General features: G+C 47.9%; 2 protein-coding genes, 2 long non-coding RNA genes and 2 other non-coding genes across 20 annotated transcripts; 2 read left to right on the forward strand and 4 right to left on the reverse strand.

Moving 5' to 3' along the window:
* Window positions 1-5,967: 5,967 nt before the first annotated feature.
* Window positions 5,968-163,670, forward strand: TMCC1 (transmembrane and coiled-coil domain family 1). Of its 14 annotated transcripts, XM_060402945.1 has the most exons (9): window positions 5,968-6,130; window positions 11,438-11,558; window positions 16,716-16,960; window positions 22,955-23,223; window positions 48,654-48,709; window positions 52,584-53,283; window positions 138,917-139,851; window positions 156,723-156,858; window positions 159,548-163,670. In XM_060402945.1, the coding sequence occupies exons 6-9, from the start codon at window positions 52,711-52,713 to the stop codon at window positions 159,860-159,862; spliced, it is 1,959 nt and encodes a 652-aa protein (XP_060258928.1). In that variant the 5' UTR covers window positions 5,968-6,130; window positions 11,438-11,558; window positions 16,716-16,960; window positions 22,955-23,223; window positions 48,654-48,709; window positions 52,584-52,710; the 3' UTR covers window positions 159,863-163,670. The 14 variants fall into 14 exon arrangements, with proteins under 14 accessions (XP_060258928.1, XP_060258932.1, XP_027813578.1 ...); XM_060402949.1 differs by lacking the exon at window positions 22,955-23,223 and having other exon boundaries at window positions 16,713-16,960; window positions 53,012-53,283; XM_027957777.2 differs by lacking the exon at window positions 22,955-23,223.
* Window positions 60,989-61,092, reverse strand: LOC114109480 (U6 spliceosomal RNA). Its single transcript, XR_003586163.1, has one exon. It is a non-coding gene; the product is annotated as a U6 spliceosomal RNA (small nuclear RNA).
* A 10,213-nt stretch (window positions 163,671-173,883) lies between the features above and the next one.
* TRNAG-CCC (transfer RNA glycine (anticodon CCC)) lies at window positions 173,884-173,956 on the reverse strand. Its single transcript has one exon. It is a non-coding gene; the product is annotated as a tRNA-Gly (tRNA).
* A 5,739-nt stretch (window positions 173,957-179,695) lies between these two features.
* LOC121817270 (uncharacterized) lies at window positions 179,696-194,154 on the reverse strand. Of its 2 annotated transcripts, XR_006057108.2 has the most exons (5): window positions 191,786-194,154; window positions 186,138-191,553; window positions 183,772-183,892; window positions 183,283-183,423; window positions 179,696-180,736 (listed from the first exon to the last, which is right to left on the reverse strand). It is a non-coding gene; the product is annotated as an uncharacterized LOC121817270 (long non-coding RNA). The 2 variants fall into 2 exon arrangements; XR_006057107.2 differs by lacking the exons at window positions 186,138-191,553; window positions 191,786-194,154 and adding an exon at window positions 184,542-184,642.
* A 134-nt stretch (window positions 194,155-194,288) lies between these two features.
* On the forward strand, window positions 194,289-243,287 carry PLXND1 (plexin D1). The gene is made up of 36 exons (XM_027957787.2): window positions 194,289-195,762; window positions 211,472-211,648; window positions 214,376-214,507; window positions 214,767-214,867; window positions 214,952-215,081; window positions 216,293-216,470; window positions 216,629-216,737; window positions 217,158-217,260; window positions 221,853-221,957; window positions 224,591-224,680; window positions 224,894-224,987; window positions 225,928-226,082; window positions 226,840-226,991; window positions 228,068-228,167; window positions 228,251-228,390; window positions 229,100-229,267; window positions 229,356-229,446; window positions 229,607-229,870; window positions 230,594-230,743; window positions 231,606-231,720; window positions 233,865-233,972; window positions 234,088-234,200; window positions 234,890-234,994; window positions 235,490-235,620; window positions 235,980-236,178; window positions 236,749-236,895; window positions 237,013-237,169; window positions 237,493-237,596; window positions 237,676-237,739; window positions 238,413-238,447; window positions 238,667-238,771; window positions 239,247-239,410; window positions 240,414-240,561; window positions 241,487-241,627; window positions 241,806-241,880; window positions 242,163-243,287. Exons 1-36 carry the CDS (start codon window positions 194,434-194,436, stop codon window positions 242,277-242,279), a joined length of 5,796 nt encoding a protein of 1,931 aa, XP_027813588.1. The 5' UTR covers window positions 194,289-194,433; the 3' UTR covers window positions 242,280-243,287.
* On the reverse strand, window positions 232,785-238,395 carry LOC132658220 (uncharacterized). The gene is made up of 2 exons (XR_009597525.1): window positions 238,014-238,395; window positions 232,785-235,640 (listed from the first exon to the last, which is right to left on the reverse strand). It is a non-coding gene; the product is annotated as an uncharacterized LOC132658220 (long non-coding RNA).
* Window positions 243,288-244,606: the final 1,319 nt, after the last annotated feature.

Below are 244,606 nucleotides of genomic sequence, written 5' to 3' on the forward strand. Positions count from 1 at the left end.
TCCCTGGAGAAACCCATCGACAGAGGAGCCTGGCAGGCTTCAGTACATGGGGTCCAGAAAGAGTCGGACACAACCGACCAACAAAACAGCAGCAACAACGAATAGAGAGGATGCCTAGTCTTTAATACCGGTCCCAGTGCTCTTGATCTTCATGCTTGCTGTTGTTCAGTCGCTAAGTGGTGTCTGACTCTTTGTGATCCCATGGACTGAAGCACAGCAGGCTTCCTTGTCCCTGATCTCCCAGAGCTTGCTTGAACTCATATCCATTGAGTTGCTCGTGACATCTAACCATCTCATCCTCTGTTGCCCTCTTCTCCTCCTGCCTTCAAACTTTCCCAGCATCCAGGGTCTTTTCCAAAGAATCAACAACTGGCATCAGGTGGCCAAAGTTCTGGAGCTTTAATACCTAACATTTGCCAGGTGCCAGACACTGTTCCAACTGCTTTACGTGTAAATATTCTCTTACTCCTCGGACTGTATCTATGAGGTAAATAAAAATAAGGGGACTGGTGTACAGAGAGGTGAGGTAACTTGCCCAAGGCACAGAGTTAGGACTGGAAGGCAGGCAACCAATCCCTAGTCATGCTTATGTCTGAGAGGTCAGATGTCTCATACATTTTTTTTTTTTTAAGATTTTTATGTGGATCTTTACTGAATTTCTTACAGTGCTGCTTCTGTTTAATGTTTTGGTTTTTTTGGGGGGGCGGCCAGGAGACATGTAGGATCTTAGCTTCTCGGCCAGGGTTTGAACCTACAGCCCGTGCATTGGAAGGCAAAGTCTTGACCACCAGACTGCCAGGGAAGTCTCCCTCATACATGTTTTAAGGGCTGAGAGAGGCTCAGAGCTGGATCTGGGTCTTTGGAGGCCCAAATGGAATAACAGAAGTAAAAATGTGCTAAAAAGAATAAAACTTTGTACAAGTAGAAGGCAGAATCATGCCTCATTTAATATGAATAGGGTCACCATTATTCATTTAATAATCCAATATGCATTAAAATTTTTAATGACTTTAGCATATGTTTTGTTTATTTTAATTTTGGCCACACAGTGCTGCATGGGGAATCTTAGTGCTTAGTTGCTTTAGTTGTGTCCAAATCTGTGACCTCAAAGGCTGCAGCATATCAGGCTCCTCTGCCCATGGGATTTTTGGATTTTCCCGGCAAGAATACTGGAGTGGTTGCTGTGCCCTCCTCCAAGGGATCTTCCTGACCCAGGGAATAAATCTGCATCTCCTGCATTGCAGGTGGATTCTTTATGGCTGAGCCAGCAGGAAAGCCCCCTTGGTACCCCAGTTCAGTTCAGTCGGTCGGTCTTTGTGACCCCATGGACTGCAGCACGCCAGGCCTCCCTGTCCATCACCAACTCCTGGAGTTTACGCAAATTCATGTCCATTGAGTTGGTGGTGCCATCCAACCATCTCATCCTCTGTCGTCCCCTTCTCCTCCTGCCCTCAATCTTTCCCAGCATCAGGATCTTTTCAAATGAGTCAGCTCTTCCCATCAGGTGGCCAAAGTATTGGAGTTTCAGCTTCAACATCAGTCCTTCCAATGAACACCCAGGACTGATCTCCTTTAGGATGGACTGGTTGGATCTCCTTGCAATCCAAGGGACTCTCAAGAGTCTTCCCTAACACCACAGTTCAAAAGCATCAATTCTTCAGCACTCAACTTTCTCTATAGTCCAACATCTATACATGACCACTGGAAAACCATAGCCTTGACTAGATGGACTTTTGTTGGCAAAGTAATGTCTCTGCTTTTTAATATGCTCTCTAGATTGGTCATACCTTTCCTTCCAAGGAGCAAGAGTCTTTTAATTTCATGGCTGCAGTCACCAGCTGCAGTGATTTTGGGGCCCCCAAAAGTAAAGTCAGCCACTGCTTCCACTGTTTCCCCATCTATTCACCATGAAGTGATGGGACCAGGTGCCATGATCTTAGTACCCCAACCAGGAAGCACCCCATCTAGGGAGCAAAAACATGCCCCCTGCAGTGGAAGTGCAGAGTCTTAACCACTAGACCGCTGGGGAAGTCCCTAAGCCAATAAGCATTTAATGAGTACCTAAAGATACTGTCAGTGGTTTCAGAACGACAAAGTTCTTGCACCTTGGAGCTCACAGTCTAGCGAGGAAAGAAGATGCTTAAGGGGGAAGTTACCCATGTGCTGGGCTGAGAAAGGGGAAGTTCAGGATGACCTCAGTGTGTGTTGGGAGGGACTGACCTTGTCTGTGGGGTTAGGGAAGGGGTCTCCGAGGAAATGACATTTCAGCTGAGACCTGAAAGGACAGCAGAGTTGGAGAGGAAGGTGTATCCTGGACAGGCAACAGCAGAAGCAAATGCCCTGAGGTGAGAGAGAAACTAGCACCATAAGTAGAAACTTAAAGTCACTAGCATGCGATAATTTTCCGTATGACAGTTACTTGTCTTGCTTTCACAGAAACGAAATTCCTTATGGCAGTTTCAGATGTACAAGCCAGTATCAGGCTGTATATTGTCACCCTGCTTCCTTAACTTATATGCAGAGAACGTCATGCAAAATGCTGGACTGGATGAATCAAGATTGCAGGGAGAAACATTAACAACCTCAGATACGCAGAATGATACCACTCTAACGGCACAAAGTGAAGAGGAACTAAAGAGCCTCTTGATGAGGGTGAAGGAAGAGAGTGAAAAAAACCGGCTTAAAATTCAGTATTAAAAAAACTATGATCGTGGTATCCAGTCCCATCATTTCATAGCAAATAGAAGGGGAAAAAGTGGAAGCAGTGACAGATTTCCTGTTCTTGGCCTCTAAAATCACTGGGGATGGTGAATGCAGCCATGAAATTAGAAGACGACTGCATCTTGGAAGGAAAGCTATGACAAACCTAGACAGCGTATTAAAAAGCAAAGATATCACTTTGCCAACAAAGGTCCATATGGTCAAAGCTATGGTCTTTCCAGTGGTCACGTACGGATGTGAGAGCTGGACCGTAAATAAGGCAGAGCGCTGAAGACCTGACACTTTTGAACTGTGGTGTTGGAGAAGACTCTTGAGAGTCCCTTGGACGGCAAGATCAAACCAGTCAATCCTAAAGGAAATCAACCCTGAATATTCATTGGAAGGACTGATGCTGAAGCTGAAGCTCCAATACTTGGATTCCCTGATGTGAAGAGCTGACTCATTGGAAAAGTCCCCAAGGCTGGGAAAGATTGAGGGCAGGAGGAGAAGGGGACGACAGAGGAAGAGATGGTTGGATGGCATCACCAATGCAATGGATATGAACTTGGGCAATCTCTGGGAGACAGTGAGGGACAAGGAAGCCTGGCGTGCTGCAGTCCATGGGGACACAAAGAGTCAGACACGACTGGGCGGCTGAACAACATGACAGTTTGGATCCTTACATGCTCTAATACATTGTGGTCGCCGAATGTGACAGTCTTTTTTGATCACTTTTGACCTTGAATAGTTTTTAATAAATTTTAATTTTGTGAAGCTATGTTCCTTACTGGTTACCCATACTTAGCGAAGTTAAATACATACTGACACAAGGCTACTTGGAAATATGATAAAGTATTGCTGCAAAGATATCACAATACTTCAATGGAAGTTATGCTAGATTTTGTTGAACAACTTGAGGTGTTTTTTTTTTTTTTCTCAACTTGAGGTTTTTAGTTCTGCATTCATTTCCCATTGATATTACTGCTAATATTCATTAGTCAACTTCAATTGTGAATTTTTAATAGTTGTTACAATTCATGTTTATTGTAATTCTCCAAATTACATATGTTTTCTAGCCTGATGCCTTTCAAACTATGATATGCATACAAATTGCTTGGAGGTTATGTTAAAATGAAGACTTAGACTAAGGTGATCTGGAGTAGAGCTGAGATCCTACGTTTTTAACAAGCTCCTATGTGATCCTGATGTTGCTGGTCCAAGGGACACATTTTGAATAGTAATGATCTGGTGGCTTAGTGGCAAAGAATCCACTTGCCAGTGCAGGAGCGCAGGTTCTATCCTTGGGTAGGGAAGATCCCCTGGAGAAGGACATGGCAACCCACTTCAGTATTCCTGACTGGGAAATCCCATGGACAGAGGAGCCTGGCGGGCTGCAGTCCATGGGGTTGCTTAAGAGTCAGACACGACTTATCGACTGACCAGCAACAACAGCCAATGGAGATGCAGTAATAATGTACTCAAGTTTATATCACAGCATTAAGTTACAGGATGTCAAAAGCAGAAAGGGAGCATCACTCAGAAAGTCTGTATCCTCTTTCGCGGGAAGTGTTGTGGTGTTTTGGTTGTACGCAGGTGAGTCGTATCATGTTAGGTGGAAGTATGACTTTGTTATTATCTTTATTTGGAGCTTAAGTATAGTTAAGGAGATGTGTGGGAATGTGGTCGCTGGGTCATCAGTTTTTATAATTTCAGCTACTGTAATGAGAATGCAAGAGGCATCTTATTGTGGTTTTAGTTTGCAGATCCCTGGATGACTAAAGATACTGAGCACTGCTTTGTTGCTTATTGGCCATTTTTATATCTTCTTTGGTGAAATGTTTAGTAAAACCTCTTGCCCGTTGTTTTTTCAGGTTGTTCATCTTATTCATTTATAAGAGTTCTTTATATATTCTGGATTCAAGTCTTTTGTCAAATATATCGTATTTCAAATACCTCCTTCCCGTCTATGGCTTGCCTTTTCATTTTCTTCATTGTGTCTTTCAAAGAACAAAAGTTAAAACTTTGGTTAAGTCCAACCTATGAATAATTTCTCTTATGGTTCATGCTTTTTGTGCTCTATGAAATTTTTGCCTATCTCAAAATCATGAAGATTTTTCTCAACGTTTTCTTCTAAAAATTTACTTAAGAGTTACAGCTTTCACGTTTATCATCCATTTTGAGTTACCTTTTTAAAGGGCCTACTTCAGAGCTCCTGAGATCTACAAATGCATTTCCTGAGAAATACAAATGTATTAATTAAATCTAAGAGTCAACCTTGTCAGCTCCTTGGCCTCAATCTTCATCCAATCAAGTCCTGTCCATTTTACTCTCTAAAAAAGGGCTCCTCTCTTCCACCAGTCTACCTTGCTCCAACTGTAAAGTTCCCCTGCTCCAGCTCACACTCTTACTTCCCATTCAGTGCCCCGTTCGCCACACCAAGCTCTGGTCCCTTGGAGATAAAGTTAAGTCTTTCCAAGTCAGCCTTCAGATTCCAGCCTGGAAATCATTGGCTGAATCCATCTCCGTCCTTCCTTCCCCTAACACAGGCTCTTTTAACACCATGCACCTCTCAGAAGACATTTTTACTATGAACAGATTTAAATTTTGTGTGAGTCTCCCTTTAACGTTTGCCTTCTCCACCAGTTCTAACGTCAAGACTGTTCCCACGTAGGGCTTCCAGTAACTCATATGAGGCCCAGCACCCATACGGAGCCTCAATGTGTACGTGATGAAGGAATAAATGAGTTAGGAACATGGAATAACAAAGGGACAGGTTGATGGCTGCGAAATACTAACATGCCCTTTTGCCAGCAGCGGCCGAAACCCTGCCGGAACCGGGGAGAGAAGGCCTTCGACTGAAGGTAGGCACTAACAGGTGAGGGACCCGGAGCGACTGCCCAAAATTCGCTCAAACCTTGGCTCTCATAAAGCCGGGCCAGGTCGGAGGAAGTCGGTTCCCGGAGCCGTGGCGGTGAAGAGCGCACCTGGATCAGCCCGCGGGCCACCTGTCGCCGAGGAGCCCGCTGCCCAGCGACCGCGTGGGTGGGCGGGGCCACGCCTTCCGGAGGCCGTCCCCGCCTCCTCCTGAGGCGTGCGCGCGCCCGCCGCCACCCCGCGCGTGCGCCGCCGGCCGGGGGCGGAGGTTGTGGGTGGCGGCGGCCGGCGGGGCGCGCGCGCGCGCTCTGGCCTCCTAGCGCCGGTTCGCGCTCCCGCGCTGGGACTCTGGCGGCGGTAGCGGCGGCTGAGGCGGCCGCTGAGGCGGCGGTGGCTGAGGCGGCGGCGGCTGAGGCGGCGCGGGGGGAGGGCCGGGAGGGGGGTGGTCGGGGTGGGGGGGATGGATCGGGCGCGGCGGCCGCAGCGGCAGGAGCCGGCGCTTGAGCGCGAGCGACGGCGCTGGAGGAGACGCCGGCTGCTCCTCCCCTCCCCACCGGTAAGAGAGTGCTCCCGCCCCGGACGCTGGAGGCGGCCAGGGCCCCCTCTCGCCGGCCCTCCGCCCCGGGGCGGGGAGAATGGTGAGGTGGTGACCGTGGCCAGGCGGCGCCGCCGACGCCGCCCGGGGCCTCCGGCTCGCGGCCTGGCGCGGCTCGGACCCTCGGTCGCCCCCGAGCGGGGCCGGAAGCCCCGGGGCCTAGGGCTCGACCCCCAGCATCCTGCCGGGCCTCTCTCCTCTCCCGGCGCGTTCCGCTGTCATTTTGACCCTGGAGGTTTCTTCTTCCCCAACCTCCTTGTTTCGCCCCCTTCTCCTCACCCCCTCCGGGGCCGCGGGGACAGAGGGGAGCGTGAGGATGTGGGCCCAGGGCCGAGGGACTGTTGGTCAGGGGGTCCTACGAACCGTCGTCGGTCGCCCTGGCGTCCCCAGAAGTTGGCCACTAGGACTCAGCCATTGACACCTGAAACCAGTTTTTAGCACCTTTTGTTTTGATTTTCGAACTTGTCGTTTGGAGGGAGGAGGGAGCCGGCAGTTCTGGGAACGTGGAGAATAATAGGTGGTGCTCGGTAGGATGGCAGTCTGGGTTGGCTGGGCCCTAAGGTGTCTTTTATTAACCCTTGTGGGAAAGGGAAAGGGGCTCAGTGAATTGTCCCTTCCGTGAAGGGCCAGAGATCCGTTTGTAAGTTGCAGACTCCACAGCTTTTTCAGTTTAAGCAAAGGTGCGTGTAGTGCTTGTCCAGGGGTTCTTGTGGATCATCCCTAACATTGATCGTGAACATCCCCCCAGGTGAATCTGCAGCAGCTTCTTGAAGCACTCCACTTGAGCTACTGGTTAATTTCCTCCCTCTTCTTTGGCGACAGCTTACACATAAGTCTTGGAAGATTTTAGCCAATGCTTTTGCAGGCTGCCTTTTCATCCTCACTTGTCATAGAGGAAGGGAAGATGAACACACACATGTCCTAATCCAAAATGGTTGCTATAAGTCTGACATACTTATCGGAGGTACCTGTACCACAAGCATCTTTGTGAAACGTCTGAATTCCTAAGTCATTAAAAAGCAGGTAGCTGCTTTAAAACAAAGCAAAACTGATTTAAGCCTTCTGATCAAATGTATCTAACATTTGGGAGTTATTGACTTAAACCAGATCCTTGTCTTTGAAGTACATGTGTATAGAAATTGTTGCAAACCCTGGAAGGAGAGAACCTTATGGAAATGTTAAGGACAGGGTTCCTCCAGGAGGTAGATAGCATTTTCCCCCCAACTGTAGATTAGAGGAGTGCGGCTCCGATAATGAGTAGGTGGTAGTTTTACTAGTGTCATGTAACAAATGATGCTTATAGGTGGGATTTTAATGCGACAATTCCTTGTCCTCTACCGACAGAGTTGGCTTGTATTTTTTTTGAAATCTCACACCCACTCTCTGGCTAGTATAGAAAGATTAAAAAGCTGCTTCTGGTCTGTGGGCGGTAACCTTTTCATTTCTGAGGAGTTTTCAGCTGCTTGCAGAATAGATTGCTGATCAGCAGAATAGGGAGGAATCAGATATTAAAAATTCATTAGCACATGATCTAGATCTATTAAAATTATGAGCACTTATTAAGATTTAGCATGGTGTGGGTGCTGTGTACTGTGTATAGGAAATGAGATTTCTCAGCATTATTTGCATCTTAAGGTAAACAGAAGTACAATCAGCTGACAGTGTTCTGACACCTTACAGTAGATGAGAAAATCTTGTATGAGCACAGAAAACCCTGTACAATTTGGTGAAGAAACCCAGTGACCTGCAGTAATTGATGACTACCATTACTTTAAACTCTTTGCTTGTCTCTGCTAGAATATTTCCCCTTTTCTGATGCTTGTTATGTATGTTGCTGTTTCAGTTGCTCAGTCATGTCCAACTCTTTGTGACCCCGTGGACTGCAGCACACCAGGCTTCCCTGTCCATCACCAATTCCCGGAGCTTGTTCAGACTCGTGTCCATTAAGTCAGTGATGCCACCCAACCATCTCACCCTCTGTCATCCCCTTCTCCTCCTGCCTTCAATCTTTCCCAGCATCAGGGTCTTTTCTAATGAGTCGGCTCTTCGCATCAAGTGGCCAGAGTATTGGAGCTTCAGCTTCAGCATCAGTTCTTACAATGAATATTCAGGGTTAATTTCCTTTAGGATTGACTGGTTTGATCTCCTTGTTGTTCAAAGGACTCTCAAGAATCTTATCCAAGACCACAGTTTGAAAGTGTCAATTCTTTGGTGCTCAGCCTTCTTTATGGTCCAGCCCTCACATCCATACATGACTATAATGGCTGAAGGCTTAAGTTTGAACTCTTCAGAGTGTCATTTATGGATCACTTATTAATTTATTGGGAAGCCGCCCTGGCTCAGCGGTAAAGAATCCATCTGCAGTGCTGGAGACACGGGAGACAGTTTGATCCCTGGGTCGAGGACATCCCCTGGAGGAGGAAATGACAACTCACTCTAGTATTCTTGCCAGGAGAATCCCATAGACAGAAGAGCCTGTTGAGCTACAGTCCAAGGGGTCAGGAAGGGTTGGTTACGACTGAGTGACTGAACACACACGCACTTGTTAATTTATTATTCAAGTATTTATTGAGCACTTAATTTGTTCCAGGATTGTTTCTAGGTGGGTACTGGGCTACAGTGTGGGGGAAGGTCTGCCTGCATTGAAACTGATTTTGTGTATGTGAGAATGAGGTTAGCAAATAAGCAAATAGAGGTAATGCTACAAATCAGTGATTAGCAAACTTTCTGAAAGGACCAGAAACGAAATATTTTAGGCTTTACGCGCCATGCAGTCTCTGTTGCAGCTACTCAGCTCTCTTGTTTAAGTACAAAAGCATCCACAGACAGTACAGTACAGAAACAAGTGTGTCCATCTTCTAATTAAACTTAGGATGCGGAAATTTTAATTTCATTCAGTTTTCCCGTATCGCAAAATAATTGAATTCTACTTTTTGATTTTTTTTTTCCCTTCACCTTTTGAAAATCTAAAAACCATTCTCAGTTCATAGGCCATAGAAAAACATGGGACAGACTGGATTTGGTCTGTGGCCTGGCATTTTATAGAAAAAGTTTACTGACTCCTAAATAGTGTGAACCATGAAGAAAATAAAACAAGTCGATCTGATAAGTCAGTGCCTGGCAGTGTTGATGGGGGAGGCATCATTGAGAAGATATTTGAGCTGTGGCCTGTCATTGAGATGGAAGAGCTTCCTGGGCAGATGAAATAGCAAGGACAAACACTTGCAGGTAGAAGCGAGCTTCTGGCTTTTTGGCTCAGTGGTAAAGAATCCACCTGCTAATGCAGGAGACTCAAGAGATACAGGTTTGATCCCTGGGTCTTGAATATCCCCTGGAGCAGGGAATGGCAACCCACTCCAGTATTCTTGCCTGGAAAAATCCCATGGACAGGGGAGCCTGGCAGGCTGCAATCCACGGGGTCAGAAAAGAATTGGACACGACTGAACATGCATGCAGGGCTGTGGTCCCCAGCGTTGACGTCACATACTGTGTCATTCTTGCCTTGATGTCTTCTTTTCATTTTGTCCTTCTCAACTACTTGGCGCTCCTGACAGGTTTTTACAGTCTACATGTTATAGAATCGAAGACCTGGAAGAGATCTTAGCTTCTTACCCAATTGCTCTCTTCTCAGATGTTCTCAGTGATTTTTCAGCCTCTATTTGAACTCCTCTGATGACTGAAAATTCATTCCTGTGAGGTAGCCCAGACCGTTTTTCAATTGCTCTGATTGTTGTCAGAATACCCTTCACGTTGTGGTGGGACTCGGCCTCTCCGCCTCCTTTCCCTGAGGCTGCCTTCCTGTGCCCACGGAGGAAGCCTGCAATGGGGGCTGCACCTCGTCTCCAGGATTCGGTTCTGATGTCAGTGCTTGAGACAAACATTACATAAGATGAAAACTATGCTTGAAAATCCCTTAAATTATTTTAAAAGCATAGTGTGCATGTTTGTGCATATATAATCGTGTTTAATTCTTAAGACTTTTTCAGACCGGGAGCCACTAAGCTTGATTGAAGGAAGGAACAAGAGGAAAAAAAATTTTATTACATTGATATGTAGGCCTTCAGAAAATTTTTTGCCTTTTAAGAACTATCACAGCCTTATCAGACAGTGAATTTTACTGTGTTCCTGCTTTGTTGCAGGGTTAATTTTATTGTATTTATGCATTATGCCTTTTAATGTATAAATTTAAGCCTCTTAAATGGATAAATGCAAAACATTAATAAATGTTTACAGATATGTTGTGCATATTAAATAATATGTAAGTGGTCAGTAAATGTTTGCAGGATTTGAATCTGAATTTTGGCTTCATTGGGCTCACATGCACACTATCCTTTGGAAAGTTGTAGAGAAGAACTTGGCCACCTGCTTCCTGTCTTTCCAAACTGGCATTTCCTGTTGTGGCTCTGCAGAGCAGCTGTCACTCCCTGTGTCCTTGAGTGTTGGTCACATTTTCCCAGAGGTCAGCTTTTAAGTTAAATGGGCATATGACGTAACCCTGTTAGTTCTGCCCCGTGACCTTAGGGCTGAATCCTCTCATTTCTTTTTCTTGTTGTTTAGTCGCTAGGTCATGTCTGACTCTGCGACCCCATGGACTGTAGCCTGCCAGGTTCCTCTGTCCATGGGATTTTCCAGGCAAGAGTACTTGGGTGGGTTGCCATTTCTTCTCCAGGGAATCGAATCTATGTCTCCTGCATTGGCAGGTAAATTCTTTACCACTGAGCCACTTGGCAAGCCCTTCATTTCTTTTCGTTTTTCCTTATTCACCCTTCTGGTTCTTATAAGTGTCCTGGTCATTGTTCATTTTTTTGCTTTGGGACCTTGAAGTCTGTTTTAAGGTGTAAACTCAGGTTTTACCTCCTTGACAAAGTCTTCCCGTATAATTCTAGAGCTACATTCCTTAACATTGATACTTTTATCTGTATTTCTCAATATTATTTTTGTATTTTATACTTCTTTCATGAGCATATATCTTACCTCACAATGAGACAGCAAGCTTCTTGAGAGCCAAGACCATATACAATGTTTACAACTTTCTAAAAATAAAAACTTTAAAAGACAACATTTTATTTAGAACAGTGTTAGATTTAGTGAATTATTGGGAAGATAGTAGAGTTGCTGTCCCATACCCAGTATCCCCTATTATTAACATCTTGGATTAGTGTGTTACGCTTGCACAATTAATGAATTGGTATTAGTACATCATTACTAAGTCTATACTTTATTCGGAGGTCCACAGCGTTTTCCTTCATGTCCTTTTTTGTTTTCCAGGATCCCATTCAGGATGGCACATTACGTTCAATAATGGCCCCTTGGCCCCTCTTGATCGAGGCAATATGTCAGACTTCCCTTGTTTTTAATGGCCTTGGCAATTTTGAAGATAACTGATCAGGTATTTTCATAGAATATCCTTCAACCAGACGTTTGTCTGATGTTTTTCTAATAGTAGATTAATGTAATACGACTTTGGAAGGAAGACCACAGAGGTAAAGCACCCTTCTCATCGCGTATCAAGAGTACATACTGCTGACGTGACTCTGTCAGTGATGTTGTTAACCTCGGTCACTTAACTGGTGCTAGTGTCTGTTTTCTCCACTGTAAAGCTACCCTTTTGTTCCTCTCTTTCTGTACTGTGCTCTGGAAGAGAGTCACTAGGCGTAGCCCACACTTAATGAGTGATGAGTTACGCTTTACCTCCTTTGAAGTGGAGTACCTACATAAATTTCATTGCTCAAATTGTTCAGCTCTGGCCATTTGTAGCTCTTTCAGTTGGCTTTCTGTATCCCTTTCCTTTGACATACTCCCTTGGCTATGCGTGTGTGTGAATACTTTCTTTCTGGCAACATAAAATGCTTCAGGTTCATCTTTTATGTAATGCCTCAGTTGTATGGTCATTCTTCTAAGGCACTGTAGTTCCTTTTATGGGGAAATGGTATTAGAAACCGAGATCTGAGTGCCGGGTTGGCTGGTTGCTGTCAGAGTGTTGTTGCTTCTCCGCACTCTTGAGTGAGAGAGCAAGGAGATGAGTGTATATATAAAGTTGTGTATATACACATATCTTTAAATATTTCTGTATGTAACTATTCTTAACCTCAACATGAATTTACGCTACCTTAAAGTTCTGGGGGTTTAAGGGGAGGGAGGAGGAGGGGGGTTCAGGATGGGGGACACATGTTCACCATGGCTGATTCATGTCAATGTATGGCAAAAACCGCTACAATATTGTAAAGTAATTAGCCTCCAATGAAAATGAATTGATTAATTTAAAAAAAAGGCCATGGCAAACCAGGAGGAGAGAGATACACAGAAAGGGTTGATCATGCTCCATTGGACATGGAAAAATATTTGAATTTCACTATAAAAAGAATGGAAAGCCATTAAATGTTTTTTAAATTTAAAAAAAAGTTTTATGGGTTTTGACAAATGCTTGCTATCTTTTATTCACCATTACACTGTCATATAGAGTAGTTTCACTGCTCTGAAACACGCGAGCCTCACCTATTTGACTTCCCGCCTCACCAGACCCTGACAATCACTGATCTAGTCACTGTCTCTGTTCTTTTCTAGAATGTTGGTATATTGAATTTTTAAAAAGCAGTTTTGAAAGATTTTTATGAACACAGCATTTTGTTAAGTAGTGGGAGCTCAGTTCAGTTTCAGTTCAGTTCAGTTCAGTCACTCAGTCGTGTCTGACTCTTTGCGACCCCATGAATCGCAGCACGCCAGGCCTCCCTGTCCATCACCAACTCCCGGAGTTCACTCAGACTCACGTCCATTGAGTCAGTGATGCCATCCAGCCATCTCATCCTGTGTTGTCCCCTTCTCCTCCTGCCCCCAATCCCTCCCAGCATCAGAGTCTTTTCCAATGAGCCAACTCTTTGAATGAGGTGGCCAAAGTATTGGAGTTTCAGCTTCAGCATCATTCCCTCCAAAGAAATCCCAGGGCCAATCTCTTTCAGAATGGACTGGTTGGATCTCCTTGCAGTCCAAGGGACTCTCAAGAGTCTTCTCCAACACCACAGTTCAAAAGCATCAATTCTTCGTCGCTCAGCTTTCTTCACAGTCCAAATCTCACATCCATACATGACCACTGGAAAAACCATAGCCTTGACTAGACAGACCTTAGTTGGCAAAGTAACGTCTCTGCTTTTGAATATGCTATCTAGGTTGGTCATAACTTTCCTTCCAAGGAGTAAGCGTCTTTTAATTTCATGGCTGCAGTCACCATCTGCAGGGATTTTGGAGCAGTTCAGTTTAGTCACTCAGTTGTGTCCGACTCTTTGTAACCCCATGGACTGCAGCCTGCCAGGCCTCCCTGTCCATCAGCAACTCCTGGAGCTTGCTCAAATGCTCGTCCCGAGTTGGTGATGCCTCCCAACCATCTCATCCTCTGTCACCCCTTTCTCCTCCCACCTTCAATCTTTCCCAGCAACAGGGTCTTTTCCAATGAGTCAGTTCTTTGCATCAGGTTGCCAAAGTATTGGAATTTCAGCTTCAGCATCAGTCCTTCAATGAATATTCAGGACTTATCTCCTTTAGGATTGACTGGTTGGATCTCCTTGCAGTCCAAGGGACTCTTAAGAGTCTTCTCCAGCACCACAGTTCAAAAGCATCAGTTCTTCGGTGCTCAGCATGCTTTAAAGTCCAACTCTCACATCCGTACATGACTTCTGGAAAAACCATAGCTTTGACTAGACAGACCTTTGTTGGCAAAGTAATACCTCTGCTTTTTAATATGCTGTCTAGGTTGATCATAGCTTTTCTTCCAAGGAACAAGCATCTTTTAATTTCATGGCTGCAGTCACCATCTGCAGTGATTTTGGAACCCAAGAAAATAAAGTCTGTCACTGTTTCCACAGTTTTCCCATCTATTTGCCATGAAGTGATGGGACCACTTGTTTTCTGAATGTTCAGTTTTAAGCCAACTTTTTCACTCTTGTTTTTCACTTTCATCAAGAGACTCTTTAGTTCTTCTTCACTTTCTGCCATAAGGGTGCTGTCATCTGTGTATCTGAGGTTATTGATATTTCTCCTGGCAATCTTGATTCCACCTTGTGCTTCATCCAGCCTGGCATTTCACATGATGTACTCTGCATATAAGTTAAATAATCAGAGTGACAATATACAGCTTTGATATACTCGTTTCCCAGTTTGGAACCAGTCTATTGTTCCATGTCCAGTTCTAACTGTTGCTTCTTGACCTGCATACAGATTTCTCAAGAGGCAGGTAAGGTGGTATAGGTACTAAATAACAATTAGAAACACTTCTTTTTTTTTTCTATTAAGTAAAATTCATATAACATAAAATCCATCATTTTCACCACTTAAAATGTGTGGTTCAGAGACTTTTAGCATGTTCACAAATTTGTGCACCCACTGGCACCACTACTGTCCAGTTCCAGAACATGTTCATCACTGCAAGATGAAACCTCGTATCCATTGAGCAGTTCCTTTCCTCATGCTTTGGCAACCACTGGTCTGATTTATGTCCCTGTGGATTTGCCTATTCTGTACGTTTCATTTAAATGAAGTCAGATAATATATGGCCTTTTGTTTCTGGCTTCTTTTACTTGATGTTTTTAAGGTTGATCCACGTTGTAGCATGCTTCAGTATTTATGTCTTTCTTGTAGCTGAGTCATGATCATTGTATGAATATACCACATCTTGTTGAATCATTCGTCAGTGATGGACATTGGTGGTGTTTTCACTGTTTGACTGTTATGAATCATGCTGCAGTGAACATTCATGTATAAGTGGTTTGTTTGAACATATGTTTTAAAATCTCTTAGGCTTATAACCAATATATTTCTTTTGATAAACTTTACTTTTATAATAAGAGGCAAAGGTGCTTGATGGCTTACTTGTGGTAAAGTGCTGAAAGAATGATACTTTTCTCTTGGCATGATATTCATCATTGAATACTGAAATCACTTAATTTTTCTGCTGTCTTCGCACAGTAAAGAAAGTTGGTCCTGATAGTGTGACATTAGTAGCTTTCCCTTTGAATTCTGTTAAGAGGAATTTCCTGAATTATGTTGTATACCATTTAGTCTTTCAGAGAGTGAGATTCACTCACTGTGAAGTTTTATTATAAGATCTGCCTGTAGTCTTGAGGAATCTCTGAATGTATGAATTGTGTTTAACATTTTGTATTTAGAGGGATAATAGGCAGGATTCCCATTCTGTAATCTGTTTGGCATCAATGATTTTATAGAGGTTTTATTCTTACTAACCACATTCCCTCTGAGGTTTGGACTATGATAGAGTGGCATTAAATATTAGTGTTTTCTTTTTCCTATTCCAGCCTTGAAGCTTTGTTTTGCTCTTACTGCTTTGACAAATTAATTTTCCTCAAGAAGACCTGGCAAATGTTTTCTTCTTCTAGAAAGTTTAGAGTAACCTGACCAATTTATTTAAAAGCTAATGTTGTTTTTCAGACTTATTGAAAGCGAGAAACATTCTTTGCTATCTTTGTAGTGTCTTAAGTGACTTTGGGATTCCCTGGAGATGATGGGAAATAGATAAATTATGTATTAACTGCCATCATAATTTAGTCCAAGAAATTCTTTTCAGGCAGGCACTTTAAAAGAGTTTGTGTGTAGAACACTGGACTAGAACCAAGAATATTTTAATTTCACATCCTTAAAAGACTCAGTACTACTGGACAAATAGCTTGTACCTTGAGACTTCTTTTTGTAAAAATGATAATATTGACTCTCTAGTTTACAGGAATGTGTGATGGGAAATGAGTTCTGTTAATCAAGGTTCTTTATTTTGGAAGATATGTGTGTTATATGTATCTTTTTAGTATTTTTTCTTTATTTTAATAAGTGGGTGAATCGGCTATCTCATTTCCAGTGGTCTTTTTTCTGTGTAGTTCTAGACTTCTACCTGGTATGTTTTCCTTCTGAAAGAAGGACTTCTTTTAATATTTCTTGTAGTTCAGATTTGCTGGTGATGGATCCTTTCATGGATTTTTGTCTGTTTGAAGAAGTCTTTAACGTGCCTTGATTTATCAAGGCTGTTTTCTCTGGGCATAGAATTCCAGGTTGACAGTCTGTTTTTGTGTTTTTTTTTAACACTTTAGAAATATTTCTTCACTTCCACATCAGCTTTGCTTTCCTTCCAGACCTAAATATGTATTGTTTGCAAGATTATTCTGTATTATCTGCTGACACAGACATCTGCGTTGGTAGTTCTACAGTATTTATAAAGTTAGCAGAGTGCTTTGGTGTCTTTGGCAGATGAATATTATTTGCCTGTGTTTAGTTGTATGATATGACCATCATCTTGAGATAGAAAATGTGAAATAGATTTTTATATTTTCTTTACTGCTTATTTATTATTGACCAGAGAGCTGAATTGCTGCTGTTATTGATAACCCCAGCCTGGATGGGCTAGGTCACTTGTATTTATCTCCATGTGATCTTCTGATACACATTTTATCACCTTGAAAAATCTTGCAGACTAACAACTGCTAATTGTTTGCTAGCCAGACACTTGCATTCAGTAGTAATTTTTTTTCTTCTTGCTTCTCTGTCCCAGCAGGTATTACTCTCTTGAGAAGACACACCGACAGCACTTTCTTCAGATTCTGACAGTTGGTGAACAGCTGCTCTTGATCATAAGACTTAGAAGACAGTCTCCATCTTCCCAGATTGGATGTCTTTTCACATGGATTTTCTATTTCTCTATCTTTTAAAAAAATAAATATTTGGGAACATTCTGGATTATAACTGTTCATCCTCATCTATGCAAAGGAAGGAAAGCTGTTGTGCTTGGATTTTGAGGAGGTATGTCTTTTTTTCTTCTATTGCAAAATTACATCACTTAGAGCAGTATGACATCATAACACTGCCTCTTTCCTCAGTGGAACTCAGTTCTCGTTCATTCATTTACTCCATCTTCCTTACTCCTGTTCTTCCTTTATTTGTAGCAGTCATCATAGCTCAGTAAGTTTCTCTCCTTTATGTTTTTTGGGCCACAGCACACTGTATGTGGAATCTTAGCTCCCCAATCAGGGATCAGGTCCATGCCCCCAGCATTGGAAGGGCAGAGTCTTAATCACTGGACCACCAGGGAAGTCCTAGTAATAACTTTCCTGATGTATAATATAACAAGCTCATTTCTTACATCTTGGTGAATGTCACTGGGCTCTGGGTTAGTCTAATAAGTAACAGGAAGAAGCAGTTTGAATTTTTATACTTCAAGTTGAGATCATGACTTTGATGAATTGAATATTTTATTTGCCCCCATTTTGCAGAGGCACTGGGTAGTTTGGGAAAGCTTATTGTCTCCAGCATAATGTATGGCTGTGTGATTTTATAGTCTGGTTCAGTATCATTTGCAAGAAGAGATGTGATATTATACAGTTTTGAACTAAAAATTGAGACACTTCAGTCCTAGTTTTGACATTATTATGGCCATACTTTGAGAGTTAAAGCATGTTCATTTTCTTATCTTTAAAATGTGTTATTATTTGTTTTACACAAAACTTATGAGATTGTTAAGGATCAAGTGAAACAATTTGTGTGGAAGACTGTTTTTATCAATATAAAGGCTTGTTACTGCATTGTGGAAAGCTGTAGGCATCTCTTTTATTTTCACTCAGAGACTCAGTTTTTATTTCTACAAAGTTTTGATGGTACAGCCTAGTCATGAATCAGCTTTTAAATCCCCATGCTTAGTTATAGTTGAATATTAGTGTTTATAGTGCCTAATTACATAGTAGGTTCTCATTATATTTTAAAAAGCAGATTTGTGTAATGTAATGCTGAGAAAACTTCAATTTGTGTGATAAGGAAGCATTTTACAAGATCTTTTGGTAGTTTTGAAGAGAGACTTTATTTGTTTATTTAATGTATTTAAAATATTTATTGAATTCTTACTATATTCTAGGCACTGGGGAAGAAAACTGACAAAAATCTCTGCTTTTATAGAGCTTATGTTGTATAATAAATATATAGGGAGACAGAATAAACAAAATAAGTAAAAATGCAGTTTTTAACCTATGGTGACCAGTTCTGATGAGAAAAGTAAAAGTGGGAAAGGGGAATAGGGCTCACTGAGGGGAGGAATATATTTAGTGATCACAGACAACCTTACAGAGAGGGTGACATTTTAGTAAAGTCTTGAAAGAGATGACGGAGAAATGCAGAAATATGAGAAGAGCATGCCAGGCATAGCAAATGGCAAGTGCAAAGGTCCTGAGACACAAACGTGTATGAGGAATGGCAAGGGTTGGGAAGGGTGGGTTCTTATGGTGCCTTATGTAAGTAGTTAGCAGCTGAACAACAAATGGAAGTACTTTCCAAGCTTTGATGTGCACATGAATTACTTAGGGTGTTCCTGTTAAATGATCTGGTCCCAAATAGTTTGTTTTTCATTTGGCAGCCACCATAATCTGAAGTAGTGTGAAGTGGCTGTGAAAAGCAGCTGACATTGATGAACGTTTATAGATGTGCAATGTTAGATTAAAAGGAGCACCAGTCCCTTTGTTCTTGTACTGTCAGATTGTGTCTTGGGTATTGTGTCCCCTTAGGGACTTGTACTTTGGTGGGACAATGTTAATCTAAATCTTCCAGATAATGAGAGCTCTAGCCATCTTTATCTAGTGAAGAAGAGTAGCAGAATCAGGTGCTATTTTGCTATGGAAGCTAATACTTGAAAACTCAACTATCTAGATACATTTTGAAGAGCTTTAAGCAACAGGAGCAGGCTTCTCATCTGTATTACAGCAGAGGGCGATAGCAGGGGGAAACTACATCAGTGGAGGTGAATTTCATCCCACCCTGGGGAAGACCTTTCACACATAGGATCTGTCCAACAGTGGAGCAGGTGAATTGTGAGGTCTCTGTCATTAGAGATACTCAGATACAGGCTGGATGCTCGTCTTCTGGAGATAGTGAGAGGAACCCCTGCTAGAGTCTGGACTGCGTGAGTTTTCTCATCCCTCACAGCTCTTACGGTTTTCTAACTTCAGATGTTCTCTCTCCTTAGTGCTAATGTTGGCAATGATGAGAAAGTAATGAAAATCTTGTTGACCTAGTTCCTTAATAACTGGGGAAGAAATAAAATGAAATGTCTGCCAACCAGCCTGAGAGTACAGATTAAAAAGGCAGTTTCCTTAAGTGTGGAAAGCACAGAAGTAGAATACTAGATCTGTACATGAAATTTCATTTTTACTTTATAATTATTTTTTCCACAGAGCATCTCTTATGTACGACTAGCCTTTCATGGGAATAATTTAAGATGTGTTATCCTCAAGGATTGTTAGAATTTATGATGTTACACTCCATGTAAAACGTAAAGGCTGCTATAGTGTAGAAGGAGGCAGGGATTTGTCTGTTAAGACTAGATTTCACCCCCATCTCTGCTACTTGCTATGTACAGTGGGAAGTTTAATGATGAGACTTAATTTTCTCATCTGCTGTTGGCAGTGTTTACCTTTCAGAATTGTATATATACTGGAAATAATTTATTCTAAGTTTAAAGCCTGGTGCAAAGCACATAGATGGCATAAAAGTAATGCTAATTATTATTAGTAGCAACTATTCTAACAACATTGCTTAAATTGGAGGGTTTATTATTTGTATGTATGCAGCAAGGTAAGCTGGGAGTTTATATCAACAAACCCATTTGTATCTTCAAGCTTTACAAATGCAGACCAGGAATTAACTACTTTTGTGTGGGTTTTTCCACACCACAGTTGTTTATTTCCATACCAACTGGGTGTCCAACAATTCAGTTCACTTCTTACACTATCTCCCTGGAGTTAGTGTCAGATCTATAAGTTAAGTTCGGTTTCATAAGACCCCCAAGGTAGACACCAGTTGTAAGTCTTGGGTCACCTGTTATCCTCTCTGACTTTGCTACAAATTCTGTGGTTCCCATGACCCCCTTCTCAGGTTCAGTAATTCACTGGGTTGACTCACAAAACTCAGAAAAAAACACATTGCTTACATTTACAGATTTGTCAAGAAGGATACAGCTCAGAAACAGTTAACTGTAAGAGATGCATGGGCGGGTGTGGGGCACCTCCCTGCCCCTTGCAGGTGCACCACCCTCTGGTTCCTTGTGCTCATCCATCCGGAAGCTCCTGGAACCCCTTTGTTTAGGGAGTTTGTTGAGTTTCCGTCACCTGGGAATGATTGGTTGAATCACTGGCATGGGTGGCTAACTCTGTCCAGCCTGTCTCCCTTCCCCAGATTAGGGGCAGAACCTGAAAGCTGCAAACCTCTAATCACAGGGATAGTTCCTCTTGCAGCCACCTCCCATCCGGATGCTATCTTGGGGTGCCCGCCAAGAGTCATCTTGTGAGCATAAACTCAGGTCTGGTTGAAAGGGGCTTGTTTTGAATAACAAAAGACACTGCTCTAACTCAGGAAATTTAAAGGGTTTTAGGAGCTGTGTGTCAGGAACTGGAGGTAAAGACCAGATATATATTTCTTACGATATCATATTGTTGTTGTTCATTCGCTAAGTCATGTCCAACTCTTTGCAACCCCATGGACTGTAGCACACCAGGCTTCCTGTCCTTCACTATCTCCTTGAGTTTGCTCAAACTCATGTCCATTGAGTCAGTGATGCCATCCAACCATCTCATCCATAGTACGATTACATAAAACAAGATTTTGCTTTTAGAGTAGAGGGCTGAGTTTCAGAACATCAGTAGTGAGTTCCCTCGAGGTCACTGATTTGTTTCTTTATTGGGCTGTGATGCCACCATTTTGATTCTTGGTAATGTAAATAGCATTTGTTTTGAGATTCTTAGATGAGAGGTACCATTGAAAACAGCTAGATGTCATTTTCCTCAGGGATCATTATCATATTCCAGTATCAGTTCTTTTTCTGCCTAGACTTTTGTCCTCAGATGACTGTACTCTAATCCCATGACAGAGCTCATTCTTAGTGTAATGTGACAAAAAGATCATTTTTCCAACAGGAATAAGGCTTGTTTTTCTTAGACCTGTTGGGTCATGAAATTTGGATAGAGATGTCTTTTGGTAGTTTTAATCTTTTTAATGGTAAACCACATGTGAATTTTCATAGGAAGGAAGGGTAAATTGTTTGGAATTCCAAATTCATTCCTACTTAAAATTTTTTTTCCACACCTCTATCTGCTTATTTTAGTATGCTTGTTAGAGATGTGGTCACTGCCTTGTCCTAATACAAAAATTTCTTTACAGAGAATGTAAGCTTTAAGTAGGGCTTTGATGCAGAGATGGTAAAGAATCCTCATGCAATGAAGGAGACCCAGGTTCAATCCCTGGTTCAGGAAGATCCCCTAGAGACAAGAATGGCTACCCACTCCAGTGTTCTTGGCTAAGGAATTCCACGGACAGAGAAGCCCGACTGCCTACAATCCATGGTTGCAAAGACTCGGAATCGACTGAGCCACTAAGCACACGAGCCTTACGTGTTTGGACCTCTACAGGAAGTGTCTTGGTATACAGTAGTGAGCACTGGTCTAAGAGCGCCTAGCTGAGCTCTCAGCACACGTTCAGTTCAGTTCAGTCACTCAGCCGTGTCCGGCTCTGCGGCCCGATGAATCTCAGCACGCCAGGCCTCCCCGTCCATCACCAACTCCCGGAGTTCACTCAAACTCATGTCCATTGAGTCAGTGATGCCATCCAGCCATCTCATCCTCTGTCATCCCTTTCTCCTCCTGCCCCCCAATCCCTCCCAACATCAGGTCTTTTCCAATGAGTCAACTCTTGAATGAAGTGGCCAAAGTATTGGAGTTTCAGCTTTAGCATCAGTCCTTCCAATGAACACCCAGGACTGATCTCCTTTAGGATGGACTGGTTGGACCTCCTTGCAGTCCAAGGGACTCTCAAGAGTCTTCTCCAACACCACAGTTCAAAAGCAGCAATTCTTTGTCGCTCAGCTTTCTTCACAGTCCAACTCTCATATCCATACATGACCACTGGAAAAACCATAGCCTTGACTAGATTGACCTTTGTTGGCAAAGTAATATCTCTTTTGAATATGCTATCTAGGTTGGTCATAACTTTCCTTCCAAGGAGTAAGCTTTCTTTTAATTTCATGGCTGCAGTCACCATCTGCAGTGATTTTGGAGCCCCCCAAAATAAAGTCTGACACTGTTTCCACTGTTTCACCTCTATTTCCCATGAAGTAATGGGACCAGATGCCATGATCTTAGTTTTTGAATGTTGAGCTTTAAGCCAACTTTTTCACTCTGCTCTTTCACTTTCATCAAGAGGCTTTTTAGTTCTTCTTCACTTTCTGCCGTAAGGGTGGTGTCGTCTGTATATCTGAGGTTATTGATATTTCTCCCAGCAATCTTGATTCCAGCTTGTGCTTCTTCCAGCCCAGTGTTTCTCATGATGTACTCTGCATAGACGTTAAATAAGCAGGGTGACAATATACAGCCTTGACGCCCTCCTTTTCCTATTTGGAACCAGTCTGTTGTTCCATGCGGCACATGTTAGGCACTCAGTAAACATCTGTTCTCTTCTAGGAGTTAGAAAGTCAGTTCTAGCCTTTGCTGCCAGCTACCTATGTAAACTAATTAGAATCTCTATGTGTGCTAAGTCTCTCAGTCATGTTTGACTCTCTGCGACCCCGTGGACTGTAGTCCACCGGGCTCTTCTGTCCTGTGGGCTAATAAAGGTTTACTAATAAAAACCATGCAGCCATGAAATTTTTAAAAGACGCTTGCTCCTTAGAATAAAAGTTATGACCAACCTAGATAGCATATTAAAAAGCAGAGATGTTACTTTGCCAACAAAGGTCCGTCTAGTCAAAGCTATGATTTTTTCCAGAAGTCATTGTATGTGAGAGTTGGACCATAAAGAAAGCTGAGTGCCAAAGAATTGATGCTTTTGAACTGTGGTGTTGGAGAAGACTTTTGAGAGTCCCTTGGACAGCTAGGAGTTCCAACCAGTCCATCCTAAAGGAAATCAGTCCTGAATATTCATTGGAAAGACTGATGCTGAAGCTGAAACTCCAATACTTTGGCCACCTGATGGGAAGAACTGACTCACTGGAAAAGACCCTGATGCTGGGAAAGAACTGAAGGTGGGAGGAGAAGGTAAGGACAGATGATAAGATGGTTGAATGGCATCGCTGACACGATGGACATGAGTTTGAGTAAGCTCTGGGAGTTGGTGATGGACAGGGAAGCATGATGTGCTACAGTCCATGAGGTCGCAAAGAGTTGGACACGACTAAGCGACTGAACTGAACTGAATCAGATGCACTTTCTTAAGATCAGAGGATTTCCCAACTACTCACCCAAATGTTGAAAATGTTAGTCGCTCAGTAGTGTCCAAGTCTCTGCAACCCCAGGGACTGTAGCCTGCCAGGCTCTTCTGTCCATGGGATTTCCCAGGTGAGAATACTGGAATGGGTAACCTTTCCCTCCTCCAGGGGATCTTCCCAACCCAGGGAGCAAACCCAGGTCTTCCATATTACAGGCAGATTCTTTACCGTCTAAGCCACCAGGGAAGCCCAATCTCATGTCTTATCTTTTAAAATCACTAGAATCCTGGCCCTGAATCTGTGACTCAGTTTATTCTTAGCCTTATTTTTAAAAATTTAGTTTCAGTTGGCCTTCAAGTCAGTTTCTTGAAAGCAAGCAAACACAGAGTCACCAGATAGACTGAATTGGAAAGTGCCAAGAAATAACCGATTCTCTGTGGCTTTGGTTATTTCCTTGGCCATATGTTCTTCCTTCAGTTGAGTTACCTTAGATTTTCTCCTCATTTTTAGTTGGGACTGGCTGTTTATTAACAAGATTTCTTAGCACCAGTCCAAACAGGATAGAATGGGAGCCTCATAAAATGACGATCATTTTCCTAGTCATGTAGATCCCTAAATGGTGCCATGTGCAGTATAGTTTGGGTTCTTGGGAATACTATTTAAGCTTTTTTTTTTTTCCATTGTTCTCTTAAGATAGGTTTAGAGAAATTTGGCCAGTTGACCGAACTTTTTTAAAAATATCATATATTTTTCCTGTGTTTACATGTGTCATATTTCAGACAATGTAAATGCATTATGATTTTCAATTTCAATCTGATTTTATTTAGAGTTTGCTTAATTTCTTTTAGTACCTAGAGAATTTACATTACTCTTTCAAGTATTCTGAAATAAGAATTGCCCTTTTCTCTTCTAGTTTGCAGAAATAACTTTCTTTTACTGTGTTTTAGTAATTAAACTTTTCTTTTTTGTGGTTCTAAAATGAGATGACAGACTTGGCCACTTAAAAAGTAAACTAGAGAGGAGAGGGAAAAAAGGAATAGGTGAGGGAGATTGATTAAGTACAAACTTCCAGCTGCAAAACAAAATGTGTCATGGGTGTGAAATGTAAAATTGGGGGAGTATAGTTAATAACTTTGTAACATCATTTATGGTGATGTAGTGAAACTAGATTCATTATGGTGATCAGTTTAAAATGTACGATAGAAATACTGAATCACTGTTGTATAACAGGAAATAACATAGTATCGTTGGTTATACTTCAAAAACACAAACTCATAGCAAAGATTAGGTTTGTTACTGGAGGTGAGGGGGATGGGTGGAGGCGAGGGGGCCGTTGAATAAAGGCGGTCAAAAGGTACTAGCTTCCAGTTATAGATAAGTACTAGAAATGGCAACCCATTCCAGTGTTCTTGCCTGGAGAATCCCAGGGATGGGGGAGCCTGGTGGTCTGCCGTCTATGGGGTTGCACAGAGTCAAACACGACTGAAGTGACTTAGCAGCAGCAGCAGTAGGGATGTAATGTACATGATAACTATAATTAACACTGCTTTATGTTACATATGAAAGTTGTTGAGATGGAAAATCCTAAGAGTTTTCATCCCCAGAAAAAAATATTTTTCTCCTAGTGTGTTAATTTTGTTACCTATATGAGATGATGGCTTTTTATTAAACTTACTATGATAATCATTTCATGATATATATAAATCAAATTATGATGTATGTTACGCATTCTTCAAATCCATGAACATGGCGTATCTTCCTATCTGCTTGTGTTGTCTTCAGCTTCTTGTCAGTGCCTTCCTGTTTTCTGAGAGTTTTAGGCCTTCCTACGTGTAGTATCGTGTTGTCTGCAAACAGTGGCAGTCTTTCCTCTTCCTTTTCAGTTCAGATTGATCTGAAGTTCCACCCCACGTGGATGATCGCCATTATAGTTTTGTGAACATTTTTCTATACATCTCTTTTTACAAGTATATACACATATAGATGTGTATATATGAAGTAATTTTACATAAATAGGATAATATTATAATGCTGTTTTTCTTTTGCCTCAGGCATAGGTTTTGGAGATTTTTGTGTCAGTAAGAGAGCAGTGTTAAAGATGGTATATTTCTTTTTGGACTGTGTTGCATGGCTTCTCTTATCTCTGAGTGTTCACTTACCAAGTGATATTTTGATATTTATTCAGTTTACCAAGGAGACTTTTCCTGCTGAGAAAAGAAGGTACTGACTGCCTGATAGTTATAATTCTGATTATAAATTAAAATATTAGTGCTGTGGGACAGATAAGTGTGAGGCTTTGCATAATATGAACAACTTTTTTCCAGAGTATAATTATTACTTTAGATAAGGTGGTATCCAGCTTTTGTGTGGACAGAGATAATAGGTGTGGTGTGATGAATAGAAGGCTGGATTCAACTTTGACTGTTCTACCTGTTTAGCTCTGAGATATTAGGCAAGTCTCTTAACCCTCTTTGAACTTTGGTGACGCAGATGGTAAAGAATCTGCCAGAAATACAGGAGACCTGGGTTTGATCCCTGGTCGGGACGATCCCCTGGGGAAGGGAATGGCTACCCACTCCAGTATGCTTGCCTGGAGAATTCCGTGGGTCACAAAGAGTCAGGCAAGACTTAGCGACTGACACTTAACCATTTTAGGATTTAGTTTCTTTGTTCTTTAACTGAATAATTGACTTCTCAGATCTAGTCCAACTTTAAAGCTTTATGACCATAAAATAAGAGCCAGGTTTTACCTTGGTTCATTGAGGTGTAACCTTTATGCTTCTACCTGTCTTACTCAAGACGTGTAAATGGCCCAAAATGAAGGCCAGGGAGTATAGTCCTGAGACTCTTACAAAAACCACAGAATGAGGCAAGAGGTAGCACTGTGTTAGTTTTTAGAGGAAGTGTGAACCTGTGAACTTCTTTTGCATGCTTTGCAATTATTTCACAACCAGTTCTAGACAGAAATATTTTTCTTATTTGTGAATAAGAATATGGCCTTGAGGATGGAGAGGCTGTTGATTTGGTCGCTCAGTTTTCTAGCCTTATTCCGGGTGACTTGCTGAACTAGGATTGGTTATGTCTCCTGTGTTTTCCGACTCTTTTTTTATTCTCAGTAGAAAGATCTTGAGATTCAAACTCAGTTGCCTTTGGCACACATTGGTTAGATCAGTGATAGCAGAGAGTTGGAAGACCTGCTTTTCTTCTTCATTTTGACAGAAGAAAATAAAGTGAATTACTTTACTTCTCCACGCTTGATTGTTTTTACTAAAAGAAAACAAAATCTGACTCTTCTTACCTCCCATATCTTGGAATAATGAGGTCATTCTTTGGAATCTTTTAAAAAATGTGATGTAAAAAATTTGAGGTATAATTTCTAGTAAATGCACAAATCTAAGATGTGTGTATAGCTTACTGAATTTTTACAGGTGTATGCTGCTGTATACGTAATCACCAGTCAGTTCAGTTAGTTCAGTCACTCAAGCATGTCTGACTCTTTGCAACCCCATGGACTGCAGCACTCCAGGCTTCTCTGTCCATCACCAGTCGGATCAAGACTTAGAACATTTTCCTCTCCGTAGGATTCCTTCATGCCCCTTTCCAGTCGCTCTGTGCCCTGCTTAGAGCACGCTTTGTGTAGAGCACACTTTGAGTGCTCTATTACTCATCTTAGAAGCGATTGAAAACAAATCTTGACATCTTTTATGTTTCATCAGTAATCTGAATCTTGAGCCCTGTAATAAAGTGTGATCTGTAGACAGTAAGGTCTTGAGCCTTTTAGATGAGGCAGAATTGTGTTAAAACGCTTTCCTATGTGTGTGTGTGCTTAGTTGCTCAGTGGTGTCCAACTTTGCACCCCACGGACTGTAGCCCACCAGGCTTCTCTGTCCATGGATTCTCTAGGCAAGAATACTGGAGTGGGTTGCCATGCCCTTCTCCAGGGGATCTTCCCAACTCAGGGATCAAACCCGGGTCTCCCGCGTTGCAGGCAAATTCTTTACCACCCAAACCACCAGGGAAGCCCACAGAGAGAGTAATTTTACATTGATAAAGAGGCAATGTTGTGCATTTTCTTCTCTGTAGACTTCTTCCTGAAAATTTTTGGGTTGTCTGAAAGTAAATTTATTTGGAACGTTGTAGGTAAGTGGGAAAAGGAAAGTTGGGTCTGGCTAAGTGAACGATGAAGTTGTTCCAGTTCTGTGAGTTCTGTTCTTCCTTCTAGCTGTTTCGTTTTGTAACCCTGTGGACAAGGCCTAACCTCATTTTTTTACATCTAATATTTATTCAGTGTGGTTTTGTCTGAGGCACTGTGTGTGTGTCTTTCTAAACTGCTGTGCTGCAGCTTTAGCTTACCTCACAGTTCCACTATGTATATTACATGATTTTGTCTACTAATTTGCATATTTGTATCTTTCATTTTAGAGGTTGTAGATTTATGGAAAAGTTAAGCAAAGATAATATATAAAGTCTATCATGCACCTATTTTCCCTGTTGGTAACATCCTGTTAGCTTCATGGAGATAAATTTGATGTATTTTAAAATTTGCCCATTTGAAGTGCACATTTCTGTTTTTAGTATATTCACAGAGGTGTACAACCATCACCACAATCTAATTCCAGAATATTTGCATCATCCCCCAAAGAAACTCTGTACCCCATTATCAGTCCCATTTCTGCCCTCCCCCTAGCCCTTGTCCTAGGTAACCACTCATCTATCTTTTATCTCTGTGGGTTGTCTCTTCTGGACATCGTATCATATGAATGGACTTTTATAATGTGTGGCCTTCTGTGGCTGGTTTCTCTCATGTAGCATGTTTTCAGAGTCTATTCATTCTATAGCATGTATCCATTCTTTTTCCTGTTGCCAGATAACATTCTGTTGGATGGCTGTGCCACATTTTGTTTTCATTTTGTAGTTGATGGACATTAATTGATTCTACTTTTTGGCTATTGTGAACAGTGCTGGTGTGAAATCTGCATACAAGGTTTTGTGTTGACCACATACACCTGCCTAGAGATGGAATTATCAAGTCCTGTGGTAGCTCTGTGTTAAGGATTTTTGAGGCATTGCCTGCCTGGGCCCTTTTCCATTCCCGCCAGCAGGGCAGGACTGCTCCAGTCCCTCTATATTCTCTTCAGCACTTGTTACATTGTCTTCCTCTGATTTTAACCATCCTAGTGAGTGTGAAGTTGTATCTTACTGTGGTTTTGACTTGCATTTCCCTAATGATTAGTGAAAGTCACTCAGTCGTGTGTCCGAGTATTTGCGACCCCATGGACTATTCAGCCTGTGGAATTCTCCAGGCCAGAACACTGGAGTGGGTAGCTGTTCCCTTCTTAAGGGCATCTTCCCAACCCAGGGATCGAAACCAGATCTCCCACATTGCAGGCAGATACTGTACCAGCTGAGCTACCAGGGAAGCTCAAGAATACTGGAGTGGGTAACCTCTCCCTTCTCCAGGGAAACTTCTTAACCCACGAATTGAACCAGGGTCTCCTGCACTGCAGGCGGATTCTTTACCAGATGAGCTACCAGGAAAACCCAATGATGAGCATCTTTTCATGTGTTTATCAGCCAGTACTGTATCTTTGAAGAAATGTTTTGCAAATTCTTTGCCTGTTTTTTTAATTGGATTGTCTTAATCATATATGAAGTTTTATTTTACCAAAGAGATTGTAAATCAGTTGAAAGATTATAAATCACTTGAAAAGTTCCAGCCTTAAACAGTAATTTTTGTTGTGTTGAAACAGTAATTTTTAAAATAATAATTATTTAGTGTTTTTGCTTGCTTTTATTCTGTCCCCCACTTTTCTGAAAGCACTCAGAGAATATCATGCAAGTCAAAATCCCATGCTGCTGCTGCTGCCAAGTCATTTCAGTCGTGTCCGACTCTGTGCGGCCCCATAGACGGCAGCCCACCAGGCTCCCCCGTCCCTGGGATTCTCCAGGCAAGAATGCTGGAGTGGGTTGCCATTTCCTTCTCCAATGCATGAAAGTGAAAAGTGAAAGTGAAATCGCTCAGTCGTGTCCGACCCTCAGAGACCCCATGGACTGCAGCCCGCCAGGCTCCTCCATCGATGGGATTTTCCAGGCAAGAGTACTGGAGTGGGGTGCCACATTGCCTTCTCCACAAAGTCCCATAATAAGTGCATTTGGTTTATTTTCTCCCTGATTTGACTACACAGAAAATCAGAGATGGTTGGGAAAGCATGTTTCTTCAAATCTTAGACAGTCTACATTCCTTGGTTAGTGGAGTAAAGATTTTTTTTTTGGAGTAAAGTTTTTTAAAAATGTTTTTATTGCTGGCTTTTGTGAGAACAGTTTAGATTTGTACAGAAAATATAAAAATGACCCAGAGAAATATAAATTAGAAAGTTATAATTTCTGTAATTTATAGTGATAACCAGTGTTATAATTTTAATATTTGCATGATAGACTGATGCAAACATACCTGTAAATACATATGTATATCTGGATAACAGGGTACATACTGTTTTGTTACAAGTATTTTCCCCCACTGCGCTTAGCAGTATATTATGAACAGATTTCTAATCATACAATATTTTGTGGAGTTAAATTTTGACATCAAGTTATGAAACATCTATTTAAATGGTTGTTTCTTAATGATGACCAGTTGATTTACGAAGATAGGAGGGTAGGGAAATATTTAAATGTTAAACCTGTGTATTTTTCAAATCATTGGATTCTTTTGTAGATTAAATTAGCTAATGGTAATTATTTTCTACTTTATGTCAAGAAATATCTGCTTTGGCATCCAAAATTGTTTTTCTAGTTATCATTGGTGATGGATTGATTGAAAATTGTACAGTTGCCCTGATGTATGCAGATAAACTGCTGGGTACTAGAGTTTGGATTATGGTCTTGATGGTTATTAATGGAAAGTTTGAAGTCTCTTGGAAAGTTTAGCATGTATTTATTGGGCACCAACTGTGTCAGGCAGTGTAAAGGGGGCAAAAATTAAATGATCAAAGTCCTAGAGATGTTTGTTTTTCCAGCAGGGATGGGGTGGGTGGTAGTGCCAGACTGCATTAGAGCAAAGTCAGAAGGTAAATTTCCCTAAGAGCTGATTTATTTTTGTAGTTTATTTTATATTCAGATTATTTGCATTTCCATGTTTATTTCATAATGACTGTTTTTGCAGTACATTTAAAAGATAAAATGATAAAAATGTATCTACTTATTTTAAAAAGTAGTTAGGAAAAAGGAAATGTGACTTTGAAACATCATTTTTTTTCTTGAATATTTAAGACACTAATATTGTTAAAATAATATTGTCCCTGAAAATTTTGCAGTTTTTATGGTAAAGTGAATGAAATACTATGAGCAAACCAAAATCTCAGACAAAATTTGAAATAGGGATTATAGGATTATTTTTGTTCTTTTAAATCACTGCTATCAGATTATTTTTCTATCCCCACTTTGTCTTGTACTATATTTATATTACTGCTTTGACAGTATGAGAAGAAATAATGAAATATATTTTGCATATATATATGTATATATATAGATTTAAATCAGGTACCAGGTTCTTTATAGTTACTTAAATTAAAAAATCATTAAAGCGATCAGAAAAAATCCTAAATTGGACCTCTACCTATGATTAAGAAAGTCTGTGTGTTCCAACAGATATGTTGGAAACCAAAAGGCAGTCAGGCAAAACAAGATAATTAGGGGTTTGCATGTTTTAACCCTTTCATTCTTTTTCTCAGCCACTTAATCTCCATACATGTTTGCAGGTGTTTATATGTGAGAACATGAAAAAAAAAATTTGTTTTGATTCTGACTACTGCAAATAGTAGGCTTCCCTTGTAGCTCAGTTGGTAAAGAATCTATCTGCAATGCAGGGGACCCGGCTTCGATCCCTGGGTTGGGAAGATCCCCTGGAGAAGGAAATGACAACCTACTCCAGTATCCTTGCCTGGAAAATCTCATGGACAGAGGAAACTGGTGGGCTGCAGTCCATGGGGTCACAAAGTGTCGGGGACGACTGAGCGACTGACACTTACTTTACTTACTTAACTATTGCAAATAGTAGTCCTTATGAGGCCGTTTCTCCTTATAAGGGCATTATGTAAAATGAGAGATGATACTGCAGAATGATTGTTGTTATTTAGTCGCTCAGTCGTGTCTAACTCTTTGTGACCCCACTGACTGTAGCCCAGCAGGCTACCTGTCATTGGAATTTTCCAGGCCAGAATACTGGACCAGATTGCCATTTCCTCCTCCAGGGGATCTTCCTGACTCAGGGACTGAACCCATGTTTCTTACGTCTCTTGCCTTGGTAGACGGATTCTTCACCACTAGCACCACCTTGGAAGCTACTATAAAATACTGGCTGTTATTCCCTTTGCTGTACAATATAATCCTTATAGTTTTTTTTAGCCTAATAGTTATGTTGTACTTATTGCATACTAGGCTGCCCTCTAAGTGTTGTGCATGTAATCTTCACAATTCTGGGAGAGTAGATACTGTTGTAACCCATGAGGAAATGGACGGTTGACAAATAAGTTGTGCTTGGTGCTGCAGTACTCTGAAACCTTTTCTTTACAGTCTGGATATGTTTGCCCTTCACACATTTGCAGACTTACCACATCTTTGCAAAAGATTTCTTCTGTCAGTTTCTTCTGTCAGCAATAGGTTATTGGTAATTTTATCTGATTACCTCTAGAGGGCTCGATAGATTTTGGGATAAGTAAAAGTCAAGGAGCAGTGCTTCAGTCTAACTCTGTTTGAAAAATTTGGAACATATGATAGGTGTTGGTTAGGTAAGCTGGTGGTATTCTATAAATCCTCTATTTTGTCAATTTTGAGAGGAATGCCATTTTTTTTTTTTTTGGCATCATAATGTGTCGATATTGTGTGCATTTAATATGATAGCATTTCTCTTCAGAAAGCTGTTATTTAGGTATAGCTGTCCCCCACCCCCTTCAGGTGTGCCTGTTAATCAGTTGCTGAGATCTAGTATCAAGGCAGTACAGTCGTGTTTTGACCATTTGACTGTATTTTCTACCTGACAAGCGCTATCAGCCTGTCCTTGGCCCTGTGCATAGTCTTTGCCTGTTCAGTGCTGAGAGCTAGATTTCCTTTTAGCCAGCTAAGGTTAAAGTTGCTGTGGGTTCCGAGGCTTGATTTTGTATCCTCACTCTTTTCTTTAGACTTCCTGTAAGGATATCTTGATGACTCAGAGACAGATGTAGCTATGTGTTTTGCCTTACTGTGTTAGTCACTTAGTCGTGCCCAACTCTTTGCAACCCCACGGACTGCAGCTCACCAGGCTCCTCGGTCCATGAGATTTTCCAGGCAAGGATACTGGAGTGTGTTGCCATTTCCTTCTCCAGGAGATCTCCCCAACCCAGGGATCGAACCCAGGTCTCCTGCACTGCATGCAGATTCTTTACCGAGTGAGCTGCAAGGGAAGCCTCACTGCCAACTGAAGTGAATCAGCTAGTTGAGGGGACAAGTTAGCAAATACTTTCACTGGAAACAGGACCTGAATTAAAACTGGAAAGTCCAAGGGCAGTTAATGTTTATTGGATACATCCAAAACCTTGTTTTATTATGGGAACACACTTCTACCTGTGTCCTTGTCCTTGTTCCCTGGTAGCCATGCATGAACTGTCCATCCCTGTAGTATGGTCATGTTGAGGATGCTATATACATGGAGTCATTTGAGATCTGCCTTTTTTTTTTTCCATTCACTAAGCAGAATGCCTTTAAGATCTTTTCAGGTCTTCATGTGTGTCAGTGTGAGCAGTTCTTTCTGTTTTATTGCTGAGTGGTATTCCATTGTATGGATGTGCCAGAGTTCAGCATTTGTCTGTTGAGGTATGTGTGCCTTGCTTCCAGTTCGGGTACTGTCAGTAATGCTGCTATGAACGTTCATGTACAAGTTTTTAAATGAACATAGATCTTTTTTTAGGTAAATGCCAAAGAATATGATTGGTGGGGTGTATGATAACTAAATGTTTAATTTTATAAAAAACTACCAAAGTTTTCCGTAACAGCTGTGCCATTTTTATACTGCTACCAGCAGTGTAATGAGTCTACTCATATCTTCTTATTGCTTGTTCATTCTTTGTCACATAAGTGGTGCTGAAAATTTTATGTGAGGAAAATCATAAAAAATAAGGTGTATGCATTGATGTAGTTGTTTCATCAGTATATACCGTTGCTCTCAGGAGATTAAAATTAGTAGTTCTAGATTGTTTGCTTGGGCAGTCTTTTGTTGATCTCATTGAAGTGGTGAATAACTGAAGAATGAGGTAGGTTTTTTAACTGAACTTTCATGCTATATCATTTGACCATTTTGGAATCTAAAGAACTTTTGCTTCTTTCTCTTTAACTCTCTTAATGTCTCTAGCAATGTGTATCTTTCTCTAAATTGTTAATAATTTCTGATACTACAACTCCTGTTTATTGTAGAATACCTTATATTTTTTCATTCATTTGCCTTTTTATTTTGTCATGAATTATTTTATCTACTCTTTTAATGACTTGATATGGTATTGAAACACCAGTTAGAACTGTGCTCACTATCAAAACAGGCAAACAGGTTGCCTAAGCAACCATATCTACACAGGCCTTACTCAGTCACTGAAATAGCATGGATTTTTTTAGGCCAAGGGAACTATCCAAGAATTTTGTGAATACACACACACACACGTATTAATTTTTTTTCTTTTTCAGATTCTTTTCCCATACAGGTTTTTATAGAGTATTGAGTAGAGTCTCTGGGCTATACAGTAGGTCCTTGTTGATTATTTTATGTGTAGTAGTGTGTATATATATATTAATCCCAAACTCCTCATTTATCCTCTCCCTGCTTTCCCCTTTGGTAACCAGAGTTGGTGTTTTAAATCTGTGACTTACTTAAACAAGAGTGGTGTTAGTAGAGAGGATAGAAAGGAAATAATTCAAGAATATTTGAGAAGCAAGGTGATCATTTTGTAATGTATAGAAACATCAAATCGCTAGGTTGAACTCCAGGAATATACACAGTATTGTAGGCCAACTATGCTTCAACAAACAGATTTATAGAAAAAAGATCAGATTTGTGATCACCAGAGTTGGGGAGGGGGGTGGAGGATTGGATGAAAGTGGTCAGAAGGGTCAAACTTCTAGTTATAAGGGCTTACCTGATAGCTCAGTTGGTCAAGAATCCGCCTATAATGCAGGAGACCCTAGTTTGATTCCTGGGTTGGCAGGATCTGCTGGAGAAGGGATAAGCTACCCACTCCAGTATTCTTGGGCTTCCCTGGTGGCTCAGCTAGTAAGGAACCCGCCTGCAATACAGGAGACTTGGGTTGGATCCCTGGGTTGGGAAGATCCGCTGGAGACGGGAAAGGCTACCCACTCCAGTATTCTGGCCTAGGGAATCCCATGGACTGTATAGGGTCACAAAGACTCGGATATGACTGAGTGACTTTCACTGTCTAGTGATAAGATAAATGAGTACTCAGGATGTAATGAGAAGCATGATTAATTACTACTGCAGAACGGTAGGTATATGAACATTGTTAGAAGAGTAAATCCCATGAGTTCTTAGCACAGGAAGAGCTTTTCTCTCTTTCTCTTATTTTTTAATCTAGATGAGATGATGAATATCCACGAAATGTATTGTGGTGAAACTAAATGTATTGTGGTGATCATTACATGATGTATGTGAGTCATATTACGCCGCACACCTTAAACTTACACCATGAAAGTGAAAGTCGCTCAGTCGTATCTGACTCTTTGTGACCCCATGAGCTACACAGTCCCATGAAATTCTCCAGGCCAGAATACTGGAGTGGGTGGCCGTTCCCTTCTCCAGGGCGTCTCCCCAAACCAGCATCTTCCCAAGTCGAGCCCAGGTCTCTCGCATTGCAGGCGGATCCTTTACCCGCCGAGCCACCAGGGAACCCCTAAAGCTTAAGCTGTATGTCAGACAGCTCAGTAAAACGGGAAGGAAAAGAGTGGCGTTTAGGTGGCATTTGGTGAGGGGCAGAGAATGTAAAGGGCGGAGGGAGAGGACTCAGGCTTCTCTGTCTCAGGCGACTTAGTGCCCCTCACAGGAAAAAGGAATGCTGAAAGAACACAGGTGACCATTTTATTTTGTTTTCCAAGAAGATCACAAATTAGATGTAGAACTTGAGGTACTCTCTGGTGATACCTGGAAGGAGATGTCTTAATGAGGTGAGAACTCACTGGTTAGATTTAGATACACCCTCTTATGTGTTTCAGTCAGTTCAGTCGCTTAGTTGTGTCTGACTCCTTGCGACCCCATGGACTGCAGCACGCCAGGCCTCCCTGTCTGTCATCAACTCCCGGAACTTGCTCAAACTCATATCCATTGAGTCGGTGATGCCATCCAACCATCGCATCCTCTGTCATCCCCTTCTCTTCTGGCCTTAAATCTTTCCCAGCATCAGGGTCTTTTCCAGTGAGTCAGTTCTTTGCATCAGGTGGCCAAAGTATTGAAGTTTCAGTTTCAGCATCAGTCCTTCAAATCAATATTCAGGACTGATTTCCTTTAGGATTGACTAGTTGGATCTCGTTGCAGTCCAAGGGACTTTCAAGTCTTCTCCAACACCACAGTTCAAAAGCATCAATTCTGTGGTGCTCAGCTTTCTTTATAGTCCAACTCTCATATCCATACATACTGGGAAAACCATAGGTTTGACTAGATGGACCTTTGTTGGCCAAGTAATGTCTCTACTTTTTACTGGGCTGTCTAGGTTGGTCATAGCTTTTCTTCCAAGGAGCAAGCGTCTTAATTTCATGGCTGCAGTCCCACCTGCAGTGATTTTGGAGCCCTAAAAAGTAAAGTCTGTCACTGTTTCCATTGTTTCTCCATCTATTTGCCGTGGAGTGATGGGACTGAATGCCATGATCTTAGTTTTTTGAATGTTGAGTTTTAGTTTGGTTTGATAGTATTTTGTTCTTAAGATACAAATAAACAACATATGTGGGAATTACTTTTCCATAATGGTATGCCTATCAGTACTTTCCCCATTGTGTTGATGTGTACTACAGTTTTAATGAAAGAGGAAGCATTGGATAGTGCTTCCTGAATGAATGATTAGATCTGTAATTTTAATGCTTTCCAGAAATACTGTCCTCTTGCTCATGTTTCTCATGTTGGCAAATAATTAAGGATGCATTATTAGTTGATATTTGCCATTAATAATAATACACTCTCCCTACCTAACAACCCCTCCCTCTTCCATAAACCATCTATTTTATTCTAGAATTTTGTAAAATGTTAAGATGAAAAAGGCCTTATTTTTCAGGAGCATGTTACCTAATGGAATCAAAATAGAAAAATAAAAAATAGCTCTCTGCCTGGTATTATTTGGCTTTGAGTTGTATTGTTCTCTACTTATACTGGCTGGTTTATAATTTGATGAAAGTGGCATATTTGAGTATTATTCTTTTAATCATTAAAAAAAGTTAAAATATATTAAATTTTCATTGTATTGTCTTTTATAACTTTAAGCTGCCTTCATTTCTATGGAGTAGATGCTCATTTGAAGGAATTTGTATGACAGTCTTTTTGTGTTTATCCTGCTGGAAGTTTGATCCGCTCGGTTGACAGCTTTATTTTTCTTTGCTCAAAAGCCAGCGCTAGGCCCGCAGGAAGGAAAGGAGCCTAAGCTGGAGCCAGAGGCTGGGGTTGCATAGGCCTGAGGGGTGGTGCAGTCAGAAGCCTTGCAATTGCTTGCCCTGGATCTGTCAAAATGGGTTTGGTGGGCTCTGGCTGTGCCATGGTTTATTTATATGCCTTTAGAGTAGTGATCCTGAGAATGAATGCATTGTGAGTGCAGTTTGGAAAATTGTTGTATAGATTGCTCCAGGAGGGGGAAAAAGCCCACCTGAGAAACCCTACTGTTGAACAGATCTTGGGTTCACCGGTTTAGTTTCCTGTGAGTGTGGCCCAGTGATTAAACTTCTGCCTCATCTCAGGAGCCACTGTCAGGTTTTTGGAGGCAGGTTAGTTCATGGAAGGGAGTTTGTGTGATAGGAAGACAGAATGTGAGATTACATATATCTTAGCTCTGGCCTGAGTAGGTACTGTTAAAACATGAGTGAGATGGATATAAAATAAGCTTTTTCTTCTGGTTTCAGGAAAGCATAGTGGGGAAAAGAAAAGTAGGATTCTTTTCTAATTTCTGTGGATCCAGCTAGGATATTACATCTTACATTTTTAAGGCATTTAAAAGTACAGACAAAAAAGGACAGGACAGGCTATATTTGAACAGTGTTAAGTACAAAAACATGAATTGATAAGGTAGTAGTATCGTTCCATACTAGTTTCTGTCAGGACTTAGCCTTTGTTACACATTATGCATTTATCTTTCTCTACAGAAGAAATGCGGACTTTTCAGGAAAGTACTAACCGTTTTCAAGTAACACCTAATCTGAGTGTTAATTAGAAAATAATTTAAATTGTAACCTTTCTTACATCTTAGGCTTCCCTGCTGGCTCAGCTGGTGAAGAGCCTGCCTGCAGTGCAGGAGACCTGGCTTCGATCCCTGGGTTGGGAAGATCCCCTGGAGAAGGGAAAGGCTTCCCACTCCAGTATCCCAGCCTGGAGAATCCCATGGACGTTGCAAAGAGTCGGACACGACTAAGGGACTTTCACTTTTCTTTCTTACATCTTACTGTTGTCAAGAGATTTTTGATGAGTGATTCAGTCTCCTTACTCTTTGTAGGTCTGTTCAAAGTCTTGAGCTAGTCTTGGTAGATTTTGTTTCTAGAAATCTGTCCATTTCATCTTGGTTGTACAATTTGTTGGACACCATTGTTCATAGTATACTCTGGTGATCCTTTTTATTCCCGTAGAATTGATAGTTATGTCCTCACTTTCATTTCTGATTTTGAGTCTGTCCTCTTTTCTTTAGTAGTCATTCTAGCTCAGAGTTTGTCAGTTTTGTTGATCTTTTCAAGGAATCGGCTTTTAGCTTCGTTGATTTTCTCTGTTGTTTTTCTCTTCTCTGTTTCATTGATTTCTGCTCTCATCTTCTTTATTTCCTCCCTTCTCTACTTTTGGGTTTAATTCCTCTTTTTCTAGTTCTGTAAGTTATAAGATTATGTTTCTGATTTATGACCTTTCTTGTTTGTTAGTGTGGGGATTTATAGTCTGTAAATTTCCACCTCTGTGCGTCTTTCTAAGTGTCCCATAGGTTTTAGAATGTCATGTTTTCATTTTCATTTGTCTCTAAGTTTTTGCTAATTTCCCTTGTGATTTCTTTGATTTATTTGTTAATATAATAGTGTGTTGTTTAATTTTCACACATTTGTGAATTTCCAGTTATCTTTCTGTTGTTGTTTTCTAACTTCATCCCATTCTAATTGAAGATAGTTTGTATGTCTTTTAAAATATATTGAGACTTAATTTGTGAGCTACTATGTGGTCTGTCCTTAAATGTGTCCCACATACATTTCAGAAGAATGTGTATGCAGTTGCTTTTGAATGTCTTAGTCTTCAGTGTCTGGCTGCCAGTAGTGGGGGTAAGAGGTAGGAAGATGGATTGGGGAAAAAAGGGTCAGTTCAGTTCAGTCGCTCAGTCATGTCCGACTCTTTGTGACCCCGTGGACTACAGCATGCCAGGCCTCCCTGTCCATCACCAACTCCCAGAGCTTGCTCAAACTCATGTCCATCGAGTTGATGATGCCATCCAACCGTCTCATCCTCTGTCATCCCCTTCTCCTCCCGCCTTCAATCTTTCCCAGCATCAGGGTCTTTTCCAGTGAGTCAGTTCTTCACATCAGGTGGCCAGAGTATTAGAAAGGATACCAGTCCTTTAAATAAATCCCTTGGAAGTCACTTAGCTGGAGAGAGAGGGCCTTGCAACTACCGGGGATCAGAGGGATGGGGAGGAAAGGTGCAACAAAAATGAGCACCTGTCTCTGCATCTTTGTGATCAGAAGCAGCAGTCGGTGGTCAGAGCACAGGTCACATAGATCTGTGGTATTTGGAGGACAGTATTTTTTGCCCCCCCTAGCTCCCATAAGCTTTGTCCAGGCTGCTCTGGAACCTTGCCCAGCTGACCTCTGTGTTGCTAGAGGAAGCTGGGTAGCTGCTACAGTGCTACGAGTTGAAATTGAGATTAAATGTAACTTACTGTCCAAGCTTTCGCCTGGAAGTTGCAAGCCTTAAATAGGTTCCCTAGTTCCAAAGCACAGCAGACAGATTCTGCCAGTGCATTTGTTGTCTTGTAGTTATCAACTACTCACTGGACAGTCTCACTTTGACCGTATTTCTTGCTTTTAGTGGAACACTGTATCTTAGTGTCTTGTATTCTCATGTTTGCATGTTCGTTCATTCACCGAACAGTTTAAGCCAAGGCACTACTGCTGCCGCTGCTGCTGCTGCTGCTGCGTCGCCTCAGTCATGTCCGACTCTGTGCGACCCCATAGACGGCAGCCCACCAGGCTCCCCCGTCCCTGGGATTCTCCAGGCAAGAACACTGGAGTGGGTTGCCATTTCCTTCTCCAGTGCATGAAAGTGAAAAAGTGAAAGTGAAGTCGCTCAGTCGTGTCCGACTCTTAGCGACCCCGTGGACTGCAGCCCACCAGGCTCCTCCGTCCATGGGATTTTCCAGGCAAGAGTACTGGAGTGGGGTGCCAGTGCCTTCTCCGAAGCCAAGGCACTAGAGCTACCCATTCTTTGTAGTCACTGTGCTTTTAGTAAGGGCCTCTTGCTTCTGCCATATTTACTGAGTAAACTCAAGTGAAGTGAAGTGAAGTGAAAGTTGCTCAGTTGTGTCCGATTCTTTGTGACCCCATGGACTATACAGTCCATGGAATTCTCCAGGCCAGAATACTGGAGTGGGGAGCCTCTCACTTCTCCAGGGGATCTTCCCAACACAGGGACTTAACCCAGGTCTCCTGCATTGTAGGCGGATTCTTTACCATCTGAGCCACAAGGGAAGCCCAACTCAAGGAAATGTGATAAAGCTATATTTGTGACTGAGGAGATTTCATTTTTCAAAGTAGTAAATATCTGTTGAACTTTGATTATGTCTTTCTCATTTCTGGCTCAACTCTTGGGTTTCTTGTCTATGCATTTATAAACCAAAGAGGTCAAGAGAAAGGTTTGTTTTGAGTGTGAATGACCGGGCTGGGAAAAGATGTTGCTAAATCACAAACACCCTTAGGAGAGAGCCAGAAAAATGTTGTCCTTTATAAAACAGAGGCATGAGAAGAAATAATGACTTCAAGAATAGCACTGTTGAATAAATTTGCAGTGTAGCAAAGCATAAAGGATGTGTTACCACTGAAACCATTTCAAATGACCTACAGTGAAGGAGAAAGAGCAGAAGTTGAAGACGTTTTTAAAATCCAAAAACACATGGCTAAGTTTTATTTCTAAACTTGGTGTTCATCCAGTTACCCTGGAGAGATTTAAGATTGGCTCTGGGTCAGCTGAGCAGAGTCTGACACTCTGAAGGCATACTGAAATGCAACATTTATGTTATGTGTGCATGCATGCTCAGTCGCTTCAGTCGTGTCTGACTCTTACTGACCCCATGAACTGTGGCCTCTAGACTCCTCTGTTGTGGAATTCTCTAGGCAAGAATACTGGAGTGTGTTGCCATGCCCTCCATCAAGGGATCTTCCTGACGCAGGGACTGAACCTGCGTCTCCTGCGTTGCAGGTGGAGTCTTTACCCACTGAGCCTCCTGGGAAGCCTGCTATTTGTATGTAACACTAATTAATAATAAATACTAGTGTATGTTTGTTTTGAGTATTCTTTCCTGTTTTGAATTACATATCGTGAATACTTGATGTAAGAAATTTGAAATTAAGATTTTTTTAATTGAAGTATAGTTGGAAAATTCAGCAGCGGCCACAGGACTGGAAAAGATCAGATTTCATTCCAATCCCAAAGAAAGGCAATGGCAAAGAATGTTCATACTACCTCACAATTAACACTCATTTCACACACCAGCATATTAAAAGCAGAGATATTACTTTACCAACAGAGTTCCATATAGGCAAAATTATGGTTTTTCCAGTAGTCATGTATGGATGTGAGAGTTGGACCATAAAGAGAGCTGAGTGCCGAAAAATTTATGCTTTTGAACTGTGGTGCTGGAGAACACTCTGGAGAATCCCTTGGACTGCAAGGAGATCAAACCAGTCAACCCTAAAGGAAATCAGTCATGAATATTCATTGGAAGGACTGATGCTGGAGCTGAAGCTCTAATACTTTGGCCACCTGATGCGATGAATGGACTCATTTGAAAAGACTGATGCTGGGAAAGATTGAAGGCAGGAGGGGAAGGGGATGACAATGGATGAGATGGTTGGATGGCATCAGAAACTTGCTGGACATGAGTTTGAGCAAGTTTCGGGAGTTGGTGCTGGACAGGGAAGTCTGGTGTGCTGCAGTCCATGGGGTCACAAGGAGTCAGACATGACCGAGCGACTGAACTGAACTGATTTACAGTGTTGTTAGTTTCTCGTGTACAGCAAACGGATTCAGTTATACATATATGTCTATATGTATTCCTTTTCAGATTCTTTTCCTTTTTAGGTTGTTACAAGATACTGAACATAGTTACCTGTGCTGTTCAGTAGGCCTTGTTTATCTGTTTTAGTAGTGTATATCCTTTAAGCCCTAATTTCCCAGTTTATCCTCACCCGCTTTCACCTTTGAGAACTGTAAGTTCGTTTTCTCTGTGAGTCTGTTTCTGTTTTGTAAATAAGTTCATTTGTGTCATTTCTTTTGGATTCCACATATAAGTGGTACTCTGTGCATTTTGTCTTCTCTGACTTACTTCACTTAGTATGATACTCTCTAGGTCCGTCCTTGTTGCTGCAAATGGCATTACTTCATTCTTTTTATGACTGAGTAGTTTACCATTGTGTACGTACGCTACATTTTATTTATCCATTCCTCTACTGATGGACTTTTAGGTTGCTTCCATGTGTTAGTTATTATTCATAGTGCTGCTATGACTATTGGGGTGCATGTATCTTTTCAAATTAGAGTTTTCTCCAGATATATGTCCAAGAGTGGTATTGCTTGGTCATACGGCAGCTCTGTTTTTTCTTGATAGCTTTTTAGGGAAAACTCCATACTGTTTTCCATGGAGAAGGCGATGGCACCCCACTCCAGTACTCTTGCCTGGAAAATCCCATGGACGGAGGAGCCTGGTAGGCTGCAGTCCACGGGGTCGCAAAGAGTCGGACACGACTGAGTGACTTCACTTTCACTTTTCACTTTCATGCACTGGAGAAGGAAATGGCAACCCACTCCAGTGTTCTTGCCTAGAGAATCCCAGGGACGGGGGAGCCTGGTGGGCTGCCGTCTGAGGGGTCACACAGAGTCGGACACGACTGAAGCGACTCAGCAGGAGCAGCAGCAGCAGCAGGAGCAGCAGCCATACTGTTTTCCATAGTGGCTGCACCAAAAAGTGCACTTTCACATTGGAAAAGTCTTTATTTCCTCTTCACTCATGAAGGATGTTTCACTAGATACAGAATACTGGTTGAACAATCTTTTTCTTTCAACATTTTTTTAAACTTGCTAAACCCCTATTACCTTGCTTGCAAAGCTTCTGACAGCAGGGTTATTATAATCCTTATCCTTGTTCCTCTGCATATACTATGTTTGCCCCTCTCTGGTTGCCTCCATGATTTCCCTTTTTCTTTTCAGCTATTTGAATATGATATGCCTAGTTTGGGTTTTTTTTTAAAGTCTTGTTTGACACTTTTGGACCTTCTTAAATCTGTAGTTTGGTGTCTTGTCACTTAACCATTCACATATTTCTCCTGCTCTGTTCTTTCTTCACCAGGCATTCTGAGTATATTACACTATTTGATATTTTCCCACAGTTCTTGGATGTTTTCTCTTGTTTTATTTTCCTACTTCTTTTCTTCTTTACATTTCAATTTGAGTAATTTCTGTGAGCCTGTCGTCAAGTTCACTGATTCTTTTTTTAGCTGTTTCAAATCTGCTAAAAGAATTTGTTGTTTATTATCATGTTTCTCTTTCTAGGATTTCCACTATATTCTTTACGATTTGCACGTCTCTGTCAAACTACCTGTGTGATCTTGCATGTTGTCTACCTTTTCCATTATTCTCTACCATATTAATCATGTTTTAAACTCTCTGATAATTCTCATACCATGGCATTTCTGAGTCTAGTTCTGATGATTGCTTTGTTTCTGCAAACTGTGTTTTTATTACCGCCTTTGGCATGCTTCATAAGCTCTTGTTGAAAGGTGTCCATTTTGTGTAGAACAGGAAATACTGAGGTGAATATCTGATATGCTTGGAGAAGACTGCAAGCTTCCTTCTGCTGAGCCTTTAAGGTAGAATTTAAATTAATCTGTTAGGGGTTGGGCTATGTTTAAAGAGTATTATTGCTATGGTTACCAGCATTGATACATGTTGTTGCCATGGAAACCAAAGACTTCAAATTTCCCTAGTGTCCATTATATCCCGGCTTAGCTTTGGGTTTTCTCTTTGTGCTGTTTCACACAGTGAGTTTGTTTCTTGCAGCTATATTCCATTATTTTTACTCAAAGCTTGTTAGCAGAGACATTACTTTGCCGACAAAGGTCCGTCTAGTCAAAGCTATGGTTTTTCCAGCGGTCATGTATGGATGTGAGAGTTGGACTATAAAGGAAGCTGAGTGCCAAAGAATTGATGCTTTTGAACTGTGTTGGAGAAGACTCTTGAGAGTCCCTTGGATTGCAAGGAGATGAAACCAGTCAATCCTAAAGGAAATCAGTCCTGAATATTCGTTGGAAGGACTGATGCTGAAACTCTAATACTTTGGCCACCTGATGCAAAGAACTGACTCCTTGGAAAAGATCCTCATGCTAGAAAAGATTGAAGGCAGGAGGAGAAGGAGATGACAGAGGATAAGATGGTTGGATGGCATCAGCGACTCGATGAACCTGAGTTTGAGCAAGCTCCAGGAGTTGGTGATGGACAGGGAAGCCTGGCATGCTGCAGTCCATGGGGTCGCAAAGAGGCAGACATACGACTGAGCTACTGAGCATCTGAACTGAACTGAACTGTTAGCATGATAGTGGAGGGTGGGAGGAGTTCTGTGATGATCTGGTAGGCCTCAGATTTAGGCAGGCACTAGAACCTGGGTTTCAGAGGTGTGGCCCTTATAAAACTTTCTGTTTCTAGAAGTGGAGTTGTTCCCCTTCTTTTCTCTTCCTCAACTGCTCTATCTTAGGTTTTATATTCCCTCCCCTTTTTTAAGCTTAAGTTGTTTTTTTTAAAATAGATTTTAACCAATAATAGTTTTTGTTTGAATTTCCTATTAAAAGCAGCCTTCCCTGCCCCTGTAGTTTATTTTTTTGGCCTCATCATGTAGCATGCAGAATCTTCGTTCCCTGCAGTGGAAGCACATGGAGGCTTAACCAAACTGGACCACCAGGGGAGTCCCTAAGCTTAATAGGGGATAGATTTGGGCTGATTGGCTGCCAAGCTCCACCTCCACCCCCCCACCCCCACCCCCCACATACAGCCTTTGAGGTTCCTGGCAGAAAAGCTTGTTATAGGGTAGAGACTCTCCCCCAATTGAAGTCCCTCGATTGCAGTCCCTCGAGACTGCACTCTCATACTATCCCACAGTCAGTCTCCAGCAGTTGGTCAAAATTTGACGTAATCGTCCTGACTGCAGTGGAATTCCTTCATGCTCTTGGGGCTGTGTTTCCTTTGGTCAGAAAGAAAGCTTTACCTCTAGGATTACAGGTGCTTGTTCGGCCTCTTGTGTTGCTCCATCCCTGTTGCATTGCCTCCAGGTTGGGTCAGGTGACGTTGTGGGTGGTGGGGAGAGAGTGGTTTTGTCCACTGTTTGTGAACCTTAGGAGTCCACGTTGTGGTCAGAGAATAACTTGTGAGACTTGATTTAGTGCTCAGCATATGGGTTACTTTTTGTAAGTGATCTCTTTGAACTTGATAGAGTATTCTGCAGTTATTGGATACTGTCTTATACAAATGTCTGTTTAAGTCCCCAGTTTGTTAACCATGCTCTTCAAGTCTATATCTCTATTTTTCCTCTGATTTAGGTCATTTATTCTATCCATTATGAGAGATGTTAAAAATTTCTCTATTATGATTATATATATATTTCACTTCTTGTAGTTCTGCTAAGTTGTGCTTTATGCGTTTGGAGGCTATGTTATTACTTGCATATAAATTTTATTTTATTTTATTTATTTATTTTTTTTAAATTTTAAAATCTTTAATTCTTACATGCATTCCCAAACATGAACCCCCCTCCCACCTCCCTCCCCATAACAACTTTCTGGGTCATCCCCATGCACCAGCCCCAAGCATGCTGCATCCTGCGTCAGACATAGACTGGCGATTCAATTCACATGATAGTATACATGTTAGAATGTCATTCTCCCAAATCATCCCACCCTCTCCCTCTCCCTCTGAGTCCAAAAGTCCGTTATACACATCTGTGTCTCTTTCCCTGTCTTGCATACAGGGTCGTCATTGCCATCTTCCTAAATTCCATATATATGTGTTAGTATACTGTATTGGTGTTTTTCTTTCTGGCTGACTTCACTCTGTATAATCGGCTCCAGTTTCATCCATCTCATCAGAACTGATTCAAATGAATTCTTTTTAACGGCTGAGTAATACTCCATTATGTATATGTACCACAGCTTTCTTATCCATTCATCTGCTGATGGACATCTAGGTTGTTTCCATGTCCTGGCTATTATAAACAGTGCTGCGATGAACATTGGGGTACATGTGTCTCTTTCAATTCTGGTTTCCTCGGTGTGTATGCCCAGAAGTGGGATTGCTGGGTCATAAGGTAGTTCTATTTGCAATTTTTTAAGGAATCTCCACACCATTCTCCATAGTGGCTGTACTAGTTTGCATTCCCACCAACAGTGTAGGAGGGTTCCCTTTTCTCCACACCCTCTCCAGCATTTATTGCTTGCAGATTTTTGGATCGCAGCCATTCTGACTGGTGTGAAGTGGTACCTCATTGTGGTTTTGATTTGCATTTCTCTAATAATGAGTGATGTTGAGCATCTTTTCATGTGTTTGTTAGCCATCCGTATGTCTTCTTTGGAGAAATGTCTATTTAGTTCTTTGGCCCATTTTTTGATTGGGTCGTTTATTTTTCTGGAATTGAGCTGCATAATTTGCTTGTATATTTTTGAGATTAGTTGTTTGTCAGTTGCTTCATTTGCTATTATTTTCTCCCATTCAGAAGGCTGTCTTTTCACCTTGCTTATAGTTTCCTTTGTTGTGCAGAAGCTTTTAATTTTAATTAGATCCCATTTGTTTATTTTTGCTTTTATTTCCAGAATTCTGGGAGGTGGATCATAGAGGATCCTGCTGTGATTTATGTCTGAGAGTGTTTTGCCTATGTTCTCCTCTAGGAGTTTTATAGTTTCTGATCTTACATTTAGATCTTTAATCCATTTTGAGTTTTAAATTATGTCTTTCTAATGAGTTCTGCATTTAATCCTATGAATTATACTACCTCCATTAATGCTTTTTGAATTATAGTCTACTTTGAGTATTACTAATAAAGCTTGAGCAGCTTTTGTTTAGATTATGTTTGTTAACCCTTTCTATACTTGTAATTTTAATTGTTCTGTATATTTGGCATGATTCTTTCACACATCATAATAGAGGAATTTTTTTTTTTTTTGGTCACGTCACAGGGCTTGTGGGATCATAGTTCTCCAACCAGGGAATGAACTGGGCCACTGCTGTGAAAGTGCCGGATCCTAACCACTGGACCACCAGGGATTGATTTCCGTTTTTAATTTAGTATGATAGTCTTTTTCTTTTGGTCCACTTATATTTAATATAATTATTGGAATATTTGGGTTTGCATTTGATATCTTATATTTTCCTTTTTATGTGTCTTATCTGCAATCTTGCTTTCCCTCCCTTTTGTATTTATTTGCATATTTTAATTCTGTTTTTCCTTTCCGTTAGCGCAACAGTTATATCCTTTTCTACCATTTTAAAATGTTTCCTCTGGAGATTAAAACATGTATTTACTTTCTTTTTTTAATCAAATACGTAAGTTTATTTTTTCCCAACATAAGAATAGTCATAATGTATACACTTCGAAAGGTAGAAAAATTTAAAGATGGAAAGTCCCCCCTCACATCTGCCCACCAGCCACTCAGTTCTCCAAATGACCCAGAATGAGTACCCCCGTACAGTCGTCTGGCCTCTTCACTGGCCCCCAGCGTGTAGCGTGTGTACTGCTCTGTAGCTGGGAAGCTCGGCCTGTATCTTCCTGCTGATTCATCCATCTTCTCATCTTTCAAGGTGTAGTGAAAGCTTCTTTCTTCTTGAAACTTTTCGAGGCAAATGTCATCTGATTTCTTCCACTTCTGATAGTAATCATAGTTGTCCTTACACATTCTGGCACTTAATTATGTTGTTCTGTGCTGTTTCTCTTAAGCTTCAAGTATGTAAACTCACTTTCCATCCTAGATTAGTTCCTCGACGGTTAGGTAGGATGCTTTGTTTGCGTAATTTGGAGCACAAAGCAGATGCCCCCCAAACACAGGCCTGAGTAAATTGCCTCTGGTAATGGCTGTTTTCCAGGGAATTTTCCATTTTGGTGCATCTTGAGCCTCAATTATTCATGGTAGACATACTTTTTAAGAATTGCTTTTGAGCACAAAATTGTGGATGGAGAATTGGAAACTGCTTGAAAGATACTTTCTTATAAAATTATACTTCTTTTCATGTTGGTAAGGAATCTGCCCGCAACGCGGGAGGCCCAGATTCAATCCCTGGGTCGGGAAGATCCCCTGGAGTAGGAATGGCAACCCACTCCAGTATTCTGGCCTGGCGAATTCTGTGGACAGAGGAGCCTGGCAGGCTACAGTCCACTGGGTCTCAAAGAATCAAGACATGACTAAGCGACTAACACACTTATTTTGCATTTCATTTTACTTTAAGATTAGAATTAATGGACTATCCATTCCTAATTCAGTATCATAGTGTAAAAATATTTATGAAATATGCTACTTTCTTATTTTAAATGTTGACAAGTTACTTTTTCCCCGAAGTGTTTTTTCTTGATTATAGTTTTTTTTTTCATTATTTCTTTGCAAATGAGAAAATACTGAAAAACACTAGAAAAAATTGCCCTGTACTACCACTGAGAGCTAAATGTTACCATTTTGTTATGCGTATACTCAGTTTTTTCCTATGTTTATATAAATAAGTTCCCCTCTTCTAAGTTTCCTACTTTGTAATTCTTAATGTTTGCTTTTCAGTTTTCCCTAAAAGGATTCCAGAACACCTTAGAAGTACTTGAGGAAGAGTGATAAAGGCAAGTATCCAACTCGTTGGCGTCAGTGAGATAATTTGGTTCATAGCCAAACCAAAAAGCTTTGGTCACTGTGTCTTATCAAGAAAACTAAAAAGTTGGGAGTAACAACTTAAAGGAAAAAAAAAAAAGAGGTAGTTCACATAATTTGAATTTTTTTTTTTTTTCAAAACTGTTGTAGAAAATTGTTAAAATTCTGAGAATTTAACAGAGTTTTCTGAAATACCTGGTTTGTTGGTGGCTACCATTTCCTCCTCTTTTTTCCCTACTTTTCACCCCTTCCACCTGCCCCCTTTCTCCCATATCCTTTTGTTCCCTTTTCTCTTTACTGGTTTCCTCAGGCTTACTTGGAAGGACTTTACTTTTCAGAGAAGCCCTGTGAATAAAAGAGAAGCCGGTATTTCCTTCTTATGAAAGAACACTTAGCTTTACAGTTGAACTTGCTTGTGTTAAACCAGAGATAGCAATTCGGTTGTTTGGAAAGTTTTAGAAGCTGAACAACAGTTACTATTCATTTGAATTTTACTACTGTCTTACAGAAGAAAATAGGGGAGTCTTAAAAAACATTCACATTATTGAATTATTTTAGTGCTCGCTTCCTTCCCGTCACAAGTTTTATATAATGATTATAGCATTACGTTTTACAGTCAGTGAACAGGTTGTTTTTCAGAATTCTTATCTAACAATTTGATGCTTAAAGCTCAGTTTAGGTTTCTTTGGTGTTCTGTGTTAGGTAAGCTTCTGTTAGTATCATGAAGATATGTTTTGCCTTTACAAATCGCAGAGTTTACTGCTCCTGTACTAGGTTATCTGTGCTGCCATGTAGATAGCCTGTGCAAGCTTTGGCTTGGAAATCAACACCCTGTTTCTAGGTTTTCCTCCAAATGCTGGCATATCCTTATAATTAATCATTCTTTTGAATTATATGAGAATAAATGATATAGACATGCTAATGAAATCTCAAATGAAGATACAGACATTTAAAAATGTACCATATTCTCCATTTTTTAAAACCAAGAAGCAGGTTTATGTGAAGTGATGTGAAGTGAAGTCGCTCAGTCGTGTCCGACTCTTTGCGACCCCATGTACTGTAGCCTACTGGGCTTCTCTGTCCATGGGATTTTCCAGGCAAGAGTACTGGAGTGGGTTGCCATTTCCTTCTCCAGAGGATCTTCCCCACCCAGGGATTGAACCCGGGTCTTCTGCATTGTAGTCAGATACTTTACCGTCTGAGCCACAAGGGAAGCCCCTTGATTAGTTTATGACACTGCCCAATGAAGCTGATCTGCTGAGTAATAAATGCCTTGCATGTTTATATATGAGACAAGTAGATCGTTTGGTTTTCTAACGGACCTTGACACCATTCCTCTCTTTATGGTGTCTTTTATTATCATGGGAGAAACTTATTTTATATATTTTACTTTCAAAAATAGCAGCAAAAAAAAAAAAATAGCAGCAACAAAAAAATCTGTTGTATTATTTAGCTAATGCAATATAAATAAGGAAAAAAGTAGATTACTTCCTCATTATCAGCCTGCTGCTTTCACATCCTTCTGTCTTCTCAGGGTCTAAATATCCCAGTACAAGAAGAGATTAATTGATATACAGTTACTGGATTATCTTGGTTACATAGCCCTTTTTGTCTGAGAGGCTCAGTGTTTTGCAGAGTGAAAATAATTCAATAACTGTTAGTCTGTGCTAGAAACTCATAAGGGAAGGTCAGGATAATTAAATGCATATACTGTTGACAACATTTTTGCCCACAAGGAGCCCCAGAAAACTCCATATAGCCCGAAACAGTTGTTTATGTCGGTAGGATTAAGGGCTCTCTCTTGGCTTTCCCAAAGGAAAAAGGAAAAATAAAAGCAACACAGAGTCAGGAAAAGGGTGAGAGGCCCCAGCGGTGTGGCAGGCTTTTGGTGTGGCCACAGAGAATTTGAGTGAAAGCAGTGAAATTTCCCATCCTCGTGACTGCTCCTCATTTACCTAGTTTGGGAGCAAAAAATTTTGTGGTATTTAGTTAGTATGAAGGTACTGGTTAAAGGTCTTTAACCCTGTCAGCATGGTTTATGCTCCTGAGTCATGAAGAGGTTAGGAGATGGGAAGATAGGCATGTAAGAGTGTGGTCCGTGAAGCCACAGTGACGGTGTCCATCCACGTTCATGGTGAGCAGGTTGTCTGAGAGAAGTTACCAGGAAGAAAGGTCTGATGGGTTTGCATTCCTATCCCTTTGGACTCTAGGAGCCTGGAGCTCAAGTGAACTCTTAAATCCAACTGATTTACGCCTTTCAGATTGCTGTTTGATGGCCAGAGGTACGTTTGCTTATGCCCAGACCATGACCACCCTAAGTGCTTCAGACTTGGTAGTGACTTAGCAGTGACTTCAAACTGTTCAAAGTCCTTGGTGTAACGCAGGGAGTTTTAAAGCCTTTGAAGGAAAGGTTGAGGTAAAATATAGAAATAAAGAACTTCACACACCACATTTTGTCCTCCGTAGCAGGTTCTGTATATTAATGCAGTTTTGTTTTACATATTTGCAGAAACTCAATTTTTTAAAAAGTTTTCTGTTATGAGAAATCTCATCCCTACCACACCCTCCCTTTCTTTGGCATGTGACTTCCGTAACGATGGCAGTTGTGCTGACCTTACATCTCTTAGTTTCAACTTCCTTTTAATTTCCTGCACTTTAATGTTGGTGTGTGGTTGCTATTTGACCTTTCTTTTTCTCTCTTTTTTAGTCATACCCAGTTACTGTGTCACTTCTTCGCTTTTGAGTTTGTGTGAATACAGCTGTCCCCTGGTACCCATGAGGACTGGTTCCAGGACTCCTGCAGATAATGAAATCCTCAGATGCTCATGTCTCTTATATGAAATGGCATAGTATTTGCATAGAGCCATGTGCATCCTCCCATATACCTTAAATCATCTCTAGAGCATTTATAATACCTAATACAATGTAAATAAATGCTATGAAAACAATTGCTGGGAGCATGGCAAATTCAGGTTTTGCTCTTTGGAATGTCCTAGAACTCCTTCACCCCACATGTCTTCCATCTGAGGTTGGTTGAGTCTGCAGATGTGGAACCCACGCGTATGGAGGGTGGACTGTACATGGGCAGCCTCTGTCAGGGTCGACCCTCTTCAAAGAAAGGGATTCCTTTGAGTCTCTCTCTTTGTTCGCTGGTTCTGAGCCAAGCTCTAGTTTCTAAAGACAGATTCTTTCTGGATCATGTACTCATTGTACCAAAAGGTCATTTGTGCTCCAGCAGAGAATCCAACCTATAAGATTTCAGTTTCCATTTTCTTCTCAAAAGAGAAGTGTCTAGTTGCCAGTGACCTTGATGAATGTAAATGATAACTGGAAATTCCTCTTTTCCATTAAAATCCACAATGCAGTTAGATTGGGATATCTACTTTCACAGTTATTCTTTGAATTTACTGTATGGAGCTTCAGCATGCAGATAATTAGCTATGGTTGTGATTGAGAGGAATCATTTCAGGTGCCTCAGCTAGACTGTATTGAGTGCTCTGTGCTCGGTTGTCTCCCGATTCCCCAAGTAATGGCTGTTCTCTCAAATATTATTATGGTTTCCATTCCACGATGACTCTTCTAGTACGTAGTTCCTCTTCACATTGCAGCTTGTAGGGATTTTTTTTAACAGCTCTGTTTTCATTTCCTTTGTACTTGTTTTGGAGCTTTTTCTCCTATTCTAGAAAATAATCATTACCCACTATCTAGAAAACTATCTTTTAATCTTCTGATTAAAGATTGCTTAATGATAGTGTATTTCTTTGGCTAGTGGCATGTTTTTCTTTGTTTTAACACTGGAGTTTCTGCATGGATTTATAATACGCGCTTTTTTTTTTTTAACATTAGATAGGCATGAAGCCTTCGTCTCACAGCTGCATGTGTAGTTACTGTCGAAGCAATGCCTACCTAATTTGACAGTCGTGGTGTGTTAAAAAAAATTTTGAGTTTGCAAATAAGCGTATTAAGTCTACTGATGGAGCCTTCGGGCAGTGAACAGTTATTTGAGGACCCTGATCCTGGAGGCAAATCCCAAGATGCAGAGGCCAGAAAGCAAACAGAATCAGAACAAAAGTTGTCTAAAATGACCCACAATGCTTTGGAGAACATTAACGTGATTGGCCAAGGCTTGAAGCATCTCTTCCAGCACCAGCGCAGGAGGTCGTCCGTGTCCCCCCACGATGTGCAGCAGATTCAGGCAGACACAGAGCCTGAAGTGGATCTGGAAAGCCAGAACGCGTGTGCTGAGACTGATGGTGTCCCCACCCACCCCACAGCTCTGAATCGTGTCCTGCAGCAGATCCGCGTGCCGCCCAAGATGAAGCGAGGGACGAGCCTGCACAGCAGGCGGGGCAAGCCAGAGGCCCCAAAGGGAAGTCCCCAGATCAACAGGAAATCTGGCCAGGAGATGGCAACCGTCATGCAGTCCGGCCGACCCAGGTCTTCGTCCACTACCGACGCTCCTTCCAGCTCCGTGGTGATGGAAATAGCTTGTGCCGCTGCCGCCGCTGCTGCGTGTCTGCCGGGGGATGAGGTGTCTGTAGAGCGGGTAAGTTTCTGTTAGATTACCTGTTAACTTCTTGTGCTTTATATCTAGTACTCTGCACACTTTGCCTGGGTGACTGAAAAGAAATAGCAAGTACCCGAGGCTGTGGCCAAAGATAGTTTCCCGTTTCATTAAATAAGTGGGATGAAGAGTGATCGTCATAGCTAATAATGAATGCTTCTAATTATATTTCTGTTTGCTTCCTAACATATTGCCTCCGATGATTCCAGTGCAGTCAGCCCACGAGTTTTAAGAATTACTGAATCCGAATTTCTGGAGCCCCCATTCAGCCCGGTCGGCAAGCTTAGAGCTATCTGGACTGCTCCTGCTCTTTAATGACATGACCCCCAAGGTTGCCTCCATTCTCCATTCCGAATCAGTGCCCTAGTTTAGGCCTTCATCTGTCTCACTGCCCTTTCAACTTCTTTTTTTCCCCATGCTGGACACAGCTTGTGAGAGCTATCTGAAATACTAAAACAAGTCATTGTCATTTCCACTGCTTAAAAAGCAGTCACTGGCTCCATCATTTCCTGAGGGGCAAAGAAAGTTCCTTAAAATGATACGCAAGACCTCCCATGATTTAGCCCATGTGGACTTCTTTACCTCCTACAACTTAACAGCTATTACTCTTTCTCACGCTTTTTATTTTTCCTCTAAAGTTTTTCCTTTTGTCCATATCTTGACTTACTCTTTCATTCAGTCATTCGTTCAGCAAACATATAATGAGGTGTTCCAGTCACTGTGGATACTGTGATGTACAGAAAAAGATGTGATCCTTACTCTCATGGAGTTCATCATTAGATGGGGATACATATTAAATAATCACTTGAGCAAATCTAAAGTTTCAATTGTGGCACATGCTACTAGAGCCGATTATAGGAACTTATGACCTAGTTAAGGATGTCACTTCTGTGAGGAAATGACAAAGATCTGGAGGGTAAGCTGAGGTAATTAGGTGATGGAGAGAGAACTCCAGGTGCAAAGGTGCTAAGATGGAAGGACGCTTACTGAGTATGAGGGACGGGATGGCAGGTGTGTGTGCGTGTTCATGCAAGCACACGGTGGGTAAGGCTGGAGAGAGGGGAAGGAGCTCAGACAGAGGTTTCAGATGGTGTTCAGGAGTTTTTCTCCATTTAAGAGGAATGAGGAGTATCAAAGCATTTTAAGCAAAGGGGAGAGTTTCACGTTTGTGATTAGAAAATATCACTGTGTTTATGGTGTGAAGAGTGGGTTGCACTGCATTCAGGTGGGATGCAGATAGATGAGCTGGAAGGCGGTTGTGGTAGTTTGGGTCTAAAATGAGATGGTGGGAGCGGAAAGAAGAGTTGCCTCAGGGCAGGGGTGTGTCTTACTCCGCATGCCAGTACTTCCGGCTTCCTGCATGGCTCAGTGGTAAAGAATCTGCCTGCCATTGCAGGAGGTGCCGGATCGATCCCTGAGTCAGGAAGATCCCCTGGAGGAGGAAATGGCAACCAACTCCAGTATTCTTGCCTGGAGAATCCCACGGACAGAGGAATCTCAAGGGCTAACAGTCCATGGGGTCGCAGAGTCAGATACGACAGAGCGACTGAGCACGCATCCAGTACTTTGGCCCTTGAATTATTGGTTTGATGAATTAGTAGTAAATAGACAGGGAGCAAGAAACGATATCTAGTTAGGGAGTTTGAGAATGTATGTGGAGAAGTTTTTGAAATGGAGTAATCTTTCATTTAATTATTCATCAGTACTTATTAAATACCAGCTATGTACTGGGCAGTTTTCTAGGTAGTTAGAATACACCAGAAAATGAAACAGGCAAAAATTTGTGCCGTTATGGAGGCTTACTCGGTATTGAAGGAGATAACATACAGTAGATATAAAAATGAATAATATGTTACGATGAAGTGTGATGAGTATTATGGGAAGAAAAGAGCAGAATTAGAGAAAGAAAGAGATTAGGGCTGTGTACAGAGGGGAGGGGAGTTGCCGTATAAGGTAAGGTAAGCCTCGCTGAGAAAGTAACGTTTGAGTGAAGACTTGAGATGAAGAAATGAGTCATGAGGCTGGCTCTCTACTCAGATGGATGAAGTAACTCCAGGGTAGGAGCTCACGTTCCCCGCCTGATTGTCCAGGGAATAGCAAGACCATTGTGGAAAGCTGAGTGACGGGGGACAGTAGTACAGGATGGCCTCAGAGAGGCCGCAAGGGGCCAGCCTGGGGAGGGCTTCATAGTGATATCTCAGTGTAGACACTCTTCCGTTTTATCTGTATAAAATACCGTGGGATGGGAGACATTTCCCCTCTGTGTGTGTTTGCTCGGTAATTGTTCAGTAATTGTTCCACTGAGTGTTAGACCTACCATTGTTTTAGGTTAGGCATCTGCACACTTTTTCTGTAAGTAGTCATTGTAAGTATTTTCCGCCATCTGGTCTGTCTTGCAACTACTCAGTTGTGTCGGAGCATGAAATCAGTCACCCATAATATGTAAATGAACGGGCATGCCGGGGTTTGACTGGTGAACAGCGTCTGGGCCTCGGCCCATACTTTGCCCACCACAGTCTTAGGCGCTGAGAATACATGAGTGAATCAAACAAACGAAAATACTCGCACTGGAGAAGTTTAGGAGGAGGTAAGCAAAACATGTAAGTAAAGTGCACAATGTGACCGTTGAGTAAGAAGATAAAGATTCCCAGGGAGGGAAGTTTTAAGCAGAGTGGTCGGGGAAGACCTCACTAATACACAAGCAAAGACCTGGAGGATGCGAGGAAGCAGACCAAACCTCTGCAGGGAGACCTGGGGGAACAGCAAAGGGTAAGGTCCCAAAGGCCTGTACTGTGAGGAAATGTTACGGAAGTTGGATTTTTTTTGGCATTGTGAAAGGGGAGAACATGATAATGCACGTCAAGGCCGTTAGCTGTAGCCACCCGTCTGCCGTGCCTGATGGGTGAGGAGCAATACTTGAAACGTTTTTTACTAATGAGAGTTTAATCTGTATGTCTTATTTAAACTTAGGTTGCATGGTCTAAGTGTTCAGTTCAGTTCAGTCGCTCAGTCGTGTCCAGCCCTTTGTGACCCCATGAGTTGCAGCACACCAGGCCTCCCTGTCCATCACCATCTCCCGGGGTTCATTCAGACTCACGTCCATTGAGTCAGTGATGCCATCCAGCCATCTCACCCTCTGTCGTCCCCTTTTCCTCCTGCCCCCAATTCCTCCCAGCATCAGAGTCTTCTCCAATGAATCAACTCTTCGCATGAGGTGGCCAAAGTACTGGAGTTTCAGCTTTAGCATTATTCCTTCCAAAGAAATCCCAGGACTAATCTCCTTTAGAATGGACTGGTTGGATCTCCTTGCAGTCTCAAGAGTCTTCTCCAACACCACAGCTTAAAAGCATCAATTCTTCGGCACTCAGCTTTCTTTACAGTCCAACTCTCGCATCCATACATGACCACTGGAAAAACCATAGCCTTAACTAAACGGACCTTTGTTGGCAAAGTAATGTCTCTGCTTTTCGATATGCTATCTAGGTTGGCCATAACTTTTCTTCCAAGGAGTAAGTGTCTTTTAATTTCATGGCTGCAGTCACCATCTGCAGTGATTTTGGAGCCCAAAAAGATGAAGTCTGACACTGTTTCCACTGTTTCCCATCTATTTGCCATGAAGTGATGGGATCAGATGCCCTGATCTTCGTTTTCTGAATGTTGAGCTTTAAGCCAACTTTTTCACTCTCCTCTTTCACTTTCATCAAGAGGCTTTTTAGTTCCTCTTCACTTTCTGCCATAAGGGTGGTGTTAGTAGTTTTCAAAAAAACAAAATTGAACCAAGTCAAGAGCTTACTGACTTTATTTGACAATTCATGAATTGGGCAGCATTCAGTCTGAGCAAATAGAAACGAACTCTGAAGAGCTGTACAGAATAAAAGACTTCTAGGCAGAAGGGAGCAGGAACAGGAAGTTACAAAAAGTGTGTTGGTTATTGCTAGGTTACTCTCCTTACAGAGGATGGCAAGGGTTACGTGCTGCTGCTGCTGCTGCTGCTGCTAAGTCGCTTCAGTCGTGTCCGACTCTGTGTGACCCCATAGACGGCAGCCCAGAGGCTCCCCCGTCCCTGGGATTCTCCAGGCAAGAACACTGGAGTGGGTTGCCATTTCCTTCTCCAGTGCATGAAAGTGAAAAGTGAAAGTGAAGTCGCTCAGTCATGTCAGACTCTTAGCGACCCCATGGACTGCAGCCTACCAGGCTCCTCTGTCCATGGGATTTTTCCAGGCAAGAGTACTGGAGTGGGGTGCCATTGCCTTCTCTGGCAAGGGTTACCTAACTAGTGCTAATCGGCAGTTCCTGGTTGGCTGGTTTGAGTCCATTTCTGGGAGAGGCAAAAAACTGTAATTTAGTTCTCAGTTTGATGATATGAGAATTAGCATAAGAGACTCCATTTGGGGCCTACTGTGTTTTGTTTTGTTTTTAAATAAACTTACTGTGTTTATATGTAGCTTTTAAAATAGTCATGTCCAGTGGCCTTGTCAAAGGTGTAGACTAAAACCCATTCTTTCTCATTCAGTAACAAATAGCTTGTAGACTTAGAGTATGTGGATTTCCCAGGGTTTATAAATAAGGAACACTACCCTCCACAGTAAATTACTGCAGGATGGTATTCCACTCTGTTCAAATGAAAGGGAGATTTATAAGATTGAGTTAATTGAGCCGTGTGCAAAACCAGAAAGCCTAGGTATAATGTTCTTCCAAAGGGGAAAGAAACGAGGTGATGGGAAGGATAATTCCTGTTGCTGACCACAAGGTGGTACCCCTAGACCAGGAGAAGTAGGCGGAAGTGAGGAGATGACTCCTACTGTGACAGGCCATTAACAATGAAGGAATTATACCTTGAGAAGTCACTAGCTCAGGGAATTGTTAGGATATGGGCTGGATTGAGTAGTGACTATCATACGTAGTAGTAGGCGCTCTTTTAAAGTACTGAACTGAGCTGGTAACTGTGGAAATGGAATTGACGATAGAAGAGTGGGTAGAATTTACTGACAATGTTAGAATTAAAAATAGAGATACTGTTGTATGGCCGAAACCAGCACAAATTATAAAGCAATTATCCTCCAATTAAATAAATAAATAAAGTGAATTCCCTGGTGGTCCAGTGGCTGGAACTCCAGGCTTCCAATGCAGTGGGTCTGGGTTCAATCCCGGGTTGGGGAACTGGATCCCATACGCTGTAGCCAAAGATCCCATATGCCACAGCTGAGACCCAGTGCAGCCAAATAAGTGAGTAAATAAATACTTTTAAAAATAATTAAAGATAAAATTGAAAGTCCTAAAGTCTGCTTGGGAGAACTAGTAAAATAATGTCTGTTTTCCTAAAAACAAAAACATTGAAAATTGTATTTTTAAAATGAAAACCAATAGAGATCTTTCTCGTTTGTGTATTTAGTGTCAGTTTGGTAGCTAATACTATCAAGGAAATGATATCATCAAAGAAATGATACGGGATGGAAAAGTAGGGATAAATCAGAGATGAAGTTGTGTTTTCAGTTGTTCTGTAGTAAAGGTACTTTATAGAACAAAACTCGTATGCCAAAGGAAGTAACTTTTAGGCTTATTGACCCTAACTCAGAGGTCTAGAATGTGTGGAATGAAATGTGTGAAATGAAACTTCCCAACCCAGGGATCGAACCCAGGTCTCCCTCTTTGCAGGTGGATTCTTTACCAGCTGAGCCACAAGGAGGTCCAGAATGTGTATGTTTGTTTTAATGCAGTATGTTTCTGTGGTGACCCACAAGATACCTTTATTATCCTTAATGATCTTACGCTGATTTTTAATGTGATTTTCCTAAGAGTGGATTTGAAGGTGTAGCTAGGATGTTCTTGACCTTGGTAGACTTACCGTGCACAGTTATCATCATAAGGATGCCACTCCAAGTTCTGTTTGGTTTTGTTTTTAACATCTGAGTTGTATTCCTTCTGTGATGAAGGCTCAACATAATGCAAAGGCAAGTTTACTCTTCAAGTTAAATTTAATCTCCTTTTCCTTTATATTAAAAAATATATAGAGACTTTAGAGTAATTAGACCTCTAAAGGAACATAGTATGTACCTATACCTTCTGCTTTCCCCTTTTATTCACAGAGGATTTGAGTACTTTATCAGTAGCCTTCAATCTTAAGAGGGAGGGAGAATTTTGGCCCCCAAAGTCCACTACTATTTTTTATTTTTTTAAAATCCAGAACCTTGTTACAAGAGTTTGTCTTGTGACTGTTAGCTTCCCAAAGACTCATAGGTAGATAAATAGAAGGCCAGACCAGGATCATGTATGATAGAAGATAATTACTAGAACAGATTGTGATCATAATGCCGCATTATATGTAAAGAAAGGTAGGCAGCTTTGGCAGTTAGCACAGTATTGGGCTTTAGTAAGTATTTGTTAATATTTGACTTGTTTTGATGTTACATCATCGTGACCTGTGATTTCGTCAGTCAATGGGAGCTGACCAGATTTCATACTTCAGGATCAGCATATATTTATTAGGCATTAGTGTCTCATTTTATGTATGGTTTGACTTTGAAAGCATCTTGTTTCCTAAATAGAATCCTTTAAAATATGTAAAAAATGTTTGATTTAAAAAATCAGTCTTGGAGAAATCTCTTTGTAAAAAGAATTAGCAAGGATTTATTGGTTTATATATTACAAAAATGTATCTTTAGCCAAAGATCAAGTAAAATTTTTGTTGGTGGTAGTTTAGTCGCAAACTTGTGTCCGATTCTCGTGACCCCGTGGCCTGTAGCTCACCAGACTCCTCTGTCCATGGGGTTTCCCCGGCAAGAATACTGGAGTAGGTTGCCATTTCCTCCTCCAGGAGATCTTCCCAACCCAGGTCTCCTGCATTGCAGGTGGATTCTTTACTGACTGAGCTATAGAACTGGCAATTACATTTTATTTTATCACAGTAACATTTTACTGGGGTAAAGAGCCCTGACACAGATTTCGATATCATTGTAATGAAGAAGCTAAGAATTTAGAAACCTTGGTTGCAAAATGAGCCCCTTGCAACACAAATGACTTTCAGCCAAAAGATCGCTGGGTATTGCCAGGTGATTAGCAAGAACTCGAAGACTATTAAGACTATGGCCTAAGCCTAAGCAAGCGCCTCATTTTACAGACCCAAAAATGTTGGGAAAACAGCCTGAGGTAATGCAGCTAAATGTGATACTAGGGAGAGATCCCTGGGTTCCTTCTGATTTCATGTTCAGCTTTCTTGTCTTTTTATCCTGTTTGTATGTCAGAGAATTGAAGAACATGATTGCTATGATCAAGTAGGGGACAAGAAAGGGAGACAAAGTTTTTCCTTTTTCAAAATAAGTAAGCTTTTTGAATGTGAGCAGTGACAAAGGCTGATTTCCCCACTACCCTTGTTTGTCTTCTGTTACTACTTTGAAACAACTCTGGTCATCTTTTACAGATGAGTAACAAAAGTCATCCTTCTGACTACTACCCTTTGCTGTTGTGGGTCTTGCCAAAACTAATCTTGTAGCCATCAGCAATGCCTGGAGGTAGCTCAAAGAGAAAACTGACCTAAAGAATGGCCTTCTAGCAGTGAGATTCTGGGATGCTAGATGAATTTGGAGTCTCCCTGGGGTCCATCAGGAAACTGCAAATCAGGAAGATCCTTGAGAGTTTCAGATGTAAATCTGTGTTTTAAACAATTCACTAAGGACGCTAGAGGCCCATGAAAAATACGGAGTGCTTCAGGAATTTGAGTGTCATCCCTCTGCAGGGCCCACGTTACTATACTCTGTGTTCCTATTTTAGTATATGTGCTGCTGGAGTAAGCGCTGGGGTATTCTCACGTCGTCATTTTGAATACTTAGTCATACCGGTCCATCAGCTCTTGGTTGTTCTAGTTCTTTGGTATTCTTCCTAAATTATGGTCTCCAAAACAGAATACGGTGTCCACAGGTGACAAGAGCTTAGCTATCGCTTTTCTTGTTTGTTTATTTCATTGCTCCAGGTCTTAGTTGCAGCATGTGGGATCTAGTTCCCTTACCAGGACTCAAAACCCAGGCCTGCTGTATTGGAAGCCCAGAGTCTTAGCCACTGGATTTGCCAGGGAAGTCCCTATCACTTTTCTGATTCTAAGATCCGATATGCTTCTTTTAATATATTTAACTCTAGTTTGAAGTTGCTTTTCCTTTTTGCAATCTTTTTCATATCTCTGATTTTCATCTGGTGAAAGTCATAAAATTTAATTCAGAACAGTTGAAATTTTTGTCGATAGTGCTTTAAAAATACAGATGTCCAATAATTTTAAGAATGTTATAAGACTTTGCTAGTGAACTTTGTTTTATCTTTAAAAAAAAACTACTTCCCAACTCCAAATAATGTAATTTTCAGCCTACTGGGATAAAGGAAGCCTCTGAAGTTATAGGAGTTTCTCAGGAAACCAGAAGTGATGTGGATCTGCCTGGTTCAGTAGGGCCCTCGTTTACTTACAGTAAGGTAGCACATGTTGCTTTTCTGTCGTATTTGTGATTTTATGATCTTAGATGTCTTGAGGGCCGGAGGAGAAGGGGACAACAGAGGATGAGATGTTTGCATGGCATCACCAGCTTAATGGATATGAGTCTGAGCAAGCTCTGGGAGATGGTGAAGGACAGGGAAGCCTGGCACGCTGCAAACAGTCGGGCGTGACTTGGTGACTGAACGACAATAAATATCAGATGGTTTTTTAAAACAATATTCTGAAGAGCTGGCACTTTTGTTTAAACTGTTAGAAAAGTTTGGTCCTACAGGGCAGAGTGGTAACCTGAAAAGCAATATTTGACATTTGAATATTGCTTTCTTCGTTTGGGGGTGAATTTTTTTAGTTTAAGAGAAATTCCCAGATTTCATTTCTGAGCTAGAGTCTTAATCAGATGTTGACAAATTAATTTGAACTCATACTTTCTTTTTGGCAAATATCAGTACCAGGGAAGTAATTCATTTCCTGGTTTACTTGGGAAAGATGTTTTTAGAAAGCTTGTGTACCACTGTTTCTAGAGGCCCTCTGCTGATACCTTCTGGTACTGCTGAGAGTATTTAATGAAATGGCTAATTTTTCTGCATTAGGTTTGTGATTCTTACTGGCTGTAGTGTATTTTAAACAAAGTTTCTTGGTTAACCATCATAATAATCCCAAAGTCTTATTTTTAATTACCAACTTGGTCTTGGAACTAACTTTTAACAAATGTTGGCACAAATTCTGAACTTTTGCATAATCTCTTGTGGTTAGTAAATAGCTTCAGGATTTTTACTTTGGTCAATAAGGTGGTTTTGGTTTTAAATAACCAGAAGATAGACAGTGTGCTTTGAAAACCTGTGTGTGTTAGTCGCTCAGTCGTGTCCAGCTCTTTGCGGCCCCATGGACTGTAGCCTGCCAGGCTTCTCTGTCTGTGAAATTCTCCAGGCAAGAATACTGGAGTGGGTTGCCATTTCCTTCTTTAGGGGATGTTCCCAACCCAGGGATAGAACCAGGGGGCTCCTGTATTGCAGGCAGATGCTTTACCATCTAAGCTACTAGGGGAGCCCTTGAAAACTTGATTTAATTTAAATTGCTTGCCTTTTTTAAAGGTCCTGGATAGAGCAGTTTCTCAAAGACTCATTCTTCATTTCCTTGCCTTGTTTTTAGGGTACTCCCTGTGGCAACATGAACATTTTATTTAAAAACGTAGAGTATTTTCTACTTTTGTATAATAAGGATTTTGATAGTGTTTTCTAAACAGTACTATACTTGAAAAGTAATTTCAAGGATAACTATATTTTTAATGTTAATTGAAATGGGCTTGATATATTCTGGGGGTCACTTTGAATATTAAGATTCTGGAGAATCCAGCTTAGGCCTTTAAAGGTAGATAATGCTCATGGTCAGGCACGCAGTCATGTCTGACTCTCTGTGACTCCAAGGACTATGGCCTGCCAGGCTCCTCTGTAGGATTTTTCAGGCAAGAATACTGGAGTGGGTTGCCATTTCCTCCTCCAGTTAAAGGTAGATAAATTCAGTCAAATTAGATTCAGTTTTTAGATTTAGGTTGGAAGGATAGTGAAAAATAGGCTCTCAGGTCTCTATCCCCCTTCTGGGTGTCGGAGGGTGTGTGTGTGTGTGTGTCTGTGTGTGTGTCTGTGTCTGTGTACATGGTTGCCACACGCATGGAGTAAGCTTGATGGAGAGCTGGATAGTCCCATTTCTTTGCTGCCACTTCTGGACTCCTTTGCCTTTCACTCTATTATTTGGGTGCCCTTGGAGTCTGATGCTGAACATGTTATTTATACGTGGTTGATGCTACACTGTTTATGAGTATTTAATATCTGTTGAAGATTCATAATCATATAGGTAGGCCTCCTATGACCTAATTTTAAAAAAAAAAGGGAAGGTTATTAACTATGCTGCTAAGTTGCTTCAGTTGTGTCCGACTGTGTGCGACACCAGAGACGACAGCCCACCAGGCTCCCCCGTCCCTGGGATCCTCCAGGCAAGAACACTGGAGTGGGTTGCCATTTCCTTCTCCAAGGCATGAAAGTGAAAAGTGAAAGTGAAGTCGCTCAGTCGTGTCTGACTCCTAGCGCCCCCATAGACTGCAGCCCACCAGGCTCCTCTGTCCATGGGATTCACCAGGCAAGAGTACTGGAGTGGGGTGCCATTGCCTTCTCTGAACTGTGGAGACTAGTAGCCTCCAAATTATTTTGCTCACCCACACGTTTTACTGTGTCTCTTATATTTTCATATTTTATATAATTGTTCCTGTATATTATGTTGGGCCTCCCTTGTGGCTCAGTTGGTAAAGAATCTGCCTGCAATGGGGGAGACCTGGGGTCAATCCCTGGGTTGGGAAGATCTCCTGGAGAAGGGAAAAGCTACCCACTCCAGTGTTCTGGCCTAGAGAATTCCATGGGGTTGCAAAGAGTCGGACACAAGTGAGTGACTTTCACATATTATCTATCTCGTAACACAAAAACAGATGTGAAAAGGATGAATAAAAAATATAAGTGAAGTTATGTTTTCTTCCCATGATTCGTTGATTGTTTTGTATACAAACCAGGCTGCATGTATCCTGTATTTACAGCAAGAATAAAAGTCAGAAAAGTGGCCTCTACAGAATTTTGGGGGTAATATGAAAATCATTTATACTTGCCTTAGGAATGTGACAGGTGGCTCAGATGGTAAAGCGTCTGCCTGCAATGCAGGAGACCTGGGTTCAATCCCTGGGTTGGGAAGGTCCCCTGGAGAAGGAAATGGCATCCCACTCCAGTACTCTTGCCTGGAAAATTCCACGGATGGAGGAGCCTGGTGGGCTCCAGTCCATGGGGTCGCAAAGCGTCGGACACGACTGACTTCACGTTCCCCTTCACTTTCAGGAATATGGCACTAGCACCGTGTAAGAACAGGCTCCGCGATGGAACTGTCCCGTTCTGAGGCGGGCCGCCTTGGGTGACCCAGCCCAGGCCGGAGAACCACACATTATGCCTCTTGTAGGAAAAAAAACTCCTCGATTCCAGTTGGGAATTGGACTAAGCTTCTGATATTTCTTCTAAGATTCTGTGGCTATCGATAGGAATTCCTGAGTCGAGCTCTTAAATGTAAAACACTGTAGGAGAGTTAGACTGAGTGAAGGTCTGACTCAGAAGTGTGCTGGGAAGTTGTTGAACTCCTTCATGCAAACCTCTGCTGTCTTTGGAAATGTGAAGGGTTTTGGTTCTCAAGCCATCTCCACATAGGGAAAACTATTAACCTCTTTTTCAAGCCTATTGCCTTTCTGACTAAAAGTGCTAGTCACTCAGTTGTGTCCGACCCCTTGTGACCCCATGGACTGCAGTCCACCAGGCTCCTCTGTCCGTGGGATTCTCCAGGCAAGAAATACTGGAGTGGGTTGCCATTCCCTTCTCCATCCTGACTAAATGGAAGACTAAATATATAAACAACAAGGGATTCAAAAAATGGACGTTATTGCTTACTCTGTTTCATTATATCAAACAGAGAAAGAAATGAAAACAAGTTTAAAATAAATGAACAGATATTTTGAAGTATATAGTATCACTAATGACTTAGGAAATATGTTTTCAGTTTTTTCAGTTCTAACATACATAAGTAGTGTTTCACTAAAATTCGTCTGTTCTGTGGTAGAAATTGAACAGCTTCATCTTTGAACCTTCAAAGTTGTATCACCTTAAAAAGGAAAACCTTAGTTTCCTCCTAAACTCCGTTTATTTCTTTTCAGTGAGAGAGTGGTGGTTTTGTGAGATCAGCAAACAAAGATAAGTTGGCAATAAACGTAGAGCTTCTTCACGACGCAGATCTTGGTTTGAGTGTTGTGAATGTGGCTGCAGTGCTCGAGAGCAAGCGCTGCTGAAGGCTTTCTGTGTGGGTTTCTTCTCTCCTGGTTCATGGAATACCCTGTTCTCTCTCATTGTTAACGCAGAGGCAAAAGCCATTCCGCACCAGTGACTCTAGAAGTGATACTGAATTCCCTAGAACTTGAGTCTTTCTCTGTGTGTGTGTAATGACTGACCCTGCATTTATTGAGATGGTTTCCATCTCAGCAGCACTCTTCTTTTAAAAATGAAAAAGTCACGAAATGAATGCATGGCCATAAGAGTGAAACAGAGCCCTAATTCTCATCTCTATTTCTAAGCATTTCTTCGTAGGAAGTTTAATCGTGGACTAGTGCTTCAGAGGAACTGAAGACTGATATAACCTTCCATATGAAGATGCTCTGTGGAAAATGATTTCTGGGACTTGATTGAAACAGAGGCTCATGAGAACATACACAGTCTTAGGGAGCATACTCCTGGTCTATTAATAAAAGTCTCCTGTTGAGGAGCAGTGCAGATGCACGTATAAAGAACCACTTTAGCGTCGCACGGAATGTCTTCAGCCCTGCTTACTGGCTGAAGCTCACCACAGCCTTTCCAACAACAGTAGATTGTTTCCAGTCACTGTAGATGGCTCAGGTGGCAACTGTGCATTCTTCTAGGCGAAAGAACAGGCTCTAAGTTTTCTGCTCTGTGGCACTGTTGTCTGCTACAAGAATACAAAGCAGCTGAAGAAAATAATCTACCCCATTTTGTTACTGCGAGTGTGATTGTTAGGACTTGAAATAGTTCTTTGTTAAGCTTTCTTCCGTTTTCCATATTCTTTGGTTATCATACATTGTCTTTACGTGATTTGTGATGAGTTGCACTGAACATAGAATCAAATTAAGTTTAAGCAGATAACTATGTGTGAGATAAATGTATTCTTCCTAAGAATGTTTGCCCAGAGGGCCATAGGTGTAAGGTGACCTTGCTTAAGTTTCTTTGCATAAAGATAGAATTCAGTCTGTCTTCTAGTTGTCAGCAGTTCAGCTTCTTGAGAATGGGAATGAAGGTTTCTGATCCGATTAGAGCTCAGGAGAATTTAGGCCGCAGTGTAAATTACCTGCCCTGGGTTACCTACTAGGATGTGATATGTATTCCTTGTTTTCTGCTCATGGTTCTGTGTCCTTCTGTTGCATTAGGGTACAGATTGGTTTGTAGATTGGTACAGAAATCAAGACAAGCTTGACTTTTACATCCTGCTTTCATCATTATGAAGATTTGTAGTTTTACTGAATAAAATCAATTGAATAAATCAGTTTCCTCATTTAGATGAGTCACACATTGTCACATCTAGAGTATCTTTAATGGGCAATTATTTTTTTACTCTTTTAGTGGGATTCACCTAAAAATGAGATTAAAACAAATTAACTGCCATCAAAACTGGCAGAAAAATCTTTGCAAAAGACATCAGTGTTGTATAAAGGAAAAAATATTCTTGTATCTCTCCTTTATTACTCACACAAAACACTTCATTTTTGGTCACCAAAGGGCTGGGGTGTTTTTTCCTTCCACACAGTCCTCTGCAACACTAGCTGGGTGTCTTCCAGTTTAAAGCAGTTCTGACGCTATGTGAGGATAACATCAGATCCCACAGGCTGAGGGCTCAGTCCCGTGAGACTGCCTCCCGTCCCCCTTTCCTGCCAGTCCCAAGTCCAGTTGTCCCCTGTGCTGCTGACCAGCTGGCTAGAGCACTTTCCATAAGCTGCTCCTCGGGAATGATTAATTTACTATTAAGCAGAACGACCCAGAGAACTTGGGAAAATATTTTACTTATGACACTACAGCTTTTTTGCTAAAAGATATAACTCAGAAACAGGTGGATGGAAGAGGTGCGAAGGGAAAGGTATGAGGGAAGAGATTAGAGCTTCCCTGCTTTCTCCCAGCACCTCCATGTGTTCACCAACCTGGAAACTCTCCAGACCCAGTCCTCAGGGATTTTTATGGAAGTTTCATTACCCAGGCAACTGGATTATTTACTTGGCCTCTGGTGACTGAGTGTAATCTCTAGTCCCTCTTTCTTTCCTGGGATGGGAGTTGGGTTGGGTGGGATGGGTTGGACTGAAAGTTCCAACCCTCTTATCACATGGCTTGGTTCGGGTTACCTAGGACCTTTATATAAAGTTACCTCGTTAGCAGAAATTCAGATGTAGTTGCAAGGGGTTATCAATAATAAGACACCCATTTCACCTTTATACTCTGAAGTTATTTCAGGAACTGAGGACAAAACACCAAATACGATAACAAGGTTCTCCCCATCCTCTACCCTTGAGGAATTCCAAGAGTCTCGGGAGCCATGATCTAGGAACCATGGACACAAGACCGACGTAGACGTGTGTACTGATAATCACAGAATCATATGTTCAGTATGAAAAATAACAGAGACCATTCTTTTTGTGTAATTTGAACGTTTTAGATATATATTTTTCTATAGATACTGTCTTTTCTCTCTCTCCTTTTTGTACTCTTGTGATTTTTTTTCTTCCTGTTACTTTGCATCTCTTATCATTCACTGTCTGTGGCTTCACAATACAGCATTGTCCTAGTACCATTTTTGAAATCACAGCTGGAAGCATTGAAAAGCCTTCTGACAAAGGAAGACTGAATTGTGACTTAAGGCCAACAATAAGCTATAGGAACAAATGATATTTAAAAAATTAATATTATTTCAGTGTGTGTTAATGTCTTTAGTCTTTCAGAGAATTGTTGAAACCAAGAATTTAAAAGTCACAGACTTCTGCTTTGCAACACAGAAGTATAAAACATTCTACTTGCTTCCGAATCTGTGATTTGACCTTTTTTTTTTTTTTATTGGCCACTCTGTGTGGCTTGTGAGATTTCAGTTCCCCAACCAGGGATCGAACCTGGGCTCTTGGTAGTGACAGCGTGGAGTCCTTACCACTGAATCCTTAACCGAGGAATTCTTGTACATTTTTTGGAAAGGAGTTTTCATAGACTCATGTGCTGCCATCTTTCAGGTTCTCAGTCTGAAATGATGTATGTGACATTGTTTAGTTGTATTTGTTTTGGGGCTTTATAAAATGGTATAGTATAGCTTATATAAAATTAGAAAACATTTGCTCCTTGGAAGGAAAGCTATGACAAACCTAGTCAGTGTATTAAAAAGCAGAGACATCACTTTGCTGGCAAAGGTCTGTCTAGTCAAGGCTATGGTTTTTCCAGTGGTCATGTGTGGATGTGAGAAGTGGACCATAAAGAAAGCTGAGCGCCGAAGAATTGATGCTTTGAACTGTAGTGTTGGAGAAGACTCTTGAGAGTCCCTTGGACTGCAAGGAGATCCAAGCAGTCCATCCTAAAGGAGATCAGTCCTGGGTGTTCATTGGAAGGAATGATGCTAAAGCTGAAACTCCAATACTTTGGGGACCTGATGCGAAGAGCTGACTCACTGGAAAAGACGCTGATGGTGGGAAAGATTGAGGGCGGGAGGAGACGGGGACAACAGAGGACGAGATGGTTGGATGGCATCACCGACTCAATGGACATGAATTTGAGTAAACTCAGGGAGGTAGTGAAGGACAGGGAAGCCTGGCGTGCTGCAGTCCACGGGATCGCAGAGAGTCAGACATGACTGAGCGACTGAATAGCCACAGTGAGTCTTCTGTGAATTGCTTTTTCTGCAGGTGTGTTTCCCTGGGGTTGCTCCACGTTTCTGCATGCACTCGTGGCACATCTGGACTGTGCATCTTATCCCCCTACACTTTGTAGTCACAGGTCAGGGCTTCTGTTTTGTTTCCTGCCTCTGTCTTTTATCCGAACTCCTGGGAAGTTTCCTTAAACTTACTTTCCAGTACTTCCCTTAAAATATTTTATTTCTTTCATGGTTTACAGTTTCTAAGGCCCTTTTTTCTTCTATGAATACTTTTGTATAATATGCTTTCCTATAGTAAAGGTTTTGTTTTCTTCTGTTTCTCAGGATTCTTTTTCTCCCTATATTGTCTCTTCTCTTCAGAGCCCTTCCGTTTTCCGTTTTCCTGGGTGTTGTAGTCTTTGGTTTTTTGGTTACAGCGTTTTCGCAAGTGTCTGGTCATCCTTGGCTCTTTCTTCATATTTGAGGGAGGTGTTAAAATGCTGTGGGAAGCTCTCCTTTGTGAAAGCTTTAGGTGATAGTTTTTACTATAGAGTGATTAGGCAGAGACTCATTTTATTGAAGACCCCTTTTTTCAGCTCTGCAGTCAGCTTTTCCAGACGAATTGTTCAGACTTTTGCCTTAGCTGGTGGATGGGTGGTGGTGGTGGTCATCAGCCTGGCAGCCTGTTTTGCTGGAACACTAGGAGGTAGAGGACTGAAATTCTCATTTATCAGTGTAATCCTTCTGTCCTTAGAGTGGTTCCTCGTTCTATCCCTCAGAGTTTAGAGTCTCTCAGTCAACAATCCTTCTCATCCCTTGTTTGAGTGTTCCCCAGAAAATAAACCCCTGGACTGATCACCTTCTTGTGCCTTACGAGAATGAGCTGCTGAGCTAAGTGCTCACTATAAATACTCATATTCAGTCCTTATGTTTTCAGACTCGACCCAGTGCCCTTGTCTTTAGAGTAACCCCTGATACTTCTAAATCCTGACCTTTCTATACTTTTGGCATAAATAGGCTTGCTTCTTGTTGATTGCTTCACACCACCCACTCCCCTGCCAAGTACTTATGCGACTGAAGGAAACCCCAAAGCTGTCCTTTATTACTGGACCATCGTTCTTTACCTCCCAGAGAGTTTCATTGACATCCTTATCTGCTGCTCTCTCCTCTCAAGTTTGCTGTGCCTTTCTGGTTGTATGCCTTTTATTACTTCAGTTTTAATAGAAAGCCAAGATAAATATGTTTAGTTCATTGATTCCTCTCTAAGGAAGCTTTTATTACAATAGAAATGTGAGGGACTTTGATACAGACTTGCCTTCTAAAGTCCTCTTTGCCCTCAAAGTAGAAATCACCAAAAATTTCATTTCTACTGGTTGTAATCCAGGTTAGCCTGTGTTTCAGCACATACAGAGCCTTTTGAAACCTAGGGGGCCACTCATGTACAGTAGGAAAGACTAGGATCCATTTGTTTCTTCCTGTAGCCACTAAAAATAGCATTCCTGTAGCAATTTTGCAGTTATCTTCTGTCTCGGATTCTTCTCACTAAACAGCTAAACATGAGCTTCGTTCTCCTTTCATTGGTCTAGAGTGTCATAGACAGAATAATCTTTTTAACGTTTGAATTCAGATATTAAAGCTTAGTTTTCCAAATCCTGATTTGGGTGAAGGAAATCTAGGTTAAGTGTAACCTAGATTACACTTAATGTAATGTAAGTTTGATTTCCTTAATCTAGATATCTTAATTATACTGAAGTATTACTTTAAGCCATATGTAATTGCCAGTAGGTAAGCAAAATCACTGCAGATGGTGACTGCAGCCATGAAATTAAAAGACGCTTACTCCTTGGAAGAAAAGTTATGACCAACCTAGGTAGCATATTCAAAAGCAGAGACATTACTTTGTCAACAAAGGTCCGTCTCGTCAAGGCTTTGGTTTTTCCAGTGGTCATGTATGGATGCGAGAGTTGGACTGTAAAGAAAGCTGAGTGCCAAAGAATTGATGCTTTTGAACTGTGATGTTGGAGAAGACTCTTGAGAGTCCCTTGGACTGCAAGGAGATCCAAGCAGTCCATTCTAAAGGAGATCGGTCCTGGGTGTTCTTTGGAAGGAATGATGCTAAAGTTGAAACTCCAGTACTTTGGGGACCTGATGTGAAGAGCTGACTCATTGGAAAAGACTGTGATGCTGGGAGGGATTGGGCGCAGGAGGAGAAGGGGACGACAGAGGATGAGATGGCTGGATAGCATCACCGACTCGATGGATGTGAGTTTGAGTGAACTCCAGGAGTTGGTGATGGACAGGGAGGCCTGGCGTGCTGCAGTCCATGGGGTTGCAAAGAGTCGGACACGACTGAGCAACTGAACTGAACTGAAGCAATTTTAGCCTATCAAAATGGTAATTTTGTGTGATTGCAACGCAGCAAAGTTAAAAGATCTTAATAGTTTAGTTAACAGACCTTTTTGTCCAATGTAGGAATTTGTTCTATAGTGTTTTTGGAAACATTCCAGTAGGAGGAAAGGATGAGATAAAATGATAGTGTCAGGCTAAGTAAGAGAAAAAGTTGAGGTCCCTAGTCAGTATACCTGTGTGTCTTAGAACTACATCAGGGTTCCTCCAGTGTTCTAAAAGCTCCACACTACTGAGGCTGGAGCCTGTAAATTCCATGGAGTGCCAGTTAGATACACAGTGCCTGTGAATTTGCACACTAACAGCATACTCCCTGAGTCCCCGGCTGCCAGGCTACACGAATCTGTAGGGGATTTCAGCAAATATCAGTTTAGCTGGAATAGTATTACTTAATTTTGTTCATTCTGTGTACAGCCTTCATGTATATTTCCTTAGGTTGGTTAAAGATTGAACTTTAAAATGATAATATGGCTGCCAGTGTGGCTTAAAACATAGTAGAAATAAAATATACAACAGTAGCAAGAAGGACTTCGGAGGATTGTTTGGAAGATGCTTAAGGTAGCCTGGTAACCCTGTAATTCACATGGTACCACTAAAAGAATAACACAAAAATGCATTAAAAACTAATAGACAAGATTAGATGAAATATGAAAAATGCTTGATTCATAGAAAAGAAGAATAAAAGAATAAAGAACACATGGGACAAATTTAAAACAAACAGTAAAATGGAAGTAGAAAGACAGAAAAAAATGTGAGCACTAACCAAAAGAAAGCTGTTAAAACTGTGCTAATATCAGGTAGGTTATAATATAATATATATAATAATATCAGACATTAAGGCACTTGGTATTGCTGAAGATAAAGAATGACACTTCATAACGCCAGGACGGGCCTCTCAGCAGGAAGACATAAGAATCCCCAGCAACCTTCTCTTGTTGTTTGGTTTGTTGACCGTACATATGTGGTCTTTGGGTCTTTTCTTTTCACGAGTGTTGTCATTTTTCACTGCTAGAGATGTTTCTGTGGCCTGTGGGGTAGGAATTGCTCCTTTGTCTCTCTGACTTGTGATAATGTTCACGTTCAGCATGCTCTGGGCAATGTAAACAATTGCATGGGGGCCCCACTTGAGAGAACAAAACCTCAGGATATAATTATTTCATTTAGAGTTGTAGTTATTTTTAATGTAATTATTGTCCTTTACAAAAGGCCACCTGTGAGAAATAGAATTTAGATGAAGACTAAGAAGTTACATTTTAAAGAATTCTTTTTTAACATTGTGTGAATATGAGTAATAAGATATTATAAGAACAAATCAGAAAGGAGTAGCTGCTTGTCCATTTATAAGGATTCTTGGCAGTAAGCCTTTTTTTTTTTTTTTTTTTTGTACTAGGTCTGTAACACCTTGCAGTGATATGTCACTGTCAAAACTCTTCATTTCTGTCTGGAGAGAATGTCCTTTTATTTAGAGGATATTCCATTTTTTCTGGGGGGGAAAAAAAAGAGACATCTGTTGGTTGATATTCATGCCTAAATGCAAGAAAAGGAGAAAGGCTTAAGGAAACAAAAGTGCTGAATCAAGGAGCGTATTTGGAAATAGACAGAAATACAGCTCATGTCACTTTTTAAAAATTGTGGGGAAAAGCACGTAACAAAATATACTATTTTAAGAGACTTCCTTGGCAGCAAGTGGTTGAGACTCTGCATTCCCACTGCAGGAGGCATGGGTTCAGTCTCTGGCTGGGCACTGAGATCCTGCCACTCAATGTGGCCCACATTTTCAAAAATTTACTGTTTAAATGTGCAAGTTAGTAGTGGTAATTATATTCACTTTGTTGTGAAATAGAGCTCCAAACCATTTCATCTAGCAAATCAGAAACTCTATACCCATTTTAGAAACTCTTCCTGTCTTCCCTCCCCTCTGCCACTGGTGACCACCGTTCTGCCTTCTGTGGACTCTGGCTACTCTAGATACCTCACGTGAGGGGAATCATACAGTGTTTGTCTTTTTCTCACTGGCTTATTTCACGAAGCATAATGTCCTCAGGGTTCATCCATCTCGCAGCATGTGACAGGATTTCCTTCCTTTTTAAGACTGAATAATATTCCCTGTGTGTATAGACCACATTTTGTTGATTCATTTATCTGCTAGATCTTTGGTTTGCTTTTACCTCTTAGCTGTTGTGAATTGAACACTTGTTTTCTGGGTTTGGTTTTGTTTTGATAGTAGTCATCCTTTCAGGTATGAGGCACTATCTCATTATGGTTTTGATTGCATTTCCCTGATGACTAGTAATGTTGAGCATCTTCTCATAAGCTTGTCAGCTGTCTTTTGTCATCTTTGGAGAAATGTCAGTTCACATCCGGAGAAGGCAGTGGCAACCCACTCCAGTACTCTTGCCTGGAGAATCCCAGGGATGGCGGAGCCTGGTGGGCTGCCGTCTGTGGGGTTGCACAGAGTCAGACACGACCGAAGCGACTTAGCGGCAGCAGTTCACATCCTCTGCGCATTTTTTCATCAGCTTGACTTTTTGTTGTTAAGGTGCATGCATTCTTTACGTATCTTGGGTATTACCCCCTTTTCCGGTGTATGACTTGCAGATATTTTTCCCATTCGCTAGGCTGCCTTTTCATTTTGTTGATGGGTTCCTTTGCTTATTAGTTTGATGTATTCTCATTTGTTTATTTTTACTTCTGGTGCCTTTGCTCTTGGCGTCAAATCCAAGAAATCATTGCCAAGACTGATGTCAAGGAGCTTACTACTTAGGTTTTCTTCTAGGTGTTTTATGGTTTCAGGCCTTATGCTCAAGTCGTTAATCCATTTTGGCTTAGTGGTCTTATTTTATTCTTTTGCATGTGACTGTCCAGTTTTTCCAATACCACGTATTGAAATGACTGTTACAACAGTTATTTGAAATTCTTTGTCAGTCACCTCATAGATCTGTTTCTTTAGAGTCTGTTTCTGGAGTTTAATTTTGTTCCTTTAATTGGGCCCTGCCTCTTTGTTTCTTTATAGGCTTTGTCGGGTTTTGCTGAGGCACTTGAAAAAATTTGGAAAAAATCACCTATCCCAGCCTCTCAAGCCTTTGTTTAATCTCAACTCCCCTTGGGCTTTGCCTGCAGAAGTACAGCTCCAAGCTGCCTCTTGCACCTTGCTTACAGTGTCTTGCAACTCTGGTTCCTAGTTCTCTTAGTGCTCAGAGTTATCCAGGACAGAACCAGTCCCTTAGAAGGTTTCCAGACAGGCCAGAGTTGGACATGAGGTCTGTTTTGCTTGTGTTTCCCAGGGAAGAGTCCAGGCATGACAGTTTTCTTCCTGGTTGCTCCACATCGTGCTCTGCAGGGAAAGTGGCATGAGTACAGAATGCCAAACACCGCCATTTTCCTACCCCTTTCATTGAAATCTTGTGTTGGGTTTACAGTGGCCCAGGTGCTGTAACTTCTTGTCTGTCTATTGTTGTTAACTCAGTGGCTCTGTGAGGGAAGGAGGGCCAGTATTTCCTAGTCTGCCATTTTGCTGACATCACTGTCCCTGGTATCACTTTTTGAAGTATGAATACTGCCAGATAATGATTCTCTTTATAAGACAGGTGGGAAAAAGGGAATCAGAGATGGAATATTTTGGACTTGAGTAAGGTGGTTGTCCTTTGTGAGGTTCATATATGCAAATTGAGAAGATGAAGTCTAAAGCAGTATTAGCCTGTCTAATGTTTTATTTTGGAATAAAGAAATAAAGTAAGCCTATCAGATAAGACCATGTATTGTTTTAAAGTTTTCAGGGCATTTGAGAAATATTTATTGATTGCCTACTGTGTTCAGTTCAGTTCAGTCGCTCAGTCATGTCTGACTCTCTGTGATCCCGTGGATTGCAGCACACCAGGCTTCCCTGTCCTTCACTACCTCCCTGAGTTTACTCAAATTCATGTCCATTGAGTCGGTGATGCCATCTAACCATCTCATCCTCTGTCCTTCCCTTCTCCTCCCGCCTTCAATCTTTCCCAGCATCAGGGTCTTTTCAAATGAGTTAGATCTTCCCATTAGGTGGCCAAAGTATTGGAGTTTCAGCTTCAGCATCAGTCCTTCTAATGAATATTCAGGACTGATTTCCTTTAAGATGGAGTCGTTGGATCTCCTTGCAATCCAAGAGACTCTCAAGAGTCTTCTCCAACACCACAGTTTAAAAGCATCAATTCTTTGGCCCTCAGCTTTCTTTATAGTCCAACTCTCACATCCATACATGATTACTGAAAAACCATAGCTTGGACTAGATGGACCTTTGTTGACAAAGTAACGTCTAGGTTGGTCATAGCTTTTCTTGCAAGGAGCAAGCATCTTTCAGTTTCATGGCTGCAGTCACCATCTGCAACGATTTTGGATTCCCCCAAAACAAACTCTGCCGCTGTTTCCCCATCTATTTCCCATGAAGAGATGGGACCACATGCCATGATCTTCATTTTCTGAATGTTGAGTTTTAAGCCAACCTTTTCACTTTCCTCTTTCACTTTCTCAAGAGGCTCTTTAGTTCTTCGCTTTCTGCCATGAGGGTGGTGTCATCTCCATATCTGAGGTTATTGATATTTCTCCTGGCAGTCTTGATTCCAGCTTGTGCTTCCTCTAACCCAGAGTTTCTCATGATGTACTCTGCATAGAAGTTAAATAAGCAGGGTGACAATATACAGCCTTGATGTACTCCTTTTCTGATTTGGAACCAGTCTGTTGTTCCATGTCCAGTTCTAACTGTTGCTTCTTGACCTGCATACAGATTTCTCAAGAGGCAGGTCAGGTGGTCTGGTATTCCCATCTCTTTCAGAATTTTCCACGGTTTGTTGTGATCCACACAGTCAAAGGCTACCATGCATAATACAGTCCACTATGTATAAGGTACTATGCAGTTGGGATACAGAAAAGATGAGGTGTAATCCTCCAAGGTCCTTATTTTTAATTTGATGAAAGGCAACCTTAATGCATAAAAAACTGTATAATAAGACAACATCAACACACAAAATATAAAAGCATAAGAACCATCACTATGAGCTACGCAGAAGCAGAAATGATAGTGAACTTAAGTGAACAGGAGTGGCTTCCAAAAAAATGAGTTTGAGTTGGACCTTCAATAGCTAGGATCTTATCTTAATGTCTCACCTGGGGTGGGGGGGTGGGGTGGGATGGGAATCACACATCTGACAGCAGGCCTGAGTAGGCTTGTATGTTTGAACTAGCAGAAATGTGGAAATAATCTAAATGATTATCAAGAAAATGCACAAATAGATTCTTCCATCTATACTGTGAAATACTGTATAGGAATTAAATAGTGGAGATCCATATGTGCTGTCAGAATTTTCTAAGTAAATTGAATTTTTAAAAACAGATAGCGTAGCTTATTTGGGTTGCTATAACCACATATCACAGACTGAGAAGTTTATAGGCACCAGGGTTTATTTCACACAGTTCATATGCTAGCCATTCGAGATCTGTGTGCCTGTGTGGCTGGGGGAGGACCCTCTTCTGGGCCTCAGACTTCTCATCGTATCCTCACATGTTGAAAGGAATTAGAGAGTCTGGGATCTCTCTTATAAGAGCACTGGTCCCACCTGCTGACTGTAGCATATCTCAAATACCCTGCTTTCTAATACTATCACACTGGGTTTTAGGATTTCAACCTAAGAATTTTGGGGGGACATCAACATTCAGACCACAGCAAAAGAAGTTTCAAATAATATGTATGGTATGATATTAGTTGGGTTAAAAACAAAGCAAGCTAGCATGCATGTAATACTGTGTACTTTTATAAGTACATAGTATATAAATTCATAGTAAAAAAAGGATAAATTGATAATAGTGGTTACAACAGTTAAGCATTTATAAATCATTTGCAGAATTAAAAATAAAAAGTCCAAATGAAAATTTATCAAACACTATTAGTGGTTCCCTCTGTATGGTGATATTATTCACAAATTTTCTTTATATTTTACCATATTTTCTGAATTTTTACAAGAAGCATTTTGTTGGAAAATGTTAAATTATAGAGAGTCATAAGTGGGAGGTAAGTAATTGACAGATAATTAATAAAATTAATAATCACGAAGTGAAATAGGAGAACAAGAAGAATTAAGTGGAAAAACCCAGGAGTTTAAGAGTAAGGGAGATGGTTGAGGAAGAAAGAAGGAAGTCCAGAATGTCTTAGAAGCTTTTGAAGTTTTATAGAGCCATTAAGCATTGCCTTATATTTTTAAATCATTCGTTCAGTAAACATTGATATTTAATGAATAGTTGGCCTAGCAGGTGCCAGAGTTCCTTACCCTAAGAAGCTTATGTTTTGATGAAGGTGATACAGACAAGGAAATGACTGTTTGAGGAGGACTCAGCAGGGTGGAGAAGCAGCTCATGGAGGCTGACAGAGAAGGCTTTCCCGAAGGGACAGAAGTGTCAGCAGAGCTTGGGAGCGAAGCTGAAGGTCATGCGAGAGGTCTGGAGAGAGAAAGCGGGGACCAGCACAGGAAACACCTTGTAAACCGTTCTAAGAATGTGATTTTATAGTGTTTACATATTTCAAATACATAATCTCGCTGTATGTTCTTAGCAGAAGAGCCAACAGCAGGCCGTTGTTGTTTGGTACTTAGCAGGTCCGCTCTAGTCCTCCTCCCCGTCTCCCCTCCCTCTGCTTGTCGCCCTCTCCCTTGCCGTGTATTCACTGCAGGTGACACACGCATGGGTTTACAGGGAAAAATAATCACAGATCCCCAAACGATGCTGATGTAAAAGGGGGCAACCTTAATTCAGCGTATTTAAAAGAGCTATGTCCAGTTCATGAAAATAAATATGTTAATTTGGCATGGTTGGCTGCCCTTTAAATCAGCCGTCACAATGAGTTAGTTATGGTATTAAATACGATTAGATGTTGAAAATTATTTTTGTCATCAGTATCAGTTAACATCTTACTACCAAATAAAGTATACTTTTAGGGTTGTTTGTATTGACAGTGGCTGGAACCTTTGCAAATAACTCCATAAGGTACTTAAGCAGTTCTTAGGTAGATAAAATATGGTTTTTGAAAATAAAAATAAAAAAAAAAAATACGGTTTTTGGGATTCCCAAAAGAAATTCTTCCTGCAAGAGAGAAATATCATTCAAGGGGCCTGAACTGCCATAGGAAATGCAGCAACTGAAGATGTTATTTACTAAACTTTTTGTAAATAGATTTTTCTCTGTCCTTGCTTTAAAGGCAAACAGTAGCTAAAACAATCATAACTTGTGTAAAGAGAGAACCTGTCAGATTATTATTTGTTAATGATGGGGTATTCCCGTTTGGGCAATTTATAGCAAAATGGCTAACGTGCAATTTAGAAAGAAAGAATACATGAATTTTGTTATAATCCCCATTCCATTCCACAAAGAAAAAATATTGTGGAAAATATTATGACTTACAACACGGTGCGTTGTTAGTTTGGGAAAACTGAATTTTACTTACTGCTTGATTCACCCCTCTGTGTTTTTAACTTGTGTTTTTTCTTCTGCCTGGAATGCCCTTCCTCTTTCTTGTCCACTTGCAGAATTTCTGCCCACTCTGAAAGACTCCTACTTTCCGAGTTTATCCGTCCCCTGCGAAGTTGATCTCTCCCTTCTTTGTGCCTCCTCTGTCCCTATGTTATAGCACCTGCCGCATTAATGACAGTTGTTTCAAGTTTTCTGTGTTTCCTCACTGGATTGTGAACCTCCTTAACTAAAGGGAATGTTTCCTTCTGTACTGTCTGGTGGCATTAATGCTTGTTTGGCCTGAATGAGAGGGGCTTTCTGCAATGACACGGTGCTGCATAATGAAAGCCTGTCTTACAGTTTTATGGATTGACTGGTAGCTGGCACTGTGCAATTACTTCTACTGGGTTATCACAGGAAGCTGGTTAAAACCCACAATAATGTTTGAACAATAAGATTTATTTAATAGAACTCTGTTACGTTGGACGCCAGCAAGATAAGGGGAGGAACTGTAAGCATATTACTTTAGGTGTGCCAGGCTGTAGGGAGACTCCCTCATAGCAAAGTATAAAGGTTCAAATTTTAAAATGGAGTAATTATACAGTTTGCAACAAAAGTTTACTACGTATCTTCTGTGGTGCTCTTTGTAAAGTGCATTCTAAATTACTAAAAATAGAAAGCATGATGTAATGGGAAGAGTAGTGTTGTGAAATCTGGGTATTTGAGGTTCTAGTCCCAGTTCTCTTGCCTGGAGAGTCCCATGGACGGAGGAGCCTGGTGGGCTGCAGTCCATGGGGTGGCGAAGAGTCAGGCATGACTGAGTGACTTCACTTTCACTTTTCACTTTCATGCATTGGAGAAGGAAATGGCAACCCACTCCAGTGTTCTTGCCTGGAGAATCCCAGGGACGGGGGAGCCTGGTGGGCTGCCGTCTATGGGGTTGCACAGAGTCGGACACGACTGAAGCGACTTAGCAGCAGCAGCAGCAGCAATCCCAGTTCTAATGCTTTTGATCTTGGTCTACTATTTTCATCCACAAAGCTGTGAGATGCCTCAAAATACATCAGATTTAGAGATTCTCATTTTTCCCCTAACAGCTCAACTTACTGAGGATCTTCTCAGGTTTGTTTGTTTTTTTAAATCATTTTATCAAGGAATGAATTGCAGTCATGCATTCAAATTATATTTAACAGGCTTTATTGCATTTTAAACAATTAGAGATTTATCTTTATTTTAATAGGTAAAAAATAAGTAGGTTCCTCCTAGAAAGGAGACATCATCCTTTTTAAGTCTTATGGGCTTCCCAGGTGGCCCTAGTGGTAAAGAACCTACCTGCCAATGCAGGAGACATAAGAGATGCAGGTTCAATTCCTGGGTCAGGAAGATCCCCTGGAGGAGGGCACAGCAGCCCACTCCAGTATTCTTGCCTGGAGAATCCGTGGACAGAGAAGCCTGGCAGGCTACAGTCCATAGGGTTGCAAAGAATTGGACACAGCTGAAGTGACTTAGCACTTGTGTGTCTGGCACTTTGAGGACGTATACCTTGTTCAGTTATGATTGATATTTAATGTGTACTTAAATATCATTGACATTTTTTTCTAATTCTTTTTCCTGTTTACTCTTTTTATTTTTTGTGGAGGTGGGGTTAGCAAGACTCTTACAGCAGTGATCTGGGATTCTAGTTGCTTTTATCAGAAATGCCTCATGTTTAAAGATACTTTATCTTGGGAATTCCCTGGCAGTCCAGTGGTTAGAAGTCCGTGCTTTCACTGCCAGGAGTGTGGGTTCAATCCCTGTTTGGGATTAATTCTGCTTTCCCTGGAGAAGTTTGCTGAATACTTGGTTTCTCTCTTTGTAGGAGAAAAGTGGAGGTAATGGTACTCTTACCTTTTAAAAACAAAACACACAGAACTCAAGTTCTTTGTCAGCCTACTTTCCACTTGGAGTTAAATTTCAATCAGTTAGTTTAAATATTAGGTTGCATTGCATACTCTGAACCTAGATACGAAGAAGGCTTCACTTTCAATCAGATCTGTTGATCTAATAGTTTTTTTAAGCTTTGGAGTTACACAAAAAAAGTTCAGTTAAATATGTGCAGTCCATTTCTATTCAGAGTTTGTAGAATAAACTTTTTATGTATGCATTTTGGTTAGAAAAATTTGTGGGAGCCTTGGCAGCCTGATTTTTTTTTTAATTTGGTATGTCTTTTCTACTCTTCCTAAGGTACTCTGAAATGTGTCATATTTTAGATGAATTTTTAAAGACTGGTCATCATATTTGCTGATAAGTAGAAACAGTGGTATGTGATTCGGGCACAGTTGAGGATATCCATTGCATGAAGATCTTTTCAAACTCGTTTTTCAGTTTTCTCTTTTGAAGAAAAGAAATTTAGAAATACTATATGGTTTACTCATAATAATATTGAGATTTTTAGAGAGAATATCCCTGCTTTACTTATCATAGTTGGATTTTAGTACCTATTTCACCGAGTTTGAGAAGTCAATGGGATGATAGATGTGACATGCTCAACACAACAACCGCACATAGTAGGCTCATTACACAAAGGCTTTATGTAGCCTGACAGGTGTTCATATGTGACAGGGAATTGAGAGTCACAGGCTCAGAGAAAAATTAATATATGCCCCCAAATTCTGCCTTGGTCAGTTATTAAATTCATTCAGAAGTCATGAAAAATTTGCAGAGGCGCATATAGTGTGGAAATTTCATTAAAATGACGCTGTATCCTCCCATCGGCTGTCTGGAAGCAGAATCCAATAGATAGGAAGAGACTAGTAAATGACAGCAAAATACACATGGATTTTTTTAATCTTTGGCACTGCCCTCACCATTGCCATTTTTTCATACCTTTCTACCTTCATTAATTCAGCCTGAGCTGTTCCTTTTGTGTATGTAGACGTGTCGTTAAAGTTACTACCTTGTTCTAATGAGAGAGGGCAAGCATCCCAGGAGACAGGCTTAGGTTGTTTTAACTTCGTGACGAAGCTGAAGTCGCCCCGCACCTGACATTCCTGCCCCGGGCCCCTCCCCATGAGTAAGAGGAAAGGCTTGGCCCATCGCTTAGACAAAGCCGGACGGCTGCCTGCCGAGCCGAGCCACCGGGGAGAGACTCCTCCTCTCCTCCAAGCGGGGCTCGTCTCCCAGGGTTTCGCCCTGCAGCCGACCTGCGGTGGAGCCTGAGCAGGGGGTGCTGTCGGGGCCGCGGACCCCCGCCCCTGGGAGGCCCCGGGGGAGGCGCCGGCGCAGCGACCCGGCTCCTGCAGGCAGAGCGGTGCCTGCCGACCCCAGCGCGCCGCTCCCCCTCCCGCTCGAGAGCCAGGTTGTCCCCGGCTCTCAGGTGGCACCGCGGCCGGGCGGCTCCCCTGGCCGCCGGCCGGCGATCTGGTGGGAAGGGAAGGGGTGGTCCTTCTGCCCGGACCCCTCTCGGCTGACTCACAGGAAGTGCTCGCTCTCGCAGAGCCGGGATCCCGCCCTCCCCCTCCGACGTGGGCTCTGCCCTGTCTCCCCTAGAACAATGAAGGGCTTCCAAGTTTGCTGAGTCTCCCGGCGCGTTCCTCCGGCTCCCGTGCTAGCCTGCAAGATGTTTTGCCACCGACTTTTGCAAGAAGCGGCCTCGGAAAAAGCCCTTCCCTTGGTGGATCGCTTTGTGTGAAGAGTCCTCAGGGTGACCATGGTTCAGCGCTTCAGCCTCAGGAGGCAGCTATCCAAGGTGGGTAGCTCGGGTGTGCGTGTGGAGGGGAGCTCGCGCCGGCTCCGGCGTGGTCTCCTTGTCCTGCGGCACGGTTCTTCTGTCAAACCTGCCTCCTCCGAGCTGAGGAGGGGCTGGGGGAGGAAGCGCTGCCTTTTGTTCTTTCCTCAGACAGACACAAAGGTTGAAGCCTGCACTGGGAACCCCAGATTTTGTTCCCTCGAAAGGGGAGCTGTCATCTGTGAATCTGGAGGAAGTTGTAGTCCGCTTCTCACTTAGGGTTTCTAGAGTGTGTGCGGGGAAAGAGAGAATAGTGGGTAAAAAGTGCCCATGTTTAATTAGCAACTCATGTAGCCGCTCTTGACCAAAATGAGAAAACCTTATTGGTCTGTGGAATCAGTGCTTTCATACAAAAATAAATGTCAAACTGGGGAAAGCTCCCAGAAAATAGTTCGGTAAGTGTGACCAGCCTGAGGATGTTACGGTGAGTGGTGGTATTAAGAAACTCACATACTCCTTCATTTAAGGAGCAGGTGACAGGCAGTCGCTGGAAGGCTGAGGAATCAATTTTTCCTGAGTTGTGCTGACAAAACACATTTCATGTGTGCAGCTTTGGGGGAAAACTTATTTTAATCCGAGAAAATCAAATTGAAAATTAAAAAAAAACAAAAACAAAAAAAGCAAAGCTCTCTGAGAAGAGGGGCTGCTGGTTTTATGGATCACACTTGGCAGTGGCCAGCCCTCTGCTCACCATTTATGGAGCTCTCTTAAGTCAGTGCAGAAACTAGTGAGAAGACAGGTATGCTAAGAGTTGCGCCTATTTCAAAAATTATTCTTTTTGAAAAGCTCTTTTTGAAAAATGTAGCAGTTGGGTGGCTGGATTTGTGTCAGAGTCCATCCTCTTCATGCATGCGTGCTAAGTTACTTCAGTCATGTCTGACTTTGTGCAACCGTATGCACTATAGCGCCTCTGTCCAGACAAAAGCTAAAGCAAATAGTAAATCAGTAGGTATTCTACACTTCGTTAGTGGTTAGTCAGAATTGTTAAATCCTGAAAAGCATTACTATCTTAAGGGGAAACCTTTAGTTCCTCACAGGTGACCTCAGTGTAAGATGTGTGCATTCAGGCAGAAATGAGCAAGGCTCTTGCCTCCATCCCTTTGTCAAAAGTCATCTTTTTTCTTGGATCTCCAAGCTGAACAAGGACTTTTTTGGAGTATTATTATAGAATAAATTTTCCTTGCTTCCCATGTCTTCATTCCAGGTTTATGTATGATGGGAGTGAGGAAACGGGAAGCCTCAACATTTCTCCCTAACAATAAAAAGAGTCATTTTTGTATCTCCTTCATGTGAACTTCCAGAACCACGTGTTTTCAGATATATAGTACAACTGAAAAGCGGAAGATGTATAGATTGTCAGAGCACTGACGTTTCTGCATAAGAGTTTTTGAAACAATTGAGAACTAGGTGATAAGTTTCTAATTAGGAAATAACTGCTCTCTAGGTATTTTGCTGTCAGTATTTCTCTCCCAATTATTTTGTGAACTTTTAATATTCATTTCACTCTGTACTCTACTCTTGACCATGAATTATAGGGGGGAAAATGTTCTTAGGGGAGCTAGGAGCACATCTTCTCTATAACATGAAGAAATAAAAGGTACAAATTATATACTAGAAAATATATACAAATTATACAAGAGATAACCTCTTTCAGTTCTTTTTTCTAACATCCCTTTCCATTTTAACATGGTTTCTGGGTCCTAAACTGGATGGTGAGGACTAAATCTAAGGAATTTTGTTTTCTATCCTTAACATAGTAATAATTGAAAAAATGCAGTAATGAATTGAAAAAAATAATATTCTTAATTGTTTCTGTATGGCCCTGAAATATGGAGTAGAAACTGAAAGTCTATGTCAAAAAAACTTCTTTTTTAAACTACAGTGAATACACAGTGCCTCTATTCTGTCTTTTTGGCTAAACCCACATTACCTGAAAACAGAGGCCCTGTTGTACCCCAGTGCATGGTATTTCTAGCACACATTGAACACTCAAAGTGAAATTGGCTATTTGCAGGTCAAAAACAGTTGAACAATGATAGTTTCATATGATTCCAACTTTAGGAACAAGTGTTTTTTCCAATAAGGAATAATCTTCCACAAATATAGATTTATCTTAGAATGATCTCATTTTAAAAAGCAATTTCCTATCTTGACAAGAAGAAATACTCAGATGATCATCTTTAAATTTTGTTGGGAATTTGTTGAAAGAAAGTATTTATACATGTTTGCAGTGATTTCAAACCCAGTATCTAATTTAGACACTTTTTACCTTTGGTAGTCATGTTTACTTACACTGGATGTTTGCCCTAGAATATTAACATGATTCCTCCAGGCTAATGGATATTGACATCTGAACTAAGTAAAAAAGGAGGGAGCAAATTAAATAGATGAAGTAAAAATCTTCATTAAAAAGAGACATGCTCAGTTGTCCTCTTTGACCAGATCCCAGTTACGTGCCTCAGACAAGTTATTTTTCTTTGCCTTCTAGTTCCTTTCCTTTGCCGTTTTAAATTATTTTCTTCCTTTAAAGTTTTCTCACATGTGACTTCAAAAATACTAAGGAAAGCTTTCCCCTAAGTCCTCTTCATGAGCCAGCTGAAATAGTCTGAAACTTGCTAATTTGGACATGACAGTTACTTCTCTTAATGATACTTCAGCTTAGATGATACCAACTTCATTTTGCCATTTAAGAAACAGGTTCAGAGAAATTCATTTTCCCAGGATCAGCCAGAGATAGAGTGTCAGGTTCAGCTTAGGTCTAACTCCAAGCCCGTTCTGTCTCCGCACACCACCTGCCTCCCTAAATTCCTGGCATGTTGACTGGCCTCCTGTCATGGTCTGTGATCTCTCTCCATGCGTATAGAAAACAGCATAGTAATAACTTAGGTAATTTCTTAAGGAGCAACCCCACAGGGCTGAAATTAATGTTTGAAAGGGTTTATCAGTCACACTTGGTAAGTGTCTTCTACAAAGTTACATTATTTGGCCAGAGAAACATATTGATTTGAGTAAAATAGTTGATTTAATAAAGCCGTATTAAATGTAATTGAAGCTTAACTGCATGTACTTACAATGAAACGTTATGAACTATATTGCCTTTTTAAAAATGTCTATTAAGGAGAAGAATTTACTATTGAGTTTCTGTAATAATATTTAATAATGTTAATACAATGAATTAAACATTCAGACAGTCTTATTTTAACTCATTCTTGGCTGTGCTGTCGTCCCCCCCTCCCCGACCCACTTTACATAGGTAATAGAAAATCAGTCTTTTCTATTTCAGAAACTTTAGGTTTTTAGAAGGTATGATAACTACTGAGGAGGCTTTAAGAAAATAGCTTTAAGGTTGTTTCAGCAAGATTTAGAAAGTATGATAAATGCTGAGGAGGCTTTGAGAAAATAGCTTTATGATTGTTTCAGTAAGAAAAACATACTTTTATTTTTTAATGACAATCATTTCTGTGATTCACAAATAAAAATTATATAATTGTGAACTCTTACTTCCATGTCTTTTCAACTCTTTCAAATCCCTGCTTCCATAGGTAACCAGTTTCTTGTTTAGCCTTCGACTGTTTGTTAATGTATATGTAAGAAAATGTGAACATGTCTGTTCTGACCTTTCTAAAATGCAGGATAATGTTTGTTCTAAAATAATAGCTTGAGCTTTGTTTGGGGTTCATGTTTATTGTCACATTTACACAGGAGGCTTACTTCCTTTAGGGCAAGTAAAGCCGCACAGAATGTACTTTCTATATAACAGATAATTAAAATAATAGTACATCAAAGATGATTTGATTCTTTTTCAATCATACCACATTTCTTTCCTACTCAGTTGGAGATCTTTCTTTGGCTATATTAAAATTTTTCATATGGCATAAAACATAGAATATAAAAATCATACCAGTAAATTCTGGGTTGCCCTGTGAAGAGATTAATGGCTGAGAAATAGGAGATGTGGGACTTTTTTTCCCCCCAGTTCATCTGTTGACTTATTTATTGAAGTTATTTAATTCAGACTTGTAGAGCACTTGAAAGTATTTTTGTCTAAGAAATTTATTCTTGCCCTTCCTACATTTGAGACTGCCCTGTTATTAGGTGTCAGTTTGGTACCAGCTTAAGAAACTTAACATTTAGAGAAGTGTTGATCATAATCTGAATTCTTAATAAAAAACTGTTATATTCTCAAATGCAGTTTCCTTTGAATTTCTGCCTGCTTTCTGGGTTTGTGACCTCTGATAATGCACATGATTGATTTAATCATTATATGAATGTGTAAGAAATAAGGATTCTCATTTCCATTTTAAATAATTAAGATCTTATAAAAGTATTTTGATGGCTACAGTGGTAAATTTTATGTATTTTTACCACAATTAGAAAGAAAATATTTTGAACCCTTCTAAAAATTGAAGGCGGGAGGAGAAGGGGATGACAGAGGATGAGATGGTTGGATGGCATCACTGACTCAATGGACATGAGTTTGGGTAAACTCCAGGAGTTGGTGATGGACAGGGAGGCCTGGCATGCTGCTGTCCATGGGGTTGTGAAGAGTTGGACACGACTAAGTGACTGAACTGAACTGAACTGAACTGAACTGAATGATAAATACTATATCGGTACAGCAAAGTAGTATTTTATGTATAGGCGTGGGAGTCAGTACCAGATGGATGCTTTTAAGTAATGGAAATGTATACCTCTCTTTTTCATGCTTTTAAAATTCAGTTTTCTCTGAGTTACTTCAGACATCAACTAGTTTCATACTTGGAAATATAATGGTTTATGTTTGTATTTTGGAGGCTTAAATGAGGTAGTAGTGTCATCAGCATTATAAGATCATTCTGATATATTACTTAACCAAAATAAGAAGACTGATGGATGCTGCTCTACTGTTACATGAAACGAGTCCCTAGTAAAATCAGTTCCATATATTGTGGATGTGGTGGGAATAGGTAAGAAATAGAGCATGGCTTTCCTGTTCAAATATATTGGCGATAATAGGCTGAAGTAGAAAACCAATTTAAAAATATGTGTATTATATAATTCTGAAATGTTTTCATGATGTTGATGCCAGTTTAAATTTTAAAAATAACAAGTTATTGGCTGTATATCTGAGAGACTGGAATATGTTACCAAGAGCAGATAGTAAAATCTCCTTGGGAGTGTGTTGCTTTTTTGTTTTTTAAGTACATAACTTTCATTTGGTGTCGCCTTGAATATCATTGTCCTAAGTGAGATGGCTATATTAAATGACTCTATTAGATTCTTTGAAGTTCGAACTTGTTTACCAAGAACTGTTAGTTTTGAAAATCAATAAGCTGATATCCTTGAAAGCACTTTGGAAACTGTGAAGCACTATATTAAAGCACTGTATTAAAGATTATGGTGTCTTCATTATTCTGTCATTCTGTAAGTATATTTGAAAAGAAGTGATGGTTCTTTAAAACTGTATTTTCAAATAGGCACACATACACACACACCCTTTTTTTGGTACACATAGACCCCTCTATCTTTGGATAGGTAACAGTGATTGCCTCTGAGAAGAGGACCTGGGAAACTTGGGTTAGGGGTAGGAAGGAGACTCGGTTTTTAAAAATTATTTACCATGTATATACACTTTCGTAGATAACAGTCTGAGTTAGATGTGTTTAAAGATCAAAATGTAGAATTGAATTTCATTATTCTTCAGTGAAAACCATTGCCAGTAGTTTACTTAAGGTTAATGGTTAAAGGTGATATTCTTCTGGGCTTGGAACTTTATCCCAACCATCGATGTTATTCTCAGATTGAAGATAGCTTTTGCATGTAACATAGAAGTTTGTAGTACAGGGTTACTAACCCTTTAAAGTTTTTTTAGATGAACCTGTTTGGAGTTAACCATACTATTTATATACCATTTGCGGAATGGTATATAAAGGCAAGAAGACATTTTACTTGTTATATCTGTATATAGAAGTTGTATGTAATACTTACTAAAATACTCTTGACTTGGCTTACATGAGAAAATTAAAAGAATTTGCCCTTTTGGACACCCTGGGGTTAGTGAGGCTAACCTCTGCTGTATACATGGGCCTGTAACAGTCCTGCTGCAAAACATGTTGAACAAGAAGAGTGCAAATTGAACTTACTTTGTGGTAGCACAGGAAATTGCTATTAAATTTCAGTCTGTTTCCAGCTAGTGTTTTGTAAGAAGTAGATTACTTTGTGTGTATTAGAAGTTTAGTGTTTGAGAAGAATCCATGTTAAAGCCAGCAGTGTCTAAAATCCAAAGGTAACACATATAATAAACATTTCATGGCTTTCATTTTGATTTAATAAAATTTATCCCAAAAGTATATCTCACTGAAGTTAAGTGAACTGTGGCTGGCTGTGTGACTTTAGACAAGTAATTTGACCTCTCTGAAGCTTTTTCCTCATCTGAAAAGTGTTATCTGGGATCCCTGAAAGATGCAAAATTCTGTGATCTGTTTGTGAGCTAGATTATAGTCCCAAGAAAAATGACTTTAGATCGCAAATGCCAGAAAAAATATCTAGTTGTATACCAGGAGAGATCTAATTTTATACAGTTATTCTTGGCTAAAGTAAATAAAAATAAGTTTATGACTTTAATGGATAGGCTTAGCATTTAGATGCTAGCCGACTCCAGATAATTCAGATTTGAAAATAGCAAGAGAATTACACTTGTTAGAGTCTGAGCGCTGAGATGATAAACATTTCCTCTGCCTCTTCCTTGTCAGGAGAAAATTTAAAATTTCTCTGTGGAAACACACATTTCTTATAATGGAAGTTTACCTTATACGCAACAGATTTTCTTTGTATGACGGTGTGTTGGAATTCAAGTCCTTTTTCTTGGACAAAACCCACTCCTCTTAAGGGAAAGTTCATCATAACTAGGGTGGCGGGTGTAAAAAAGGTAAAAAGCTAAAATAAGCTTTTTATTTTTACAGACTATTGTTTTGAACCTGAGGTAGGCTTGAGAAGCCCCATAGAGGAAGTGAGATTTTACCTGGACCTAGACTCTGATGCTGGGAGGGATTGGGGGCAGGGGGAGAAGGGGACAACAGAGGATGAGATGGCTGGATGGCATTACTGACTCGATGGACGTGAGTCTGAGTGAACTCCAGGAGTTGGTGATGGACAGGGAGGCCTGGCGTGCTGTGATTCGTGGGGTCGCAAAGAGTCGGACACGACTGAGTGACTGAACTGAACTGAAAGGATTTAAGGGCTTCTCTGGTAGCTCACACAGTAAAGAATCTGCCTGCAGTGTGGGAGACCCAGGTTCGATCCCTGGGTTGAGAAGATCCCCTGGAGAAGGGAATGGCTACCTTCTCCAGTATTCTTGCCTGGGAAATCCCATGGACAGAGGAGCCTGGCAGACTGCAGTCCATGAGGTCGTCAAGAGACAGGCACGACTGAGCAGTAACTTTTACTTTCAGAGGATTTGGATTAGTGGTTCTCAACTGTCCCTTCCCCTTTAGCCCCAACATATTAATACTAATACTGTAAGAATGTGACTTAGGCTTAAGGTAGTAGTACTTTGGGGAGTGACCTGATAAATAACCTCACCTTTCTGATGCATACTCCAGGGGAACCCCTTCCTTTGCGTATCATTGATGTCAGTGAAGGAAGGACAGGAGGAAAATATTCCACGAAGGAGGCAAGATTACCAGGAATGGTTTTAAGAGGGAGAGCTATGTCATATTCAATACCTGTTTGTTTGGGGAAGTTCTAATGTGAACATCCTTTAAAAATCTAATCCGAGAGTTAGTTTATATTTTCTGTGGGGAAATTTAACCAAAGTAATGAACAGTGTGGGCTTCCCTTGTGGCTCAGCTGGTAAAGCATCTGCCTTCAATGTGGGAGACCTGGATTCGATCCCTGGGTTGGGAAGATCCCCTGGAGAAGGGAATGGCAACCCACTCCAGTATTCTTGCCTGGAAAATCCTGTGGCCAGAGGAGCCCGGTGGGCTACAGTTCATGGGGTTGCAGAGTTGGACATGGCTGAGTGACTTGACAGCCAACCAATCAATGAACAGTGTTGTCATCCTAAATTCCTTAACTTCTGTAGGGGTAAATCCAGGGAACAGTCTTCCAGATAATGTATGTGGGTTGTTGAAGATTTCCGCTTAGTATTATGTATGGAATTTCAACTGCAGAGTCTTAACATACGTCTCTAACATTCTCTCCCTGTCTTCTAGTCACTTGGTGAAATGTATCTCGAAACGATGCGCACAGCACCTGAGTAGAATCGCCCATTCTGTCTGGGTTGCAGGGTGTTTCTGTGTGTGTCTGTGTGTTGAGACTTAGGAGACTAGCCATAAAGCTTGGTTTCAGTGAACACTTTCTCTTTGGAGAAAACTGAGAATGTGACCCAAGCTATTCAGTGTCTAGTGGTAAGTGATTATTTTAGTTTCGAATCTTACGAAATGATGTTATTGATCACTGTAATGAGATAACACCCAACCCTTGCGACTTCAAGAAATTGTAGGGCAAAGAGTAGAAATTCTGTGTGTTTTCTGACTTGGAGAGAACCTGGAACTTAGTAAATGGAGGTTGTATGTGAAGGTGAGCAATGACCTCACGTCCTACTGCTCTTTCCTTTACTCGGACCGCCCGAGCTGCACCCGCTGCCTTGCTGTTTTCTCAGATGCGCGCACAGCCTTGGGCCCTTTGCGTTTGTTCTCCCTTCCCTCTGTGACCCTGTTTCTCCAACATCTGCTTGGATTGCTCTTGTGCATCATTGACGTCTCAGCTCAGAGGTCACCTCTTCAGCAAGGCTTTAGCTGTTTTCTTTAAAACAGCAAAATTACTCCCCCTCCCCACCCCTACACACTGTTCCCCAGCTCTCCTTATTTCCCTTTGAGTTTCTTTTCTTTAACCCCCTCTGGTTTTCTGGTTTATTCATTGTCATCTGTATTTTCTTACTGTTCCCCGCACCCCCATCATGAAAACTTTATGGTAAAGTTTATGTGAACTTTATGTCGATCTATTTTGTTCATGTCTGTGTGCAGGAAGACATGCCTTTCAGTCTTCTTTTCTCTGTTTGGTTGCCTGTTGGAATATAGAGGCCTTCCCTCTTCACCTTATAAAGAAAGCTTGGTGTCAAGTGGTGATAGCCGCCTTTCATAAGTGCTACATCCTTTGAAAAAGCGATCACAAAAGAAATGCTAGAGCTATACTGACTGGGAAGCTGTCTGTGTTATGTCTGCCTTTTTCCTGGACTTTGGAGATGCAAGAATTTGTTCCTCTGTAGACTTTGTCATTTAGACTCCTGCATAAAAACAGCACTACTTAGAAACTAAAATCCTAATGAAACTTCCTTTCTCTATTATTCAATGAACAAATACATTTAGGTATTTCGATATTATAATATGGAGACTTTTAAGAGCTGACATCTCTCTGTTGGGCTAAACTGAGAAAAAGCTCTCATACTTCATTCTTGAGCTGTCTCTTGGTTTGATAAACCTACCCCTACAAAAACACACTTGTGTTTGAATATACTGGTGGCTTCCAGAGTCACCTTGCCTAGTTTTTAATTTAAGAGAAAGGGAAAATGGCTACTATAAAATAGCTTATCTTAAAGAACAAACTAAATGGAATTCCCCATTCTGGCATCTAAGTTAGCTGAGTTTTTAAGCAACTTTTCATTTTCTGCCATTGAAGTTGTCAGGAATACTCAAGCTTTAGGTGATAAGTGGAAGCACTATCTACTACTACCTTCCATATTTCCTATTCTCAAATACAACAAACAAAAAAAGGAAAATAACATATCACAGCTCATGATAATCAAATTGTATTGGGCAAGTGACCTGAAAGGTCACAGGAAGGATGGTAAACTTTCCCAATAGATGCCCTTCTGCCTTTTTTCCCAAGTCCTACTCAAGTGAAAATAGTTCCCATGAGAGTCAAAGGAGTCAGCAGTGAGGGAGACTGCTGTGTCTGTCATTACCACTCTAACCCTATAGCTTTGGAGACGTGGAAGCACAGAGACCTGGACTCCAGCATGGCTATTCATTTCATTTGTGTCACTTCCCTGCTTATGCTTTGCCAAGACCTCCAGTGTGACCGCTGTGTTGCTAAATCCAGTCCTCAGTTCTCAGTCACCTCTTGATTTGAGCATGGGGCATGCCGGTCGCTCTGTCCTCAGTGAACACTTTCTTCACGTGGCTGTCAGGATATCATACTCTTGGCTTTTCTTCCACCTTACTGGTCCTCACCAGTCAGTCTCCTTTCCTGATCTTTTAATTATGTAGCTATAGCCTAGGCTCAGTCCACTTTACTGCTTTCTTGGTGATTTCATCCAGCTTTACAGTGCTGAGTACCATTATATGTTGACACTTCCCAAGTGTATAATCTCAGTCCTGATCTTTCCCTTGAATTCCAGACCCGTATATTCAGCTGCCTGTTTGACATCTCCATTAGGATGTCTAACAGACATTTGAGACAAAATATGTCCAAAACTAAGCTTCTGGTATCCTTTCCCCTCCCTGGTTCCCTTGCACTTTTCCTTCACAGTTAACAACACCTCCACCCTTCAGGCCCGAAATCTTTGAGTCACCTTTGATGCCTCTTTCTCACTCCCAGTTTATCAACAAATCCTCTTGACTTCACTTTTAAACGTATCTAGAATTCGCCAATATCTGTTCTCTGTTGACACCCTCTTTCACCTGAATTACTGCATTAACCTCCTAACGAGTCTTTTAGCATCTACTTTTCCCCATTAGAATTTTCTTATCACAAAAGACAGAATAATCCTAATAAAACTTAAGCCAGATGATATTACTCATATGATCAAAACTCTCCAGTGTTTTCCTCTGTCACTCACTTGTACCTGGTCTTTAGAGCCCTACACAGTCTGTTTCTTCATTAACTCTCTGACCACACTAAGGTCAGTTCAGTCGCTCAATCGCATCCAACTCTTTGCGACCCCGTGGACTGCAGCACGCCAGGCTTCCCTGTCCATCACCAACTCCCGGAGCCTACCCAAACTCATGTCCGTGAGTCACTGATGCCATCCAACCATCTCATCCTCTGTCGTCCTCTTCTCCTCCCCCCTTCAGTCTTTCCCAGCATCAGGGTCTTTTCCAACAAGTCAGCTCTTCCCATCAGGTGGCCAAAGTATTGGAGCTTCAGCTTCAGCATCAGTCCCTCCAATGAATATTCAGGTTGATTTCCTTGACACTGGCCCTCTAGCTATTCCTGGAACGTACCAAGCACTCTCCTCCCTCAGAACCTTTGCCCTGTACTCTGCTGTCTCTGGGTTCTTCTTTCTCCAGGGAGCCACATCATTCATCTGGTCATTGCTTTCAGATCTTACCTTAGGTGTTGTCTTGTCAGATCTTCTTAGTGAGACCTTCCCTGAGCACTCTAAAATATTAAATTAGGATGTCTCCTTGTTTTATTTTTTACTCCTACCATTTATTACCTTTTAGTGTACAATAACTAATATACTATACAGTTTACTAATTTATCTGTTTTCTTTCTCCCTCCCTGCCCCAACCTCAAGAATGTAATTCCTTGGAGAGTGTCTGTCTATTTTATTAACGTATCTTCAGCATCTAGGGTATAGTAGATGCCTAGTTCCTGTTTATTGAAAACGTGAATGAATTGTTTCTTTGAAAAAAATGGAAGGAAAGAAAAGAGCCATCCTGAATTAAGAATGTAATATTCCATGGAACATTGTATTTTATTGTTGAGCAGAAATCTTAGTGTGTAACTTTTTTAAAGTGGTTTCATCATTTCCCTTGAATGTAACAACAGCAAAGTAACCTTTTGCCTACTCTTTATTTTTCAGCTTTTTTATAAATAACAAATCCCTAGAGATTTCTTCTTGCCAACAAGAAAAATCGAAGTTATTCACTCTTATTTAGTTTGATTCTATGATTTAGATAGAACAAATGTTATTGTCCTACTTAGTAGATATATAAAATAAGATTTCAGTGTCTCATAACTCTTTGATTTTAGTTAAATTCATATTAACACAGAAATATCTCCTCTCTTGGTAGTAAATGCCAAATTCCTTAAGTAGATTGAATTCTAGTTGGGATGATAAAGCATGAAAGAATATAAAACTAAGTTTTACTTAATTGTGTCCAAATGTGGGCTGTGTACCAGTGCCCTGTGAACTTTGAGAGGGGAAGATAAGCTAGGAGAGCTTGAAGAAGATGGGCTTTGGAGGATAGATGGGTAGAAAGCCAGTGAGCGGAGAGGAAGCAGAGTCGGTCAGAAGATTATTGCCTGTTTCCTTCTCTGCAGTATTCCTGGAATCTGTAAGTGTCTCACACATGGTTTATTTATTGAATGAAAGAATGAATGAATGTGATAATGAGCATTGTTCACTACGTGATCACTGAGAACAGTTTGGCAAACAGAGTATGTGTTGGCAAAGAAAATGTACAAAGAAGTTTGATGAAGCCAAGCCTGGAACGTTTCGATGTCCAGATAAAGATTTCAGACTGGTTTGATTAAGTGTTAGCAATCCAGCCCATATTCTTACTAAATATTTACCAAGAAAACCCATGATGTAAATAGCGTGTTAAGAAGTTTTGTCCAAGATTACGGCTCCTTCCAATAGAACTTTCTGTGAGGATGGGAATGTATCTCTGCTGTCCAGTGTAGTAGTCACCTACCATATGTGGCTGTTGAGCCTTGAACTGCAACTGGTGTGAATGAGAAACTGAATTTTAAACTTTGTTTAAAAACCACGTGCAGTTAGTGGATGCCATATTGGACAATGCAAGAGAATATTGGCTGGTTGGGAAAGTGAACAAACTAGGACTGAGAAAACAAGCAGTAGGTGTTTAGAGCAATCCGGCCAGGAGTGATGACGTTTCAAAAGGGGGAGCATCTACTGTCTAAGAAGGGTCAGCAGAATCGAATGAAAAGGAGACGGGAGAAGAAAGACTCAGACTTGCATAGCGTCCAAGACTTTGGGTAGTTAGGAATTATTAAGGAAACAGGATATTTGGAGCAAGCTGAAGGGTGGTTTGTTGGTTTGGGTGTAAGTATAAGTTTGGGTGTATTATGTCTTTGATGAAGATATAATGGCGAAGTGTAGAGACTGTGTATTTGGAAATAGAGAATTTGGGGTTAGAGGATTTGGTGGTGATATTAGCGTAGAGGTAATACCTGAAGTCATGAGTGGAAGAGCTTTGAGCAAATAATAGTGGAGTGAAGATGGTGATTAGTGTCATACAGCAAAGAGAAAAGGATGAAGGCTGATTGAATTTAGTTGTGAAACTATAGGTTTAGTAAAGGAAGAGACCCTAGAGATTGTCATCTAATCTATTCAGTTTACAGAGGAGGAAAGTGCTCAGTGATGTGAAATGAAATGTTTAAATATACACAGCTTGTAAATGTCAGATGGAAGTCTTGAGCCTAAATTCTCTGCTGACCCCTTCAATTTACTTCTTTTCTCATTATGTGAGCAAAACAGGAAAATCTTATTGAGGAATATAAAATTTGAGTGGACTAGATGGGAAGCTAGTTAACAGCCCGGTAAGTGGAATATGGGATAGAGAAATGGCATTAGTAAGTGTGGACAGCTTCTTTAGGAAGCCTGGCAGGGGGTGGGGAAGGGCTTGAAATGGGATGTAATTGGAAGAGGCAGTAAAATCAAACCAAAGTGTTTTTTTGGTTACAGAAATGTCACTGAATGAATTATTCTGGCTTGACAGGCAAGGGATGAAAGTGACAAAGTAGTCTTACCTTCCTCTTACTGCTGCCTAGGAAGGTCTGAAGTAATTGACTCAAGACTGTCGTTAGTGGAGTCAGAAGTAGATAGTCCTTAGGTCTACCGAAACTGTTTAATGACCAAACCTTCTGATTGTGTACATACAGAAAAAGTCATGCCTCACTGCACGTTATTCTCTTCTGGTTTAAGATGTTGATTGTTGGTGTGACTGGCATTTTACTTGGAAAGATATGACTTCATAATATTTCCTGTTCTTCAGACCACCTGATCCACTAAGATCTGAAAGGAATTCAGAGAGACAAATTTTTAGCATAAGTACTTTGAGTATGTTTTTTAAATAACTTTTAATTATCTAACCACCACTATTTGAAGATATTTCCCATAATATTAAAGAACCAACCACTATATAAATTAAGAAGTCTCTTGAAAGCTCCTTGGACAGCAAGGAGCTCAAACCAGTAAATCCTAAAGGAAATCAACCCTGAATATTCACTGGAAGGACGGTTGCTGAAGCTCTAATACTTGGGCCACCTGATGTGAAGAGCTGACTTATTGGAAACAACCCTGATGTTGGGTAAAATTGAGGGCAGAAGAAGAGGGTGATAGAGGGTGAGATGGTTGGATGGCATCACCGACTCAATGGACATGAATTTGAGCAAACTCTGGGAGACAGTGAAGGACAGAGAAGCCTGGCCTGCTTATGTTCATGGGATTTCAGGGAGTCAGACCCGACTGAGCAGCTGAACAACAAATACAAGTTAAATGTGTCACAGCATGTTCATTGTAGCTCAGTAAAGCTAGGTGAGGGAGAAGAAGTTTCCCTGCTTCTCCATCCCCAAAAGGTATCTCAGGTGAACCTTTTTTACATCTTTAAAGTACGATGTCATATTACAAAGGGAACTTCTACTGAAATGGTGATCACAGATGGTGAGAATGTAGCTTGGTGAAAAAGGAAGAGCTTAAGATTTGTAAGGACCCAGAAGATTGACTTATATTTTGGTTGTTATTAGAAGAAAATGTTCTTAAGAGACTTTGTAGCCTTCCACCTTATGTAGAAAATTGAAAGGTAAAATGTAAGATTTCTTTTAATTTTGCAGTGATGTCTTAGAAATAACAACTGAACAGATAGGAGTAAGCTAGGAGTTACTTCTTGGGGTTTAACTTCTCCCAGTTTGTTTCTAAGGGCACACGGCCACTCCTGGTTGGTTTACTGCTGCCAGTGGTCCCTGTGTATTATGATGGGGGACGTTGTCCTTCTGCTGCAAGTCATTGCGTTCCAAACACATTGCCGAATTAAGAGACAGTCGTTTGGTGCTGGGTTCTCAGAAACGCACACACAAAAGAAAGCCCTGTTAGAGTGGAGTCAGGCTGTTTGATTAACTTTTTTTAAAGGGAACATACTACCTTGAGATGTAGTACACTTCTCTCAGTTATGCTTTACTGCAGGGAGATGAGATATTGTGAAATTCAACCTGTTTCGAAGGCAGAAAGGGAGAAAGTGTCTTTAGCATAATTGCATCAGTGGGTAAACAAGGGCAAAAGCACATAGTGCATAGTGATCCAATCGTGGTTAGGATTTCTCGCCCTTATTTTCCAGTTTCATGCTCTTTTGACCTTCGTATTAAATGAAAATTTTGCTCTGTTTAAATTTTGAATTTTTTCCCCCTTATTCCAGACCTTAGTCTATTAATACACTCTAGTAAATAGACTGTTTACCTGAAAATATTCAGAAACTTAACTGCTGTAGTTTGCTTTTAGAACATTTCAGCTTGGAAGGATCTGTCTTGTTTACTTTTTGCTTGCTAAGCGTGTATAACTGGCAGAAGTTCTTTAGCTCCGCTGCCCACATGGTCTGGACAAAAGAACCGGCAGTCTGTTAGAGAGGAACAAAAGAGAAGCAAAGAAAATAATTTTCCTTTGGCTGGAAGATACCAGTGCAGCCTTGATCTCTGAGGTTTGGACACCAACTGAAGTAGGGGGAATCAATGGGAAGTAGTGTGCGCTCTGAAGAAGGAGGCATTTCGGCTGGGGGTTGGATCGCGTGGCATGCAGAATAAAGGCTCCTGTTGGTCCGCGGTATTTCAGCCTCGTGTTCCCAGTTGGAATTTAAGTGAGAAATACTCGGGCATTTTCTCTTGTTTAGTGTTTTTGAGGAATCTGTGTTCTTTCAGCTCAGCTGACTTTTTTGTTCTTTATTTTAAAAGAAGTGAGCCTCTTGACTCTAAAGGGGATAATCTAGCAAAATAAAAGTGCAGAAAATGAGATCTGACTGAACTGTGATACTTTTTCTTCTAATTGTCTCGTTTTAGGAAAGTCAGGAAGTCTTGTTCATGAATAAGATAAGCCCACCCAAGGAACTTGGGTTTTGAGGGGAAAGGCAGGTTTATGGTCTTTCTCTGAGTAGTATATGAGGGCTGGGGAACTCAAAGAGCTGTGTACTAAGGTGAGTTGGGGTGACCTACTTCTGAGTCGCTTAAGTCACTTCTGTACCTGTGCTAAAACCAAACTGGAATCTTGGAAAAACCTTGAATTGGTACTCGCCAGTAGTTTCCCTATAAAGAATCCTATCCTTTTGCTTATTTTAGTATTCCCAGAATAGATAATGAATTTTTAAATCCAATTATTCCCCAAGGGAAGATTGCCATAAATTGCTATAGTGTGCTGTAATTTTTTTTTTAATCAGTGAAGGGAAGATAGTTTTATAATAGTAACTGTGATTGATTAGATGCCTGTTGTGTTTCAGAAATTATACTCAGCACTTTATGAACAAGATCTCATTTAATCTTCTCAGCAGTTGTGATAATTAAGATTCAGATTGGGACTTGCTCATAGCACACTTGGAGAAGATTGTATTGTGTACCAGTCTTTGAATAGTCATTAGTAGCATTTGATCTATTTTCTTGTTTGATTTTATGTCTGAGCTCCTAGCATAGTCCCTGGCACGTGGCAGGAATATATGTCCGACTTCAGTGATACAAACTTCTCCTTACTGCCGAGCTGCCTTTCCAATAAAGAGTGCTCTTCTACAGAGCCCAGCACTTTGGGAGCATCTCCTGGTTTTCCTTCTTTATCTCTGGTTCTTCCGTTTTGTTCCTTTGTGTGTATAGGCCCTCTTCTTCTGCTCGTCTCTAGAGTGTCGATGTTCCTCCGGGCTCTGTTTTAAGGGCGCTCTTATTTTCTGTTTATACTTCCTGTGGGCAGTATTGGTTTTCTTGGCATCATTTGTCATACACATGAGGAAGATGCCCAAATCGGGCTCCAGCTGAGCTTTTCCTTCTGAGCTTCAGTTCCATTCATTTTGTGCATTTATTCATTTGTTAATTCATTCAGCAAACATGTTGAAGGTCAACTCTGTTTCGTCTATACAAAGTAGAGCAGTGGAAAAGATAAATAAGGTTTCAATTCTCATGGAATTTATGATGTAGGGAATAGGCAAACAGTCAAGGATACAGACTGTAGTCCAGTAAGTCATGCAATGTGGAAGGGAGTGGCTAGAGAAGGACTCTTTGAGGAGATGGTATTTGAGATGACATCTAAAGGCAGAGACATTTGTGTTGAGGGAAGAAAGGGGAATAAAGGGAAGTGCGGCAGTTCCCTAGTGCAGAGATTCTAAAAGCAGAGAGTTTGGCCAAATGAGTGAGAGCGGCAGATAAAAGAAGGAAAACGGCCAGTGTCATGGAGGAGTTTTTTGGCTATGATAAGGAGTTCGATTTCATTTTAAAATTCAATAGAAAGCCCTTCAAGGGTTAAAATAGGGGGTAATATGATCTGATTTATATTTTAGAAAGACTACTTACAGCATGGGGACTAGGTGATAGAAGTGATATGTGGCAGCCATCGAGAAGAACAATGATGCTTTTGCAATGTGCTGGTTAACAGTGGAGATGAAAGAGGTGGACAGAGTTGTGCTGTATCTTGGTTTTTGAAAGTGGACTTCAGAGGATTTGGTGATGGATTGAATGTGGGGAACGAGGAAACAGTGCTGGTTGCCTGCTTCTTGTCTCTTCTGGGATCTCTCACAGTCACTCGGTATTTAATATGGTCAAAAATGAGCTCATCTTCCCCGCCCCTTTCCCCAAACTTGCTTCTTTCCCAGTCTTCTCTTATTAAGGGTCACCCCCTGTGTACCCAGGTACTTATGACGGAAGAGGAGGCATCATCTTCAGCTTCTAATCTTTCCCCCGTCACACCCTCAACCCCTAACCAATAGAAGCCATCGATCCTGCTTGCTAAACATCTCTCAAATAGCGAGTATTTGAGTGTGTGCTTCCATCCCCAGTGTTGAACCTGCGTTTTGACAGCAGACTTCTGATGGACCTCTGCGTGCTTTATCATGCCCCCTTCTAATCCGTTCTGGATGTGTGTGTGTGTATGCATGCTGTGTCGCTTCAGGTGTGTCCAACTCTTTGTGACCCCGTGGGCTGTAGCCCGCCAGGCTCCTCTGTCCATGGGATTCTTCAGGCAAGGATACTAGAGTGGGTTGCCATGCCCTCCTCCAGGGATTGTGGCTCTTCAGACAGATTTAATTAAGGCTTCCCTCTCCCAAAAGTTCTTCACTGGCTGCCTCAGGATAAAGTTAAAACTGCCCTAGCGTAATCTGTAGATTTTTTTATGACCTGGCCTCTGCTTACCTTTTTGCCTCATCCTTGCTATCCACCAGCCACTCTAAATTACTAATTTTTTCCCTCTCAAGTCATGAGGAGTCATGCTGTGACTGTTTTTGCATGGATTTCCCTCCGTTTTCCTAATCCTGCCACTATTCACTCTCCAGTTACCATTCCCAAGAAACAAGCAAATGTATACAAACTCCTGAATGTCTTTTGGGTCTCAGCTTTGATGTCATTGCTCCAGAGAAACTTGGTGGCCCACCAGCTCTGAGCCTGTTGCCCTTCTTCTGTGTTCTCTCAGCACCGTGTGCTGCCTACCATCTGCCAGGCCACTGACTCAATATTTTGAATTACCTCTGTGTTCCACTAGACTGTAGGCTTCATGAGGGCAGGGGTGAAATCTTCCATGTTCACCATTATACTTCCACCTTCTAGATTCTTAATATACATCCCTTGAAGGTCATCTGTGGTAAGAAATGTATATATTAATAGAACATTCATAGCATTTTGGGGTATGATAATTTATTCTGCCTACTGACAGTTTTATGGAAAGAATATTCAATATATATGTGATTCATAAATAGACTGATACCTCAAGCTAAATGACAAAGTGGTCAGTACCCCGAACAATAATATTCTCTGAAATGGCCCTTAGACATTTTCACAGGACTCCAGCTGTCCTTATGTAACACAAAAGTCAAGAAATTTTCTTCTCCAGACCTAGAATCATCTGTGTTCTTCCAAGGAGCCTTGGTTCCTTTAGTGAGAAATAACATTTAGGGACCATTCTGAGCACTAAGTATGCTCATTGCTTCTGTGTTGTGTCAGGATGACAATGGAAAACAGTTTAATATTTCTTTGTAGTTCTTTTGGTCTTTAAGGTACAAAGTACAGTAAGAATATATTTTAAAATTTTGGGCTTACGTGGTGGCGCAGATGGTAAAGAATCTGCCTGCAGTTTAGGAGACTTGAGTTCCATCCCTTGGTCGGGAAGATCCCCTGGAGAAGGGGATGGCAACCCACTCCAGTCTTCTTGCCTGGAGAGTCCCATGGACAGAGGAGCCTGGCAGGTTATAGTCATGGGGTTGCAAAGAGTCAGACATGAATTTTTAAGTGTTTATTTTCTTCTTTTACTGTTTCAAAATTTTCTGTTAACTTACCAACTAGATGCTGTTGGGCTTCTTTCATTTCACTTTTTACATTTAGAGGTTTTTTCCCCCCATTCTGATTGAATTTGATTTTATAATCGCATAAAACATTTACATGGTTCCAAAGTCAAATCTACAAAGCAGGGTACATTCAAAAAAGTCTAGCTTTTTAACTGTTCCCACACCCACTTCCAGCTCTGCCTTTCCCGTATCTATTTTGCCTGTTAAATCTTTTTAAATTGTGTCTCTTGTGGTCTCCGTCATGCCATGCAGTCTTCAGTTGCTCCCTCTGTACTCAAAATGAAGCTCATATTCCTCAGCTTATTGGTTAAGTCCTCTCATGACAGAGGACAATTAACCTAACTTCATTAGCCAGTGAGCCTAGGGTTCAGCCAGACTGAATCGCTCATTGTTTCCTGTACAGGCTCTGTATTTGTTCCCTCTTGCTTTTCACTCAGGTTTTTCTTTTGCCGGGATCACTTTATCCTCCCTTTCCTTTTCCTGCCCACCCCCAATCTCCTTATCCAGGTCTTAACTATTCTTTAAGCCAAGATCAGCTGCTTCCCTCCTATCAAAGCTTTCCTCTACCATTCCCTAGGGCTTCAGTCTTCTTGCCTGGAAAATCCCATGGACAGAGAAGCCTGGAGGGCTACAGTCCCTGAGACATAACTTAAGGACTGAACACAACTACCATTCTCACATTCCTTACTATGGACATGTTAATTTCTGAGAGTGTTGTGGTTAGGGACAATTGGAGTTAAGTATTAGAGTCCTCCAGAGATCCAGAGATTTTGACAGTGGTGGTATCACACTGACGAAAACCTCAGAGCACATACATCTTAACTGACTCATCTCCTCTCCTGTGGGCGGTGCCTGTGATCCTGCTGTTGTTGTCCACATCTCTTCATTTTTGTTAGAGTGCTTAGGAGGCCAGAAATTTCATTTTAGGGTTAACCTAATTATAGTCTGTCTTTTTAGTCCCGTGTACAAATTGCAGTTATATATTCATTTTACTGTGTAGTGTCCCTGAACCCAAATTCAGAGTGTCTTCCCGGAAGGTATGGGAAATTTTGCACACTCTCTGGAGATAATCTCCAAATTGATAGATTGTAGAATTAAAATCTGTAGTTTAGGAGCATTTTGATAGTGTTTAAAGAATTGTGTCTAACCTGTTTTCTAAATCCCTGTGTAAGTAGAGATACAGTTTTCATTTTTCTGCTCTTTCATTTAATTGGACCTCAGATAATCACAGAATCCCTTGGAGCCCCAAATAGTTACCAACCTCAGGCAAAATTGTTTGCTTGCCAAGGACAGAGTGTTTCCGTTTAACAATATAAAGGAAATAGAAGTTCCATTTTGCATCAAAAATGCAGTGCAGGATGGGTCCGTTTGAATTCATGACACGCGTAATAAAATCAGAAGGTAAAGAGTGTGTTGGCTACAATAATCCTTTGGTAATTATCACCTTAAAGAAAGACCTTTAACTGCTAAAGGAAAAGATAGGCAACATATTCTTTCTTGCTTGATTCAGGCACAGTTTGTGATTAATAATAAAAAGAGCATTTAAAAAATAAACTGTGCGGTTTTGTTCCCCCTCTGTGAATAAGCATAGCTTACGTGCCATAAGAAGAGAAGTGTGGTTTAATTGTTCTTGGTTTATCTTTACCCCTGGTCAAGAGTAAATATGTCAACCTTTACATCATTTCCAAACATCAGTGTAAGAACCTAAATGAATGAGGTCTAACCTAGATTGCTTTATAGAAGACTCATATTTGGAGGGGGATGTGAAGTATTTCAAAGAAGAGAAGACAAAATTCCCAGCTCTTACCCCTTCCTTCTCCTGGTTCTCTGTGTGTCACAACCATTACCATTTGCTTGTCCTTCCTCCCTACTAGACCGTGAAGTCTGTGAGGTCAGAAATGAGTCTGACTTCTTTCTCTGGATATCCGCAGTGAATACAGGGATGAATCAGGAGTCTAACCCTAGCCCTGCTGACAAGCTTCTCTTTAGCCTCAGGCAAGTCATAGTACAGCTCTTTATGCCTGTGTTCAAAAGGATTAAGGAGAAAAGTCATAGTCTCTCAGAGATGGAAGAGACCTTAACGAGTACATAATCCAACCCTGTATTTTGCGGATGGAAAAACCCTGACAGCCTGGCTTGCCTCGATGTGAGAATAGAAATCCTTTGAACTAAGTGAATAGCCGTGTTATATTTTATCCTGATTTTCTCTTGTGGGATGGATTAATTTCGTTTGGGAGTATGGTGTAAAGCCTTAAACCAGATCCATTTTCCTTTGCAACTTAGTCTTCAAATCTTATTCTTGAGTCAGAAAAAGAATGGATGGTTTAAGTTTCTCATAGCAGAGGACAACAGGAGGGAAAAAGAGACACCCATTCAGTAGGATTTGTAATAAATCAAAACAAAATGCCTAGAGATCTAGTTGCTGAAATCATTTACCTCTCAGGAGGCACCTCTCACTAAACTTTTTTAAAAATAATGAACTCATGGACACATTAAGATCCTTATGTCTATATATGTGGGCATTTAAAAAATGGTCTTCAGAAGTTGTTTGGATTGGGGACTTTAAATTTTTACTTTCTAGTGAAATATCTTCAAACTGTATTGTGAGGAAGAGCTGTATCTTGCCATCTATTATAACACACCTCAAGCAAAGCGAAATAATTATTTATTCTTTAGATTCAGTTCAGTTCAGTCACTCAGTCGTGTCTAACTCTTTGTGACCCCATGAATTGCAGCAGGCTAGGGCTCCCTGTCCATCACCAACTCCCGGAGTTAACCCAAACTCATGTCCATTGAGTCGGTGATGCCACCCAGCCATCTCATCCTCTGTCTTCCCCTTCTCCTCCTGCCCCTAATCCCTCCCAGAATCAGAGTCTTTTCCAATGAGTCAACTCTTTGCATGAGGTAGCCAAAGTATTGGAGTTTCAGCTTTAGCATCATTCCTTCCAAAGAACACCCAGGACTGATGTCCTTTAGAATGGACTGGTTGGATCTCCTTGCAGTCCAAGTGACTCTCAAGAGTCTTCTCCAATGCCACAGTTCAAAAGCATCAATTCTTCGGCTCTCAGCTTTCTTCACAGTCCAACTCTCAGATCCATACATGACCAATGGAAAACCATAGCCTTGACTAGATGGACTTTTGTTGGCAAAGTAGTATCTCTGCTTTTTAATATGCTATCTAGATTGGTCATAACTTTCCTTCCAAGGTCATGGCTGCAATCACCATCTGCAGTGATTTTGGAGCCCAAAAAAGTAAAGTCTGACACTGTTTCCACTGTTTCCCCATCTATTTCCCATGAAGTGATGGGACCAGATGCCATGATCTTCGTTTTCTGAATGTTGAGCTTTAAGCCAACTTTTTCACTCTCCTCTTTCACTTTCATCAAGAGGCTCTTTAGTTCCTCTTCACTTTCTGCCATAAGGGTGGTGTCATCTGCATATCTGAGGTGATTGATATTTCTCCCAGCAATCTTGATTCCAGCTTGTGCTTCTTCCAGCCCAGGGTTTCTCATGATGTACTCTGCATAGAAGTTAAATAAGCAAGGTGACAATATACAGCCTTGACGCACTCCTTTTCCTATTTGGAACCAGTCTGTTGTTCCATGTCCAGTTCTAACTGTTGCTTCCTGACCTGCATATAGGTTTCTCAAGAGGCAGGTCAGTTGGTCTGGTATTCCCATCTCTTTGAGAATTTTCCACAGTTTATTGTGATCCACACAGTCAAAGGCTTTGGCATAGTCAATAAAGCAGAAATTGATGTTTTTCTATTGCTTTTTCCATGATCCAGCAGATGTTGGCAATTTGATCTCTGGTTCCTCTGCCTTTTCTAAAACCAGCTTGAACATCTGGAAGTTGAACATGGTTCACGTATTGCTGAAGCCTGGCTTGGAGAATTTTGAGCATTACTTTACTAGCATGTGAGATGAGTGCAATTGTTCGGTAGTTTGAGCATTCTTTTGCATTGCCTTTCTTTGGGATTGGGATGAAAACTGACCTTTTCCAGTCCTGTGGCCGCTGCTGAGTTTTCCAAATTTGCTGGCATATTGAGTGCAGCACTTTCACAGCATCATCTTTCAGGATTTGAAATAGCTCCACTGGAATTCCGTCACCTCCACTAGCTTTGTTCATAGTGATGCTTTCTAAGGCCCATTTGACTTCACATTCTAGGATGTCTGGCTCTAGATGAGTGATCACACCGTCGTGATTATTTGGGTCATGAAGATCTTTTTTGTACAGTTCTTCTGTGTATTCTTGCCACCTCTTCTTAATATCTTCTGCTTCTGTTAGGTCCAGACCATTTCTGTCCTTTATTGAGCCCATCTTTGCATGAAATGTTCCCTTGGTATCTCTAATTTTCTTGAAGAGATCTCTAGTCTTTCCCATTCTGTTCTTTTCCTCTATTTCTTTGCATTGATCACTGAAGAATGCTAAAGGCCACATATTGTGTGACTCCATGTATATGAAATACCTAGAATAGGCAAGGCTGTAGAGACAGAGGGTAGACTGGTGGTTCCACAGGGTCAGGAGGGATGGGGTAATAGGAGGGTGATGGCTAAGGGATAGGAGGTTCCTTTTTGAGATGAGGAAGATGTTCTAAGATTGATCGTGGTGATGGGTGCGCATTTCAGTGAATATACAAAAAATCATTGAATTGTATACTTTCAATGAACTATATAGTGAACTATAATGATGTGTGAGTTATATCTCAAAAGTGATTTTTAAAAAACATTTATCATAAGGATTGTTTAGCGAGCATTGTTGTATCATCTGAAGAACCATTTGATTTTTTGAGAATAATGGCTAGCATTTGTTGACTGCTTATTATGTGCCAGGCATTGTACTAAATATTTGAAAATCTACATCTTATATTAGGCGTTAGTTTCCATCCCACTTTTCAGCAGCATGGTCATCTCTGTGTTCTCCATGTATGCTAGCACAAAGCCTTACAGATGCCATAAACTCAAAATATTTGGGTGAATGACAATGTATGTGAACTGATGAATGAATGAATTTAGCACTCCAGCTTGGCCTCCCAGGACATCAGGGCACTGATCTCTCCTTTTCTTTGTATTAGTCTAGTCTCAGACCTAGCAAGCAGTTCTAGCTCACACAGCAGTTAATAGTTGTATCAAGTGGAAGATTATTCTGACTGGGTTTTGCCATTTCCACAGAAGTAAGAAAAGAGGAGGCAGAGGGGGGCTTTTATTGCATTGCCCTCCTTCCTTTTGGTCCTTATTTTCAGTGGCCAGCAACCCATCTCTAGCTTTCAGTCTCTATATTTACTCCTGGCGGGAGTGGCTAGTCTCCCTGCAGGTCTTTTAAGGAGAAAACACTAGCCCAAACAAGTTTGACTTCAGCCATGCCTGAATCAGAGTCCAAGAAAATGCCTTTCAGAATCTTCTACACAAGTGGTATTTCTTTGCTTTTCACTTTCTGACTAGAAATGAGACCCCTAAACTCTTACAGTGAGGGTCACAATTTCTTTGTACTATTTGACAATTAAATTAGGACAGTTAGTTGGATGCTGACTTAAAACACAAATAATATAGTTCAGCTCTGCCCCCCAGAACCCTCTGGAATCCTGATGACCTCGTATCTGGACCAAGAGCGCTCTAACACTGTAACATCTATATTCCTTTGAATTCTGGGTCAACTAGAAGATGCCTTGCTCCACAGCCTGTGCTGATAATTGTTGAATTATGAGATGTCACAGTCTTGTTCCTTGTGTGTGTGTGCCCAGTCCATGTCCAACTCTTTGCGACGCCATGGACTGCAGCCCGCCAGCCTTCTCTGTCCGTGGAGTTTCCCAGGCAGGAATTCTGGAGTGGGTTGCCATCTCCTACTTCAGGGGAATCTTCCCGAGCGAGGGATCGAACCCACATCTCTTTCATTTCCTGCACTGACAGGCAGATTCTTTACTACTAGCGCCACCTGGGAAGCCAAAATAAAACTTTTGTAATGATACATAAAACTTAGCCTTGCAAATTCAGGATTAATCTTAATTCCCTATGAGCTGAGATCACGGATAACAGATTAGTTTACTTGTCATATTAAAACATCTTTATGTTTTTTTCTGAAACAATGAGGATATCCTGGATTTTTTTGTTCTTTAAAACGATCAAAACAAGACTAAATACCTTGCACCTATCTTAAGCTCTCTGGAACCCTCAATCTCTTTTCCATTCTACTTCCTCTAGTCATTGTTGGCTAGAAGGATTTTTTATTTAATACTTAATACTATGACCATATTTGCATTTCTGTAACAATCCGATGAGCTCCTTGCCAGCAAGGAAACTAAGGTTTAGAGAAATACGTACTAAATTTACCTGAAAAAAAATTAATTACCCTGCTTGTTCAAAGTACACCACAGAGGAATCTGGGTAAAAAATGAAGCAAATCTCCCAACTCTGGCAAAATTGTTCAAGAATAAAACAGTTGGGAGGAGGTTCTCAAATACCAAATATGAATAATTTAAGCTCTGATGCTATATTAAAAACTCCCAAAGAAGAGCCAGTTATACTTATAGTTAATGGTATTAATAAGTTGGGAATAAATGACTTACAGCCATATGTTAAAGTGTTAGTTGCTCAGTTGTGTCCAATTCTTTGAGCCCAGCAGGCTCCTCTGTCCATGGGATTTTTCAGGCAAGAATGCTGGAGTGGGTTACCATTTCCTGCTCCGAGAGAGCTTTCTGACCCAGGAATTGAACCCACATCTCCTGCATTGGCAGGTGGATTCTGTACAGCTGAGACAGATTGCTAAGATTGCTAAATTTTACTAGCCTTTGGAAAGAATCAAGATTTATAAGCCAATCCTAAAAGCTTAAGGAAAAAACTCTGATTTCAAATTTGCAATTTAATGTGAATTGACTGTTATAGAGTCTAAAATCTTCTAAATACAAGTATTATACACAAAAACTTCTCAGGCATATAATACAAGTTTTCAAAGAAAGGACAAGGAGAACATCAGAACATCAATGGTTTACCTGATAACACTGAGTTATAGTTTGGACTGCGCTCCCTGGTATCCAAAGCAAAATATTACATATGGGAATTTCAATCTTGGGTCCCTGAATCTGTATGTGTCCACGAGTTGTTCTGGAGGAAGAATTTTCATCAAATTCTCAAAAGGGTATGTGATCCAAAAAAGACTGAACCATTGTATTACATTTTTAAAAACAAGGTGGGTAACTGAGGAGCCTCTATAAATTCATTTTTAGGAATCCTTTTGCAACCTGCATTAATGGAGCTTGTGTTAGGGTTAAATTTATGTTTTATATTAGTCTTCAAGTATATGGGGATTACCTTTTTACTGAATGACTCTTCTGTGCCTCAGAGGAAAAAAAAACCTCTTAACACATTAATTCATTTCATTCTCACAGCATTTATACAAAGTGAATAATCCTGTTTTACTAATGAGGACACTGAGACTGAGATTCAAAATGCTCCCCCAAGGTTACGGAGCCAAGTGAGAGAGCAAGGAGTTTCTCTGCCTGCTCCCCACTCCACTGTCTCCAGCCGAGCGCCCTTCGTGCCCTGGGCGCTGTGCGGATGCTGGTGCTCTGGCGCTGCACACATCCCTGCCCCGCGCCCCGCTCTCTCAAAGAGAAGGTGAGGGCAGTAAGTAGATACCGACTAATACAACGCGTGAGGGTGAAGTACTTCAGACGTTCCCTGTATTAATCCATTTTCTCTTGTGGGAATGCTGGGAGTGCTTTATTGAATTTCCTTAGCCTTCCCATATCCTCATGGAAAAAACATCTATTCTACACATGCTCAAGTAGCGGTGAGTATAATCATAACTGTCTCCTTATCACCCAGTTTATTCGTGGAATCGCTTTAGGACCAGGTTTTCTAACAGTTGAAATTATGCAGTAATCAACAGTCTACAATATTATAAAAAATTAAAACAGTTTTTAAAGCCACAGGTATAGTCATGAAATCTTCTCTAAGAATACTTCATTTCTTTTTTTCCCTTTCAGGGATTTAAAAACTAGATAGAAGGAAAGGAGGTTCAGCCATGTCTTTCTGTTTGGGTAGCAAGGACACGCTTCGTGCTGCTGAAGTGGAGAGAGAGGGGCCAATACCCTTAGGATCCAGAATGTCTAGCAACGCTGCCCTAGAGGCTGCACAGCACAAGTGTAGGCAAGGGCTACACGATCTCCCTCCAGGGCAACTGCTCTGAGCAGGGAGGATTCTTCTGGCAACAGCTACACTTAGAGAAATGTAAAGCCGCTCTTGGAAGCATCTTTTGTGCTGTGGCTGAGAAGCTGTTGGTATTAACGCTGATTATGAGCCCCCAAGAGAAGGTGTGGGGTTGGTGCAGGACATGACAACAAAATGTTTTATAATCTCATCATGCAAGCCAAAGAGAAGAGTGAGTTTCGAGAAATGTGAATGCGTGATTGAAACTGTGGGACATGTGTTTTATCTGTTGTTTTTTTTTTTTTTTCAGTGTACTCTTGAAGGATTTTCCTATCAGATCGGTGTCTCTGTCACTCATAGCTGGTACTTGGAAATCTAGTTTAATTCGATTTAGCACATGACAGTGACATGTTTGTTTTCTGAGCAGTTTTATTCTCTTCATATTGTGGGAAGCCTCGAAGGTGGTGGTTGTGCTCTTTAAAGGTTACCCAAAATTGCCATGTATATATATTTTTATATATATATATATATATATACATCGGCTGGAAACACCTAGGTTCAAATCTCTTCTCCTTTTCTGTCGGTGCTCTTACCTGGAGCAAGTTTCTCCTCCTCTCAGCTTCAGCTTCGAGTTGAAGATGGTGGTTGTAACAATTTCCTACCAGGGCTGTTAGGAGATTATATTGAATATGTGTAAAACTCTCAAGTTATATACTGACAGTACACACTGTGTGCTATTTTAAATGTTTTCAAGAAAGGAGTGAAGATAAATGGGTTGTTTCAACTTAAAAATAGTTGATTTTTCTAAAATCTTCTACAGCAAACCAGCCTCACTGACCCCTTCTCCTTCTTCCCCTGAAGTTGCTGGAAATGCTCTACTTGGTACAAGTGGTAGTACGCGTATAATTACAAGGTGAAATAAGATTTTAAACATCTTATCAGCAATGTAAGCATCCATTTTGCATTGAATTTGGTACGTGGAACACAATATTAATCAGATTTACTCTAGAGATTTGGATAATTTCAAAGAAACTCTTTTAAAATCATACTCTGGTGTCACTAGAATGTTTCGTTAGATGCTGTTATGACTGTAATTGTTTTCCTTTAAAACAAATGGAACTTGGCAGTTGAAACCTACCAGAAAAGCTCTTGATTTGGGTTTTATGAAACGGGGAAGGTATTTTTTAAAGCCTGAATTTTAAGTAAATTAATCAATAGCAACGAGGTTGTGAGTTTTAAGTTTTTCTTTGAGTTTAGAAACTGAACTCAGAAATGCCTTTCTCCTTCCACTGTCTTTGTTTCTGAAGCTATGATCAAGATCATTTTTCTCTATCAGGGCATTTTGCAGACCATGTAGTCTGTTTTTATACACTGAGTGAAACATAAATACAATTGATTTTTTTGGTCTGCACCATATGGTAAAAAAATAAATATATCTAACTCAGTGCCTATCACAACATCTGGCTCAGAGTAGGTGTTTTATAATTATATTCATGAAATGCTATGATTGGGAGAAAGATTTCCACAGAAGGAACTCAAGAGAAAGCTTCATGGGAGTATTGGCTCTGAGCCTTTAATGGCTGTTGGATGTAGAAGCGCATTCCAGGGTGAGAGAGCTTCAGGAGGCAAGGCCCAGTAGTGATGGATACTGTATGAATGTTACATGTGTTTACAAACCATCCCAGTTCTTCTGAACTGCTGTCACAGTGTGAACCCAAAGACACTGGAACAAAAATGAAGCTAGCAAGGCAGCTACCTTCCTTTAGGATGGGTAGAATAAAACGAAGCATCTCCCTTGGGATTTGGTTTGTCATTTGATGTAGGCCAGTCTATAAGAGCATCAGAGATAGGCTGAATAGCACAGGTAAGCAAGCGGCTTACCCTCGCTGAGCCTTAATTTCCTCTTCATTAAAAATGAAGCCAATGAATAAGTAGAATGCCAGGTATTTTGTGGATTAAATGAAGTAATGTGTATAAAGAGCCTAGTACTTAAAAGGTCACTGTTCTTCTGGTGGTTATCGATAGTAGTAGTTGTGATAAAAATAGTCCTACGTTGTTTGGGCTGTAAAGACATTTCGTCATCCAAAAAAATTGATGGTGCATTACAACATAACAGCTTTGTGGGTGTTTCTAATTCACATGTCAATTGCATATACTTCACAGTGTCATTTGTGTAATGTAAATACAACTTTGTTTTTCTTATTTCATGATAAAATATTTTACTCTGAATACTTCATATAACATATAGAGGAGTAGCTGCATATTCCAAAGATTCACCATAATAAATAGCATGAAGTACAGATGACACTTTTCTACAGAAGTCTTTTATTGGAATGTTTAATTCTTTTTTTATCCCTTATTCCAGCCTTCCTAGAATTCTCAGCTGCTCATGAAGTTCAAGTTTGTGCAAACTAAGAGAAAATCTTTCTAAGAGAGTTGATTCAGCCCACAATTTTATCATAAGAGGCTTCAGAGATGAGGAAACGGGCTCAGTAAGACTTGTCTACACAGGTTATTGGTGCCAAAGTGGGTATCCAGTGTACATTGTCTTCTCCCCTTGACTCTGAGTGCTGCTTTGGTGTATACCATTCTGTCTGTGACCAAGCACATCTGTGCAGTAAATCCGTATAGATCCTAAGAGTCGTGGTAGCTGAGAACACAAGTCCTGTTAAAAATGTTTAATCGAGAAGTGACTTTTTCAAGTTTTAACAGCTTTTCAACAAACTTTAACAGTTTTTTTTAAATATAATCCACATATAATACCCTTCATCCATGGAAGTTTATAATTGCACAACTTTTACTCTATTCAGTTTCACAACTGTCACCATAATTAATTTTAGAACATTTTCATTACCCCAGAAAGAAATCCCACACATCCTAGCCATTACTGCCAATCTTATCATTCCCCTCAGCCCTAGGCAAGCACTAATCTAGTTTCTGTCTCTGTAGATTTGAATGTTCTGGACATTTTATGTGAATCAAATCATAAAATAGCTGATCCTTTGTGACTGGCTTCTTTAACTTAGCAGTCTGTTTTCAAGATTATACTATATGTTATTTATCAGTATTTCCTTGTTAGTGCCAGGTAATCAGTTATATCAATATCACATTTTATATATCATTCATCAGTTGACGGACATTTGAGTTGCTTCTCCTTTTTTCATGAATAATACTGTTGTGAATGTCTGGGTACAAGTTTTTCTGTGGACATTTGTCTTTGTTTCTCTTGGGCATGTGCCTCTAAGGGGTGTGTTGAATTGTATGGTAACTGTCTGTTTAATCGTTTGAGGAACTACCAGACTGTTTGCCGCAGGGACTGTGGCATGTTGCATCCCCGCCAGCAGCCTACGAGGGCTCCACTTTCTCTGCATTCTCACCAGTTCTAGTTATTATCGTCATCCTAGCTAGGTGTGAACTGGTATTTCATTGAGGTTTTGATTTGTATTCCCTTGAAGGCTAATGATGTCGAGCATCTTTTTAATGTACATTTTGGCCATTTGTCAGTCTTCTGTTGAGAAGTGTCTATTTAGGGCCTTTGCCCATTTGGGTTTTCTCGCTAACATTTAGTTCTTTATATAGTCTATGTACAAGTCCCTTATAAAGCTTATGATTTGCCAAAAGCTTTTCCCCTTTCTATGGGTTGTCTTTTCATGTTCTTAGTGGTGCACTTTGAAGTTTGTGGTGGCTGTTTTGTCTGTTTTTTTCTTTTATGGCTTATGGTTTTGCTGTCACATCTAAGAAACCATTGACTAAATCCAAGGTCGTGAAGATTTACACCCATAGTTTTAGATCTTACATTTCAATTCTTGATTCATTTTGAGTTAATCTTTTATATTTTGTGAGGAAGAGTCCAACTTCATTCTTTTACATGTTGATAGCTACTTGTGTTGGTATCATTTGTTGAAAAGACCATGAGTCTTCTTGGCAAAGGAAATTATTCTTAAGCATTGCTTTACGAAGAGAGATGTAAATGACAGAAATGAAAGAATTCTGATCTGGCTTCTAGGTAAATTATGTGAAGAGTATGAGATCAAACTGTTTAGATCAGAGAGTCCTTTCCCCGTGGTAGACAGTTGGAAACCAAAAGATGAGATATTTGCTCAGGAGAAATTACAATATTGGAAATAGAGAGTGAAGTTGTAGTGTTAGAAGTCTATCGAAATAACTGAATGATCTCAATTTATTTTGCTGAAATAAGTCATGGAATCTTCAGTGTATTAGGATGAATATATAGAGAAACTTTGAAAGTTTGAGTATGCAAAATATATATATAAGCTAAAGAAAGCCAATATAGAAATAATAAATGATAAAGATAGAGCATGAGAAATATAATTTATAATTTTATTTCTTCCGAATAAATACAGAAGCACAGAAATAGAGGCAAATAACTGAACGGCAAAATAGTGGAAAGAATGTTAGGGAAGAGTCAGAATTCCTTGGTTCTAATCCTAACCCACCCCAGTTGTGTAATCTTGAATAAGTCAACCTTCAGAGTAGTCACTAATATTTACTGAGGCCCTGCCATATTTAGGAATTGTGCAGATCTCAAGTTACTTTTTTGTAAAAATGGAGATTATGTCACATTAATTGCTTTGAAAACTTCTGTAAAGAGCCATATACATAGAAGAGATCATTCTTAAAATTTGGGTTTATTCACTGTAGCAGCAGTATCTGATAATCTGTATGTCAGTGCTCAGAAATGTGGGCTGAAAGGTGTGCTATATTCTTATCTTGACGAAGAAACTGACGTTCAGTGGTTATGAAAGTTGGACAGTCAGTAATCAGTAGAGTCAATTCTAATGTAGTTTTGCTTGATTTCTTTATACCACGTTGACTTTGGCTTGAAAGATAGTATAATAGATCCTGGTAGGACGGGGGAGAGGGAGGGAATAGGGTAGCACCAATGAGATTTAATTTCTTAGACATGAAAGCCTAAGATGTAATTCCAAAAGGGTGATTAGTCCTGGGATTAGTGATCTCAGTGGTGAGGTGGAACAGAACCTCGTGTTAATAAGGTCAAAGGTAAATTCCGTTTGACTAACTGGTAAGTCCCGGAAGAGGTAAATGTTCTGAAGCACAGTCATGTAAGAGTTTATCCATGTGTCTGCTGGAGTCCTGGACAGTCTTCTTCAGGAGGCAGAGCAGGGACAGAGCAGCAGTGAGATGTCTGAGTGGGGAGCAGAGGTAAGTGCCAGAGGGCACAGTGCCACAGCTTGTGGAGATGGGCAGACTTTGCTTCAGACCATGAGGATGTCACTTCTTAGAATTTTTTATTTACTTGAATTGATTTTCTCATATTCATACCCTTTGAAGACCCTTCTCACCCTACCCGTAAAGTGCCTGTGATTCATTTTTGAATGTGAAACTAAGCAGATCCTGAGTGCTTCATAGCTCTGACTGTTCTGCTCTTTCCACACTTCTTGTCCTTTCCCTGGTGGAGTTGAGAAATATTATTTGGATGTATAAGACCAATGAGGAGGGCACAGCACCCCACTCAAGTATTCTTGCCTGGAGAATCCCATGGACAGAGGAACTTGGCAGGGTGCAGTCCATGGGGTCGCAAAGAGTTGTACTACTGAAGCGACTTTGCACCACCACAGATTAGACTAAAAAGTTCAAGACAAGAAAAGAGCCCAAGAAGAGAACAGAACAGCTTCTATTCCTTGATTTGTCTTGTGCCGTTATCTTCTTGATGACAAGCACAGAGTCAGGCTTGAGTTGTTAACCTCTGCTGCTGCTGAATGAATGAGCGGCAGCCATGCATCCCCCGATGGCGTGTGGCTGCTGGAGACGTCGTCAGCTGGCACGGCGGAAGCATAGAACTTTGAACTCACACTCTGATTTGCAAACTTTCAGTTTCTGCATAGAAATCCATGGCGGTTGGTGTCTGTGAGAACAGATCTGTGATGGAAATAAAAGCAGGAAAGGGAACTAACGTGCATGGGGCCCGTGCTGTAGGTGAGGCGGCCTGAAGCGCTTGAAGGGGAAATGAGAGTCCCAGAAGTCGCAGAGGCCTGGGGTGTTCTCATTTATTTTGCCGTGCATCTCGGAAATGGCAGAACTGGGATTCAGAAGGCGACACGGGAGGCATTTGAGGGGAAGCTGATGTCTGTGCTGATTTTGGGTGTGCATGTGCGTGTTCATGTGTTCCATCACTCCGGGAGACCCCCCTGATAGTCACACCTAACCCCACCCTGAATCCAGAATCCATTCTTTTCATCAGAGTTTTGTCTTTTTGAGAATGATGAAAGGATTGGGTCACTTCTGGCCTAGAGTAAAACTTCCGTAATATAGGGGAGACCACAGAACGGAGAGGATTTTCTACACTGTGTGTCCTGTGTTTTTGTCTTGACGGAAATTCCATCTCCTGGTTCCTTTTCCTAGTTATGATTTGTGTGTGTGTGTGTGTGTGTGTGTGTGTGTTTTCCCCTTATTTCAGGGAAAAATTTCTAACAGTACAGTTATATACATTCTTGGTGACCTAAAAAGAAATGGTAATGTGCTTTAGGTCTGCAGCAACCTCCGCCTTTTGGGTATTTGGGAGAAATGAGGTTTTTAAACCATCTCTTCAGTTTCAGCGTATCTCTAACACCAAAAATATTTTTTTAGAACATTCTCCCTTCTTCCTTGTAAAGTAATAGAAAAGTTTTGGGGCTCCTTGGCTAGGTCACAGTGTCCAAACGACTGTGGCTCATTTAGAATAGAATCTGGACATTATTTGTGATACAAAACAAAGTAACCAAAAGTTCTTAGAATTTCCCACTTCCTGTTCATTTCCTCCAGACACAAAATAGGTTTGAGGAACAAAGTTTTCTCCTAATGTTTTGAGCTGCCTGTGTTTGGGATTCAGAGTATTTTGGGTGCTTATTGCTTAACTGGGCTGAAGATCACCTCATGTGACAGCATAGATCCCTTGTTTTGGAATTGCCATTACTTTCTAGAACAGCCACTCTGTACAGCAGCCAACATGCCCTGGGTCCTCTTGCTTCATATTACAGTGATCCTGCTTTGTCAGGGTAGAATTCAGCCTCACAGGGCTGGAGTCAGTCTCTGCTGACCTCATGCCACAGTACAGCATGTTCAAATCTGGGAGAAACCCGAGGGTTCTTCGGCATATTCCTCCTCTTCCTCCCTCACAAGCATGGAACCCTCACTCTCCTCGGAAACCGTATGTTGTATATGTGTGTGTATCTGTCTTTTTTTTCCTCAAATCTCTTCCTTAATCTTATAATTCTACAGCTTTAAGTGGGGGCTGGGGGCTGAGACAGACACAGGAAATGCTTTGAGCTGCTGAAACGTAGCATTTTTCAGCAGTAGATCTCAGCCCCGGGCATTTGCTATTTTGGGACTGATTTGTGTGAGGTGGCAGTAATGGAGAGGCGTATTATGTGTTTCCTAGTTGTTCATTTTACCCCTAGGTATTTAGGTAGAATGCACAGAGTGTTCTTTGGCTGTGTGGGCATGCTCAGATGATACCAGAGTGTCCCGTTCTGCTGTATGACGGGGCTGCTTCAGTGCAGAGTAAATGTCATCCTCACTCTCTCAGGCTAAGTAGTTCTCCAAAATTAAGTGTTTTCTTCAGAGAACCAGAGTTTCCTTTGCCTTTGGCAGGTTGGGGAAAGCTTGGGTTAAATTTGAAGATACCAGGCATGCATAACCAATAAGAATTTGGATTAAAGCCATTTGAAATAGTTCTCACATTAAAAAACAAAACAAAACAAAATGGTTCTTATTACTCAGCTACTTGTTTTTCGTGTATTTTTCCCAAAGACTTGGCAATTTTCTGAACTGTAAAGCAGCATGCACATATTTTGGTACTATTCCTCGGGAGCAGTGGAGCAAGTCCCTGAGATTCCGCTGGATGGGAGGGTGACCCAGCTCCACAGTGAATCCACCATGTTCACGTCTCATCCACAGTCAGGAGTGCAAAATGTGGGTGACGGCTGTAGTTTACCATGAGATTTTGGTGTGTTGTGGGTTTATAGATAATATGTAGATCCTTTCTGAGAGATACACGCTGAAGCACACAGATTCTGTGCAGTTTTACCTGATCCTGAAGCCGATGTGTATTATTGTTTGCTGTGAGCCACTGTATTTAAGATCCAAATAGATTTTTCACTCTGGAGTTTAGTGTAAGTCACTCTCCTATTCTTTATGGTTAAATGCCAGCTTTATTAACAGATTTGTACCTCTGCTCTGTGCACACCCCCCCCCTTTTTTTTCCTGTTGTTTGTTCTGTATCTTGGATTTTAAAACCCTGGCACATCTCTGTTTGTTCTGAGGTTATAAAAGGTCAGTTTCCTTATCTATGTTTTATTAAGAATGCAATCCCAGGTTGAATGGGGTGTTCAGAAGAAAAGAATTCATAGGCCAGCCCTGAAAGGATAGGGGGTGGAGACTGATAGTAAAACAGAAGTTAACTCCTTTTTCTTCATTACTGACAGTCCCAGAAGAGGAGGAAAACGTAAAATGTAATCTGAATATTTTTAATTGATTTTGTTTTGTCTATTTATTGCCTTAATCCATGAGTAGAGAAAAGCTTGCCAAAATCACTTAGTACCTGAGTGAATAATTTTAGATTAAACTTGCTTCTCTATCCGTGTCTCTCACTGACCCAGAGTATTCCTGTACAGTCCATGGAATTCTCCAGGCCAGAATACTGGAGTGGGTAGCCTTTCCCTTCTCCAGGGGATCTTCCCAACTCAGGGATCGAACCCAGGTCTCCACATTGCAGGGGGATTCTTTACCAGTTGCCCCACAGGGATCCTCTCATTGAAACAATGATAAAAATGTTCAGAAAAGAGGTTCTTGCTCTAGCTTCTGGATACATTAAACTGCTGTAGATAGGGCTTTATGTAAAACCTCTTTGCATGAGGTTGCAACACACTTTATGAAAACTGCAGGATAAACATTTTAAAGGCACAAAACTCTAGAGGGGAAAACATATTGGAAGAATTGGAGAGTCTTAGGAAGTGGGATATTACAGAACATATTGCTTATATATTGAAGTTACATTTGTGTTTTAAATATTACACAAGATAATATTCCCAGATGTTGACTTAAAGATGAATAATTTGCTTTTTCCTTCTTTAATAACCCTGCAACAACACACATCTATATAAATTGCCTTGATTTTCTGTACAAATGCCCAGAATTTATGGTGATAATTATTTGGTTCTGTACAGATGCTATCTATGTCATTTAAACAGTTATTTACACTGGACTGTCACTTTATTAAATTGTGAACTTTTAAATGATAAAACTCCCCTCCCATCTCAACTGCTGGTTGACCAACTCTCATCGTTTCATGGGGCTCAGAGTGCTACATAAAGGTCAGATTTCCTAGGAACAATGCCTATGAAACAGTGCAAAGATCTGCCCACATTATTTTGTAATTGTGGGATTTCTTTGTAATTGACTTTCATTCGAAAGGAATAGCTAGAACAGTGATTTCAGTGGTGGATGAGAAGTGCACAGCACAGCAGCAGAAGACTGTTTCACAGGGCACGCCTCCCTACTCCCAGTGCCCAAAGTGCTTTCCTTCTCCTCCGGAGGATGTTTCACATCCCTTAAGACTGCAAGAAGAAAAATAGGTTGAGAACTCTGACTCAATGCTTAAGAACATTTGTCGTTGATTATTTTAATTCATGCCGGAAATTACTGTATGCCAGAATTCCAGTATATCCTATCTGAAACAGAGGGTGGTGTAGACTGATCATTTGTTCACTGAACAAACAGTTGTTGGAGAATCTATCAGAGTTTGGGAGTTGAGATGGCTCTCTGCCCTCATGCAGCTTCCATTCAAGTTGGGGAAGATGACAACAAGTAATAAGCCTAATAAGTAAACAAGGAGTACATTGGAGAGGTATGGGCTGTAGTCCCAGTCCTGCCAGAACCAGATGGGAACTTGGGGATTTAGTTAACATGCCAGAGCTTTTATTCCTCACTTGTAAGATAAGGCTACTTCATAAGACAGCTTCTCAAGATTGTTAGATTTTAGGATGTTTCAGAATATATGTACATAGACACGTATAGGTTGGTTTTAAAAATAAAGTGACACGTCTTCCTATGACTCTCAGAAGTGGTCAGAGACACCGGTCTCAAACTTATTTTTCTGTTTCTAGGCAGTTAATAGAGTTAAAAAGCAATTTCTTCACTGATTATTATTCAGTTACAAACTACTCATAGAAGAAATGAAGGAGTTTACTGGACTTAAACTAGTACTCTACTAGTACAGAGGAAAGTCTGGATTTAGCCCAACTTCTCTAACTCTAGATAGGGTAACTATTTTCTTTCAAAAGCATTCATTCTGAATTCCTCTATATAGTCACTTTTAAGTGTAACACATTTTCAAATGTAATAAATATTATTCTATATTAAATCCTTAATTTGCACATTATTTTGCTGGAAGAAAATCTTCCTTAAGTGAAGAGTCGCATATCTTTATTTACATGAGGTTGATCTCTGTGGCCTGGGCTTCCCAGGTGACTCAGTGGTAAGAATCCTCCTGCCAATGCAGGAGACGCAGGTTCGATCCCTGGGTCAGGAAGATCCCCTGGAAGAAGGAATGGCAACCCACTCCAGTATTCTTGCCTGGAAAATTACATGGAAAAGGATCATGGCTGTGTCTAGTCCATCGGGTTGCAAAGAGTTGGACACGATTCGACGACTGAGCGCGAGCACAAATCTCTGTGGCCTACAAATTAATAGGAATTTGAAATTAAGAAAAAACGTACAGTGAAATGAGTGTAACCATATGGTGCATATATGTATTCTAAACATTTTACTTGATCCAAAGTTGCTAAAACACTAACAGTCTTAAGATAAAAACTTAAATTTTTAGTTCATGCTTCTGTTTTTTATTAATGTTAAAATTAAGGGCACAGAAATATTTTCTGGCTGCCATTACTTCTTTGAAAAATGGACAAATTTTCAGTCTCCTTAGCATTAAATTGTTACTATTCCAGACCAGTGGTTAGGCATATGTAAATAAGTATTTTGCAAAAGAGGCCGTAGGGAAGGCACTAAACAGATTTTCTAAGTTTGATTATCCTTAGACTCAGCTCATTTCCTTTTTTAATAGGCTTACTATAGTAGTAGAGATGTTCTGAAGACAGGATATCTAGATTTCAGCAGTACATTTAACAGAGGTTTTCATGGTATCTTTTGAGGGAAGGAAATTATAATTGATTATTCATAACTGAGTCAGTGAATGAAAGAGTGAAGATTACTAACTTGGATAAACACCATCCTGGAACACGGTCTCTGATGGATTGCTGCAAAGTGCTTCCGGTCCTCTTCAACCTCTTCATTAATCCGTCACTAATGACATTGCTATGCTTAGTCAGGGTTGAAGATGTCAAGCAGCTGAAAAGAATAATTAAAATTTTGAGCTGTAAAGTTGGAATTCAGTGGTATTCTCAGATGTAAAGCAGAAGTCACCACATTATATGATTCAGCTGTACCATATTTATGTGATTTATGGAAAGGTCAGCTGTTCTTAACACCATTTTCAATTAAAGAGAAAACAAACTGAAGAACTGAATTAGAAATGCTGTGAGTAGGTTCTCTGGCAATCTCTTAACTCAAAGTAATTTAGATCCTATAGCAAAAAAGGAAGTCTTTACCTAGTGGGATCTTGATTAACCTAAATCAGACAGAGCTCTTGTTCTACTACAATACATTTTAAGAATTAGTTTGTCTTAGTCATTCTTTGAAATTAAAATTCTGGAAAAGCAGCATTATTAATATTACCCTAACATTAGGATGTTATAACAGAAACATTGTTGTTAGTATAATTACAACATAAAACACCCTGAGAGAAAACTGAGTTCCTAGTAGTTGAAAAGAATATGAGAAATGACTAACAATATCCCCATCTCAATTTTGTTTACAAAAAGCCACCAAAAGAACATTTGTTATCAATTGGTCATGAGCAAATTTATTAAAGTTCTCCCCTTAATGTGCAAGACAAAGCACTAAGTTATTAGGAATTTTAATTAGGACTTTTCCTTTCCTACTCCCTAGATTAAAGGGCTGCAAATTCTGTAATACCATATAAAGCCTTCAGTTCAGTTCAGTCGCTCAGTTGTGTCCGACTCTTTGTGACCCCATGGACTGCAGCATGCCAAGCTTCCCTGTTCACACCAACTCCTGGAGCTTGCTCAAACTCATGTCCATCAAGTTGGTGATGCCATCCAACCATCTCATCCTCTGTCGTCCCTTTCTCCTCCTGCCTTTAATTTTTCCCAGCAGTCAGGGTCTTTTCCAATGAATCAGTTCTTTGCATCAGTGGCCAGAGTATTGGAGTTTCAGCTTCAGCCTCAGTCCTTCCAATGAATATTCAGGACTGATTTCCTTTAAAATTGACTGATGTGATCTCCTTGCAGTCCAGGGGACCCTCAAGAGGCTTCTTCAACACCACAGCTTAAAAGCATCAATTCTTCAGTGCTCAGCCCTCTTTATAAAGTCTTAACAGTTATCTAAACTGTAAAGTTAAGACTAATTTTGACTGTAACATGGTTTGAAAAATTAATTTTTATCAAATCATCATAAGATAAAAAGTAATTTTGTCAGAAAATATTCTTGGGAAGATGGAATATGTTTTTTCCCTGAGTGTGCCAAAGTCAAGAACAAACTAGAGACAGTTCCATATTGATTTTCTAAATAATGGCATGAGAACAGAGGCCTTCTATAGTTACTGCTTCTTAGTCTTTTATGAGAGATTTGTCTCCAGATTTTAATTGTGAATGATTTCACCCCCATTTCTAATAAATTTCACCTAAATACTGAGCAGACTATCTTTTGGGGCTTCCAAGGTGGTACAGTGGTAAAGAATCTACCTGCCAATACAGGAGACGCAGGTTCAGTCCCTGGGCTGAGAAGATTCCCTGGAGGAGGAAATGGCAGCCCACTCCAGTATCCTTGCCTGGAAAATCCCATGGACAGAGGAGCCTGATGGGCTGTAGTCCAGGGGGTCGCAAAGAGTCAGACATGACTGAGCATGCACAGAGGCTGTCTTCTAAGGTCTCTTACAACTCTGGCTTGGAATTCTGCAGAGAAAAAAACTTTTGTAACTCTGCTTTTTATGTGCTTGTGGAATATCAGAAACTAAAGGCAATCCTTAAAGGACTAAAATTAATTCATAAGCAAACACTGTCCAGCAATCAGAGGTGGCTCTGTGAAACATTGTATACAAAAAAAATGGAAGATTCCAATTCAGAAACTAGCCACAACTATCTGTAGATTTAAATATAATATAAGCCTGTATTTGAGGTGATATGATGTTATATTCTTTGGAGGGAATGATGCTGAAGCTGAAACTCCAGTACTTTGGCCACCTCACGCGAAGAATTGACTCATTGGAAAAGACTCTGATGCTGGGAAAGATTGGGGGCAGGAGGAGAAGGGGACGACAGAGGATGAGATGGCTGGATGGCATCACGGACTCAATGGATGTGAGTCTCAGTGGACTCCGGGAGTTGGTGATGGACAGGGAGGCCTGGCGTGCTGTGATTCATGGGGTCGCAGAGAGTCGGACACAACTGAGCAACTGAACTGAACTGAACTGATGTTATATTCTTATTTCTTATGGATTAATTCACTGGACATTTATTGAGCCTACATTGTAAGCTGAACTAAACCATAATGGAAAAGAATATGAAGAAGAATAAATACATACACAACTGAATCACTTTGCTGAACACTAGAAGGTGACACAACATTGTAAATCAGCTGTGCTTCAATCAGACATTTTTAATAGAATAAAATAAATTAGTATTTGAAGGGACATTAATTCTCTGTACTTTCTTTGTTAGATCATGTTTATTGCCTTTGGGAGAAGATGTCCTCTTACCTTCCTTGTCTCAGTCCCTTTCCCCTCTGTGATTATAGTGATAAGTACACTTCTGCTGTGTGTACATCTGCTGTGTACACGTTGATCCCGTTCATGGAAGCTCTAGGAGTGAGTTGTTTCCAAACTGTAACTTCGTGAACCTGTGCTTATTCTATTTTTCAAGATCAGTGCAGATTCTTAATCAGCCATTTTGACTACCATTATCCTGGTGTGAGTCCTTGACCTCAGCAAGACTTGTTCTTCACTTACACACTGTTCCCATTTACTGTAAACACTTGGGCCAAAGGACATGAATATTTGGCTTCATATTTGTCATACATTAAACGTTGACACTAGTCATGGAAATGTCTCTAGGACATCCTTTTTGGATCAGAATTGCACATCTTCAGTTAATTGTCTCAAATAGCAAGGCAGGTAACCTGGTTAATTTCTAAAGAAGGTGGGTGCCTGTTTTCTTCTCCTAAAGCTTCATATTCTGGTGTTGGCTTTGGCACTAATTCTGTTGCTCTCCTTTCTGAACTAATTGGTTCCACGCAGTAAAAGAAAGCACTTGCCGTATTTAGAGGTTCATATGACGATACTAATCTCAAAAGATTTTAAACTCCTTTACAGTTACTTTCTGTGTCCCTTTTTTGCTCCCCCACCCACTGCCTGGTTATGAGGGGTTGCTTTTGCATAGAGAAAGCTGCTGAAGTCAAAGAAAACCTCCCTCTTACTGAATCCCAGTGGGAGCTTGCTGCAGTTAAGGACTTTAGGTGAACCTGTAACCTGCTGGAGGAGGGCAAGAAAAGAGACTCCTTGAGGAATGCAGGGCCAGCTGTTGCGACAGGTCTTGACTTTGGTGCCTCCCTTGCAGATCTATCCTCTGCTTTCTGCTATTACAGACAGTAACTGATTTATTAGATTTATGATTGTTCTTCCTCGATTCAGCTTTCCTTTTCCCCATCTTTGGCCAGTTTGGGAAAAGTTTATCCAGCCAGTCATCAAGCATCAGCATCAAGAAGGTCAGTCAAATTAGATGCTTTACAGAACAAAGTTCCTCAGTCTTTGGACATTTTTCCCCAGTGGGTCCTTCATGAAGTATCGCAAAGGGTGAAAGAGAGGGAGAACTTTAGGCATTTTGTCCAAAAAATAAAGTAGTACCCATGAGGTCTTACAGCTGAAATGATAGGTTTAATAATAGAGCAAAGCCTCTAGAATCAGTCTTGGTTTATGTTAAGCATGTCTTTTGTCTGGGATTTGCTTCTAAATCATTGCATGGGAGGGAGGAAAGACCAGCCGTGAGTTAATCAATGCTGGGAAAAGTGTATAGGATTCAGTATCCTCTCTACTTTTACACATATTTGAAATGTTGCATAACAAAGAAGTTTTTAAAAGGCATTCTTTCCCCAAGAGTTTTTTAGAAGGATAAAATCTATTTCCTATAAATTTTCAGCATTCCCCCCAGTACTCAACAGTGTTGAACACAGTAAAAATACTGTTGTAGGTTTGTATTACTGAGGGAAAAAATATTTTCTTGTCAGATAAATTCTGAATTTAGTAGGTTTTTGTTATTATTTTTGTTTTATTTCCACATTATTCTATTTATACTACAATGTTTAAAAGTATTTCATAAATTAGATTCTAGTAATATTTGTATTCACCTTTGTTTCTTTCTAAGGGCATATTCAGTAAACTTTAATCAGTGTTGAGAAGTCTGAAAACCAGTCAATGGAAAACAGGTCTAAACAGTTTCTCTGGGGCTTCGCCGGTGGTCCAGTGGATAAGAACCCACTTGCCAGTGCGGGGACACAGGCTCAGTCGCTCGCTGGGGAAGAGCCCGCATGCCCTGGAGCAGCTGAGTTCATGGGCCACAGCCACTGAGCCTGCGCTCCAGAGCTCGTGCCCTGCAACCAGAGAAGCCACTGCAGTGGAAAGCCCACATGCAGCAGCGAAGGCCCAGCGCAGCCAAAAGTAATACAGAAAGCTAAAAAAAAGGTTCTTTGTAAAGTAACATTTGAACATTTTTAGACATTTTTAAAGGAAACTTTTTGTGTTATCAATAAAATATCCCTGATATGTCTTTGGGTCATATTTAGTAAAGGAGCCTGTTTTCTGTCTGGGTCCTAACTTGACTTTACTGCTAAATGCCAGTTGAATCCTCAGTGTCTTCTATTTTGTCAAGTTGATCACACTTATTCAGATATCTATGCCAGTTGAGACGCTGTAACTTTGATCTAAAGCGAGGATTGTTGTTGTTCAATTGCTAGGTCATATCTGACTCTTTTCAACTCCGTGGACTGTAGTCCTTCAGGCTTCCCTGTCTTGCACCATCTCCCAGAGTTTGCTCAGACTCATGTCTGTTGATTCGATGATGCCATCTCAACCTCTTCTGCCCACTTCTCCTCCTGCCCTCAGTCTCCCAGCATCAGAATCTTTTGCAGTGAATCGGCTCTTCACATCAGGTGGCCAAAGTATTGGAGTTTCAGCTTCAGCATCAGTCCTTCCAATGAATATTCAGGACTGATTTCCTTTAGGTTTGACTGGTTTGATCTCCTTGCTGTCCAAGGGACTCTCAAGAGTCTTCTCCAGCCCCACAACGTGAAAGCATCAGTTCTTTAGCGCTCAGCCTTCTTTATCGTTCAACTCTCTCATGCATACATGACTACTGGAAAAACCATAGCTTTGATTATACAGGCCTTTGCCCACAAAGTGATGTCTGCTTTTAATACGCTGTCTGGGTTTGTGAAGCAAGGATTAGCAAGCTTTCTTTTTTCTTTGTAAAGGAGCAGAAAATAAATATTTTGGGCTTTGAGAGCCACAAGAGTACTCTATTATATATTTTGTTTGTTTTTGTTCTTAAAACTCTTTAAAAATTTAAAAATAGTTCTTGGTTCTTAGGTCTTTTGTAAGAACCTTATTAAAACAGAATTTAAACAACTGATTTTTAATTAGATGTTTTACAAAATAAAAGCTGCAGATTCAAATGTTAAAGGTTTTATTCAAAGGAAAAATTGTGACTCTCATACAAAATGAACACGTGTCAAAGATTTTATTTGTCTCACTAATTCACCAATTATTAGGAAGCAGTAAGATATTAAAATGAGAATTGGACTTAAGGAAGTTTATATTCTCTACCAGACAAAATTGACCTGTATTTCATCACCAGCACTATCCACAAGGTAATTTCCATCTCTACAGTTTTAGAATAACCTAGACAGAAACAAAGATGCAGAATTTATACTATCGGATAACTCCAGAATATCTGATAGACAGCACTGGCTAGTCCCTTGAAAGGACACTTAAATTTTTTTTTTATTTTTAACCACTTTAGTGTTTTGCAATTTCTGCTGATAACCTCCCATCCCTCTTGTGATCATAAATAATTTACAAAGATTTTTCTTGATCACAAAATAGTTGGTCTCTTTAGATTTGACCTGATTTTTGCGGTTAAGAGTGCTAATTAATCACACAGACATCCTTGATGGGTTGTTTTAGGGTAAATCCCAAAGTGACTTTTTCAGGGCAGGAACAGTCTCTTGAAGACATTTCGTTCTTTCATGCAGTATCGTGAGTATTCAATAAATAGTATGTGATGGTACAGGAGCTGAGCTCAGGTTTACGATTGTGGTGTTTTAATCTGTTACCTAAACTTCAGAGAGCTTATTGTTTTTCATTCAGAAGCTTTTTTTTTTTCCCCCTGTTGTCCATAGTTAAAAAGACTTCAGGGTCTTGTGCTCTACAAAAGAAATCTTTCTGAAGTCTTTCTTTGCTCAGTTTTCATTTAAATGACTTTGTAAACCTAAAATGAAAAATAAGGGAAGAAACATTAGAAAAGCATAGAAATTTGTCCTGGCAGTCTTTTAGTCTTCTGTTGAAACATGGAGAGATTGTTTTTCGTTTGTCTTTATGGAACCAAGCTCCCTAAACAGTGTTATCCTATTTGGAATATTTTTCACCTCCTTGAGCTGTTCTCTGGTTGTAAATGAGAGTACAAATGTGGATGGTGAATGAACGTCCTGTAGCTTTAAGCCCAGCCTGTTGGATGCTTTTGTCTTTTATAAAAGATGCTCACAGCTTGAAGAAGAGCGGCAGATACTGTCTGTGATTTCCAGTCTCAAACTGTTCATTTGCATTCAGCTCTAGCAAACTGTGCCCACACCCAGGCACGCGCGTGCGCGTACACATACACACACACTCTCTCACACACGGATGCTTGTTTGGCAGAAGCTTTCTGTTTGTTCAGCACAGAGTCCTTCCTCCTTGGCTCCCCAGTGTAGAAATCTCTAAGAGTTGATGCGGGAGACAGAAGCGGAACAGTACGCAGGCCGAGGAGGGCACTGCAGGGTGTTGGCTATGCGGGGATGTTGATGTGGTGTGGCTGTACCTGCCTGTTCTGTGAAAGGCACTTCTCTGAGGCTGTGAAGGTGAGAAGCCCAGGGAGCAACTAGAAGCTTCATTTCGGCTGGCTGTTGGTGGGGGAAGGCATTCCCAGTGGTAGCTGTCCTCATTTACCGCGTTATTCTCGGAAACCAAGTATGTGCAGCCGTGACAGACTCTGCCACAGCTCTTCTGCAGTTTGGAAGCTGGGACAAATGGAAAGAGCTTATAGCCAAAAGAGGTTGTGATTGTTTGCGCGATCCAAGCTTGCGCTGGCAGTGCACAAATGAAGGATGAGCTTTGTGGCGAGCAAAATCAGCAGACTGCCTGACAGGGGGCTTTGGTAAGATAAATGTGTCGCTTATGTTTTGGGTCTCCGCCCCCCCAGCCCCCTCCCCTTTTTTTGTTTTTGTTTTTTGTCGTTGTTGTTTCTACTTTTCTGTACCTGCTACACAGAATTGCCTCTTAGCAATGACTAAAACATTTTGCAGATTCACATTTGATGGAAAGGGAGACCCGAGGGAGCCAGAAAGGAAGCCATTATTTCTGGTCATTCAGTTCTGTGACCTTCAGAAATAGTCACCAGGTTTTTTTTTTTCAGATGTCCATGAAGTGGTAGAAGCTAGGAATTTCCAGAGCAAAGAACACTAACAATTAGATAGCCTTTTTCTTCTTTGAACAGTCATAGTTAACCCCCCTGCCCCCCCCCCTTTTTTTTTTCAGCTTTCCCTGTGGCCTGAAGTGGAGAAGAAAAAATAAAGGCTCTGTGCTCTTATTTAATTGTTACCACTGGAACACTAATAGGCTGAGAATTATAAGTGTGGAGGTGGAGGAGGGCAGGTTGAAGAGCCTGCTATTTTCATAGCTGTGCGTTGGTGGGTGTTTGTCTTCAGTTCATTGTCATTGCTGCTCAGTGTCACGTGGTTGCTTAGTGCTTTATCTCTGCCTCTACTGCTCTTTAATCCCTTTTGTGTTCTAGTTTGTACAGTTTTGCTTTGCCAGACCCAGTTCCATCATTATGAGCCCTTCTTCTGTTACTGTTAATACATATTAGCCTGTTTTAGAGAAAAGATAGTTGCAGAAAGAAGCCATGAAATATTTATGGACCCCAAGAAAGACAAAGATGTTTTTCTTTAAAATCTAGAGTTTGCTTTCAGCAAATTTTGGAGTCTGGATTTGGGGCTCCTTAATAAGGATGAGTTTGAACAACCTCCAGGAGCTGGTGATGGACAGGGAACCCCAGCGTGCTGCAGTCCATGGGGTCACAAAGAGTCGGACGCGACTGAGCAACTGAACTGGACTGAATAAGCATTTTTATTGTGAGTTAAAGAAATAGTTACACTAGGTCAGTGAAATCTTACCAGAACCACCTTGCCCTAGTCTGCTTTAAGCTGGATCCTGTTTCTTGTGTTTTGCTGAGCGCGAAGGTTTACTCTTCCCCAGCCTTTCTTGGGCAAGTACCGCTGGATGGTGTGGTGGCTGTTTTATTAGCCTGCCTCAGACCTTGCCCTTGAGCCCCTCTTCTATCCCGTAGAGAGAGCCAAGTTTTCTAGCTGCTTAGAGTGGGCAGAGAAAAGATCCATTGACACCTGGGTTTTTGCTGACTCACTGCTTATATAAGCCTGGTAAATACAGCTACCCATCCACTCCATTTGGTTACTGGGCATGTGGCCCCTTCTTCTTTTCTGGTCTTTTCCTCTCTCATCCCATCCCTGTGCTTCTTCCTTAAACGTTTTTGGTAACAGTCTGTCTTTCACCAAGTGAGAAGCAATGAATAGACAAATCTTTTTTCTCTTTTTGAATTATCAGCTTAACTGTGTAGTTTCATCTTGATTATGATCATTCAAATGCTATATTTTGTTGGCACATGAGACCTACAGAAATAAGACTTCTCTTCCTTTGTGGCCCAGTTAAGTGACAACGTCCTTTTCTGTCTCTGAGAACTCAGTGTCAATGCCCCTGTTCAAAGAATTTCTCTGTGGCCTTCCGGTCTAAAGTAGGTTTCTCTGCCTGACGTTATTCCTTTTGTCGCAGCACTCTGTCCTTTTTCTTTGTAGCACTGTTCACAGTGTATGCCATTTGATTACTGGTTTTTTCTCTCTACCACTTTTCCCCACTTAGCCCTAAGCGTCATGAAGGAAGAGACTTCATTTTGTCAGGATACGCCCAGACGCCTAGCAGAATGCCTGGCTGAGAGCTGAAGGAAGGGCACTGGGCAGTACTGCCTGAGTAAAGATCCTGTGGTGACGTTGACTGAAAAAATGCACGTCAGAGTTGTGACTTGAGTTTTATTTGGGAACAAAATGAGGACTGTAGCCTGGGAGACAGTCTCTCAGATAGCTGTGAGGAATTGCTCCAAAGGGAGGGGTGGTGTTAGTATATTTGTGATTTTGGTAACAGGGGATTCACGCATACATTTTTACAGACAGTGCTGCTAGTCTAGAGCAGGTTACTGCTGGTCACAAGAAGCAGGTGTCTTCACTAATGATTTTAATGCTTTTCGAGGTTTGAAAAGTTGCAGGAAATTGGGGTCATAAAATCTTTTCCTGAAACGTATCTTTAACTATCTGAAGGCCAGTTCTGCCAGTTTTTCCCAGAGCACAGAGTCCCTCATTCTTGATCTCTGGTCTGAAACACTTTCAGGATGTGTCGAAGATCAGCGATCACAGTGGCCAGTGGCCTCATCTTTGTAGAGGCAGACGGCGAGCAAACTTCTCATCCACCGTGAGAGAAGAAAGGATGAGCAGCAGCGCCTGAAAAAGGCCAGAGTGTCTAGAGTGGGAGGAGCACGCTATGAGATGAAGCTAGAGAGAGATCCACGTAGAACTTTGTCGACCAAGTTCAGGTTCTTGTTCTTAATACTTCAAGAGTGTGGAAAGCTACTAAAATAATGTAAGGATTGGGTGGTTTAGGACTTCCTTTTTTTAATATTAAAATCTTCAGTTTAATTGAGGGCCTACGTGAATACAAATAGATCAGTCAGTGTGAGTGATTCAGCAGAGGGAGGACAAGATTTTGTCCTAAGAGTTTGACAGTAGAAATAAATAGAGATGGGTGGCGAGTATTATACTTTGATGGAAATTTGGAAAAGAGTAGATAGGACTGGGTATTGGAGTGGATGCAGGTAGAAGGCAGGTGATATCGAGGGTGATTCCTGGGCTTTGGCATGGTTTGGTTTTGGCTTGTGTGACCTGATGGATGGGGCTTCGCAGGTGGCTCAGTGGTAAAGAACCCGCCTGCCAAAGCAGGAGACACAAGAGCTGTGGGCTTGATCCCTGGGTCGGGAAGATCCCCTGGGCAACCCACTCCAGTATTCTTGCCTGGGAAATCACATGAACAGAGGAGCCCGGTGGGCCACAGTCCATGGGGTTGCAGAGTCAGATGCAGCTGAGTGATTGAGCATGCACTGAAATCCATACTAGTCACATCTTTATGCTGTTTTTTTCATAGTAGAATTAAAATTTTTTTAATTTTTTTTTAAGTTACTGCTGTCCCATTATAACTCTGAAGTATCAGCTAGGTTATATCCATTATGTTCTATCTGAGAACGTTGGTTTATATATCATTCTTGTAAGGACTTTAGCTTTTACTCTGACCAATGTGTGGAGCCACCGGAAAGTAATGCATGTAAAAGACTGTTGCTGTGATCTGACTTAGGTTTTTAAGGACTACTGAAATATTTTTGACTGTAAAAATGTTATTGCTGTAGTAGTGTAGGAGATCATTGCAGTCATGCAGGGAAGAACTGACAGTGTCGTAGGCCAGAGTGGCTGCAGCTGAGGTACAATGAGAAGCAGGCAGATTCTGCAAGTAGAGCCCGAAACATTTTGCTGTGGCAACATGGTACACGTGTTGGTAACAGCGCAGGCTCCGGAGCCAGGCTACCCGGGTTCAAGCAGTGGTTTGGCCACCTCTTTACTCTGTGTTTGTGGACAACTTAAACTCTTTATGCTTTATGATCACATGGATCAATAAAGTAGCCATTACCAAGATGGAAAAGATTGCAGGGGCCACAGGTTAGGGAGATGTCAGGAACCCAGTTTTGTACGTAGTAAATTTGAAGTGATTGTTAGACATCCAAGTAGAGATAGCAGATGGGTAGTTGGGTATATGAGTCGAGTTAAGTATGGGCTACGGTATACATTTGGAAACTGTTAGCAAATGCATTATATCTAAGACCATTTAAAGAGGAAGAAGAGTAATCAAGCCATAAAATGGAGTTGAGGGGTGTACCGTTTATACAGCGCCTCCCTAGAGCTTTTTACTCCACATGTAAGCCTAACAATAGCCAGTTCAGAGAGAACCAGGTTATCACAGACCACATGGAGCTTTTCAGATTCTTTCATTGCTTTTTAGACTTTTGTTTTATCAGAATTGCTTGAAATAAAAAGGATTAAGCTGAGGCTTGGAAATCTTTTGTCTTAATTAGACTGTGTCCTAAGAGTATTTGTGGGAAATTAACTTGTAAAGGGGAACTCATTGGTGGCAGTTTTATAGATTCGCTTATCCACACATGGGTTTTACTGATATATGCATTCTTAAATCTTCAGCAGTGAAAGCATTTTTCTGTGTCACTTTCTTCTTTGGCTCGTTAGCACCTGCTCAAAAACTAGAAAGTCACTTTAGTATTAGCAGATCTGTGTGCTTCAGACTAGTCATTCTTCATTCTGAGGATTTATGAGAAAGATTTTTGAAAAACCCATACCCCAAGTCACTATTTCTTTTTCACAAAAGGTAAAACCTTGAAGTTAGAAGGAAACAGGGATCATCTGTTCTAACTGTCAGTGCATCCTCATGCGACAGTTTTAACATGCAGGCACGAAGTCTCTGCTTGAACATTTCCAGTGCATACGCAACCTGATACTTGAAGCCCCTTGGTTAAGTGGAACAATGAATCTGTGCTTACAGAAACAGCTCCTAACCATAAAAAAGCAGCATATAATTTTATACTTACACCGTCAGTGCTGTGGTTGGAAGTTGCCTGTGATCTCTTTCTATTCTTTTCTTTCTTTCTCTTCCTCCCTCCCCCCGCCCGACCCCGGGCTCACATGAATCCATCAAATTCACACATCAGGCCTGAAGTACTCCTGGCAATGCTCATCTTCAGTGCTGTATTTCATACAAGCAGGAAAGCAGTTCTCCTGTGATGGCGCGTTCTGAGCAGCAGCCCTGGATTCCATAATGGATTCTTTGCAGTGGGGCTAGAGCAGGGTGGGCCAGAGAGGATGTTAATCATCTCAACGCATATTCGACTCAGGCAGTAGCTTTTCCTCAGCAGCTTTGGAGGAATGTGTATCATCTGTTGGAAGCTGTTTTTCTTACAAAAATTCTGACCATTGTTCCATTCATAGTCACATAGGCTCAGTCACCGCATGGCGTACGAGCTCTAAAAGGATCCTTTGAAGGACACGCTAGCAAGCATTTATATTGAACCCTTACTGGACATTTTCTTTGTTCAAGGCATTGCGATACCTTCTCGGGGCACAGAGATGAGTGATGACCCCTACCCCACAGGAACCGTCAGTAGAAGCAGCCCACTCAGACAGTCGCATCAGCATAATGTGATCAGCACAGTGCATAGATGTGTGGGAATAGCGAGGAAGAGCGTAATGTGATCGGCACAGTGGCGCAGTGCATAGATGTGTGGGAATAGCAAGGAAGAGCGAAATGTGATCGGCACAGTGGCGCAGCGCAGAGACGTGTGGGAACGGCGAGGAGGAGCCGCGCCTCCAGGGGCTCCCCTGGTGGCTCCTACCGTGAAGAATCTGTCTGCAGCGCAGGAGACCCGAGTTCAGTTCCTGCGTGGGAAGATGCCCTAGGGGAAGAAATGGCACCCCACTCGAGTATTCTTGCCTGGAGAATCCCCATGGACAGAGGAGCCTGACGGGCTACAGTCCACGGGGCTGCAAAGAGTTGGAGACGACTGAGCGACTGCACACATGAATCCAACTGGGAGCAGGAGGCTGTCAGGAGAGATTCCCGGAAGGAGGCTCTGCCTGGACTGGGTTCCCCTCAGCCAGGAAAGGAGAGGAGGTTGTGCCCTTGAAGGCAGAAGACTGGACGTGTGAAGCTGTGCGCCCTGGCTGGAGAGCTGCATTCCACTTGTGCCCTTAGCACACATAGATTCAAATGGAAAGTTTCCGTTATTCCCAAGTGACCCATGATACAGTTTTGGTTTGTTGTTTTTTTGGCGGGGCCGGGGGGCGGGTCACAATTCTGCCGAGGCACATGCTGGGATCAGTAGCTCCAAAGCTAGTGAGCAGACCCCACCAGAGTTCACGTTTCAGTGAATTGTCACATACGCAGTGTCACCCACGAGATGATTTTAAAACTTCGTTCTTCATGAAGATAGACCTGAAAAGTGCTGGTGGTAGAAAAGAGTGGGGTCTTAAGTGGTTCTCAACAGAAAAGGGCTGTTTGAGACAAACTAGACTTGTAGCCCCAAGTTCACAGGTGATCAGGATCATTGTCACGAGTATTACTTGTATATCAATGCTTTTTCAAGCTGTTTTTGAGGTGATTTTGTGTGCGTTAGTACTATCCCTATTGTACAGTTGACAAAACGAACACAGAGGTTGAACAACTTGCCCAGTGTCACATGGCTAGTAAGTAGCAAAGCCAGTTTTGAACCCGAGCAGTTTATGCCAGAACCTGTGCTTCCCTGCTGTAGGAACTGTAGCCAGATTTAATAGTCTTGTTTTTCTGATCTGTACCTTTTCCCGTTTAAGAAAACCTTCTCCTGTTTTCCACTACTGCCTTCTAAAAAGGTTTAAAACATTCTTTTCCTATTGGCAATTTAGTTGTTTGTCTCGAGTAAAGTAGGAATGAAATTTTATGTTGTTAGATGTGGAGAGCCTCGTACGCTAGCAAAGACTTTTGGGAAAGCAAACTTTGCAGCTGGTACATTTACAACTCGTGGCTGAGTCAGCCCTTCTAGTGCTAAGTATTCAGGCCACCAAGGACTTGGCTCACAGTGCTGTCGATACCAAGAGAACATTCTCACCCCTGTCCTGTAACTCTGCAGTTCAATGTATCTTTCTCTTTCTCCCTTTTTCTTTCTGCCCCCTCCCCTCTTCTCCCAATTTCTCTTGCTCTTCTTCCTTTTTAAGAATAGTGCTTGCCAAAATTGGGAGGAGTTACTGGGTAACCCAGGGATTCATGGTTTCAAATGTAAACTACCCTTGTGCTGAAACTGAGGGTTAGTCTTCTTTCTCGAGGCTGAGGACAGTGGATTCTGTCAGCTGTATTCTCGCAGACATATTGCTGATGCTAAGTGGGAATTGGGCACAGGAAGGACGCAGTGGGGCTCCAGACAGCCCAGACAGAGAAGCCAGAGTAGAGAGAGACTGGGTTATCTCTTCAGTTGCTGTGCAGGGAAGTAACATCACATCTAAACTGTGATCATTTGTAAATAATTATGTTGAACCTTTATATAGGTTTTTACAATTTTAGTGATGGAATCAAACCTTGATTCTGAGAGCAAGATCCTATTCTATCTCACAGGGAATGATATTCAGTATTCTGTGATAAACCATAATGGAAGACAAGGTATATATGTGTGTATAACTGAGTCACTTTGCTCTACAGCAGAAATGAACACATCATTGTAAATTAGATATATTTCAATAAATAATAAATACATTTAAAACACCCCGATTCTAGTCCCAACAGTATCTTTTGAGCAGTGTGATCCATGTGTGTCCTCCCAGAGTAACAGTGACACTTGATTTCCATGTCGACACTTCCTCAGACAACAGGATGCGTAGAAGTTGATATTCAGATAAGAAAGAGCCTAAGAAAACTAGACCGTGCATAAGCTTGTGGTCCTCAACCTAGAGGTGTTTCGTGTTTGCCTTCCTGTTACACTGTGGTAGATGGGGAGCCGTCAAGCATAAGCATAGTCAGGATCGTGTAATGATATGTCCGGTAGTTACGGGATCGGAAATCCCATTCAGAGAGAAACTCACGCCGTGGGAGCTCTGTGCAGCCTGAGAGAGTGGCCCCGAAGCCCTGAGCAGAGTGGGTTTCCAGGAGCTTCTGTTGGAACTCTGGGCAGCTCAGTTAGCTGGAACTCTAGCTCTTCTTCACCGCTGCTGCCTTCCCTCTGGCCCTTCCACGCTGATTTGCAGGCGCCTAGAGAGGAGCAGGGTGGATGGAGAAGGGACCCGACCCGGTTACCGGGTTCCTCCCTGACTCTTGTACGTATTCGTTTCGTTAGTGAAGCATAATGTCATTTTTGTTATTCGTTTCAGTTATAGATTATCTTTTGCTTTTATTTCAGCATTCAGTAGTTCACTTCTGTTCATGTGGAAGGAAAATATTACTGCTTGCTATTCACATCAGTAGTAATATACTGAACCCAGTTGCGAACTGCGTGTGTCTTAGCGATCAGCATGGTCCCTGCTCAGACAGCACACTGAGGAGGTACAGCCAAGATGGGAAAGGGAAAATGCGTCTCTAGACTGACAAGTTAATGGTCAGCACTTCATGACTATTTCAGATCTGGTGTGTTATTGTCATTACAGAATTACCGATTTGGCCTTTCCGAATATGAGAGTAACCTATATGTAGTTCTTGCTACCATCTTGTTTACTGGTAAACGAGATTAGGGATGGGAAACAAGGGAAAGAATGTGCCCCCTCTTTCTCCAGGGTGGTGAACTTGCACATCGTCACTCCTGGTGGGAATTGTTTACCCCACAGTGGTTATTTCATTATTTCTTGCTGTCTCTGCTCAATAGAGAGCAGCGTCTAAAGCCTTTTGCATGGCTGTCATTGTCCAGTTGTGTCCGACTCTTTGTGACTCCGTGGACTGCAGCACGCAGCCCTTCCTGTCCTTCACTACCTCCTGGAGCTTGCTCAAACTCGTGTCCATTGAGTCGGTGACGCCATCCAACCATCTCATCCTCTTTTTGCATGGGCCCTGCCCTAATTCATCACCACAAGCCACATCCAGGCGCACCTTCTTGAAGGGCTTTTTTCTCCTGAATTAGAGAAACTCAACCTTCCCTTAACTTTGGCCTGATGGTTTTGAAGTTTGATAGTTGAAGTTTTCAAATCTGAACAATCTGTCTTCTTCTTTGGCTCCCTTGAATGGTTGCACACACACATAGGAAGATAGTCATTGTATGTGTTTTGGAGTCCCTTGCCTAATAAAAATCTTTGAGTAGACAGAACGGACAAAATTTGAGCTTCACACAAGGCCTGAACTTAGTCCCTGACTTGTTTAATTACTTACCTCTTCTATCTCTGTCCCAGACAGTTCATGTTACCTTGCCCAAGCTTATCACAGCTACTTGTGATCTGGGCTTTTAACTCTCAAGCCCTTATCATGTTCATGCTTGCCACTTTCAGCAGGACCTTCCCGTTCTCCCCTTCACATGCCGCCAACTTCCAATTTAGTGTCCCTGTTGGAATAGACAAAATGATTCTGTATCCCTTGATGTGGTTTGATTAAAAAGACACGTGACAACAATTGGATTTTTATATATAGCCACTTAACTTACCTTTCTCACCAACATTTTCAGATGACTGTAATCTGAAAGCAAGAATTGGAATACAGTGGTGTCTGAATACAGAGACAGTTTTCATATGATTAAATTGAAATGCAGATGTACTATGTTGTACATAGATAAACTTCTAAACACAAGTATGTGTGCTGAGTGTGAATTAATTCATGCTTTAAACTCACTGGGAGAGCTTTATTATTTAAAGCAGTACTGTAAGAAATCCTTTAGCAGAAGACGAATACCTTTTGCACAGATTCCAGCCTCTGCAAATCTTTTCTCATGTATCTGGTTTACTTAAAGCAAAGTGTGCTTGTTTGGGGACAGTATCCAAGAGGGCAAGGGGGCTGGTACAGGACAGGAGGAATTGGGTCAGCACTCTGTGCTGAGTGGGTGTCCCCAGTGGCTCAGTGGTAAAGAATCCACCTGCCAGTGTAGGAGATGTGTGTGCGATCCCTGGGTGGGGAAGATCCCCTGGAGCAGGAAATGGCAGCCCACTCCAGGATTCTTGGCCTGGAGAATCCCATGGACAGAGGAGCCTGGTGGGCTCCAGTACATGGGATCGCAAAGAGTCAGATAGGACTGAGTGACTTAAACAATTAGAACAATGCTCTGTGCTGAGTAGGTGAACTTTTTCAATACATTGGGGCCCATCGATGGTGGAGAGCGAGTCCTCCTGGGCTCCTTCTAACCTCCCCCTCTTGCTTTCACACCAGATCGAGCGGTTGGAAGTGAGCAGCCTTGCCCAGACCTCTAGTGCGGTGGCCTCCAGCACAGATGGCAGCCTGCACACAGACTCGGTGGATGGAACCCCAGACCCTCAGCGCACAAAGGCTGCTATTGCCCACCTGCAGCAGAAGATTCTGAAGCTCACGGAACAAATCAAGATTGCACAGACAGCCCGGGACGACAACGTGGCCGAGTACCTGAAGCTGGCCAACAGTGCGGACAAGCAGCAGGCCGCCCGCATCAAGCAGGTCTTTGAGAAGAAGAACCAGAAGTCCGCCCAGACCATCCAGCAGCTGCAGAAGAAGCTCGAGCACTACCACCGGAAGCTCCGGGAGGTGGAGCAGAATGGGATCCCCCGGCAGCCAAAGGACGTCTTCAGGGACATGCACCAGGGGCTGAAGGACGTGGGCGCCAAAGTGACCGGCTTCAGCGAAGGCGTGGTGGACAGCGTCAAGGGGGGGCTGTCCAGCTTCTCCCAGGCAACCCACTCGGCTGCTGGGGCCGTAGTCTCCAAGCCCAGAGAGATCGCGTCTCTAATTCGGAATAAGTTTGGCAGCGCTGACAACATCCCCAACCTGAAGGACTCTTTAGAGGAAGGGCAGGTGGACGAGGCAGGGAAGGCCTTGGGGGCCATTTCCACCTTTCAGTCCAGCCCCAAGTATGGGAGCGAGGAGGACTGTTCCAGCGCCACCTCGGGCTCAGTGGGCGCCAACAGCACCGCCGGCGGCCTCGCCGTAGGAGCGTCCAGCTCCAGAACCAACACCCTGGACATGCAGAGCTCAGGGTTCGATGCACTGCTGCACGAGGTCCAGGAGATCCGGGAAACCCAGGCCCGACTCGAGGAATCCTTTGAGACCCTCAAGGAGCATTATCAGAGGGACTATTCGCTAATAATGCAGGCCTTACAGGAGGAGCGGTATAGGTAAGTGATACGGGATTCAAGTCCCGGATGTGTGACAGTGTCTGTGTTAACACCTCCTCTCTCAGTTCGCCCCGCCCTCTTCCTCTCATCCTGCGCCCACAAGTCTGTTCTCTGGGTCTGCGGAGACGCAGCTTTAAAAGGTCTGTGTAGAGTCTTTCTCTGGAGTATCCACAGCACTTTAGATATGTTGTGTGATGTGGGCATGAGTTCTGAGAGAGAGCAAAAGAGAGGCCAGAAGAGTTAAATTACTCCCAAGATCTCACACCAGTCACTGTAGCCCTCCTGTCTTCAACTTCCAAATGGAGCGAAGGCTTTCCACCTACTTACTTATAATCCCAGCACCACAAACCATTGCAGCCCATAGCTCTACTACGTGAAACTGAAAAGATCTGTAACCCTCTGAACTCTGTAGAAATTAAAGATAGAGCCCAGCCAAACATACTGAACCTTGCAGATGCTTGCCTTTAAACACACTTATCTGGGCAGTTGATATAGAAAGATTTAGACTGGAAGTAAATCTAGATAAGCCTGTGTGTTACTTTCATGGATTGCCAGCTCTTTGAATGAGAGTGGACTTAAAACATGACATGGTTCTACGCAGTTAGAAAATTCTCCAAGGACTGAGTGCTTGGAGTCATAATCTGTGTTAAGGGTAGGAGCCGGCCTCTCTTTTGTGTTTCACAGCACACACTGTATTCATATTAGACCAGTCTTAACCATTCTCCACGTCTGTGTCTTTGCCTCTTGTTCCCATCGCATGCGGCTGGTGTTGTCAGCCAGAGCCAGGCCACCTCTCTGAGACAGATGTAAGGGCCAGTATTACAGGAGCCACATGCCCTGCTCACAGCCACAGGTTAAGCCCTGAAAGGCCTGCGTCTGGTCCTGTCCCACTTAGCATCTAGAGTCTCAGTACTTTTACTGTAGTGTCAAGGATTGAACAGTCCCTTCACCTCTTGGGGGAAAAAAAAATAATGAAAATGATTTTTTATTTCAAATTTGCTTTTATGAGGTAATTTTAGGGCCTGAGATTAATTGTTCACGTGTATCAGTTAGTTCCGAGAGGAGTTACAGCAGCAAGCTCTTTTCAGGTGATAAAAATGTCACTCAGTCCTGCCTCTAATCTTCACTCTTCTGTCCTTCAGTTCTGACTTAAGACTTGAAGGGAGAAGAAAAGAGAAGTGTGGGAGAGAGAAATGAAGTTCTAAAAGCAAGTGAATGATTGTTCTTATGTCATTGTTTTATGTATTCTTTAATATGCTTAGATGAAGAGGGAAATGGCAGCCTACCCCAGTATTCCTGCCCGGAAAATTCCATGGACAGAGGAACCTGGTGGGCTACATACAGTTCACGAGGTTGCAGAGTCTGACGCAACTGAGCACACATACAGAGTATACTTAGGAAACAGTATCTAAAGCAGTGGGCAATCTGACTCATACGCAGAGTCTAAAAACACCTAACTCCCAGGTTCAGACTCTAGGCCTGCTGCTTTCTGATCTTGCAAACTGAACAAGATTCTTAACCTCTCTAAGTCTTGATTTCCTCATCTCTAGCATAGAAATAATAATAGTCCTTCATAGGATGATTGTGCCATTTAAATGAAATAATTTATGCACAGCACGTAGCTCAGTGCCTGGCCCTGTAGTGCTTGATTGATGTTAGGTAGCAGCTGCTACTGCTGCTATTAAAATACATTGCCCTGAACATGGAGACCTGGGCGTTCCATGGTCAGTTGCTCAGAAAAACAACTGCCTGCTTTGACCTCTTTATTTTGAAAGGAAAGCAAAACATTCCAGTTTTTAAATTCTTCCAGAGCTTAAAATTCATATAGAGTTTGTTACGCTGTCAAGTCCGGTGTAGGCCAGTGTGAGAAAATTGGGGAGTTGAAAAACAAGCCTCCCAAGGCCACCTCTGTGTCCACTTAAAATAATTCACAAGACAGGACAGAACTTTTAGCTCCTCATTAGTATCTCATTAAAAGAATCACATCCAAGCCACTTGGCGACGTGAGGAGAAGTGCACTCCTTTCATTGCATTTTGAATTCTGAAAAGTGAATGCCTAGTTTTCTGAATGAAGAGAGAATAAAAGGAACTTGTGAATTTTCAAACCTGAAGGGGCAGGAGGAAGACATGTCTGCCACATCACTTCAGCCTGAGCGTGGTCTTTCCTTTAAACGGAATCTTTTTCCCCCCCCCCCAAGAAAAGCATTGGAAAAGTCAACAACCGTTTACTCAGTTATTTCGTTGGCAGCAGTATTTCCATGTATAGAGCAATAAGAGAATTCTCTATTCCATATGTCTTTACACGGTAAATATATTTATCTAATTTTGTTGGTCTTTGGACTGTTTTACATAAATGAGGTTTCCGCCACGGATTGTAGTGTATTCTTTAAGGCCCACAACTTTTCACATTTTAAGCATTTTTACAGCATTTCTCTCCCTTCTTTTAACAGAGTAGTACATTGAACCTGACGTGAGTGGAAATAGCTGACAACAGTAGTGTTCTAGCCTAGAGGGATACTCTCAGCCCAGTGCAGGTAGAAGCGTACATGCTTCCGCAGTAAATGGTCCTGGGCAGTTTGCTCTCTGTCCTTTCCACACCTTCTCCACTCTCTGAGTGAGCTGCCTGCAGCAGCCTCTCTCTGCGGATTTCTGTTTTTGCTCTGTTCCAGGCCTGGAAGGGCTTGGACTTATGAGACTCTTCTGTGACCAGGAAACCCATTAATGCGTCCATGGCTGCTCTAGATGGGTTTCTGCTTATTCTCGCTGCCTTAGTTTATTTTACTAACATCTGAGTTGACAGGAGGGAGGCCAGGCACAGTGGTTAAGGAAGAGGAGGAGGAGGACTCTGCCTCTGCAGCATCAGTAAACCCCTAGGGTGCCCACTGCGCTAGATGTTTCCTGCATGTTCGCTGACCCTCACGGTGGACCTGTAGGCACACTGCACCCGGTTTTGTGCGCTCAGTCTCTCAGTCATGTCCGACTCTTTGCAACTGCGCTGCCTGTAGCCCGCCAGGCTCCTCTGTCCATGGGATTCTCCAGGCAAGAATACTGGAACGGGTTGCCATTTCCTTCTCCAAGGGATCTTCCCGACCCAGGGATCAAACCCACACGTCTTATATTGGCAGGTGAATTCTTTACCACTGAGCCACCTGGGAAACCCTAAACCCAAGTTTACAGATGAGAAAATTGAAACCCAGTGAGGTTTTAAGTTTTGCCAAAGATTGCTCTGTAAATGGTAAAGCCAGGAATCACACCCACTTTAATGTGACCCCAAAGCCTGGGCTCTCTTCATCCCAGGACAAGTATTTTCCCAAAGTCAACCCTGAAATCTGTCTGACAGACTAACCTAGAGTCTAGCTCTAGGAAGCATTGACTTTAATAGCAAGAGCTTTAGGGCCTTTTTGAGGACCCAGTGTCTGTTTCTGTAGAAGTTCTCTCTATGTTTAACATATTCTATAAAATTCTGTGGATGCTCAAGCTTATATAACACTTTAGGTGAATAATAAGGGACCCCTACTTAAGTAAACCTCCACTACCCCATCCTGATTTCCCCCTTTTCAGAGTCCTTTCTCAATACCATCAGTCACTTCATTGGTATTGGTCTCTACACCAGTGAGTTGCACCAGGGAAAAGAGTTTTGCCCAAGACCATCTTCTTTGGAATCATCAGAATTCCTCAGAAACCTCTTTTCACCCACATGATTGTGCCACAAGTGAAGAGTGTGTCTTCAGCGCCCACACACACTTAGCCAAGGCAGTCAGTGTCGCAGAGCTTGGATCTGAACTCCGCCTCAACCTTGGGCCCCTAACTAGGTGTTTAGTCTTTGCGCTTTGCTTTGGACTCTCAGGTATGAGTGGGATCGTATATCTGAGGAGGCAGGAGACAGGATATGTAGCTGTGTTTGTTTTTTTTAAGTGATGGAATCTGTGCTGACATCAGATTCTCTTTGTCCATCTAATCTCTTCATCCCATTAGAGTATTATTGCAGATTGGTTCGTGGCAACTGGGTTCACTTTCGTACATCAGAGGTAGAGGGGGCCCTTAGATATCTAGTGTAATCTCATCCCAGAGATGAGTCCCCTGAGACCCAGAGAGATAAAGTGACTTCTGCCAGGTCACACAGTAAAATGGTTTAACATATATTTAATTGGCTGCTAAAAGCTGGAGGTTTAGTCCTGTTCCCAAATTGAATGTACCGTGCTGAGCTACTGTAGGAAGAAATTCCGCTATGGCAAAGTGCATTGAAACCAGGAGAGAACGAGGAAGACAGTCCATCAGTAGTCTTACAGGTTCATGTTGTCATTTTTCCCAGAGAATTTTTCTCAGCGACTGCCTGCGTGAAGCAGTGTCGTATCAGGCAGGCAAAAAACCCTCCTGGTGTTGATGAGCAGTAATGCCATTTGAAAGCTTCTATTTTAAGGGGATTGCTGTTCTTTGGAAATCGGCTTCTGAGACTGTTTGTATTAAGCCCAGGGATATTTTAAATTGCACTGAGTCATAAGAGCAAAAATACAGAAGGAGCCCGTCCCCATGAGCAGCTGTCACACGCTGCAGAGCAGTCAGTGGTGAGGCCCACCCAGGTAGGCACCTGCCACTGGAGTTCTAACTAGAGAAGCTGTTGTTAAGTGTGAATTTATTTTCCTGTCACTGGGCATAAGACAGAGATACGGTCAGATACAGCTGTGGCAGCCCCGTATTCTTAGGTTAAACCCGTCTGTCAACTGTCAGTTAATCTGAGAGTCTGCAGAGGGTATGCAGACCAGGTTTGGCCATAAGCTTGAAATAGAAACTGAAAATATTGGCTCAAGTTGGTTCTTCATTTATAAGAGGGAAAAAAGCCCAATTGAGAGGTGCACCTCAGAGACAGACTCTTCATTCGGAGGGTAAGATCTTCCACCTGAGACTTTTCACGCAGGTGAGCTCCTCCCAGGTTAGCCCTGGAGAGGTGCTGAGGTGGGAGGGGAGAAGGGCAGACAGATGGAAGTGTGAGCAAATACAGTGACCACTTTGTTCGTTAAAAAAGGTTGGGCAGGCCTGAATTTGCTTGCCAGTTCTGACTCTGGTGAGTGCTATGAGCTGGTGTGGCTCACCTAAGCTCAGTTTCCTCCATAAAAGCAATGTCTATGGTGCAGGGTTGTGGAGATTACTAAATGAGGCAGTGTCTGTGGGGGCAGCCAGGATGGTGTGAGCAGCGCCAGGATATCAGAAAGCTGTCATCACCGTCTCCCCCTGTAGCCTTTATTTATTCCCTCTGTGCTTGAGGCATCTGCTGCTTTTCGTCTTTTAAGATAACTCACTGCCTCTCCTGAAAGCTACGGGGACTGGTTGTTGTTGATTGGGGACTGAAACTGTGCTTTTTCCTTTTCAACTGAAGGCTAGTGGAGTCTTTCCTAGTCTCTTTTTGGGCCTCGACATAAATAAGGGAACAGAAGGTAAGGAGGGGAAATCGATTTTCTTTCCCCCAGTTCAGCCAGGGGCGCGTTCGGGCTCCCACTGCACGTCCTGTCTCCAGCCCCCGCCGTGTCTGCCCATTCAGGCCCAGCACTGGCAGAAACCGCCTCGGGTCTCTAGGACGCGCTGGGGAGATAATGCACTCATCTGCTGCCAGGCTTGCCTGTTGGTGTCAGTCAGCCGGGACCTAGTCCTTCTTGTTCCCCTCAATACCTGTTCCACAGGATTCTTCAGCCATCCTGTCCTGGTGACCTGTTGCCCAATCAGGGAAGCCCCATAGGCTCTCAGAGATGGCTCCACACTCCTGAGCCACACCCAAAGAGTGGTGGTGCATTCCCAGCTGTGCGCTCACCCAGCTTTCTCACTTGTCAGGAATGCGGGCCCAAAGAGCCTGGCTCGTCTTTGGTCTAGGAAGGTGACTACTGTGTTGACTAATCCAATGGATGAATTGGACAGGTTTCCAGGACCAGTTGGGAATTTTCACTCTCCAAGACCAGTATTCATTTATGCATTGTAAACGTGCAGCAAATCTAGATGTATTTTTGGCTGTACCCCAATACAAAATGTTTTTGGCATTAAATAAAAATTTGGGGAAAAAAAATTTTTTTTAATGTTTTATTCCATTTATTGGACACACAGCATGTGGGATCTTAGTTCCCCAACCAGGGATCGAACCCATGCTCCCTCCACTGAGAGCTCAGAGTCTTAACCACTGGGCCACCAGGGAAATCCAAAATTTGAAAAAAAAATTTTTAATTAATTTTAAAATAAAAAAATAAATAAGCTTGGGGCGGGGAGCGGGAAAGTAGGTTGCCTAAGGGTGAAGCACCCCACTGGTGAATTTAACCCAGATAGATTCTTGTGGTCAGACTAGACTAGACTCAGATCCTGTTGTTAAAAGCCTGGAATAAACTGCTCTAAATTCCTCTTGGGAAAAAAAATCTAGATGTATCTTAATACTTTGTAGACAGAGCAGTTGCATCTTGGTGGAAGAGTTTCACCTCCCCAAGTACGATATAACCTACTTTTTTCAAAAAAGATCGTACAGTGTTCAGGCTGTCTGTTTACTAGATAGTTAAGCTCAAATCATATTTAGCTGTCAACGCTGCATTTGAGTTGTAATGATTTAGGAAGGACCTTTAAGTTAAAAGTCTCAGAGTAAGATTATTTATCTTATGCTCCTTTGTGTTCCATGTTAAGTCACATGAGAAGCATGTGCCAGTCAAAGTCACAGACTCGTAGGGCCAAGAACACCCACCCTTCGTGTCCAGAGAGTTCAAGTAGTGTCATATGAGGGGTTACAGGTCCCTTAAGGAGCTCTTGATTTTAAAAAATCACACGTGAAAGGCTGATTCACAGTTTAGTTTCCCTTTTTTTCACCCTCTGCTGGTTTAGCGTTAATATTTAAGGAGAGAATGGTGATGTGTTCTTTTTATGAATTCCCTAGGTATCTGGCTTCTCTGTTTTAGAATTCAGACTGGAAGTAAACACTGAAAAATAAAGGGAGCAAAAGAGTCTATAATATTCAAAATGGGAGGGGTGGAAAGTTGGTGACAGCATTTTCCTCCTTCCTTTCGTCGTCTAGATTTCTCATCTGACCAACAGTATGGGACAGGGTGGAAGTTATAAAAACGACAACAATGAAACAGATCTAAGCAGCGAGAAGCATGAAGCAAGCGATTCCCATCCTCCTGCACCTCACCAGCAGGGGGAGGTTGTGGCATTTTTTTTCTCAGCCTCCCCTTTCTAAGTTACACTTCAAAGCACCTCCCAGAGAGGAAGGAGGTGAGGATTACCGAGCAGTGTCTCGAGTCTCTGAGGCAAACACGTCACATAAAAAGGCCTAGTGGGCCAGGTAGCTCTTGTTGTTCTCCTGATCTCTGCTGGCGTTTTTGATATTTCGATGCTGACAGTGATTAATTGGTTAGACTGATCCCTAAACTCCTCCACCCCACACGCTCCCCCGCCGCACATAATACCACAGCATTTTTTACTGGGCTCTTTGAGCCAGGCTGTTTGCAGACTGTAATTTCACATGTGGTTTATGTAAGCCTCTCAGGCTGGAAGCACTGAAAAAAACATTTGAGTGGAAGTGGCTAAGCCTAGTCAGGTTTGTGCTTTTCAATTTGCAGGTTGTGAAAAGAGCTGAGAGCCCGAACTTCTCTGACCCAGGTGGGAAAATTAGGGAAAATGTTTTAGTAATGACAGGCCAGTCGAGTTCTTTCAGTGTACTGAGACAACCCAGAGGACGGCATTGCACAGCACCAGGGGCATCTTGCCAACCTCTTTGTTCGTCACATTTGGCAAAAGCCTCAAAGTGTATGGCTTTCTCGGTCTCCTCCCTGATGTTCCCTGCAGATTGGAGGTGCTTTACTACTATGGTAACCCAAACACAACTGTTTGTGTGAGTGTGATAGGATTTCCACTTCACAATAACAGCTGCAACTTTTCTGTTCTTTCAGAAAGTCATCATTCTCCAGGTAATTCTTATGACTTGAAGAGGGCAAACAAACGCTTAGTAGATGAATTAACAGGGCTGTTTCAGCTGGACCCTTTGTGGGTTTTGCTTTACCCCTGAGTTCTGCAGCTTCATGTCACCTCAGCAAGGCTCCTAACCTGTCTGTGTCTCGTCTGTTGGGAAACGGAGCTCTTCTGCTTATGCCAGTGCCACTTGGCTAGGTAGCTGCCTGCTAATAAAGCACTGTCTTTGGGAGCACCAGTTACATTTTCCCATTCAGGAAGACTCAGCCTGAGGGGTGTTGCTGTTAATCCCCATGTAACTGTGAGTAAATTGTTCAGCTTCTGAAAGCCTTCGTTTTCTGCAAGGGCATGGTAACCCAGGGTAAAGATTAGCACTTTCTACTCAACTCTTTCTGGAGGTTTACAAAGACCTGATAGAATTTATTCAAGAGACTTTGCTTCACACACATACACAACACATGCCATGAAAGGAAGGCAGATAGGAGGGTTTTTACCAATTTAAAGGACAGCTTGGAACAGGCCAGCTAGTTCAGTTAGTTCAGTCGCCTGGCGGACTTGAGCCGGGGTGATGGCCGGAGCCATCGGTGCGCCTGTGCTGGCCTCCTGATGAGGAGGCAAGAAGTAAGAGGCTTGTGCCCAGCGTGGAGGACAGATGCCTGCCCCGTAAACCCACCTGTATGATTTCATAGGGAAAGCAGCATGGGTATACTGGGAGTGCTGAAAATTCCGGAATATGTGAGACTGAGAACGTGGAGACATGAAGAAATGAAGGGTTAGAGAAATGAATCAGAAGCAGGAAGCCGTGAAGAGTGCAGCCGTGTAGCACTTGGGATCCCGTGGCCACTGACAAGCAGCCCCCTGGAACCACCTCGCTAGGCTTGGCCTTTTTTTTTTGCCAGACATTTGTCATCTATCTCCTGTGTAATAATCCTCACAGCCACCCTTGGGAGGAGACAGACTTCTTAACAGGTGAACAGGGTCACTCACACCGGTGTTTTGCAGAGTCAGGATTTGAGTCTAAAACCTAGATGAGCAGATTCATGGGCTGGGACAAACTGTGACAGCATAAAAACATTTTCAAGTGAAGAAAAGGTACAAAGCAGAAACAGTGAAGGTGGAGAGCCTTTAGATATAACGTGGGGTGAACAAAATTCAGTCCTAACATGGTTTCCAGAGCCTTTGACGTGTTAGTAATCTTTATATGACAGACGCTGGTTTATAAGGTTCAGGAGTTAGAAACACGTGCTGACGACTTCGCGCTTACTCTTGATTCACATGTAGCATTACGTACTCATCGGTAGTGTTACATCATTATAGAATCTCCCCTTCTACAGACAGGTTGAAAAAGAATCCGAGGGCCAACCTCAAGTGTCCTCTGATAGATCATCTTAACTGTTCATAGGTGTCAGTATGCAAAATATGTTTTGTCACAACTCAAAGCCACAAAACAGCTCAAAAAGAAACCTGAAAAGAGGAGATAACCTGCAGGAGGGAACGCCATGGAAGACGCTGGAGCCAAAGTTGCCAACGTCACGAGGAAATCCAGGTGATGAAAGAGACTGAGTGTGAAACAGACCAAACACATGCGACATTATACTGCCGGAGGATGGCAGTGATACCTCCAGAGGGCTAGGGAAGAGAAACCACACACAAGCTGCTCTGTCCCACCTGCTTTATTCTTCAAGGAAGAGGGTGAAATCAAGACACTTTCAGACACATGTAGGTAAAATTACCTCTTATAAAGCCTTGCTGAAAGAAATACTAAAGAAAAAAGAACGTAAATCAGTGAAAGAACTCAATAAAGCAGGTTGGTAAATCTTAATTAAGTAGGGACTTAAAAAATTACATTGGGAACTCTTAATGTCTACATCAGTTTGGATCTAAAATTTCGGAAGAGAATATAGGATTCAAGGCTTGCATTTCAAAGAAATGTTAAAGTGTTAAAAGTCTGAGGGGCGGAAAAAGCGTATCTTATGTCCTGATATGCCTGTCACTCGGCACCTGGCAACTTTCTGTTCATGTCATTCCTGTTACCTTAAAGTGATGGATGCTGGGACCCCCTGGCTGTCCAGTGGTTAGCTCCCACCTCCAGGCTCCAAAGCGTCTTGCCCTTACCTCCTGCCTTCTGTGTCTTCCCCCAGAATAGAATACAGGCTCATCTTTACAAATAACACGAGGCGAGAGAGAGTGATACTGACAGATGCGTGTGCAATCAAGACTTTACCAGGGTTTGGTTCTATGGAACCCATGGGCACTGCCTCTTATTGCTGAAGGCAGGCATCACAAGTAATGTAGCTGAGAGAGGGGACTTGGTGTGAGTGAGGAGTGCTAGGTTTTAGTTCAGTTTTAGATGGATAGCTGCATCTATCTAGCAGTGAAAACAACTCTTAAGAAAAATGAGACCCTGCCCCTGGAGGTGTTCACAGAGAGATTCCTTGTCAGGGCTATTGTAGAAATAGTTCCTGGGTGGAAAGAGATTTAACAAGGCTGCTTCTGTTCCCTAGAATTTAAGATTCTTTATAGTCAAGGAACTAAATTTTTTACCTTTCAAACAATACTTTATGGTGTACTTCTCTTTGTAACATACTGATTTTTAACAACTCTTAAGGGTGAAGGAGGGAGGTATGTGAAATAGTGATCATGTTAGAAACATGTAAAGTAGGGTGTGAGAGACTGGATTTATTTTGCAGTGAGCACAATGACGCGGACTGCTGATGAGTCTAAAAGAGACTTAAGGCGTGAATCAGTCACCACAGGAAATACTTGGTTGGTTAGAAAGGTTTTCAAATTCCCATGAATTCTTTTCAGGAAGCAAGTATTCACCTGATGCCTTCTTCATTATGAACTAGAAACATTTTCAAAACAGCCACTGTGTTCTTAGTAAACTGAAGATGGAAAAAAGAGAAACACATTTTTTAACACCTCCTGTGTACTCAAACGGATGTTTCAAGGTAGATTATTAACCTCAGTTTACAGATGAAGGAATTTGCTATGTAAAGTGAGCCGACCTGAGACTGTGCAACTTTGAGGGGTAGAATTCGCAAAGGACTCACGAACCTGGCTGTAATACCTGTAGTCATTTTCCCCCGATGTTTATTCTAAAACTTTCAAACACACTGCAGACTTGGGGGAAAAAAGTGTACAGTTAACTCCCATACTAGTAATGTATTGTCTTACTGTATATCTTTCCATCTACCTATCCTTTATCTGTTTTTTTATGCATTTCAAAGTAAACTACCGTAATCTTTTTTAACAGCTTTATTGAGATACGCAAATCAGTGGTTTTAGTATATCCACAGATACATGCAGCCACCACCATAATCAGTTTAGGACATTTTTATCAGTCTACAATCTTCTCTACCCTGCCCCTACAATCTTCTCTACCCTGCCCCTGGCAACCATTAATCTTTCTGTCTCTATAGCTTTGCCTATTTTGAATATTTCATGCATGCGGAATCACACAATTTTCAGTTTTCCTTACTGGCATCCTTCACTTAACATATTTTCAAGGCTCATCCATACTGTAGCGTGTGTCATTACTGCATTTCTTTCTCTTTCGCAGTAACACTGCGTTGTATGAGTAGACCACACTTTGTATATCCATTCATCACTTGATAGTGGGTTGTTTCCCCTTGGGGCCGTTATGAATAATACTTCTATTAATATTTGTATACGAATTTCGAGTGGAAGTTAGTCTTCCTTTCTCTGTGGTGTACACCTGGAGTGAGATTTCTGGGGCACATGGTAACTATGTTTAGAGCTCCAAACTTACTTTCCAGAGAACAGTTGCACCAGCTGTATACCAGGGTTCGAATTTCCCCACGTCCTCACCAACACTTGTTATCATCCTCTTTCCTACTCTAGGTCCATAATCGTTTTTATTACAGTCCTCCTGTTGACTCTGCCTTGACATAAAGCTTTAAAACCATCAGTCAGTGTGGTAGTGTCCAGGCCCCTTTGGAGCTGTGTGATTCGAATCTACTTTAGACCTGACTCACCCTTCTTGCGAAGGGAATTCATCTGGCCTTCTTGAATGGTTAAGAACTTGGGCTTTAGAGTCAGACCTACCTGGATTCAAGATTGAAGTCCTCGCTCCCCTACTTAATTTCTCTGCCCTTGGGCAAATTTCTGTATCTCTCTGAGCTCCAGATTCCTCATCTGTAAAGTAAAGGTATTACCTACTGTCTTCTTGGGGTTGTGGAAGGAAATTTATATAATCCATGCTAAATCGATTCAGCTAAGTCAGTCTTGTCTGACTCTTCGAAACCCTGTGGACTGTAGGCTGACAGGCTCCTCTATCCGTGGGATTTCCCAGGCAAGAATACTGGAGTGGGTTGCCATGCCCTCCTCCAGGGGATCTTCCCGACCCAGGGGATCTTCCCTACCCAGGGATTGAACCCGTGTCCCGTGCACCTCCTGTATTGTAGCGAATTCTTTACTGCTGAAGCCCCAGTTTACATCATAAGCGTTGGAGAAATGGTAGCTGCTGCTGCTCTTCCTTTTTAATCTGTTCTAATGGTATTTGTGAGCCAGGTTTAATGAAATGATTGTCTGTAACTTTCCTGCAAAGCCTGAAAGACCGTACAGTTTGTGGCTGAGAGACTGAGGTGGTCCACACAGCAGGGATGTCACCTGAGTCTGCCACCGTCAGCGTGCAGGCTGGTCGCCACTACTGCCAGGCTGCCTGCCCTGCCACCCCACATCGGCCCTAGCTTAGAGAGTTCTTTGCTGCCAGCCCAGCCCAGCCCTTCCCCTAAATCCCAAGGAACTGACACAGTGGAACACCCCATTTTTAAAAAGCCTCTAGCCCCTGTGTGGTGAGGGGAGAGGATAACGAATCATCCAACGCTGATACCACCACACACGGTGGGTTTAATAGGACAGTCATACAAAGACAGTACGTTAACCTAATCTTGTGGCATTTGTTGAACTTAAAACGTGGTGGATTTCGTGCAAAGATGGGCTCGATAAATGACAGAAATGGTATGGACCTAACAGAAGCAGAAGATTTTAAGAAGAGGTGGCAAGAATACACAGAAGAAATGTACAAAAAAGATCTTCATGACCAAGATAATCACGATGGTGTGATCACTCACCTAGAGCCAGACATCCTAGAATGTGAAGTCAAGTGGGCCTTAGAAAGCATCACTATGAACAAAGCTAGTGGAGGTGATGGAATTCCAGTTGAGCTATTTCAAAACCTGGAAGATGATGCTATGAAAGTGCTGCACTCAATATGCCAGCAAATTTGGAAAACTCAGCAGTGGCCACGGGACTGGAAAAGGTCAGTTTTCATTCCAATCCCAAAGAAAGGCAATGCCAAAGAATGCTCAAACTACCGCACAATTGCACTCATCTCACACACTAGTAAAGTAATGCTCAAAATTCTCCAAGCCAGGCTTCAGCAATACGTGAACCGTGTTCAACTTCCAGATGTTCAAGCTGGTTTTAGAAAAGGCAGAGGAACCAGAGATCAAATTGCCAACATCCACTGGATCATGGAAAAAAGCAAGAGAGTTCCAGAAAAACATCAATTTCTGCTTTATTGACTATGCCAAATCCTTTGACTATGTGGATCACAATAAACTGTGGAAAATTCTGAAAGAGATGGGAATACCAGACCACCTGACTTGCCTCTTGAGAAACCTATATGCAGGTCAGGAAGTAACAGTTAGAACTGGACATGGAACAACAGACCGGTTCCAAATAGGAAAAGGAGTACGTCAAGGCTGTATATTATCACCCTGCTTATTTAACTGCTATGCAGAGTACATCATGAGAAACGCTGGACTGGAAGAAGCACAAGCTGGAATCAGGATTCCCGGGAGAAATATCAATAACCTCAGATAAGCAGATGATACCACCCTTATGGCAGAAAGTGAAGAAGAACTCAAAAGCCTCTTGATGAAAGTGAAAGAGGAGAGTGAAAAAGTTGGCTTAAAGCTCACCACTCAGAAAACGAAGATCGTGGCATCTGGTCCCATCACTTCATGGGAAATAGATGGGGAAACAGTGGAAGCAGTGTCAGACTTTATTTTGGGGGGGGGCTCCAAAATCGCTGCAGATGGTGAGTGCAGCCATGAAATTAAAAGACGCTTACTCCTTGGAAGGAAAGTTATGACCAACCTAGAAAGCATATTCTAAAGCAGAGACATTACTTTGCCAACTAAGGTCCATCTAGTGAAGGCTATGGTTTTTCCAGTGATCATGTATGGATGTGAGTGTTGGACTGTGAAGAAAGCTGAGCGCCAAAGAATCGATGCTTTTGAACTGTGGTATTGGAGAAGACTCTTGAGAGTCCCTTGGACTGCAAGGAGATCCAACCAGTCCATTCTGAAGGAGATCAGCCCTGGGATTTCTTTGAAAGGACTGATGCTGAAGCTGAAACTCCAGTACTTTGGCCACCTCATGCAAAGAGTTGACTCATTGGAAAAGACTCTGATGCTGGGAGGGATGGGGGGCAGGAGGAAAAGGGGACGACAGAGGATGAGATGGCTGGAAGGCATCACAGACTCGATGGACGTGAGTCTGAGTGAACTCTGGGAGTTGGTGATGGACAGGGAGGCCTGGCGTGCTGCGATTCACGGGGTCGCAGAGAGTCTGACACGACTGAGCGACTGAACTGAACTGACGGAAAATGTGGTGCAAAATCAGCTCCAGAGGTGGCACTCTTTCCGAGTGTGTGCCGGGGCCCACAGATAACGTAAAAAGGTAGAGTTTCAGAGAACCTGCCTGAGTCAGACGCAGAGTGGAAACCTTCCCTATCCATTGTTCAGGTCACTCTGGTGACGGTTTCGATGGGCAAGAAAGCAGCACAGAGATTGTTATCAAGGACGCAGGAGAGCTAAATAGGAGTCAGTAATGTAGCCAAGAGGGTCAGCTGGACCTTTATTTTTAATCTGTGTCTCATGGAGAAGGAATGGGGTTTAGGATCTAATTATTCATTATATAATTATTAGAAGGGAGAATGTTGCTGATGCCGCTGCCACATAAAGATGACCTTGAACAGAGAACTTCCATGGATTCCTTTCAAGTTTGTGTACCGCACATCTCGTTAAACACGAAAGGGACGGGTAGTTTAAATGTTTGCCTTTGTTCTGCCATTTCTGTTTTTTTAATACAAAGTTTTCCGAGACTTGCATGCCAGTGTTAGGTGTGTGCTTGCCTGAGAAGCACCCAGTCGTCGCATTTGTGGGGAGTTGGTTCTAGGAACCCACCCCACCCCCAGAAGTAGTGAAGTCTGCTGATGCTCCAGCCCCTTGTGGAGCCCGTGCACACCCTCCCATGTGGTGGAGCTCGCCTAGAGTACATTCAGGTCTGCACACAATGTAGATGCTCTGTAGATACTGCTGGTGCCCAGTAAATGCACCTCTTAGGTTTCGAAACTTGATGGTTTTTGTTTTTTTTTTTTTTTAATATTTTCCATCCGAACTCGGTAGAACCTGAAGTATGTAGATCCCCAACTGTGTATCCTCCTCTTGGGATGAGCCCTCCGTGTTTCTAGTCACCATCAGCTAGAGCTGTGTGATTCCTCCCTGTCGGGGCTTCTTACTGTGTTGTCTTCAGCCTTTCTCCTACCTACTTAGCTCTTTCCTTTCTTTTTTTTTTTTTTTTTTTGGTTCCTTGAATTGCACCCACAACCTGCCGGAAGCTTCACCAGTAGCAGGCAGCCCTGTGTTCCTCATGTCAGCCTCCCCCCTCAGCATCTGCTTTGGGTCCATGTACTGTCTATTTCAGGTTCCCCCTGCCTTCCCTGCCCCTTAAGGGCAGAATTTCTTTCTCCCCCAACTGTTCTGGCCAGTCCGTACATTTCTTCTCCCGCCCTTCACCCGTGTTCTTTGTCCAGTCTCTATGATCTCTTCCTTTTAAATGGTTCCAGTCCCACAGATCCGCGGTGCCATGCCCAGGTCCCGTCTTCATGTAGAATGAACCTTTTCACGTGAGTCTGAAGTGCTAGAGGTACCAGATGAACAAAACATGCTCCCTGCTCCTGAGGAACCTTCTCTTTGTGCATTCCCCCACTTTTCTTCTCAGCTGCAGCCACGCTGTCCCTCCTCTCTGTTCTAAAATCTGCCAAGCCACTTCTCATCTCAAGAGTTTTATTCTTGCTTTAAGATAGTTCCTTCGGCTTTAAGATACTCTTCCCCTCACATCTTCATGTGGCTTGTTCATGCCATCACCCAGGTTTCAGCTCTCAGGGTTGGGAAAAGGTCTTCCTGAGCAGTCCAGGGCCGCCGGGCACGCTGCCGTATGCCCGTCCCGATCTTCTCTGGCTCACTTACCCGCCTGCAGCTGTCTTGGTTTTACTGCCTTCCACCACCACTGTAGGCTGTGAACTCCTGAGGGCAGGCGTTCGGTCTCTCTTACCGCAGCGTTCCCAGAACCTTGAACAAACCAGGCACACAGCAGGTGCTCAGTAAACGTCTGTTGACCCCCGGGCACTGTGCTTGGCAATAGGGATGGTGGGCTCTGAATGACGAACATCCAGGTGAGTGAGTAACCTGCCCCAGTTGGAATAAGCTCCTGGTGATTGCTGGAAGGTCAGTTTCCAATTGCCTGCTGTGTATCTTCTGATGAGACCATTTAACGTCCTCTGGTTTTTGCTTCTCCCATATGCCGCTGGGGGCAGAGTAAGAACGGCCTCATTTGTAATGGGTCTGCTCAAAAGCTAACCAGGGCTGCTGGCCTTGCTGCAAATACCTTGTGTTGAGAAGAATGTGGAAGAGCCCTGTTGCTGCTGTGATGCGGCCTTGTGAGAAGCTGTCCGTCCCAGGGACCGAGAGCTGTGCCCACTAGCATGCCTGTCACCCAGGCCACTTGCCTGATTTCTCTGTGCTCTCATTTTCTTCCTTTGCAGAACGGATCTGGGGGGTTGGATGTGAATAATAACCAACAGAAATGCAGAACACGTGAACCGTGTCACTTCTCCCTCTTGTTAGGTGCGAGCGACTGGAAGAGCAGCTGAATGACCTAACAGAGCTCCACCAGAATGAGATCTTGAACTTGAAGCAGGAATTGGCCAGCATGGAAGAGAAAATTGCGTATCAGTCCTACGAACGGGCCCGGGACATCCAGGTCAGCACGGTGGGCCAGGTGGGAAAGCAGAAGGCTGAGAAGGCAGAACGGTGGTTTCCAGGGGCTCGGGGCAGGGTTACTGGTTAATGGGTCCAGAGTCTCAATTTCCTAAAATGGAAAGAGCGTGGAGGTAGGTGGCGGTGATTGTACAGCAGCACAAACGTGTCATGCCACTGACCCGCGCGCTTAGAAGCGGTGCGGATGGTACATTTTACATCATGTATATGTTGCCACAGTACAGAAGGGGAAGAAAGGAGTGGCACACCAGCACCTGCCCCAGCCTGGGTCCAGCCGAAAACACGGAGCTCAGTGCAAGAAGCCGGTCGCAGCGGCCGCACGGCGCCTGAGTCCATTTACGTGAAGTGCGCAGAGTCAGCAAGTCTACGGGGAAAGTGGATCTGTGGTTGCCAGAAACTGGAGGGAGAGGAACGGGAGTGATGGCTAAAGGGGAGGGGGTTATTCTGGGGATGATGGAAACATCCTGGAATTTAATAGGAGCGATGGTTACACAACATGGTGAACTTATAAATGCTTCTTAAGTGAACACTTTAAAAGGAGCAAATGGTAGATGTTATATTATGTGTGGTAGATTTTATATTATGTATTTTTACCATGCGCACAAAAAAATGTTTAGGGTCAAAGACAGAGAGGGCAGAGTATTAGAAGAAGCTTAGACCGCCTGTAACACACCTGCTCTTCAAATGCGATGCGTGTCTCAAAGTAAAAGTGTCAATCACTCACTTGTGTGTGACTCTCTGCGCCCCCATGGACTGTGGCCCGCCAGCCTCCTCTGTCCATGGGATTTCCCAGGCAGGAGTGGGCAGCCATCCCGTCCTCCAGGGGATCTTCCCAACCCAGGGATCAAGCCCGGGTCTCCCGGATCACAGGCAGATTCTTTATCGTCTGAGCCACCAGCATTTCTCAAGTCTACACCATTTGGAGGTGGTGTGCTTGCTTGGCTTCTTGGGAAATGTTTCTCAGGCTCAGGATGGTCTCAGTAGATGGCGAGCACGGATGTTACGTCTGTGGTTACTGCTTCGGAAGCTGCTCTGACAGGTCCCAGGGCCACCTGACCTATCTTCTGTGGCAGAAGCCTCACTGCCAGATCCACCTTATACAGCTACACTACCAGGCCATTTATGAGAATAATAGCGGGCTACACAGTCCATGGAGTCACCCAAGAGTCGGACACAACTGACCAACTCAACAATAACAGCGGTAATGAGGAAGGCTAATGGCACTCTTGTTTAATCCATGGCAAAAGAGAATATTTTAACTTTTTCTCATCCCAGTTGGGAGATATTTCTAAAAACCCTGAGAAAACTCAAAGACTCACACCAGGACCTTCAGTGCTTTGTTCCTTGTGGTTTTCACTGCCTTTCTCTGGCAGCTCTGGTGGTTTCCTATGAAAGCATCCTGAAATAAACCAGTCTTGGTGCTGTAATACAGGAGACATGTATTACAGAAGCCTCAAGGAATCAAGGGAATGTCTAGATCATTTGCCCAGATGCCCCCTTTTCCATGACCCAGAAGTCTGTTTACATTTTAGTGTTTTTCCCAAGGTCCTTCTGGAATGGGGTGTATCTGTTGTGTGTCCATTCTCTAGCTTAGCTTCAGTCTCAAGTTGCCTTGCTGTCACCTCAGATCCCAGGAAACCAGCACCCACTGAAACCAAGGTCACATAATCCGGGCTCTTACCACTGCTGAACTTCAGAGGGTATCTGATCATGGCTAAGGAAATAGGTCCTGTCCTCTTGAGTTTTATGGTCAATTTTATATGAACCCGTGGGTGCAGGTTATGAAAGGAAACGCTGGGTCAGGTGTTGGGCACAGTGTCTGTTCCCTTCACAGAGATCAGCTCTTCTTAAGAAGACAGTGCAGGGAGCCCTTTTGCCTGATGTTGGGGAGTTACTTAGCTTGAAAAGCACCTGGTAATATGTCCAGAGGAGGTTTACTCCATTGTTCTGTGAGAAAGGTGGAAATAACTCAGATCTCTCCAGTAGGGAGCTGGCTGAATAAACTGTGACCTAGCCAAGCTGTAAATGCTAGGTAGCCATTAAGAAGAACCAGGTGGGCCTCCATGCATTGAGGTGGAGAATCGCTAGGGCCCTCTGTCAAGTGAGAAACACGTTGTGGACCAGTCCCATGGTGTGATACTATTTGCATGAAGGTAGAAAAATTTTAAATAATTCCATGCATTTCCCTAAGGACTTCTGTGTGTAGACTTAAACACGGGTGAAAGGGTGAACACACACCAGACTGGCAGAGTCACTCCAAGGGCAGGGACCGGGATTGAGGAAAATACCAAGGGAGCCTGTATGTCCTGTTACGGTGAGCAAGTGCGTGTGTCCTGTGCCACTCGAATTAGTAATTGTTACACGGGGGAAGAAAAGAGAGACGCAGTCGTGGGTTTGAGGTCTTGTCATTAGAATGTTCAAGACCAGATCTGACCGTGGCTGAATGCAGCGGAGCGCAGCAGAGGGGAATCAAGTTGCTTGAATGGTAATCAAAAAGTAAGTATTAGTTGCTTGAATCGTGAGTTGTGCCGTGGCCCCTCACACTCAAGACTCGTGCACGTTTCAGATCTCTGACGTAGCTCGGGATGCGTCTGGCCGCCCTGCGGGGCCTGCCAGCTGCTCCGGGCGCCATGAGCGTCCCAAGGCTTACCTCTCCCCTCTCTGGCCCACAGGAGGCCCTGGAGGCGTGCCAGACCCGCATCTCCAAGATGGAGCTGCAGCAGCAGCAGCAGCAGGTGGTTCAGCTGGAGGGGCTGGAGAACGCCACTGCCCGGAACCTGCTGGGCAAGCTCATCAACATCCTCCTGGCGGTCATGGCGGTCCTTTTGGTCTTCGTGTCCACGGTCGCCAACTGCGTGGTCCCGCTCATGAAGACTCGCAGCAGGACGTTCAGCACGTTGCTCCTCGTGGTGTTCGTCGCCTTTCTCTGGAAGCACTGGGACGCCCTCCTGGGCTACGTGCAGCGCTTCTTCTCCTCACCCAGATGATGCTGCCGGCGCCGGGAACGCAGTGCTCCCCTCCCCTCCGGCGAGTGCATGCGGCGAGGACGTAGACGGCCACTTCCCTCCTCTGGAGTTTTCTACAGCAACAAGAGTTGAGTGAATCTGTTTACATTTAGAATAATGTTTTTTTTTCTTCTTCTTCTTCTTCCTCAAAAGACGCAATTGCAATAGTATTTTTTAGATTTTATCCAAGAAGTTTTTTGGGCAACAATCTTGGATCACTTTTATGTAGCATGATTTTCCTTGGGATGCAAATCTGAAAACAGTCCTTTTACATGAACCAACCCTCTGGAGCACACTGAAGGGCATTCTAAATTGTGGCTTGAAGGACTGCACTAAAACCCACTAAAAAGACGCGTGAACACCTGACTAGGGAAACCAGTTGAACCTAACACCCTGCCTTGTCTGGGCGCACCGCCTCTCCCCGTCCCAGACTAACTTTACTGTGAAGCCCTACCACATTCCATGTCTGAGTTTCTGTGCTCGGGGTGGATTTTCCTTGTCCGTGGAAGAACACGTGGATCTCCCTGGCTTTCTCACCCAAGTTGGCCACTCACGCTAACCCTGGAAGTATGATCAGTTTGGAGCCTGGTCCCGTAACCTTTGCTAGGATACAAAAAAGGACATCACACCCCAAGGATCACTGCACAGTCCTACTACAGTATTTTGAAGTAGCCCTCTAACTGCTTAATTTTAAACAAATCCCATGGCCGCACTTTTAAGGTTTTTTTAAAAAAAAAGATGTGTATGGTCACCAACTTATAAAAACAAACAAAAAAATCCGAACAGCATACTTGAAGAATGTAATACTCAAACTCTCAGTGCTTCCTTATGGTTTCTAATAGGATTTTTTATTATTGTTATTATTATTATTGGGTTTTTTTGGAAAGGGTTGGGAGGGTCTTTTTTTTTTTTTCTTCCTTCTTTGAAATAAAGAAGTGCTGTTTTTAAATGAAGAGATGTGTGGATATTTAAGTGTGCTGCCCCTCTTGTCCTGAAACAGTTTGAGGAGAGAACTTGCTGTGAATGCCGCTCTCTGATGCCCTCGTCCTGAGACACAGCTTCAGCTCCCCCTGGCTGCTGCTGCTGCTTTCTGATGTCCTGCCACTCCACACCTCCCCCAATGGGCTTGGCTTGGTTGGAGAGGAGAGGGGTGCTCAGGGAGAGGGGGGCTGTCTCCGCAAACCAGCGTGACAGGGTAGAGACGCTTCTGCCCCGAGACTTAGGTTCACCCGGTGACTTCGGGCTGGGGTTGTCTCTAGGAAAATCTGAGACTGCACTACGAGAGTCGTAAATAATTCCTCGTGCTTTCTTAATTTATTGCTTAACACCCCCTAACTACCGAGACCAAAGTGACGTGAGATCTTGTGTCTGTATTTTGGCCCCAGCCCGCCTTCATTTCACAGCTTTATTCTGTCTGCCTGAGAGAATCAACTGAGGATGATTCTCCCTAGAGAGCGGGAAAGGAGACGTCAGGTTAGAAGGACCCAAGTTTGGGGTGTAACATGTCGTCAGCCTCCTCTTCATCAAGACAGACGTATTAGCTGTGCTCCTTGAACCTTTATATAGAGAGTTTAGAAAGACAGGCTGAGCCTCTATCCCTGTCTTATCACCAGTTCTACCATCTTGGTGGAACTTGGACTTTTCGAGCCTGTCTTGAAAGCGTGGTCAGGCTTTTCGTGTTCATAGTATTGAATCACAGATGCTGGTCCCTGTTGGCCTCTGTCCTGTGCAGCCAGGCAGTGAGCAAGGGGCAGACGTCCTCTGCCCTGGAAAGAGACGCACAGCACGCTCTGCCCATCCTCCCTGTGCTGGGGGACGCTTCCAGCCCCAGATTAGCCTCGCCTGTCCATGCGAGACGACGACTTGCACGCCAGCTCCCGCCTTCCGTGGCCTTCCCAGAGTCAGCGTGCGGTTTCCGTCGTCATCTCGACATTCTAACTCAGGTACCCCAGTCTTCACCCCATCCTCCAGCCCCAGATGGTGACAGCATACCCGTCAGCTCTGCGGGCCTCTCAGAATCACCGCCCAGAACAAGGACCATGGGGCTGAACTTTCTTTTAAAATAATTGGAACCAGTTTACGTCCTGGCCCAAGACAAATTGTTCCCAAGCCCGTGTATCTAAGAATGTTGGGACTTCCCCAGCAGTCTAGTGATTAAGATTCCGCGCTTCCAATGAAGGGGGCATGGGTTCAATCCCTGGTCGGGGAACTAAGATCCCCCCTGCTGTGCAGCACGGCCAAATGATAAAAATACAAATGATAAAGTGTTAACTCTGTCTAAATATATTGCAGTGACTTTAGGTAGAAGTGTCAGAGGACACCACGACCTGGTCAGACCAGCGCGGCGTCTCCTAACTGTCTGCTTTAGGTTAACCTCTCAGAGAGGGGAAGAGCGCCCCATGAAGTTATTGGAAACAACTCTAGCCACAATCCTCCAGTTTTTCTAAGAACTTTTGAGTCCCCTGAACTGTGGAGAGGCTACAAAGTTTGGAGGGCACCGGAATTCACTAGCTAGATGGATTAAAATTATTCCTTTTTTTTTTTTGGCTTTGGGACAGTTTCTATCAAAGGAAGGTTTGCACCTCCAGAAGCTCCCTGAGCTCCCAGCCAAACAGGCCCCCGCTAACTGTCCATCCTCTTCATCTGTCCCAGGAAGGACCTCCTCCAGGCCAGGTCAGGCCCAGTAATGGCTTTCTAGCTCTCCTGTCCTGTGATTATTCCCCAGGCCCAGCAGTTGTCTGCACCTAATGCTGTTTGTAACCATGCATCCGTTTTCTCGCCTGCCCATCCCTGTTGCCTCTGAATTTCTTTGCATTGTGGCTGTCCCTGAGTTGTCTTATCTGTTCAGAGCTCTCCTGTAACCTCGCTCTCATGGTTTAACAGTTCTGTGGGTGGAAACATCTCCTCGCTTTAACGCTTATTCTCTTCTAAAGACTGCGTGCATTCCCTGTGAAATGAAGCATTCCTGGATGAATGGTTAGTGCTGTGTGTGAGGCTGATGGCAGCCTGGGTGACTGTTCAGGTTGTAGAGTCTCACTAACATTTTACCTTTTACATGATCGTTGAACGGCACTTCTGTCTGCTCCAATCTCAGTTCTTTGGAAAGATACTCAGTGCACCCTAGCAAAGAAGGCTTTCTATTCCACCCACTCCTGAAGAAGCAAAAGTAAGGTTACATTTTATACTTCACTGACTGGGTGGGGTCTTCCCTATCCCCTGAGCCGGTTCCACTCAACTAAGGTAAAAATTTGCTTCCAGGAAAAACTGGGATCAAGCCTTCCTTGCTAGCCATGTCTTGATAATGAGCATAATGTTCACGTGGTCTTTGCTGCATTTGGTTTTGTTTAGTGAGTTCCAGCAAGGAGCTGCCTTTCAGCTTCGGAAAATATGCATCCCAAACAAAGCCAAATATGATTAAAAAAAAAAAACAAACCAATACAGGTCGGATTACGGTTCCCACCCCCACATGCAGCTGGGGATTTTGAATGTGGCTCTAAGAGTTACCATTGCTGTCTGTGTGCTGTGTATGCTGGGTGATGCCCTCAGTAGGAGTGATTACTAGACTGTAAGCGTGTTTTATCAAAGTGTGTAAGAGTAAAAACTCACTTGCACGAATTGAAAAGTACAGAAATGACACTTGTGAACGTGTGAACATTACCACTGTAGTTGATAGATCTTAAGCTGCTAATTGTTGAGAGAGAATTACATTTATGTTGTGTCTGGTTGCTGCCAGTTCTCAGCAGCACTTTTACTGTACATACGAATTTGAAATAAAGACCTCAGCTATTAACGAGGTGGTTGGATTCGGGTTTGTTTTGCTCTTCGTTTTTGCATATTCAGTTCCAGTGACAAGTTTGTCAGTCTGAAAACTTTCCACTAGTTTGTGCATTAGAAACTCTGTGTGTGAGTGTGTGTGTGTGTGTGTGTGAGAGAGAGAGAGTGTGTGTGAGTGTGTTTAGCCAGTATCTCAAGACCATAACTGATAAACTTGCAGCTGTGCAGACTTCATTTCAGACTGGCACTTTGCCACAGTTCCTTTACACTGGTAGGTAAGACTGCCTCCTGAGGGCTTCCCAGGTAGCTCAGTGGTAAAGACTCCACCTGCCAATGCAGGAACCACAGGAGGCGTGGGCTTGATTCCTGGGTTGGGAAGATCCCCTGGAGGAGGACATGCCAACCCACGCCAGTGTTCTTGCCTGGAGAATCCCACGGACGGAGGAGCCTGGCGGGCTACAGTCCATGGGGTCGCAGAGAGTCAGACGCGACTGAACACACAGGCACACAAGACTGCCTTTTCGTTCTTAGGAGGGAGTCCTCTAGAGGCAGGACCTTCCAAATTCAGCACCTGATGACCCGAAATAGGTATAATCATCCATGTCCATTTTGTTAATAAACAGATGTTACGATGGGACTAAAAACTAGCTTAGTAAAACATGTACCATTTGAAGTTCTGCATTCATGCAAGGAGTTATCTTGTAGCCTGTCTCCATCTGTGGTTATGGTATTGATGTAATAGTTTCTGTGATGGGTTGGTTTTTTTTTTTTTTTTTTTAATGATATCTGGGAGGCCTCTGGAAACGGAGAAGCTCTGATCTCGCCTTCGACAGGGCACCAAACGGGGTCCTCCTGATTTTGATCCTTCACACCCCTCCCATCTGAATGTCAAGATGTGTAGGTCACTCTTCTGGCTTGCTAGCTCTGTGCCTCCCCTCCCATCTATCAGCTAGAGTATCTCACCCACCTTGATCCTGCCTGGCGGATGATATGAAAGGAAGAGACGCCTCTTACGAAAACTTTTTAAATTGCTGTGAGAATGCCCTTGCTGCTGCTAAGTCACTTAGTAGTGTCTGACTCTCTGTGACCCTGTGGACTGTAGCCTGCCAGGCTCCTCTGTCCCTGGGATTCTCCAGGCAAGAATACTGGAGTGGGTTGCCATCCCCTCCTTCAGGGTATCTTCCCAACCCAGGGATCGAACCCACGTCTCTGTGTCTCCTGCATTGGCAGACGGGTTCTTTATCACTAGCGCCCCCTGGGAAGCCCCTTAAGCTGCTTGAAATATGGACCAGCCTGCTATGTGCAGATGCTAAGCTGGCCAGTCTCAATGGGCCCTAAGTAAGCTGCACCATGAGTGACAAGTCCTAGAGTTTTCACAGTGAACCCTGACAGCAGATGATGGATAATTTCAAAGCCTGATTTATTATCATCCATTAAAAACATGGGAGTATGGAAGACTAGAAATGGGCTTCCCTCATAAATCTGTGAAGCTGTGGTGTAGAAAACAGACGAGGGAGGCAGGGAATGGGTGTGTGACCAACTAGAAAGTGTCTGCCTCACCCTACAGTCAACTGTGTTATTTTTAAACTATGGGCTAAACTAAACTCCTAGCCGGCTTGTGACCCCAGATCTCGATAACGAAGAGCTGCTAACATTCGCTGAGTCTTTATCGAACGCTGGGCTTAAAGGCTTGGTACTTGACACGCATGCGCTGTGCTTAGTCGCTCGGTCGCGTCTGACTCTTTGCGACCCCATGGACTGTCGCCCGCCAGGCTCCTCTGTCCATGGGGATTCTCCGGGCAAGAATACTGGAGTGGGTTGCCATGCCCTCCTCCAGGGGATCTTCCTGACCCAGGGCTCGAACCTGGGGCTCCTGCAGTGCAAGCAGATTCTTTACCAACAGGGCCACCAGGGAAGCCCACGGGACGCAGAGCTCTCAATTCTTCCCGAGGCTCTTACACAGGCCTTGTCATCCTCACCGTCTAGCTGAGAAGCAAAGCTTGAGCTAAAGCTTGCCCAGAGTTACACTGTTCAGTTCAGTTCAGTCCAGTCGCTCAGTTGTGTCCGACTCTGCGACCCCATGAATCGCAGCACGCCAGGCCTCACGTCCATCGAGTCAGTGATGCCATCCAGCCATCTCATCCTCGGTCGCCCCCTTCTCCTCCTGCCCCCAATCCCTCCCAGCATCAGTCTTTTCCAGTGAGTCAACTCTTCGCATGAGGTGGCCAGAGTACTGGAGTTTCAGCTTTAGCATCATTCCTTCCAAAAGAAATCCCAGGGCTGATCTCCTTCAGAATGGACTGGTTGGTTACACTGTTAGGAAGTGGTAAATGAATGGGGTGGAAAATAGGTCTGTGCAACATATGTAACAAAAGATGAGTGTCCACAAAGGGTTAATGGAAACTGAGAAAATCGTCAACCAAGTAGAAAACGGGCGGAGGTTCCCAGGAAAAGGAATGAATCACCAATAAGCATTCAAAAGAAAATGTTCAGCCTCATGGGTAAAGCAATGCGTTAAATGGGGGAAAAGGTCCGTGGTGAAACAGAATATCGTCCACTTCTGTGCAAAGTATTGGGTTGGCCAGAAAGTTCCGAACAAACTTTTTGGCCAACCCAGTAGTTTCGTTTGCGTAACTCTATGTATGTAAGTATATGGAAATGAAAACCACATTAAAACTGTTCCCAGTAATTACTTCTGGGAAAGGGAGTGGGAGGGATGGTGATGAAAAAGGACTTTGATGTTTGATTGCAAAGTATGAATCTCTTAAACGTGAATGTAGCTGTGTATCTTTAAAAAAAATCAAAACTTTTTTTTTTTTTTCCTTTTAAGTAATAGGTCCATTGAGAAGCAGGAAAGAGTTGACAGTGTTTCCTCATGCCAGATTGTAATTTAGGTTTGCCTTAGAAGGAGATCCGAGCTAAGTTTGGACCACCCATTGGGTTTCTTCCCAGCCTGGATTTCTGGGTGTGGTGGTCAGATGGATGTCCCCCTCGGGGACGGGGGGTGCCTGGGCCAGGGGTACGTGGGGCGGTGGGCTTGCAGCAGCTGCTGCCACCTTGAGTTATCCTCCAGCCTTTGGGAGCCACTCCGAGCACCAGGCCGGGCAGTGGAGGTGTGCCCTCGGTCAAGGGGGTGGAGCCTGTGTTGTAACAGAGCCAGGAGCCACGTGTGGGGGCGGAGAGGAGGCAGCTGTTCTGAGCCAGCAGTTGGGAAAGGCTGGAGGAGGAGGCGTGGTGTCTGGGCTGAGAGAGGATGGGTTTCTGGTGGGTGGAGATGAGTGAGGGGGGCCTTGCATGCTGAAGGAACAGTACTGTCAAACACCACCCCAGTGACAAAGGCCCAGGCGAGTGGTTTCAGCAGTGGTTGAGAGCCTCGGTCGGCTGCAAGCATGCTGGAAGAGCGTGTGAACCAGAGACAAAGTTAACAGCAGTTCTGAAAGATTCTGAATGCCCTGCTGAAGGTTTACCCTGTGGCTGCAGGAAGCTGTCAGGGTGCAGTGACCCACCCTGTGTTTAAAGGCAACTGTAGCCCTTTCGCAATGAACCAGTAGCCTCTTTGTCATGGCATTTGGCTGGCTGAGAAACGCTGTCCAAGGTATTTGGTCATTTGCCTTTTTGATCCTATAATGGAAGAAGCTCAAGTTTTGCTTTGATCTGCTAGGTAAGGGTATGGTAAGAGCATAGGAAGCTCAGAGTTCAGTTCATATACGTAAATGGGAGTCACTTCTGGCCTGAGAACCCTTAAAGGGATCGTCTACATCAGGAGTCCTTAACAGCTTATTTAGGCTTCTGCATTAAAGAATGCTTAAAAATGTCCAAAGGAATATTCGTTTGGAAGACTCATTTCAGTAGCTGTTGAGACAGTTAAAAGGTACAGCAAACCACGAAGAAAATCCATTATAATAACTGCTATACCTTAGAGGTGTAAGGATGAGATTAAATAATTGCTCAGTACCTCTCCCAGCCCCACAAATGGTCTCGATTCTTCATGCTATTATTAATAGACTGAGGACTTTTTGAGGACACGGACCTCTCTCACTCATCTGGATCCCTTCAGATTATGTGCCGTCTCTCATTCTTATCTGATGAAGGAACCAGTAGCCAGAATCTGGGCTCTCTGTTGCCAGCTCTAGATCGTAAGTTGGTTTGGGGGGTAAAAAAAAAAATCAGAATGTGTCAACAATACTGTGATCATGGGAACAGCAAGAGAGAGCGTCCCATCCACAGAGAGCATCCCGTCCACAGAGAGCATCCCGTCCACAGAGAGCGTCCGGTCCACAGAGAGCGTCCCGTCCACAGAGAGCGTCCGGTCCACAGAGAGCGTCCCATCCACAGAGAGCATCCCGTCCACAGAGAGCAGAAACTAGCAGATGGACGTGAGTACACGGCCCAGGGGCTGACGACAGACTCCACTGGGGACTCTTTTCATATATTTGTTTATTATATATTTGGCTGCCTGGGATCGTTGGCTGTGGTGAGCTTCTCTCTAGCTGTGGCGCAGGGGCTTAGTTGCCCCCGAGGCACGTGGGATCTTACTTCCCTGACCAGGGATCGAACTGGTGTCCCCTGCATTGGAAGGCAGAGTCTTAACCACTGGACCACCAGGGAAGCCGCCACTGGTGACTTCTTAACCACAGGTAAGGATGGTGCTCTGTCCGTGGCCATGTCCTCAGTGCCTGGTTTGGCGCCTGGCACAAGGTGAGTGCTCTTTGAAAAGTGGAATTTTAGGTCATTTCAAAGAGGGCCAGTGGGACTGAATCCAGGCACTCTTAATGCTATGACTGAAGATTGAGTTCTCCATTAGGTTCCTGGTGGAGTTACAGAAGCCTCTCATAATCCCTGATTGGCGATGTGGGAAAGTAAAGATAAATGTAAACTTCTCCCAAGTTAAAAAAAAGGTGGAGTTTTTAAATTGCTACATATAGAATCCCTAGTCTGTGCCAGGCTCCGTGGCACTTGTTCTATTTCTAATTCTTAACAGTTGCTCTGAAGAGGAGATGGTGTGTAATTGCCATGTTGCACATGAAAGCAAACTCAGATAGGTGTTTAGGTTTTATTCTCTGGGCCGGTCATTTCACTAGTAAATGGTAAAGGCAGGATTTGGCCTCAGAGACCCTGAATCTCACTGCTTCATGCACCAGAAGCATTTTTTCCCCCCTCTTACATTTTCAGTAGGTATCTTCCAGAACATAAACACTTCCTGCTGAAATTCATTTAATTATCATGGCCAGCTTGCCAGCCCAGAGAAGCTGAGTTGGGGAATCGGAGTGTTATGCTATTTGCCCCTGCCCTAAAGTAGCCCAGACTACTGTACTTAATCTTTTTGGAAAATAGAAGCTTTATTGAGGGAACATGCGGTTTACTCATTTAAAGCGTTCTGCTCAGTGGTCTGCTGATGAGTCCAGCATCACTAATCCCAGACCATTTCCATCACCTAGAAAACCTTCCACCCATAAACTGCCACCCCGCTACTCTCCCAACCCGAAGAACACTAATCTACTTCCTGTCTATAGGCTTGCCTCTTCTGGACATTTTACATAAATGGAGTCACACAGCACATGGTCCCTGGCGACTGGCTTCTTTCACGCAGGGCGTTGTCAAGGATCCTCTGTGTGGCCGCATGTTTCAGCACCTCGTTCCTTTTTGCTGCTGAATAATATTGCATTGTGTGGACACACGTTTCTATCCATCCATTGGCTGGTGGGTATTCGGGTTGTTTCCACTGTTTTTCTTGGGCTTCCTAGGTGGGTCAGTGATAAAGAAATCTGCCTGCCGATGGAGGAGATGCAAGTTCAACCCCTGGGTCAGGAAGATCCCCCTGGAGAAGGGAATGGCAACCCACTCCAGTATTCTTGCCTGGGAAATCCTAGGGACAGAGGAGCCTGGCGGGCTGTAGTCCACGGGGTCGCAGAGAGTGTCAGACACGAGTGAGCGACTTTCACAAGTTTAACTGGGTCCTCAATGACCAGGACTTATTGGGTCCCCATCAATAAGTACGATAGGTGTTTGGGCTTTGTGACTGCTGATCAAGCAGCTTTGAGACTCTTGGTGCTTAGCACCAAGATTTTATTTAAAAGAGAGAGGAAGGAGAGAGAGAGAAAGCCTGGCTTCCCACAAGCAGTGTTCCCCGACGCTCCCTTCACGCCTTATCCTTTTTGCTCGTCTTCTCCTTCTTGCAGTAACCTCCCCCAGCCCTGTTTGTCTGCCTGACAGCTCCTACTCTTGTGTTTAACTCTTTATTTAGGAATTTTTCAAACAGGGACTGTCAGTAAATAGTGTCCTAAACCTCAGTCATCAGTCACCAACTTGTGGTCAGTCCTGCTCATCCACACACCTGCCTTCCCCTCCCGTCTCTCTTCAAACTGGATCCTTTGGGAGGAAATAACCAGAGAGCATACATTATTTGTCCTTTTGGGGTTTTTTTCTGCTAAAAAAAAAAAAAATTTTTTTTTAAACTATGGTGAAATTCACATGACATAAAATGAACCTTTCCCCACCCCCCCTCATTTCAAATGAGTTGGTTTAATTTCAGGTGGTACAGAGATCAGGATAGAACACAGACTTAAGAACACACTTTGGCAGGATTCTGGGCTGGGTTTATGTGCATCTCATGGCTGAGGTAGAAATGGCTGAGAAAAACTAAAGACAAGATGAACCAGTGTGGGATTTCTTTTCCACAAAAGTTTATTCTTACATGTAGAATAGGTTCCATGACAACACTTCCTGCTAGACGTCGGTGGCAGCAGATACTGTGGCAGCGAATCCAGGCGTTTACACAGGAAGGGAACTAAGGGCCATCGTCGCCTGGGGCACAAGGACCAGCTTCCCTTTCGGCCGGATTTCTCGACTCCACCGGGGGCCGGGGGCCTTTCCCCGAGGCCTTCGCTTTCAGCTCCTTCCCCTCTTCCTCCTGCTTGCGCCTTAACGCCTTATCTTCCTCCTCCACCTCCTCGATGCTTCTTCAGCTGCTTCTCGGGCTTCCTGCCGCCTTCGCGGCCCCACGTGGCTCCTGCCACTAAAAGGAACCGGGTTACAGAGACCGGCTCGGTGGCGCTCGGCGGTGCTGGGGCCAGAGCGCTGCACGACCGTCGCCGCCTCCGCCTCGCGTGACAGCTGTGTCCTCGCCCCGGGAGTGCCCCCCGCGCCCCCGCCTCCGCACGCCGCGACCACCGCCCTGGGCTGGGTTCCTGGATGTTCTCTGCAAGTGCAGTCGCCCCAAACGGGGCCTTTCTGGCTGGCTCCTTTCCTCGGCGTCCATCCGCGCTGTGGCCTGGATCGGCACTCCTTCCCGCGACTGAAGCAGATCCTGTCGTGGAGGCCCGCTCGCTTCGCCGCCTGATGGCCGGTGGGACCGTTTCCACCGTCTGGGCGCTGTATGTTATACAGACACCCTGCGGCCATGGGCGCGGGCCCGCACGCACTGGTTGGAGTCCCTGTTTTCAGTTCTCTCCGGGTGTACGCCTACGAGCGACCTTGCCGGCTCACGTGGCAATTCTGTGTGCGACCTCCTGGGGACGTGAGCAGCCTGTCCCCTGTGGCGCCTGCCCTGACTCCCCCACGCACACTCGGGGGACGCCGGCTTTGCCAGCCCCTCCGTTACAGCAGCCCCTTCAGCGAATGACATCTTTGGTTTATGCGTGGTTTTTGCGACGCCACGTGGCTTCCTCCTGTAACCAAGCCCTGGGTTAGGAAACACCCTCCTCTGTCCCTTCTCAACGCCATTCAGGTGCAGTAATCCCATGATCGTGGCTCAGGAGACAGACGAGGAATTCCAGGCAGGGCAATCCGCGACGGTCCAGAGGCTCTTGGTGGCTGAGCTGGGAAAGAGGAACTCTTCTGTTTGTTACGGACAGGGACCCTGTGTGTCCAGGGCTGCCAGGAACACAGCCCAAGGTCAAGAGGGAGGGAGGCAAGGCCAAGACAAGGACAAAGCAGGTTCCCGTCAAACCAGTTTGACTCCTGATGCAGCCGTGCTTGAAGCCAGTTTCGGTTCTAGAAGCTCCCGGTTCAGGAGCCAGTGCCTGTGTGCTCACACGCTTCAGTCGTGTCCAGCTGTCTGCGACCCTGTGGACTGTCGCCTGCCAGGCTTCTCTGGCCATGGGATTATCCAGGCGAGAATACTGGAGTGGGTGGCCATGCCCTCCTCCAGGGGATCGTCCCAACCCAGGGATGGAAGCCGTGTCTCTTATGTCTCCTGCCTTGGCAGGCGGGTTCTTTTCCACTAGTGCCCCTGGGGAGGCTCTCGTGGACCAGTAAATTCCCTTTCTTGCTGAAGCTAGTTTGAGCTGGGCTTTGTTGCCTGCAGCCAGGAGATGCACGTGACGGTGGACTCGTGAGAGACTGCCCGCCAGTCCCCTCCCTCCCGGGACCACAGCGCCCCGCGCTTCAGCCATGCTGTCTGTGCGGGAGTGGCCGCATCGTCAGAATCGAGCGAGAGACCGGACCGGGAGGGGCAGTCCCAGCTCTTGGGTTGTGGAAGAAGGTGAGTGTGGCGTCTGTGAGAGCTGTTGGCGGGGGGAGAGTCCACGCAGGCAAAGAGAGGTGAGGCGGGCACAGCCCGGCACCTCGGGCCCCGGCCCAGCTCCGCAGCCGGCCACACGGTCCCCGCCGGGGTTCACTTGTGTAGGACGTGCCTATGCTCCTCTTAACTAGGCACCCTTTGGGGGCCCAATCTAAGAAGGAGCTGTGTGGAAGTTCCAACACCCAGCTTTTTTTTTTTGAGCTATAAAAATGGCCGTATCATATGGCGCAGTGTCGAGTGAACAGTATTCTGCTGATGAGGTCAGAGAGGTCAGGGTCTTGCCCGAGGGACTGCGTGTGCGCTCAGTCGTGTCCAGCTGTCTGCGACCCCGTGGGCTGCAGCCCGCCAGGCTCCTCTGGCCGTGGGATTCTCCAGGCAAGAACGCTGGAGTGGGGTGCCATTCCCTTCTCCAGGGGCTCTTCCTGGCCCAGGGATCAAACTCGTGTCCCCTGCATAGCAGGCAGATTTTTTTTTTTTTTTTTTTTTTTACTGTCTGAGCCACCAGGGAAGCCCAGGAGGGTGTCGTGAGTCACCTCGTCAGGTACCCAGATCAGCAGCCAAGAGGCAGTAGATACTCAGCGGAAGTCCAGCAGCCCTGCCGGTGTCCTGGACGCCCGTCGCCTCGCCTGACAAAGCGCTCGCTGTCGCCTCCACCCCTTCTCACGCGCTGTTCTCACGGCCCTCTCCTCCATCCGTCTGCTCAGGCGTTTTCTTCCTTCAGAGAGCCCCACTTCTCAGAAGTCTTCTTTGACCAGCCCTTCTCTCCACAGCCCCCAGACAGACCAGGAAGCCGTCTTCAGTCCCTTCTCCGTGTCTGGGGCCCAGCGGCAGCTGAGCAGGGCTCTGGGATCCCACCATGAGCAGTGGTCAAGCAGTTACATAACTGTCAGCCTCGCTGGCGCTGTGAGCGGACCTGGGAGGGGCCGGTTCCTCTGCTCCGAGACCTCGGGCTCTCACTGTTCTCAGGTGTGAAACAGTTAGCAGTTGAGGTAGACATCTCCCAGACATGGGACAAGTACCCAGAGGAGCCTGCGTCTGCAGGGAGCCTGGCCTGACACTTCAGAGCCAGCTGCCTGGACCCACCCATCGGAGAACTGCAAACTGCTTAGCTGGCAGCCCCTGGGAAAGAATTCAGAAACACCGCACCCTCTTACACGTTCAAAAATTGACATCGACGATGTCGAAGCCAAAGTGGGGGCACAGGGTTTACTTTTCAGAGCATGTTAAATGTTGACACTGTAAGCTTGAGCTGTTTGATCACTCCACGGTACACATCCCTTGAAGCTGAAGAGCGTAGTGGCCCCGTGTACACTCGTGTAGACAGCGCACAAACCAGCTCCTCTGTATTAATGAGGATTCGTGTCAGTTTCTCTGAAACTTGTCTTCAGTTCGACTCCTCTCACAAAGTTTTAGCCCAGCGTAATTTATTCTTGGGGCTTCCCTGGTGGCTCAGTGGTAAAGAACCCACCTGCCAATGCAGGAGACGCAGGTTTGATCCCTGGGTCAGGAAGATCCCCTGGAGAAGGAAATGGCACCCCACTCCAGATCTCTTGCCTGGAGAATCCCATGGACAGAGGAGCCTGGTGGGCTGCAGTCCATGGGGTCGCAGAGTCAGACACCACTTAGCGACTGAACAACAACATACACTTTAAAAATATATATATTTATTCAACTTTGCTGGTCCTTAGCTGTGGCATGTGGGATCTGGTTCCCTGACCAGGGATTGAACCTGGGCCCCTTGCATTGGGAGTGCAGCGTCTTAACCACTGGACCCCCAGGGAAGTCCTCAACAGTATATTCTCATGCCTGAAAGTCACTTACTGATCATACCATCTTCTCTGTGACAACTATGGATGTAAACCGGTTTTAAATTTTTAAAAATTTTCTGTGCTTCTAAGTTACTAAGTGCAAACTGTTATTCTGCAAAGGTATGATTACAAATACTAGTATGTGACTGATCAAAACTATAAATATGTTTTGATAGATACTGATGACACAAAGTATTATTTCACATGACATTTGTAATGGTTTAACTGGATTTCCCATCTTGTGTACCAGTGGAGAAGTATCTACAGCTCCATCTCTTCTTCATTCTTATTTTTACGTCTGTAAGCACTCAGAAATCTTGTCACATAAATAAGGAACAGAAAAGGAAGGAGTCCTGGAGGAACGTTAACCATGTTCCCTCCGTTTGCGTTTTACACCAGAAGTCAATAGTAATCCATCAGAAAGAGTTATTTTTTGTTGCCACCTGGTGACGGGCATTATTATGTGTGCATGATTCCATTTTTCTTAATAAAAGTTAAAGACATGATTACTCTCTGTTAGTTGACAAAAGGATTGGGTTCTCCTGCCATTTTGCTGCAAGCAAGAAATGGAAGCCACTGGACCGGCCAAAGGATTTATCTCCCAGTGCTGGTAGCCCTTAGAGCCCTTCTCCCTCTCCAGACCCAGCACAGGACTTCCCCTGGCCTTGCCAGCTGGGGGCATTTGCCATTGTTTCCCAAAGCAAGAAGCTGTTTCCTTCAAGGAGTCATTTGAAACCCTTGGTGAATGGCTGGGGAGCAGCCCTTGGCCAAAGGACCTGAACAAATGGGTTCAGGCCAGGAAGAATGAAAAAGAAAGACTCCATCTCAGGCTGTAAGTGCATTCTCTGGCCCACTCCACCTCTCCCACACACCCTGCCCAGAATCTGCTACCTTTCAGTAGAGAAGACCTGAGTGGGACCTGCCCCGGGGACGTCTGGTTGAGGAGGGTGAGGCTGGAACTCCTCACATGCATCTTTTTCAAATACTTCAGCCTGAGAAGGCTTAGTTGAATACATTTCATTTAACATAAAAACAAACAACTAAATGTGATCCAGGATTTGGAATGCAGATGGGGTATGGGAATGCTATAAAAGGCCTCGTTGGGACAACTGGCAATATTTGAACAATATTTTGCCGAGTACATAAGTCTTGCATCACCGTTACATCGCCTGATCTTGAAAGCCCTACTGCGGTTGTGTAATAGGATGTCCTTGTTCTTGGGAAACACACACTGAAGGATTTAGGGTTCAAGGGGCAGCACGTCTGCAATTTACTCTCCCCATGCTGGGGGGGAACTTGAATATACATAGAGGGGGGTCCGAATGCTAACACTTGATGAATCTTAGTTAAGAAAGTCCTAGAGTCCTCTGTGCTAGTCTCAGAATTTTTCCGTAACTTCCAAAACGATTCCGGAAAAGACTCTGGCGCTTCAAGCCCGGTCTCTGTCGCCGCCTAGCGGCTACTGAGGGGATCGCACCCTCCCTGGCGGAGACATTTAAACTCCCGGCCTCCGGCAGCGGCTCCCGGCGGATCAGAGATTCCCGCCCAGGGCATCCATCCCTGGCTGGGCAGGTTTGATTTTCCATTCCTAGGTCCATCCGCCATCTGTGAACCATTGCAGGCGCCTTTCTTGTGCAACCAAGGTGAGGTCACGGTAATGTTGGTTGGAGAGGAGTCAGTTTCAGAGCGTCTTCCAACCCAGATGCTTTCTGCAACCAGGGAAAGCCAGGCCGGGAGAGGGCACGCCGTCGTCGAGCATAGCTGGAAACGAAGCCTTCCTGACCTCTATTCTCAGCAAACTGCCGGCCCGTCTCTTCATCGAGTTTGACTCAGATGCAGCCCCTAAAGTCTGGGCTCCCACGAGTCGGCTCTCTGACTTCACTCCCTCCCACCAGGCGCCTCCGCCAGCCGGCCTCGTACCGGGGTCTCGGTCCACACGGCTCCTCTGCCCCGACTGCGCCCCACCCCGTCCCCCCGGGCTGCCTCTTCCTCCCGTGCTTTCTGCCAGGACGTCACCTGCCCAGAGCCTCCGGTGACCACCCCTCTCGCTGAGCCTTCCCTCACCGGTCTCCCAGCTTGTGCAACCGTGCAGTCACCTACTTGTCGTCTAAACGATGCTCTGCGCCCCCTCTGCCCCCGCCCCACACTGGAATGGGAGCCCCCTGCAGACGAGACCCTCTCTGGTTTCCCTCGTTCAAAGCGGGGGCGCTGGCAAGGACAGCGAGGTTTGCCCCATCTCCCCGATTCCCCAGCTTTGCAGCCACGTGACCCTCGGCGAGGGAATGTCTCCTGCCACCCCACCCACCCACCCACCCGCCAGCGGCGTCTGTGATTTCGGAGGGGCCCAAAGCCCCAAGGGGAAGGGGGAGCGGGTGGCTGAGTGACCTCTGGGGACGGCGCGGCGGGGCGCGCGGGGCTCGGTCCCCGGCGCTGGCCTCCCTCCTGCAAACGAGGAGGGGAGGGCACGGGCAAGGGGAGGCGCCACTGCGCGACCCGGGGGACCCCCAGCCCCGGGCCCGCGGAGGGTCCCACCCCCGGGACAATGCGGGGCGGGGCCGGAGCGGACGTGCGGACAATGGCCCTCGCCCACCCGGCGCCGCTTCCGGCCTTTCCCAGCCCCGGCGGGCGGGAGGGGGCACCGGGGAGGCCTGCGCGGCTCTCGGGCCCACGCGTCCCGGCCCAGGAGGGACTAGGCCGCACCCGCGCGTGGAGCCTTCCGCGGCCCGCGCGACTGCGGCGCCCTAGGAGATGAGTACCCCCCTGCCCCGTCCCGCAAGTGGCCGACAAGGGGAGTGGTGGCTTTAAAAAAATAAAGGTTTTGCTTTGTTTTTTTATTATCGAGATGTAATTTAGCTAGAGGGAAATGGACAGATGTCAAACATGAATGTTTACAGGGTTATACCCTGGAGAAGGAAATGGCCACCTAGCCCAGTATTCTTGCCTGGGAAATCCCATGGACAGAGGAGGCTGAGGGGACTACAGTCCATGGGGCCCCAAAGAGAATGAGCGACTGAAAAACTAAAACTATCCTTATTCATGAGGGCTCCACCTTCACGACTACTCACGCTGCGAAAGATCCCCCCTCCTAATGCAATCACATTGTGGATTAGGACTTAACAGATGAATTTGAGAGGGGTCGGCGTTTGACCCACAGCAGAGCTGCCGGAAGAGCCATTGAAAAACAAATGAGGAAAGAGGGGAATGAACACAGGTGCTGTCTAGAAGCCCAGGATGTGGGAGGCAGGCAGCAATCTCATGCATCCTGCAGGCAGGCAGGCCCTGCTCAGGCCATGCTGCGGAGCCACCTCCTGAACCTGGGCAGCACCTGGAGGCCCCGCCCTGCCTCCCTTGTGCTCTGAGTTTTGGAAGATGGGGAGGTGGGGCTAGGAGGGGCCTGTCTCCCAGTGTTCAGCAGGTCTTCGTTGCACATGTGCTGTGTGCGGGCCACTCTGGCACAAAGTGCCAGCCACTGCCCTGGTGGAGGTACCAGTCCGACAGGAGAGGTGGCTGACAGCCCCGATGAGCCGATGAGCCGGGAGCGCCCCTGTGGAGGGGGCCGTGGCAGCAGACATTCGAGTGATGAGAAGGCAGCAGCCCCGGGGAAAGGGCGTAAGAGGCAGAGGGAACAGCAAGGGCCAAGGCTGGGGGCTGAGAGCATGCCAGGTGGACTGAAGAGAGAGCGCGGGGGCAGCAGGAGGGGCCAGGACCGGCCAGGGCACCAGGGGAGAGGGCACCTTGGTTGGCTTCGGGGGCAGAGACAGAGTACCACCTCATGGCAACAGAAATTTCTTTTCCTGCAGTTCTGGAGGCTGGAGTGCTTCCCTGATGTCTCACACAGAAAACCATCTGCCTGCAACTGGACCCCTGGGTCAGGAGGATCCCGTGGAGAAGGGAATGGCTTACCTACGCCAGTATCCTTGCCTGGGAAAGCCCATGGGCAGAGGAGCCTGGCGGGCTACAGCCCATGGGGTCGCAAAGAGCCCCACCGGGCTCACTGGAGGCCACAAGTCCAAGGTCAAGGCGTCAGCGGGTTTGCCTTCCCCTGACGTCTCTCTCCTTGGCCTGCAGATGGCCCCCTTATCACTCTGTGCGGAGACTTGTCTGTGCCCCAATCTCTTCTTATAAGGACACTGGTCCCGTTGGCCTGGGGCCCACCCATATGACCTCAACTTAATCACCCCCTTCAAAGGCCCTGTCTCCAAATCCAGTCACATTCCGAGGTGCTGGGGGGTGGGACTTGAGGATGTGAATCTGGGGACACAATTCAGCCCCTGACAGATGGCTTTTGCTCTCGGGGAGGTGGGGGCCTGGCTGAGTGTTGTGCGAGAAGAGACAAGATCTGATTTGCATATTAATAAGGATCCCTCTGGCGCCAAGGCAGGCAGGGAATAGACTGGGTGGGGGGGAGGAGGATGGGAGGACTGAGACCAGTGAGGTGGCTACTGCCCAGTCCAGGCTGGAAGCTGGTGGCCGGACCTGGGTGGCATGGTGGGTGGGGAGCAGTAGCCAGACTCTTTGTTCCAGGGTGCGGGGCCAGGAGGTTTTCCCAAAGGACGTAGCTGGGAGGGTGCAGCAGAGGAGGGGTGGGGGTGGGGCTCTGGCTTCCTTATCCAGCAGGTGCCTACTGTGTGCAGCCCTGCCCCCGAGGAGAGGAGAGGCAGGCGAGGCCCTGGGCCTGCTGACTCCAGCTGACTTCTCCTCCTCTGGCACTTCCTTCCCAGCTCCTGGCTGTGGATCCTGACCCCCCCACTTGGACAAACATCTTGCGGCCGTTTCCTCCTCGCCTGCCTGGAGCCCCGGCCCGGCCTGAACAAACACTCGGGACCTGTGCTTCCGGCCTCAGCTCTGGGAAAAGCCCGGCCAGGGGCCGCTGAGGTCAGCCCTGGAGGGAAGTGGGAAGCGGGGCGCCGGGTCCCCCACATGGGGCCCGGCGTGGCCGGCCTTGGGCGCGTCCTGTGCTTCATTGACCCCATCCATAAAATGGGCCTAATCACGCCCACCTCAGAGGCCCCTAGGGAGACAAGATGCACCCTCTGGGCCTGGCACGAGACAGGGACACTGCCCACGGGGCCGTGAGAGGCCTGGGATGGCGGGAGGCTCCAGGGGACTCCCCCGAGGGACCACAGTGCCAGGAGAGGCCAGACTTAACCCTCCTCCTGTGGCCTCCCACTTCTTGTTCCCATTTCCGAAAAGTGTCCCACCAGGCTGCCGCTCCAGTCCTGGTCCCGACAGAGCCTCCCGTGTGTCACTATCAGAGTTTAGGAGCCAGGCCGGGGGTGCGGCAGGAGTGGACAGACAACTCTTGACAATGCAAATAGGCGAAGATGGCTGATTGTGAGGAGCGAGCTTCCCGTTGCTGGACGTATGAGCAGAGCCAGCCGGAAGTGCAGGACGCAACCCCTGCCAATACTTACTCCTCCGTACCTGCTCCTAGTGCCCCGTGGACTGGGGGCAAGCTAGTGCGTTCTGAGGGTCACAAAGATCCAGATTCCAATCCCAGCTCCGCTGTATGCCCAGCCCCTCAGTTTTATGGGTGTGAAGGGGTCTCAGTGAACTGGCCAGGGAAGGCAACCGGCCCCCACGGTTCTCACCCCACTGAGGGGCTGGCGGAGGCTCAGGTCCAAGGGGCGCGGGGTCTCTGCAGGGGATGGGGGTGGCGCCTCTTCCACTCAACCCCCTACTTGAAGGCTTTGCCAGAGAAAGCCTCCCAGCTGGGGTTTGATTTTGATTTTATTTTTGTTTTTCAGGCAGGATCTGGGAGTGGAAACAATGGAATTAATGTCTGTAAGGGTTTTGGTGGGGTGTTTTTTTCTTTTTCTTTTTCTTTTTTTTTTCCTTTGGAGCAGTTTTTCCTCATCTGCGGGGTTGGATTCCCACCTCAACTTCCGGTCTTTGGAGGAGCCGCTGGCAGGAGAGGATGGGCGTGGGCGCGGGGTGGGGGGCGGTCAGGAAGGGGAGAGCTGGGTGGCGGGGCGAGGAGGAAGGCAGGGCTCCTTCTCGCCCCTGGGTCTTTGCATCGGCTGTGCCCCCTCACCTCAGCCCCTGCCCCTGTTGGTAGCCTGGTGCCTCCTCCAGGAAGCCCTCCCTGACCTCCACCACCCAGGCTAAACAAACAACGGGAGTCAGCACCTTCCTGCTCTCATTCATCGGCACTTCATCTTCCACTGCGGGCTGGGCCTGTTGGTTTACAGCTCTCTCCTCTGCTCAGCACTCAGGGGACACCAGCCGCGTAGAGCATGGGAAGGGGGACCCGGTCCCTACACTGTGGTCCTCACTGTCCACTCAGGGACCTTGATCTGATGGAGAAGGCAAAGGGCGAGTCGGGCGGGGTCCCGGGGTGGGGGTGGGTACAGGCACAGAAGTGGGTACGTTTGGGGAGTGCACAAGGGCTGAACTCTGACGCCCCTGGTTGGCAATCTCCGCAGTGAGTTCTCCTTGAGTCTCAACTTCCTCCTCTGTAAAATGGGGATGACAGCCCTACCCGGTGAAACCAACTTGAACGGGCCCCAGCGCCCGGCCCAGGAGGCACCCTGCAGGTGCTTTAACCAGCTTAGCAAGGCGGGCAGCTGGGCTTGGTGCTCAGGCGGTCTGGTCTCTTGGCTGGGAGGGTCCGGAGCATGGAGGGGAAAGCGGAGCCCCAGACCTGTAACTCACAGGGATCCACTCAGCTACCCGTGCTCAAAGTAATGCGACAGGTTCCTCCGCACGCCCACCTCTCCTTCTCCCGGCATCCTCCGCCAGGGGCCGAGGGTCCTGCAAACGCAAACCTGCGGTAAATAACGCCGATTGTAGCATTTACGCGCCTTTTCTGAGGCTCGTCATTCGACCTCTCCGTCCCTCCTCTTCCACATGGGGTCCGCGCTGGGTGGGCACGTGCGCGTCCAGAGGGGCAAGGCCCTTGCCTCCCATCAAGCCTTGAGGTCCGGAGGCCTTGAGGTTCAGTAAAGACAGAGGGACGGGGCTGGATAGTAAAATGGGGGGGCAACCTCTGACCGTCACGCGCAGATACTGGGTCCCCACGGAGGATGCTATGGTCCTGCCCGGCCTTACGCATGCGCGTGGCGCTGGGTTCCTTCATGTCAGTCAAATAGTAGAGGCGGTGCGTGTGGAGCCACGTGTACGTGCCCACGCGTGCGTGCCCAGCGTTAGCTGGCTCCGTCCCAGGTACCCCGGAGAAACTGAGGCACAGAGCAGGGTGGTGACTTGTTGGGGAGCTTCAGAGCTGGGGTTCCACCAGTGCTAGCTTTCAGAGGGGACCTGCGGACCAGCCAGGTGAGTCCAGCCCTGGAAGTTGTGTCTGAGAGGAGGGTCTGGGGTGGGCAGCGCCGCCCACCTTCTGGGGGGGGTGACCCCCGACAGGTGGCCAGCTGTTCTGAGCGTCTGGTACCCCGCCACGGTGGAGCTGAGTCTCTCCCTCGGGACTGTGGGGCAGCGACAGGGCCTGGGCTGGGCCGAGGTAGTCTCCCCTCAGAGTGCCCGGTCCCCAGGCTCCGGGCCCCACCCTCCTTCCCTTCGTAGGTGCAGCTGCGCTTCTGGCCTCTGATTCTCAACAAATACCCACCATTACCCACATCCTCCCAACCCGTGGCTTTTGTCTCCTGTTGCCTTTAACACAAATAATACACAAGTTTCTCTGATGAAACTTAGAAAATTGAGACTCGAAAGAAAAACTTCAAATTCTCCCCTCCCACCCAGCAAAGCACTCCGGTACATGGGGTGCTAGGGGTGAAGTTCTTGCCTGCCAGTGTAGGAAATGTAAAAGACCCGGGTTCCATCCCTGGGTCAGGAAGATCCCCCTGGAGAAGGGCATGGCACTGTAGTATTCTTGCCTGGACAATCCCATGGACAGAGGAGCCTGGCGGCCTCCAGTCCATGGGGTTGCAAAGAGTTGGACACGACTGAAGCGACTTGGCATGCATGCAGGCACCCAGCAAAGCATCAAGGGTTCACCCTGCCTGATTCTGCCTCTCCCCGACCCTGCAACCCGCGGCGCACACCCTCGGTGGCGGGCTCTCAGGGTGCCCATTGTTAGCTGCATGGCACGTCAAAGCCCTCGATTCCTGTAGGGGCGGGGGATGCCCACCCCTGCCGTGGCATGGAGGGGGAAGTGAGAACGGAGGGGCAGGGATGGGATGGCATGGGTTCAGTTGAGGAAGTGAAAGTTCTCCTGCGACGCCCCCCCACCTCTTACAGGATTGACGGCGGCCCACTGGCACCACCCCTTGTCCCGGATGGAGGGTCACATGATGGTGCCCCCCTACCCGACCAAAACCATATTGGGGCCCCAGGCTGTGATGCCAGGAGGAAGGGGGTTTCCCTGGTCGCTTGCCTGGGGAGCCTCAGCTCAGGGGGGGACCGTCCCAGCCTCAGACCCCAGACTTTGACTCTGGCCTGACCAGCCAAGCCTCTTGAATGAAGACAGGGAAGTCGGGGCCCCGGGGTGGTGGTGGGGGTACTTGTTTAGCTTTACTATTTTCAGATAGAAACTGAACTGGGTCTAGAGCCCAGCCAGGGGTCCTCGGACACCTGCCCAGATGTTAGTGGTGGCGGCCTCCTGTCCTCTGTGAGCGCTCTCCCTGGTGGCACTGGGCGGGGTTCGAGTCCCCCGCAGCCCTCTCTGTGGCCATGGCCTTGGCAAGCCCCTGCCTGTCTTTGGGCTTCTGTGAAATGGGGCGAGGGATTGCTCGTGCTCCTGAGGGGAGCAGATGGGATGAGTATCAGTCCCCCCGGGGTGGGCCCTGGCTGGGTGTCAGTTGGGTTGGAAGGTTCGGGCAGGTGGCCTCTCCTGCCCTGGCGACCCACCCCAGGTGCGGAGGGACAATGGGCTGGTGGCTTCATCTGTGTGGAGCTCACCGGCTTCCTCTGGGGCCCCACAGGGCCGCCTGTTCTGCTGGGGAGAGGGTCTCCCCTCCTATCCCCTTCCTCCAGGCCTCCTTCCTGCTTCCCGAGGCACGGCCGGCCCTTCCGTCCAGGCGCTCATCAATCGCGCGCGAGGTGCTGAGCGTCCGGCCTTCTCGGGCCATGACTCACTTCCTGTTTCCCGGAGCTAGAAATAGCTTCCTCTGGATGCTGGGCCAGTGCTGGGGGCTCCCTCCCCAGCAGCTACTCAAAGTCTCTGCAGCCCACCCCTCGCCAGGCCTGGGCACCGACCACTAAGTCTGTGTTCAGCTGGACACCAGACCAGCCCAGGGACCCATTCCTTGCTGGCCTAGGTGTAGGAGCACCCGCTAGGGGTCTAGCCCTGGGGCAGCGGCAGTGAACAAACATATGCAGACCTTCCCCGGGGTGTTTACACTCACCAAATAACCCAGCCACTAGGGTGCTGTGAGCCCTGTGTGGGGAGGGCGTTGGGGCCTCTGCCCACTGTGGAGTCCTCAGGGGTCATGGATGAAGGAAAACAGGTGAGGCTTTACCCCCGAGAGCTTTTGCCGGGTTTCAAGCTGTAGAAAAACAACGTGAAGAGGTTTGCAATTGGACAGTCTCCCTGAGGCTGCTTCATGGAGAAGGGATTCCAGGAGAGGCGGGAGGGGGTGGGGCTTGGATGGATGATGTCGTCTCAGACTGATGGGAGGGGAGGATGGGGTGCCCTCTGGACAAATGGGAGGAAAGGATGGGGTGTATGGGCACCTCCCGGGTTCTGCCTTCAGTGCCACGTGCGACGCAGTGGAGGCCTGGGCTGGGTCCAGGCGGGGCGACACATTCAGTCCGTGACTGTGAACAAGTCACTCAACTCCACTCTGCCTTGCTTCCCATCTGCAGAATGGGTATAATAGAAGGCCCTCCCTCACCGGCCGCTGTTGTGACAAATAAACGTGATCATCCACGTGCAGCTCCTGGGCAGCCTCAGTAAACCGTAGCTGTTTTATTTTCCGCCTTGGGCCCGGTAGGTCTTCTGCTGTGTGCCCGGGGCTGTAAAAAAGGTGATGAGGCTCCAGTGAAGCCGAGAGATGCAGCCTCACCTTCATTTTGCAGAAGGGGAAACAGAGGCTGGGAGAGAAGGGCTCTGTCCAAGGTCCTGCAGCTGGGGAGTGGCGAGGTAGGATGTAAACCTGCTCCCTCGGTTCCCAAAGCTTACCCACACCGCCCGGGGACCCCAGAGTGTCTGGCCCCTGCCTGTGGCCCTAAGCTGGGAGAATGAGTTGATGCCAGCATGATCAACCCAGCCAAGTCATGTCCTCATAGGAAAGTCTGCATTTTTAGACTCACAAACCCTCCCCATGCTAGGGGGATGGGTTCGCCCTTCCCTGGCAGGTGGGTGAGAGCGCAAGGGGGCATCAGCCGGACACCAGGGCCCTGGAGCTGTGAGGAGTGGGTACCAGCCAAGATAGTGGCGAGAGGACTGTAGTTCATCTCCTTGCCCATCCATTCACTCATTGCTTCATTCCCTCTCGTGAGCCTGCTCTGAGTCCCTGTGGGGGACCCAGGTATGCCCCCGACACGATCCAGCTCCCGAGACACCCCCCAGTGGGGAGGGAGCCAGAGCAACAGACACATCGTCGCTTGGTGTGGGCGCGTGGGGGGCGTTGGGGGCCGTGGGGTGCAGAGTGGGAGCACTTACCCAGCCTGGGAGGTCAGAGAAGGCTGCCTGGAAGGGGAGAGGCCAGAGCCGACTCTGAGAGGCACGCCTGGAGGCTCAGCCAGGGAGACGGGGAGGAGGGAAGTTTCAGGGTCGTGGTGAAATGTAACATGCATACCAGGACGTGGGGTGGGGGGGTGCTCCCGGGCTCTGGGGACTCAGACTCTGACCTGGAGTGGGGGAGGGATGCGGGAAAGTACTGGTGAGGATGCTGGCTCATCCCGAGCCTCCTGGCTGTGGTCAGTGGAGCCTGCACTTAAGTAAGATGACAGATGGCGTCACCCAAAAGTCCCCAAGGGACCAGTTCCAAGTTCCTCAACTCAGGGGACTGTGGCCAGGCTGAGTAATGCTCACGGGCTGCCCTGCCCGTGGTTAAGGGCTGGACCTTCCAAGGCCTTAGGAAGCCCTTGGGCTGGACCTTCCAAGGCTTTAGGCTTTCTCTGGTGGCTGAATGGTAACAAATCTGCTTGCAATGCGGAGGACCTGGGTTCAATCCCTGGGAACGGGAAGATCCCCTAGAGAAGGAAATAGCAATCCTCTCCAGTATTCTTGCCTGGAGAATGCCATGGACAGAGGAGCCTGGTGGGCGACAGTCCATGGGCCCGCAAAGAGTCAGACACGACTGAAGGACTAATACTAACTTAACTTCTAAGGCCAGAGGCTGGACCACTCAAGGTCACAGGCTGAAGTGCCCAGGACCAGACTGAACCCTCCAAAGCAGAAATTGGGCTCTTGTCAGTTGATAAAAATCTGGCAGTTTGAGGAGGAAATCCTCTAGCAGTCCTAGGGGCAGTAAGCACAGGCCCAGTGGACACTCCAGAGACCAGAGTCCCAGCGAGAAGTGCACAGGGTGAGCTCTTGTGTCCATCCCCTCACATCAGCCTGTTACCCGTGTGGAGCTTAGCTTGCACACTCATCCCCCACGTGTACACACGACCCCAACGTCCACACAGACACACACACACGTCTCCCCATGTCCGTGCCCATGTTTTCCCTGCTTGGCCCACACCCCCCCACACACACCGATGCGTACACACTGGGAGCCAACCAGAGACGGGCTCCTGCAGGCTGGGGGAACGGGCATTACCCGGGCACGCCCCATGGGCCCCCAATGCTTCTCTCCTGGCAGGTGAACTGATGGGCTGCGGCCCCGCCCACCCTGGGCAGCTGTCCATGAGAAGGCCTCTTCAGAGCCATCGGTCAGCGTGGTGCTGTCCCACCTCTGTGAGTTTCAGACAGGGCAGAGTCTGCCCCCAGTGACCAGGGAGGCCCCTCTAACTTAATGCCTCCACAGTGAACTCTGAATCTCCCACCAGCCTGTTGCTCTCAGCCTCTGGAAGAGGAAGCCCCAGGCTGGTGAAGCACCCGACCTAGGAAGTCCCTGCCTGGACCCTGCCTCTGCTCACCCCAGACCACATCGTCGTCCCCCAGTCCTCAGGAGTCCCTCTTCCTAAGAACCCATCTCTGGCTTCCTGTGCTCGCTGTGCAGTCAGGGGGCTCTCCCTGGCCTTGCCCAGCCCTCCAGCGCCTGGAGAACCCATCCCACCCCACCCTCCCCCAGCAGAGCCCCCAGCTCACCTTCTCTGCGCCTCCAGGGGCCACGCACTGCCCACTCCAGCCGCTGCCCTGGTCCTCGTGCTGGGAAAGCTCTCCCGTGAGCGTCCTGCAGATCTCAGCTCAAGGGTCACTGCCCCAGGGAGGCCCTTGCTCACCCCAAGACGGACTCAGGTCCCCCCCACCCCCACCGCCGCAAGAAATCCTCCTGGAACCACGTGGTGTTGCCCTTTGTTGAAGCTGTGGCTCTTCACAGTTATGTGATTATTTGCGCTATTTGATTAAAGACCGTCTTGCCCATAAGACAGAGACCGTGCCTGCGGGGTCCCCATAATATCTCCAGGGCTTGGCAGAGTAGGTGCTTGGTCAGTGGTGGTGGAAGGAAGGAAGGAAGGGAGAACTCTGTTCTGGTGTTTCATTCCACCCAGGGTTTTGCCTGGAGGCGGCAGGACCCTCAGAACCACACCAGGAATCAGGCTGAGGGGTCACCTTGAGGGCCAGTGGGTCTTCCAGGCACAGGGCAGGATGGCCTGGTCTTGTGAAGGGGGGCGGGCAGTGTGGCCACGTGGACAAAGTGGGAGTCGTGGAGGCAGCTTTGGCAGAATGTGTCTGGCGTCGCCCAGGAAGGGGTCTCCAGAGGCCAGGGTGACCATCCCATCTGCTCCGTCGATGTCCTGGGGTGGGGACACAGCGGTCCATCCATCCTAACATTTACAGGCAGTGATCACGTGTCCACCCGGGAAGACCAGCCAGTCCGCTGGGGAGGACAGATGCTCTCCCACTGTGAGGAGAGCAATCTGATGAGAGGAGCTTCTGATACTGCTCCAGAAAGTCCTCTGGAAGGAAGGACTCAAGGTAGTCCTCTCAGAAAGACAGCCATGTAGACTTGACCTTGAGGGAGGCCTGGGAGCTCAAGAGGAAAGGCTTTCCGAAGGAAGTGGCATCTGGACTGGGTGTGGAGAGAGGCGTGTGAGGTGACCGAGAAAAGAAGACGCGCGTCTTCTCCGGACACTGGGTTCTCTTTAGAGACTTGTGCAGGCCAGAGGGCCAGTGAGACCGGGCCCTCCTCGTCCACGCCAGCCTCGCCCACACATGCGTGCCAACGAGAGCATCTCTGCCCTGTCCTAGAGCCAGGAGGACTTCCCAGTTCTTGTGTGTGCCCCACTGGAGTGGACGGGGTCTCAGAATCGGTTCAGTTGCAGGCCAGGCCCAGGGCACACCTGCTAGGCAGACTCCAGGGAGCCAATGAGGAAAGATCCGGCTCTGTCCTGAGCAGAGACCAAACGCCACCGGCCAACTCTGTTGGGAAGCAGATGCATCGTCCCATTTTACAGAAGAGACAACTGAGGTTCAGAGGAGCATGCAGTCTGGAGAGGACAAAAGGGTCTTGAGATGAGGCCCTGACTGCAGGGGGAGGAGGCGGCGGCAGGGGGAAGAGGTGCCTCTGTGGGTACCTGACACCCAAGCCAGCTCTGAGCTCCATCCAGGTGGGGCGGGGCGGGGCAGGGCGGGGCAGCCAGAAGCCAGAGCTGGAAGGATGGGGTTGGAGTGAGGGGGAGCAACATCTCCTTGCCATCCATGACTTGAGTGATCAATATGATTGATTCTTTACCACAGGCCAAATGGCTGGCAGCTGTACATGCTCTAGAGAATATCTCATTTTGCTCTGCATGGTGTAGAGAGGCTGGGACTTTCAGACCCATTTCACTGAATGTTCACTGGAAGGACTGATGCTGAAGCTGAAACTCCAATACTTTGGCCACCTGATGCGAAGAGCTGACTCATTTGGAAAGACCCTGATGCTGGGAAAGGTTGAAAGCGGGAGAAGGGGACGACAGAGAGTGAGATGGTTGGATGGCATCACCGACTCTATGGACGTGAGTTTGAATAAACTCCGGGAGTTGGTGATGGACAGGGAGGCCTGGCGTGCTGCGGTTCATGGGGTCGCAAAGAGTCAGACACGACTGAGTGACTGAACTGAACACTGGTGTGGAGACTGAGACCTGGAGAGCCAAAGGGACTCACCCTGGGTCACACACATGGGAAGCAGACGGATCTGAACCCAGGGCCACGGGATGACACAGCCTTGACTGGACTTCCCGCATGGAGAAGAGGGAACAGCCAGACCTAGGAGTTCCTGCTCCAACCTGAGTAGCGGGTGGCCCTGAGCAAGTCACTTCCCTTTTCTCCTCCCCCGTAAATGGGCCTGACAGTCCGTGCGGTGTGAAGGATGAAGTTCATGTTCAATCCTGAGTCATCCTGTAAGGGCTCTGTAAACCCTGGGGCTCGGGTGCCCCTTCCCCTGGGAAGCCTGCCTTGGTTGCTTCCAGGGGCCTGGTTGCCTGAACGCTCCTCTGTGTACCCTCAAGGCATTGTCACGGCTGGGTCCCGGGGCATACAGTAAGTGCTCACTCAAAATCCGCTGGAATGAGGATGGCCAGACAGGCTTGGGTTCAAATCCAGGACCACTGCCTTGCCTCCCTGAGCCTCAGTTTACTCATCCATCAAATGGGATCACTAGCACCTCCCTTTGATGGCTTCCGTGAGGATTGACTGGGACGTGTCTGGCGCACAGTAGGTGCTCAGCCCCCATGACTGTTCGGTGAACAGTAGCGTCCTGCTCAGCTCTGGGCTTCCTCTGCCTCCTCGGGGCTCCATCTGTGGGGCACTTCCCCTCTGTTCAGGGATCGCCTGCCCCAGGCAGCTGGCCCCCTGGAGCGGGCAACAGCCTGAGAATGTGGGTGGGGTCCCCGGGGGCGGCCCTGCCCCCGGCCCCCCGCCACTGCTGGACAGAGGCCTCAGTGTGGAGCTGCCGGGGTCCTTTCCCGGGCCCAGACCCATGACTGGACGTCTGAGAATGCCGCCCATTATCCAACTCACAGAGCACAAAGGCCCACGCAGGGGCTTGGCAGGCCCGGCGCCCGGGGTGGGTGCACGGGGGCTCCGGGTCCCCACCCCAGAGGGCAGGGCTGTGCCCAGAGCCGGGAGAGGGCGTCTCTCACACGCAGGAAGGAGAGCCATTTCCTCTAGCCTCTTGGGGAGACAAAGACAGACAGAAGCGGGCAGGGGGCTCGTCACAGGCGAGGGGGGGCGCCCCTCGGGAGCCCTGACACCCGACCTAGAAGTCTACCCACCCCCTCCCCACCCTGCCACCCCCCAGGGCATCCATCCTAGGGGACGGAATGCTCCAGAACCCTGAAAAAGGTCCACCCCCTGGTCTTCCCCAGAGCTGGCCGTGGGCAGACACCCACCAAACCTCCCCAGCAGCACCAGGGGTCTGTAGTTGAAACCCAGGACGGTCAGGGGTCCCGTGGCCCTGCCCACGCTGGCACGCGAGGGCCACCCAGCCCCACCCTGTCCACTTCTGTAGGATGCAGAGACAGTGATGCTCCGGAGACCCAGCGTGGAGGGGCAGGGCTGCCTAGAGGGGGGCAGGGGCCACTTCAGGCCGACTCTGTACTGTGTGACCTCAGGCAGGCCCCTAGGCATCTCTGAACCTGGCATCCAGGTTGATAAGAAGAGGGGAGGAAGACCGGGCGGAGGGTTGATTAACAGAGGCGATCTTTTGCATCCAGGTGGGTAACGGCAGTGGCGTCGGCAGCGCGTCTCAGTGGCAGCTGATATGAGGGTGACGTCGTCATCTGGGTCTGGGGGCCTCTCCCGAGTGGGGTACAGATGATCCCATTGGAGGGGCTAGGGGAGAGGACCCCCGTGATCCAGAGCTGGAAAGTCACTGGGCGCCCTACCTCTTGACCTGCCAGGCCTTTGATGTGTCGGTTTTTCCATTCTCACCGCAGCCTCGTGAGCCGGCTCACCCTCCCCTTTGCCAGATGAGGAAACCGAGGCTCAAAGAGAGGCAGTTGCCACCAAGCTCACCCAGGCAGCTGGGGCAGACACAGCTGGGCCCGGAACTCAGGCCTCCCCAACACCAGGGCAGGACATAGAGGGTCACAGTGGCTTAGAGCGGGGTTCAGAAGCCGCTGAGCCGTGCCACTGTGGGCAAAGGGTGGCACCTCCCTGACCCTCAGTGTTCCCATCTGTAAAATGGGGCTGAGAAAACCCACCCATCAGGCTTGTTCCCAGGGGGAGTGAGATGGGCAGAGCCTTGAAGAGGAGCTGCAGGGGGGCCCCTGGTGCTGTCAGGGGGCCCAGGCTGGGGTGCTGAGCTGTCCCGGAGGACCCTGTCCCTGTCACCACGGTGGTGCGCGGAGCAGGGAGCATGTGGGGATCACTTCCTGCAGGGGAAGCGCTGGGGGAGGAGGCCAGCCCACGGGACCGGAGGGCAGGGGCCCCCTCCTCCCTGCCAGCCCTGGCCCCACTGTTATTTTTTCCAATTGAAGAAGGAAAACATTTCCTCCTCCTCCTCCTCCTTGCACTCTGCCCTGGGCGGCCAGAGAGCAGAGGACAGACGTGTCAGGATGGGGAACCCCCTGCGCCCTGGCCCAGCCCAGGCGACGGGGAAAAGCCCAGGGCCCCCTTTCTCTGGGTGGGCCTGGCCGCTGGACCCCTGGGTGTCGAGGCAAGGACCTGCCCCATCTGGGCACCATGTCCTCATCTCCAAGCACACTGGTTTCTATCAGTGTTTCCCAAACGTTAGACTCTTCATACCACCTGGATTATGACCCTATTTGTCTTTAAATCAACCCACATTTTAAAGACTTCCATAAATGCATTTATCAAGCATGCTTGACATCGGTATTACTTGGAAAGCCAGCTTCACTTGCCCAAGCCATAAAATAAGTGCCAACATTATAAAGAAAACAAGGAGCTATAAGCAAAATTCTAGAATGCTGAGCTTGAGACCGCGTCTCTATTAAAAATGGACAGTGACAAATGTTAGAGAGGTATTAAAGATACCTGGGCCCCAAGCAGAAACTTCCTCTTGAGCAGACACAGAGAAGGGCCTGATCACAGTGCGACCCAGGGTAGCTGGCAGCCACTCCAGGGTGGGTTAATCCGGGTGAGTTAACTCAGCGTGGGTTGATGGTGGGTACCACCTAACCCCCCCTGCCTGGGGACCATCCATCTCCCCCTCTAAAATCCCTTCTCAAAGGATACCCCCTACCCCTCCAGCTCTTAGCATGACTAGGGGAGATACGGGCTCTTCCCTTCCTTCCTTCCTTCCTTCCCTCAGCCTGCAGCTATCAGCACCTCTCGGGGGTCCAGCACGCCCAGCCGGGGGTCCAGTGTGGCCGCCACCATGATCCATTGTGGCCTGAGGGCAATGAACGGGCAGAGGGGGAAAAGCATGTGATCTGGAGAGAGCTGGGTTCAAATTGTCACCTCGCTGATGCCCCCTCCATTTCTCCATCTGTGAAATGGGTTTGATGACCCCTGCGTTTTCCGCTGACTGTGAGGATGGCATGAGGTTGTGCAGGGCAGTGCTGGGTACAGTAGTTTGCTCTTGGTGGAGAGTGGGTCTGCGAGCTGCCACGGGGCCCTGATATAAGGGGAAAAGCAGACAGTTACCCAGGGCCTGCTGTGTGCCCAGCACTGGGCTGGCTTCACATCCACAGCCTCCCAGGGGCTGGAGGCCTGTTACGATTCTCCTCATTTTACAGACAAGGAAACAGGCTCAGAGAGGGCAAGGGTCTTGCCCTAGGCCACACAGCACTTTCACCTCCAGCTTCCGTGAAGACGCTTAGACCCTGGCCGTGGCTTCCGCGGCTCACCTGGCCTGTGTAGCCCCAGCTCCCCGGCATCTCCAGAGACCCAGCCCTTGGCTTGGCAGGTAGTTTGGTGTCCAGAGCTCCCGGAACCATCCACCATGCGCAGACTGAAGTTGCGACCACAGAGAGCATTCTCCTCAAGGCTCGGTGGGGGGAGCTGCAGGATGTGGCAAGATGAGCTGGGAGCCAGGAAGGAAGCTAGGAGGGGCGAGGGGGGTGGGGAGAGAGAGGGGTTGGGAGATCGGGGGAGGGAGACTAAGAGAGGCAGAGACACAGAGAGAGATGCCCACACAAAGAGACAGAGTGGAAGGGTTGGGTGGGAGAGACAAAGAACGGGGGAGAGACCGGGAGGAGTGAGAAGGCAGACAGAAACAGAGACCAGAGACGGGGTGGGGAAGGCTGAGGAGGATGAGATGGGGCGGGATTTATTCAGAGGGAGGGGAGCCCCGGGGAGGGGGGCGAGGTGCACTGGGGCAGCCCCCGCACCCGTCCCGGGCTGCCCCACAGGTAGCACAGCTAAGTGCTCCCCACCAAGGCTGGAGGTGGGGACATGGGTCTTATCAGGCTGTCTGCTGAGTGGCCTTGAGCCCCCGGGGGTGGGGGATGGGGCCCCAGAAGCAGAACCTCTGGCTTCCTGCGTGGAGTGCTCCCGGCTGGCTGTCAGGGCAGCAGTCAGACCCGTCGGAGGGCTTGGAAAGAGGCAGGCTGACGCGCACATCCTGATGGCAGGAAGCCGGGGCGTTTGGGGAAGTGGGGGCCTGCTATCAGCCTGGCCTTTCCTGTCTGCCCCGTGGGGCCCTAGAAACACCCCCCCCCCATCCTTCCTTCCTGGCCAGGTGGGAACAGGTGAGGGAGGCTACACTCCCCATCACAGTCTAGACCCAGGCCACCATGTGGGAGCTCCCCCCACCCAGTTCTGAGAGGCTGGAGCTGGCGGACCGGGGCTTTCAAACATCATAGCTCTGCTCCTTAGGAGTTGTGTGTCTGGAGCCAGTCCCTCCACCCCTGGGGCCTCAGGCTCTGAATCTGTAAGGTGGGACAGCAATCTGAGCAGCCTCAGAGGGGGCTTCGAGGGCCGAGTGAGTCAGAGTGTGCTTGGTATGGCGTATGGCAGGGGGCGAGCCTTGCCTGGGCACCTGCAGTGGTCAGATGCCACGCATGTGCGTGCGCCTTGTGCAGGCCCCGTGACCTGTCCTCATCGCTGCCCACTGCTGCCCCCAGTGCCCACCTGCTCCTCCCACGTGAAAGGAGAAGCAAGCCTGGGGCCAGCTTACCTGTGGCTGTGCCCACAAGCAAGCGTGCTAAGTCAGTCCCGTCGTGTCCGACTCCCTGTGACCCCATGGACCGTAGCCCACCAGGCTCCTCTGTGCATGGGATTCTCCAGGCCAGAATACTGGAGTGGGTTGCCATGGCCTCCTCCAAGGGATCTTCCCAGCCCAGGGATCAAGCCCGCCTCTCTTGCACTGGCAGGCGGATTCTTTACTGCTGCACCACCAGGGAAGTCCCAATGTGGCTGATCTTCCCCTAAATTTGGGGGGATTTTAGATCCTCCTAGAGTTCTGAATAAAGTGCGTGGAAGGGCAGCTTCCACCCTGTGGGCCTCCTGGGGCCATCACACGGCGCCCCCCAACCAGGACCAAGGCCCCACTCTGGGTGCCCTGGGCTCTGCGCGGCCCTGAAATAGTTCCTCTCTGCTTTCCCCTGATCTGTGTGCTGACCCTTGAGTCCAGGCCCCTGCCACTGGTCAAGGCCCCTTCCAGGCTGAAGATCATGGAATCTGAGGGAGTGGTGCCCCTGCCCAGCTGACCTGGGGGTGCCCAGGCCCTGGGGTCTGAGGCCTGGACAGTATATCCTGTGAAAAAGACTGGAGTGTGAGGTGGGGAGAGACCAGGAGGACGGGGATGAGGAGGGTGGACAGAGGTGGACGAGACGGGACAGAGGGCTCCAGGGAGACAGAGGGCCCGAGGGGGCGGGCTCAGAGGGAGCCACCAGGCCAGAGCAGGGGAGGGTGGGTGAAGCAGAGACCAGAAAAAGGAGAGACGGCGCGCACGGAGCTGGGGTGAGGGGCGGGCCACGCAGAGACGGAGACGCCGAGAGACATTCAGCGAGAAAGACAGACACAGAGAAAGAGATGGGAGAAAAGAGGAAGGAAAAATGAAGCACAAGAGACAGGCCAAGGCAGCCAAGAGGGAGAAGGAACTCAGCAGCCAGCGACGGAGGCGGGGGCAGCTCCGAGTGCCGCGCGAGGGCCGTGCAGGGCGCCGGGCAGCCGACCCACCGACAGCCGAGCGGGACCCGGCGGGGCGAGGCCCCTGGCCGCCAGGGGCGGGGGGACCCGGGGTGCGTGCGGGAGCGGGGCCCGCGGCCGGGAGGGGGCCCGGGAGGCGGGGCGCGGCCGGGCGGGGCGCGGCGGGGGCGGGGCCCGAGGGCGTGTCCGCGGCGGAGCCGCCCCCGCCCCGCCCCCGAGCTGCGCGGAGCGACGGAGCCGGGCCGGGGCGCCGGGGCCGGGGGCGGCTGGCTGGCTGGCGCGGGCAGGAAGCGCGCCTCGCGGCCCGGGCCCGCCCCCCGCCTCCTGCCGCCTCCGGGCTCCCGGCTCCCGGCCGCGCCGCGCCCCATGCACTCGCCGTGCCGCGCAGCCCGCGCACGCCCGGATGGCTCGTCGCGCCGCGGGCGGCGCACCCCTTAGCGCCCGGGCCGCCGCGGCCAGCCCCCTGCCGCCGCGCCCGCCATTCCGGGCCCCGCAGTGCCCGCCGCCGCCGCCGCCGCTTTGGCTGCTGCTGCTCCTGGGGGCGGCGCGGGTCGGCGCCCTGGAGATCCAGCGCCGGTTCCCCTCGCCCACGCCCACCAACAACTTCGCCCTGGACGGCGCGGCGGGGACCGTGTACTTGGCGGCCGTCAACCGCCTCTACCAGCTGTCGGGCGCCAACCTGAGCCTGGAAGCCGAGGCGGCCGTGGGCCCGGTGGCCGACAGCCCGCTGTGTCACGCCCCGCAGCTCCCGCAGGCCTCGTGCGAGCACCCGCGGCGCCTCACCGACAACTACAACAAGATCCTGCAGCTGGACCCGGGCCAGGGCCTGGTGGTCGTGTGCGGCTCCGTCTACCAGGGTTTCTGCCAGCTGCGGCGGCGGGGCAACATCTCGGCGGTGGCCGTGCCCTTCCCGCCCGCCGCGCCGCCCGCCGCTCCGGTCACGGTGTTCCCCAGCATGCTGAACGTGGCGGCCAACCACCCCAACGCGTCCACCGTGGGGCTGCTCCTGCCACCCGCGGCCGGCGCCGGGGGCAGCCGCCTGCTCGTGGGCGCCACGTACACGGGCTACGGCAGCGCCTTCTTCCCGCGCAACCGCAGCCTGGAGGACCACCGCTTCGAGAACACGCCCGAGATCGCCATCCGCTCCCTGGACGCGCGCGGCGACCTGGCCAAGCTCTTCACCTTCGACCTCAACCCCTCCGACGACAACATTCTCAAGATCAAGCAGGGCGCCAAGGAGCAGCACAAGCTGGGCTTCGTCCGCGCCTTCCTGCACCCTCCCGACCCGCGACCCGGCGCGCAGACCTACGCGTACCTGGCGCTCAACAGCGAGGCGCGCGCGGGCGACAAGGAGAGCCAGGCGCGGAGCCTGCTGGCGCGCATCTGCCTGCCCCGCGGCGCCGGCGGCGACGCCAAGAAGCTCACGGAGTCCTACATCCAGCTGGGCTTGCAGTGCGCGGGTGGCGCGGGCCGCGGCGACCTCTACAGCCGCCTGGTGTCCGTCTTCCCCACGCGCGAGCTGCTCTTCGCGGTCTTCGAGCGGCCGCAGGGGACCCCGGGGGCCCGCGCGGCTCCCGCCGCGCTCTGCGCCTTCCGCTTCGCCGACGTGCAAGCCGCGATCCGCGCCGCGCGCACCGCCTGCTTCGTGGATCCTGCACCCGACGTGGTGGCCGTGCTCGACAGCGTGGTGCAGGGCACTGGGCCGGCCTGCGAGCGCAAGCGCAACATCCAGGTAGGACGCCCAGGCCGCCGGGGCTCGGGGACCGTCCCAGGGCGCCGGCGGGAGGGCGTGCGGGTAACCGGGCAGGTTGTGCAGCTGAGCAGGTCCCACGTGTGAGCGTACCTCGACCCAGATGTGCGTGCATGGGGACCCAAGTGTGAACTCTGCGCCCCAGGTGCTTTTGCGGAGTGCCGGGTGTTGCCCGAGGATACAGGTGTCAGCCGAGGTGGGGGGCACTGGCCTGAATATGGTGAGCCCCTTGGGCAGTCCTAGGAGTGCTCCCTTACAGGTGCACGTGTCTAGGTGTAGGGGCATATCTTCTAAAGAGGCATCTGAAAGACATGTTCTGAAGAGAGGTGGGTGTGCAAGTGAGGGTCGTAGCAGTGGGCTGAGGGCACAGAGTGAGTGCCGTGTCTCCCCAAGGTGTGTTCAGGACTGGCTGTGTGGGCCCCTCAGAGCCGCCTTTGGGAGCTGGCAGATGTGTGCATGGGTGTGGCAGGTGTGTGCCAGGGCCCTGCTGGCGGGGGGTGGGGAGAGGAACAAGCGTGTGCAACAGACCAGCGTGTCACTGAGCTGGGTGACGCGGGAGTGGAGGCAGTCCAATGTGGGCGGCACAGGGACCCTGGCATTTGGGAACCCATCAGTGCTCCAGGGAGGCTGCCGGTTGGCAACAGCACCTTTACTGAGCATTTAGCGTGCACCAGGTGTGGGGTTTCGCCTACTAAGCACATCCCAAGAGCGTGACTCTATGTTCAAGCAGCAGTCCTCTCAAGTAGGCTCTGTTCCCATCCCCGTTTTATGGATGAAGCAACTGAGGCCCAGAGAGGTTGAGTAACTTGCTGCAGATCACACAGCTCAGGAGGAGCAGAGGCGGGATCTGGGTCCAGGCTGTGTGGCCTGGAGCTCAGAGTGTGAGTGTCCGAGGAGGAGTGGAGGGAGGCGAGCAGGACTGTGTGTGTGTGTAGCGCCTGAGTGGGAGCTGGAGGGAAGGGGGAGGGTCAGGTACCCCAGCAGAAGAAGGGGAGGCGGCCCAGGCATCTGGGGCTGGGCTTGGCAGGGGCGAGGGGATGTCCAGGCTGGGGGTTCGATATCTCCGTTGATCTGGGGTGAACGTGACTCGAGGGCACTGGAGGGAATTATGTGGTCCTTAAGGAAGCCAACCAGCAAGGGGTCCCTTCTTCAGGGAGCCCTAGAGGTGGACCCCCGTGCCTTTTCCGCTTTCTCCATCCCCAGCTGAGTCAGGGGACCCCTGGCCGCTCCCCTTGGAAACCTCGACTTCTTCAAGTGCAGAACTCAGCCTTCCCTGGAGAGGACGGGAAGGAGCCCTCCCTGGGGCTGGTCAGCAAGCTGGTCACGAGATGAATTATTCCCCCTGTGGGTGTGCCCAACACTGGAGCTTTGGGAAAACACAAATTCCTTCGCTGCAGCTGGGCTGGCCCCCGCCCTGGCCCCCACCAGTGCCCACCACTCGGCTGGCCGGCTGCCCTGAAAGTGAAGGTCACGGTGGGTGAGCGGGGTGGGCGGACCGGGAGACAGCAGCCGCCCAGCGCCGTGCTTGGGACATCCACTCTTCCCCTCCCTGAAACCCTCAAGCTCTGCCGGGCTGTGGGACACAAGCTTTGTGTCCAGGGTGGGTCTCAGAGCTGCAGGAGGGGAATGGGGAGTCTCCCTGATCCCTGGAGGAGAGACCCTGTTGGAAGGGCCTTTCCAGGCCTGCGCGGCCGTCCGGGCCCACGGTGTGAGGCCATCTGTGGGATTCCTCAGGCCGCAGCCTCCCTTCCCCCTCCAGCAGGAGCCGCCCTGGTTCCCACGGTCCCTCGTCCCCAGTCTGGCCTGGCCTGCTGCCGTGAGTCACTCTGCTGAAGGGGGCTGGGGCTTCCCTTTCCTGAGGGGCAGGGCCTCTGCAGGGACACCGCCCCAGGAACAGTGGCCCAGTGCCTCCTTGCCACCCCAGGGCCGATTCTTGGCCCTGCCTGGCACTCTCCCTGTGTCCTCCACACCCCCTTCCCTTCCCTGTGCCCAGCTGTGGGCACAGGCCAGGGCTGCTCCCAGATGTGTGCAGGGTCCCCGGGGGGACAGGCGGCAGTGGGAAGGGCAATGGTTTTTCTCGCCCGCTCCCCCCTTAAAAGCTAAGGATGTGGACTTCGCACACTGGGTTAAATCCTGCTCTTGCTGCTTCCCAGCTGTGTGACCTCGACAAGTGGCTTATCTCTCTGAGGCTTAGTTGCCTCCTCTGTAAAGTGGGGACCTTAGATCACTAAGGATTCAGTTCAGTTCAATTCAGTTTAGTCGCTCAGTCGTGTCTGACTCTCTGCGACCCCATGGACTGCAGCACGCCAGGCCTCCCTGTCTATCACCAACTCCCGGAGCTTGCTTAAACTCATGTCCATTGAGTCAGTGATGCCATCCAACCGTCAACCCTCGTCTCTAAGGATTGATAAGGACCAAATGAGTTAATTTTCAGTATCCAGCACACAACGGGCGCCCGGGGTGTTAGTAGCACGTCTGAGCTTAGTCCTGGACATCAACCAGTGACCTCTCCTGGCTTATTCTGCAACCCTGAAGACCCCGGAAACATTGCCTAAGTCCCTGCGGTGTTACTGGGGCCCAGTGGAGGCTCCCTCACCGTCTGCTCTCGTGGACCGTGCTAGGCGAGCGGAGGCCCGGACACGTGGCCAGGGCGTGGGCACTGTGATGGGGGAGCTCAGAGGGGCCTCCAGGCCTCTGGGGAGAGTGGTGTCAAAGCGCAGGTAGGTGGGTGAACAGGAGTTGGGCTCATGAAGATGGCAGGAGAAGAAGGAAGGGGTCCAGGTCAAGGGTCACAGGTCCAAGGGCCTGGAGCGGCAAGGCGGTGCAGGGTGAACAGTGTGCCGGGGCGGGGATCGGGAAGTATGAGCTGGGTCAGAGGGGTAGGCGGGCCTGCCCTCTGCACGGCTGTGTCCTGGGGACACGGGGTAGGGTGCTGGGGGACTCTAAGGGCTTCAGCCAGAGCATCCGATCTGAAGGAGCGTCTCAGTTTCCCCGTCTGTAGAATGGGAGTGATAACAAAAGCACCACCCTTCCAGGACTGCGGTGGGATTAAATAAGATGCCACAGGTGAGGCCCCTAGCAGCGTGCTGGGCACAGGTGCTTGCAGTTACTGGGGTTATATTTAGCGGAGCTAGTTTAGAAAGTTGCTAGTTGAGAAGGACAGAGGAGAAGCAGGGTGAGAAGGAAGGAGGCTGGTGCCATCTTGCAGGCAAGTGGGCTCCTCCTGTATTTGCACGTATTTCTTAAGCACCTACTGCGTGCTGGGCCCTGTGGCGGACGCTGGGGCAGCCGTGGGGGCAGCCAGCCGGGCCTTGTTCCTGGGGGACGGGTGTGAGCAGCCTGGCGGGCCTGGTCTGAGCGCGTGGAGGGAAGCAGGGGGCTCTGGACGGGTTCGCATGCCCCAGAGGTGGGGACAGACAGGATGGAGGAGGGAGCGGCCCCATCCAGCCCAGCACCGGGGTAGAAAGCGGGGTAGGGGCTAGACAGGTGCCTCTTGGGGAGAGAGTGATTTCGGTCGGGGGTGGGGGTGAGTACCAGGTGCCTAGAGTCCGTCTCCCTCCCAACCTCTTGGGGCCTGACCGCCGCAGCAGCAGGGGCCTCGGTGAGGCTGACCACAGGGGCCAGGACCCTGGTCTCCCATCTCCTCTCCAGGGATGTCTGACCCCCAAGCCAGGTGGCTCCTCCAGACCTGTGGATACCCGACCCTCATGCTCTTTCCTTTGGGGCCTGGAACTCCAGAGCCCCGGTTGGGGTGGCCTTGGACATTCCAGCTCCTCTCCTGGCAGGCTCTGCCCCTTGCCCGCCACCTTGAAGACAACGAAGAGGTGGGGAACCTTGGCCCCCAGGCTTCAGAGGCCCTCAGCTTTGTCACTGATTGTTTTGGGCGTATTTGGGTCTTTGGACTATTCTGAGAAAGTGAGGGAGGGAATGAGCCTGCATCGCGTGTAGATAGGATCCCTTCCCTCACTTCGTGAATGCGGTTTGAAAGTGGGACAGGAGGTCGCCTCGTGCTGTCATTGGGGAAACTGAGGCACAGAGCCGCCCAGCATGGCGAGGGCAGGCTGAGTCCAGCTCCCTTCCCTGGGTCTTTCCCTTCAACCTTTGAATGACCGAAAGTTCGTGTTTTTAAATCAAAAAGAAAACCAACCGGGAAATGTCAATGCTGCATTTTCAAGGTGTCTTTTTATAGTAAAGGTGGAAAAAAATTGCTCAGGCAGTTTTAAACTGGCATGCAGTGGGTGGGTGCCCGTTGTCAAGAAGGCGTTTTCTGAGCCGATTTAGGGGCTGAAATACAGGGTGGAGGTGGAGGGAGATAAGCTTACAAGATGGCTTTCCATTTGGAGTTGGGCTGGAGGCTGGGAGTGAGCTCCCCGTAGTCAAGGGTATGAGCAGAGACACCGGGTGGGATTTAGGATGGGGTTCCAGTGGGGTTGGCAGAATGACCTTCTAGCCTAGAGAGACAGACAGGTTCCTCGGCCAGGAGATGGTTACCATCCCTCTCTGCCCAGGGCACGTCATCAGTCTTGACTGCCAGGTACATTAGGGTAAAGCTGATGGTGACTCGTCTTCCTCCTGCCTGTAAGCTGTGTGACCCGGGGTAAGTCATGTACCTTCTCTGGGCTCCATGCATTCTCCTGGTCAAATGGAACAGTGTCTCCTCCTGAACTGAAATCTCACATGAAGCACTCAGGCCATGGCAGGTGGAGGTACTGGTACCAGGAGAAGAGAAATCCCTCTGGGAAAAGTGTGCTCAGTGTATGGAATAGCCACTGGGAAAGGGAGCACTCAGAGGCGGGAGGAGATGGGCCAAACCAGGCCCTGCAGGTGAGCGGGGTGTGGGGTGGTGGGGAGAGGGGGGAGTGTCGGGTGTCCCCCAGCCCAAGCTCCCTGGTGGTAGGCACACCCCAAAATAAACCAGGCCTGGCATCACCACTGCTATTCGTGGTGCAGGCGCTGCGTGTCTGGTGGGCCTGAGGGGTGTGTGGATGGCTCTTTGGGGCTGAATAGGAACCATGGCTGCGTTCCTGGTTCTGAGAAGAAAGCTTTGCGGGCCCTTCAGAGGCATCAGTGTGTGTGTTCTCACAGCCCCCGCCCCCAGCCTGTGAGGGAGGGAGTGCTGTTATCCCCACTTTACAGATGGGAAAACTGAGGCCCAGGGTCTCACACATCTGGTTAACAGAGTAGGGTCTGCAGACTGGCTGGCTGGCTGGCTCTGGAGTCCGCGGTGGATGTCCTCCCGTGTTAGCTGTGGGCTCTCAGCTGGGGGTCTGCAGTTACCCCCACACCCCAGGGAGATTTGGGAGGGCCTCTGTGTTGACATGAAACGCCCTCTGTGACAGCACCTCCCAGCTGACCCCAGATGGAAGCCAAGAGCCGCTGCGGCAGTGACTCAGTTCCTAGGCAGCGTGATGCTGGTGAGGATGTCTGCAGAGGCCAGGCCACAAGTTGGGGGCTGGGGGTTGCTGATCGGGTCTCCTAGAGGAAGTGAGGGCCTCAGGGAAGGTGCCTGGTAACACTCATCTCTGAGAAGGGGATTGTTTGTTAGCCCTGGCCTTTTGGGTGCGTGAGTGAGAGGTGTGGTCGGTTTGAGTGACTTGACAGCTGCTTTCCGCCCTGACCGCAGCCCCGGATGGTGCTGTGTCCTGGGGCAGGGCAGTGCTTCAGGGTCCGGAGTTCACTAGGAAGGTGGAGGGTATGTCGCTGCCCCTGCCACGCCCAAACCCGTGGACAGACTGGTGCAGACTCCCTGGATGCAAATCCTGCCTCTGCACCTCCTCCCTATGGCCTCCAGCTAGTCACCCTCCTCCTCCCAGCCTGTACTTCCCCATCTGTAAAGTGGGTTCGGCTGTCAACGAGAACAGGGCTGCCTGGAGTCCAGTGGAGGCCGAGCATGCGTCGGCTCGGGCCCTGCAGAATCTGCCTCTACAGGAGTCTGACTTGCCCGCGGCCGCGGCTGGTGGATTTCATGGAGATGAAGGAAGCAGGCCGGGTTCTGGGTTCTGGTTGCCAGAGGGTAGAGAGCAGATGCAGCGTGTACAGAAGAGGAGCCTGAGGGACCCCCTCCCCGTTCTGGGCCTCGGTTTCCCAGCCTGAACTGGGCTGCGGGGTGGCCAGAAAGCCCTCACTGTGCCGCCAGAGCCTCCGTCAGCAGCAGCATGGTTACTATTCCCCTATTATTGTTGCTTCCTGGGAACTGATTTTCTGTTGGGCACTTCGTGAAATTGCATGTGATGTGTATCTTTTAACCCTGCCAGAGACAGAATGGGGTTAGGGTTACCCCCAGGCTACAGAAAGGGAAAACAGAGGCCCAGAGAGGGAAAGTGACTTGCCTGAGGTCACACAGCGGTGGAGCAGGTATTGGGCTTCAGAGTCCGCGCTCATCGCCTTCCCTTCTTCTTTGCTCTGAAAATGCTGACCTGATGGGTGTGAGCCACAGAGGCCCTCAAGGTCACGGTGAGAAGGGGTAGGTGGGTCCCTCATGAAGGTGAAGGACCTGAGACCCAGGGACGTCCTTCCCCTGCTGGGGCTGTGGTGAGAACTCCCGTGCCCAGCATGGTCCCAGGCTGGGACCAGGTCCCCTGGGTGCGGGGCTCCTGACCCCATGATGACAGCCGTCTCCAACTTCGCCCACCAGAGCCCAGACCTCCCAGGCAACATGCCCTGCCTGTCTGCGCTCCTGGTGGAGGGTGCTCTGGAGTGTGGCAGGGAGGGGGGCTCAGCTCTGTTACCTGGAAGCCCCTCAAAAGAGATGAATCAGCCCCTGCCTCTGTCCTCCAGGAGCCCCCAGATGGTCTGGCAGGAGATCAAGACAGGAGGTAGAACACCCAAGCCAGAGCTGCATGCTGACCAGCCTCCTCTGAGGCAGTCAGGGAGGGCTTCCTGGAGGAGGGGGTATTGCAGCAGAGCCTTTGACGGATAGGGCTGGAGGATGCCTTCCAGGCAGAGGGCCTGGCTGGGGCAGAGGTCCAGAGAGGCAGCAGAACACTGCCTGGGTAGCTGGCAGAGATGAAGCTGAGAAGTCTGTGAGGCCTGGGGTGCAGGCCAAGGGTCTGGACGCTGTCCTGTGGGCTGCGGGGAGCCAGCAAGGCCTTGGGGAAAGAGTGAGACACAAGCGGTCTGGCTCTGGAGCAGACCCAGCGCTGTCTGCCCTGCATCAGTCCTGCCTGGAGCCGGCAGGAGCACCCACTGGGGCTGGACCAGGTGACTCCTGAGGGCCAACTGGCTCTGCCAGTGGCGTGGGGGTCACTATGGAAACCAGCTGGTCCCCGCGTGGGCACAGGCCCAGGAAGTCTCCTAGCGCCGGCCGCATGGATGTGGATCCCGGCTGTCCCCAGAGCTTGGCCGCTTCCCTTTTCTCCAAAGCCCGTGTTGGGCCAGGGCTGAGCCCAGCAGGCCACCTGGAAGGACCCCGAGCCGCCCACTCTCTCCAGCAGCCCTGGGTCCCGGTGTGATGCCAGTGCTCCTGCGATCGGCTGGGCTAGCAAGGCTCGCCCCGCCCCGTCCACCATCCGTCACCCTGAAATTCAATAAATCATGCGCTGCGGGAGGGAGGAAGCTTGCAGCTCCATTACGAGGCCCCACGAGGCCCCGGTGGGGCGTTAATCACGGAACGCTTCTGCTCTGATCGGTAAATAATGAGGGAGCGGGCCGTGGGCAGAGGCCTTGAAGCGGAGGCCGGGCCAGTAACAGAACTCAGCCACCATCAGCGCTTACCTCCACCCCCAGCCCCTCTCAGAACCCTCCACTGTCTGTGGTGGAAGCGGTCATCTCCTTGATGGGCCCCAGTTTCCCCAGCTCACAACCCAGGGCCTTTCCAGCTCCACGCAGCCAAATTCCCAGCAGCTGTTGGTGGTCTGCAACAGAGCAGGGGGGTGGCGGGACTGTGGGGTTCCGGAGCCAGCCTGCCTAGGTGTGAGGCTCACGTCCGGCTCTTCAGGCTGTGTGACCCAGGGCAAGTCACTTGACCTCTCTGTGCCTCAGCTTCCTTTTCTATAAAGTAGCAGTAGCAAGTGAGGATCTGGTGAGGGTTCCATGAGGTTCTCCGGACAGAGGTCTCTGCACACGGGAAACCATCTCTGCTTTCTCTTGTTGTGTTACCCGTGCTATTGCGTTGCTGTAGTTGTAAAGCTGTCCCTTCTCCGTTGAGAGTCGGCCCCTGGACTGGGATGCTGGCAGCTAGAGAGAAGGGACACGTCTCCGTGTCTCCAGCACATGGGACCCAGCCCAGAGATGTTTGCTCAGGGCCCCCCCCCCCCCCCCCCCGCCCAACTGCCCTGGGCTGCGGTCACAAGCCGTTGTAAGATGACTCTGGGACCCAGGCCAGCACCCCGGAGGATGGGGAGGAGGGTGTGAGTTCCAGCCTCCAGGCCCCCTCAGCCCCTGGAGGAGGAGAGCCCAGCGTCCCCAGGAGAGACAGCTGCTCCCAGCTCCTCCTGGCCCTCGTCCCTTCAGGGGAAGGAGTGGGGACCCAAACCCGTCCCCCCAGGGCAAGGAGCTGCCCCGCCCCCACTGGCGAACCATCCCCCCCCCCCCCCCCCCCGCCCAAACCCTGCAAGCCCCCGCCCCCGCCACTTTGGCCTGAATCCTGGCTGCCCATCCCGTCCTGGGCTCCTCTGGGACCCAGGGGGAGGGCTGGAAACGCGGCCAGGCTGGGCCGGAATGAGAAACAGCTTCGAGAAGGGGGAGCTGGGTGTCCAGGGGGCCTTGTCCAGCTAACAAAACAAGGGCTGCTTGAGTCAGCGGCCGCGGCGGCAGTTCCCAGGCAGGCCCCGGGTGAGAGCGGCACGGATGGTCCAGCCTCTGATGCTCGACTTCAGGGAGTGGGGGAGCAGCTGCTCCTGGGGGGGCCCTCCTGTCCTCGAGCATCCTGGTCTCTGCCCGGTGGCCTGCAGAACTAATTGGGAACGTAGCCACCCCCTAGGATTGGGGGCTGCTGTGAGCTGAGCCTCTATGGCGGGTGCAGGGCCTATCCCTATTTCACAGATGAGGACTCGGAAGCTCAGTGAGGGTGGGGCAGCCCACAGGGAGTTGAGAGACTTGGCACTTCAGGAGCCTCAGTTTCTCTGCCTGTTAAATGGGAACACGCTGGGAGAGTGTGCTTAGCGCCTGCACATGGCAAGTCAGCAGTGTGGCCCAGCCTCTGACCCCAGCCTGGGGCCATCCCTTCAGACTGGCAGGTCAGGGGTGCCTGTTGTGGGTGGGTGGACATGTGGTGCTCAGGGTGGCCCGGCTGGCTGGTCCGCACAGCCCTTGGCGCTGGGTGACCCACTTGCTCCAGAGGTCAGGGGGTCGGGAGACCGAGGCGGGCCTCGCGGAAGCTTGGAAGGGTGCGTGCAAGCTGCTGTGCCTGTTGCCACTGGCCGGTTTTTCCTGCCTGATTCAGGCCGGGTCAGGATAACCGCACCGCGTGTCCTAAGGGAGCCTCTGCCCACTCTGTGCCTCAGTTTCCCCAGCTTTCCCCCTGGGCTCAGAGCCAGGCCTCCTGACTGACTTGTCCTCTGGCCTGGTTGGCTGTTCTTTCCCACCCTGCCCCGCACGCCCCCCGCCCCAGGAAGTGAGCATCTTGACTGCCAACGGGGAGGTGCTGGTATTTCCTCTCTTGGCGGCAGGCAGCCTCCTCCTTGGTGTGGGGGCTGTTGCCAGAGCCCCCCCCAGCCAGCCCCCCAAGAGCTGGATCTGTCCTACCCCCTCCCAGGGCCCGCACACAGTAGCCCAGCTTTTCTATGCCTCAGTTTACCCTCTATGGAGGGTCACTCAATGGGGTTGTGTCCCGGGAGGCCTCTCAGGCTGACGTGGCTGGGAGGAGTTTGGGTTTGAGGGTCACAGGGGTGGCTTCCAACCTGGAGCCGACCGGTGCCCTCGGAGGCCTCAGGGACCTTTCCCTTTAACCGCAGAGCTTCGGAGGAAGCTTGGGAGAGATGTTGCTCAGCTGAGCTCTGCAGGAAGCAGCGTTCAGTGCATGCCCTGTTTCTAGGCCTGCCTTTTGAGGGTGTGTGTGTGTGTGTGTGTGTGTGTGTGGTGTGTGTGTGTGGTGTGTGTCTGTGTGTTGGTTGCTCACTAACTTTGCAGCCCTGCAGATTGTAGCCCTCCAAGGTCCTCTGTCCACGGACTTCTCCCGGCGAGAGTACTGGACCTCCGCTGCTACCCTGCTGGGCCCTGCTGGCTCCTGCTTCTCCAGTCTTGTTCAGTGTGCACCCTCCCAGGCCCACACTGAGGGAGAAGGAGCCGTGGGGACAGGGGCTGAGGGGAGCCACAGGGGGCAGGCCAGGTGCACCAGGGCTTTGAGGGCCCGGGAGCAAAATTTGGGTTTATGTTCAGGGCACTGGGGAGCCACTGAAGGCTGTAGAGCTGTGGGAGGGGCACCACCTGCTTTGCATTTTTTCATTTGTTTTCCGATGGTCACGCAGCTGGGCACATGGGATTTTAGTTCCCTGACCAGGGATTGAACTCGTGCCGCCTGCAGTGGGAGCTCAGAGTCTTAACCACTGGACCACCAGGAAGGTCCCTCTTTTAAAAAAAAAAAAAAAAAACTGATTTAGTTATTCATCTGCATCGGGTCTTGGTCTCAGCACATGGGCTCTTTCTTGCTTCATCCGGGATTTTTTGTTGCAACACACGGACTCCGTAGTGTGGTACTTAGACTCAGTAGCTGCAGTGTGTGGGCTTAGCTGCTCTGCAGCATATGGTATCTTACATCCCTGACCAGGGATCGAACCTGCGTCCTCTGCATTGCAAGGTGGGTTCTGAACCAGTGGACCCCCAAGGATGTCCCATCGTTTTTTTTTCTTAAACAACTTTTTAGTTCGGAATACCTTTAGGTTTACAGGAAGTTATAAAGACAGTACGGATAGTTCCTGCGTACCCTTCCCTTGGGTGCTAGTGGTAAAGAACCCGCCTGCCAATGCAGGAGACATAAGAGACACAGGTTTGATCCCTGGATTGCGATGATCCCATGGAGGAGGTCATGGCAACCCACTCCAGTGTTCTTGCCCGGAGAATCCCATGGACAGAGGAGCCTGGGGGGCTGCAGCCCATGGGGTCACACTGAGTCGGACACGACTGAAGCAACGACACACGTTGCATATGGTGCTTTGCAGTTGTGAAGGCTCCTTCTGGCTGCTGTGTCAGAGTTGGGGAGGGTCTCGGTCCAGCCCCCAGCCCCCTGTGATGAGCGCAGGCCCCCCTGCTGCCTGCTCTTCACGCCCCAAAGTGATCGTGTTCTTTCAGCTCCTCGGCAGTGAAACCTCACCTTCCTGGGATCAGGGTTCGATAGCAATCAGAAACCTCGAGGCAGGAAGGTACCCCCCATTTCCCAGACACAGAGGTCCCACAGCTAGTGTCGTCTACACCGGGGGCGGAACAGCCGGGGTTTGTAGTCGGCTGTTGACGCCTCATCCTCCTTGGAGCCACCTGCCGTGGGGCTGAGGTTTGGTGTGGTCTGCAGGCAGGAGGCGGGAGGCCTGAGAAGCAGGCTCTGGATGCTCCTGTTCCACTGGCTTCCTGGGGAGAAAAAGTCAACACAATTACAGTTGGTAGTGAAATCAATATGTCAGCGCTCTAATGTGAGAGTGGGCAGAGCTGAGCTTTGGCCCCGGGAGGCAGCCAGCCAGCCTGGGAAGGGAGGGAGTGTTCCACTCTCCTGGAAAAGAGCTGAGGCCAGCAGCCGCCTGCTGCTCATCCCATTTTCGAGAGGGATAAACTGAGGTTCTCAGAGGAACCAGAAGTAGCAGCCAGGTGCTGCCTGGCCCCAAAGACCTGTGTTGTCACACACACCATCGACATACAGTTGACTCGTGTTTTTCCTTCAGTTCAACAGCACCCAGCATGGGCGGTGTTGTTCTCAGTATTTCTGCTTGGCAAAGAAGCAGCTGAATACAGTCATTCACACTTTAGTGAAAGCGAGTTTCCTTTCTTTAGTTAAACCCAGAGCACAGTCTCCTCCCTAAAGGAGCTCATGGAGGAATCAAAGTGGTGAGCAGCACAGAGGAGGGGAGAGGTGGTTTTTTTTTTTTTTTTTTTTGAGCTGCATCTTGAAAGCGGGCTGAAAGCTTGCTGCTTGGGCGCACCCAGCAAAGGGAGCAGCAAGGGTCAGGACTAGAGGGCCAAGGGGGGATCCAGGGGCTCAGAGGTTTGGGAGGGCGTTGGTTGCTGAAGGAGCAGCATTATGAAGGTTCAGCCGCCCTGGGAGGAAAGCGTGGCCACATTTGAGAAAGGGCAGAGACTAGTGTGGTGGGAGCCAGGGGCGAGGCAGAGAGAGAAGTGAGACTCCAGGCTGGAGCCGCCGGAGGAGCCAGCTCACCCAGGCCTTGAGTGCCAGCTTGACCCAGGGTGGCCAGGAGCCAGGGAGGGGCTGGCCAGTCCTGTGCTGGGAAGGTGGCCCCCATGGGTTGAAGGAGGCCGCCGTGGGCGCCCAGCCCTCTCCTTGCACTGGGGAATTGGTGTTGTGAAAGACCAAGGCCGAGTGAGACTCGAAGGCGGGCCGGTGCTGACGGAGGAATTTCAGGCCATGTCACAGGGTCAGGGCAGGCGGTATTTTGGACCTTGGAGCCGACTGCCACCCCTTGGAGACCGAGTTCAGCTGAGGCCACACTTGGGACTGCCGGCCGCCAGGTCCCCGGAGCCCGCCGACCTCCTCTCCCGGGCCGTATCCCCCCAAGAGCAGAGGCCTCGCTCGCCTACCCACTGGACGTGCGTGTCCAGCTTCCGTTTTCGAGGCAGTTGAAGCCTTGTGATTTCCCCTGGCGGCCGGGGAGCCAGCCTCCCCCTCAGATCACAGATCGCGCAGTGAGCAGCCAATGGGTGACTTCTCCTTTAAACTTTTTTTTTTTTAAATTTTATTTTTAGGATAAGGAAAAAAAAAGTCAGAGGAAAGGCTTTTTAGAGAATTCCTCCGGTGCAGAATTAATGGCTCTGCACTTTGGGGCGGGCAGGCCAGTCAGATTCCCAGGCTGCCCTGCCTAGCCCTCTCTGCCGCCCTGGCCCGCAAATCACCCTGGTCCATGCGGTTCCCAGGACCCCCCACCCTGCTGGACCGGGGACCCACATCTTGGAAAACCCCAAAGGTGTCCCCCGGGCCTCCCAGGTGGCCCTTCCTGCCCCCCTGCCACCCCCAGAATGCAGGGAGGAAGCTTGCGTCCCCTGGGCCAGGGTTTGCAATGTTAATTTTAGAACAACGTAGTATTTAATGACGCCCGTCATCCGTATCCAGGAAAGAGAAGTTACGCAATCCCTGGGGAAGGCGTCCTCGTGAAGGTCTGGGGCCCAGGTGCCCACTCTCCTGGTTGCTCGCCGCCTTACCTCTTCCCTGCAGCCCCGGGAAGGGAAGTGGGCCCTGGGAAGAGGAGCAGGCCGCCGCCTTCCAGGGCCGTCCCCCAACTCAGACCCCGCGATGAACACAGAGGATGAGTCAGGTCCGAAGCTGGAAGATGAGGAGCGAAAAGTGATAAGACAGTGTGGGCGGCGGCATCCGAGGCCGAGGGACTGACACGTGCAAAGGCCCTGGGGCAGGACCCAGCTTGGACCGAGGGGCAGAGACAAGGCCCGTGGCTGGAGTGGAGTGGGGAGGGTAAGGGACGGGCCCCGGCTCCTCAGGCCCCTGGGAGGGGTGTGAGGGAGGTTTAGGATGTGAGGCTTATTCTCAGTATCGCATCAACCATCAGAGAGGGACGGTTTGAGACCTCTCTGCAGAGGAACGCTCCGCACCTTTACAGGGCTTGCTCGGCACCTCTGTTCCGGGGGAAATGTTGAGGACAGGGTCAGCCCAGAGAGCAGGGGCCAGCCAGGAGAGCCTCCTTTATGGGAAGACGGCTGTCTTGAGGTGGTCCCAGGGGTCCAGGTGAGAAAGCTTCTGAGGCAGGCATGATTTACCCCTAAATTCCACTTGGTAACAGTCATGTCAGGGGCCATCACGTGTGAAACAGCAGTAGTGTCAGTTCACACTTCCGGGGCGTTGACCGTGGGCCACGCTGCATGCTGGCGCTCCACAGTGAACTGTCTGATCCACGTGCCTGTGAGGGGGGCGCTGGAGATGCACCAGTGTTGGTTTTTTTTAAGGTTTTTGAAAAGTTGTTCATGTCTCTAGTTCTGGCTGTGCTGGGCCTTCACTGCTGCGCGCGGGCTTTCTGAAGCCCGTTGCGGTGCTGGGGCTTTGCGTTGAGGTGGCTTCTCTTGTTGCGGAGCTCAGGCTCTGGACTACAGACAAGTTCAGTAGTTGGGCCGCATGGGCTCCGTTGCTCCGAAGTGTCTGGGGCCTTCCCAGTCAAGGGATCGAACATGTGTCACCTGCATTGGCAGGCAGATTTGAAACCACTGGACTTACCCGGGAAGTCCCAGATGCGCCCACTTCACAGCTTGGTAAACTGAGGCTCGGGAGTGACGTGACTTGCTCAGGTCACCCCTAACTCTCCTGCGGAAGGCCACCCCGTGGTGGGTTGTGGCCCCGGGGCCCTCCCCAGCCCCACCTCATCTCTGGGCTCAGGGCTCAGCTGTGTTTATTTTTCCAAGAATGAAGGACCTGGTATTCATGGTTTGCTTTTGAACACTAGCAGAGATTGTGTACAAAACCCATGTGGGCACATCACTGGCAGCTTCAGCATGCAGGAAAGCACAGGTAAGGGAGGAAAGCTTCTCTCTGAAGCCGTGCCATAAAGCCAGTCCTGCCGGCTTTAGTGCTGGTGGCCTGACGTCACAGCCGGTGACCTGAAGCGGGCCATGTCCCCGCTGAGCCTCAGTTACCCCATCTGTGACATGGGATCTCAGAGCGGGGCCAGGATTCAGCAAACCACAGGCCTGGTGCAGGGTCCGTTCCCAGCAAGCGTGGCCTGTGGTGCGTGTGCTGCCGTGACTGGTGACGTTTATGTGCCCCTCTTACCAGAAAGGCCCCGTGACGCCCTGTGAGTTTTCTCAGCCAGAGTCTCCTTCTTCGCCATCAGTGTAGGTCTGTGGTGTCGCCCGGGCTGGGCCGTCCCTGCCGGGTGGTGCACGCCATCCTGTCTGTCCCTGCCATCCACTCTCCCAGACCACCCTGTGTCCACATCCTGGTGGATCTGCACAGTTGCCTTCTCAGAGGCACTTCCTGGAGGCCTGTGTTGTATTTTTGTGCAAATTGCAAAAGAAACCTTCAAAAGATCATCCTGTCCCTGTGAGCTGGGGCTGATGTGGATGCCAGGAGTGTGCATTTGGGCACCCCTGGCCTCGACTTGCCCATCTGTAACATGGGCAGATGAAGGGATGTGTGTTGGGGCCTCAGTTTGGAGAGGCCTCAACCTTTGTCTAGTAACCTGTTGGGAAGCTGGGGGGTGGGGGTTGCTGGGGTCAGAGCAGGAATCTGGCAGAGGGGAGAAAAACCCCACGGTTGCTATGGAGACCCAGCCAGACAGGATGGACACCTCTTGGGTATCAGGAGGTAAGTTGGGGCAGAGGTTGCCTCCCTCACATGACCCTTCCTGGCCAGCTTCTGTGTACCTGCGACGGACCCCTCTGCTAGGGGCAGCTCCATGACTGAAACCAAGGGCAGGGGTTGACCTGGGCTCGGAGACGTGGTCCTGCTTGCATCAGGGCCTGAGCCCAGCGCAGAGCAGGAGCAGGACTTTGAAACCTCGGAGGCGGCGGCCGGAGGTCCCGGCTGGCCGCGGGGGGCTGGGAGCTGCAAAAGGTTCTGGAACCGTGGTCTGACATGCTGTCTCTCTTGCAGCTGCAGCCAGAGCAGCTGGATTGCGGGGCTGCCCACCTGCAGCACCCGCTGTCCGTCCTGCAGCCGCTGAAGGCCTTGCCCGTGTTCCGAGCCCCGGGCCTCTCCTCTGTGGCCGTGGCCAGTGTGGGCAACTACACCGTGGTTTTCCTGGGCACGGTCAGCGGGCGGCTGCTGAAGGTACGGCTGGGCCGGGGTGCTCGGCAGGGGCGGGGAGCCCACAGGTTAGACGGCGTCTTCCATGTCTGTTCCTTCCACTCCGGTTCACACCAGTGAGTTCCCGTCATGCAGACGAGGGAAGCAGAGCTCTGGGGGCCTCCAGGATCCGGCTTCAGAAGCCGGCGGATCTGTGTTCAAGTCTCTGGGCTCTGCCACTTGGCAGGCTGTTTGACCTGGAGCAGTGAAGGTGTTCTCTCCCAGCTTCAGTGTCCCCAGCCATCAAAGGCTGAAAGTTCAGCCTCTCAAGACTCTTGCAGGGCTTTGACAGGGGGTGGGGGAGGCCACAGCCTGGCAAGTGAGGGTCTTCCCCTTTCCCCCGTTTCCTCCATTCCTCCACCAGCCTCTGAGGATGCCCCAGCTCCCAACCAAGGTGACTGGTTTCTGCAGGTAATGCTTCCTGCCCCCGAGATGCCAAGAGCTGGGTGAGAGGAGTCAGTCTCCCTACTAAGCGGTCCCAGGGGAGGGCATGGACCCTGGGTGGCCCTCCAGCCACCTCCCACCCCCGGCCTGTCCAGAGCGTCAGCCGTCTGGCCTGGCTCCGACGTGCACCAGGCCCTGGTAACTAATTGATTCAGATCTGATAATGCAATTCGCTCAGCTTCCCCGGGCAGACGCCACAGGCTGGTGGTAAGCAGTGGGGGTCAGAGTCCCAGCCTGCCTGGCCCCGGGACCCCAGTTGCTGACATCCCTGGGGGAGATCCCAGTCATGGGAGCAGGGGCAGGGGCCCTTCTCCACCTTCACAGCTTCCACTGAAGGTCCATAGACCGTGCTTGGGGTCAAACACTTGCATGTGGCTCCTGGCTCTCGCCCTCCCAGCTGCAGTACCTGGGGAGGTTTCCCCATCTGTCCAGGAGTCTCCCCGACCCCAGCCCATGAGGCCGCAGTTATTAGGTGCCACTGTCTACCCAGCCTCAACAGGCACATCACGGGCATTCTCACGTTTAATTCTCACATTGCTTCGAGGGAGGCAGAGCCGTGATCCCCATTTCACAGATGAGGACACTGAGGTTCTGCGAGGGGAACCGAGTGTCCCAGAGTCACATAGCAGGAAAAGTGAAAGTCGCTCAGTCGTGTCTGACTCTCTGCGGCCTCATGGACTGTATAGTCCATGGAATTCTCCAGGCCAGAATACTGGAGTGGGTAGCCTTTCCCTTCTCCAGGGGATCTTCCCAACCCAGGGATCGAACCCAAGTCTCCCACATCACAGGTGGATTCTTTACCAGCTGAGCCATCAGGGAAGCCCACACAGCAGGAACCAGGGAGGAATCCAAGTCTAGTCAGCTCAGAGGCTGCCCCGCCCCTCAGTCCTGACCTCTACACCCACCACCCTGCTTCATGCCCACTCATCTGCTGCCCACTCTCGCCTCACTTGAGGCTTTGATCACAGCCCCCAGCCCAGGCCCCAGAGCATGCCAGGTGCTTGGTAGACTTTGGAAAGAGTGGAAACATGTCTGCTGGATGCCTGGGGGACGCAGGGGGCCAAGCTGCCTGGGACAGACTCTGCCAAGAGGCCGCTTGGGATGAGGCATGTCCCAGGGGCTGGGGAGAGAATAATTGCAGTTTAGGGTTGGGGAGGGTGCGTCAGGGAGGCTGTTTTGCTGAAGACATTGGGAGGACAGCTCCCGGCCCAAGGGGGAGAGGAAGGTGTTTGAGACCGGAGCACAACAGGGAGAAGACATGGGGGCTGGATGTTGAGTTGGGTTCAGTGACTAGAGAGGAGGCTCGTGGAATAAGATGGGGTGGACGGTCAGGGCCCCGAATGCCAGAACACATTGATTCCACAAGCAGGAGCAGCTGTTAAAGGTTCTGGAGCCCACGGAGGAGGACTAGGGGGTTGGAGGCCCCCTCGCCCCAGCTCAGAGCTTGACAAGGCCTTGACAAGGCAACATGGAATGTGAGATCAGCAGAGAAGAGCAGTTTGAGGAGTCTCTGACCAGCCTTGTCAGGACTCTGGGGGACGTGCAGAGGGGCCCTCAGCCAGAGAAGCTTCCAGACCCCAGCTAGTCCTGGTCCTTCTCCTGCCTGGACATTGGACCCCAGCCTTGGATCTGGGGTCAGATGGACCTAGACCTCCATCGTGACCCTGAGGCATCTTCCTTTTAGGACTCTTGCCAAGTCCCTTGGCTCCTCTGGGCCTCAGTTTCCTCATCTGTGAGATGGGCATGTGAGAGGGGAGGGGTGAGACCAGTGGGCCTGCCGCCTCTCCGGGGCCTGGCCCCAGCAGCGCTTCCCCTGCATCTTCCCCAGCACGCCCCACGGCCCCGCAGGGCAGGTCCCATCCTCAGCCCCGTGAGCTCAGAGAGGGGAAGTGACTCGAATGGCTCGGGCCTGTGCAGCTTGTAAATGTCAAGGCCAGAATTCAAACCCAGGTCCCCACTCCCTGGCATGATGCCCACAGCCTCCCAGAGAATGTTTTCTTAACTGTGAAGCCCGGCCCTGTGCATACCAGGGTAGGACGTGCTGGTGAGGGCAGGGAGTGGGGGTTCCTGGGGGGAGGGGCGCACAACAGAGGACAAAGTGTGGGGACCGGCTGCCACCGCCAGTCCTGGAAGGGCCCGAGGCTGAGACTCCCAAGCTTGGGGCAGCCCGCCCCCCCCACACAGGGCCGGTCCCCAGCCTGCCCCTACCTGGGGACGCCCTCCTGGTGCCCCATCCCCTGACGGACACCCCCCTCCGCACCCCCCCAGATCAACCTGAATGAGAGCATGCAGGTGGTGAGCCGGAAGGTGGTGACGTTGGCATACGGGGAGCCTGTGCACCACGTGATGCAGTTTGACCCCGTGGACCCTGGTTACCTGTATCTGATGACGTCCCACCAGGTACGGCCGGGCCTCGGCCTGACGAAGCCCCAGGATGCGCTGAGCCCCAGCCCCCCTTGCCTCTGCATGAGAGCGGCTGCTCCTGCCGGAAGCGTCGCCCCCTCCCTTCAGGCCTGCCGTGGCCTCTGCAGGGAAGCCTCGTTCCCCGCACCCCCCACGCCGTGACAGCCTCAGTTTCCCCAGCCTCTCCCGGCCCTCACCCAGCTGCCCCTCCCCCGCTGAGCTGGACCCCCCCCACACCCCCCGCCTCTGTCTCCAGATGGCCAGGGTGAAGGTTGCCGCGTGCGCCGCGCACACCACCTGCGGGGACTGCGTGGGCGCGGCCGACGCCTACTGCGGCTGGTGCACCCTGGAGACGCGGTGAGGCCCCTGGGGCACAGGCTGGGCCCGGGAGGCCTCGGGGGTGGGGGCGCCCCAGACCCTGACCTGCGCCGGGCGTCCCAGGTGCACTCTGCGGCAGGACTGCGCCAACTCCAGCCAGCCACACTTCTGGACCAGTGCCAGCGCGGGCCCCAGCCGCTGCCCTGCCATGACCGTCCTGCCGGCTGAGATCAACGTGCACCAGGAGTACCCGGTGAGTCTGCGGGGGCCAGGACCCCAGCTCCGGGCTCAGGGGTGCGGGTAGAGAGCAGCCCTTCCCTGGCACCCAGACCCGACAGGTGGAGCCTCCTGGGTGTGGCGCCCCAGGGACCTGGAGGCAGATGATGAGACCAGTGCCTGGGTGCTCTTAACATCCTCATCATACAGATGGGGAAATTGAGGCACAGAGCGGTAAAGTGACTTGTTCAAGATTATACAGTGAGGAAGTGCCCAAGCTGGGAGTTGAATTCAAGTAGCTGCCCCCCTGCTCCCACAATCCATGTCCAGGAATGCCTAGGCCTGCCGCAGCTGGCTCCCTGCTTACCTGTAGCAGACAGCCTCGGTGCAGGGGATTCCAGGGAGCAGGAGCTGAGGGGCAGACAGGCTTGGGCGCCCCCACCCCAGTCCTGCCCTCAGAGACTTCTCTGGGGCAGACATCCTCGTCTGTCACATGATGGTTCTGATGACCAACAGGAGCTGGGGCTCCCGTGCTCCCTGCTCCCCATCGTTACACATCATAATCCTGCACATAGGTCCTCTGGTCAAGCAGGCAGTCCGGGCCTTTGTCCATCCATTCATTCAGTCATTCATCAATAACAGTAGGTGTTATTGAGCACCTACTCTGTGCCATGTACAGCCCTGGACTTTGGGACACAGCAGTGAACAAGAGAGGCAAACCACTGGTCCTTGAGGGGTGGACACACTCCCAGAGGAGAGAGCGGAAACAAGATAAAATGCCAAGATGGTGATAAGTGCTGTGGAGAAGAAGGAAGCAGAGCAGAGGACAGGGTACAGAGCATGCAGCCTGGCAGGGGCTAGTATTGACATTTTAGATCAGGTCGGGGTGGTGGGGGGCTCACTGCAAGGTAACATCCAAGCAGCGATAGGAAGCCAGCGTGAGCATCTGGGCAGAGGGATCCACCATCGCAAGGCCCTGGGGTGGGGGCAAGACTCATGACTGAGAGAGTGTTAAGAGGCTAGCATCCAAGGTCAGGGGCCAGATTGTACAGGGCCTCTGGCTCCTGCAAGATGGTCAGTTTTACTTTGCAGAGGGGGAAACAGGCCCTCGTAGGCTGCATCCCCGTGGCCCTGGAGTCAAGGCCACTGACCAACCTCTTCTCCCCAGGTTCCGGGGTGGGGGTGGGGTGGTGCGTGGCGTGGCCTCCCCCACCCCCGCACTCCCAGCTAAGGGTCCCTGGCTTCCAGGGTATGATCCTGCAGATCTCGGGGAGCCTGCCCAGCCTCAGTGGCATGGAGATGGCCTGTGACTACGGCCACGGCATCCGCACGGTGGCTCGGGTCCCGGGCCCAGCCTTCGGCCACCAGATCGCCTACTGCAACCTCCTGCCCAGGGATCAGTTCCCGCCCTTCCCGCCCCACCAAGGTAGGCACCTCATGGCCCGGGGTGCAGGGACGGCTGATGGGGCCCTCGGATGGTGGACTCTCAGGCATGGGGGGCTCCTGATGGCGCAGCTGCTGGTGTCGGTGGGCCCCCCCGTGTCCCCTTGTCCTTCTCTCCCTGGACGCCCTGCTCTGTTCCAGACCACGTGACTGTCGAGATGTCGGTGAGGGTCCAGGGGCAGAGCATCGTCAGGGCCAGCTTCACCATCTACGACTGCGGCCGGGTTGGGCAGGTGTACCCGCACACAGCGTGAGTGGGGTGTCGGGACTAGCTGCCGCTGGGGGCAGGAGGCTTTGCTCTCGGGGAAGCTCCTCAAGAAAAACGGTGGTGTCACAGAGGCAGACGGGACCCTTGGCTATTCACCTGACAGCTCATTTGTGCAAAAAACTCTCATCACCCAGTGTGCCCGATGTCTGTGAGCACCCAGGCTAGTCGAGGCTCAGAAAAGTGCTTTGATTAGTCCCCTGGAGGCCCTGCTTGCCTGTCTCCTCCTTACATACCTCCTGGACTGGGGAGCTCATTACCTTACAAAATGCCCAGCCCCTCTGGACAGCTCTGATGTTGAGCAAGACCTGGTTTCACTGTGCTGGGATCTGTGTCCTGGGTCCCCGCTGCTGGGCACAGGGATGGGGAGCCAGGTAGCTGAGGGAAGCCCCCCCTGTCTTTCAGTTGCACCAGCTGCCTGTCGGCACAGTGGCCCTGTTTCTGGTGTGCCCAGCAGCACGCCTGTGTCTCCAACCAGTCCCGGTGTGAGGCCTCACCAAATCCCACGGTAAGCCAGGCCCAGGGGTGCCCTCTGCCTCCACTGTTCTTTTTTTTTTTTTTTCATGTAGCACGTCGAGAACATTTCCGTGTCGTTACAGTGTCTTCTTTGGCTCCGACTTTTAACAGCCGCCATGCTGGGCTCGTCACAGTGCATGTGACCAATCCCCTGTTGCCATTCTCTTCTCCAGGGGTTCTTCCCAACCCGGGGATTGAACCCGGGTCTCCTGCATTGCAGGCAGATTCTTCACCATCTGAGCCACCAGGGAAGCCCCTCCAATCCGCTGTTGTTGGACGTGCTGAGCGCGCCTCTTTCTTTTTTGTGTTCTGATACGTGCAGGGCATTGCACGGCCTTGACGGTCCCCTGGAGACCAGTTCTTCAACATGGCATTTTGGGGTAAAAGCCCATACTTTTAGCTCAGCTGACCCCCAGAAAGCCTGCGCCTGTTTACACTTCCAGCCTTTTAGGACAAGGCCCCTTCTTGCACATCATACTGACTTTCAATTTTATCTTCAAAGTTTTCCGCAACCCTCGCGGGTCAGGGAGTACCAGGCCTTGAATCGAAGTCCCTCTTGTTGGCAGCCGATGTTCTCCCCGCTTCCCCAAGTCAGGGGCTGGGCCGAAAGACCCCAGCCTCCCACAGGCACTGGGGCCCCAGGGCCAGGGATTGCTGTGGCTCTCGCTGGGTGGAGAAAGCGAGTGACCTCCAGAGCCGCAGGTTCCCAGGTCCTCCTGTTTGGCTGGCCTGATGGCGCCCTGAGCTAGGGGACAGCATGCCATCAGTTACACGGGGCGGGCATGTTGGGGAGGGCGGGGATGGGCAGAGACACAGGCCGAGGTGCCACGTACCTTGCCGCCGGCTGGTTTGAGCATGGTCACTTGCGGGGTGGCTTCACGTCTTTACCCAGAGAGCCTCTATGGCCGTCCCAGCCTTGTGCCAGGGACGACTGGGCGGGACTCCCGAGACTGGTTGAGGTGGGATGGCTGGACTGCGTTGGGTGCCAGGCTGGGATGGCTGGCCCGGGATGGTGCCAGGTCATATGCCAGCTCATCCCCCATCAGGCCCGCCCGCTGGATCTTCCGTCTCGTATCAGGGCCATGAGAGGCTCGGGGTGAGGTACCAGGTTCTTGCCTGCAGCTTGTCTCTCCAGGAAAGGGGAGTTCCCACTCATTTTCCAAATGGCACAGTTGAGGTAGTCAGCATAACCCCTGGCTCCCAGCAGGGAGAGGTCACTGAGGCCCAGCCTGCATCCCTAGGAAGCAACCTGGTGCCCACTGGGGAAGCAGCTGATCAGACACGGTTCTGCCCTCCCCATCATGGACGCAAGAGCCTGAGGCGTGAGTCGTGGCTGTGTGACCCTGGGCAGGCCGCCACACCTCTCTGTGCCTGTCTTCCTGTCTGTGAAAGGGGGCCTGTCTCAAAGGGGGATCCAGAGCGACACCAGCTCCGTACCCAACACGCTGTGGGTGGCCCCTCAGCTGGGAGGACTTCTCCAGGAGGGGAACCTTCTGCCAGGTTCTGGCAGACGCATAGGAGCTCACCAGCCTGGAAGTGTTTCTGGACCAGCACCCCCAGGGACACACCCTCTCCCCACCCCAACTTGCTGAGGTCTGCAGGTCAGAGATGCGTTGGGGGCACAGAGAGGGCCTGTCTCAGAGGATTATGGTAGTCCAGAGGGAGAAGAGGCCGCCCCCGCCTGGGTCTGGCCTGCTGCTTAATCCAGCATTTAATTTGGAGCCAGCCGGTCGGTCGGTCGTGGAGGCCTTAGGGCTCAGGCCAGGCTGGAGAGGGGTCTAGGGGCAGGCGCGAGCCAGGGACTATGTCTCCTGACTTCCCATTGCTTCATGGGCCCCAGAGGAAGGAAGTAGGGGGTACAGGATGCTGCGAGGAGGGCTGCAGCTTTTTTCCAAGGAGGGGAGGGGAGTGGAGAAGGCTACTGCGTCCGCCCCTTCCAGTTGTCCTGGAGGAGGTGGCTTCCGCAAGGTGGGGTGGCCTTAGGCGGTGAGGGTTTGGGCGGGTGCCGGGGTCAGGCTCCCTGGATGGGCACCTCTATGAAGTTTGGCTTTGTTAGGAGCTGGTGGAGAGGGCAGTTGGTGGGAACGTGGGGGCAGTTTATAGAAGCGGGGCAGGGCGACTCAGAAAGGCAGGGAGGGAGCAGGTCGGGTGGGTTCAGTGGGGCCACTTGGTGCTCGGCCAGGTTGGGTCGCGAGCTCTGAACCCTTGCATGTGGAAAGACCTTGGGGGAGTCTGTGAGCTCCAGCGCAGAGTCAGGCGAGGCCTTGCCGTGGCCCGCACGCACTGGGCTGACATCTGGGCTTCCTGGGGCTCCCACCTCCCTGTCCCCCCAGCTCCTGTTCTCCCACCTTCTCGGCTCTGCCCAGAGTCGGGCCGTGGTTTCCTGAGCCTGGAGGCTATACTCTCGCCAAGGAGGAGAAGCCACTCAGCTTGTCTCTGAGGCTTGAATGGTTTGGCTTGGGACGGGACAAGGAGGCCGTGGTTCTCTGCGAACCGGCGGCCACGGCCCCAGCAGAGGCGGTCAGCCTTTGTGAGTGCAGAGTCCCAGGGGCGGCATCCCCTTTGGGCTCAGCTGGATCCGGAGGCACTGCCTTCGTCACCAGGGCTTCCCCGCCCCTCCGAGTGGCCTCGGGCGCTCCGGCAGGCCCTCCCCTTTGGCCATAAGACAACTTAGCAGCCACTGGTGGGGTCCTGATCCCCGGCAATCCCAGGAGACCCTCCTTCTTGTTGGTTCTGCAGAAGTTTTCCAGGGGAACTGGATCACATCCACTCCCTGAACCAGTCGCTGAGCCCAGGACAGGCCTGGGTGCCTGCCCATCCCTGGGGCTAGGGAGGAGGGTCAGTCCTCCCATACCACAGGCCTGGGGGGCAGGGAGAGGCAGGCACTCTTGGATCAGCTGTCCCCAGGGGAGATGAGTGACCCTGGGGGCGGCCCTGGAAGAGGGCAGAGGCGCACCCACACTCTCCCAGACTTGCCCGCTCTGGAGAGTGCATCCACAGTGGGTTATGAGAATCAAGGAGAGGTGGGCCCTCCGGGATGGTCCCACGTTGTTTCCTCTGGACCGGCACGCCTCCAGCCCCTGCTGGCCACCTCCCCTTGGCTGGGCCGGAGCCAGTGTCGCAGCCGCAGGGCCCCCGGCCAGCTGTGAAGCAGGCTGGCAGCGGCGGTGAAACCCGATTGGAAACATGTGGGTTCCATTCCCCGAAATTCCACGGGGCTTACACATGGGACGGCTCAGGACGGCAGCTCAGGGGAGGGACGGCCTTGCGTGTCACACAGCAAGCCGGACGCCAGCTCCTGCCTTGCAGCCCTGCAGTGGTGGCCGGGCTGGGCAGCCTCCTTGGCCCGTGTGGTCGGCAGCAGGCAGCGCTCCCAGGGAAGCTCATCGTCTGGGCACGGTGTCTGGCCTGGGGGTCTGCAGCAGGGTCTGTGCCGTTAGAGCCCACTGTGCTGCACGCCCCATCCTGGGCACACCACTCTGTTTCTCTGTGCCTCAGTGTTCCAGTCTGTCAAGTGGGTATAATGGTGATACCCACCTCACAGGGCATTTGGGAGGAGGGTTTGGTGAATTAATACAGCACAGGGTGCTTGGAACTTTCCAGGTGCACGTGGAGGGCTGTGGGTGCCGGCCGCTAACCACCGTCGCTACCCTGTCGCTATTTATGACCGTGGTCAACGATAATAAATGACGCATTGGTGTCCCTCAAGCTCTGGTTTCACACTGGGCCCCTGAGGGTCCCCTCAAGGAGCTCCTTGTCTGCTGAACAATGCTGAGAAAAGACCCTGGGTCCCCGTCTCTCACCTTGGTCCTCAGTTTCAGGCCGCAGTCTCTGGCCCGAGAACCCGGGAAAGATTGAAGGAAGGAGGAGAAGGGGATGGCAGAGGATGAGCTGGTTGGTTGGCATGGACTTGAGTTTGAGCAAACTCCAGGAGGTAGTGAGGGACAGGGAAGCCTGGCGTGCTGCAGTCCCGGGGGTCGCAGAGAGTCAGACACGACCGAGCGACTGAACAACTGACTCCACATCTGACACGGGAATGCAGATGCCCAGGCCCCCTGCTCGGGGCCCGTGACGCGTCCAGGCAGTGGGGAGGAGTGTGCAGCCTCACACCCTGTTTCTCATGGGCCGCTCTGAAGTCTGCGGTTTCCTCTTTCGTGAATCATTCATCGTTTGTCCATCTGGAAACTGGAATTCCAGAGCTGGAGGGAGCCTCAGAAAGTGAGTGCAGCGCCTCATTTTACAGCTGGGGAAAGATGAGGCCCAGAGCCGGGGAGGTCTTCCCTAAGAGGCTCTCCGTGGAGTGGCCATGGGGATACCACTGGGCAGGTTACTGCCTCTTTCCGTGCCTCAGTCTCGTCTGTGAAATGGGGCCAATACACCTTCCCGCTCGGAGGATCAGGTGAGATGGTGTGTGCGCGGCGGTGGATGTGGCTCTCGCTTTATTAGCAGCGTTTCCTGTCTGCGTAGGCTGCCCAGCGCCTCCCCAGGGAGATGGGACAGCACCGGCTGGCTGGGGTGGTTGTGAATCCCGTCTCCTCTGGAACACCCCAGAGTCAGCCCCGCTTCTTTGTGTTTTGACTGCAGAGCCCTCAGGAGTGCCCGCAGATCCTGCCCTCCCCCCTGGCCCCCATGCCTACTGGCGGCTCCCAGAGCATCCCGGTGCACCTGGCCAGTGCCACCTTCTTCCAGGTAAGCGGGGGCGGGGCCCACCGCCCATGCTTTGCTTTTCCACTTACGTATTTATTTGGCTGCCTGGGTCTTAGTTGCAGCGTGCAGGATCTCTAGTTGCGGTATGTGGGATCTAGTTCCCTGACCAGAGATTGAACCCAGACCCCCTCCATGGGGAGCTCAGAGTCTTAGCCACTAGCCCACCCAGGAAGTCCCATGCTTCGGTTTTCTTCCTCTGAGTTTCTGGGCTCTGTTGGAGAAAGCCCTGCCCTGGTTGCACGGAGGTAGGGGGAAGGAAGGTGGGTGGTGGGCACAGGTCTTGGGGACAGCCAGCTGCCCCTAGCTCCTGCAGGAAAGGAGGGTCTGGCCAGGACCCCAGACCCTATCCCCTGTCATGCCCCCCGACAGGCCCAGCCCCTGCCCAGTGCTGCAGCCCACGGGTGACTTTGTCCATGTCCACCCTGCCCTGCCCCCAGGCTGGGTTGTGACCCTGGACATACCCCGCCCCTAGTTTGAGGCCTACACGTCTTCCCTGGAAAATGGCCCAAGGCCCCCTTGGCCGCCCCATCCCCATCATCCCGGTGGGAAAAGCAGGAGGGGAAGCAGACGCCTCCAGGGACACGGCATCGGGCTAGACTCGCACCCTAGCCCTGGGCTCCTTGTCCAGTGCTCTTCCCCACCACCAGCCTTCCCTGCCTGCGTGCCGTCCCCGACACCCCCGCCACCCATCTGGGCTGGGGGAATGGAGGCCTTCCTTTGCTGGGTCCCTCCTGGAGGAGTGTCCTGGGTGGGAAGCGTTGACGAGTCCTGGATGTGTGCCAGCCACCCTCTCCCCAGCTCTCAGGGACTTGCCATCTGTCGCTTCCACAGGGGAGCTGGGGCCCTTGACGACTTGTCACACGTGGGGGCCATGTGCCGGGGAGCCTCGTCATGGCAGGGGACGCTGCCCTGTGAAGGGCTGGGGACTGTGCCCTTGGTCCTGGGGCTGGCGGGGGGGCTGTGCCCTCGGTCCTGGGGCTCCTCCCCATGGTGGTCAGGGCAGAGCTTCCGGGGCATTTGGAGGAGGGGAAGACCATGCTGCTCCCCTGGGCTGCCGGAGCCTGGGTCAGGGAGGCCCAGGGCTTGAGTGTGGGTCCTGCCTCCTGCTTTTGAGCAGAGTGTAATTGGGGGGCCCCCGTCTGCCTTCCTGGGGCCTTGGTGATCCTGGCCCGCCTTCCCCTGGGCCTGTTTCTGACTCTGCCTGGGCTCTGCAGCAGCCCGATCCATGGAGCTCACCCTCGGCAGAGCCCCAGACAGGCTGGCCGGCTACCGTGAGCCTAGACGCTCAGGAGACCCAGCTCAGTGTGGCAGGGATACAGGAGCTCTCAGCCTGTCAACAGCCACTTCCCTGTGTTAGTTTCGTAGCGAAGCGGGGAGGGGCAGGGCCAGGGGGTGGCTGACCTGCCTTCTCCTCAGGGTAACGTATCTACCTACGACAGGGACATAAACAGGAAGTCCTGCCACGCAGCTAGCCTAGCCCTCTTGAAACTTGGGTTTGTTCACTCAGCAAATATTTACTGATGGCTGCTCCCGGGAAGCCTGTGCTGGGCTGAGGGCAAGATGGCATTGGGGAATTGGCCCTGTTTATTTTTTCCCCCCAAGCAAAGCATTTATTGAGCACTTCCTGCATACTGATCACAGCCAGCATATATTAGGCGCCCACAGCATGCAACCCACTAAAGATACATGGTGTCCAGTCTCCTTAGAGTCTGCAGAGTAGGGGGGTCTCTTTGCATTGCTGAGTTTAGAGGCCCACACAGCTCAGAGGAGGAGCCGCCTGCACAGAGTCACACAGCTAGGAGGTCGCAGAGGTGGAATTCGGACCTGAGTGGGCCTGTGTTAAGGTTGAGCCTGCGCTCTTTCAACTGCCATCTTCCCGGAGGTGTCAGAGGGCCCGAAACCCAGCCCCCCACCTCCTCCCCAGTGGGTGGAGAGACAGGTGTAGACAGAGCCTGGGCAGGGGATAGGGGAGCAGGTTGGGGAAGGCTGTCGGAGCTTAATGAAGCCCCCCAGCACACACCCTAATATTATTCATTGCCAAATGGATGGACGCTCAAGTGAGGGGTGTCGCTGTGATTTGGGTGAGGGGCGGTCTGGGAAGGCTGTTGGAACATGGGACGTTTGAGCTGGATTTTGAAGGCTGTGTTGAGGTTTGCTGGGGTGGAAGTATGGACTTGGACAGAGGCTGAGGGCAAGACGGCGTGTGCGTTGTCAACCCGCATCCTGTGTGACTGATTCCAGGCCGTGGGGGGTTTTGAGGCTGCAGGGCAGGCGGAGTCTCCTGGGATGAACCTTGTAAGTGTCGTTCATGCCGAAGAGTCGGGGCTTTACCAGCAGAGTGAAAGGCCCCGGGGTTAGGCCACTGGAAGTTGTCAGTGAGGTTTTTAGTGGTGTGAGAGCACAAGGCCAGAGTTCTGGGTGTTCGTGTGTACCCCCCCACCCCGTGCCCGCCCCCGCCTCTGTCAGACGTTGGGCCAGGAAGGAACATTCTGGAGGAGACGTAGTCCAGGGAGAGAGCCCCTGCCCACTCCTCCGGACAGCAATCTCTGGCATCCTGAAGAAGGTAGGGGGCGGTGGGTGCTGCCTGGATGCCCCCTGACCCCCGTGTCCTGCAGGGTGCAGCCCTGGAGTGTAGCTTCGGTCTGGAGGAGACCTTCGAGGCTGTGTGGGTGAATGAATCAGCCGTACGCTGCAAACAAGTGGTGGTGAGCGACATGGCGTCACGGCGGGGGTAGCGGGGTGGAGGGGAAGGGCAGGCCAGCCCGAGTCCAGATACATACACGCCTTCCTTTCTGCCTCCCCTTTTGGGTCCCCTTGCTCCCAACGGCCCTGCCCTCGTCTCTCCCCCGATGTGCCCTCCCCCCAACAGAGACCCAGACAGCGTCCACACCCGTCACGCATTTCCCCGTCTTTTGCAGCTGCACACGACCCAGAAGAGCCAGGTATTTCCGCTCAGCCTCCAGCTGAAGGGGCGGCCGGCCCGGTTCCTGGACAGCCCTGACCCCATGACAGGTGGGAGGTGCCCCCCAACCTCGCATGGCCACAGTGGGTGGGATGCAGCCTTGGGGGGCTCCATCCAGTGCTCGGGTATCCCCCCACCACTCCCTGACACACACTGTCTCTCAGGTCCCAACCCTGCCTCTCTGCCGGCTTGCTCACTCCGCACCTCACTATGGAGCCGCTCCTCTGGGCTGGCACCACACCCTCGGGGCATCCGCATGCCCTTGTCTCTGCCCCCCAGCACCCACTCACCTGCCCTTTCTCAGCCTCAGGGTCCTTCCGTGAAGCGCAGGCCCGGTTGCAGAGGGCAGGGCCGAGGGTTTGCTGAGACGATGCATGCAGAGCCCTGCAGGGCTGTCTGGGACACAGTCTGCGCCCCTAGATGGTGGCGGGTGGCCTTACTCTTATTAGACGTGTCGAATCAACTCTCCAGGGGCCTGTTTAGCAGGAGGTGGGGCCTGTGCACATCTACCCCACCCCCCGCCCCACTTCTGTACTATAAGGTCCCAGACAGAAGCCCCAGAACCAGCTTGTACGCCCTGGGGACCCACCCTGCACTCCTGCCTGGGCCTGTCTGAGAACCTGAGGCTTGCACAGCCCGCATTACTCAGTGGTTCTCTAGTGTCCCAGAGCTCCGCTGGGGGCTCAGGAGACCCACTTGGGCCTGGCTATGACTCCAGCTCTGCCACTCACAGGCTGTGTGACCTCGGGCAAGTCACTCTGCCTCTCTGAGCCTCATCTCTTTACCTGTCAATTGGGGCTGATAAACAGCCCCCAGTGGATAGGATCCCTGTGCAGATGACTGTTAACGGGGCTGTAGCTGCACTGTGCTTATTATTAGCAGCCCCCTGGGGTGGGGCTGGGGGTTGGAGAAGGTACTAAGAGCTTCCTGGGCCCTGACTCTTAAGAAGCAGGACCCAGCTGAGCTGGGCCGGCTCCGTGTCTCCCGCAGTGGAGGTCTACAACTGCGCCGTGGGCAGTCCCGACTGCTCCCAGTGCCTGGGCCGCGAGGATCTGGGCCACCTGTGTGTGTGGAGCGACGGCTGCCGCCCGCGGGGCACCATGCAGCCCCTGCCTGGCACCTGTCCCGCCCCTGAGATCCGAGCGGTAAGCACCCCACCCCCACTCCCCCCGCCTCTGGAATCTGTCACACCCACACACCTGACTGTGCGCACGCACAGCGCCCCACATGGGCTCTGGGACCCGCAGCTCAGGTGCTTGCACGTACCCGGGCCCCCACGCACTGCATCACCCACTGAGCACCCACTGGGTGCCAGCTCCCCCCTGCCGCCCCATCCCAGGGCTGGAGACATAGCAGTGAACACGCACGTGCCTATCTTCATGGAGCTCATGGTTCCATTGGGGTTGGGGGACAATGATGAGAAAGGAGGTGATTTGCATAGAGAAGATGGTGAGGGCTGTGGACAGGCCGGACATGAGGGAGGCGTTAGAGTCTGGGATAGAAGAGAGGCTGGGGTTGAGTGTCTTTATAGTGAGGTCTGGGTACCCTTGCTGATAAGGGGAAAACTGGGGTAACCCACGAGCCTCCTTTTCAATTAAGAAAACGTCTCAGGGAAGGGTTCTGTTTGCCTTAGCCTGGTTCTCCTGCCCGTCCCAGGCCCAGCCAGCTCTGCCTGGGATTTAGGGTCATGTGGTCAGATATGGGTCCCCGTGGCCACGGGGACTGGACCTCAGCGTCCCCAGGAGACGCCCCTCCAACAGCACTGGCTCTGTCCCTGCGCACTGGTGTCCTTGGGCAGGCTGCGCGTCTCACACATGTCCCCGGTGGCAGCCCTGGTAACCTGCCTCCCCGGACACCCCAGCCTCAGAGCCCCATCCTCCTGTCTCTCCGATTGCCTGGCAGATTGAGCCCTTGAGCGGCCCTTTGGACGGCGGGACCCAGCTGACCATCCGAGGCAGGAACCTGGGCCGGCGGTTCAGCGACGTGGCCCACGGCGTGTGGATTGGCAGCGTGGCCTGTGAGCCGCTGGCCGACAGATACACGGTGTCGGAGGAGTGAGTGGAGGGTGGTCCCAGGGACCCTTCAGTGACCTGCAGGCCCCATCCACCTGGAAGTGCCAGCTGCACCTCTGCCCTCCCCTTGCCACCCCCACCCCTCTGCCCTTGACCACCCCACCATCCCTGGATCCCTTCTGCTCCCCAGAAGTCACTCACTCCCAGGTCTCCCAGACTTTGGTCAGACCATTCCCGCCATGCGTCCTGCCCTTCCCTGCTTCACCACTCCGGAGCCTGCTGCCCCAGGAAGCCCTCCCAGGTTCCCCTGAGCAGCCCTGCTTCTACAGGAGCCTCGCTCTGAGGGAAACAGCTGCTGTTAGGAAAGTGCAGGTCTGCTGCTGTGTGCAGAGACCTGGGCCTACAGCCATGGGGCCCGGCCCAGACAGGCTTGAGGAAACATCATGGGCAGGGACTGAGCCCGGTTTCCTTTCCGGAGGCCGTAAGCCAAGCTTGCAGATAAGGGCATCAGTCTCCCAGCCCAGCAGATGTTCTCATGGTTGGAGAACTTTCAAGTATCCCCTTGGGCTTCCCTGGTGGCACAGCGGTAAAAAAGCCACTTGCCAACGCAGGAGACACAGGATCAGTCCCTGGGTCGGGAAGATCTCCGGGAGGAAGAAATGGCAACCCACTGCAGTATGCTTGCCTGCAGAATCCCGTGGAGAGAGGAGCCCTGAAGGCTACAGTCCATGGGGTTCCAGAGTCAGATATGACTTAGCGAGTAAACGACAAAAGACCACCTTATCCAATCCCCTGCCTGCTAGTCGCAGAATTGTGGTAGACTCAGCGAGGGCAGTTCCGGAGAGGAGCTCGGCACCAGGGTGACACCTGGGAACTCGGTGGCTGTTCAGCTGACCGGGAATTGGTTCAGGATTTTGCTAAGGGTGACGCCGTTGGGTGTCCTGGCCCAGGTGCCAATCCCAGCTGAGTGGGGGGTGGGGGGCTGAGTGCAAGGAGACGGGGCTCACACGTCCTGGGAGTCGAGAGGGGGCATTGTTTGAGGGAGAAACCAGGGGGCGCCTGCCTGGCCCCCGGACCCCACTGGCTGCTCCTTGACCAGACTCACCTCCCCGACCCAGGATCGTGTGTGCCACGGGCCCAGCCACAGAGGCGTTCTCAGACGTGGTGACGGTGAACGCCTCCAAGGAGGGCAGGTCTCAGGAGCGCTTCTCCTATGTGGTAAGGGAATGCAGCCTGCCCCCACCCCCACCCTGCCAGGCAGGGCAGGCCTGGGGCCTGACCGCCTGCCTTCTTCTCCACAGCTGCCCCTGGTCCACTCCCTGGAGCCCGCCATGGGCCCCAAAGCCGGGGGCACCAGGATCACCATCCACGGGAGTGACCTCCACGTGGGCTCCGAGCTCCAGGTCCTGGTGAATAACACGGAGCCCTGCACAGAGCTGCTGTAAGTCCCTGGTCTGGGGGGGCCAGAGGGCTGGGAGGAGAATGTCCTGGCACTGAGCATCACCGGGGACGTCACTGGCTGTGTCCCCTGGCCAGGCCCCTTCCTCTTTCTCAGCCTCAGTGTTCTCGCCCAGTACGGACAGTACCCGTGAGTTGTGGGGAGTACTGTGCCCTTCATAAGTGATCTTAACCTGTGGTGAAAACAGTGATGATTGTGCATGGTCTGAGACCTGTAGCCGGCCCGGGGTGTGGCCAGAGGCAGGGGCGTGGTCCAGAATGTCTCGGTGAAATGCCCATCTGTATTATGCACTTACTGTGTACCAGGTCCCATTGATGGGCACAAGATGAGCCCCACTGTCTTAGCCTCCAGGGGACCACAGTCTCGCGGGAACTAGGAATATCCAGTGGGGTTGGGGTTGGGAGGAGGGCTTTCAGGGCTGTAGGGGTTAGAGCTCTTGCAGAGGTGGAAGCCAGGAGGGTATCTCTGGGGAGGCTTCTTGGAGGAGGTGGGAGGAGGCAGGGTCAGAGAGAAGGGGAGGTGTCCAGGGTGGGGTGGACAGCCGAGCGCAGGTGCGGCAGTGGGAGCGTGGAAATGGTGTCAGTGTGAGGCGGGGGCTGGCGGGTGGGTGGCTCTGGGCCATGGGATGATGGGCAGGGGTGGTGGTGGGAAGCGGGTCTGTGCTGACCGAGGCCTGCCGCTCCTCCCGCAGGCGCTCGGACGCCAGCATCGCCTGCACGGTGCCGGGGGGCACCCTGCCGGCCGTGGTGCCGGTGTGTGTGCGCTTCGAGCAGCGGGGCTGCGTGCATGGCGGCCTCAACTTCCAGTACATGCCGAACCCGGTCATCACGGCCATCAGCCCCCACCGCAGCCACGTCAGGTGAGACCTGGGCGCCGCCCTCCGCCCCGGCACGCCCCGGGGCTGCTCGTGGGCTCACGGGGCTTGCTGTCCACCCGCCCCCATGCAGTGGCGGCAGGACCATCACGGTGGCCGGCGAGCGCTTCCACATGGTGCAGAAGGTGTCCATGGCCGTGCACCACATCGGCCGCGAGCCCACGGTGAGGGCGGGGCCCGGCGGGCAGGGTGGTCGTGGCCGGCTGACCAGGCCTCCCCGTGCCGTGTTTCTCATCTTTGCCCCGCCTCTCTTTCTCTCCTTCCATGTTTCCCCTGCCGACTGTCCACCCCATTCCCCACTTTGGCCCCCGTGACCCTCCTCAGCTCTGCAAGGTTCTCAACTCCACCCTCATCACCTGTCCGTCCCCCGGGGCTCTCAGCAACGCCTCAGCCCCCGTGGACTTCTTCCTCAACGGCCGGGTCTACGCGGACGAGGCGGCGGTGGCCGAGGAGCTGCTGGAGCCCGAGGAGGCCCAGCGGGGCAGCCAGTTCCGCCTGGATTACCTCCCCGACCCGCAGTTCTCCACGGCCAAGCGGGAGAAGTGGATCAAGCACCACCCTGGGGAGCCCCTCACCCTGGTGATCCACGTGGGTGCTGGCGGGGGCGCAGGGCGGGGAGGGGGCCCGTGAGCAGATCAGGCGCGGAGCGGGGAGAGGGGGACCTATGCATATCAGGCGCGGGGTGTGGGGGGGGGGTCGTGAACCGATCCACATGAGCGCCCCTGGGTGCTGGCCGGGGCGGGGTGGGGGGAGCGTAAGCAGATCAGGCGTGGGCCGGGGTGGGGTGGGGGTGGGGCGGGGTCGTGAGCATATTCACATGAGCGCGCATGGGTGCTGGCGGTGGCGCAGGGCGGGGAGGGGGTCGTGAACAGGTCCACGTGAGCGTGCGTGGGTGCCGGGTGGGGCGGGGTGTGGGGGGCGTAAGTAGATCAGGCGTGGGGCGGGGATGGGGGTGGGGCGGGGGGTCGTGAGCAGATTCACATGAGCGCCCGTGGGTGCTGGCGGTGGCACAGGGCGGGGAGGGGGCCCCTAAGCATATCAGGCGCAGGGCGGGGAGGGGGGTTTTGAACGGGTCCACGTGAGCGCCCATGGGTGCGAGTGGGGTACGAGGGCATGAGCAGATCCACATGAGTGCCCCGTGGGTGCCGGCGGTGGCGCAGGGCGGGGAGGGGGGACCTAAGCAGATCAGGCGTGGGGCGGGGATGGGGGGGCATGAGCAGATTCTCCTGAGCGCCCCTGGGTAGGGGGGGCGGTGTGAGCAGATCCGGCTCTGCCCTGGGCCCCAGGTGAGCACCCCTTCTGCTCCCGCAGAAGGAGCAGGACGGGCTGGGGCTCGAAAGCCATGAGTACCGTGTCAAGATCGGCCAAGTGGCCTGCGACATCCAGATTGTCTCCGAGAGAGTCATCCACTGCTCCGTCAATGAGTCCCTGGGCACAGCTGAGGGGCAGCTGCCCATCACAGTGAGTGGATGGGGCGCCGGAGGCAGGGGTGGTCCCCCCGGTCCTGCCCTCAAGGCCTGATCACCTGCCCTGCCATCCAGGGCATCTCCGCTGAGCACCTTCACACTCAGGAGCTCAGACAGTGGAGGAAAGCAGAGCTTTATGTCCCCACTGGGCAGATGAGGAAACTTGAGGCCTGAGTGACCTGTTCAGGGTCCGTGACTGGCCCCCAGCTGGGCCCAATGGGCTGGATTCTGAGAGGCCATGAGAGGCGGTCCCTGTTCCACCTGGTGGCATACCCAGAGTCTGGGCCGCCAGTCACCAGGCAGTCACAGAGGGAGGGAAGCAGGAGAGGTGAGGAGAAGGCCCGGAAAGGGGGGGTCTCTTCTGCACTTTACCTGCTTGCATGCCTCCCGAGATGGGGAGCTCATTCCCTTTCTGGCAGCACACACACCCCATGATGGCTGTGAACTGCAGAAGCTGCCTTTCGCCTGCACCCCAGTCCCAGTTCTGCAGTCTGAGCCCTAAGAACTCACTTGCTCCCCTGGTCCTCGGGCAGCCCAACAGATACTTCAGTTCACAGGCCAGGCTCTGGGAACTGCCTGTAGTCATCACAGAACTAGTAATCACAGTTTCCTGTATTTCTCGAGTCGCCCGTTCCGTGCCAGGCCCAGGACTAAGGGTTTGACAAGTGTCATCTCTTGTAGCCCTCACAGCGTCCCCAGGAGGCGGGTGGGGTTCTCTCTTCTATTGATACTTAGGGCATCCGAGGCTCAGAGAGGTTAGGTGAGTTGCTCCAGGCCATACAGCCAGTGAGGAGAAGAGCCAGGGCGTATGTCCAGGAAAGCTACCTCTCCCTCATCACAACCTCCCATCCCCACAGATCCAGGTAGGGAACTTCAACCAGACCATCGCCACGCTGCAGCTGGGGGGCAGCGAGACCGCCATCATCGTGTCCATCGTTATCTGCAGCGTCTTGCTGCTTCTCTCCGTGGTCGGTAAGGAGCCTCTGAAGGTCGGCGGGTAGGACAGAGGTGTGTTGGGCCGGGCACACTGAATAAAGGTGTGGAGCTGGGAGCAGATTAGGTGCTCAGAGTGGGGTGAGGAGGGCATCTCAGCGACCGTGCAAAGTGTGCAGGACGGGCCCTGTCGGGAGGTGTGCCGGCCCGGGCCCTGAGTGCCAGGCAGAGGGCCTTGGAACCGTGGGCTGTAGGGCTACTGAAGCTACTTCTGAGGGGGCTGCTCGGGGAAGATGACCCTACGCATTAGGTAGGCTATACCCCTGTTAAAATAATGGTCACAAAAGTACTATATTCAGTCGCAGGGCAGTGGAGCCCTCGTACACTGCTGGTGGGAATTTACCTGGTGCCGCTGCTATGGCAAACTCACCACCAGTTTCCTCGAAAGGTTAGCGTTACTGCATGACCCAGCAATTCCCTACCCTGGGCATCTGCCCAGGAGAATGAGAACAGTCATCCGCACCAGCCCCTGTGTACCAGGGTTCACAGTGGCAACTGCCCAAAATGTCCATCCGCTGATGGACAAAGAACATGTGGTTTAGCCATGTGGGGGAACAGTGTTAAGTCATACAAAGGAAGGGAGTTCTGACACGTACGTCAGCGTGGGTGACCCTTGACATCATCATGGTAAGTGAAAGATGCCAGGTATAAAAGGCTACCTCTCGTTTGGTCCCACTTAGATAAAATGTCCAGAACAGGTAAATCAAAAAACACAAGACACATTAGTGGTTCCTAGAGGCAGGAGGAGGCTGTATAGGGACTGATTACTTGTGGTCGTGGGTCTCCTAGGGGCAGGAAAAGTGCGCTAAAATTCGATCGTGGATGGTGTCACAACCCCATAGTATACTAGAAGGCAGTGAGTTGTCTACGTAGGTAGATTAGATGGCATGTGTATTATCCCAAAGAAGCTGGTTTTTAAAAAGCAATATATTCAATGTAGAAAATTTTAGGGAAAACAGAGATAGAAGAAATCACCCATCATTCTCGTAGCTAGAGCAGTCCACTGTTGATCACTATTTTATGCTTTTCGCTCCACAAGTAACTTACTTTTTCAATTAATTTTATTAGAGTTAATTTACAGCGTGGTGTTAGTTTTCAGTGTGCTGCAAAGTGACTGAGCTACACGCAGACCTCTGTCCATTCTTTTTCCATGTAGGTTATTACACAGTATAGAGTTCCCTGTGCTAGGCAGTAGGCCCCAGTTGGTGAGCTGTTTTATATAAGTAGTGTGGATGCGTCCCTCCCCTCACCTTTCCCCTTTGGTAACCACAAGTCGGTTAAAGTCTGTGAGTCTTTCTGCTTCGTAAATAAGTTCATTTGTATTATGTTTGTCTAACTCCCTTCACTTGGAACGATAGTCTCTAGGTCTATCCATGATGCTGTAAATGGCTTTACGTCCTTCTTTATGGCTGAGCAGTATTTCATCGCATCCTCCTTATCCACTCCTCTGTCGATGGACATGCAGGTTGCTCCCATGTAAATTGCAAATAGTGCTGCAGTGAACACTGGGCTGCATGTATCTTTTGGAAATTATGGTTTTCCCCAGATATATGCCCTGGAGTGGCATTGCTGGGTCATATGGTAGCTCTCCAGGAGATGGTGATGGGCAGGGAGGCCTGGCGTGCTGCGATTCATGGGGTCGCTAAGAGTCGGACACAACTGAGTGACTTCACTTTCACTTTCATGCACTGGAGAAGGAAATGGCAACCCACTCCAGTGTTCTTGTCTGGTGGGCTGCCATCCACGGGGTCGCACAGAGTTGGACACGACTGAAGCGCCTTAGCAGCAGTAGCCTCTTTGATGATGGCCATTCTGACCAGTGTGAGGTGGTACGGAGTCGTTGAGATTTGCAGTTCTCTACTCATTAGTGACGCGCGTCTTCTCATGTGCCTCTTGGCCCCCTGTATGTCTTCTTTGGAGAAATGTCTATTTTAGGATCTTCCACCCATTTGTTGATGGGGTGGTTTGCTGTTTTTGGCGTTGAGCTGAGTGAGCTGCCAGAGGAGCTGAGGCTCGCAGGCAGGCTGTCTCCCTTCCACCCAGGCCCTGCACACGGCAGGTGACAACACGCACTCGGACACTGAAGGGATCACAGGCCTGACCCACCTCTCTGCTGCCCACAGCCCTGTTCGTCTTCTGCACCAAGAGCCGCCGTGCCGAGCGCTACTGGCAGAAGACGCTGCTGCAGATGGAGGAGATGGAGTCCCAGATCCGGGAGGAGATCCGTAAAGGTAGCGGGGCGGCCGCGCGGGGAGGAGATCCGTGAAGGTAGCCGGGCGGCCACGTGGGGCCTCGGGCCTTGGCATCGCCCCCTGATCCACTCACGGCCACCTGACTGCCCACCAGGCTTCGCAGAGCTGCAGACGGACATGACGGACCTGACCAAGGAGCTGAACCGCAGCCAGGGCATCCCCTTCCTGGAGTACAAGCACTTCGTGACCCGCACCTTCTTCCCCAAGGTCAGGGCAGGCTCCCACCAGCTGGTGATACCTCAGGCATTCCTTGAGCCTGCCCTTGAGCAGTGTGAAACCTGCATACCCGCCTATGGCAGCCCAGCCACCTTCCCTGGCCGCCCTGCCTGGCCCCAACTTGCTTTCTCTGCTGATGTTTGAGTGTGCCTACTGAAGTCAGCTGTCAGCCCCGCTTTCCTCCTGGGGTGCTGGGCCTGCCTCTCCTCTCACCAAGGAGCCATCCCCTCTCCATCTCTTCCATCTCTCCTGTCCACTGGACTCAGTCCCCTCCCTTCCATGCCTCCTCGTGCTGTTCCAGGGGCCGCTGCCCCATCCCCACCTTCCTCGGCCTGTCAAGAATATCTCTTAGGGTGGCCCCACTCTTCTCAGTGGGACATCAAGCCCTTGTTGGGTCCCCTCAGGCCTCTCTGCCTCGTTTCCTCCTTCCACACCAGGCTGCTTTAGCTTCCTCTTACGCCTGTGCGCTCCAGCTTCGCCACCCGTGGACTTCAGGCTGGTTCTGCTTTTCCTCCAGGAAGCCCCCCTTGGACTCCCCTCCCCTCTCCTCTGGAGTCCTGTGGCCCCTGGGTGTGGCCCACTGCCTCTTCCTGTTGAGTGGGCTTGCGCATTTGTGGGGCAGCCCCTGCGTGGGTCGGGGGTACGCAGCCCTGCTGAGACACTGGGGGTCTGCTCCACAGTGCTCCTCCCTCTATGAAGAGCGTTACGTGCTCCCCTCCCAGACCCTCAACTCCCAGGGCAGCTCCCCAGTGCAGGAGACCCACCCGCTGCTGGGAGAGTGGAAGGTGAGTAGCCCCCGACCCGTACACACACACACACACACAAGGGGCTGCCTTGGGGCACCCCCACCTCTCTCTGGGCCCTGCTTTCTAGTTCATCTGATCCGTTGATCTTAATCTTGGGAAGTTGGGAGGAACTTGCCATTGTAAGGTAGTGAGCTCTCCATCCCAGCAGGTAGTCAAGTGGCCATTCAGGGTATTCTATATACTGAGTCCCAGACCAGAGAGGGGAAAGGGTTGGGTCCCCCTGGACATCTCTCTCCCCCTGCTGCCTAGAGAATGGGAGAGGGGTCCCCACACAGGGATATGGGGTGGGCAACCTCACCTGAGCCCCCCTTTCCAGCTCAGCTGAGCCACTGTTCCTGGTCACAGGGAGTTAGGCATCTCCCACTAAGGGGTAATGAGCTCGCCATCCCGGGAAGCATTCAAGGTCCCACTCTGGGCATCCTGAGTGCTCAGACCTGGGACCCCGTCGACATCCCTCACCGCTTGCCCCCACAGATCCCTGAGAGCTGCCGGCCCAACATGGAAGAGGGCATCAGCCTGTTCTCCTCGCTGCTCAACAACAGGCACTTTCTCATCGTCTTCGTCCATGCGCTGGAGCAGCAGAAGGACTTCGCGGTGCGGGACAGGTCCGGCTGCAGTGCAGGCTCTGGGGAAGGACAACGCATCCTGGGTCTGCCGGGCTGGATCCAAGGCTGGGGCAGTTTGCAGGGCACCGTGTCCTTGGGGCAGCTGGCATCTCCCCAGAGTCAGGCCCTGAGGCCTTGGCCCGTCTCCCCATTCTGCCCCTTCCTGGTCCTGCCTGCCCAGGACGGGGCTCGTGGGCATGGTGGTTAAGCAGCAGGGAGGGTAGGCTTTTCTCCAGGGAGATTTCTGCTGCACCTGCCTCATCCAGTGACAAGGGGGGCACTGGAGCCCCCGCAGTATGGTCCTTGGGTCCCAGGGCCTCACAGTGTGGCTGACCCCCCACTCCCACGCCTGCCCACAGGTGCAGCCTGGCCTCCCTGCTGACCATCGCGCTCCACGGCAAGCTCGAGTACTACACAGGCATCATGAAGGAGCTGCTGGTGGACCTCATCGACGCCTCAGCTGCCAAGAACCCCAAGCTGATGCTGCGGCGCACGGAGTCCGTGGTTGAGAAGATGCTCACCAACTGGATGTCCATCTGCATGTACAGCTGCCTGCGGGTGAGGGCACCAGGCAGCCGTGCCCCTGCCCCGGAGATCTCACTTCATCTTCCTGCCATCTCTGCCAGGACCAGTGACTGTGGTCTCTGCACACATGTGGGAAAGGGGCTGGCCCACAGGGTCCATTATACGGGTGGGGGAATCAAGGTTCAGAGCTACCCTGGGAACAGAGGCCGTGTCAGGAAGACACTCTCTCAGCCCCCGAGCCCTCCCTGGCATGCCTTTGAGTCCAGCTCTGCCGCCTCCCTGCTGGGTGACCTTGAGCAGCTTGCTTGCCCTCTCTGAGCCTCGCCCGTGAGGATGCTACCGCTACCTGGAAAGGTTGCCAGCGCGATAAAATGAATGCGGCCGCCCAGGTTGGGCGATGTCTGAGCTGGGAGTCCAGGGAGACGCCCTGGGTGTGGGGATGGGAGGGCTGAGCGGCACCAAGATCAAAAGGTGTGAAGCAGGCAGCTGCGGGGGGGTTGGTGGAAGCGGGTATGCAGCGGTCCAGGTGGGGGCCACAGGCTCGGGGCTCGAGTCTGGAGAGTGGGCAGCTGGCTTCAGCCTCTGACCGCCCCCCGCCCCCAGGAGACGGTGGGGGAGCCCTTCTTCCTGCTTCTGTGCGCCATCAAGCAGCAAATCAACAAGGGCTCCATCGATGCCATCACGGGCAAAGCCCGCTACACGCTCAACGAGGAGTGGCTGCTGCGGGAAAACATCGAGGCCAAGCCCCGGGTGAGCCGGCTCGGGGGGTGGAGGGGCTCCCAGCTTCGCTCCTGACACCCCCACCCGCAGGCTGTCTGCCCGTCTGGTCGGTGGGCAGCTGCTGAGCCCCCTGTCTCTCTCCTGCAGAACCTGAACGTGTCCTTTCAAGGCTGCGGCATGGACTCGCTGAGCGTGCGCGCCATGGACACGGACACGCTGACGCAGGTGAAGGAGAAGATTCTGGAAGCCTTCTGCAAGAACGTGCCCTACTCCCAGTGGCCGCGTGCTGAGGACGTGGACCTAGGTGGGCTGGGTGGGAGGGCGGCCGACGGGCCCCGCTCAGTCACGTGTGTGCTGTCTGGGGCTCTAGGGATGTGGAGACGGTGCCCATCAGCCAGGAGCTGATGTTGGGGCCCCGTGGGGAGTTCGCCGCAGGTGATGAAGGCCCGGCCACCCAGTGACCGCCCCGCGGATGGCTGTGTGGAGCCGCGGCTCCGTGCCCCCGCCCGGCCCCCCCCGCCCGGCCTTCCAGATGCAGGAGTAGAGGTTCAGAGAGCTCTGGGGGGACCCCTGCTTCTCTCCCCGTGGGGGACACCCCGGCCCTCACCCCCGGTCCCCCACCCCTAGAGTGGTTCGCCTCGAGCACCCAGAGCTACATCCTGCGGGACTTGGATGACACCTCGGTGGTGGAGGACGGCCGCAAGAAGCTCAACACGCTGGCCCACTACAAGGTGGGCCCCGGCCCTGCCCGCCCCGCCGCGCCACCCTCCCTGACCTCTGCCTTCTGACCGCGGCCTCTCTCCCTATCAGATCCCCGAAGGCGCCTCCCTGGCCATGAGCCTCACAGACAAGAAGGACAACACCCTGGGCCGAGGTAGTGCGGGCGGACAGGGGGCCGGGCCCTCCTGAGTAGCCCCGGCAGGGGGTGGGTAACTGAGGCTTCCAGGGGCAGGGCCGGGCTGGGCCGGGTGCGGCGCCCTGCCGCAGTGCTGCTTGGGTGGGGCCTGTGGCCAGGCCTCCTCGACGCTGGGTTCCTGCAGGCAGCCGAGAGGGGCCCCAGGAGCAGGGAGGCGGTTGTAAGAGGTCTGGGCAGGCGCCAGGCCATCAGGGGTTTGGGCTGTGTCCCTGCCTCACCCCCGCATCCCTACCTTCAGATGCCCCAAGCTTGGGGGTCCTAGGCTCCTGGAGGCCTTGGGGTCCCTTCCAGCAGCTGGTGAGGTCTGGGCTCGGGGCAGTGGGCCCTCGTGGGGAGCTGCCCCGTGTCCATCTGTGATCATCTCCCTGCTTCTCCTGTCCCCTGTGGACGCCTTTCTGTCTCTCTCAACGCCTCTGTCTTTCTGTCTGGGCCTCCTTCTATGCGTGTCTCTAGCTCTCACTCTCCATTGTCTTTCTGTGCATTTCTCGTCTCCTCTCCACACATCTATTTGGCTGTGCCCATCTCACTGGGTTTCTTTCTCCAGCTTTTTGCCTCCATTTCTCGTTTGCTCGCTCTCTCTCCCCCTGCTCCTGGCTCTTGTTTATTTATCGTGTGTGTTTCCGTCTCGCAGTGAAAGACTTGGACACGGAGAAGTATTTCCACTTGGTGAGTGCCCTGCCTCTGGCCCTGGGGGTGCCCGCCCCTCACTGGGAGTGGACTTGGCCTCCTGCCACCCTGGGCCTCTGAAGGCCGTGCTCCCAGGCCTGGGGAAGGCTGGGCTGGGGAGTGTGCAGAGCCAGGCACCCGCGGGGGCCGGGTAGGGCCTCCCAGGGGCAGCTAAGGGTGGTGCCCGGCGCCAGCACTGACCCAGCCCGGGCCTCCCAGGTGCTGCCCACAGACGAGCTAGCAGAGCCCAAGAAGTCCCACCGGCAGAGCCACCGCAAGAAGGTGCTCCCGGAGATCTACCTGACCCGCCTGCTCTCCACCAAGGTGGGCCCGCCCCCCGCATGTCCTCACTCCCGGGGGTCAACTGGGACCACACGCTGGGGGAGCGGGGGACAGCTCTTCCCCTGCAGGGCCAGCCGCACCCCCAGCTTGAAGGGTGCCCGGCAACAACTTCTCTGTTCGCTGGAGTGACAGAGAAGGCAGTAGTGGCCCAGAAACATTCCCAAGGCCACATGGCTAGAGGCAGAGAGCCCACACCCCAGCCCACCAATTCCCTGCTCTGTGTCCAAGTCCTTCCGACACTCCTGTGCCGTGGGTTTCACCAACCCATTTCACAGACAGGAAAACTGAGGCCCAGAGCACTTAGGAGGCCAGCCTGGGGCCACACAGCTTCCCGTTCACCCAGCACTGCTCAGCCCCAGCACCACGGGCTCCCCACAGCCGCCAGAGGTGCCTGTCACCAACCCCCTCCCGCCCCCATGTGTTCCTGGGCTGATGGCCGCCACTCACTCCCCTGCAGGGCACGCTGCAGAAGTTTCTGGATGACCTGTTCAAGGCCATCCTGAGCATCCGGGAAGACAAGCCCCCACTGGCCGTCAAGTACTTCTTTGACTTCCTAGAAGAGCAAGCCGAGAAGAGGGGCATCTCAGACCCCGACACACTGCACATCTGGAAGACCAACAGGTGGGGGTCCCTCAGGGGGTCCGGTAAGGGGCGGGGCTGCTTCACTGGATCACGCAGGCAACAGTGGGGTTGGGGTTCAGAGCCTGGGTTCAGTCCCTTATGCCATTCCAAGCTGTGTGAGCTTGAACAAGAGACTTCTCTGAGCTTTAGTTTCCCCCAGCTGGAAAACCAGGGCAGTAAAAGGAACCCTCCTTAATTGTAAGGATTAACTAGAAGTGAGCATTGTCTAAGTTTTGCCCTGTCGTCCCTCTCCCCGCCCCCCCCCTTGGGTGGGCACTGTCGGCTCCATTTTGCAGACAAGCACGCTGAGGCTCCCAGAGACGTGCCTGCCTCCATCACATCCCTCCTTGGAGGCATGTGTTAGCTTTTCAGAGACCCAAACCCCAACAGGAAGTTGTTGAAAAGTTCAGCCTGACTCTCAAACAGTTGCCACAGACACAGAAGTTTCTCTGTTGTTGCAGGGGCTGCTCTGAGCCATTGGTGATGGGGGCGGTGTGTGTGTCCCCCTGTCCCAGGCCCCCAGCCACTGGGGAGGCAGTTTTACCAACCCTCCAGCCATCTTAGGCCTCGCCCACCCTCAGCCCTTCCTGGTGACCCAGCTAATGATGGACTGACTCCTCACAGCCACACAGGGCTGGGGGAGGAGCCACGGGCTGCCTGGCAGGGCGGGGACTCTAATGAGAACCAGGATTGGGCCCTGGCTCCCAGCTCCTGCGTGTGAGCAGGGGACTCTGCGGGGGATGGGGCGGGCAGCGAGGGCCAACTCAGGCCTCTCTGCCACCCCTCCCCACCCCCTACCAGCTAGGGACACTCACCAACCCCGTTTTGTGGAGGAGACACCGAGGTTCCCAGAGCTTCCATCCAGTCTCCACTGGCCTCGGGAGCAAAGCCAGCCTGTCCCCTGGGCCTGCTGGCCTCCCTGGCCGAGCCCCCATCAGTGACCGCCTCCTCCGCGACCCACCCTCAGGCGGGGCTCATGCCACTGCCTCCCTCTGTCCCCCAGTCTTCCTCTGCGCTTCTGGGTGAACATCCTGAAAAACCCGCAGTTTGTCTTCGACATCGAGAAGACGGATCACATTGACGCCTGCCTCTCGGTCATCGCTCAGGCCTTCATTGACGCCTGCTCCATCTCCGACCTGCAGCTGGGCAAGGTCAGCTGCTGTGGGCGGGCCGCCCAGTGCTGCAGGGACGGCGGACTTTCTGGGAGGGAACCGGAGGAGCTCGGATGTAGGGTGAATGGGGTCATCAGATGGGGGTTCTCCCGGAAACGGGCACCCACAGTCACAAACTCCAGGGCTGCAGCTGCCTCAGCTGTGCCCAGCACCAGCTCCCGAATCTTCAGGCCCTAGAGCCAGGCGGGGAGAAGCCAGGTGGGCGTGGAAAGCCCAGGTGGTCTGATACAGTGTAGGCGAACAGCCGGGCTCCAGGCAACAGCCCTGATGGTCAAGAGCCGCAGGAGGAGACCGGAGAGAGAGCGGACTGTAGGGAGAGGGCGCAGCAGACCTGAGAGAGCCCGGCATTCCAGGCCGAGGGGCTGTGAGTGTTCATGAGACGGGAGTTAGACCTGGCCCTGCCGTTAGCCCGTGACTTTCAGAGACAGACCACAAAAATGGCAGAAAACGCCATCACCTCCCACAGGCTATCTGGGAGAGCAGGACACCCGTGACAGACAAAGAACCAGGAGCGTACTTGGCACGCTTCGCTCTCGGGAGTAGGAAACACGTGCTGGGAAATATTCCACTGAGACAGCAGTCAGGCTTCCAGAAATCTTAGCCACCGAGACCCATAACCCTCAGCAAGGACGCAAACTAAATAGCCTGTGTGTCCACGAGCTGGCACGAGCCCGTGCACTTTCCCCTCCAAGTAGGTCCCCCGTGAGGTCGTCACCCTGAGGGTCGTGCAGAAAACGGGGCGGAGAGGAGAGGAGTGGGGCGCCCCCGGTGCACAGCCTGCAGCGCAGGGATGCTGGCTCAGGGGTGGCCCCGTGTGTGCGGCGGTGTTGACACGGGCCGGCCCAGGAAGAGCCTGCTGTCTCCACCCGGCGTCTTACTCCCTGGCTCCTGTCTGCCCACCCAGGACTCACCAACCAACAAGCTGCTCTACGCCAAGGAGATCCCCGAGTACCGGAAGATCGTGCAGCGCTACTACAAGCAGATCCATGACATGACCCCGCTCAGCGAGCAGGAGATGAACGCACACCTGGCCGAGGAGTCGCGGGTGCTGCCGGCCCCACGGGGTCCTCGCCGGGAGGACGGGGGTGGTGGGCAGGACTCGACCGTCAGAGCTGGGGGCAGTGTGGGGCTGTGTACAAGCAGCGGGTCTTGACTGGGCTGGGCCTGGCTCGGACCGTGGAGTCTCCACTGCAGTCCAACTCCCGCCCCGTCTTTCCTCACAGAAATACCAGAATGAGTTCAACACCAACGTGGCCATGGCAGAGATCTACAAATATGCCAAGAGGTATCGCCCGCAGGTGAGCAGCCCCCGGCGTGAGGCCCGGGGCACCCCCCGCCCCACGTCAGCCCTTCCCAGCCGCTCATGGAAACCCGGGAGCGCGGGGCTCAGGTACTCCGGGCCCCAGGACAGCGGATTGTGCTGTGGGCGTGGCTGCCAGCACCGGGAATCCAGGCCACGTGTGCGCGTGCGTGTGTGTGCGTGTGTGTGCGCTCCCCGCAGATGTGTGGTGGGGCCGGGCGGGGGTGTCCTGGGCCCTGAACTAAATCCTCTGCCAACCACTCGCCCTCCACCGCCCCAGATCGTGAGCGCCCTGGAGGCGAACCCCACGGCCCGGAGGACACAGCTGCAGCACAAGTTTGAGCAGGTGGTGGCCCTCATGGAGGACAACATCTACGAGTGCTACAGCGAGGCCTGAGCCGGGGGGGCGGCGGGGGGGCGGCGGGCGGGCGGGCGCCCCCCACCCCCGCCCTGCGTGCCTCCAACGCCGGCTGGGAAAGGACGCTGCACCAGGGGCTTTTTCTGAGCCCAGCAGAGGAGCCCCCGTCCCGGCCCCTCAGGCGCCGGCCCCTCCCACCTGCCCTCAGACCCCAGCTCCAGGCTGAGGCCTTGAACGCCGTCCACCCAGCACAGCCTGGACAGTGCCGCCCCCAACTCGCTCTGTCCTGGCCCAGCGCCGCCGAGGCTGCCGACGGGCAAGGAGGGCCGCCTGGGCCCCAGGCCACAGCCAGAAACGCTACCTCATCCTGCCTGGCGGAGAGGGAGGCCCCGTGACCCAGCCCTCGGTTCGCTTCTGCTTCCACCACCAAGACGTTGCCCACCCCCGCCATCTCCACTCGCCCGTGGAGGAGCCTGGCCCGCTCCCGGCTTCCAGCGGCTCCAGCGGACACCAGCGGAGCGGCAGCGTCCGCGGCCTGCAGGAGGCTCCCCGCTGTCCTGGGAGCCAGGCTGAGGCCAGGGGGGCCGTCCGGGGGGGGGGGCAGGGGGGGGCAGGGGCGGGAGAGGGTGGGGGAAGGAGGCTGAGTTGCACCAAGGCTGTAGCTGGGCTACGTGATCTTGCTGGAAGTGTTTCTAAAGATAGCACCACTTTTTTGTTTTTTTAAAAAGAAGCTTTTATATATTAAAGAAACTTATCACGCGCCAACTGTGAATAGCTGCCGCTAGTGTGGAGGCCCCGGGAGGGGCCCCCCCGGGGCTCCCAGCGCAACACTGGAAATGACTGTTCCAGGGGCGGGCGGACCCGGCAGAGACGCCCCGCCCCCAAACCCCGATCCCCGAGATCATCGCCCTTTCTCTTCTGTCGCAAGCGGCCGCCTGGGGCTGGCCTGGTCAGTGCCTGGACGGGCTGTGGCCCACGGGGGCGGGGCTGGAGGGGGAGGCCAGGACGCTCTGGAACCTTCTTTATAATAAAAGCCTGATGGAAAAACCTGCCGTGAGCTCCAGCCTTTATCCTGAGGTGGCCGTGCTTGTAGCAGAAAGGAGGGCGGGGAGCCTGGCTTAGGACCCCGCCCAGCCCCCTTCGCAAGGGGCAGGCAGACACTGACTCTTGCTTCTGAGCAGCTCCGCGGGATAACCACGCCCGTGCCCACTGGCCACCAGGACGAGGTCACAGCAGCTGTGTGTCACCTACCGCTGCCCCTAACCTGCTTACCCGTGTAACAGGCCGTGAGGAGAATGTGTCCCCATTTGACAGATGTAGAAACAGACTCTCAGCACAGGCGGGGACTCTCCCAGGTCTTGGGACAGGGAGGGCGCCACACCAGTGTGCTTCCTCCGGGCTGCGTGTCCACAGTGGCCCCCAGACTGCGTGGGGCGCTCCAAGCTGACCACCCTGAGAGAGACTGGATGTTTACATGCTTATCCTGAGTTTGTCAACAGTCTTGACAAATATGCACAGGCTTCCCCGGTGGCTCAGATAGTAAAGAATCCACCTGCAATGCAGGAGATCTGGGCTCAATCCCTCGGTAGGGAAGACCCCCTGGAGACGGGCATGGCAACCCACTCCAGTATGCTTGCCTGGAGAATCTCATGGACAGAGGAGCCTGGCAGGCTACAGTCCAGGGGGTCGCGCAGAGTCGGATACAACTGAGCAACTCACTCAACACTTTGACAAACATGTACCATCAACCCCGTTACGCAGATGAGGAAATGCAGACTGCTCCGGGCTGGTATAACCCTGGACTCTTCCTGCCACTGTCCTTGACTTGGGATCAGCAAATACCACAGAGACTCCCAGCCCTGCCTGCCCCCTAGTTGGCTCTGGGCCTGAGCCGAGGCTAAAGATCACTGAGCCCCAGGAACGGTCACTAGAGGACCAGCCCCAAATTAAAAGTGGCTTAAGTTTTTTTCCTTTTAGGAAGGAGAAATAACCACACATATATATCAGGAGTAAGAACTAGGACAGAAACATATACAATTTAAACAAAACCCCACTAACACCAGTTCTAGAATTAATGAGCACAGCAAAGTGAGGAGAGAAAAGTAAACAATTTTTAGCTTTAAAAATAGCCTCTTCCTGTCGTGCCTTCTGGGTGGAGAGAGATTATCTTTCCAAATTTTCTATTCTGATCACTGATGCGTTTTTATTAAGCAGCAGATTTTCTAATGTGAGTTATTGACACATTTGATGGGGTTTTTTTTTGGTGGGGGGGAGGTGTGATTCTAGAATGAATACATGTTTTCTGCAGAACTGTCAAGGAGGACAGAAAGCATGGAGAAAATAAAAGCCACCCTAACCCACTCGTG

This window comes from Ovis aries, chromosome 19 (genome assembly GCF_016772045.2).
Source record: "Ovis aries strain OAR_USU_Benz2616 breed Rambouillet chromosome 19, ARS-UI_Ramb_v3.0, whole genome shotgun sequence".
In the NCBI taxonomy this organism is placed as follows: domain Eukaryota; kingdom Metazoa; phylum Chordata; class Mammalia; order Artiodactyla; family Bovidae; genus Ovis; species Ovis aries.

Bases quoted from the DNA above. Each gene is read 5' to 3' on its own strand.
- TMCC1 (XM_060402945.1), top strand. From the start codon at position 52,711: ATGGAGCCTTCGGGCAGTGAACAGTTATTTGAGGACCCTGATCCTGGA. The intron at 53,284-138,916 runs GTAAGTTTCTGT...CTTTCACACCAG, and splicing joins ATGAGGTGTCTGTAGAGCGG to ATCGAGCGGTTGGAAGTGAG. The intron at 156,859-159,547 runs GTCAGCACGGTG...TCTGGCCCACAG, and splicing joins AACGGGCCCGGGACATCCAG to GAGGCCCTGGAGGCGTGCCA.
- PLXND1 (XM_027957787.2), top strand. From the start codon at position 194,434: ATGGCTCGTCGCGCCGCGGGCGGCGCACCCCTTAGCGCCCGGGCCGCC. The intron at 216,738-217,157 runs GTGAGTGGGGTG...CCTGTCTTTCAG, and splicing joins CAGGTGTACCCGCACACAGC to TTGCACCAGCTGCCTGTCGG. The intron at 224,681-224,893 runs GTGAGCGACATG...CGTCTTTTGCAG, and splicing joins TACGCTGCAAACAAGTGGTG to CTGCACACGACCCAGAAGAG.